This window comes from Caretta caretta, chromosome 18 (genome assembly GCF_965140235.1).
Source record: "Caretta caretta isolate rCarCar2 chromosome 18, rCarCar1.hap1, whole genome shotgun sequence".
Classification (NCBI taxonomy): domain Eukaryota; kingdom Metazoa; phylum Chordata; order Testudines; family Cheloniidae; genus Caretta; species Caretta caretta.
The window spans coordinates 4,336,727-4,625,084 of record NC_134223.1 but is presented as its reverse complement, the minus strand read 5'-3'; the positions used below and the strand labels follow the sequence as shown (position 1 = coordinate 4,625,084).

Sequence of the window (288,358 nt, the reverse complement as noted above, 5' to 3'; positions counted from 1 at the left end):
GACAGCTTTGTATGTTGCAAAAGGAGACAGGGCGAGAGGGGAGGGAACTTGAAAAGCAAATGAACTTATGTTTTATGCTTTTTAAGGCTGTCTAATGGAGTACAAAAGTTCATCTGTAATGGGAGGGCAACCCAGAATGCTGAGAGCTGTGCTCTGACACACATAGCGAGCGCACATGCCTTTGAAGTATCTTCTGATTTTTCATTCTGCCTGAAGTAATGTTCGATTTATGCAGCAGATGGGGAATAGTCCCTCGTTCCATGGCTCTCTTCTCCAGCGCTGACTCTGAGAGAAGGCAGCCCGCCTCGTCTGCATGCTTTAGAACTCTTAAACAGACTTGTGGTCTTCAGGGGCCTGAGTCTGTCGTTTGCATATCTTTTTTCTGTTTCACTCAAAAATTACTCTTGAGAAGTCCAACATGTTGTGAGCATCTTCAAAGGAGAAGGTGGGGGGCGGGGGAGTTTGTCTGTGGAGCAAAAGGTGAATCATTTGAATTCGTTTGAAAACAACTTGGCTCGTGTTTGCGGGAAGAACTGGAGGAGGAATGCCTCCCCGTGACCTCCCTCAAACAAACCAGCTTTGAAGAAGTCACTGAAATGCTTTGTGTGCAAACTTTGTAACTGCAAACCCCACCTTGAGCAGAGCTCCCCCACCTCTTGGGGGACCGGGATGCTCCCCAAAGGGCCTGCGGAGAGAGGAAAGCATTACCGGAGTGAGCTGAAATTAACGAGAGGGACAGCAAGCAGCAGAGATCAAGGGGATCTAAGAGTCTGGCAGATTCGGGTAGCAGCACTGGTGGCCGTGTGGCAGACTACCTGCAAGGAGGGGACCCCAGCTCACAACTGGGGACTCCTGGCTGAGAAAGGATAGACATCAGCTGAGTCTGAACCGCGTTTTCGTTTTCTGACAAGGGCGAGCGGCAGAGAAGCTGACCCAGAGACTGATCCTTTGTTCCAAGCTTCCTTCCATCCAACTTGGGAACTCAATTGGCCTCGTCACCCCCAGCACAGGAAAGTAAATGGCACTGACCTCCTTGCTGCACTGGGGCGGGGAGAGGAAGTGGCCTGCCCAGGACCTTGCGTTGAGTGTGTAGCAGAGCCGGGGAGAGAATGCAGCTCTCCCAGTTCTCAGGTCTGGCACAGCCCACTAACCCCATCCATCCTCTCCCAAGGACTCTGGGCCCCCTGCGATTTCAGCAACCTCCCATTGGCTGCCTCCTGCCTACAGGACAAAGCATCACTCTCCCTCTTGAGGCCATGGGTCTTTGGCAGCTGCATGCACTTGGTCACACCTGAACATTGGCCCTGCCACACAGACATGCCAGGTACTGAACCTGGGCCACCCAGGAGAGCTGCTTCCTTCCCACACACCTGGAATGGCAGCATGAAAGCCGCGAATAGACCCCAGCGAGGACTGTGATTCCAACAGCAGGAGGTCCCCAGGGAAGTACAAACTGAGCTAATTGTATTTTTTCTGAGAGGGGGCCTGCACGTTTCTGGGGCAAGGTCAGATCCCTGGCTGGGAATCTTGATTCCTCTTGGGGCATTTGCTTGTCCTGAGGCTCCATTCAGATTGAAGCTGACAGGTTCAGCATGAGGAGGAAGAGAGCCCAGCGGTGTGCGCTGTCACCAGGAAGGCTGGTGCGTAACATTGCAAATTAACTGCAGTAATTGAAGTTGTGCAAACATAATTTATCCTGGTAGGATTCGCGGCTGCTGCAGACTGCCCTGGATTTGAGCTTTGATGTTTTCCCTGTTGGCCAGATGTGGAACATTTTTTCTTTATGCTCCCACTTAAAGCCATTCTTTTCCAGACAACTTTGCGTTATTCTTTCAGACTGCACGAAAGTTTCCCTGCAATTTGCTGTGTCTGTGGTCACTGATCTCCTTGGACCTTGACTCGTGAGCTCTGAAGCGATTGGCTCTGCCTGTCAGCATACTGCCCAGATCCAGGGAAACAAACTCAGCACAAGCCAAGTGTAAACCTGACTCACTTCTGGCTGTCCCCCTGCCTGCTGGACTTGGGCTAGAGCATGCAGAATGTGGGTTACACCGTGTACAAGGCTATAACCTTGGGATTCACAGCTACTCACCCCAGAGAGGAAGAATGATCCAGTAGTTAGGGCAGCAGCCTGCGAATTGGGAGAGTTGGATTCAATGCCCTGTGTGACCTTGGGAAGTTACTTTGGCCCAGATCCACAAAGGGACAGAGGTGTCTATGTATGGACTTTGCTGAACAGCACAAGGTGGAAGAGAGATCCTGGGGAAAGGCTGCCGATCACGTGATGCACAATTGTTCATCGCCACCAATGAACTTCTGTACTCAAGGTATCATCTCAGCCAGAAGAGGGCAGCATCCCAGTGAGACTAAGCGGGACTGTTCTTAAAGTTTCCTCTGAATAGTGTGGGGGTGCCTCAGTTTCCCCTATGCAGTTTGTAAGTATCTAGGTGGTAGGATAAGGGTGTATGATCATTGCAGAGCCCTAGAGGGCAGGTGTGTGCAGGGGTCTGGACACAGAAAATGTCCACCAGGTCCCAGACTACTGAACACTGACAGGAGATCATGCCCATTGCAGCCCATTGGAAATTTTTTGACAAAACAGTTTTCCATCGCAAAATGCAGATTCATCTGAAGTGAAACTTTTTGCAGGAACGTCCCTAGAGTCAATGAAACTTTCGTCAAGAAGGTTTCTCAGGCTAAAGTTGGAATTTCTAGTTATAACCAGAGACAGCCCAGCCTGCCTTAGAATGGCCTATAGCCCAGAGTTTAGGGCACTCCTCTAGGACGTATGTGACCCAGGGTCATGTCTCTGGTCAGACTCAAGCAGAGCAGAGACTTGAACCTGGGTCTCCTTCATTGCAGGAGAGCACTCAGATCAGCAGCTGTTGGCCTTCCTGTGGGGGGCTGGGCTCTCGTACTCCATCTCACCCCCTCTCCTCCCTGCAAAAAAACTTCAGAGAGTCTCAGTTTTGTCCCAGTGCAAAATGGGAACATTTGTGACATCTTGAAAAGTTTCATGGACTGGGAAACCTGTTTGCTGCCCAGCTCGATTGGTGACCCGGGTGAGCCCAAGGGACATCAGTGGCCAGGTGCTCCTGGATTGAACAGTCACTACAGCCCCACTCACTGCCCTACAGATGGGATCATGGGTCAGCCCTGCAGCTCCAGACATGGTTTCCTGGGAGAGGCCCACCTTCTGCTTGTGTAAGAATAGCCTGCCCCTCCCCATAGGCTTCAATCAGCTCAGCTGGGCAGGGTGGGACCACGTGAGGTGCGTATCAAGAAGGCCATGGGAACATAGATGTCTTTATTAGAAACACAGCTGGGGGAAGAGCGGATCATCAAGTGTGTTTCCAATGGAGTCCCAAGGGAATCAGTGCTTGGCCCTGCGCTATTCAACATTTTGCTCAATGACCTGGAAGAAAACATAAAATCATCACTGATAAAATTTGCAGATGACATAAAAATTGAGGGAGTGGCAACTAACGAAGAGGACAGGTCACTGGTACAGTGTGACCAGGTGCACCAGGCCCTTGGAAGCCTCCTGCTGGAGGCCTCATGCCTCACCCTGCCCCAGGAAAGGAGGAGAGAAGGTAGGTCCTTCAGGGAAACAGCCAATCAGAGCCTGACAGGCCCTCAGATAAAAGGTGCTGTGGGGGCTGAGCAGGGCAGTCCCTGGCTGGGGCTAGAGCAGGAGGATGGGGGCTCGGCTCGGCTCGGCTCGGCTCGGCTCGGCTCGGCTCGGCTCGGCTCTGGCCTGCAGTAGCTAAATCTGGGAGTGAGAGGCACTGAGCACTCTAGCCCTAAGGTAATGGACAGAGGTGAAGAGGCCAGGGAATAGCAGCAGCAACCAAGTGAAGGAAGCAGCATGTGGCTGCTATGTTTAGGGTCCTTGGGCTGGAATCTGGAGTAGTTGGTGGGCCCGGGTGCTGGGGAAGTGGGCTAAGCCCTGAGAAGGGGGTGAGGCTTGTTTAGAAGGCCAAGCAAAGGGCAGAATTTAAAGGGTTCAGGGACGGGGCTAAAGACCCTGGTAAGGACAGACAGATCATTTGGTGAACTGGACTGAGAGATGACCTAGCTGGAGAGCTGGGGCAGTGAGAACAAGTGAAGACAGAGTCTCTCCAGGAAGAAAGCCCCTGGCGGGGGCAGTGCCCTGTAATAGGACAAGGAAGGACTTAAAGCTAGCCCCAAAGGGGCTGAGACCTGAGCCCAGAGACAGGGCTGAAGACACTAACAAGGGCACAGCCATTGTCCTTGTTGGACCTTTGTTACCCCAGAAAGGGTTTGTCCATTTTAGACTGTGTGACTTGGCAGGAGGCTGAGCCGCTAAAGACCCACCTAGTGAGGCCAACAACCTACAGGGGTGCCAGGAGCAGAAAAGATTGCAGCACCACACCCAGCCACTGCCGAGAGGTGAGTGCCCCATCACACAGAGCGAGATGGATTGCTCGGTAAACTGGGTGCATACAAACAATATGTGTTTTAAACTGGCTAAACATGTTTTAATCTTTGTCTCAGAACAAAGAACACAGGCTGCACTTACAGGCTGGGTGACTATCCTGGGCAGCAGCAACTCGGAAAAAGATTCGGGAGCCGTGGGGGATAATCAGCCGAACACGAGCTCCCAGTGTGATGTTGTTGCCACAAGAGCTGATGCGATTCTGGGATGCATAAACGAGGGACTCTTGAGTGGAACAGAGAGTTTATTTTATCTCTGGATTTGGCACTGGTGCAACCGCTGGTGGAATCCTGTGTCCAGTTCTGGTCCCCATGATTCAAGAAGGATGTTAATAAATTGGAGAGGGTTCAGAGAAGAGCCAAGAGAATGATTAAAGGATTGGAAAACCTGCCTTATAGTGATAGATTCAAGGAGCTCAATCTATTTAGCTTAACAAAGAGAAGGTGAAGGGGTGATGATCACAGTCTAGGTGTACATTTTTAACAGTGAGAGTAATTAACCATTGGAACAATGTACCAAGGATCACAGTGGATTCTCCTTCACTGACCATTTTTAAATCAAGATGGGCTGTTTTTCCAGGGCAGGTCTCTGGCCTGTGTCCAGACAGGAGATCCAACAGGATGATCACAATGGTCCTTTCTGGCCTTGGAATCTATGACTCCATGAATCTTGGCCTTGGTCACCGCTGTCCTGCAGTCACCCAGAAAGGTCCCAGGAGCTCCCAGGAGCTCCTGCTCCAAGCTGTGACCAGGGGTCCTGCACTTAGGATGGAAGAATCCCATGCACTGCAACAGACTAGGGACCGAGTGGCTAGGCAGCAGTTCTGCAGAAAAGGACTTAGGGGTTACAGTGGACAAGAAGCTGGATATAAGTCAACAGTGTGCCCTTGTTGCCAAGAAGGCTAATGGCATTTTGGCCTGTATAAGTAGGAGCATTGCCAGCAGATCAAGGGACATGATCGTTCCCCTCTATTCAGCATTGGTGAGGCCACATCTGGAGTACCCTGTCCAGTTTTGGGCCCCACACTACAAGAAGGGATGTGGACAAATTGGAGAGAGTCCAGCGGAGGGCAACGAAAATGATTAGAGGGCTGGGGCACATGACTCATGAGGAGGTATATGGAATCTCCTTCCTTAGAGCTTTTAAGGTCAGGCTTGACAAAGCCCTGGCTGGGATGATTAGTTGGGAATTGGTCCTGCTTTGAGCAGGGGGTTGGACTAGATGACCTCCTGAGGTTCCTTCCAACCCTGATATTCTGTGATTCTATGATAAACCATGGCTGTCTCCGCGTAACAACTGGGGTTGTGCAAGGAGCCATGGAGCAGCAGCTGCGAGTGGATGTGATAGGACTAGGGGAACCTGAGGGGCTGGACTGTGGAAATGAGTCTCTGACAATTGGCCTGAGCTCTCTGCACTATGGCCTAAGTGTCCCCCCAGAGCTCTGAATTCAGCAAGCAAAGGGCATTGGCCGGGGACAGGCCTCTAGGAGCCAGGCAGCTCACCAGCGTCGGAGCCTCCTGACTCTGTGTGTGACTCTGCTCGGGGGCCTTACGGGGACCGGCAGGTCTGGGGGAGGAGCGGGCTTTGGCACCTAGAGACCCGAATGTAGCTCTCACCTTGCCTCTGGAGGTGGGACGGTCCCTGCTGACCGAGCTCTGCTAGTCTCACAGACTGCACCTCCCCATGGTAACCAGGGCCCATCACCCTGAAGAGAGCACCTGGCGCCACAGGCTCCTGTCCCTGCGAACAGCGGCCTTTCCAGGACTGTGTTTGGCATTACGTGGGGGTGGGCACGCAGGAGTGTGTGCATGCGGCAGGGGAGTGTGGGCGTGTTAGTGTCTGCTTGTGTGGGAGTGTGGGGTGGGCTGAAGGGTGTGTGCACCAGCCTGTGTGTGCGCAGGGGTGCTGCTGGGGCTGGGGCGTGCTGGTGTCTGAGTGGCTCGGTGTGGGTGTGGGTGTGCGCACGCCTGCGGTGCTGTCACTCCCTGCTCCGTCTCCTCTAGTCGTGCCGCATCCATGAAGCGTTTAGCCCTTGAAAGCTCCGTGTTATGGCCCTGCACCGAGCGGTGTCTCTAGAAACGCCCTGCTCTCTGCAGGAAGCTCGTGGCTAGTCCGTGAGTTGAGCTGCCGGAGCGATCCTAAGAGGCCGAGAGCTGCGGTTGTGACACAGTGATTGGTGCTGTTAGCGGGTCGAAGAGGACAGCGAGATTAACTAGGGACTGGCCCGGCTTGCTCGGAAATGACACGTTGTGGATGGGCTGTCAGGCTCCGCAATGGGCTCGTTCTATTATTCCTCCCCTTGCCAGGCCTTCTCTAGTGGCTGCTCTGCCAGGCCGGCTAATGGCAGAGCTGCCAATCCGGAGCAGATTAAATAAGAGCCGTTGCGAGTGGTCATTTCACTGGGGATTCAGAACATGCAATTTGTAGCCAGCTGATTGGCACAGCGGAGAAGGGGGAGGAAGCGGTGGGGAAGGGCAGTTGCCCCTGAACGGGGAGAGGGTGTTAGGAGACAGACCAGGGGGATTTCTCATCGAGGGCTCATCGAAGAGCCCCCTGAGGGGAGCATGGACACCGAGCACGAGGGCTACTCGTGGGAAGCAGCCGGGCGTCGCTGTCTGGGTGGAGGTCACGAGGTGGTGCACGCGACTGGACAGCAGAACAGGGGGTTGGGGTTTGAGCTAACGCTAGGTGACAATGGGATGTGAGGGGCAAAGGTTTGATCCGGGGCAGCACGGGGGTGGTGGGAGGCACAGGAGTGCAGCCTTCAAGTGCTGAGTAGGATGGGGTCTGCGGGGAGGTGGGGGAGGGGATCCTGTGCTGTGGATTGTGTGGGGCGTGATCCTGCATAGCCAAGAATTAGTATAATGATTCTGTATTATTATCGTGGTCGCACATAGGAGCCTGCCATAGACCTGGCCCCCATTGTGCCAGGCGCTGTATAAACCCAGAACGAGGAGAGAGCTGAGAACCAAAGTATGGAGGAGAGACAGCAGATGGCCCCCTCTATTCGGCACTGGTGAGACCACACCTGGAGTATTGTGTCCAGTTTTGGTCCCCGCACTACAGAAGGGATGTGGAGAAATTGGAGAGAGTCCAGCGGAGGGCAGTGAAAATGATTAGGGGACTGGAACACATGACTTATGAGGAGAGGCTGAGAGAACTGGGATTGTTTATTCTGCGGAAGAGAAGAATGAGGGGGGATTTGATAGCTGCTTTCAACTACCTGAAAGGGGGTTCCAAAGAGGATGGCTCTAGACTGTTCTCAGTGGTGGCAGATGACAGAACAAGGAGCAATGGTCTCAAGTTGCAGTGGGGGAGGTCTCGGTTTGATATCAGGAAAAACTATTTCTCTAGGAGGGTGGTGAAGCACTGGAGTGGGTTCCCTAGGGAGGTGGTGGAATCTCCATCCTTAGAGGTTTTTAAGGCCCGGCTTGACAAAGCCCTGGCTGGGATGATTTAGTTGGGGTTGGTCCTGCTTTGAGCAGGGGGTTGGACTAGATGACCTCCTGAGGTCTCTTCCAACCCTGATATTCTATTATTCTATGTTACAGACACAGGTGAAGGAGCATATGGAAACCATTAGCTAGGTCTTAGCAGAGCTTGGGGTGGAGGCCTGATCCAGCATTGCAGAGCATGTGGTAGGGTGTGATCCTGCCCTGTGAAGAGGGCCCAGGGATTGCTAAGGGTAGGGGAGCCTGATTCTGCATGGCGTGGGGGGCCCAAACCTGCATTATCAAGAGCACTTGTTGGGGCGGGGGGAAGCAGGAAGACATCTGCACTGCAGCATTACTGGGGGGGGGAGGGGGGGAGGTGGGGAAGGGCTGATCCTGCCTTACTCGGCACAGGGGAGCACATTGGAACTACTAACTCAGGGCATGGGGGAGTCTCCATCCCAGGGCTGAGACTGGATGTGTCTCTTTCTAAATGATCTACTCTGACTCCGCCAGCAGCTCTCACGGGGAGTGTGATACGGAAGATCAGACAGAATGGTGGTGATGGTCCATTCTGGCCTTAAAATCTATGAATAAAACCTGCATGGAGGGGCCTGATCCTGATTCACCAAGACAACAAGGAAGGGCCTGATTCTGAATTGCAGAGGGAGCCTGATCCTGCATCGCTGAGACTATGGGGAGGTGCCCGAACCTGCATGGCCTAGAATGTGGGGATAGGCCCAATCCTACACCACAGACTGCAGCGGGGGACCTGATCTTATATCACCAAGAGAGCTGCTCTGTGGCTGCCAAGTTCTTCCTTGCTGAGCAGCATGGTGAGATCTCAGAGGTGGGGAGGGGGGCACAGAACTAACTGCCTCCTCCAACTTAAGCTTAAGTTTCCTCTGACAGGGCTCAGTGCTTTTACCCTGCCCACCCGCACGTCAGGGAGCTGGAGTATGAAGGGGCTGGGGAATGCAGAGGGTAAGACCCAACACTTGGCCTTACTTTTACTTCGTTTGCACTTACAAGGGCGTGCATCCGATGAAGTGAGCTGTAGCTCACGAAAGCTTATGCTCAAATAAATTGGTTAGTCTCTAAGGTGCCACAAGTACTCCTGTTCTTTTTGCGAATACAGATTAACACGGCTGCTACTCTGAAACCACACCCTTACTGTACCCCCTGCACCATCGTCCCCATGCACACACACTTCATGCTACAGGGGCCCTGCAGGATCTAGGCTGACAGGGACCATCACATTGGTCCTTGGGTACAGCTTCCAGGAGTGGGGTTTTGGCTGGACATGCTGCTGGAAGGAGGAGGGAGTGGCCATGATTCCACTCAGTGATGTCTCAAAGCACTCTCCATCCTGCAGATGAAGGAAACAGGACAGGTGCAAGGGAGTTATTTTTGTTCCTGCTCTATGCCCAAAAAGCCCCAATCCCACCATTGAGGAAGAAGGCCCTGGGGGTTAAAAAAAATCCAACATCCTGGTTTAACGGGGAAGTGAAGACAGCTATAAAAATATACAATAAATGGAGGAAATAGGAAATTGATAGTAATGAATATAAGTCAGAAGATAGGAATTGTAGAACATTAATAAGGGAAGCAAAGGGACACAAGGAGAAATCTATGGCCAAGCAGAGTTAAGGACAATAAGGAGTTTTTAAAAATATATTATGAACAAAAATCCTGGCAATGGAACTGGTCCATTACTAGATGGAAACGGTAGAATTTTCAATACTTATCAATAATAATGCAGGAAAGGCAGAAGTGTTCAGTAAGTGTTTCTGTTCTGTATTTGGGGAAAAACCAGATGACATAGTCTCATTATATGGTGATGATAGCACTCCTTACATTCACTTTAGATAAGCTATTACCAGCAGGACAGTGGGGTGGGAGGAGGTATTGTTTCATATTCTCTGTGTGTATATAAAGTCTGCTGCAGTTTCCACGGTATGCATCCGATGAAGTGAGCTGTAGCTCACGAAAGCTCATGCTCAAATAAATTGGTTAGTCTCTAAGGTGCCACAAGTACTCCTTTTCTTTTTACATTCCACTAGTGTCTCTGGAGGATGTTAAACAGCAGCTACTAAAGTTAGACATTGTAAAATCAGCAGATCCAGATAACTTGCATCCAAGAGTTTTAAAAGAGCCTTCTGATGAGCTCACTGGACTGGTAATGTTCAATACATCCTGGCACACTGGGAAAGTTCCAGAAGTCGGCAAGAAAGCTAATGTTGTGCCAATTTTTAAAAAGGGTAATGGGATGACCTGGGTAATTACATGCCTGTCAGCCTGACACTGATCCTGGGGAACAGAATGGAATGGCTGGTATGGGAATCAATTTAATAAAGAACTATAGGAGAGTAATATAATTAATGCAAATCAACATGGGTTTATGGAAAATAGATCCTATCAAGCTAGTTCGATAGCTTTTTTTGATGAGATTACAAATTTGGTTGATAAAGGTAATAGCGTTGACGTACTATACTTAGACTTCTGTAAGATGTTTGACTTGATACCACACAATATTTTGGTTAAAAAATAGAATGATATAAAATTAACATGGCACACATTAAATGGATTAAAAACTGGCTAAATGATAGCTCTCAAAATGTAACTGGGTATCATCATTGAGCAGGTCTGTTTCCAGTGGGGTCTCAGTGGGATCGATTTTTGGCCCTTTGCTAGTTAACATTTTTATCAATGACCTCGAAGAAAACATAAAATCATCACTGATAAAGTTTGCAGATGACTGTCAAGCTGTCTGGCTGACTCACGCACGTGGGTGCCAACCTCAGGGCAGACTTTGGGGCAGGCCTGTGGCAGGTGTTATACAGGAGACCTGACTAGATGATCACAGTGGTCCCTTCTGGCCTTGGAACCTATGAAATGCTGAGAGGTGCTGAGCACCTGCAATGGACCAGTGAGTCATGGCTTTGCTAGTTATTTACTATGAATGGAGGGGAAGGTGCTGTGCAGAGATCCGTTCCTGGAGAATAGCCGGGGATCCCCTGGTATCTTTGATCTGAGAGTTGAGGGAACTGGGCGGGCTGACTGAGCCAGGAGGGGCCCTGATGGGTCCAGGAGAGCCCAAGACCAAGTGAGACTTGGCCAAGGGATGCTGAGCCAGCCAGGGAGGGAGTAGTGACTCATTTGGCCTCTACAGATGCTCCAGGCCTTACGTGGGCCATTGCCAGCCCCAGGGGGTATTTGGCCAAATGAGGAAAATGACAGACTAGAAGGAAATTAACAGAGTAGAAAATGCCAAATGATGTAGAAATAATTCCCTAGTTTAAGGGAAGCTTGTTGACTGTTTAATTTCAGAGCACAACTGTTTTCCTGTTGCTAAATTACAATATCAAAGTGAGGGGCCCAGCGGGACCCCCTGGGCCAATGGGAAATTGACATGCAAAATACAGGGCTTTCCCACACATAATGAAGCCATTGACAAGGTGAGCACAAGCCAGCATCCCCAGGCCCCACTGGGATGCCCCATGTGGGAGGGGTAGAGGGGAACAGGGCAGGGCCAGGATTCTGGCTGTGCCTGGGTGGATAATTAGACAAATCAAACTATGAAAAGTTGCCAAATCGTCAGCCTGCCCCGAATGGGGGACTGGAGCAGTGTCATGCCTGAGGCTGGGTGGGACCAGCTGGGGCAGGCTGCACACTCTGAGAGTGCTCTGGGGTGCAGGAGGGACTCTGGGTGTGGCTGAGAGCACAGTGCTTGCAGGAACCACTGGGGAGAGATGCCAGGTGTGGGGTTTATGGAAGTTGGGGTGGGAGACTTGGTGGCAGCTTGCTGCAGGAGGGACAGAACAAGCAGAGAACACGGTCACACAAGAGCCTGCACAATGAGATGCCAACAGGAGCCACCGAGGCAGCCGTGTGGTGTGGGGAAAGGAACTGGGCTGGTGTAGGCTGGTTTAGGAGGCGGGATCAAAGGGCCAATGTCCCATGGCTCTGCCAGAGCAGCATTGCACCTCCGTTGTGCCAAGGGACCTGGACATGGCCATCTGGGGAACAACACCCCCAAAGAGTCCCATTAAAAAGCACATTTCTAGCCCTCTGGACTGCAGAGAAAAGCTTGAAGTGTGGAGCAATCAGACATTGGATGGAATGGAAACCCCGCCCTCCCCACAGCTCCCATCCCAAAATCTGACCCGTTGGAGCCCGCCTCCTGATTTGTGGGTGCAGGGCTTGGCCGGCGGGGGCGATGCCATGCGGACAAGAGCACAGCTGTGGCAGGCAACCCCCCAGTGTTGGTAGCAGACGAGGTCTGCAGGCTGCTGGCTGGTTATCTGGGGTAAGGTCCTAAGGTAGCAGGATGAGGGTAACTTCCTCCAGGCACTCCAGAAAGAAAGGGAGCCCGTGGAGAAAGCAGCTTGGGGGGCTGGGCGGGGGGCTGAGGAGCTGCTGAGGAGCTGGCAGGCTTGAAGTGCTGGCAGAGGCTTTCCCGGGTGTTTTACGAGGCATTAGCAGTGCCGGGTTTACAATGGCACCCGTGGCACCATGGAGCCGGGCCAATGCTCCGCTTGCCCTGCGCCCCGAGACCCTGCTGGCTCCCTGCCCACCACTTGCTCCTCTTGGCCTGCTGGCCAGCTGGCCAAGGGCTCCTCTCTGCCCCCTGGCAGGACCCCAGTGCAGCTCTGGCTCCGGGCAGTCTCTGCTTCCCACCACCTGTGGGGCCCCACCTGTCTCCCCGGAGCTGAGCCACCTGGGACTGGTGCAGAAGCCTGGCCAGTCTCAGCCAGGAGTGTGTGTGGGGGGGAGGGGGGGAGACAGTGTGGGGGGCTTGGCTGGGCCCCTCCAGGCAAGTAGGTCTTGAGGGAGCCCGGCGGGAGCAGGCTCTGGTCTGGCTGATCGCACCACAATCACCTCCCAGCAGGGCTGGTGAGTGCAGCCGGGAGGCAGGGCTTGGGGGAGAGGGTCTCTGGGAGGTCTGGGGGGGTGCTGGGCTGTGAGGGGGCGGGGAGGATGTGTGTGTTGGGGCACTCGGGAGTGGGGGTTCTGTGTGGGATGGTGGGCAGTTGTGATGGGGTTGTGGGTAGGGGGCACTGGGCAGGGGTGGTTTGCAGGGTGCTGTGCATTTGTGGATGTGACTGGGGGGGCGCTGGGCATACGGAGTCAGGGGGGTGTTGGGTGGGGGGGCTGTGTGGCGTGGCATGGGCCCACCCCTGAGGGGAAGGGGCATGCTGGCAGCACAGGGCTGGGCAGGTCACTGTGCGTCTGGCAACTGACAGTTTGTAGATAGTTCCCTCGCGCTGGGCTGGGAGGAGCGGGGCTGCCCCTGCCATGCCATGCCCCATTGCCCCTGGCTGGCCCCTCACTCTGGGGACTGACCTCCCCATGCCATGGTCCATTGCCTCTATGGGAGCCCACAAATATGTTTGGTGCAGGCCCACAAAAGGTTAAACCAGCCCTGGGCATTAGTGAGAGCTCTGGGGCACCCCAGTCACTGCCCCCAGCTGGGAGGGGAGGGGCTGAGTCAGGGAATCAAGGAGAGGGGCCCTTCAGCTGGCTCTGCCCAGCAACCTCCATGTCAGCTGTCACCTTCCACTGGCCAAGAGAGGACGGACAGATGGGCTCAGACAAAGTTGGCGACTGGTGCCCATTTGGTCCCTGGCACCACTGGGTGCTACAGTCTCCCCAAGCAGGGCTCTCACTGCAGGGCTTAATGGACAGGGCAGGGAGGTGCTGGGAAATGGGGACCCTGCTCTGCCCAGGGGGGACCAAAGCCTGTGACAGATCTGAGTGGGCACAAGACTCTATCCAGCTGATTACACTGAGCTGATCTCTGGGGTATTTGAGCCCATGACTAGAGTAATGGGGTGCTCCCAGCGAAGACGGAGGTGAGTCGCAGCGGGATCCTCCAGTCCGGAGACGTGAGTCTGCAGAGCTCGCCCAGCAGCTGTGTGGGGCGAAGGAGCTGCTTGTGGGAGCACAGGCCACTGCTTTAAAAAATCCTCCCCAACCGTTTGCGCCTGGACCCCTGCGTTTCAGCCCCCCCATCCAGAGCAATCTCCCCAGATACAGGGATCGAGCAGGTGAGGTCGTGACACTGGAGCTGGCCATGTCACTTCAAACCTCCCCAGAGCAGCATCCAAGCTATCCTGTATCCTGTCCCAGGGCCTCTGAAACCTGCCCTGCCCACATGGCCCTGCTCTGAGCCAGGGGGCTGGCCCAGGGCTGTGCTCCACACTGGGGCCAGGCTGACATGGAGACATGGGGCAGGACACTCCCTTCGATGTCAGAAATCCAACAGGAAATCCCTGAGGAGCCCCTGAAGAGAAAAGTCAGCTTTTCCCAGACAGAAGAGAAGAACTTTTCAAGGTGTCCTTTAGGCTTCACTGCACACAACGAGATTGAGCTGCGCCCGGCCCCCCAGAGAAAATCACCCGTCTGTATTTTTTCTTTCCTTACACATAAATGGGCAGGAGCTACCCACTCACTCTTCTCCAGGGGAGCCAGAGGAGCCTGCACAAGCCTGCTCCTCGGAAAATCCTGCAGCACAGGGGGAGAGGTGCATTGGAGCTAATGCAGAGCAGTGTCAAAGGCAACACAATGCCACACATCCCACACAGCAATGAGCAACACAGGGCACTGCAGTGCAACACAGCGCCATGCCACCCGGCATGTGCAGTACCATGCAGTGCAACACAGCGCCATGCCACCCAGCATGTGCAGTGCCATGCACTGCAACACAGCGCCATGCCACCCGGCAAACAAGTGACAGAGGATGTGGAAAAAGCTAATGTACTCAATGCTTTTTTTGCCTCTGTTTTCACTAACAAGGTCAGCTCCCAGACTGCTACGCTGGGCATCACAAAATGGGGAAGAGATGGACAGCCCTCTGTGGAGATAGAGGTGGTTAGGGACTATTTAGAAAAGCTGGACGTGCACAAGTCCATGGGGCCGGACGAGTTGCATCCGAGAGTGCTGAAGGAACTGGCGGCTGTGATTGCAGAGCCATTGGCCATTATCTTTGAAAACTCGTGGCGAACCGGGGAAGTCCCGGATGACTGGAAAAAGGTTAATGTAGTGCCAATCTTTAAAAAAGGGAAGAAGGAGGATCCTGGGAACTACAGGCCAGTCAGCCTCACTTCAGTCCCTGGAAAAATCATGGAGCAGGTCCTCAAAGAATCAATCCTGAAGCACTTGCATGAGAGGAAAGTGATCAGGAACAGCCAGCATGGATTCACCAAGGGAAGGTCATGCCTGACTAATCTAATTGCCTTTTATGATGAGATTACTGGTTCTGTGGATGAAGGGAAAGCAGTGGATGTATTGTTTCTTGACTTTAGCAAAGCTTTTGACACGGTCTCCCACAGTATTCTTGTCAGCAAGTTAAGGAAGTATGGGCTGGATGAATGCACTACAAGGTGGGTAGAAAGCTGGCTAGATTGTCGGGCTCAACGGGTAGTGATCAATGGCTCCATATCTAGTTGGCAGCCGGTATCAAGTGGAGTACCCCAAGGGTCGGTCCTGGGGCCGGTTTTGTTCAATATCTTCATAAATGATCTGGAGGATGGTGTGGATTGCACTCTCAGCAAATTTGCGGATGATACTAAACTGGGAGGAGTGGTAGATACGCTGGAGGGGAGGGATAGGATACAGAAAGACCTAGACAAATTGGAGGATTGGGCCAAAAGAAATCTGATGAGGTTCAATAAGGATAAGTGCAGGGTCCTGCACTTAGGACGGAAGAACCCAATGCACAGCTACAGACTAGGGACCGAATGGCTAGGCAGCAGTTCTGCGGAAAAGGACCTAGGGGTAACAGTGGACGAGAAGCTGGATATGAGTCAGCAGTGTGCCCTTGTTGCCAAGAAGGCCAATGGCATTTTGGGATGTATAAGTAGGGGCATAGCGAGCAGATCGAGGGACGTGATCATTCCCCTCTATTCGACATTGGTGAGGCCTCATCTGGAGTACTGTGTCCAGTTTTGGGCCCCACACTACAAGAAGGATGTGGATAAATTGGAGAGAGTCCAGCGAAGGGCAACAAAAATGATTAGGGGACTGGAACACATGAGTTATGAGGAGAGGCTGAGGGAGCTGGGATTGTTTAGCCTGCAGAAGAGAAGAATGAGGGGGGATTTGATAGCTGCTTTCAACTACCTGAAAGGGGGTTCCAAAGAGGATGGCTCTAGACTGTTCTCAATTGTAGCAGATGACAGAACGAGGAGTAATGGTCTCAAGTTGCAGTGGGGGAGGTTTAGATTGGATATTAGGAAAAACTTTTTCACTAAGAGGGTGGTGAAACACTGGAATGCGTTACCTAGGGAGGTGGTAGAATCTCCTTCCTTAGAGGTTTTTAAGGTCAGGCTTGACAAAGCCCTGGCTGGGATGATTTAACTGGGAATTGGTCCTGCTTTGAGCAGGGGGTTGGACTAGATGACCTTCTGGGGTCCCTTCCAACCCTGATATTCTATGATTCTATGATTCTATGTGCAGTACCATGCAGTGCAACACAGCGCCATGCAGTGCAACACAGTGCCATGCCACCCAGCACACACAGTGCAACATAGCAAGCTCAGCACTACATAGTGAAATGCAGTGCCATGCCACCCAGCAGGTGCAGTGTCATGCACAGCACCATGCCACCACAGAGTATGCATAGGGTACTTGGAGCTAGGGTTAGGGTTGGTATGGGGAGGGCGCCCCACTCATTAGGTATTTTTGGGTGGTTGACAGCAAGAAGTGATTTAATTCTTGCAACAGAGCAGCCGAGGCATTTGAATAGTGCAGGTTCAATCAAGGCCAGTCCAGTCAATTGCATGACAAATCGTTTTGAATTCTGGGCCATGGCTGAGCTCCCCACTCGTAGCAGAGTGCAGACCAGCAGCACGGCATCATGGCTGACCCCCCCATCACAGCTGGGTCACGGGCAACCAGACCTAGTAGTCAGAGCCAGCAGGGCCAGCCCACAACATTTTGGCACCTGAAGTGGGGAGCTCAAATAATGCCCCCATGCCCACTCGGACCAAAACTTTGAAAAGTCTCAATTCTGCCTTATAATTATAGAATCTCAGGATTGGGAAGGGACCTCAGGAGATCATCTAGTCCAACCCCCTGCTCAAAGCAGGACCAATCCCTAATTTTTGCCCCAGATCCCTAAATGGCCCCCTCAAGGATTGAACTCAGAACCCTGGGTTTAGCAGGCCAATGCTCAAACCACTGAGCTATCCCCCCCTCTTCCTGTTTTATTCCTCTCCTGGTACTCCTTTGCTACCTACCCCAGTAAAGGAGAACTAACAATTTAAAATGCCTTGTTCAAAAATTTTAAGTAACACTTAACTTTCAAACACCTGAACAGCAAATGTAACTTTTCCTGTCTGCATAGTAAACACTGGCATTTTTATCTGTTTGAATAATCAAAGTGGTGCTTTGATTATAATCTTCCTGACATCTGCTGGGAGAGCACTACAGCGGTGCACAGACAATCCAGGAAGTTTTTGGAAAATGTAGGGGACAATTTCCTGGTGCAAGTGCTGGAGGAGCCAACTAGGGGGAGAGCTTTTCTTGACGTGCTGCTCACAAACCGGGAAGAATTAGTAGGGGAAGCAAAAGTGGATGGGAATCTGGGAGGCAGTGACCATGAGTTGGTCGAGTTCAGGATCCTGACACAGGGAAGAAAGGTAAGCAGCAGAAAACGGATCCTGGACTTCAGGAAAGCAGACTTTGACTCCCTCAGGGAACTGATGGGTAGGATCCCCTGGGGGAATAACATGAGGGGGAAAGGAGTCCAGGAGAGCTGACTGTATTTCAAGGAATCCCTATTGAGGTTACAGGGACAAACCATCCCGATGTGTCGAAAGAATAGTAAATATGGCAGGTGACAAGCTTGGCTTAACGATGAAATCCTTGCGGATCTTAAACATAAAAAAGAAGCTTACAAGAAGTGGAAGATTGGACAAATGACCAGGGAAGAGTATAAAAATATTGCTTGGGCATGTAGGAATGAAATCAGGAGGGCCAAATCACACCTGGAGCTGCAGCTAGCGAGAGAAGTTAAGAGTAACAAGAAAGGTTTCTTCAGGTATGTTGGCAACAAGAAGAAAGCCAAGGAAAGTGTGGGCCCCTTACTGAATGAGGGAGGCAACTTAGTGACAGAGGATGTGGAAAAAGCTAATGTACTCAATGCTTTTTTTGCCTCTGTCTTCACGAACAAGGTCAGCTCCCAGACTGCTGCGCTGGGCAACACAGCATGGGGAGTAGGTGGCCAGCCCTCTGTGGAAAAAGAAGTGGTTAGGGACTATTTAGAAAAGCTGGACGTGCACAAGTCCATGGGGCCGGATGCGTTGCATCCGAGAGTGTTAAAGGAGTTGGCGGCTGTGATTGCAGAGCCATTGGCCATTGCCTTTGAAAACGCATGGCGATCGGGGGAAGTCCCGGACGACTGGAAAAAGGCTAATGTAGTGCCCATCTTTAAAAAAGGGAAGAAGGAGGATCCTGGGAACTACAGGCCAGTCAGCCTCACCTCAGTCCCTGGAAAAATCATGGAGCAGGTCCTCAAGGAATCAATCCTGAAGCACTTTTAGAGGAGATGAAAGTGATCAGGAACAGTCAGCATGGATTCACCAAGGGAAGGTCATGCCTGACTAATCTAATTGCCTTCTATGATGAGATTACTGGTTCTGTGGATGAAGGGAAAGCAGTGGATGTATTATTTCTTGACTTTAGCAAAGCTTTTGACACGGTCTCCCACAGTATTCTTGTCAGCAAGTTAAAGAAGTATGGGCTGGATGAATGCACTATAAAGGTGGGTAGAAAGTTGGCTAGATTGTCGGGCCCAACGGTAGTGATCAATGGCTCCATGTCTAGTTGGCAGCTGGTATCAAGTGGAGTCAAGGGTTGGTCCTGAGGCCGGTTTTGTTCAATATCTTCATAAATGATCTGGAGGATGGTGTGGATTGCACCCTCAGCAAATTTGCGGATGATACTAAACTAGGAAGAGTGGTAGATATGGTGGCAGGTAGGGATAGGATACAGAGGGCCCTAGACAAATTGGAGGATTGGGCCAAAAGAAATCTGATGAGGTTCAACAAGGATAAGTGCAGGGTCCTGCACTTAGGACGGAAGAATCCAATGCACAGCTACAGACTAGGGACCGAATGGCTAGCAGCAGTTCTGCGGAAAAGGACCAGGGGGTGACAGTGGACGAGAAGCTGGATATGAGTCAGCAGTGTGCCCTTGTTGCCAAGAAGGCCAATGGCATTTTGGGATGTATAAGTAGGGGCATAGCGAGCAGATCGAGGGACGTGATCGTTCCCCTCTATTCAACGTTGGTGAGGCCTCATCTGGAGTACTGTGTCCAGTTTTGGGCCCCACACTACAAGAAGGATGTGGAAAAATTGGAGAGAGTCCAGCGAAGGGCAACAAAAATGATTAGGGGTCTGGAACACATGAGTTATGAGCAGAGGCTGAGGGAACTGGGATTGTTTAGTCTGCAGAAGAGAAGAATGACGGGGGATTTGATAGCTGCTTTCAACTACCTGAGAGGTGGTTCCAAAGAGGATGGTTCTAGACTATTCTCAGCGGTAGAAGATGACAGGACAAGGAGTAATGGTCTCAAGTTGCAGTGGGAGAGGTTTAGATTGGATATTAGGAAAAACTTTTTCACTAGGAGGGTGGTGAAACACTGGAATGCGTTACCTAGGGAGGTGGTAGAATCTCCTTCCTTAGAAGTTTTTAAGGTCAGGCTTGACAAAACCCTGGCTGGGATGATTTAATTGGGGATTGGTCCTGCTGTGAGCAGGGTGTTGGACTAGATGACCTCCTGAGGTCTCTTCCAACCCTGATATTCTATGATTCTATGATTCTTTCCGTGCCTTCTTGGTTGCAAAGATTTGAACTGCTTCCTGCTGAAGGTCCACAGTCTGGGCCAGCTCATGCTCTATTGAGATGATTGCAAGGCCGACCAGCCTCTCCTGTGTCTTTGTGGAGCGTAGATGTGTTTTTATTAACTTCAGCTTGGAGAAGCTGCGTTCTCCACTGGCAACTGTTACAGGAAGTGTTAGAAGTATGTGCAGAGCAACAAAAGCATTTGGAAAGAGGGTGATCATCTTATTTGTGCACATATATTCCAGAACAGCCTTTGGAGTTGATCCTGCTGAAATGTATCTTGAAAGGGCTTTCAGTTCATCACCTAAATCACTTGCATCAATATCGCGCATGTCATCATGTGTCAACACTGTCTCTAGTGCCCTGCATTGCTGGTGTAGGTCTTCTTCGGGTATAGTGAGGAGTTTTGGAATATCGTACAACATCCCAAATATACTGCTGTCTTCCCTGAGCTGCATGAAACATTCTTTAACTGACTGTATTGCACAATCTAGCAGCTGGTTAAAGAGTTCAACTTTGAATTGTTGTTTGGGGTCTCTTCTGGGATTATCCTGGGCCTCGTCATCAAAATGTCTTCTTCTTCGGTGACTCTTGTATTCTTGAATGGCTGGGAAAATAGTTTCAGTGTGAAGTTCCTCTGCCAACTTCTGTGCTTTTCAGAACGTTTTGACATCCCCCATCTGACCGGTAAGACTGTAGGTATGACTTTGCTTTGTCCAGTTGTTCCATTGCTCCAGATATATCAAGGTCAACACCTTGGAGTCTCTTGCTTACAACATTTATTTCAAACAGTATGTCATGCCATAACACTAAGCCACACAGAAATTTGAAGTTATGTATGTTTCTGGTGATTCCATTTCCCTCTGCCACTGTTCTCCCACGAACAGTTCCTGTCATAGCCTTATCCTCCATAATGGCAACTATGGCATCATCTGTCTTCCCAATTTGGTGTTTCATAGGCTTTATCGCCTCCACTCGACTTTCCCATTATGTGGCACTCAGTGGTTTCAGTGTCAGAGAGGATGTTCCCAGCTGTTGCTTCAAAATTTGCCATCGATGAGTTGATGCAGAGAAAGATACATCGATGTTTGAATTACATTAAAAAAATCAGCAGCCTCACTAGAAGCTGATGCTGCATCACTGATCACCAAGTTCAATGAATGAGAACTGCATGGGACAAAAAAAGCTCGAGGCTTTAACTCTCGGATCTGTGTCTGGACTGCTCTGTTCTTTCCTCTCATGTTGGCACCATTAGCGTAGCCCTGACCTCTCCTGTCAGCGATCGCAATTCCCGTCTCTTCCAGCTTTTTAAGAAGTACATTTGTCATACCAACTCCTGTAGTATCATCAATGTCAATACATCCTAGAAAATGCTCTGACAGTCACCATTGCAGGGACATTTTCACTAGGTTCTGTTGTTGTTACAAGACGCACTGTTAAAGTAATTTGTTCCGTATGGCTGATGTCAGGTGCGCAGTCCAGAATAACAGAGGAATCTCTTGCTGACTTCATATCTGCCCCAATCTCCTGTTTGACTTTTGTTGCCAGGAACTGGACGATCTCATTTTGAATGTTTTTTCCAAGTAGTGGTGTGTGCACGTGTCTTGGGTGGTGACTCTTCTTAGATGCTCCTGGAGAACAGCATCAAACTCTGCCATCAGCTCCACAGTTTTAAGGAAGTTTCCATTGTTTAGCATGTACAGCGGATCTGAAGTGCCACGCAGGGCTAGGTTTTGGGGAGCAAGCATTCTCACAATGGCAATGAGTGTTTTCGGAACATTTTGCCAGTAAAGAGACTCTGATGCAATCTTCTCTTGATGCCGATCATCTGTGGTGGCCTTTAACCTTAGTCTCATCTCAAGCTCTTTCCACCTATCAAATGCTCTCTGGTGATTTGCTGCCTTCTCATGGCATGCCAGATTTCTAGCCAGATTTTTCCAGTCCTTTGTTCCTGCAGAACCCAATGTGGCTGGAACATTAGACTGGAAGAGTTTGCAACAAAAACAGTATGCAGCATTCTGGGTTTTTGAGTACATAAGCCAGGCCTCTCCACTTAGTCACCATGGGGTATTTCACGCCAATAATGTGTTGGATGGAAACTTCTATTTTCATTGTCTTTGGGGAACATGAAGTTTTTCACTTGCTGTGGCCCATGCAGTACAAGGAAGTCCCTCAGGCTACTGCTCAAGTGGGTCCACAGTCCTGGATCATCTAGACTTAAGGAACTAAACTCAGCAGCAGCTATTTCTTGCGCTTCCACCACACTCTTCTCTGAGCTACACTTTTCTTCAGGAATGTGCATGGCTACATCCATTTGAGATGGAGATATGGATGCTGCAGTAGCTGCCAGGTCACCTGCACTCTGACTGACTGGAAGATCAGGCATCTCCTCACCACTCACATCCTCACTGGGGCCGGAAGGCTCACCATGAACATATGTATCTCAGGAGAGCTCCTTCCTGCTTAGATAGAAAAGCTTCCTTTGCTTTCTTCCTTTTTCTGAATGCTGCCCCAGAGGGGCCTTTTCTTCTTTCTCTCATGGCTGCTGTTCTGTGCCAGCTATAGTGGCTCTCAACACTCAGTTGAAGGGGACAAATAAGCAGGCTGGTAGCAGGGCCCGAGTGAGGGAAGATATCAGCGTCTTAAGGGCCTAACTGGCTCCTACTACTTCAGCCTGTTCTCCTCATGTGGGGTCAGGGAAGCAGCAGAAAACAGGAAGCTCCCCGAGAAGTTGGGGTTGATCACTCCAGGCTCCTGGGAGTGCTAGAGAGGTACCTAAGAGGCTCCTCCTCCTCTCTCTCCCTGCAGCTCCTGCTGCTTTCTGTGATTCCCTCTCCCCTTTTCTCCTGCCTGCCTGTTCTGTCTCTTGTGCCCTCCTTCGTCCAGCACAGCACTCCCCCATCTCTGTGCATCTTGAGCAGAGAGAATCCAGATGCACCAGCAGCAGACACAATCTTCTACACTCTGGGTCCTATCCCCCCGCACCAACAGTCGGCCTCAGTTCCCCTCATGGTAAGGCCAGCCCTGAGAGCCAGAGGCTGGTCACAAGACAGGAGTCAGCTGGGTCAGGATACAGGGGGTCAGAGGCAGGAGACGAACTGGAGGTCAGAGGCCAGGAGTCACACTCGGCTGGAATGCCAGGAGACCAAGCTGGGGAAGCAGGAGCGGGTAGTAGGTAGCAGGAGGTACAAGGCACACAGCCCAGAGCAGGGTGCAGTCCAGTTGTTTGGACAGTTTCCTGCTCCTGCTGAAGTAGGGCCAGTCAGTCGCTCTGGGACTCTGCCAATCGGACCTCAGGACAGAGGTTCACATTGGCTGGGCTTCATGGGTATGCTAGTGCCAGCAGACTGTCAAGTGGTGGGTTGGAGTGGGGCTGCCTCCTTGACCAGGCCTCGGTTTGAGACCTGGGCACTGTGACACCCCTCCCTGCTGTGCAGCTCTGCATCCTGGGCACACTGAGTAACCTGGCTGAACGTGCATCCGCCAGGCGTCCTGCAATAATGTTGAGAATAGGTTCGCTCCATCTGCACAAGCAGCTGAACTGTTCTGAGGGACCAGGGCCCCGGGCGATAGCCGTGCTCAGCCAGGGCTTTTCCTGGCAGCATTGGGGCAGAGCAGAGCTGAGAGCTTCTCATGTTTAGGAATTACCAGTTTATTGCTCAGAGCAGGGGACGGGGTCTGAACTGGTCTAAGTCCCTCCCAGGCCCCTTTGCTAATGAGGTTTGTTAATAGCTCCCTTCCAGAGGGCAGACTGCTATCCTAAGGGCTAGTGCTGCCTGGCTGTAGGGAAGGCGGCTGTGAGGATGGGGAGGAGCCAGTTCCAGGGATCCCAGATTTCTCAGAACCTTACAGATCAGTCTTGGGACTGGGCCCAATATGGCACTGATCCCAATTATGCACCAGTTCCTAATAGCCATGGACTAAGGGGAGAGGTCCATGCTGACCTGATTAGATGAATCAGCAGAATCTAATACCAGGAAGCACTAGGTATTGTGTGTTCCTCTGTGGGTTCCTGCCAGGCTGGGTGGAAGGAGCACTAGTTCTAGGACACAGTCCAAGACACACTGATCTTCTTGTTTGCGTTTGAACCATTCTATGGAATTAACAATCTTTAACTTGGTTGGTATGTATCTGGCCACAGCTCTGCTAACCAATGGAGTAGACCGATAGATGCACTCTTGTGTGGCTCCCACTTCAGACAGCATCTGCTTCCTCAGAGTTATAGCTACTTGGGGCTTCAGTTATGTTGCTTGGGTTCATGGCTCAGATTTTCATGGTCAATGTCCAGATCCAGGTTTCCTTCTCCATGTTTCTCCACTTTCAGGTTTCAGGCTACTTGGCTGACCTCTCTCATGGGACACCCCAGGGTCTTTCATTGCTCGTTGTGGCTAATGCAGAAGTGGGGTTTGTTCTGTTTTGTGCAGCAATCTCCCTGCTCATTGTACACAGCTGCCTCTCCTGCTTTGTTTAAATCTAGCTGGATGGGGCCTGATTGATCTTCACTACTGTTAGGATAAAGATATTCAGGCCAGTCTGCAAAGGCCTGTACTTTAAGAATTTAGGTGTATTCTTATCACTTGGCTAGTTCTAGAGGTATAAAAGAAAGAATCAAAATCACTGTCTGCTGGTGTAAGGGACCTTCTCTGACTGTGACAGTCTGAGGCCCTGTTCTTAGGCTAAGGCCTTTGGCTAAGCAACAGAGGCAGCCATAAACTGGGAAATGAACAGTCACATCCTCACATTCCAAACTAGTCACATTGAAATAAGGTGCTATTGGGCCGTTAGGCACTATCAGGACAGGATTGTATTCCTATCACCTCCAGAGAAAGGGAAGTGCCTAGAAAATGTAAAAGGAAACTTAGTTTGATAGCATCCTGTCTGGCAAGAATTCACTTATCAATAGCTGGGATGTGAAATCCTCACTTCTGTATTGTTTTGTCATTATAGTTCCCACTTTGCTATTGTTTGTCCGTATAATCTCTGTCTGGTTCTGTGATTGTTCCTGTCTGCTGTATAATTAATTTTGCTGGGTGTAAACTAATTAAGGTGGTGGGATATAATTGGTTACATAATCATGTTACAATATGTTAGGATTGGTTAGTTAAATTTCAGGAAAATGATTGGTTAAGGTATAGCTAAGCAGAACTCAAGTGAGCTGTAGCTCATGAAAGCTCATGCTCAAATAAATTGGTTAGTCTCTAAGATGCCACAAGTACTCCTTTTCTTTTTGCGAATACAGACTAACACGGCTGTTACTCTGAAACAAGTTTTACTATATAGTCTGCAGTCAATCAGGAAGTGGGGGGGTAGGTGTGTGGGTGGGGGGGAAATGGGAACAGGGAATGGGGATAAGGAAATTGGAATAATGTTTTGCTAAAGGGGGAAATGGGAACAAGGAATGGGGATGGGGAAATTGGAATCATGTTTGGCTTAGGGCAGGAATGGGAACAGGGACATAGGTGTAAGGCTCTGTGGTGTCAGAGCTGGGAAGGGGGACACTAAGGAAGGAAACTGGAATCATGCTTGCTGGAAGTTCACCCCAATAAACATTGAATTGTTTGCACCTTTGGACTTCGGGTATCTGTTCATGCGAGAAGGACCAGGGAAGTAAGTGGGTGAAGGAATAAGCCCCCTAACAACTACCTCCCCTGACACCAGTGGAGTCACACTGGCTTAAAACTGAAGTAAGAGTGGTGGATCTGGTACACAACATTTCTCTGTTCTAACCCACCCCCAAAGCAGACCAGCTAGCCTGGCTGTAAAGCCCCACAAACTGAAGTGTGTTGTGATAACTGGGCCTACAAATTTACCCTGATTATGAGTTTATCTGTAAGAAGTGAGTGAAAGTTCATAAGATGTCACAACAACAAATGGATGAGGGGAATAGGGGCAAGAAAACCAGATGTAACCCTTCTGCCCGTCAGAGTTGGCAGCAACAAGGGCCGAGTTCAATATCTAGGGGATCCATTCCAATAACACAATGCAAACCGGCTCGAGCCCCCACCCAGTGACCTGGGACAAATATATACCACCCGCGCTGGGCGCCTCCAAGAGGCAATACTTCCCCTCTCGCAAGCACCTAGTCTGAGTGTAGCAAAAAGCCTTTTAATAACAGAGAGAAACAATGTGGCATTATGTTGGGGAAACACCACCAACAGGATTCATAACACAACCCATGAGCAAAAAACCCACCCCAAGCAAATTGGGGCATGCCCTTTCCCTTTGATTCTTGAGTCCAGCAACCCAAGTCACCCAAAGTCCCAAAAGTCCAATGACCCAAAAGTCTCTGTCCCTGGTCAGGGCAGCCCTAGAGTTCAAAAGTTTATCTGCAGAGCTTTACCTCCCAACCTGGGTGGAGATGGGGGCGGGGGTAAAAGGCACCTTACATGATCTGAAGCAGACCGCCCCACAGCTCCATAGGCCTTCGCTCCGCTCCGCTCCGCTACACCACCCACCCCACAAACTGCTTTGCTCAGCTCTGCAGCCCACAAGCAGCTCCCACTGTCCCACAAACTGCTCCACCGGCCTGTCCGCAAGGCACTCCAACCGTCCCGCAAACTTCTCCACAATATCTCTTCAGGCTCCCCCACTACTTAACACAACACTCAGTGATTTCAGCTCTTAGTCAGTTCAGCTCAGCTCTTTGGTGAATTCAGCTTGTAGTAAGGGAGCCTCAGTGCTGGTGTACCATTAGCTCAAAGTGAGCTTAGCAGCCTGTAACTAGACTCCTAATGAAATCAAAATTAGCTCTGATAGTCCAAAGTGGAGAAAGGAGCAAGTGCAATTAGCATGTAAGGCCCTTACCAAGGGGCCCATACCACCAAGTATTAATACTTATCCCCAACCTCTCTGAATTCACAGAGTTTTGGAACCCATGACCTTTGCCTAGCGAGTGCTACTTAGTTGATGGTGAGTCCCTCCATCATAACAAAAGGCCAAGTACAATTCCAAGCACAGTTCCCATAATCAGGGTAATAACAATTTATTCTTCCTGCCCCAATAACAGAGACACTGGGGATCCCAAGCAGCCAAAGTGACCATTTGGGCAGCTATGGCCTCATTCTAGGCGGAGTGGGTGTGCCTAAGCAAATGAGATCGGCCCCTGAAGTTCTTTTCCACAACTTGCCGCACCTCACCACCAGATGTCAGGGCGGAGCTCATCCTGACACTGCTTACACAGAGAAAGAAACTGGATTAGTCTAAACCAGAAAGCCCACACTGATATAATCCCAGGATTGTTGAAATGAAAATTATGCTTATTAAAAACAGATGATGTAGAGCTCCAAGTTAATGAACCAAAACTGGTGTGTTGTGTATTATGTCTAACGGGTGGACAAAATAACAATGGGCTGTTCCACCTGCCACTCCCTTTGTGGGTCTTTAAAGAAAGAGATGGGGGGGGGAGGGGGAGGAGAAGAGACAGAAAGCACAGACTGGAGCAAGCTTCACCATCCTGGCTGCCAGCTGACATCGCCACCTCTACCCACTTCAGGTGAAGCCCAAACACCACGTGGGGTGAAACAGAATCGGACTTTAACAACAGCAGCTCCAGCCCATCTCAACTATCTTTCTCTTTTCCCCAAAGGACCGTATAACAGGATGCACGCTGTGCCCCTCTGGCTTGGCCTTTCTCCCCCTCTTCTCAGAGACTCAGGGACACTTCAGGCTGGTGCAACACCCGTGCTCTTTATTTATGATCCAGTCCCCACCACCAGTTTCCAACTACAGACAGGCTTTTTACAACAGTTTGGCCTGTCACAGACCTGGCCAGCAGCAGTCTAGGAGACTCCCACCTTCCTCTGGGCCGGGCCTGGTCTCTGCCCCCCTTGCTCTCACTTCCTCCCAGTTTTATAGCTTCTGCTAAGGAGGCTGGCGGGTGTGGTCAGTTACCACTGCATGGTTCTCTCCATCCTTGGGTAGCCACGCCCTGGCAGTGCCTTTGGATCCTCGACGAGCCCCCACGTGTAATGGGGTGCACGCCGTGACCCTTCAGTTAGGCCCTTCTCCCCCTCTTCTCAGACACTCAGGGACACTTCAGGGTGGTGCAACACCCGTGCTCTTTATTTGTGATCCAGTCCCCACCACCAGTTTCCAGCTATATACAGGCTTTTTACAACAGCTTGGCCTGTCACAGGCCTGGCCAGCAACAGACCAGGAGACTCCCACCTCTGTCTGAGTCTGAGTCTGACCTTCCCCTCCTGGTCTCCACCCCCCTTGCTCTCACTTCATCCCAGCCTTATAGCTCCTGCTAACAAGCACCCTGCCACAGACAGTTATCCCCAGCTTTGATCCCATCCAAGAGAAGAAACTGTGAAACGAGGGGGTTTTCCTTCTAAAAACTAAAAACCCCAGCTAAAGGGAACAAGGGCTGTTGTTACAATGAAAGCCTGACTTACTATTTTCCCTTTCCAATGCTTTAACTGTTTCTCCTTCTTTTCTGTATCTTTATTAAAAGGTGAAAAGGCTGTTTAATAGGGTGTTTGCCGTGGTACTAAGCAGGCTGAGGTCTCTGTATGCCACCCAGACTTTCTTTAACAGTGGTTAATGTTGGACGGTGATTGGGTTATGTTAACACCTTTGGCCCATTTATTCCATCTAAATTAATACAAGAAGTGAGAGGGTTTGTGTGTGGATGGGAGGGGGCTTCAGGACGACACATGGATGAGAGCCCAGGCTGGCTCTGTAGTGAAGACAGACCAAGAGAACATCTTTCTTTGCCATGTTTTTTTTTTTTTGCTTCTGCTTCTAGCCATCAAGCTCAGAACTTGTGTCTCCTTAGGAAATGAGAACTGTTTCAAGCAGTCTTGGGGAGCAGGCTCTCCCCAAGGATCTGCAGATCTTCCAAAGGGTCCTGGGTGCCAGGGACACTGTCTCTCAGGTGATGGAGCAACGACCTTCTCACCTAATGGATGGGTCACGCTAAGGATGCATCTGTGTGCGGGAGTGCCACACCTGATCCTAGGGAATCTAAGGCAAAGAGATGCCCTCTGGCCCACAGAGAGACCAGGGACCCAAGGCCTGGGGGCAGGGGGCTACACACTGAATGGGAAAGGGAGAGAAAGATGGGTAGAAAACCAGGGGAAAGGCAAGAGGAGGGCAAGAAAAGAAGCAAAAGCAGAGAGAAAAGAAGCAAAAGCTGCAGAGGATCCTGCTTCACTGAGATTTTCAGTGTGTTTCTCTCTCTTGTAACAGCCTCCTCGTCACACCAGAAATGTGACTGTATCTTTAAGGTGTGAGTGCGGGGAAAAGGAAGGCGCTCTCAGGCACGGCACTGGGGGCAGTGCCTATCTCAGAGAAACCTCTGGGCTTTTTGCTCTGTTGTTCCAGCAGTAGCGTGTCAAGTGCTGCCCGTGTGAGAGGAATAGCATGTCAAGTGTTCCCCTGGGCCTGGGATCACTGCTTCTCGCTCCCCCTCCCCTTCCTTTCCTCCTCTCAGACTGGAGTTCAAGGTACAGCGGCGGAAAGGAGCTTAGAAATGGTAGCCAGGCACGCAGCTAGCAGGGAGGCAGGAGAGGGGGTGCTGCTGCGGCTGCTAAAAGGGACTGCGAGGGTGGAGAAGAGCCAGGTGTCTGGGAGCATCCCATCGTTGGGGCAGATTGGCCCGTGCACGTTCGGTGCAATGGCAACATGCTGGCTGCTAAGCTAATAACACTGGGGCTGGGCCACCTGGCAGCTTTTCTTAATAATCAGTCACGAGAGAAGCTTGGCCATGAGGGAGGGGGAAGCACTCCGAGAACATGGCCTGGGAGATCTGTCATGGAGTCCCTGGGCGATGCTCTGGAGCTGCTCCCTACGAAGCCAGTCAGGACTCTGGGGAAGTCTCCTCTCTGGGAGCAGCCTGTCTGCAGGGCAAGAAGCTCACATAGGTTCCACCTTCCTGGGTCTGACCTCGCAGCATTCAGCATCCTCTGCCCCTCTGTGCACTTCCCACAGCGAGTCCGTCCAGGCGGGGTCCTGGGGAAGCCAGAGGGTCCTGCCCCCCAACTTCGCAGTCAGATGTGACCCTTAGCCAGCCGGTAAAACAGAGGTTTAGTAGATGACAGGAACATGGTCTAAAACAGAGCCTGTAGGTACAGAGAACAGGACCCCTCAGCTGTGTCCTTTTTTGACCGGGGGGGGGGAGTGGGGGTGAGCCAGACAACTACATCTGCATTTCACTCCACATCTCCAGCCAGCCCCAAACTGAAACTCCCTCCAGCCCCTCCTCCTCTGGGCTTTGTCCCTTTCCCGGGCCAGGAGGGCACCGGATTCCTTTGTTCTCCAACCCTTTAGCTCTCACCTTGCAAGGGGGAAGGGCCAGGCCATCAGTTGCCAGGAAACAGGGTGTTGGCCATTCTCTGTGTCCAGACCCCTGCACACACCTGCCCTCTAGGGCTCTGCAACGATCATACACCCTTATCCCACCACCTAGATACTTAAGAACTGCATAGGGGAAACTGAGGCACCCCCACAATATTCAGAGGAAACATTAAGAACAGTCCCACTTCGTCACAGGATCTACCTCTATTTACGAGAGAGAATAGAGTGGGCTCACCAATCAGAGTGAGCCAGATCCAGAGCTGGTGTAAATTAGGGTAACTCCTGTGAAGTCAGTGGAGCTATGCTAATTTACACCAGGATCTAGCCCACTATTGCTACCCTTAGTCACCCATGTGACTCTTGTAATATTGGGCACCTCTCTGCCACGCAGATTCCTCTAGCACCGTCTGTGCATAGGGAATTTGTTCCTCCACAACTGACTGTAGAGTTAAGTATAATGAGGCAGATTAATACTGGACGTTTGCTGGCGTGTATAAGCCATCTAAATCTGCAGCTATGTTAGCTTCATAGTTAATAGCTTTGTGCCTTGAATTGCACCTAAAAAGACTGTGCACCACATGGGTGTGCTGGTAAATTAGCTTGGTAGTTAACTGCATTATCTCCTGAATTACACGTCAGGAAGGCTGGGCCACCTGCTGAAAATAAATTGTTCCATACACAGCTGCTGACAAAATGATTGAAATATATACCCTAGAGTGACGAGAACACTTCAAAAGGAAAGCCTAAGCTGTAAGGATAGACTGGGCCATTGTGACAATGAAAAGAGTGTGAGCAGACCGCACAGAATAAAAATATATTTACAGGGGCATATCTGAGACTGTCAAAAACTCTATGATATTCTGCTGTGCTGTCTGGGAAATAATAGGTACTCGTAATGAATGACAGAACAGTAAGTCATGTATGCAAAAGGGCAGAGTTAAGGTTACACAGGCAAGGTTAACTTTTGGCTTTTCCTGATTTTTAAGTGCTTGACTATACAACCTTAGTGTAATTTTCTGAGGGACTCTCTTGTGCCTTGGGCCTAGGAAATTCATGCAACTGTGAAACCTTAGAATTTTGAACTGGCAAAAGCATTTAGGTACAGCCACATGTGCACACACACGTACATACATGTATGCACATACACATGTACTCACAGGGGAAGATCTTATCCATTGGTGTTCCCTTGTGGAAAGCCAGGCAGTTCCTCCCATCCTGCTGCTACTCCTGACCCTGCATAATATCACCAGTCCCTGCTGGTTGGTCTATAGCAAAATCTCCATAAACCTCATATCAGCCAAACATAGAGACAGCCTAAGGACAATGAATATTCTGCACTAAGGAGCATATTTCCTAGATCTTCTAGTCTCACCTGGCATTGGTGAACATGAACTGAAATAAAACTGGACTGAACCTGAGTGGCAGAGGAGAGCAGAAAAGTGCATAACAAGAAAGGCAACGAAACCTCTACCTCTCCTATGGTTTGAGTGCTTCATGGCTCTGTCCGTTGCGCTCTTCGGTCTCCACTGTTCTTTCCCTTCAGCTGTCTAAGTGTTGCTTCAGACTGGGGCATCCCTTCCTCGTGGCTGATGTCTGGCTCTGCAGCTCAGTGGATCCATTTTACAATCTCTCTGTCTTCCTGGACTTCCTGGTTGCATCCTGCCCTCCTTCTGGGTAAAATACTCCCCTGGTGCCCATCTCTGAATCACTTGTCATGCCCTTTACATGGTCCGTAAAGCACTGTGATGCCCAAAAAAGGTACAATGGACAAATGGCACCTTTGGACTCACCAGATTTGCTCCGTGGCTATATTCACAGTCAGATCCACTTACCTTGCTGAGAACTTCCTCCTCTTGCCAGCCCTGCAGAGAAGGCAGCTCTACGAGAGGGAACCGGAGTCTATTTGAGCTCTTGCTCTATCAAACAGAATTGTTAACAAGGTTCTGATTGTAGAATCATTCTTGCTAGCCCAGCCTGAACTAACCCAGCTTAACTCTCAGTCCCCAGGTTGAATTTGTAGGCTTGGCACTTTAGGAAAACCACCTATGAACTGACTAAGACAAAAACCACTTCCTGATTCCATAAGAACTAGTCTTCATTTCCTCTGATTTGTTACTAATGAATCCTCTTTCCCTGTACCACCGAGCGGCTTGTTCACAAGCCGACTCTGACTTCAGAGAAGGCATTTATTAGTTACATACATTTGTCAATTCAGTTTTTGCCTCGAGGCTGCTTCCAAGCTGTTCACTTTGACGGTTCACATTGTGGTTTGTCGCGTGATCTTGTTACTGCTCCCCCATCCAATGACTGGACATTATTAAATGGGAGAATGAAGAAGAAGAAACTTTCGTCCTGACTGTGCGACTGAATCCTGAGTTGGGTTCCAGGGATATTACCACCAACACCTGCTGGGACCTGGATATTTGCAAACAACTCCTCCTATGATTCCACAGATAGTAGCAGAGCACACTCAGGGCTTTGCTGGCAGTAGTGTTAGTGAGGATGGTTTTCTGCCATCCTGTGCCCTCCAACATGACGTGTTAGTGTCCTCTGCAAAGCTACGGGACTGGGCCCCATGCTTGATGAGGAGTGTCCTTTCCCATCCCCTGTGCATCTGCCCTCCCCACCTCCAGGACAGGGCCAGCCTCTCTCCTTCCCCTTCCACTGCCCCTACCGAAATGCTTCTTCATGCCTGAACTGGTCCTGTGAGTGCTGCCCTTTAATCTTCCAAGCAGGGATCCAGACTCCCGACCAACAGATCACTTTTCCCATGTTACATTTACCAACAAAGGTGTCCAGCTGGAAAAGCAGCAAAAGAAGCACTATCTTCCAGCTGAGACTATTTGAGGGAAATGCCAGGATTGGGGCTGTTGAAAGGCTGGTGCCAGGAATAGCTTTGGGATACAGGCAGCCATGGGAGACTATGCCTTCTTCCAGCAATGGAGCAGCCTTCTGCTCTACAAGCATCAGTGTGGAATCTGCCATGTGCCTGTGAGTGACAGATCAGTGGCAGGCGCATGGAGCTGCCCCCAGGCAGGGGATCAGGGAATGCTGGAAGGGGTCAAGGAGTCTGTCAAGGCAGCAGGCAGGGCGTGGACAGTTGCAGGGAGCAGCAGGCTGGGAGCAGCAGCAGGCAATGGGTGGTTAATCAGCCATCTTCTTCCGTGACTGAACTCGGTATTTGCAGCAAAGAGCTCCAGAGAAAAGCAATCCCCTCTCTCATGAAAGAAACATCAGTGCTAATTGAATCAGGATCCATCCCGGCAGCATGCGACATGGCACCGCGCCTCATTCATATTTCATCCTGCACTCCACTTCAACAAAACCAGCCCAGGGAGTCAGAGTCATGGGGATCCTCTGCCTCGGGGTCTGGGGCAGGGCCAGATAAGGGAGCTGCATGTGGATGCGAGCCAGACCCTCAGACAGAGGGGAGAGATGGGGGAGCACAGCCCAGGGCAGCGGAATCTGATTGCCTGGATTGTGTTTTGTGCAAACATAAGAGGTTTCTTAACGGCTTGTGCCTCTCCGCCCTCACTGTCCCCGACCCTTTCCACTGACGGCCCCTGAAAGGTTTCTCAGCAGGTTGCTGTGAGTCAGCAGCACATCACTGCCTCCCATAGCAAACAACACAGCCCCTCTTCCCGCCACCCCCCTCACCCTCAGTTTCTCCCAGCTAGCAATGGCTCCAACAGCCCAGACTAGAGCTGGGAGAGGGGAAATGCCATGGGCATCACAGGTTCTATAGCATAGGGCTTCATGAGTTCCTTGCATTGGTCTTCACCGCAGAGGATGTGGGGGAGACACAGCTGAAGTACTGTCCTGCCCTGGTGTGTCAGTAGAAGAGGTTTGGGAACAAACCTCTGTATCAGACGACTGGAAGGCAGCTAAAGTAACACCCTTTTAAAAAAAGGCTCCAGGGGCGAGCCTGGCAATTACAGGCTGTTAATCCTAATTTCAGGCAAATTGGTAAAAAAATATAGTAAAGAATAGAATTATCAGACAGATAGATGAACACTATTTAGTGGGGAAGAGTCAACATGGCTTTTGTAAAGGGAAATCATGCCTCTCCAATCAACTAGAATTCTTTGAGTGGGTCGACAAGCATGTGGATAAGGGTGATCCAGCTGATATAGGGTACTTGGATTTTCAGAAAGCCTTTCACAAGGTCCTTCACCAGAGGCTCTTAAGGAAACTAAGCAGTGATGGGATAAGAGGGAAGGTCCTCACATGGATCAGTAACTGGTTAAATGATAGAAACAAAGGGTAGGAATAAATGGTCAGTTTTCACAATGGAGAGAGGTAAGCAGCAGGGTCCCCTGAGGATCTGTACTGGGATGTGTGCTGTTCAACATATTCATTAATGATCTGGAAAAGGGAATGAACAGTGAGGCGGCAAAGTTTGCAGAGAACACAAAATTATTGAAGATTGCAGTCAACTTTGGCCTTAGCTCAGAGTTGCAAAGGAATCTCACAAAACTGGGTGACTGGGCAACAAAATGGCAGATGAAATTAAATATTGATAAGTGCAAAGTAATGCACATTGGAAAAAATAATCTCAACTACACATATATAAAGAAGGGTTTTAAATGAGCTGTCACAACTCAAGAAAGAGATCTTGGAGTCATCGTGGATAGTTCTTTGAAAACTTAAGCTCAATGCTCAGCAGTTGTCAAAAAAAAAACCCTAACAGAATGTTAGGAAACACCAGGAAAGGGATAGAAAATAAAACAGAAAATATCATAATGTCACTATATAAATGCCTGGTACACCTACACTATGTTGCATACCGTGTCCAGTTCTGGTCACCCCATCTCAAAAAGCATGTAGTGGAAATGGAAAAGGTTCAAAGAAGGGCAGCAAAGATGATCAAAGGTATAGAATGGCTGCCACACAAGGAGAGACTAAAAAGACTGAGACTGCTCAGCTTAGAAGAGAGATGGGTAAGAGGGGATATGAAAAAGATCTATAAAAGCAGACTGGTGTGGAGAAAGTGAAGTTAAAGCTTTGTGAGAAATGGCCCTGTGACATGTCAGCAACACTCTTCTACAGGCCAGGCTTTCAGCTGGAGGGCTGACAGGTTAATTATCCCAAGGTCCTCGCTGAGATATGGGCAATTAAGAGTCGATCGCGCTCCATGGCCTGTCTTACTGGGCTACATGGCTGTGACTCGGGAGCAGTACAGAGTTAGTGTGATGAAGAGGACAACTGAGGTTTCTTAAAGGCCCAGCTGCAGGCTAAGGTGACAGTGAAAGATCAGTGGAGAGGCAGAAGCTGGTCCCAGCTCAACTACCATACATGGATTCCTGTGACACCAGGCTAAAACCAGAGTGGAGATGCTTCCAATTTATGAGTGGTGTAAATGTGATCAGGATCTGGCCCACAGAGTGGGAACATTCCTTCCTGTGGGGGGCTTCTAGCTGGTGTGGAAAGCCCCTTTACTGGGCCTTGACTGGAGACTCCGTTACAAGTGGCTCTCTCCCCTTCTGACATGCCATAGAGGTACTAAACACTGAGGTGACTGTGTAGACCTGGTTAAAAGGACCCTTTGATCGGGAGGTTCCCAGCTGCTCCAGCCCCAGTGTCTCCATGCTGGAGGTGCTGTCCACAATGGTGTAGGAGCCCCAGCTGTGCGGGGAGCTCCCAGCGACTCCAGCCTCAGCTTCTTGCAGGAGGGGGCTGTCATAAATATAAAGGGAAGAGTAAACCCCTTTAAAATCCCTCCTGGCCAGAGGAAAAATCCTCTCACCTGTAAAGGGTTAAGAAGCTAAAGGTAACCTTGCTGGCACCTGACCAATGAGGAGACAAGATACTTTCAAAAGCTGGGAGGAGGGAGAGAAACAAAGGGCCTGTGTCTGTCTGTATGCTGCTTTTGCCAGAACAGGAATGGAGTCTTAGAACTTTTAGTAAGTAATCTAGCTAGGTATGTGTTAGATTATGATTTCTTTAAATGGCTGAGAAAAGAACTGTGCTGAATAGAATGACTATCCCTATCTGTGTGTCTTTTTTGTAACTTAAGGTTTTGCCTAGAGGGATTCTCTATGTTTTGAATCTAATTACCCTGTAAGGTATCTACCATCCTGATTTTACAGAGGTGATTCCTTTACTTCTATTAAAAGTCTTCTTGTAAGAAAACTGAATGTTTTTTCACTGTTCTAAGATCCAAGGGTTTGGGTCTGTGGTCACCTATGCAAATTGGTGAGGATTTTTACCAAACCTTCCCCAGGAAGTGGGGTGTAAGGGTTGGGAGGATTTTGGGGGGAAAGATGTGTCCAAACTACATTTCCCAGTAAACCCAGTTAAAGTTTGGTGGTGGCAGTGGATCCAGGGGCAAAGGAATAAATTAATTTGTACCTTGAGGAAGTTTTAACCTAAACTGGTGAAAGTAAGCTTAGGAGGTTTTCATGCAGGTCCTCACATCTGTACCCTAGAGTTCAGAGTGGGGAAGGAACCTTGACAGGGGCGTTGCAGGGAATGGGGGGTGGGTGGGATAGGGTGCTGGCACTCACAGTCACTCCTGGGGAAGTGCTGCAGGGACCGGTGGGGGAGCCCTTGCACTAGGGGATCAAACAGCTACTCCATTCCTTGCTCTCTGAGCTGTCATAGCAGCCCAATACCAGGCAGCCCTCTCTGCCCCCCTCCACACACCTGCCCAAAGCACTGCTGAGCTCTCCTTCATCCCCCTGAGCTGCTCACAGTGAGGATTCCTCTGGAGTGACTCCTGGCTGTGGGGCCCCTCTCCAGCTGACCCACTTACACCCTGGAGGGACAGCCAGGGAGTGGAGCAGGGAGGATGTGCAGTGAAAAGGTGGCAAGCAAGCCACCTGCCCTTGCTTCTGGCACTCAGCTGCCACAGCCCTTGTCCTATGCCCCCCCCCCCCACACCTATCCCAGGCAATCCGCACCCAAGCAGAACTCACCCCTGCTGCTCTAGCCACTTCCCCAGCCACCTCACACATTGCCCCTCTCATGCTCAGCTGCCCAGAGATTCACCCATCTGTCCCATCACCAACCCCCTGTACCCAGGAATTCCGTCACCTGTCCAGCAGGGTGGTCCCGCCTCCTGCTAGTGGGCTACTGCTACTCCATTTCCACTACATGCCAATAGGCTCCCCCTCATCTTCCCAGGCACATGTGGTCCCATGGATGCGGGTGGGTCAGCTTGTTCCTTCCTGTCTGCTCTGCTCCTGAGAATCAGTGACTGGCTCTCGTGTGACCAGCATCATGCATGGAGCCACACAGCTTGGCAGCTCTGCAGGGAGTGGGGTGGGTGTGCGGCCGTGGGGAACTCACAGCTGTGCCAGTCCTGGCCTCTCCCAGTAAGGGGCGCTGCAGGGAGCAGGACAGGAGGGCTGGCTGTGGGTAGAGTCCCAGCCTTTCCCAGTAAGACCGTACAGAGGGGAAGAACTATGCCAGGCTCAGCATCTCCTAGCTGGGGGCACTGTAGGAAATTTCCCAGGAGCAAACCCTGGGTTGCTGTTAGGCGGAGCAGTGCACTGGGGTAGCAGGGTCTGGCTGGGAGGTGTGGTGGAACCAGACCCCATGGACTTTTACTCTCTGTCCAGCAATGATGCGCCGGGCAAGTCACAGGCAGGAAGGTGCCAGGATTCAGTCCCACCTTGTTGCTGCTAGGATCCAGTGAAGAGAGCTTGGAGGAGCTCACCTCATCCCCTCCTCTCATCTCCAGTGAGGGCTGCTTTCTGAGCCACACTTACAGAATGAGGTGCATGGAAAGGACTCGGCAGAGGATGAATAGTGAAGCTCCGTGAAGGGAGGAGAGGAGTCCAGGCACAATGATGAGTGAATTGGGAGACCCCGTGATCAGCTGCAGTGCTCCCGGACTGCCCCAGGCCTGGGCAGAGGAGCCAGGTGGAGGGTTGGTGCCTGTCCCAGAGAAGGGGTCATGGAGCAAGAGGTATTGATCTGTTTGCATGTTTCCGTGACAATGTTTTCCTGCCTGGATAGCGTGAGGATTCTGTTCTCCTCTTGTCACCTCTGTGAAAGTGTCCATGACCGTGATGGCATGCAGGGATCCCTGTGACTCAGATGGAGCCAGGCAGGAAGACACATGGGGCTGGAGCTGCCAGTGGAAGCCCACTGAGCTGGACATCCCTGGCCCTGCGCCCATAACCACCAAAGATATTTCAGGGGGCTGGGCTAATGGTGAAGCAAGTTAACAACTGATTGAAACTGACAAGCTTCTGGCCTCCCACAGGGCCAGGATTTAAAGAGCCAGCCCCCTCCCCCACTCGCAGTCTGCATGGCTGTGCGTGCAGACAGCAGCTCACGCAATGGGGCTTGGCACAGCAGCACTGGGGACTTTAACGCATCCCTGAAGCTCAGTGGCTATATGCCAGGGTTACAGTCAATACACAGGGGTCTGAACCATGTTAAACAAATGGGTTTAAAATCACAAACAGTTCAAAGAGTGCCACACTGCATGGCTGGGCGGGAGGGAGGGGTCTCTGTCACGATGGGCACGAGACAAGTCCCCACTGCAGGAGCTCTCGCTGGAGGCCCCACCTGAGATCAAGGCCCCTTCGTGCCGGGCACTAAAGTCAGAACAGACCCTACCCCAAAGAGCCGACATTCTGGTGCAAGCGCAGGCTTGTCTGTGGAGCTGAGAGCCAAACACATCCCAGATGGGAGGGGGGTGAGGGGGTGAGAGAACCTGGATTTGTGCAGGAAATGGCCCAACTTGATTATCATGCACATTGTGTAGAGAGTTGTCACTTTGAATGGGCTATCACCAGCAGGAGAGTGAATTTGTGTGGGGGGGTGGAGGGTGAGAAAACCTGGATTTGTGCTGGAAATGGCCCAACTTGATGATCACTTTAGATAAGCTATTACCAGCAGGACAGTGGGGTGGGAGGAGGTATTGTTTCATATTCTCTGTGTGTATATAAAGTCTGCTGCAGTTTCCACGGTATGCATCCGATGAAGTGAGCTGTAGCTCACGAAAGCTCATGCTCAAATAAATTGGTTAGTCTCTAAGGTGCCACAAGAACTCCTTTTCTTTTTGCGAATACAGACTAACACGGCTGTTACTCTGATCCCAGATGGAGGCCACCAAACTTCCAGTACACAGGAACAACCTCCGACCCCTGCAGAGCTGGGCAAGCGGGAGGCTCTGCAGCCGATGAGCAGCGCCAGCAGGCGTCCAAACCCTGTAAGCCCCTGGGGAATGAGGCTGCTCTCTGGGATGTTATTAAACCAAGTTCTGTCCTTTGGGGAGCTGTCACAGGCAGGGTTTGCCCCTCTCTGGGCACAGGCAATGTCTCCCACACACTGCTTTGTCCAAACACCCTCGACTTCTGCCACACCCAGTTCTTACAAGGACAGCTCCCATTAACCAAATGCTGCTAATAAATGCAGCAGTAAAGCAAATACAGACACAACATTCAGGACTAACCACATTGGTGAACAATAGATACCCGGATCCTCACACTCACTGTAATACAGAGCTGTACATATTTGTTCAGCCCCAAGTGTCCTCAGCCAGGTTTGTACTGACAACCCTTGGATCAGTAGCACACGCTTCTTCTGCCCCAATTGAGGGCAGCGTGCTGTTACCCTGTGTGTGGACCAAACCTGTAGTAGAATTGTGTCACTGCTGGCATGCCCCCTTGTGGCTGGGTGTGATATAGCAGGCTTTACTCCTCTAGCGCTCTCTGGCAATGGTCACCCACAGTAGCCCAGCTCAGCCCTCCAGTCAGGTCATGGCTTAGTTCCACTCTCCTTGTGGGGTACCCCAGTCCTAAGTCCACATAAACCAACACCCAAAGTTCAATCTCTTCAGCTCCTCTTCCTGACGGTTCTAAGACACAAGGGGCCTCGCCTGGGATCTTTAACGCAGGCCACTCAAAGAAACCTCCCCAGTACTTCTAGTCCCACTCAGCACCCAGTACTTCACCAACCCCCATCCCTCAGCCTCGCCATGGCAAGAACCCCTCATCTGCCACTGTCAAGGTTCCTTCCCCACTCTGAACTCTAGGGTACAGATGGGGGGACCTGCATGAAAACCCCCTAAGCTTATTTTTACCAGCTTAGGTTAAAACTTCCACAAGGTACAAACTATTTTCCTTTTTCCCTTGGACTTTATTGCTGCCACCCTCAAGCATCTAACAGATATATAACCAGGAAAGAGCCCGCTTGGAAATGTCTTTCCCCCAAAATCCTCCCCAAACCCTACACCCCCTTTCCTGAGGAAGGCTTGATAAAAATCCTCCCCAATTTGCAGAGGTGAACATAGACCCAAACCCTTGGATCTTAAGAACAATGAAAATGCAATCAGGTTCTTAAAAGAAGAATTTTAATTAAAGAAAAAGTAAAAGAATCACCTCTGTAAAATCAGGATGGTAAATACCTTACAAGATAATTAGATTCAAAACATAGAGAAACCCTCTAGGCAAAACCTTAAGTTACAAAAAGACACAAAAACTGGAATCTACATTCCTTTCAGCACAGCTTATTTTCTCAGCCATTTAAACAAAACCGAATCTAATGCATATCTAGCTAGATTACTTACTAAGTTCTAAGACTCCATTCCTGTTCTGTTCCCGGCAAAAGCATCACACACACAGAGAGAACCTTTGTTGCTCCCCCCTCCCCCCTCCAGCTTTGAAAGTATCTTTTCTCTTCATTGGTCATTTTGGTCAGGTGCCAGCGAGGTTATCCTAGCTTCTTAACCCTTTACAGGTGAAAGGGTTTTTCCTCTGGCCAAGAGCGATTTTAAAGGTGTTTACCCTTCCCTTTATATTTATGACACGCCCCCCCAAATCACAGATAGGGTGAAACACTGGCTGTGATTTCTTCCTGGAGCTCTAAGAGAAAACAGAGTTAATAAGACACTTGCACCTCTAAATATACTACCAAGTATATAAAGACTAACAATATTTTCCACATCTCAAGGACGATTTTAATCAGTTAATTCTGGGAAACTTTCACAGAAGAGTGCATCAGCCACTTTGTTAGAAGCTCCTGAGATGTGTTGGATGTTGAAATCAAAATCTTGGAGAGCTAAACTCCACCGAATAAGTTTTTTGTTATTTCCTGTGGCGGTATGAAGCCACTGTAATGCAGCATGGTCGGTTTGCAGGTGGAAACGCCGTCCCCAAACATATGGGCGTAGCTTTTCCAGGGCATAGACAATGGCGTAACATTCTTTTTCACTGACTGACCAGTTGCTTTCCCTCTCAGACAGCTTCTTGCTGAGAAACACTACAGGGTGGAATTCTTGATCCGGTCCTTCCTGCATTAAAACTGCTCCCACACCACACTTGGACGCATCTGTGGTTACTAGGAATGGTTTGTCAAAGTCTGGGGCCCTTAGTACATGGTCAGACATGAGTGTCGCTTTAAGCTAGTTAAAGGCCTTCTCACACTCTTCGGTCCACTGAATGGCATATGGCTGTTTCTTTTTGGTTAGGTCTCTCAGTGGGGCGGTGATTTGGCTGTATTGAGGTACAAATCGCCTGTAATAACCAGCCAAGCCTAAGAAGGATTGAACCAATTTCTTTGACTTTGAGACAGACCACTTTTGGATAGCATCCACTTTGGCCTGTAGGGGGTTGATAGTTCCTTGACCCACCTGGTGTGCAAGGTAAGTCACTCTGTTTAGGCCTATTTGACACTTCTTAGCCTTAACAGTTAGTCCTGCCTCCCTTATGCGCTCAAGGACTTTTTGTAGATGTTCCAGATGTTCTGCCCAGGAATCCGAAAATATGGCCACATCGTTAAGGTAGGCGACTGCATATTCTCCTAATCCCACTAGGAGACCATCTACAAGTCTTTGGAAGGTGGCGGGTGCATTCCGCAGCCCGAAAGGGAGTACATTAAATTCATACAGCCTGAGATGTGTGGTGAAGGCTGACCTTTCCTTGGCGGATTCATTTAGCGGTACCTGCCAGTACCCCTTGGTTAAGTCCAAGGTAGAGATGAACTGGGCCCGTCTCAGTTTCTCTAATAGTTCATCTGTGCGTGGCATTGGATAGCTGTCTGGGCGAGTTACAGCATTTAGCTTACGGTAGTTCATGCAAAAACGTATCTCCCCATCTGGTTTGGGAACTAGAACCACTGGAGATGCCCATGCACTTCCAGAGGGGCAGATTACACCCATCTGTAACATATCCTGGATCTCCCATTCTATAGCAGTTTTAGCTTGAGGAGACACCCGGTAAGGTTGGACTTTAATTGGGTGAGCATTACCTGTGTCAATGGAGTGGTATGCCCGTTCAGTCAGTCCTGGGGTGGCTGAGAACATCGGCGTGTAGCTAGTGCACAGCTCCTTGATCTGCTGTCACTGCATACGCCCAAGGGTCATGGAGAGGTTCACCTCTTCCACGCCCCCAGCACTTTTCCCTTTGTAGTAGACACCTTCAGGCCATTCAGCGTCATCTCCTCCCTGGGCTGTAAACTGACAAACCTTTAATTCTCTGGAATAAAAGGACTTTAGAGAATTAATATGGTATACCTTAGGCTTTTGGTTTGATGTGGGGAATGCTGTGAGATAATTAACAGCTCCCAGGTGCTCCTGGACCATGAATGGCCCTTCCCACGATGCTTCCATTTTATGGGCCTGGAGCGCTGTTAAGAAGCAACCCTCTCTGGCATGTTTATCATACCAGGCTTTTTGCTCTTTTTGAGCATCCTTTAGGTTTTCTTTAGCAAGGGCTAGAGAGGTTCGGAGGGTGTTTTGTAGGTTGGTTACAAAGTCCAGAATGTTAGTTCCTGGAGAAGGTGTAAACCCCTCCCATTGCTGTTTCACCAACTGTAATGGCCCCTTAACCTCGCAGCCATATACAAGTTCAAATGGTGAAAACCCTAAGCTGGGATGTGGTAGAGCTCTGTAGGCCAACAGCAACTGCTGCAACACCAGGTCCTTTTAATAGGAGTGCTCATTTACGAATTTACGTATCATGGCCCCCAAAGTTCCATTAAATTTCTCCACCAGGCCATTTGGTTGATGGTGGTAAGGAGTGGCGACCAAGTGATTTACCCCATGAGCTTCCCAAAGACTTTCCATAGTTCCTGCCAGGAAATTAGTCCTCGCATCTGTGAGGATGTCGGAGGGCCAGCCTACCCTGGCAAAAATGTCTACTAGTGCCTGGCACACACTTTTAGTCCTGGTGTTGCTTAGAGCTACTGCTTCCGGCCATTGGGTGGCAAAATTCATGAAAGTCAGTATGTACTGCTTCCCTCTGGGTGTCTTCTTTGGAAAAGGACCCAGAATACCCACAGCTACTCGCTGAAATGGAACCTCAATGATGGGGAGTGGCTGGAGAGGGGCTTTGACCTGGTCTTGGGTTTTCCCACTCTTTGGCATACCTCACAAGACTGGACATAGGTAGAGACATCCTTGCCCATTCCCTCCCAGTGGAATGACCTCCCCAAAAGGTCTTTGGTCCTGTTCACCCCAGCATGGCCATTAGGATGATCATGGGCTAAGCTCAAGAGCTTGACCCGGTACTTAGTTGGAACTACCAACTGTCTCTTAGGATGCCAGTCTTCCTGGTGTCCACCAGAAAGAGTTACCTTGTATAAAAGTCCTCTTTCTACAACAAACCTGGATCAATTAGAAGAGCGGAGAGGCGGTGGGTTGGATTTGTGCTGCCGTCCAAGCTCTCTGGAGGCTTTCATCTGCTTCCTGTTTGGTTTTGAACTGTTCCCTTGATGCTGGAGACATCAGTTCCTCATTGGATTGTGGACCTAGGCTTGGTCCCTCTGGAAGTGATGTAGGGGATGGGGCTGTTTCCGTTGACTGTGAACTGCTCTCCGCTGGGGCACTATGTGAGGGTTCAGGCTCCGGCTGAGCCTCTGGTGTAGGGTTATTGGCTGCTGCTGGTCCAGGTTCGGTGGGGCCCTCTGTTGTTGGGGTTGCAAGTACTGGATTCAGTGCTGGCAATGGGTCTGGTGGGTTCTGGTTCTGGGACTGGCTCTGTCTTGGTCTCTGGGACTGGATCCACTACTGCTGTTGCAGACATTGGCCTGCTGTCCGGGTCCATCACCTCTGACTGGGTCCTGGTAGAAGTTTCCGGAACTAGAGCTAGGCGTGATGGCTTGTTTAGCCTGGCTGCGGGTGACCATTCCTGCCCTCTTGGCTAGCTTCACATGATTGGCCTAGTCTTCCCCCAACAGCACGGAGATGGGATAATCATCATAGACTGCAAAAGTCCACGTTCCTGACCAGCCCTTGTACTGGACAGGCAACTTGGCTGTAGGCAAATTGAAAGAGTTTGACTTGAAGGGTTGAATCATCACTCGGATCTCTGGGTTGATTAAATTGGGGTCCACTAAGGAAGCATGGATAGCTGACACTTGTGCTCTGGTGTCCCTCCACGCGGTGACCTTCTTCCCGCCCACACTCAGTTTCCCTCCGCTCCGAAGGTATCTGGGAGGTAACTGGGCCTGAGGACCTCTGGTGTGATTCCGGTGCAATGAACTGTAGTCTGTTGGGGTTCTTGGGGCAGTTGGCCTTTACATGCCCCGGCTCGTTACATTTGAAACATCGTTCAGCTGATGGGTCACTGGGGCAAGGAGGGTTGCTGGAGAATGGTGTGGCGGGATGATAAGGTGTCTGGAGGGTCCCTTGGGGGGTAGTTGGGGCCTTGGACTGACCCCGGTAGTAGGGTGTGGTCTGAGGTTGTCCCTTCTGGTATCCGCTCCAACTGCGACCAGTTTTTTTCTTTTCTGCCACCTCCACCCATTTGGCTCCAATCTCCCCAGCCTCGATTACAGTTTTGGGCTTCCCATCTAGGATGTATCTTTCTATTTCCTCAGGAACACCCTCTAAGAACTGCTCCATTTGCATTAGGAAGGGCAAATCTTCTGGAGATTTAACTCTTGCTCCCGATATCCAGGCATCCCAGTGTTTCACAATGTGGTAGCCATGTCGGGTAAATGACACGTCTGGTTTCCACCTTAGGGCTCTGAATCACCGATGGGAACGCTCAAGTGTTAGCCCCGCTCTGACTCTCGCCTTGGTTTTAAACAGTTCATACTGGTTCATTTGTGCCTTAGGCATTTCAGCTGCCACCTCAGCTAAGGGTCCACTGAGCTGCGGCCTCAGGTCTACCATTTATTGGTCTGTAGAGATGCTGTACCCAAGGCAGACCTTTTCAAAGTTTTCTAAGAAGACCTCGGTATCATCGCCTGCCTTGTAGGTGGGGAACTTTCTGGGATGGGAAGTGGTACCTGGAGAAGGATTGCTAGGGTTTTTTGGTATATTCTGCTGAGCCTTTGCCTTCTCCATCTCCAGCGCATGCTTTCTCTCTTTTTCCTTTTCCTCCAGTTCTTTGTCCCTTGCCTCCATAGCTCTCTTGTGGGCAGCCTCTTGGTTTTTTTCTGCCTCTTTCGCTGCCTCCATTTCTTTGTCCTTTGCCTCCATATCTCTCCTGTGGGCAGCTTCTAGGGCTTTTTCTGCCTCTTTCGCTGCCTCCAGTCTGATTAACTCCAATTTCTGTTGTGTCTTCGTTTCTGTCATCTTTGCCTCTCTGTTTTTAACTAACTTTACACCCAAGAGTTAGAAATAAAACAAACAAACAAACAAAAACTTGGCTTGTAAAATTTTGCTGTGCTGTAATATGATACCTACATTCTCTGATAGTGATTGTCAGCCTACAGAAAAATCCTTTAAAAAAAAACAAAAACAAAACAAAACAAAAAAACCCTAACTCCTTTGTCTCCAGGCAAATAGACAGAAAACCCCTCTAGTTGCTCTTAGGTAAAAAAAAACATCTTCAGGTCTGTGAAGACTTATACATTTCCCTGCAGGAGGTTAACTACCCTGCCTTTAGGAAGATAAAAGTCCAGCTCACAAAAGACCATTCCCTTTTGTCGCTGCTCTGGCCCCCACTCAGAGAAAAAAAAACCTCTAACTGCTTTCAGCTTAAAACCTGCTTTCCAGCAGCCCAAAGGAAAAAAATATTTCCTTTTAAAATCTGTGCTTCTGGTTCAAAAAATCTCAAATTGATCTCAAAATGATTTCAAGTTAATCCCACCACTCTGCCACCATGTCAAGGTTCCTTCCCCACTCTGAACTCCAGGGTACAGATGTGGGGACCTGCATGAAAACCCCCTAAGCTTATTTTTACCAGCTTAGGTTAAAACTTCCACAAGGTACAAACTATTTTCCTTTTTCCCTTGGACTTTATTGCTGCCACCCTCAAGCATCTAACAGATATATAACCGGGAAAGAGCCCGCTTGAAAACGTCTTTCCCCCAAAATCCTCCCCAAACGCTACAGCCCCGTTCCTGGGGAAGGCTTGATTAAAAATCCTCACAAATTTGCAAGGGGGAACACAGACCCAAACCCTTGGATCTTAAGAAAAATGAAAATGCAATCAGGTTCTTAAAAGAAGAATTTTAATGGAAGAAAAAGCGTCTGTTGTGGGGACAGTTTGACAGTTTGACCATGTGCTTGATTGGTGGTTTGAAAAGTGTGAATTGGGAGTGCTTTGTTCCAGGTGAGCCTTGAGTGGGCCTGACTGTATAAAAAGCCAGTCAGCTGTGAACCGGCTGAGCGGCTAACAGCAGAGCGACTAACAGAGGGAGTTCACCTGGGGAGAGCCTGCTGAGGCTTACATCTTGCTGGCTTCTCTGAGTAGTTACTACAACTCCTGAGGAAACTCGTAGAAGGAAGGCAATATGGATGGGGGGTGTTCAGCTGTTGTGACCTGCACTGGATGTGCCATGTTTGTCTTTCTTACACAGGACAGAGGCAACTTTGTCTGTACAAAGTGCAAGCTGGTCTCCGTATTGGCAGAGAAGGTTCAAGGTCTGGAGAATGTTGCATAAGAGAAACTGAAGATTTCCTGGACAGACATCAGAATATGCTTCTATGGGCACAACGTTCTGAAGATTCAGAGCAGGCTGCGCAGCGGGGACAGGAGGACGGTGAAGAAATTTGGCAGCATGTGACCTCCAGAAGAAGAAAGAGGAGCGTCCATGTACCAGCAATGCAGATACAGGTAAGTAACCGTTTTCATATTCTCTCCACAGGTACTAATGCGGAGAGGGGACTAGATGATACATCTGAGGGAAGGGAACAGAAGGAGACTCCGCCAATTGGAAGGCATGAGATGCACTGTCCTAGGGTAGGGGGTTCCACGACCACCGCTCCCAAGAGAAGAAGGCGGGCGGTGGTGGTCGGGGACTCTCTCCTCAGGGGGACTGAGTCATCTATCTGCCGCCCCGACCGGGAAAACTGAGAAGTCTTCTGAATCCAGAAACTAGGATTCACGATGTGACAGAGAGACTGCCGAGACTCATCAAGCCTCTTGCACCACTCATGAGGTGCAAGTGGTCTTCTCGTCTATCCTCCCCGTGGAAGGAAAAGGCCTGGGTAGAGACCGTCGAATCGTGGAAGTCAACTAATGGCTACACAGGTGGTGTTGGAGAGAAGGCTTTGGATTCTTTGACCATGGGATGGTGTTCCAAAAAGGAGGAGTGCTAGGCAGAGACGGGCTCCATCTAACGAAGAGAGGGAAGAGCATCTTCGCAAGCAGGCTGGCTAACCTAGTGAGGAGGGCTTTAAACTAGGTTCACCGGGGGAAGGAGACCAAAGCCCTGAGGTGAGTGGGGAAGTGGGATATTGGGAGGAAGCACGAGCAGGAGCACGTGACAGGGCAGGGCTCCTGCCTCATACTGAGAAAGAGGGACGATCAGCGAGTTATCTCAAGTGCCTATACACAAATGCAAGAAGCCTGGGAAACAAGCAGGAAGAACTGGAAGTCCTGGCACAGTCAAGGAATTATGATGTGATTGGAATAACACAGACTTGGTGGGATAACTTACATGACTGGAGTACTGTCATGGATGGATATAAACTGTTCAGGAAGGACAGGTATTGCAGAAAAGGTTGGGGAGTAGCACTGTATGTAAGGGAGCAGTATGACTGCTCAGAGCTCAAGTATGAAACTGCAGAAAAACCTGAGTGTCTCTGGATTAAGTTTAGAAGTTTAGAAGTTAAGTTTAGAGCAACAAGGGTGATGTCGTAGTGGGAGTCTGCTATAGACCACCGGACCAGGGGGATGAGATGGACGAGGCTTTCTTCCGGCAACTCGCAGAAGTTACTAGATCGCACGCCCTGGTTCTCATGGGAGACTTCAATCACCCTGATATCTGCTGGGAGAGCAATACAGCGGTGCACAAACAATCCAGGAAGGTTTTGGAAAGTGTAGGGGACAATTTCCTGGTGCAAGTGCTGGAGGAACCAACTAGGGGCAGAGCTCTTCTTGACTTGCTGCTCACAAACCGGGAAGAATTAGTAGGGGAAGCTAAAGTGGATAGGAACCTGGGAGGCAGTGACCATGAGATGGTCGAGTTCAGGATCCGGACACAGGGAAGAAAGGAGAGCAGCAGAATACGGACCCTGGACTTCAGAAAAACAGACTTTGACTCCCTCAGGGAACTGATGGGCAGGATCCCCTGGGAGAATAACATGAGGGGGAAAGGAGTCCAGGAGAGCTGGCTGTATTTTAAAGAATCCTTATTGAGGTTACAGGGACAAACCATCCCAATGCGTAGAAAGAAAAGTAAATATGGAAGGCGACCAGCTTGGCTTAACAGTGAAATCCTTGCTGATCTTAAACACAAAAAACATGCTTACAAGAATCATAGAATCATAGAATATCAGGGTTGGAAGGGACCCCTGAAGGTCATCTACTCCAACCCCCTGCTCGAAGCAGGACCAATTCCCAGTTAAATCATCCGAGCCAGGGCTTTGTCAAGCCTGACCTTAAAAACCTCTAAGGAAGGAGATTCTACCACCTCCCTAGGTAATGCATTCCAGTGTTTCACCACCCTCTTAGTGAAAAAGATTTTTCCTAATATCCAATCTAAACCTCCCCCACTGCAACTTGAGACCATTACTCCTCGTTCTGTCATCTGCTACCATTGAGAACAGTCTAGAGCCATCCTCTTTGGAACCCCCTTCCAGGTAGTTGAAAGCAGCTATCAAATCCCCCCTCATTCTTCTCTTCTGCAGGCTAAACAATCCCAGATCCCTCAGCCTCTCTTCATAAGTCATGTGTTCTAGACCCCTAATCATTTTTGTTGCCCTTCGCTGGACTCTCTCCAATTTATCCACATCCTTCTTGTAGTGAGGGGCCCAAAACTGGACACAGTACTCCAGATGAGGCCTCACCAATGTCGAATAGAGGGGAACGATCACGTCCCTCGATCTGCTGGCTATGCCCCTACTTATACATCCCAAAATGCCATTGGCCTTCTTGGCAACAAGGGCACACTGCTGGCTCATATCCAGCTTCTCGTCCACTGTCACCCCTAGGTCCTTTTCCGCAGAACTGCTGCCGAGCCATTCGGTCCCTAGTCCGTGGCTGTGCATTCGGTTCTTCCGTCCTAAGTGCAGGACCCTGCACTTATCCTTATTGAACCTCATCAGATTTCTTTTGGCCCAATCCTCCAATTTGGCTAGGGCCCTCTGTATCCTATCCCTGCCCTCCAGCGTATCTACCACTCCTCCCAGTTTAGTATCATCTGCAAATTTGCTGAGAGTGCAATCCACACCATCCTCCAGATCATTTATGAAGATATTGAACAAAACCGGCCCCAGGACCGACCCTTGGGGCACTCCACTTGATACCGGCTGCCAACGAGACATGGAGCCATTGATCACTACCCGTTGAGCCCGACAATCTAGCCAGCTTTCTACCCACCTTATAGTGCATTCATCCAGCCCATACTTCTTTAACTTGCTGGCAAGAATACTGTGGGAGACCGTGTCAAAAGCTTTGCTAAAGTCAAGAAACAATACATCCACTGCTTTCCCTTCATCCACAGAACCAGTAATCTCGTCATAAAAGGCAATTAGATTAGTCAGGCATGACCTTCCCTTGGTGAATCCATGCTGACTGTTCCTGATCACTTTCCTCTCATGCAAGTGCATCAGGATTGATTCTTTTAGGACCTGCTCCATGATTTTTCCAGGGACTGAGGTGAGGCTGACTGGCCTGTAGTTCCCTGGATACTCCTCCTTCCCTTTTATGGGGAAGTGGAAGATTGGACAAATGTCCAGGGAAGAGTATAAAAATATTGCTCGGGCATGCAGGAGTGAAATCAGGAAGGCCAAATCACACCTGGAGTTGCAGCTAGCAAGAGATGTTAAGAGTAACAAGAAGGGTTTCTTCAGGTATGTTAGCAACAAGAAGAAAGTCAAAGAAAGTGTGGTCCCCTTACTGAATGAGGGAGGCAACCTAGTGACAGAGGATGTGGAAAAAGCTAATGTACTCAATGCTTTTTTTGCCTCTGTCTTCACGAACAAGGTCAGCTCCCAGACTTCTGCACTGGGCAGCACAGCATGGGGAGGAGGTGACCATGTGGAGAAAGAAGTGGTTAGGGACTATTTAGAAAAACTGGACGAGCACAAGTCCATGGGGACGGATATGCTGCATCCGAGGGTGCTAAAAGAGTTGGCGGATTTGATTGCAGAGCCATTGGCCATTATCTTTGAAAACTCATGGCGACCGGGGGAAGTCCCGGACGACTGGAAAAAGGCTAATGTAGTGCCCATCTTTAAAAAAGGGAAGTAGGAGGATTGGGGGAACTACAGGCCAGTCAGCCTCACCTCAGTCCCTGGAAAAATCATGGAGCAGGTCCTCAAGGAATCAATTCTGAAGCACTTAGAGGAGATGAAAGTGATCAGGAACAGTCAGCATGGATTCTTCAAGGGCAAGTCATGCCTGACTAATCTAATTGCCTTCTATGACGAGATAACTGGCTCTGTGGATGAGGGGAAAGCTGTGGACGTGTTGTTCTTTGACTTTAGCAAAGCTTTTGACACGGTCTCCCACAGTATTCTTGCCAGCAAGTTAAAGAAGTATGGGCTGGATGAGTGGACTATAAGGTGGATAGAAAGCTGGCTAGATTGTCGGGCTCAACGGGTAGTGATCAATGGCTCCATGTCTAGTTGGCAGCCGGTATCACGTGGACTGTCCCAAGGGTCGGTCCTGGGGCCGGTTTTGTTCAATATCTTCATTAATGATCTGGATGATGGTGTGGATTGCACCCTCAGCAAGTTTGCAGATGACACTAAACTGGGAGGAGAGGTAGATACGCTGGAGGGTAGGGATAGGATACAGAGGGACCTAGACAAATCAGAGGATTGGGCCAAAAGAAATCTGATGAGGTTCAACAAGGACAAGTGCAGAGTCGTGCACTTAGGAAGGAAGAATCCCATACACCGCTACAGACTAAGGACCGAACGGCTCGGCAGCAGTTCTGCAGAAAAGGACTTAGGGGTTACAGTGGACGACAAGTTGGATATGAGTCAACAGTGTGCCCTTGTTGCAAAGAAGGCCAATGGTATTTTGGGATGTATATGTAGGGGCATTGCCAGCAGATCGGGGGACGTGATTGTTCCCCTCTATTCGACATTGGTGAGGCCTCATCTGGAGTACTGTGTCCAGTTTTGGGCCCCACACTACAGGAAAGATGTGGAAAAATTGGAAAGAGTCCAGCGGAGGGCAACAAAAATTATTAGGGGACTGGAACACATGACTTCTGAGGAGAGGCTGAGGGAACTGGGATTGTTTAGTCTGCGGAAGAGAAGAATGAGGGGGGATTTGATAGCTGCTTTCAACTACCTGAAAGGGGGTTCCAAAGAGGATGGTTCTAGACTATTCTCAGTGGTAGAAGAGGACAGGACAAGGAGTAATGGTCTCAAGTTGCAGTGGGGGAGGTTTAGGTTGGATATTAGGAAAAACTTTTTCACTAGGATGGTGGTGAAACACTGGAATGCGTTACCTAGGGAGGTGGTGGAATCTCCTTCCTTAGATATTTTTAAGGTCAGGCTTGACAAAGCCCTGGCTGGGATGATTTAGTTGGGGCTTGGTCCTGCTTTGAGCAGGGGGTTGGACTAGATGACCTCCTGAGGTCCCTTCCAACCCTGATATTCTATGATTCTATGAAAAAGTAAAAGAATCACCTCTTGAAAATCAGGATGGTAAATACCTTACAGAGTAATCAGATTCAAAACATACAGAATCCCTGTAGGCAAAACCTTAAGTTACAAAAAGACACAAAAACTGGAATCTACATTCCATTCAGCACAGCTTATTTTCTCAGCCATTTAAACAAAACCAAATCTAATGCATATCTAGCTAGATTACTTTTTAAGTTCTAAGACTCCATTCCTGTTCTGTTCCCGGCAAAAGCATCACACACACAGAGAGACCTTTTGTTTCTCCGCCCTCCCCCCACAGCTTTTAAAAGTATCTTTTCTCTTCATTCATAGAATCATAGAATCATAGACTATAAGGGTTGGAAGGGACTCCAACGCATTCCAGTAACGCATTCCAGTGTTTCACCACCCTCTTAGTGAAAAAGTTTTTCCTAATATCCAATCTAAACCTCCCCCACTGCAACTTGAGACCATTACTCCTCGTTCTGTCATCTGCTACCATTGAGAACAGTCTAGAGCCATCCTCTTTGGAACCCCCTTTCAGGTAGTTGAAAGCAGCTATCAAATCCCCCCTCTTTCTTCTCTTCTGCAGGCTAAACAATCCCAGCTCCCTCAGCCTCTCCTCATAAGTCATGTGTTCCAGACCCCTAATCATTTTTGTTGCCCTTCGCTGGACTCTCTCCAATTTATCCACATCCTTCTTGAAGTGTGGGGCCCAAAACTGGACACAGTACTCCAGATGAGGCCTCACCAATGTCGAATAGAGGGGAACGATCACGTCCCTCGATCTGCTGGCTATGCCCCTACTTATACATCCCAAAATGCCATTGGCCTTCTTGGCAACAAGGGCACACTGCTGACTCATATCCAGCTTCTCGTCCACTGTCACCCCTAGGTCCTTTTCCGCAGAACTGCTGCCTAGCCATTCAGTCCCTAGTCTGTAGCTGTGCATTGGGTTCTTCCGTCCTAAGTGCAGGACCCTGCACTTATCCTTATTGAACCTCATCAGATTTCTTTTGGCCCAATCCTCCAATTTGTCTAGGTCCTTCTGTATCCTATCCCTCCCCTCCAGCGTATCTACCACTCCTCCCAGTTTAGACAAATTAGAGGATTGGGCCAATTCATTGGTCATTTTGGTCAGGTGCCAGCGAGGTTATCCTAGCTTCTTAACCCTTTACAGGTGAAAGGGTTTTTCCTCTGGCTAGGAGGGATTTTAAAGGTGTTTACCCTTCCCTTATATTTATGACAGCCACCATCTTCATACTCCCTCAGCACAAATGAATGTAACAATGCCCTGTTTGGGTCATCTGAACCTGGGAGCTCTGGATGAAAAGCCCAAGCTGCTTCTGCAGTGGTTCTCAGCAAGGGGTGCATGTATCCCCTTCCTTCCAGGGGGTACATCAGCTCATCTAGAGCTTTACAACAGGCTACATTAAAAGCACTTGCAAAGTCTGGTACAAACAAAAATTCCATACATTCAGTGACTGGTTTGTGCTGCTCTATGTACTATACACTGAAATGTAAGTACAATACTTATATCCAATCAATTTATTTTATAACTGTATGGTAAAAATGAGACAGTCAAGTCTTCAGTAATACTGCACTGTGACACTTTTGTATTGTTGTCTGATTTTGTAAGCAAATCGTTTAAGTGAGGTGAAACTTGGGGCTATGCCAGACAAATCAGACTCCTGAATGGGGTACAGCAGTCTGGAAAGGTTGAGAGCCACTGAGCTAGAGAACGTGATCTCCTAACACAGAAACAGTATCAGAGTCATTAAATGTGATACAGCTGCTAGTGGGTGACCCAAAGCCCCACTGTAGCGTGAGTTACACAAACACCTAATTTGGCATGTTCCTTCTGACAGTCTGTCTGGTAAAGTGAGCCTTGGCTGTGCTATCTCAGAGCTCTCCCTTGAGTGAGCTGGGTAGCTCTCAGTTACCTTCGCTGGGAATGGCTAAAAATAGCCAGAGCTCCGCGAACCAGCTGAGCAGGGGCGAACCAGCTGAGCAGCGGGGAACAGCAGAGCAGCACACAGCAGGAGTTTGCCTGGGAGTTCGCCTGGAGTGAGCCTAGTGAGGCTTACATCTTGCCAACTTCTCTATGAGGAAGCTCATAGTAGGAAGGTGATATGGAAGGGGGGCGTTCAGCTATTGTGACCTGCACTGGATGTGCCATGTTTGTCTTTCTTCCACAGGACAGAAGCGACTTTGTCTGTACAAAGTACAAGCTAGTATCCATATTGGAAGAGAAGATCGAAGGTCTGGAGCTACAGATATCGACCCTGCGTTGCATATGAGAATCTGAGGATTTTCTGTATAAAAGTCAGGATATGCTTCTACGGGCACAAAGCTCTAAAGATTTAGAGCAGGTTGCACAGCGGAGCCAAGAGGCCAGTGAGGAAGCTTGGCAACATGTGACCTCCAGAAGAAGAAGGGGGAATGTCCGGGTACCAGCAACGCGGACACAGGTAAGTAACTGTTTTCATGTTCTCTCCACAGGTACCATTGCGGAGAGCGGACCAGATGATACATCTGGGAGGAGGAAGCAGAAGGAGACTCCGCTGGTTGGAAGGCATGAGATGCACTGTCCTGAGGTTGGGGGTTCCAAGACCACAACTCCCAAGAGAAGGAGGCGGGTGGTGGTGGTCGGGGACTCTCTCCTCAGGGGGACTGAGTCATCTATCTGCCACCCTGATGGGAAAACAGAGAAGTCTGCTGCTTGCCAGGGGCTAAGATTTGCGATGTGACGGAGAGACTGCTGAGACTCATCAAGCCCTCGGATCGCTACCCCTTCCTGCTTCTCCACGTGGGCACCAATGATACTGCCAAGAATGACCCTGAGCGGATCACTACGGACTACGTGGCTCTGGGAAGAAGGATAAAGGAGTTTGAGGCGCAAGTGGTGTTCTCGTCCATCCTCCCCGTGGAAGAAAAAGGCCGGGGTAGGGACCGTCGAATCGTGGAAGTCAACGAATGGCTACGCAGGTGGTGTCGGAGAGAAGGCTTTGGATTCTTTGACCATGGGATGGTGTTCCATGAAGGAGGAGTGCTGGGCAGAGACGGGCTCCACCTAATGAAGAGAGGGAAGAGCATCTTTGCGAGCAGGCTGGCTAACCTAGTGAGGAGGGCTTTAAACTAGGTTCAGCGAGGGAAGGAGACCAAAGCCCTGAGGTAAGTGGGAAAGCGGGATACCGGGAGGAAGCACAGGCAGGAACGTCTGTGAGGGGAGGGCTCCTGCCTCATACTGAGAATGAGGGGCGATCAGCAGGTTATCTCAAGTGCCTATATACAAATGCACAAAGCCTTGGAAACAAGCAGGGAGAACTGGAGGTCCTGGTGATGTCAAGGAATTATGACGTGATTGGAATAACAGAGACTTGGTGGGATAACTCACATGACTGGAGTATTGTCATGGATGGTTATAAATTGTTCAGGAAGGACAGGCAGGGCAGAAAAGGTGGGGGAGTAGCACTGTATGTAAGGGAGCAGTATGACTGCTCAGAGCTACGGTATGAAACTGCAGAAAAACCTGAGTGTCTCTGGATTAAGTTTAGAAGCGTGAGCAACAAGGGTGATGTAGTGGTGGGAGTCTGCTATAGACCACCGGACCAGGGGGATGAGGTGGATGAGGCTTTCTTCCGGCAACTCGCAGAAGCTACTAGATCACATGCCCTGGTTCTCATGGGGGACTTTAATCTTCCTGATATCTGCTGCGAGAGCACTACAGCGGTGCATAGACAATCCAGGAAGTTTTTGGAAAATGTAGGGGACAGTTTTCTGGTGCAAGTGCTAGAGGAGCCAACTGGGGGGGAGCTTTTCTTGACCTGCTGCTCACAAACCGGGAAGAATTAGTGGGGGAAACTAAAGTGGATGGGAATCTGGGAGGCAGTGTCCATGAGTTGGTTGAGTTCAGGATCCTGACACAGGGAAGAAAGGTAAGCAGCAGAATACGGACCCTGGACTTCAGGAAAGCAGACTTCGACTCCCTCAGGGAACTGATGGGTAGGATCCCCTGGGGGAATAACATGAAGGGGAAAGGAGTCCAGGAGAGCTGGCTGTATTTCAAGGAATCCCTATTGAGGTTACAGGGACAAACCATCCCGATGTGTCGAAAGAATAGTAAATATGGCAGGCGACCAGCTTGGCTTAACGGTGAAATCCTAGCAGATCTTAAACATAAAAAAGAAGCTTACAAAAAGTGGAAGATTGGACAAATGACCAGGGAAGAGTATAAAAATATTGCTCGGGCATGTAGGAATGAAATCAGGAGGGCCAAATCACACCTGGAGCTGCAGCTAGCGAGAGATGTCAGGAGTAACAAGAAGGGTTTCTTCAGGTATGTTGGCAACAAGAAGAAAGCCAAGGAAAGTGTGGGCCCCTTACTGAATGAGGGAGGCAACCTAGTGACAGAGGATGTGGAAAAAGCTAATGTACTCAATGCTTTTTTTGCCTCTGTCTTCACGAACAAGGTCAGTTCCCAGACTGCTGCGCTGGGCATCACAGCATGGGGAGTAGGTGGCCAGCCCTCTGTGGAGAAAGAGGTGGTTAGGGACTATTTAGAAAAGCTGGACGTGCACAAGTCCATGGGGCCGGACGCGTTGCATCCGAGAGTGCTAAAGGAATTGGCGGCTGTGATTGCAGAGCCATTGGCCATTATCTTTGAAAACTCATGGCGAACGGGGGAAGTCCCGGATGACTGGAAAAAGACTAATGTAGTGCCCATCTTTAAAAAAGGGAAGAAGGAGGATCCTGGGAACTACAGGCCAGTCAGTCTCACCTCAGTCCCCAGAAAAATCATGGAGCAATCCTGAAAGGAATCAATCCTGAAACACTTACACGAGAGGAAAGTGATCAGGAACAGTCAGCATGGATTCACCAAGGGAAGGTCATACCTGACTAATCTAATTGCCTTCTATGATGAGATTACTGGTTCTGTGGATGAAGGGAAAGCAGTGGATGTATTGTTTCTTGACTTTAGCAAAGCTTTTGACACGGTCTCCCACAGTATTCTTGTCAGCAAGTTAAAGAAGTATGGGCTGGATGAATGCACTATAAGGTGGGTAGAAAGTTGGCTAGATTGTCGGGCTCAACGGGTAGTGATCAATGGCTCCATGTCTAGTTGGCAGCCGCTATCAAGTGGAGTGCCCCAAGGGTCGGTCCTTGGGCCGGTTTTGTTCAATATCTTCATAAATGATCTGGAGGAAGGTGTGGATTGCTCTCTGAGCAAATTTGCGGATGATACTAAACTAGGAGGAGTGGTAGATATGCTGGAGGGCAGGGATAGGATACAGAGGGCCCTAGCCAAATTGGAGGATTGGGCCAAAAGAAATCTGTTGAGGTTCAACAAGGATAAGTGCAGAGTCCTGCACTTAGGACGGAAGAATCCAATGCACCACTACAGACTAGGGACTGAATGGCTAGGCAGCAGTTCTGCGGAAAAGGACCTAGGGGTGACAGTAGACGAGAAGCTGGATATGAGTCAACAGTGTGCCATTGTTGCCAAGAAGACCAGTGGTATTTTGGGATGTATAAATAGGGGCATAGCCAGCAGATCGAGGGACGTGATCGTTCCCCTCTATTCGACATTGGTGAGGCCTCATCTGGAGTACTGTGTCCAGTTTAGGACCCCGTACTACAAGAAGGATGTGGATAAATTGGAGAGTCCAGCGAAGGGCAACAAAAATGATTAGGGGTCTGGAACACATGACTTATGAGGAGAGGCTGAGGGATCTGGGATTGTTTAATCTGCAGAAGAGAAGAATGAGGGGGGATTTGATAGCTGCTTTCAACTACCTGAGAGGTGGTTCCAAAGAGGATGGTTCTAGACTATTCTCAGTGGTAGAAGAGGACAGGAGAAGGAGTAATGGTCTTAAGTTGCAGTGGGAGAGGTTTAGATTGGATATTAGGAAAAACTTTTTCACTAGGAGGGTGGTGAAACACTGGAATGCGTTACCTAGGGAGGTGGTAGAATCTTCTTCCTTAGAGGTTTTTAAGGTCAGGCTTGACAGAGCTCTGGCTGGGATGATTTAATTGGGGATTGGTCCTGCTTTGAGCAGGGGGTTGGACTAGATGACTTCCTGAGGTCCCTTCCAACCCTAATATTCTAGGATTCTATGACCCCCAGAATATGAAACCTTGGCTCCCATCAAGGGCACAGAACAGCGGACAGGTCAGGCTTGACAAAGCCCTGGCTGGGATGATTTAGTTGGGGATTGGTCCTACTTTGAGCAGGGGGTGGGACTAGATACCTCCTGAGGTCCCTTCCAGCCCTGAGATTCGATGATTCTATGACAGTAGTCAGTGGAGAAAGCCTGGGCTTGCGGGTCAGTATACCTGTCTCTAGGCTAGCGGACACCCTGTGTGGGGCTCTGTCTCTTTGGTTTTGCTTCCCAAAATCGCCTGATGACGGGAAGCGTCGGTGCTATGGCGGGACACCCTGAAGCAGGGTCAATGTCACATCACATGAGTGAGAGCTGGCCACCCTGGAGTCACAGGGTGTTGGAATGTGCCACCCACCCCTGTCCTCCGTCCCCACCCCCAGCCCTCAGGTACTGGCTGACCGGCCTGCTCCTGGCCCCAACTAATGCTGCATCTGGACAGCAGCCTGATCTGACATCAGCCCCTCCACCAGTGCTGCGCTTGGCACAAGCAGGGTAGCTAGACACGCAGAACCCCTCCCCCCACCTTCTTTCTTCCCATCCCCTCTAGCTGCTCCTCCCCCTCTCCCCAGCATCTAGCTCCCACCCAGCACACTCCGGGTGCAGCTCCCGGCAGGCTGCACACTCTGCAGGTGGATCATCATCATCAGCCCTTTGGGTCTAGTACAGCTCAGTAAACAAGCTGGGCTTCTTTCGCTGCTCCCTAACTCAGCTCTACGCCATGCAGCCCCACTGATTTCAGGGGAGCAACACAGCATCAAACTGGAGTATTGGGGTAGCACTCACTTCAGCCTGGATGTCATTTTGCTCACCGTTCTGTTTAACAATCCCCTTGAGGCCTGAAACCTGTCTTTTTACTATAATAATGTATCCCTCCTTTGTATGCACACTGATTGTTATTGTAGGGCTGCACACACCGTTTTGTTGTCGTAGAGCTACGCACTGATTGTTATTGTAGGGCTGCACACACCGCTTTGTTGAATCATAGAATCATAGAATATCAGGGTTGGAAGGGACCTCAGGAGGTCATCTAGTCCAACCCCCTGCTCAAAAGCAGGACCCATACCCAATTAAATCATCTTCTCATTCTTCTCTTCTGCAGATTAAACAATCCCAGTTCCCTCAGCCTCTCCTCATAACTCATGTGTTCCAGACCCCTAATCATTTTTGTTGCCCTTCGCTGGACTCTCTCCAATTTATCCACATCCTTCTTGTAGTGTGGGGCCCAAAAGTGGACACAGTACTCCAGATGAGGCCTCACCAATGTCGAATAGAGGGGAACGATCACGTCCCTCGATCTCCTGGCTATGCCCCTACTTATACATCCCAAAATGCCATTGGCCTTCTTGGCAACAAGGGCACACTGCTGGCTCATATCCAGCTTCTCGTCCACTGTCACCCCTAGGTCCTTTTCCGCAGAACTGCTGCCGAGCCATTCGGTCCCTAGTCCGTGGCTGTGCATTCGGTTCTTCCGTCCTAAGTGCAGGACCCTGCACTTATCCTTATTGAACCTCATCAGATTTCTTTTGGCCCAATCCTCCAATTTGGCTAGGGCCCTCTGTATCCTATCCCTGCCCTCCAGCGTATCTACCACTCCTCCCAGTTTAGTATCATCTGCAAATTTGCTGAGAGTGCAATCCACACCATCCTCCAGATCATTTATGAAGATATTGAACAAAACCGGCCCCAGGACCGACCCCTGGGGCACTCCCCTTGACACCGGTTGCCAACTAGACATGGAGCCATTGATCACTACCCGTTGAGCCCGACAATCTAGCCAACTTTCTACCCACCTTATAGTGCATTCATCCAGCCCATACTTCCTTAACTTGCTGACAAGAATACTGTGGGAGACCGTGTCAAAAGCTTTGCTAAAGTCAAGATACAATACATCCACTGCTTTCCCTTCATCCACAGAACCAGTAATCTCATCATAGAAGGCAATTAGATTAGTCAGGCATGACCTTCCCTTGGTGAATCCATGCTGACTGTTCCTGATCACTTTCCTCTCATGTAAGTGCTTCAGGATTGATTCTTTGAGGACCTGCTCCATGATTTTTCCGGGGACTGAAGTGAGGCTTACTGGCCTGTAGTTCCCAGGATCCTCCTTCTTCCCTTTTTTAAAGATTGGCACTACATCAGCCTTTTTCCAGTCATCTGGGACTTCCCCCGTTCGCCACGAGTTTTCAAAGATAATGGCCAATGGCTCTGCAATCACAGCCGCCAGTTCCTTTAGCACTCTCGGATGCAACTCATCCGGCCCCATGGACTTGTGCACGTCCAGCTTTTCTAAATAGTCCCTAACCACCTCTTTCTCCACAGAGGGCTGGCCATCTATTCCCCATGTTGTGATGCCCAGCACAGCAGTCTGGGAGCTGACCTTGTTCATGAAGACAGAGGCAAAAAAAGCATTGAGTACATTAGCTTTTTCCACATCCTCCGTCACTAGGTTGCCTCCCTCATTCATTAAGGGGCCCACACTTTCCTTGGCTTTCTTCTTGTTGCCAACATACCTGAAGAAACCCTTCTTGTTACTCTTAACATCTCTCGCTAGCTGCAGCTCCAGGTGCGATTTGGCCCTCCTAATTTCATTCCTACATGCCCGAGCAATATTTTTATACTCTTCCCTGGTCATATGTCCAACCTTCCACTTCTTGTAAGCTTCTTTTTTATGTTGTCGTAGGGTTACGCAGTGATTGTTATTGTAGGGCTGCACACACCGCTTTGTTGTCGTAGGGCTGTCCATAGGCACTGGGCTGAACACCTTAGGGTAGAGAAGTCTGTGTGCTGCATTTCTGGCAGGTCTTCCCCTTAAGCAAAGGAAACCCTGTTCCTTAGGGAGGGGGCTTCCCAGGGCCCACCCGTAAGAGGCAGGCCCTAGACCTATGCTTCCTTCACCCTTCCCCACCCCCTGTTCAGGGAATGAGCCCCCCGCCCCGCACACCTGAGGAGGGCAGAATGGGTGAGTGTACAGGTGTGGATGGAGAGAGGCTGTAAGACACAGGCTAGCTCTTGGTGGAGTTCAGGGTCTAGAACTTTGTGGGTGGCATTTGTCCCTGTAATGATATTCCAGCCTCTTCTCCTTGCAGCAAAAACACCTCCTGGGAACTAGGACGGGGCCTGCGTGCCCCCAGCTGAAGCAAAGCTCTGAGCGTTACTCCCCCTCTTGCCATATTTCACTATAGCCAGTTTTTAAACTTCAGGCCATTTGTTTCCCTACAGGATGGTGCTTCCTCTGGACATGCTCCTGCTCCATCCTCCTCCAAGGACTCTCTGCTTTGTGTGGGTGACGGGTTTCACTCACCATTGGGCCTGGGAATCAGCTCTTGTCCAATCTAGCACCCCCTTTATTTACTTGGTCGCTCGCCCCATGCCCCCTCTCGCTCTCCAGGACTCAGGGTGCTCTCTATCTGTGACTCAGCTCTCTGGCCAGGGCACTATATACCCTTCCAGGGTATTGCTGGGTCATTGGACCACCTGTCCAGATGCCACCTTCACCAGTCCTGTGCCACTTCCCAGTGCTGATCGGGGAACCCAGGCCTGCCTGCTGCTCCGGGTTCCAGTCCAGTGGCCTTATAAGCAGCAGCTAAGGTCTACACAGTCTCAGCCCTCACTGCTCTTTCCCTGGCTTCTTCCTGCTCTGCCTTCCACAAGCTTTCTTCCCCGCAGCTCCTCTGGGAAACCCCTTCTGTCAGGGACAGGATCCCAGGTGGGCTTCCTCCTACCACCTCTCTGTGCCCAGAGCGTGACTGCGGACTCTCTCCCTGCAGCCCCTTTCTGCTGCAGCTTCCTGGCTTTGCATCTTACCCAGTGTCTCCCCCAGCTGGGCTTCATTGGCAATCAGTAATTTATCGACCACACCTGACTTCTCCAAACCCAGGTGTAGCCTTCAAGATTAATTGGCCCCTTCTAAGACAACTTAACCCCTTCAGAGCTGATGTGGGGTGAACACCCCATCATATACTTTCCCCTTCAAGGCTGCAATCCTGCAATGATTCAGGGCAGGAGAGCATTTGGGGCAAATGTCCCAAAATCTGTGAAAAACTGAGACATCAGAGAGCAGAGCTTGATTTCAATAATCCCGTGGACAATTCTGGATTGCAGGACATGGCCCAAAGACAGCTCAAAAGAGAGGTGCTGACCAGAGTGGCTCAGCGTCCCTATCTTTTGAGGCAACTCCAAACCAAACAATGTCTGATGCAGACAGGTGGGAGGAAGGCTACAAACCTGTACACAAAGGGGGAGCCTGCGGCAAATGCAGACAACATCAGTTAGAAAGAAAAGGAGTACTTGTGGCACCTTAGAGACTAACCAATTTAAACTGGTTAGTCTCTAAGGTGCCACGAGTACTCCTTTTCTTTTTGCGAATACAGACTAACACGGCTGTTACTCTGAAACATCAGTTAGATGAGTGTCCAGCAGGACAGATGTGCCCCAAATGCTGAGCTCTTTCAAAAAGGTGCCCTTTAGTGTCACTAGAGCAGCTGCTGAGCATGTTGTAAAATCTGGCCCTTTCTTGGATGCCTGAATAGGAACTGAGTTCTTTTAAACCCCACTCTAGTTGTGGGCGCTGAGCACTTGGAAGTCTTGCCCTAGATGCCAGAAGGAGCAGTCCAGGGTTATCTGTATTGTGGGGACCCTCCTCCCCGCTTTCTCACTGAAGAAAAAGGCGTAAGAAAGCTGAAAATTTAAAAATATCATTGGGGTGGGGAGGGAGAGGGGCTATGTCTCTGGAACTCCTTGACCAAATGACCCCAGTTTTGTACCACAAGCTCTGCCTCAGGCCCTGAACTAGTGTGCCACATTTCAAGCCAGTCTACACTATGCATATGGTTTACAGAAGGAGTGGCCAACCCATGGCTCCGGAGCCACATGCGGCTCTTCAGAAGTTAATATGCGGCTCCTTGTGTAGGCACCAACTCCAGGGCTGGAGCTACAGGCACCAACTTTCCAATGTGCCGGGGGTGCTCACTGCTCAAGCCCTGGCTCTGCCACAGCCCCTGCCCCCACTCCACCCCTTCCCGCTCCCTCGCCTGAGCCTGAAGTTCCCCCCTCCCCCCAGAGCCTCCTGCACACCATGAAACAGTTGATCGGGAGGTGCAGGGAGGGAGGGGGAGGCGCTGGGAGTGGGGTGGGGGAGCTGATCAGGGGCTACTGACGTGTGACTGTGACTCTTTGGCCATGTACATTGGTAAATTCCGGCTCCTTCTCAGGCTCAGCGTGGCCACCCCTGTTTTACAGAGAGTTTTGAAAGCTGAGCTTTAAACAGAAACCTTGCTGCCATCTTAACTATGAAGGTGCTGTTGCTCTTTTAATAGCAAACTTGGTAAATTGTAGGTTTCAGAGTAACAGCCGTGTTAGTCTGTATTCGCAAAAAGAAAAGGAGGACTTGTGGCACCTTAGAGACTAACCAATTTATTTGAGCATAAGCTTAAATGCATCTGATGAAGTGAGCTGTAGCTCACGAAAGCTCATGCTCAAATAAATTGGTTAGTCTCTAAGGTGCCACAAGTCCTCCTTTTCTTTTTGGTAAATTGTATCTTCTCTTGTATAAGGTGATGTACTATCATAGAATCATAGAATATAAGGGTTGGAAGGGACCCCAGAAGGTCATCTAGTCCAACCCCCTGCTCGAAGCAGGACCAATTCCCAGTTAAATCATCCCAGCCAGGGCTTTGTCCTTGGGAGACACAAGATGGTGCTGTTAATATTGTCTTACAAGGGGCGTGGAACTGAATGTATAGGCCGTTAGATCTTGGAGAAATGCTGTGTTAATTGCGGTGCCGGTCTTTTTTTTTCTTTTTTTTCAAGCTGAGAATGTCACCAGTGAAAGGTTGTTCATTGCCAAAGTCACTCAAAATAGTTTCCTAGCTGCAGTGCTGCTATCTATAGGATCTACCCCCCTGGAAACTAACTTATTTCTTCATGTCAAAAAACTGACACCAGCAAACTGGGACCCTAGTACCGCTAGCAGGTTAGCAGTATGCCAAAGGAAAGACTGCTCTTGGAGAAATGCTGGGTAATGGCTCCGTCCCTTCCTGCCATCCCCATGCTACCCGTGCACAGAATGTCAGGGCACGCATTGCCCCGGGTTGCTGGGGGAGAGGCAGCGGTATTGTTGCTGAGCTTAGGGAGGGCTCTGCTCACAAGGGATCCCAGCTTGACAAAGGCAGGGGCAGGAGAGGTGGGCTGGGAGAGTTCAGGGCAACTCAGCTGCCAGGAAATTCATTCCAAAAAGAGGACACAGAGAAGAAAAGCCTGAGGAGGAAAATCAGCAAGGGCAGCGGGAGAAGATCCAAGTGAAGGAACTGCTTTGTGAGGGCAGGGACTCAGCAGCCGCGGCTGTCAGCGCTGACACCAGGGGACTTACCAGGGCGCTTTCTGCAGCCTGGAGTGAAACATCTCTCAGCTCAGCCACGTCCATCCGTCCAGCCTCTCCTCCCGGAGAGGCGGGTGTCTCTGACAGGCACTTTGCAGAGGGGAAATAAAAAACCCCAAGCTTCCAAAAATCAATTTCCTTCCCGGCCTCCTGTGCAGTATGTGAGGGGAATTTTAAAGAGGCCTCAGCGGCCTGGTCTCTGGGGTGTTAGGCATAGGGCCCTGCTACCTGCTGAAAGTACACTACTTCCAAATGCAGCGTCCTCCTCCTCTCCACGGGCCTGCTCGTCAGGGCTCTCTGTCTGCCGCCATGCTGGGAGGGAGGGGTTAGGGATGGCGAAACTGGGGGTCCCTGGCCTCAGCAGCAGCTCCACCTCAGGGAGAGACTAAGCGCGCTGGGGGGCCGTGAGCTCTGTGTCTGGGCCGTGTGTTGGAAAAGAAGATGAGCTCCAGTAGTGGCCAGGGCACATCCCTCTGGCCCTTGGGCAGAGCTGCCTCAGGGGCAGTCGTAGAGGGGACTCCACCACCGGAACCTGGAGACAGTCACTGGCTCCAGTCTCACCACCCAGCTCCAGCCCCAGCCCCAGCCCCAGTCCCAGTCCCGCAGGCAGTGAGCCAGGCCGCTCAGCAGCTGTATTTATTGGTGCCGGTGCCCCCGATGTGCCAGGAGGTTTCCAAGAGTTCCCTGATACTCCCGGCTCGGAGGAGCTCACAAGGCTGAGGCTGGGGGAGGGGAATACAATGGCAGCGCAGATACCAGGGATAGAGCCATCTAGAGTCGCTCTCAGCAACACAGCAGAAGAGGGTTTAACGAGGAGGGATGGAGCAGGGGCCTTGCGGATGAGCTCAGGTGGGTGGGGCTCTGCACAGGGGGCCGCAGAGATGCTGGCACCAAGGGGATTGTGTGAGAAGCTGGCAACTGGTGCCCAAGGCTGGGAGCGTTGGTGGAGTCAGGGGGACTCAGAGCTCACCAAGGGATATGAACAAATAAAAAAAAAAACATTTTCATTTTGTTGAACAGGCATTTCCTGTGGCAAAAAGTTTCTGTCTGTCTAAGGTGCTTCCCTGGCCACATCACGGCAGTGCGCGAGTGCCTCACAGCCTTAATGGGTTTCTCTCACATACCCTGGGAAGCAGGGCTGGGCTGCTGTCTCCACTGGACAGATGGGAACCATGGTCCAGAGGAACCAAGTGACTTGCCCAAGGTCACACAGGGAGCAAGGATCTGAGCCCAGGTCACCCAAGTCCAAGGCTGCTCTCAACCCATGGCTCCATCCTTCCTTCCCTTCTGGCCTGCTCTGCCTGCCGCTGGAAGTTCTTCTCTGGGTCCCACTTAATGCCCTCCCCCCCAATAGCTCATTTCCTTTCAATGACCCACAAACCTCCAGCTATCCAGTCCTAACCATTGTGACCTACTTGCTCTCCTTGAGCCAGATGCCCCCCAGCGACCTAGGTGCTCCCCAGATAAGACCCCCCTCAAGTGACTTGATCTCAGGAGCAGCAGTAAATTCCCACCAACACTCCATCCCTTGCACGTATGCTCTGTGACAGTGTCAGATTCTTTTATTACAAGATCTCAAAGTCCTGCAAGAGGAGACTTCAGGCTCAGCAAATAGGCAACGCAGGAGCATGGACTTTAGAGAAGGAAAAGGCCTACCTGAGTCCATCCAGCCTGTGCCCTGGGGCCAGGGTAGGGCTGCTCCCTGCAGTATATGCTCCAGTGTCCTGGTTCATCTAGTTTTAAATGACTCCTGCTTCTGCTGCTGTTCCATTTAATAGGTCTCTATGTTAGCATTTATCCAGAAAGGGGAGGAACACTCCAGGCAGCGAGCTCTCAGATTACAGACTGACCAAGGAGCGCTCCCTCGCTCTGGGGAGCCTATGGAAAGTAGTTGGAAACCATGAAAGTAGTTTTAATTTTGTTCACAAATTATCAAAAGGATATAAAGCTGAAAAAAGAATTTTCTCCATACAAATAACCATATTGGGGCAGGATAACAGGCTAAGGAGCAACCAGTGTGAATCACTAGATCCAGTGTCAAGTTTGAGACATTCGAGCTACTGGGGGAAAGCTTAGCTACTGTTTCATTTCAAACAGTTACTGTTCGCCAAATATTTATGAAAATAACAAGACAGAGCATTGTGACAAACTGAGCGTGCAGTACAGGTGAAAGGGATGGAAATCCTTGAGGAGTTTCAATCACAGAAATTCACAGCTTTGTGCAGCACAGAGTAATATCAAATATTCAGAAATATTTTGTTTCTATTTCCCATCATTTTCGAATATCTACCACACTTTTATTCTACCTAAAGCAACTTCAACAGCTATGGCAAAAAGATGTTTAAATGTAAGATATTTATCCTCTTTGAACACAATTTCTATGTTGCTATTAAGAAACTGGTAAATGATTTGTATACGTGATTGCAATTTGATAATAATAATAAATAACAGTAACAATAATGCATTTTCTAGTCAATGCCACTCCAGAACCAATGCATCATTTAGAAATAGTTCTGGGATGGAATATAATTCATTATTTTATTTTTCTTTCTCATGAGAACCTCATTGAATTTGTAATGCATGTTATATTTTTTGGCAAAGAACCATAAGGCTTGATCCAAAGCCCACTGAAGTCAATGGCAAGGCTCCCATTGATGTCAGGAGGTTGGATCAGGCCCCCATTTATTCAGCTTCACTTTTGCTGTCCCAGCATCAGGTCTTCTTGAACTGCTGCTCACAAACCAGGGAGAATTAGTAGGGGAAGCTAAAGTGGATGGGAACCTGGGAGGCAGTGACCACGAGATGGTTGAGTTCAGAATCCTGACAAAAGGAAGACAGGAGAGCAGCAGAATATGGACCCTGGACTTCAGAAAAGCCGACTTTGACTCCCTCAGGGAACTGATGGGCAGGCTCTCCTGGGAGAATAACATGAGGGGGAAAGGAGTCCAGGAGAGCTGGCTGTATTTTAAGGAATCCTGATTGAGTTTGCAGGAACAAACCATCCCGATGTGTCGAAAGAATTGTAAATATGGCAGGCAACCAGCCTGGCTTCACAGTGAAATCCTTGTTGATCTTAAACACAAAAAAGAAGCTTACAAGAAGTGGAAGATTGCATAAATGACCACAGAAGAACATAAAAATATTGCTCAGGCATGCAGGAGTGAAATCAGGAAGGCCAAATCACAGTTAGAGTTGCAGCTAGATAGGGATGTTGAGAGTAACAAGAAGGGTTTCTACAGGTATGTTAACAACAAGAAGAAGGTCAGGGAAAGTGTGGGCCCCTTACTGAATGAGGGAGGCAACCTAGTGACAGAGGATGTGGAAAAAGCTAATGTTTTTTTTTGCCTCTGTCTTCATGAACAAGGTCAGCTCCCAGACTGCTGCACTGGGCAGCACAGCATGGGGAGGAGGTGACCATGTGGAGAAAGAAGTGGTTCGGGACTATTTAGAAAAGCTGGATGAGCACAAGTCCATGGGGCCGGATACGCTGCATCCGAGGGTGCTAAAGGAGTTGGCGGATGTGATTGCAGAGCCATTGGCCATTATCTTTGAAAACTCATGGCAATCGGGAGAGGTGCCAGATGACTGGAAAAAGGCTAACGTAGTGCTCATCTTTAAAAAAGAGAAGAAGGAGGATCGGGGGAACTACAGGCCAGTCAGCCTCACCTCAGTCCCTGGAAAAATCATGGAGCAGGTCCTCAAGGAATCAATTCTGAAGCACTTAGAGAAGAGGAAAGTGATCAGGAACAGTCAGCATGGATTCACCAAGGGCACGTCATGCCTGACTAACCTAATTGCCTTCTATGATGAGATAACTGGCTCTGTGGATGAGGGGAAAGCAGTGGACATGTTATTCCTGGACTTTAGCAAAGCTTTTGATATGGTCTCCCACAGTATTCTTGCCAGCAAGTTAAAGAAGTGTGGGCTGGATGAATGAACTATAAGGTGGATAAAGAAAAGGAGTACTTGTGGCACCTTAGAGACTAACAAATTTATTTGAGCATAAGCATTCGTGAGCTACAGCTCACTTCATCGGATGTATTCAGTGGATAGAAAGCTGGCTAGATCATCGGGCTCAACGAGTAGTGATCAATGGCTCCATGTCTAGTTGGCAGCCGGTATCAAGTGGAGTGCCCCAAGGGTCGGTCCTGGGGCCAGTTTTGTTCAATATCTTCATTAATGATCTGGAGGATGGTGTGGATTGCACCCTTAGCAAGTTTGCAGATGACACTAAACTGGGAGGAGTGGTAGATATGCTGGAGGGTGGGGATAGGATACAGCGGGACCTAGACAAATTAGAGGATTGGGCCAAAAGAAATCTGATGAGGTTCAACAAGGACAAGTGCTGAGTCCTGCACTTAGGACAGAAGAATCCCATGCACTGCTACAGACTAGGGACCGAATGGCTAGGCAGCAGTTCTGCAGAAAAGGACCTAGGGGTTACAGTGGATAAGAATCTGGATGTGAGTCAACAGTGTGCCCTTGTTGCCAAGAAGGCTAACAGCATTTTGGGCTGTATAAGTAGGGGCATAGCCAGCAGATCGAGGGACGTGATCGTTCCCCTCTATTTGACATTGGTGAGGCCTCATCTGGAGTACTGTGTCCAGTTTTGGGCCCCACACTACAAGAAGGATGTGGATAAATTGGAGAGAGTCCAGCGAAGGGCAACAAAAATGATTAGGGGTCTGGAACACATGACTTATGAGGAGAGGCTGAGGGAACTGGGATTGTTTAGTCTACAGAAGAGAAGAATGAGGGGGGATTTGATAGCTGCTTTCAACTACCTGAGAGGTGGTTCCAAAGAGGATGGTTCTAGACTATTCTCAGTGGTAGAAGATGACAGGACAAGGAGTAATGGTCTCAAGTTGCAGTGGGAGAGGTTTAGATTGGATATTAGGAAAAACTTTTTCACTAGGAGGGTGGTGAAACACTGGAATGCGTTACCTAGGGAGGTGGTAGAATCTCCTTCCTTAGAAGTTTTTAAGGTCAGGCTTGACAAAGCCCTGGCTGGGATGATTTAATTGGGGATTGGTCCTGCTTTGAGCAGGGGGTTGGACTAGATGACCTCCTGAGGTCCCTTCCAACCCTGATATTCTATGATTCTATGAACTCATGACTTATGAGGAGAGGTGGAGGGAACTGGGATTATTTAGTCTGCAGAAGAGAAGAATGAGGGGGGATTTGATAGCTGCTTTCAGCTACCTGAAAGGGGGTTCCAAAGATGGATCTAGACTGTTCTCAGTGGTGGCAGATGACAGAACAAGGAGTAATGGTCTCAAGTTGCCATGGGGGAGGTTTAGGTTGGATATTAGGAAACATTATTTCACAAGAAGGGTGGTGAAGCACTGGAATGCATTACCTAGGGAGGTGGTGGAATCTCCTTCCTTAGAGGTTTTTAAGGCCTGGCTTGAGAAAGTCCTGGCTGGGATGATTTTGTGGGTGTTGGTCCTGCTTTGAGCAGGGGGTTGGACTAGATGACCTCCTGAGATCTCTTCCAACCCTGATAGTATGTGATTCTAAGATCTAACCCCCTCTACCCTCCCCCAGAGCAGCGCCAGGAAACCTAGAGACCTAATCCCCAGAGTAAAGATTATTCACTTGTGTAAGGTTAATGGGGGCAGGGAATATTGGTTTGCCTGGTTTTAGTTTAGAGGACACTGGGCATTTTTAATGTCTTTAGTATTTCCAGTCTACGCTCCATTAATTGTGGTAATGCCACAGGGCACCATGGCCAGGACGCAGGGCACCTAGGCAGGGCACCATGGCTGGGACACAGGGCACCGTGGCCGGGATGCAGGGCACACATCATAGCATGGATGTTGTTCTTGGCCTGTAGTATTTATTAACACATGAAAGGGGTGGTTTCAGTTGCAGCAAGACCCTAATGCTGGATTTCCTGCCCTTTCTGCATTTCCCAGCTTGGACCCCAGCACAGGGGAGCTTTGGGAAGGGAAGTCCCACAGCTTCCTCCAAAATAAAGGTCCATAAGTTGGTATTAAACTAGGCTAACATGAGCCCTCACCTGGCTGCTCACTCCTGCTGCCTCATGCGCTGAAGTGGCCTGTTTCACTGCGGTATCTCCTGGCTGGCAGGGAGCAAGGGGAGAAATTGGCAAACTTTAAACATCTATTTCTTAGGAGTTATGAAATTCACCTTTCCAGTGGGTGCAGCAGGCACAGCTTGCCTGGCTCTCTGGGGCAGGGCCCTCGGCCAGTCGTGCCCTCTGGGGCAGGGCCCTTGGCCTGTCACAGCCTTCACAGCAGCTGTGTGTTAATTTTCTGCTGTTTCCTTGCTCAGTGTTTTGAGCTGCACACACCCTCCTTGGGCTGCCAGGCCTCCACCATAAGGAGCCAGGAAGGCAGCTCTTAAAGAGCTAAACTTACAGAGGGGTGTGTGTGTGTGTGTGTGTGTGGGAAATGCCAGGTGTATAGTGAGGATCCCGGCAGAATGATAACAGCCCTGAGGCTGAGCTCCCCAGCAGCGGCCCGGGCAGAGGGACATGTGGCCATGGGAGGCTGGCAGCATCTGCTAGAGCTTTGTGCTAGAGAGCTGACGGAGTCCAGTGCAAGGTTCCACCCTGCTGCTGCACTGATTCCTCTGTAAGGGCAAAGCAGCTGCTCGCTGAGACCCCGGCACTCGCTCTGCTGGTGGACAAGCCTCTAGCAGCTCTCACAGCCCAGCTGCCAGCCCCGCACCTTTACTCCTCCCAGCATCATGTCTCCCTCTTCCCAGCAACCAGGCAAAGTGTCACATCAAAGAACGGAGCTTTTTGTTTATTACCCGTTTGAAGTGCTGCTAATTTTCAGTATGCATGCAGTGGCGTTCGGCTCTCCTCTCCCAGAATGGATGCTTATCGCATTGCTCTTAACTGACTGGAGACTTCCAATTTTAATCTTTTATTCATAATCTTCTTGCAGCTCAGACACAGAAAAAACATGTACATTCAAAACCTCTGGGAATTGAAAATTTCATAAGTGCTGCTGACCCTTCCCTGGCAGCACAGGATGTGAGAGGTATAAAGGAATGCTAATGAGACGCTTTTCCTTTGGCTAACTGAGTGAGAGGGGCCCAGCACTGCTGGGTGCTGCTGTCCTCACTGGTCCACACATGCAGGGAGAGCACAGCCAGGAGGGCTGGAGCCAGACCATCCCTCCAGGCCTGGGGACTGCACACTCTGAATACATGCTCCCTCACATGCACACTCCCCTGCTTTCACCCTCACCTGCTCACACATATAATCATGCTCACATCCAGCTATGAGCGTGTGCACTTAGTCACCGACACATGCACACATGCCTGTTCTCCAGCACACTCACCCCTGCTTACTGTTTGCACCCACAAATGCACACCGGCTAACCCTCCCAAATGCATCCAAACTTGCAGGCACACTCCTTCACTCACACATGCTCCCTTGAACATGCCCATTCACTTGTATGCATGTTGGATTACACACTCACCCTGCTGTATGCCCAGCTCCACAGCCATCTATACACATTCACCATTTGCACTAACTTGTCCGCAGTCTCTTGCACACTCACATGCTCAGCCTGACTTGCTCTCCCTCCACATGTGATCTTTTATGCTGAACCCTTGTGTGTAGTTGTGAAGGCTGGCGGGCTCCTCTGTATTAAGTGATGAATACTGTATGTGCAATATGATTGGCCCATTGCTGTAAAGGATAGTTTCTGGCTGACTATCTGGAGTTAATCTCTCACCAGCAGAAGTTGGGCCACTAAAAGATTTTCCCTCCACCACTTTGGCTGTCTCTAGGGCTTTAAGTCAAAAGGGATTGTTAGGAGAAAGAAATAGGAAGCGAGCCAATGCCTAGAGATAAGATGCCTCTGGGGTAAAACCTTCATGGTCCTTCAGAGACCAGTGACTGGGCTGTTAACTGGGAAGAGCCTGCCTGCCTGGGAGCAACCGCAGAAACAAGGACAGCTACAAGCAGATTGCATGGGGGATGCAGGCAAAGGGGTATGTCAGGGACCAGCAGCAGTGCCGCATGAAAGCAAAGGAACTCTGCTAGGCATACCACAAGGCCAGGAAGCACGACAGTAGAGCTGGTGCTGCCCCCCAGACCTGCTGTTTTTACTATGAGCTGTAGGCTATGCTCGGCGGAGACCCCACCAGCGCCATGCAGACCACCATGGACACGTTGAAGGAGCCAGAGGCAGAGACTCCTGCTGTGAACAGAGAAGAGGAGGAGGAAGGGGACTCCAGCCATCCCGTGAGCCAGGACCTCTTCAAGACCCCACCACAGTCTAGCTAGCCCCACCAGTTGTTCAGGGATGAACCTGATGAAGAGACAGAGACCTTCGGTAAACGTGAGTGCATTTTTCCTTTCGCTGTTTACGTTTAAAGATGGCGCCCGGCCCATCCCCAAGTTAACAAGACACAGGTGTCGGGGGTTTTATTGCTTTACTGATACGAAAACAGGTAGTGCTGTAACAAACAGAGGTAGCGCTGGGATCTGGTTTTCATTCCCTTGTTGGGCGGGCAGGGGGCAGAGTAGTTTATGTACACATCGGGGTGACCCTTTATCGTCCTGAGAGAACTCAAGGAAACATTCATGGAGGAACTCAGGAACTCTGTAACTCTCCTGAAAGTTTCGAGGGACAGCAGCCTTATTTCTTCCTGCACTGTGGGACGCTTTCCAACGCCACTGTGTGACAAGTTCGGCTGGCACCATTGCAGTAAACAGGCTAGCAGCATACAGGCCTGGGCAGTTTTGGGTTGCCAGTAGCAGCTGTGTTCTCTGTGCCTGTGTGACCCTCAGGAGATATCAGCTAAAACCCCCACTGCCTGTGGACCATCGTGCCAATATCCTGGGCCATTGCCCCATACTTGTACCTGGGTCACTACCTCCAGCGTTGTGAATCCCAGTGATTTTTAAGGCGTGGCGCTGCTGGGTGTCATCACACCTACGGTTCTCAGTGAATCAAGTGCAAGGAGTTTTCAACCCAGTAACTCCCAGGGTGTCACTCAAGTGGGGGTGGCCCCAAGCAAAACTGCAGCGTAGACAAGGCTCCAGCATGCTCAAGACTTTTACTCATCACGTTCTCTGGGTTAGACGGCCTCGTGGTGAATGCCCCAGCCCCTGGCTCTACATACAGCCTGCTCTAGTGCTGCCACTCGGGAAGCTGCACCCTCTGGGAACTGAATCCAAAAATGACAAGTGTAGACACAGCCTTAACCTGAGGGGGTTGGAAATCTTTCGCTACTTTTCTGAGGCAAGCCTTAATCCCTGTGATCCCGAAGCACTTCCTCCCGTTTGACTAAAGCTGAACCTCAGCTTGTTGCACATGCCTTGCTTTGACAATTGGGCACAACTTTCTCAGCAACTGGGAAATAACTCCAGGGTGTGGCTCTGGCCTCTGCTCCCGCTCCTGCGATTACTTGAGGCTCTCCAGAGCCAAGTCTGTTTCCAGACTGGGATGAAATGGGATTATGAGCTTTCAGAATGCGTATATTGATATCCTCTGAGGAGTTCTCAGGCTAAGAGACATGTCTATTGTGATTTACAACATAGATATTGTTTAAGGGAAATTTCTAAGGCAACTGTATCTGTGGAGCCAGCTTTTAACCAGTTTAACTGTTAGAACATCGATAGTGATGTTTCAATCTCCTATCCGTTTATGCGGAGTAATCTTCTTGAACACACAGCTAAGTGTAAAGTGAAGAGGGACGGGGGCCAGGAATCCAGTGTCCTCAGCAGTTGGGCTGATATGTGAGCAGATAGGAATATCAATAACGATCAAGCAGAAATTGCCCTTTGTTCACGTTAGCCACAGAGCGTGTTTGACCTCAGAAAGATTTCATAAAACTGACACAAAGAAGAGGGATTGTGCATGTGTAAAGCCAACGTGGGCAATGTCACGTAGAACTGCTGGCTCTTTTAAAGTCCTGTACCACAGTGACCAAGCACCTTAATAATGCTGACAGCATGTAGGGGTTTGTATTATTAATGATGTATCCCAGTTCAGCTTGGACAGATAGCAAAGCAAATATAGTGGGATTGCCTGGTCAGTACCTAGAAATGGCACTATCCATTACTAGAGAAGGAAATCTAGTCCACCAGTGAAAGAATGGATTACTTGCCTTGATGCCTGGCTATCACTGGAACAGGATGTCTCTGCTTGGGACACAAACTGCCCTGGGGCCGAACCCTGTGAGGTGCTGGTGGGCACTGGCTTCCACTCTATGAAAGGAATGGTTTTGGGCTGCGAGACTGGGCGTGACACTGTCATGATCCTTTCTACCTTTGCTTCTGTTCCATGCAGGGCTGGCCCACAACACTTTGGCACCTGAGGTGGGGAGCTCAAATGATGCCCCCATGCCCCCTTGCTTGGGCCAAAACTTTAAAAGTTCTCAATTCTGCCTTCTTCCTGTTCTACTCCTCTGCTACCAACCCCAATAAAGGAGAACTAACAACTTAAAATACCTTGTTCAAAAATCTTAAATAACACTTCACTTTCAAATGCCTGAACAGCAAATGTAACTTTTCCTGTCTGCATAGTAAACACTGGCATTGTTATCTGTTTGAATAATCAAAGTGGTGCTTTCCGTGCTGTCTTGGTTGCAAAGATTTGAACTGCTTCCTGCTAAAGGTCCACAGTCTGCGCTAGCTCATGCTCTATTGACCACCCTCTCCTGTGTCATTGTGGAGCGTAGATGTGTTTTTATTAACTTCAGCTTGGAGAAGCTGCGTTCTCCACTGGCAACTGTTACAGGAAGTGTTAGAAGTATGCTCAGAGCAACAAAAGCATTTGGAAAGAGGGTAGTCATCTTATTTATGCACATATATTCCAGAACAGCCTTTGGAGTTGATCCTGCTGAAATGTATCTTGAAAGGGCTTTCAGTTCATCACCTAAATCACTCGCATCAATATCGCACATGTCATCATGTGTCAACACTGTCTCTAGTGCCCTGCATTGCTGGTGTAGGTCTTCTTCGGGTATAGTGAGGTGTTTTGGAATATCGTACAACATCCCAAATATACTGCTGTCTTCCCTGAGCTGCATGAAACATTCTTTAACTGACTGTATTGCACAATCTAGCAGCTGGTTAAAGAGTTCAACTTTGAATTGTTGTTTGGGGTCTCTTATGGGATTATCCTGTGCCTCGTCATCAAAATGTCTTCTTCTTCGGTGACTCTTGTATTCTTGAATGGCTGGGAAAATAGTTTCAGTGTGAAGTGCCTCTGCCAACTTCTGTGCTCTTCAGAACGTTTTGACATCCCCCATCTGACCGGTAAGACTGTAGGTATGACTTTGCTTTGTCCAGTTGTTCCATTGCTCCAGATATATCAAGGTCAACACCTTGGAGTCTCTTGCTTACAACATTTATTTCAAACAGTATGTCATGCCATAACACTAAGCCACACAGAAATTTGAAGTTAAGTATGTTTCTGGTGATTCCATTTCCCTCTGCCACTGTTCTCCCACGAACAGTTCCTGTCATAGCCTTATCCTCCATAATGGCAACTATGGCATCATCTATCTTCCCAATTTGGTGTTTCATAGGCTTTATCGCCTCCACTCGACTTTCCCATTGTGTGGCACTCAGTGGTTTCACTGTCAGAGAGGATGTTCCCAGCTGTTGCTTCAAAATTTGCCATCAATGAGTTGATGCAGAGAAAGATACATCGATGTTTGAATTACATTAAAAAATTCAGCAGCCTCACTAGAAGCTGATGCTGCATCACTTACCACCAAGTTCAATGAATGAGAACTGCATGGGACAAAAAAAGCTCGAGGCTTTAACTCTCGGATCTGTGTCTGGACTGCTCTGTTCTTTCCTCTCATGTTGGCACCATTAGCGTAGCCCTGACCTCTCCTGTCAGCGATCGCAATTCCCGTCTCTTCCAGCTTTTTAAGAAGCACATTTGTCATACCAGCTCCTGTAGTATCATCAATGTCAATACATCCTAGAAAATGCTCTGACAGTCACCATTGCAGGGACATTTTCACTAGGTTCTGTTGTTGTTACAAGACGCACTGTTAAAGTAATTTGTTCCGTATGGCTGATGTCAGGTGTGCAGTCCAGAATAACAGAGGAATCTCTTGCTGACTTCATATCTGCCCCAATCTCCTGTTTGACTTTTGTTGCCAGGAACTGGACGATCTCATTTTGAATGTTTTTTCCAAGTAGTGGTGTGTGCACGTGTCTTGGGTGGTGACTCTTCTTAGATGCTCCTGGAGAACAGCATCAAATTCCGCCATCAGCTCCACAGTTTTAAGGAAGTTTCCATTGTTTAGCATGTACAGCGGATCTGAAGTGCCACGCAGGGCTGGGTTTTGGGGAGCAAGCATTCTACAATGGCAATGAGCCTTTTCAGAACATTTGGCCAGTAAAAGACTCTGACGCAATCTTCTCTTGATGCTGATCATCTGTGGTGGCCTTTAACCTTAGTCTCATCTCAAGCTCTTTCCACCTATGGAATGCTCTCTGGTGATTTGCTGCCTTCTCATGGCGTGCCAGATTTCTAGCCAGATTTTTCCAGTCCTTTGTTCCTGCAGAACCCAATGTGGCTGGAACATTAGACTGGAAGAGTTTGCAACAAAAACAGTATGCAGCATTCTGGGTTTTTGAGTACATAAGCCAGGCCTCTCCACTTAGTCACCATGGGGTATTTCACGCCAATAATGTGTTGGATGGAAACTTCTATTTTCATTGTCTTTGGGGAACATGAAGTTTTTCACTTGCTGTGGCCCATGCAGTACAAGGAAGTCCCTCAGGCTACTGCTCAAGTGGGTCCACAGTCCTGGATCATCTAGACTTAAGGAACTAAGTAGCTATTTCTTGCGCTTCCACCACACTCTTCTCTGAGCTACACTTTTCTTCAGGAATGTGCATGGCTACATCCATTTGAGATGGAGATATGGATGCTGCAGTAGCTGCCAGGTCACCTGCACTCTGACTGACTGGAAGATCAGGCATCTCCTCACCACTCACATCCTCACTGGGGCCGGAAGGCTCACTGTGAACATTTGTGTCTATGTATCTCAGGAGAGCTCCTTCCTGCTTAAATAGAAAAGCTTCCTTTGCTTTCTTCCTTTTTCTGAATGCTGCCCCAGAGGGGCATTTTCTTCTTGCACTCATGACTGCTGTTCTGGGCCAGCTATAGTGGCTCTCAACACCAGGGGTGAAAGTAAGTTAGAGGACTTACTGGTATGTTGGAGTCCTGAGCAGGGGGCTTGGCCTCAACCGGAAGAGGCAGGGCCTTAAATCCCCGGGCCTTTTAAATCTTGATTTAAAGGGCTAGGGCTCCAGCTGTGGTAGTGGCGGCTGGGAGCCTGGGGCCCTTTAAATCACCCCCGAGCTACCAGCTGCAGAGGCGGTTGGGAGCCCCGGGCCTCGGAGGTGATTTAAAGGGCCCAGGGCTCCAGCTGCCACTACCGCAGTGGAGCCCCGGGCCCTTTAAATCACTGAGGAGCCCTGGGGGCTCCCAGCTGCCACCGCTATCCCAGGGCTCTGGGCTCTGGCAGAGCTTTAAAGGGCCTGGGGCTCCGCTGTGGTAGCAGCTGCCGGAGCCCCGAGCCCTTTAAATCCCCGCCTGAGCCCTACCGCCCTGGCTCTCTTAAATGTCTGCCGGAGCCCCACCGCCACTACCCCAGGCCTTCGGCAGCAGGGCTCCAGCGGGGATTTAAAGGGCCTCGGCAGTAGCTGTGGCTGGAGCTCCGGGGCTCTTTAAATCCCCGCCAGAGCCCCCCCACCCCTACCCCAGGGCTTGGGCAGCAGGGCTCAGGCGGGGATTTAAAGGGCTTGGGGCTCCAGCAGCCACTACCTCCCCGGCCCTTTAAATCCTCTCCGGAGCCCCGCTGCCGCTACCCCAGGGCTTTGGCAGCAGGGCTCAGGTGGGGATTTAAAGGGCCCCGGGAGGTAGCGGGGTCTGGCGCTCCGGGGCCCTTTAAATCCCCGCCAGAGCCCCGCCATCACTACCCCAGGGCTCGGGCAGCAGGGCTCAGGCGGAGATTTAAAGGGTCCTGGGTGGGTAGCGGCAGCTGGAGCTCCGGGGCCTTTTAAATCCCCACCAGAGCCCTGCCACCGCTACCCCGGGGCTCGGGCAGCACGGCTAAGACCGGGATTTAAAGGGCCCCGGGGCAGTAGCAGTGGCTGGAGCTCCAGGGCCCTTTAAATCCCCGCCGCAGCCCTGCCGCCGCTACCACAGGGCTTTAAATTGCCCTCTCGGAAAGCCGGTCCTGGTACAGCGCACCGGCTCTTACCGGTTTGCTGTACCAGAGCGTACGGGCTTACTTTCACCTCTGCTCAACACTCAATTGAAGGGGACAAATAAGCAGGCTAGTAGCAGGTCCTGAGTGAGGGAAGATATCAGCGTCTTAAGGGCCTAACTGGCTCCTACTACTTCATTTGACTGCCTGGTCTCCTTAAGTGGGTTCAGGGAAGCAGCAGGAAACAGGAAGCTCCCTGAGAAGTTGGGGTTAATCAGTCCAGGCTCCTGGGGTGCTAGTGAGGTACATAAGAGGCTCCTCCTCCTCTCTCTCCCTGCAGCTCCTGCTGCTTTCTGTTATGCCCCCTCACTTTTTCTCCTGCCTGCCTGTTCTGTCTCTTGTGCCCTCCTTCCTCCAGCACAGCACTCCCCCATCTCTGTGCATCTCGAGCAGAGAGAATCCAGATGCACCAGCAGCAGACACAATTGTCTACACTCTGGGTCCTAGTGGCATTCCCCCCACCCCCCCACAACAGTCTGGCACCTGAGGCAGCCGCCTCAGTTCCCCTCATGGTAAGGCCAGCCCTGGTTCCATGGCGGTTTCAATATAGTAATTCTAGAGACTGAGTGTTTGCAGGTTGGTGTCCCTGGCTCTCTGCTGGGGATGCTCATGGGGGGGAAAGGGGGGACGGGATGCTGATTCCTGGGGTTTATCTCTGCGATAAATCTTTGGGAAACATGTCAAATGGTTGCTTGGCTGCACAAGCATCTCCGTTTGGCATTGTAAATATGCTGAGGGCTCTGTAGGGGCTCCTGGGTTGGGAGGGTTTGTCTGCTTGGCCAGCTGGTCCCCCACAGCAGGACTGATTTTAGGATTCCCATCTACAACCCCTGGTTTCTTTCTAAACAGATAGACAACATGCCTGGCCTGTGTGTCACTCCTTGGACGCCCCCAACCCTGAGCCCACGCAGCAAAACATCTGTTCCTGTCTGATTAATTGCCCTGCCCTTCCCCCTGCTGCTTCCCAGGAAGCTCAGAGATACCCTGACAACGTAGGTAAATGGGAGCACAGGTGGCCTGAACCTGCCAGGCCCACCTGAATGTACAGTCACCTGCCCCTTTGCCCTGCTGCCTGGCTGGCCCCTTCACTGCAAGAACATAAGGACTTGGATAATCTGAAAACTAAACTGTGTCTTCTGGCTTCAGCATCCAGTGGGGCCATGCTAAAACACATCGGGAGATAAAACACATCAGGAGCCAGCCTCTTGGCCCCTGGTTGGCTAGCCCTGGCCGCGACTGTTTTTCTCAGGAGTTGCAGGTACCTCTTCAAGAGGGGGAAGGGAGAATCGTAATGTTACAAAACTGGAAACTCAGGTCCCTTGTCACAAGTGGGGGCTTGGGGGAGGCTATCTAGTGAGCGGCTATTAGCATGGACATGTTTGTTTAATTTGCAGAGGTTAATAATATTGTAGCTGTGCAGAGGACTCTGAATAGTATTCCCCTATAACCCCATGGATATGTCACTCTGCATGTTGCATGCTTAGCTGTCAGCCAGGTACGCCTAGGCCAGTCTCTAACACACATAAGCTCCCCGGGGGCAGGTGCTTGCTTTTGGATTGAATGCCTAAGGTGAAACCCCCTAAATCTGGCAGAATGTGAATGTCAGCTTTATGAATCAATGCAATGTGGAAGCTTAAAACACCCAGCAAATTTCTGCTCCCCACTTCCTGGGGTGAGTGATGCTTTTGATGGGCATATGAAATATCTGCCTTTGACATTTTCACCTTAGTAAGGGTGGTGAGCAGCATCTGTTCACAATAATGGTGCAAGGAAACACATGCTTCTCATGCTTTAAACATACACTCATCCCTTTTTGCCCCTCCAGATCTGCAGATTCCTCCGTAGCAGATCCTGGTGGCTTTCTTCTCCGTTATAGCATAGCTAGGGTCACAGGTTCATTGCTCAAAAGCAGTTCGCCTGCCTTCAGTTTGGATATTTATAATGATTTTTGAATTTGCGGGTGGAGCCAAGTATTGTATCTGGGTAAATCTGCAGTACCCAGAACCTACCGAAAACTGACAAAGGCTAGGATTCAGCCAGGCCTGCAGATGAAATTGAACAGACTTGCTGTAGCGACTCCTTGGGACCCTGGCTCAGCGTTAGTGCTTGACATAAGCCTGTTGCTGAGGTTATTCTAGGCTAGGCCTGTTGGAGCCCTAGCAGGAAATGTGCATCCTTGGAGTGTTTTACTTTTCCATTTTGCATTGGTCTTTTTGTCACAGCTCGTTTCTCTGTCAGGCCCAGAAAGGAATTGCTGCTCTATTCCTGTGGGGCCTGTCGTAGTAACTGGACCTACAAGCACACCCTCATTGTGGGTTCCGCTGGAAGAAGTGAGGGGAAGTTCAGAAGATGGCGCAGTAACCGATAACAGCAGGTGGTGATGGGAAAAGGTATGAAAGGGAGACAGACAGACAGCCTGAATGAGTCCAAAGCCAAGCACTGCGGTCAGATCATGCCTGGTAAACTGGAAAGTGCGGAACTGGAAATCAGTGAACCAAAATTGCCACGTCAGAAACTAGGTGCCGTTGGGCTATTGTGCCCATCACTCCTGTTAGGATATAGATATTCAGGCCTGTCTGTAAAGGCCTAGACTCTAAGAATTTAGGTGTATTCTTATCACTTAGCTAGTTCTAGAGGTATAAAAGAAAGAATCAAAATCACTGTCTGCCGATGTAAGAGCCTTCTCTTACTGTGACAGTCTGAGGCCCTGTGCTTAGGCTAAGGCCTTTGGCTAAGCAGCAGAGGCAGCCATAAGCTGGGAAGCGACCGGTCACCTCCTCACATTCCAAACTAGTCACACTGAAAGAAGGTGCTATTGGGCTGTTAGGATACAATCCTGTCCTGATGATGCCTATTGCCTCCAGAGAAAGGGAAGTGCCTAGAAGATGTAAAAGGAAATTTAGGTTGATAGTTTTCTGTTTGGTAAGAACTCGCTTATCCATAGCTGAGATGTGAAATCCTCATTTCTTTGTTGTTCTATCACTGTAGTCCCCATTTCCCCACTGTTTGTCTGCATAATCTCTGTCTGGTTCTGTGATTGTTTCTGTCTGCTGTATAATTAATTTTCCTGGGTGTAAACTAATTAAGGTGGTGGGATATTGGCCATTATCTTTGAAAACTCGTGGCGAACCGGGGAAGTCCCGGATGACTGGAAAAAGGCTAATGTAGTGCCAATCTTTAAAAAAGGGAAGAAGGAGGATCCTGGGAACTACAGGCCAGTCAGCCTCACTTCAGTCCCTGGAAAAATCATGGAGCAGGTCCTCAAAGAATCAATCCTGAAGCACTTGCATGAGAGGAAAGTGATCAGGAACAGCCAGCATGGATTCACCAAGGGAAGGTCATGCCTGACTAATCTAATCGCCTTCTATGATGAGATTACTGGTTCTGTGGATGAAGGGAAAGCAATGGATGTATTGTTTCTTGACTTTAGCAAAGCTTTTGACACAGTCTCCCACAGTATTCTTGTCAGCAAGTTGAGGAAGTATGGGCTGGATGAATGCACTACAAGGTGGGTAGAAAGCTGGCTAGATTGTCGGGCTCAACGGGTAGTGATCAATGGCTCCATGTCTAGTTGGCAGCCGGTATCAAGTGGAGTGCCCCAAGGGTCGGTCCTGGGGCCGGTTTTGTTCAATATCTTCATAAATGATCTGGAGGATGGTGTGGATTGCACTCTCAGCAAATTTGCGGATGATACTAAACTGGGAGGAGTGGTAGATACACTGGAGGGGAGGGATAGGATACAGAAGGACCTAGACAAATTGGAGGATTGGGCCAAAAGAAATCTGATGAGGTTCAATAAGGATAAGTGCAGGGTCCTGCACTTAGGACGGAAGAACCCAATGCACAGCTACAGACTAGGGACCGAATGGCTAGGCAGCAGTTCTGCGGAAAAGGACCTAGGGGTGACAGTGGACGAGAAGCTGGATATGAGTCAGCAGTGTGCCCTTGTTGCCAAGAAGGCCAATGGCATTTTGGGATGTATAAGTAGGGGCATAGCGAGCAGATCGAGGGACGTGATCGTTCCCCTCTATTCGACATTGGTGAGGCCTCATCTGGAGTACTGTGTCCAGTTTTGGGCCCCACACTTCAAGAAGGATGTGGATAATTTGGAGAGAGTCCAGCGAAGGGCAACAAAAATGATTAGGGGTCTGGAACATATGAGTTATGAGGAGAGGCTGAGGGAGCTGGGATTGTTTAGCCTGCAGAAGAGAAGAATGAGGGGGGATTTGATAGCTGTTTTCAACTACCTGAAAGGGGGTTCCAAAGAGGATGGCTCTAGACTGTTCTCAATGGTATCAGATGACAGAATGAGGAGTAATGGTCTCAAGTTACAGTGGGGGAGGTTTAGATTGGATATTAGGAAAAACTTTTTCACTATGAGGGTGGTGAAACACTGGAATGCGTTACCTAGGGAGGTGGTAGAATCTCCTTCCTTAGAGGTTTTTAAGGTCAGGCTTGACAAAGCCCTGGCTGGGATGATTTAACTGGGAATTGGTCCTGCTTTGAGCAGGGGGTTGGACTAGATGACCTTCTGGGGTCCCTTCCAACCCTTATATTCTATGATTCTATGATTATATATTCTATGATATAATTGGTTAAATAATCATGTTACAATATGTTAGGATTGGTTAGTTAAATTTCAGGAAAATGATTGGTTAAGGTATATCTAAGACGAACTCAAGTTTTACTATATAGTCTGCAGTCAATCAGGAAGTGTGTGTGTGCGTCAGTAAGTGGGTGGGTGGGGAAATTGGAATCATGTTTTGCTAAGGGGGAAAATGGGAACAGGGAATGGGGGTGGGGAAATTAGAATCATGTTGAGCTAAAGGCAGGAAATGAGAACAGGGACACAGGTGTAAGGCTCTGTGGTGTCAGAACTGGGAAGGGGACAGAAGGAAACTGGAATCATGCTTGCTGGAAGTTCACCCCAATAAACGTCGAATTGTTTGCACCTTTGGACTTCGGGTGCTGTTGCTCTCTGTTCATGCGAGAAGGACCAGGGAAGTAAGTGGGTGAAGGAATAAGCCCCCTAACAACTCCCTTTGTGAGGCCTTAAAGAAAGAGATGTAGAGGAGAAAAATTGGCTACTGGGCCAAGCTTCACCATCACGGCTGCCTCGTCCACCATCTCCTGGGACCCAGGGCCTTTGTCCTCCTGGTCCCGAGAGAAGTCCTGACCACACCTGGCCAGAGAGAGGGACCCAGGTGACTCCTCCATCCAACCAGCACCCAGGATGAAATGGGATTGGACTGTAACAACAACAGCAATGACACTAACTCTTCTCTTCCCACCCAGCCACCCACCCAGCCACACATACAGACACATTCATGCTACGCGCACACAGACACACGTGCATGTACTCACACAGATACGCACATCCATGCATACTCATGCTAAGCACACCCATGCTATGCACACACACTCATGCTACACACATGCCTGCACTTATACACACATGCACATCCATGCACACTCACACTATGCACAAAATGCACATGTGCTTGCATTCACATACAAGTGCATCCATGCACACATATGCTTTGCACATACATGCACATCCATTCATATTCATGCTATGCACACACACACAGCCATACACATGCTATGCACACACAAACACACCCATGCACACACATGTGCATGCACTCACACACTCATGCACTCACACTATATAACTCATATTGGCTTTGCCACTCCCCATTTCTCAGCTCAACATGCTCCTCGAGCAGGGAACCTGCCCACAGAATCTCACACGTAAAATAACCGAAAGGCCTGCCCTGTGTGTGCAGTGCTGTGTGGGGCGAGAGAAGGGAAGGGGTGCTGACTCCTCTGGGCAGGGCCCCTTGGGCGGCCCCATGCCTCCCGGAAGGGATGGCAGCAGCCACCTGTGGATCCCTTAGCAGCTTCACCAGCCCTTGTGCCCCGTGCGAGCAGCCCCACATGACACATTTGTCAATAAGAGACAGAGAAATGGGCAATGGGAAGAGTTTTATTGTCCGGGAAGAGGTGCAGACTCAGACCATAAAAGAAGGGCAAGGAAGAGAGAGGCAAGGGCCATCTAGCAACTCCCTGTCCCTGGGGACCTGGGCCCATCCAGCAACACTCCTCTGCCAGGGACCAGCACCTGGCCAGCAACCCCCCATCCTCTGGGTACCAGGGCCCATCCAGCAACTCCCATCCCCAGGGGTTGGGGCTGTCCAGCAACCCCACCCCCCATCCCTGGGTACCAGGACACATCCAGCAACCCTCCCCGTCCCTAGGGACCATCCAGCAACCCTCTGCCCCCCGGGAACCAGGATCTATCCAGAACCCTCCTGCCCTTATACCTCCCATGTGCCGCAGGTCGGGTAAGGCCCAGCCAGCACCCTCCCCCGCGCATTCCATGTGCTGCGTAAAGCTCCGAGTACACAGACCCCAGGATTGGCGCGTGAGGGGTCTGAGTGCACAGAGGGTGCAATGTACCTAGAACCACATACTGCATCTAGCCCTCGTTCGGAAGAGCTTCCATAGGAAGCAGTAGAGTGCCCACGATATAGTCCTAGAGTAGAATTGAGATGTAGATGCCCTGGATAGAAAACTAAACCAAGCCCAGGGAGGGTTTAGTTTAGCCAGGATTATTGCAGACTGGAAAATGGCTTTAACCCCTCCCCCCACATCCCGCCATCCTCCAGTTCATCTGGCGCTGCTGGAAGGCGACCTCGGGCCAAATCCTGCTGTCACATGTGCTGGTGTAAATCCAGACTATCCCTACTGGGACCAACGGAGTGCCTCTGGATTTCCTCTGCCATAACTGAGAGCGGACTCTGGCCTCGCCTGCGAACCGGCATGGGTCTCAGACACACAAGTAACAGCAGCATTGGGTGGAGCTCTTTGCCCCTGCCCCACGGAGTGGGGCCCCTCAGTGAGCTCCGGCTACATGCCCCCTTGAAGAGTCTTGGCAGCGTGGCCACCTCTGGGCTGGGCTTTCTGTGCTTTGAGACCATTTTTGCGTGTCTAAAGTCAGACATAGTAAACCAGCTTTGAACACGGTAGAAAATTGTATTTACAAAGGGGAGCAAGAGGCCCGCTTTCCTCTCCAGCCTGTGCCAGTCCCTCCGCTTCGAGCAAGTCTCTGCCTCTGGGGACAGCTCAGTGCGTCCAACAACCTCAGTGCACTGGCCTGCTGCCTTCCAAAGCCCCGCATCGTGCCGGGGCGCGCTCACCAGCAGGGGGCGCAAGCAGGGAGCTGGCGCAGCTCCTGTCAGGGTGGCGTGGAGAAGCCCTCACCTGCTGGGCAGCCTGGATCTGACAGCTGGGCACAGCCTTGGGCAGGGGCATGGTGTGTTCGCAGCTCGGCGTGCTGCTGGGAGCAGTGCCGCTGGTGACTCTCCAGGGGAGGCTTGGCCAGGCTCTGTGAACACAATGAGGCAGACTGGCTCGGGCAGCCCCTGGCTGTTTTTAGGCAGTGTAGGAACAGAGTTCAATACAGCCCCCTCAGACGCGGAAGAAGATGTGACAGGACCGTGAGAGGGGACACGGCCCCTCATGCGGCACAAGACTGACCTCTGCTCCGGAGGAAAACCTGAGCGTGTAGCCCTAAGACACATGCTCTCCCCTCGCCCTGGCCTGCCTGTGCTGGGTTCAGTGCTGGTGCATTCAGGAAGTGGAGACTTCCTAGCGGGTTCCGGGTTCTCCTTTGACAGCACGTCTCACGTCTCCCCTAGCAGGCGCCAGCGCTCCTGGGCCCCTCTCCCCAGCTCCAAGGAAGTCCCCTCCGCTCACAGCACCCGTGAAACTGCCGCAGGAGGCTCAAGATGGTCCAGTTTCCCGGTGACTCTCCTGAGAGCAGTGCTGGAGGTCTTGGGTAGAGCAGGAACCATCACAGGGTGGTGGGAGTGGGCGCTTTGCTGTCTCTGCCATGCAATGGTGTGGGAGGCCCTGCTAGGCTCAGAGATCCAGCTAAGCCTCCGGGTAGTACAATAGCAGCTCAGACACAGGCGGCAGCAGCGCATGGAAGAGACTTGCCCGGCTGCTCCCGCCATCGCTGTCAGTCAGTGCTACTCCCTTTGCAAGGCCCAGCCTGGTCAGCACGCCCCGTGTGGTTAGCTTGCTGGAGCAGCTTGGTAGTGCTGCTCCCTTCTATTGCACAGCCCCTAGCTAGGCCATGCTAGGAGCCCCGGCCCCGCAGGGACACAGGATGGAAAATGAAGTGGCCTGCCCTGCTCTGGAGGCTGCTCCTACCTTCAGCCAGAGGAAGGAGCCAGCAGATTCAGCAATGTACCTGGAAAGCTCTTCCACTTTCCCTTGGGAGCGCGACTCACAGCAAGGCAACAGAAAGCCCCAGTGGCTCAAGGTTCTGGCTTGGCGCTTCTCCCGCTGGCTTTGCTCGGCACTCTGCCAGGATCAGTGCTTTTGGACTGCCAGCTGCTGGGTCTGGGGAGCTGGCGATTAGAGATGCCGCCTGGGGCCACTGGTGTTCAGCAGCTGAGACCTCATGATCTGGATGCTGCTCAGAATCTTCTTCTGGTGCCCCATGAGGGTGATCCCCAGGCTCCGAACGTCACTGTGAAAACAAAGGGAACGTCAGAACCCCGGCTCCCCCTGTGCTGCAGGCCAGGCCACGGGGCTCCCCCTCCGCTGGCTCAGCTGCACTCACCTGCCAGTGGCGGAGCAGCCATTGTCTGGTCCTGAGGGCTGACGTGCTGTTCTCAGGAGTGACTGGCTGTCTTTGGCCCACCCCAGGGCCCCTGCCCCTGTGCCATCCCCAGGGGGAGAGGGAGGCAGAGGGGAAACAGCTCCTGACAGGCTAAGAGCAAGTAAGAGCGATGCTCTGAAATTGGATTCTGTTTAATGAGTTGCTCACAGATAACCCAGTCAGACACACAGACCGATGGACAGACAGCCCTCTCCACTCAGAAGCTTCTCTGATGTGTCCAGGAAACTCTGATTAGCATCCCCTCATTCTGCAATCATGCTGTGCAATGGCCTGACTGTCACTGAGCTTCCACTGTGTAGCCTCCCATCCAACCCTGCTGAACACACCATCTTGTCACACACACACAAGTGCACAGAGCCCTATGCACGCACGCACACACACACATGGAGCCCTACGCATCACACACAGCCTTATGTATGTGACGCAGCGGGGGTGGAGTGTTGACCTGGGAATGTGGCAGGGGAGTCTCACTGGGGATGGGAGACCTGAGGGCCTGTAACCTGAGCCAGGAGGGGGAGGGGAAGGTAACACCTCTGCCCGGGAATGTGGACAGAGGCTGCAGGAGAGAGCCTGCTAGGGGGATTTAGTTTTCAGTTTGGTGCTGGGTGGTGGAACGCAGGGAACCCCAGGGCTGGGGTCTAAGGTCCCTGCTCCCACAGAAGGACTTGACTGAGGGGTCCTGGTGGTACCCACAAGCTCTGTTTTAGACTGTGTTCCTATTGTCCAATAAACCTTCCGTTTTACTGGCTGGCTGAGAGTCACAGTGAATCCCAGGAAAAGGGGTGCAGGCCCCGGACTCTCCCAGACTCCGTGACAACTGGTGGTAGCAGTGGGATCTACTGCACCTTGTGAACAGCGCTTCCTGCAGTAAGTGACTGGGGAACAGTAAAATGAAGGGGGATTGACGGGGACCAGGCGTGCTGAAGATTCAGAGAGAGAGACGGTTTCCGGGGGCGGTTAACCCCTGGGAGTGTGTGACCAGAGAGAAGGATTTTTGCAGTAACAGGGGCCCGCGGGGGATTGCAGCGAGCGGTCCCAGGGGCGGAGGACTCTGCAGCTCGACCCTGGCAAAGAGGTGGTGACCTCAAGAAGGACCGGAACCCTAGGGGTTCTTCCTGGAAACCATGGAAAGCTGTCCCGGCCTGCAAGTGGTCAGTAGGGAGATGTATGCTAAACGCCTAAAGAGCGACTTGGTGGAGTTGTGCAGGCAGAGGGGGCTGCACATTGTGAGGTCCACCAAGGAACAGCTGATTGTCCAGTTGGAGGAGAGGGATCGCTTGGATGACCCGATCCCTGTCCCTGAGGTAAGCCGCCCGGTAGATGCAGCGTGGGCCCTGTGGCCTGACCGGGCTGGGAGGGTTCAGACTGCCTCCGAGGACATCCCGAGACCCTTCCTACCTATGCCTAGGGGAGGGGCTAGGGGAAGCCCAGCGAATACCGAGGGCACCCTGACCCCGGCAGCCAGCAGGGGATCCTCCTGGCAGAGCTCCCCATCCCTGGAGCGGAGGCGGCTGAAATGGGAGAGGGAGATGAAAATGAGGGAGCTGGAGGATCATGAAAAGCAGCATCAGCATGAGCGGGAAGAGAAGGAGAGGCAACGTCATCATGAACTGGAGCTGGCCAGGCTGAGGAGCAGTGGGGCCCTGGCTGCGGTGAGTGAGGGGGGACCCAAGACTGCAAAGAGCTTTGATAAGTGCCTCCTGGCCCAGCGTAAGGAGGGGGAGGACATAGATAGCTTCCTGACAGCCTTTGAGAATGCCTGTGAGATGCACAGGGTTGACCCTGCAGACAGGCTCCAGTTTCTCACCCCCTTACTGGACCCCAAAGCCGTGGAGGTGTACAGCCGAATGAAAGGGGCGGAGGCAGGGGACTACGAACTGTTCAAACAGGCCCTGCTCCGTGAGTTTTGGCTGACCCCCGAGATGTACTGGAAAAGGTTCCGGAGTCAGCGTAAAACGCTTGAGGTCACATACCTACAACTGGTCAACCGAATGCAGGGATATACCCACAAGTGGACAGCTGGGTAGTAGGGAGGAGTCCCAAAAGAACAGGCCCCCCACGATGCAGAGAGAGAGTCACCATGGGACCTCCCAGCGGGGAAATGTGGAGAACCCCCTCCCAAGGGGAACGCCTGGTGTCAGCACCCTCCAACCTGCTCGAGGGGACCAACGTGACCTGAGCTGCTATCACTGGCCAGAGAGGCCACGTATGGACCCAGTGCCCCAGGCTCAGGGACAGACTGAGCAGACCCAACCTACCCAGGGTTAACTGGGTAGGGACCCAGCTGGACGAGGGGCAGACAGCCCAGGCAAGGGGGGCTGCCAGCTTACCACATGCTCAGGAGGGAAGAATACCCCCGGCCAGCTCCACCAGAGGGCTGGAGGCTCTGGACTCAGGATTGTCGGTTTACAGGGTGGGCGCAGGGCTGTCCCTCCGGAGAGAGTGCCTTGTTCCCCTGGAGGTGGATGGGAGGAAGGTCAATGGATACTGGGATATGAGCGCGGAGGTGATGCTGGCCCGGCCCGAGGTGGTGGCCCCAGATCGGGTGGTGCCCAACACCTACCTGACCCTGACGGGGATGGGTGGGACCCCATTCAAGGTGCCCGTGGCAAGGGTACACCTGAAATGGGGCGCCAAGGAGGGCCCCAAGGACGTGGGGGTGCACCACCATTTGCCCACTGAGGTTTTGATGGGGGGGGGCCTAGAGGACTGGCCAAGCAACCCCCAGACCGCCCTGGTTGTGACCCATAGCCAGAGCCGGTGAGGGGCACTGCGCCCTGACCTTGGGGAGGGTGCCACACCGGAGGCGCAGGACCCTACCCTGGTGGGGAGGGAGCACCGAGGGGCATGGCTCAGAGAGCCTGTGACCTCAGACCCGGCCAGTGAGAGGGAACCGGTCCCCATCCCTTCCCCAGCCGCTGAGTTCCAGGCCGAGTTGAGGAAAGATCCCTCCTTGCGGAAGCTCAGGGACCTGGCCGACCTCAGTGTGGTACGGACCATGAGGAGAGGTTGCCAGGAGAGGTTCCTGTGGAGAAGGGGTTCCTGTACCGAGAATGTGCTCCCCGAGGGGAAGTGGAGTCCTGTGGGATCAGGAGGCAGCTGGTGGTCCCCCAGAAGTATCGCCGCAGGCTCCTGTCCCTGGCCCATGACATCCCCCTCGCAGGGCACCAGGGAATCCGGCGCACCCGGCAGAGGTTGCTACAGAACTTTTACTGGCCTGGGGTCTTTACCACGGTCCGGCAGTATTGCCAATCCTGCGACCCTGTCAGAGGGTGGGGAAGGCCCGGGACAAGGGGAAAGCGGCTTTGAGACCTTTGCCCACCATAGAGGAACCTTTCCAGAAGGTGGCCATGGACATCGTGGGGCCTCTCAGCAAGATGACCCGGTCAGGGAAGAAATACATTCTGGTGGTGGTAGATTTCGCCACCCGCTACCCCGAGGCAGTGCCCTTAGCTTCCATTGAAGCCGACACCGTGGCGGATGCGCTCCTGACCATTTTCAGCCGAGTGGGGTTCCCCAGGGAAGTCTTGACAGACCAAGGGTCCAACTTCATGTCGGCCCTGCTCCGGTGCTTGTGGGAGAAATGTGGGGTCCGGCACAACTGGGCCTCAGCTTATCACCCCCAGTCCAATGGGCTGGTGGAGTGGTTCAATGGGACGCTAAAGATGATGCTGAAAACCTTTATGAACCAGCACCCGCAGGATTGGGACAAATACTTACCTCACCTGCTGTTCGTGTAAGGGAGGTGCCTCAGGAGTCTACCGGATTTTCGCCTTTCGAACTGTTATATGGAAGGAGGGTAAGGGGCCCCCTGGACCTGATGAGAGATGAATGGGAGGGGAAGGCCACTCCCAATGGAGAGTCAGTGGTGGAATATGTCCTGATCTTCCGAGAGAGACTTGCTGAACTCATGGGCCTGGCCAGGGAGAATCTGGCCAGAGCCCAGAAGAAGCAGAAGGTCTGGTATGACCGCACGGCGTGGGCCCGTGCCTACGTCACCGGGGATCAGGTGATGGTTCTCATCCCCGTGAGAAAGAACAAACTACAGGCCGCCTGGGAGGGCCCTTTCAAGGTCGTCAAGCAGCTAAATGAGGTAAACTATGTGGTGGAGCTGTCGAACCGGGTGCACCACCGCCGGCTGTACCATGTGAACATGATGAAGCCATATTATGCCAGGGGGAATGTGGTGTTGGCCGTGTGTGGACAGTGGGAGGAGCAGGGAGGTGACCCTTTAGTAGATCTATTCCCTGGGACCAGAGCGGGTTCACCCCTGGAAACAATTCCTCTCTATGATCAGCTAACCCCTGCCCAGCAAGCTGAGGTCAGGGGGGTGCCGCATCCGCACCGACAGCTGTTTTCCAACCAGCCTGGATGCACTAATCTGACTGTCCACTGGGTGCAGACCGGATCGCACCCGCCGATAAAATGCTTCCCCTTCCTAGTCACAGGGAAAACTGCTCAGGACCTGGAAAGAGAGGTCAGGGACATGTTGGCTTTGGGGTGATCCAGCCATCAGCCAGCCCTTGGGCCTCACCCGTGGTGCTGGTCCCCAAAAAGGACGGGTCGATCCGGTTCTGTGTGGACTATCGGAAGCTCAATGCCATCACTGTATCGGATGACTACCCTATGCCCAGGCCTGATGAGCTCCTAGACAAATTGGGAGGAGCTCGATACTTTACTACCATGGACCTTACAAAGGGCTACTGGCAAGTGCCGCTGGATGCAGATGCCCGGCTGAAATCGGCCTTTATCACCCCTCTGGGGCTCTATGAGTTCCTGACCCTGCCTTTCGGCCTCAAGGAAGCACCGGCCACCTTCCAGCGCCTGGTGGACCAGCTACTGAGGGGGATGGAGGACCATGTGTCCCAGGTTAGACAAGTGCTGGACCGACTCCAGGAGGCTGGGCTGACTGTAAAAGCAGAGAAGTGCAAGGTGGAGATGGCTGAAGTATCTTACCTGGGCCATTGGGTGGGGAGCGGCCGCCTAAAGCCGGAACCAGCCAAGGTGGAGGTGATCAGAGTGGCCCGCTCCCTACACCAAAAAACAGGTCCAAGCCTTTATTGGGTTGGCAGGATACTATCTAAGGTTTGTGCCTCGTTTTATCGCCATAGCCACCCCCATCACCGAGCTATGCAAGAAGGGGAAGCCAGACAAGGTGGTCTGGACCAAGCAGTGCCAAGAGGCTTTCCGGGCACTGCAGGAGGCTCTGGTCAGTGGCCCACTTCTGGCAAACCCAGACTTTGACAAGCCCTTTATGGCGTTCACCGACACCTCAGACATGGGACTGGGGGCGGTGTTAATGCAGGAGGATGAAAAGGGGGAGAGACACCCCATCGTGTACCTGAGCAAGAAGTTGCTACCCCGGGAGCAACACTACGCGGCCATCGAGAAGGAGTGCATGGCCATGGTGTGGGCCCTCAAGAAACTAGAGCCATATCTCTTCGGGCGACACTTCACCATGTACACCAACCACTCTCCCCTGACCTGGCTGCACCAGATGAAAGGAGCCAATGCCAAACTCCTGAGGTGGAGCCTGCTCCTGCAGGATTATGACATGGACGTGGTCCATGTGAAGGGAAGTGCCAACATAATAGCGGATGCGCTGTCCCGGAGAGGGGGCCCTGAACTTCCCCAGGTCACTGGTCAGAGTGACCCCGCTCAGATCAGTCTCGAAGGGGGGAGAGAAGTTGTCACAGAGTGTGGGGGAGTCCGAGGCCTGCACCCCTGTTCCTGGGATTCACTGTGACTCTCAGCCAGCCACTAAAACGGAGGGTTTATTGGACAATAGGAACACAGTCTAAAACAGAGCTTGTGGGTACCACCAGGACCCCTCAGTCAAGTCCTTCTGTGGGAGCAGGGACCTTAGACCCCAGCCCTGGGGTTCCCTGCGTTCCACCACCCAGCACCAAACTGAAAACTAAATCCCCCTAGCAGGCTCTCTCCTGCAGCCTCTGTCTACATTCCCAGGCAGAGGTGTTAACTCCCCCTCCTGGCTCAGGTTACAGGCCCTCAGGTGTCCCATCCCCAGTGAGACTCCCCTGCCACATTCCCAGGTCAAAACTCCCCCCTCCCTGCTGCGTCACACCACACAGAGCCGTATGCACACGCATGCACAAACACACACAGCCCTATGCATGTGCACACACACACACACACACACAGAGCTCAGCATCACCTTGGTGCATTGGCTCAGGACTGACTCATAAAGAAGAGCACCAAGGAGAGACGCACCAACTCCACTTCCTTCAGTATCTGGATTTTCTCCCCTCCAGGTGCTAAGTAGGCCTAACACTGCTTAGCTTGTAAGATCTACAGAGCCCAAGGTAGGAGGGCAGCAGAAGGTGATGGGGTGACCAGTGGTGCCATCCCCTACATCAGTCACTTCTCCCCCTTCATACTCACTCGATGTTCATCCGCATCACCATCCCCAACGAGGAATACCCCGCCACCGCGAAGTTCTCCCGATAGCGCCCCAGTTTGATGGAATCCAGCCAGTCCTCCACGGTGAAACGGCTCGTGAAATCAAAGAAACCTCTGTCAAAGGGAGTTTGGGTGAACCTAGAAGACAAGAGAAAAGGCATAAACTTAGTGCTAAGGGGCGGATCAGCGAGTGGAGTCAAGGTACCAAGAAAGCAGCCATAGCCCAGGCTGTGCAGCTGGGGATGGCAGTCTGACACCCCAGCATTATTCTATCATTGCACAATTACCGCTCCCCACGGCTTGTGTTTCCACAAGAAGTGAAGGTCAGGGGTAAGAGGGCTGGGGCCCTCTCTGGTCAGGCAGAGCCAAAGAGAGGGTTACTGGAGGGTTATCCACATTGCCAGGGCCTAGTATTGTGTATGCACTTCGGTGCCCGTGTGTATTTTGTGTGTACAACTGAGCTTTGTGTGGAGATGGGCTGGGCATGTGAATCCAAGTGTGTGAAATGCAGCTGCTCCACTCACGGCTGAGCCTATTTTCAAGAGACATCTTTTCCAAGCTATGGCTGTGGCAGGCCTTACCGGTTCACTGTGGCTGTGCACTTGAGATGCTCAGGGTTGCGGATGAGCTTGTCCAGGATGCTGACGATCTGGGAGAAGCGTGGCCGCTCACTGCGATCCTTCTGCCAGCAGTCCAGCATGAGCTGGTGCAGGGCTGTAGGGCAGCCCATGGGAGCAGGCAGGCGGTAGCCCTCCTCCACTGAATTAATGACCTGAAAGATAGGTTTGCTCAGGGTGAGCACAAAGCCCTCCCAGAGCGCACTCTGTGAGGGCCTGGCTCTTTGCTCCAGAGCTCTGCGTAGCCAGCCACAGACTGAACTCGCAGAGCAGCTGCAGCAGCAGCTCAAGCAGCAACCAATGGCCACCGGTGGTAGCAGGCCCCTGTTCTCTGGAGGTCTCACGCTGAACACACCATCCCTTGGGCTGACTGGCTCTTTGCGCCAACCCCCTCCCACTCTCCAACCCCTCCCTTCCTTTGTCTTTTCCATCTCGGCAACCCCCTAACACAACCTCACCTAAAGCACATATATAACACGCAGTGGGGACACCCCGTAACAAGCAGTGGGGTGGGGACACCCTGTCACACGCAGCGGGGCAGGGACACCCCGTCACACACAGCGGGGCGGGGACACCCAGTCACATGCGGCGGGGCGGGGGCACCCAGTCACACGCGGCGGGGCGAGGACACCCAGTCACACGCGGCGGGGCGAGGACACCCTGTCACACGCAGTGGAGAGGGGACACCCAGTCACACGCAGCGGGGCGGGGACACCCAGTCACACGCGGCAGGGCGGGGACACCCAGTCACAAGCAGCAGGGCAGAGACACCCAGTAACACACAGCGGGGTGGGGACACCCAGTCACATGTAGCAGGGAGGGGACACCCAGTCACACGCAGCAGGGCAGAGACACCCAGTCACACGCGGCGGGGGCACCCAGTCACACGCGGCGGGGAGGGGACACCCAGTCACATGCGGCAGGGTGGGGACACCCAGTCACACGCGGTGGGGTGAGGACACCCAGTCACACGCAGCAGGGCAGAGACACCCAGTCACACGCAGCGGGGTGGGGACCCCCAGTCACACGCGGTGGGGAGGGGACACCCAGTCACAAGCAGCAGGGCAGAGACACCTAGTCACATGCGGCGGGGCGGGGACACCGAGTCACACGCGGCGGGGCGGGGACACCCAGTAACTTGTCGCCGTGAGCCCTCATGACCTCTCCATTAACATGAGGTGCCGCCCCTAGCAGAGGGAGGGAGGGAACCGGCCTGATACCAGCCCAGCCGGAGGCAGGATGACGCTCCCTTACATCACGGTTGGTCATGTTCCAGTAGGGCCGCTCCCCATAGGCCAACACCTCCCACATGACGACGCCGTAGCTCCACACGTCGCTGGCTGAGGAGAACGTGCGGTACGCGATGGCCTCGGGGGCCGTCCAGCGGATGGGGATCTTCCCCCCCTGAAACACAGAACACAGGGTAACCGTCCATGACAGGCCCCACCCAGGGCAAAGAGCTGGCACCTGGGCAGCAAGGCCATTCCGCAGTTATTGTGGAGAGCTGGAGCTGGGCCTCACTGCCCCGAGCAGGAGCTGGGGTCAGGCATGCATTGGGAGTGTCCACTTGCATCAGCCTGGAACCTGCCATTGGCATCTCCGTGACCGCCAGCACGCCCAGTCTGTTACAGAGACCCACCGACTCTGAACCTTTTGTGCTTTCAAACACCATGGAGTCTCCTGGGTCTCCCAGCAAAAAGCTCCCAGGCCTGGTCTTGCTTAGCCTAGTTCCCTCCATTCTTTGAGACCAAACAAACAGGCCCCAAGCCCTGTCAGTGCTGAGGGTCCAACCCGCAGCCACTAGGTACACACAGCATTATGTAAGGGGCCTGTTGCCCCCTTACTAACATTCAGTGGGGGTGTTTTAGTTGCTAGCTCCCAGTACTCAAAGGGGAAGGGTCGATGGGGAATCAGGACCCTGAGACTGATAGTCCCCCGGGGCAATGGGGAGAAGCCAATGCTCCAGGTCAGCCTGAATGACAGGGCGGGCAGGCTAATCAGGGAGTCAGGAGGCCAGGGAGGTCCCCTCCTCCGTGTGAGCTAGAATTGCCTGGGTCAGACAGAGGGGGGCCGAGCTAAGGAGAAAGCAGGGCCCAAGCTAAACTGGGGAGCAGAGTTGTGCCAGATCCAGAGAGAGCAGACCCTGTCCTGGGAGCAGAGCTGCAGTCCCAAAGCCAGAGGCACAGCCCAGAGAGAGCAGACTTGCCCTGGGAGCAGAGCTGCAGCAACCAGAGCCAGAGGGGCCAGAAAAGCAGCCCACAAAGCAAGTCAGGGCTGGGAGCAGAGTCACAGAAGCAGCCTGCAGAGCAGACCTGTCCTGGGAGCAGAGCTGCAGCAACCAGAGCCAGAGGGGCCAAAGAAGCAGCCCAGGGAGCTGGAGGCAGAGCGGCAGCAGTGCTGAGACAGAGTGGTGGAGCTGGGGCTGGAGCAGTCCGGAGCCGGGTGCAGTGAGCAGCTGGGGAGAGCGAGGGGGACCCTGGGCAGCGGGCCCAGCACAGGGAGACACCTCAGCCAAGAGGCTCTGCAGGCCAGGCTTGGATCGTAACCCCAACAGGGTGGAGGCGACACTGGGAAGAAGGGTCCTACCACTTAGAGCCTGAGAGCGTGTAGCCACCACCAGAGCAAGTGTCCAACCCACAGCATCCCTACAGCACAGCCAGGGCCGGAGAAGGAGGCCTGGGACTTACAAGGAACAGACTGTGAACTGCCCTGACGTTCCAGGGACACTGTTTGTGATGTTCCCTGCCACAGAGCGGAGTGATGTGTTTCCTTTAACCTTTCCCATTTTTCCTTATTCTTTTAAAAATTAATTGTTGATTAAATAACTTGCATTTGCTTTAACTTGTATGCAATGGTCAGTGGGTCAGAGAAGTGCCCAGTGCAGAGAGAGTACCCCGGAGTGGGGACACCCTAGCCCCTGTCCTAGGTGACCACAGCAGGGTTGGGGATCGAGCCCCCCAGGAATCCTGGGCCCAGCCTTGTTGGGGTTACGAGGACTCTGCCAGACAGGAGAGGGGAAGGGTAGTCCTCAAGGACAGGGAGGCCTCTGGGCAAAGGAAGTGGGAGCAAGGAGTCAGATCCTTTTGCTAGCCCACTTCACCGGGGTCGTGCAGAAGCCAGGAAAGTTCCCCACAATAGCGGGACAGTTCCCCCGCTTACAATTAGCTAGACTTATAGCAGCCCTAAGAACCAGTGGACCCCGGGCAGGGCCTTTCCCAGTGTAACGTTGCTGGTGGGGCTATAGAGACTGAGCCTAGAACAGGCAGCTCCCCACTCACCCCCTCAGGACATGACATGGCTTTCTGGTTCGGTGACCAGCATCAGCAACACTGCAGGGCCTGAATGTAAATCTCCCTTCCTTTCACTGGGTCAGAGAGCTCATCTAACTGGGAAGGTCATACGATTCCTCCTCCCTCCCATGAATTGTTAGCAGCTCCGTTCTCTCCTGGGCCTTGTCTACACTGGCAAAGTGGGACCCATAATTCACTACTGGTAGCAATAGTGTAGGCAGGGGTCAGGCACTTCCATCACTGTGTCAGCTACCCCAGCTCAGAACAGGGTTAGCCAGAAGACACGCTGAGCCCTAGCCTGGCTACGTGGGCGCATTCCCAGGGTGAGTGAGGAGTCCTGGCTTTGCCAGTGCAGATGCAGCCCTGCCATCCTGTCACAGGGGTAACTCTGGAACAGTTAGTAATGGCAGCATGAGAACACAGGATTGGCTTCTAACGCCAGACTCTGGGCAGGCGCTGATGCTGAGCAAATGTGTTCATTTCAAATATGACCTGACCCAAACCTTGGTAAAGAGGCTGAATTTTAAATACCATTTCTTGCCCCTGCATCAGGCTCGAGACCGGATGTACACCCATCGCTAGCACCCACTGAAGCAAAGCTGAATGAAGTTGTCTGCCCAGAACATCTGGAAACCCTCATCTAGTGACTCTCTCAGTGGCAAATGCCCACGTTGGGTAAAGCTTGCCCTAGTCTACCCTAGAGTGCCCCCAATATATTCAAAGAAAGGGCATGGGACAGGTGGTAGATCTGGAAACTGGAGCAGGATTGACAAGGGCCAATGACCAGCTCAGGGCTTGTGTCATGTGACACATCCCAGCCCTACCAGGATAATCTCATGGTGTCACCAAGGCCGAGTACCGAGAGTTTTGCTTGCACGCAGGACTGAACCTGAAAGCACCAAGAATTTAGCCTGGCTGCTGGAAGGCCTCCACCAGCAGGTGTCCCACAGAGCTGGATATAAGGAAGACAATAAGACAGAGAGTAGGCTAATGTTTAGACTCCTCAAAGCCTAGAATCTGGGCTCCTTCTCCCTACATCTCACTGAGGAACGCAGCCTCTGCCTTGAAGGTGTCTGGTGCGGTGCTGCAGGGTGTCCAGCATGCAAGCCCGGCAGGGAGAACAAGCCCAGAAATTATTAGTCATTGGAAGATGCATGTGTCACGGAGTCCCTGTGCGATGCTCTGGAACTGCTCCCCATGAAGCCAGTCAGGACTCTGGGGCAGTCTCCTTTCTGTGAGCAGCCTGTCTTCAGGACACAAAGCTCACACAGCTTCCACCTTCCTGGGTCTGACCTCGGAGCATTCAGCATCCTCTGCCTCTCTGTGTGCTTCCCACAGCGAGTCCACTCAGGCGGGGCTCCTGGGGAAGGCAGAGGGTCCTGCACCCCAACTTCGCAGTCAGACGTGACTCTCAGCAAGCCAGTAAAACAGCGGTTTATTAGACGACAGGAACATGGTCTAAAACAGAGCTTGTAGGTACAGAGAACCGGACCCCTCAACTGGGTCCATTTTGGGGGGCAGTGAGCCAGACAACCAGGTCTGCCCTTCACTCCATGTCTCCAGCCAGCCCCAAACTGAAACTCCTTCCATCCCCTCCTCCCCTGGGCTTTGTCCCTGTCCTGCGCCAGGAGGTCACCGGATTCCTTTGTTCTCCAACCCTTTAGCTCTCACCTCGCAAGGGGGAAGGGCCCAGGCCATCAGTTGCCAGGAAACAGGGTGTTGGCCATTCTCTGTGTCCAGACTCCTGCACACACCTGCCCTCTAGGGCTCTGCAATGATCATACACCCTTATCCCACCACCTAGATACTTAAGAACTGCCTAGGGGAAACTGAGGCACCCCCACACTATTCAGAGGAAACATTAAGAACAGTCCCACTTCGTCACATCTCTCCCCCCTTCGAGATCGAACTGAGTGGGGTCACTTTAGCCGGTGACCTGGGGAAGTTCAAAGCCACCAAAGTTCCCATGGATGCCCCAGCATCTCTCCCATTGCTTGGTTGGAGTTATACCAGGCCCTTCCAGTTTCACGCCCTCCCTTAGGTCGGGGGTGATCGATAGCACTCGCAGGCCACATGTGGGAAGGTTTATGCGGCCCGCCCTTTGGCCACACCAAAACCTCAGGGGGTCAAACTGGGATTGAACAACAAGCTGGCCAAACACTGCCACTTGGTTATAGGACTGTTTAACTTTCTTAACAGCTTTCACTCCATCTGAGACCTTCTCAAAGCTATCCACACTGGATCTTTCAACAGGAAAGTCAGTGGCTTCATTCACAACAGAAAATTTCTGGCTGTTAGAAACTGAAACTTTCTTGATTAAATCAAAAAGAAAAGGAGTACTTGTGGCACCTTAGAGACTAACCAATTTATTTGAGCATGAGCTTTCATGAGCTACAGCTCAGCTCACGAAAGCTCATGCTCAAATAAATTGGTTAGTCTCTAAGGTGCCACAAGTACTCCTTTTCTTTTTGCGAATACAGACTAACACGGCTGTTACTCTGAAACTTGATTAAATCACTTTCACACCCTTCAGTTGCAGTAAGCTGCTTGCAAAGACTCCATGAGGTTTCCTTTCCCTTGGGCTTTCCTATGCAACAATTCACCCCTCACAGAAATTCTGCTCTTACCCTCTTTACCTAGGGCTTGCTCTAGAGGAACACTTTGCTGAGCAACAACAGACTCTTTCTGGGTCTCCCTTACATCCAGAATTACCTCTGGCCCATCCGGCGGATTCCTACACAATCCCCTTTCAGGCAAACTTGCAGACTTCCTAGATAAAAGGTCAGAAGCATTCTCCTTCCCTTTGCCACACACAAGTTCAGGAATCTTTTCCTTCTTGCTACAGGTTTCAACACCCTCAGCAGGTAACACAATCAAATCACCTTCATGCTCTCCTTGTGCCCCGGCTATGATCTCACCCTGATTTAGACAGAGTTGCTACACCCTTTCCCAACAACACACTAGCAACAGGCAAAATACAAGCACCAGAATTGTCTGGTCTCTGGGATTTTACATAGACACTAACTGGATGCGACCTAGTTACAGGGCCATTCTCCCGAGCAGACACAAACTTAGGACCCTTCCCTTCCTGGGCTTTAGCTGAATCCAGAACCAGCTCTGAGACAACTGCACTACCCTCAACCGTCACAGGCTGAAAGGCCCCTTCTGTCTGCTCCACAGACAAAGAAGAGCTGGACACACTTTCTCCTTTACCAGACACACAGCTTGGGATCTCATTCTCCTTGGTCACAGACAACTGCTTGGAGATTAGGGTAGCTCCCTCCATAGGCAAGTCAGTACCCCTGACAGACACATTTCCTTCACTGTCACAATTCTCCACCCAGGTAATAGGTAAGGTCCAGGGACACTCATCTTCCACTCTCCTCGCCTTCCCACCCTGCTGACTAGACACAGCCATCAGCTCACAAGGCTGCCTAGGCTCATCCAAACTTTCCTTACCAAGCACCTTGTCACTCCCAACAGATCCCCTGTAACCAACTTGCTTACAAAATCAGACATAAAAATACCAAGGTAGCACAGCCACGCTAGTACTGATAAATTGCTACTTTCTCATTTTTACCATATAATTATAAAATAAATCAATTGGAGTATAAATATTGTACGTACACGTCAGGGTATAGCATACAGAGCCGTATGAACGTTTAGTTTGTACTGACTTTGCTAGTGCTTTTTATGAAGCCTGTTGTAAAACTAGGCAAATATCTAGATGAGCTGATCATAGAATATCAGGATTGGAAGGGACCTCAGGAGGTCATCTAGTCCCACTCCCTGCTCAAAGCAGGACCAATCCCCAATTTTTGCCCCAGATCCCTAAATGGACCCTTCAAGGGCTGAACTCACAACCCTGGGTTTAGCAGGCCAAAGCTCAAATCACTGAGCTATCCCTCCCCTCAATGTACCCCCTGGAAGATCTCTGCAAACCCCCAAGGGTACATGTGCTCCTGGTTGAGCACCCCTGATCTAAATTATGTGTGCAGTGGTGTTGTAGCTGTGTTGGCCCCAGGATATTAGAGACACAAGGTGATTGACTTGTGCTGGTCCAATACAAGATGTTACCTCATCCACCTTGTCTCTCTAGTCTAATGTATGTTTGTTTAACACAGTTTTTGTTTGTAATTTCAAGATTTTCTTTAAAAGAAAAACCAAATTCTGTGATGTATAATTGTGTCACCCAGCCATCCCATCAGGCATCACCAGGAGGATTTGAACCCTGAACTTCCATGATTGTAACACATACTTAGACCACATTACCTGCTGTACCTGCTATATGAGGAGAAGGGTGCTAGCTCAGAGGGGAATGGGGTGGGCTCTCTCCCCCCTCCCATGCCAAGAAGCAATAGGCTCCTGCCCCATGTGGTGCCCCTAGAGTGGGGGATGGGCTCCTACCCTATGTGCCAGGTCTGGGAAGGAATGTGGTCTGGGTGGGAGCCTTGTCCAGCTCTCGGCCTCATTCCCAGCACTCCTGCTGCTCTGGCAGCTCCTCAGGCTGGGGCTTGTCCTTAGACTGTTTATTCTGGCAAGCTGCCAACATTTCCCTCAGCCATGCAGGCCAGAGAACGGAAATGATGATTTTTATGTTTCTGTCTCAGCCAAACCGCAACAGAATTTTATGGGACAAGCAAAAGGCACGTCTCTAGCCCCGGTGCTTTGCCCCGGCGGAATGTCAAAGGCCTGCAGCATATAATGGAGGGGTGAGAGCACCTCAAAAAAAGGTCACAAGAATCTTCTATAACCAAAACATTAGTTTACCTAAATCTAGGGGTCACTGCTAGCTCTTCCTAAAATAAGAAATCCTTTGCTCCAGCCAGCAGTGGGACTCAATAACTTTAAACCATTTTTAAACTACTGAACCAATCTACTTCAAACTCAGCTTGTTCTGTTGATCTCACTGAGATTAAAACATGAGGCCAAGCCTGAGACTGTATGCATGGAATAGTGTGGTGGCATTTCCTCACCCAGTTACATGGGAGATGGAAGGAGAGAGGAGCTACGGTCTGAACGGAGGGTGGAACCAGGTGGGAGGAGGATTAATCTGGCCCCTCCCACGCCCCAGAAGAGGGTGATTTGGGACTCTGCACAGTGTGTGGACTGTCTTTGAGAGGAGGCTGGGGAAGGTGCCAGCTCCCACTGTGCTGCAACTCCCTCCATGAACGGCTGCATAAGAAACGAGTTTGTATTATGTGATGAATTGTCAGATAATTTATAATGGTCTAAAGGGGTCCATATTTCATGGCACCAGCACAAGAGGGTGGAGATCAGGCTTAGCTTCCCAGCCTTCATTCCTTGCTTCAGACTGTCTGATTTCTCTCCCTGAAGAGTGCATGGAATGCCTGCTGCTCTTTATGAATCAGCCCAGAGAAAAAGGCAAGGAAAGCGCAGAATGTACCGTGGTGGTGTACGCAGCGTCCGGGTCATCCTCGAGGATTCTCGACAGGCCGAAGTCGGACACCTTGCAGACCAAGTTGCTGTTAACAAGAACGTTACGGGCGGCCAGGTCCCGGTGCACGTAGCCCAAATCGGAGAGGTATCTCATGCCGGCGCCAATGCCCCTCAGCATTCCCACCAGCTGGATGAGGGTGAACTGCCCGTCATGTTTCTGGAGAGAAAACATCCCTGATATTATTCCTGACCTCTTGCCGGGCACCTGACAAACACTGATTCTGCATGGCGACTTGGACCTCGCTGACCTTGAAGGGAGGGATAGCTCAGTGGTTTGAGCATTGGCCTGCTAAACCCAGGGTTGTGAGTTCAATCCTTGAGGGGGCCATTTAGGGATCTGGGGCAAAAATTGGGGATTGGTCCTGCTTTGAGCAGAGGGTTGGACTAGATGACCTCCTGAGGTCCCTTCCAACCCTGAGATTCTATGATTGTAGGACCAGAACCCTGTCCTCGTTAAGCTACACTCATTCAGCTCATCTGTTGCAATCTGTAATGCCCCCACACTTGGGCTCCAAACCCAGACACCTCCCAGTGCAAACCTAGCCAGGCCAGCGGAAATGAAGGACAGGTTTTACTCCGGTCACCTCCAACCTTCAACCCTCCACTCTTCCCACTACACAGCTCTGGCAGATGATCCTGTGCACTAGGATGTCCTGCCTCTTGCACTCGGATGCTCCTTGTGAGATCCAGTGCAGATGCCTTGGAGCTAGTGTTCCCTCAGTGCCTGCAGCTTTTACTCAGCGGTCACCGTGGTCATGAGACTGCAGTGTGTGGATCAGCCTGTTCTTCTCCCTCATCAGCCACTCAGCCCTGAGGAATGTGCAATGAATAAAAATACAGAGGAGCTGATTACCTGGAGAAAGGAATCTAGTGAGCCATTCTCCATGTATTCGGTTACAATCATTACTAATTTGCCTGCAGGAGACAAGAGAGGTCAAGTTAATAGAAAAGTCACCTTCCTCTGGGAGCCCTGGTGCCTGCCCAGTGCAGGGAGGGAAGCAAATCCAGGGTCACAGGGACAACCAAGCTGTTCCCACAGCCCTGCAAAGAGGTGGTGAGGTCCCATTCTGGTGACGCATGTGAACCACACCAGTGTGTGAATATAGCACTAACACACCCTACTCGCACACACACATCCTACTCGCACGAAAGCATCCTACTCGCATGAATGCATCCAACTCACACTCACACATCCTACTCGCACACACACATCCTACTCGCACGAACGCATCCTACTCACACACACACATCCTACTCACACTTACGCATCCAACTCACACTCACACATCCTACTCGCACACACACATCCTACTCGCACGAAAGCATCCTACTCGCATGAATGCATCCAACTCACACTCACGCATCCTACTCGCACACACACATCCTACTCGCACACACACATCCTACTCACACTTACGCATCCTACTCGCACGAACGCATCCTACTCGCATTCACGCATCCACCTCGCAGTCTCTCTACAGGTGCCATTGTTGTTGTTAAGTCAGTTTCATTGTCTAAATGAAATTTGCATCCCATTACCATAATGCTTTGCATTTCAATGTGCCTTTTAAAACTAAGACTTCACATTACATTACAATTCAATACGATACGGCCTTTAAAATGAAGGCTAATGGGTAGTGCTTCTCCTAATCCAATAACCCCGATCTCTGGCATTGGGGTGCAGAGTGGAGTGGAGTGAGGGGAGCCACCACATGTGATGTTACAAAGGACCCTGTCAGGCATCCCATTTCACCTCCCTCAAATGAATGGTTGGAAAAGCCCCAACTAACAGCATTCTCCCACCAGTGGTTTGAGCTGCAGCCAGGAATAAACACTTCATTTCGCTAATGACATTAGAAGGGAAAGGAGAAGAGCACCAGTCCTGCGAGTGACAAGCTGTCTCCCTCTCAAGATGCTAATCGGGAATGTCAAAAGGAGAGAACGCTGCTGGGCTGAGGAGCCGGCTCCTAGACTCTAGAGCCTGAATCTAGCAGCAGAGACCCCGGCTCACGGTAGGACTTCATTCTGAGCCTCCTGGCGAGTGGCAATCCAAAGGCACTTTATTATCAGCTCCCAAGAATTCAGTGCTGTATGTGCAGCCCCAGACAATGAAGCCCTCAGAGCAGGTATAGTGAGGGCAGTGTCAGGACAAGCTTCGCCCTCACATTGCCACCTGCCAGTGCCCACCCAGCCCTTCAGCAGGGGCCCTCTAGGAACATGTCTCTTTGGTAGGCCTGCCAACGGGTGCCAAGCCTACCAGTTGTCTCTAATGTAGCACCTGCCTGTTGGGAACTGGTGGGAGCTCCCACCCATGACATGCTTACCCCCATGTTCGGGACACATTTCATATTGGTCCTCTGTGCCCCACCTTCCTAATTCCCTCTGTAGTTCCCACTGGATACAGGAGCCTCCATTCCTGTCCAACACTCTCCGGTAGCATTGCAATAGTCAGTCACGCAGCTGCCGCATTTCACCCCACGGGTGGCTGCATTTCGATGGTGAACAGAGGGATCTCGGCACAGAAGAGTTTGCATTTTGGTTTGTTTTATTGGGGATCCCTGGGGATGAAAGGGGCTAGCAAAGTGCAAGGCCCCATTAGTGAGATATACATTGTGCCACAGCTGGCCAGCCCCTGGGGACCTGATTGTACGGGGGTCTCTGCCAGGCTTGGGAGAGGAAAGCACTTCCTGAGGGCTCTGGCTGTGAGATCAGATTCCCCTTTGTCCCTGTGGTCCTACACTGACTATGTGACTGCCCTCTCTAATCTGTTGCACCCAGCCACGTACTCCTGGTGACCACACCCTCCAGGTGGATAACATTGGGGTGGTCGAACTGCGCCATGATGCTGGCCTCGCTCAGGAAGTCTCGTCTCTGCTTCTCCGTGTAACCTGCTTTCAAAGCCTTGATGGCCACGGGAAGCTCCCTCTTCCCTGGCACATTCAGGTGGCCATAACACACTTCCCCAGATTCTCCTGCAAAGCAAGAAAAGACAAGGGAAAGGGCTCAGCTTCTCAATTCACTGCAGCTCCCTGGCAGCTCACCAAATCAGCACTCCTTCAGCCACTAAGGCTAAATGGATGTCCAGAGCCAACAGATAGGGGCCTGTTTTCTAGAGCTGATAAAAAGATGCAGCATGGTCCAGTGCTTAGGGAGTCAGGACTCCTGGGTTCTACTTCCTACCATGCACTCACCATAAGGAATTATTGCCTGGCTCTGTGCCTCAGAGGCATAAAGACTCTTACCCACCTTTGTGCTTGCATAGCAATGATGAGGTGTGCTAAGCACGTCCTATTATGGGATTTCCAACTTCCCTCAAAACAATGTGGGTACAAAGCCAGGTGAAAAGCAAGAGGAGGGCTGGTTTAGTGAGAATTCCTGACACCTCCCAGCCTGGGGTCCTTGGAAGCTCTGAGCTCTCGTATCCTGGCTGGTTCTGTGCAATTGCCAAGGTACTCAGACTCTGTGCAGCCATTGGATACCATGGGTGTCACCAGCAGCTGACAGCTGGCTTGCTCACCCTCTCTCTTGTGCGCTTGCCTTCCAACCCCCTATTCTCAGCAGATATCACTTTTCAGAAAAAAATCAACCTTTTTGCTGAAATGGCTCCAGCATCTTCTCAGCCCGGACATGTACTTTGGGGGTGGAATTCAAGGTAGCAGCATAGGAGACACCCGTGCATGGACAGCCAGACCTTCAGCTGGCGCAAGTCAGTGTCCTTCCATTGGCTGCAGCTGAGCTACACCGATTAACACCAGCTGAGCATCTGGCTCGGGGTGGTTCATTTCATACATTAAAAAATTCTGCACATGCTTTTTGTGCTCAGAAAGCTATGGAATGGCTTAAACCCTCACTGAGGATCATCATAACACTCAGCACGAGCTGTATTTATTTAGCCCCTTGAGTCTCCAGAGTACTGCACAAACATTAGCACCATAGCCCATGGGAAGAAATGGGTTTCTGAAGGAAGTTCTAAGGGTGTGAAACGCGCAGAGCCAGGGTACTCACCGGACCCAATGACTTTCTCAATTTTAATCCTTGAGGCCTCGATCTCTCGTGTGAACTCGTGCACAGCTTGGCAGGGGTCCTCGTACGTGTGTGGGTCCACGTAGAACTTTGACTCAGGGAACTTCACTGTTAGAGTTCAGTGGGGAAATAAAAAGCGAGGTCATTCCAACAGCAAACAGCAATGCCGCCTGGGAGCCAGAGAGGCGGCAGGAATCCTTAGGGCCACATACAGAGGAGAGATGCCCCAGTCAGTGGGGACCTGCTCTCTGGCACCCAACTCCAGGGAAAGCCAAATTCCCCCTTCAGAACACAGACCTCTCGAGACCAGCCCAAGGGTGCAGATACCCAGAGGGACAAAGAAAGTAGCTGGCCCAAAACTCAGCCCCTGCTGAGAGGCAGAGAACAGCTGACCCCAGACACATCTCCATCTACCTACCCTGGCCATTCTGATAGTGCATCTTCTCCTCATCTGAATCCTGGAAAGCCTTGCTGTAACCACAGTGCCTGCCATGGAGACAGAAGAGGCAGAGGGAAGACTCCTGATCCATCAGTTTTGCCTCCCATCTCACATACACTCAGGCGCGGGTTCCTGGGAAGGGCTGCAAGTGAGCAAGGCGCAGTACCAGAGATTCACCCAGAAGCTGAGCTGGAGCTGACTGCGACTGCTGCACCCCGTCCCCCACTGACAGCAGGGCACACAACAGCTGCACTGCTGATGTTCACCCCCCACCTCCAGCTTTCAGTTTGCCCAGACCAGGATATCCTGTGTACCACGTCCACGGTTCAACAGCAACCAGCTCAGAGAACACCAGTCCATCCATCCCCCCATCTCACAATGATAATCTGCTCTTCCCTGCTCTGAGTTTGTCCGCTGCACGTGACCTGTAGCCCCATCGCAGTCTGGCAGCCCCTCTGGTCAACCTCGATTTAGGGTCCAGAAAAGGTGTTTTTGTGGCTTCTGTATCTCTAGACCACAAGTTACACAAAACTGCCTAATGGCACTGTCACTGTTGAGCATTTTGAAACATCAGCATTTCATCCCACCCTTGCCAGCCCTCCCATAATCAGCAGGATTTCACATGAATTGGAGCAGACAAAATCAAAGCAGCAGAGTCCTAATATATGAAATCCATGTATTTAACATTTGCAATATCAGTCAATAACAACACATATTTGAATAATAGGGCACATGAGGTGGAGGGCTGAGGGTATAGCATGGATCTTAATTGTCATTTGAGACAGTGACCACTTTTTATTATGTGAAAAATATTCAACAAATCATAGAATCATAGAATATCAGGGTTGGAAGGGACCTCAGGAAGTCATCTAGTCCAATCCCCTGCTCAAAGCAGGACCAATCATAGAATCATAGAAAATCAGGTTTGGAAGGGACCTCAGGAGGTCATCTAGTCCAACCCCCTGCTCAAAGCAGGATCAATCCCCAATTAAATCATCCCAGCCAGGGCTTTGTCAAGCCTGACCTTAAAAACTTCTAAGGAAGGAGATTCTACCACCTCCCTAGGTAACGCATTCCAGTGTTTTACCACCCTCCTAGTGAAAAAGTTTTTCCTAATATCCAACGTAAACCTCCCCCATTGCAACTTGAGACCATTACTCCTTGTCCTGTCCTCTTCTACCACTGAGAATAGTCTAGAACCATCCTCTCTGGAACCACCTCTCAGGTAGTTGAAAGCAGCTATCAAATCCCCCCTCATTCTTCTCTTCCGTAGACTAAACAATCCCAGTTCCCTCAGCCTCTCCTCATAACTCATGTGTTCCAGACCCCTAATCATTTTTGTTGCCCTTCGCTGGACTCTCTCCAATTTATCCACATCCTTCTTGTAGTGTGGGGCCCAAAAGTGGACACAGTACTCCAGATGAGGCCTCACCAATGTCGAATAGAGGGGGACGATCAGGTCCCTCGATCTGCTCGCTATGCCCCTACTTATACATCCCAAAATGCCATTGGCCTTCTTGGCAACAAGGGCACACTGCTGACTCATATCCAGCTTCTCGTCCACTGTCACCCCTAGGTCCTTTTCCGTAGAACTGCTGCCTAGCCATTCGGTCCCTAGTCTGTAGCTGTGCATTGGGTTCTTCCGTCCTAAGTGCAGGACCCTGCACTTATCCTTATTGAACTTCATCAGATTTCTTTTGGCCCAATCCTCCAATTTGTCTAGGGCCCTCTGTATCCTATCCTGTATCCTATGATTTAACTGGGAATTGGTCCTGCTTCGAGCAGGGGGTCGGACTAGATGACCTACAGGGGTCCCTTCCAACCCTGATATTCTATGATTCTATGATTCTATGATTCTATCCCTGCCCACTAGCGTATCTACCACTCCTCCCAGTTTAGTATCATCCACAAATTTGCTGAGGGTGCAATCCACACCATCCTCCAGATCATTTAGGAAGATATTGAACAAAACCAGCCCCAGGACCGACCCCTGGGGCACTCCACTTGACGCCGGCTGCCAACTAGACATGGAGCCATTGATCACTACCCGTTGAGCCTGACAATCTAGCCAACTTTCTACCCACCTTATAGTGCATTCATCCAGCCCATACTTCTTTAACTTGCTGACAAGAATACTGTGGGAGACCGTGTCAAAAGCTTTGCTAAAGTCAAGAAACAATACATCCACTGCTTTCCCTTCATCCACAGAACCAGTAATCTCATCATAGAAGGCGATTAGATTAGTCAGGCATGACCTTCCCTTGGTGAATTCATGCTGACTGTTCCTGATCACTTTCCTCTCCTCTAAGTGCTTCAGGATTGATTCTTTGAGGACCTGCTCCATGATTTTTCCGGGGACTGAGGTGAGGCTGACTGGCCTGTAGTTCCCAGGATCCTCCTTCTTCCCTTTTTTAAAGATTGGCACTACATTAGCCTTTTTCCAGTCATCCGGGACTTCCCCCGTTCGCCATGAGTTTTCAAAGATAATGGCCAATGGCTCTGCAATCACAGCCACCAATTCCTTTAGCACTCTCGGATGCAACTCGTCCGGCCCCATGGACTTGTGCTCGTCCAGCTTTTCTAAATAGTCCCTAACCACCTCTTTCTCCACAGAAGGCTGGCCATCTATTCCCCATGTTGTGATGCCCAGCGCAGCAGTCTGGGAGCTGACCTTGTTAGTGAAGACAGAGGCAAAAAAAGCATTGAGTACATTAGCTTTTTCCACATCCTCTGTCACTAGGTTGCCTCCCTCATTCATTAAGGGGCCCACACTTTCCTTGGCTTTCTTCTTGTTGCCAACATACCTGAAGAAACCCTTCTTGTTACTCCTGACATCTCTCGCTAGCTGCTGCTCCAGGTGCGATTTGGCCCTCCTGATTTCATTCCTACATGCCCGAGCAATATTTTTATACTCTTCCCAGGTCATATGTCCAACCTTCCACTTCTTGTAAGCTTCTTTTTTATGTTTAAGATCCGCTAGGATTTCACCGTTGAGCCAAGCTGGTCGCCTGCCATATTTACTATTCTTTCGACACATTGGGATGGTTTGTCCCTGTAACCTCAACAGGGATTCCTTGAAATACAGCCAGCTCTCCTGGACTCCTTTCCCCTTCATGTTAGTCACTCAGGGGATCCTACCCATCCGTTCCCTGAGGGAGTCGAAGTCTGCTTTCCTGAAGTCCAGGGTCCGTATCCTGCTGCTTACCTTTCTTCCCTGTGTCAGGATCCTGAACTCAACCAACTCATGGTCACTGCCTCCCAGATTCCCATCCACTTTTGCTTCCCCTACTAATTCTTCCCGGTTTGTGAGCAGCAGGTCAAGAAAAGCTCCCCCCCTAGTTGGCTCCTCTAGCACTTGCACCAGGAAATTGTCCCCTATGCTTTCCAAAAACTTCCTGGATTGTCTATGCACTGCTGTAGTGCTCTCCCAGCAGACATCAGGAAAATTAAAGTCCCCCATGAGAACCAGGGCGTGAGATCTAGTAGCTTCTGCGAGCTGCCGGAAGAAAGCCTCATCCACCTCATCCCCCTGGTCCGGTGGTCTATAGCAGACTCCCACCACTACATCACTCTTGTTGCTCACACTTCTAAATTTAATCCAGAGACACTCAGGTTTTTCTGCAGTTTCATACCAGAACTCTGAGCAGTCATACTGCTCCCTTACATACAGTGCTAACTCCCCCACCTTTTCTGCCCTGCCTGTCCTTCCTGAACAGTTTATAACCATCCATGACAGTACTCCAGTCATGTGAGTTATCCCACCAAGTCTCTGTTATTCCAATCATGTCATAATTCCTTGACATCACCAGGACCTCCAGTTCTCCCTGCCTGCTTGTTTCCAAGGCTTTGTGCATTCGTATATAAGCACTTGAGATAACCTGCTGATCGCCCCTCATTCTCAGTATGAGGCAGGAGCCCTCCCCTCACAGACATTCCTGCCTGTGCTTCCTCCTGGTATCCCGCTTTCCCACTTACCTCAGGGCTTTGGTCTCCTTCCCCCGGTGAACCTAGTTTAAAGCCCTCATCACTAGGTTAGCCAGCCTGCTCGCAAAGATGCTCTTCCCTCTCTTCGTAAGGTGGAGCCCGTCTCTGCCCAGCACTCCTTCTTCATGGAAGACCATCCCATGGTCAAAGAATCCAAAGCCTTCTCTCCGACACCACCTGCGTAGCCATTCGTTGACTTCCACGATTCGACGGTCCCTACCCAGGCTTTTTCCTTCCACGGGGAGAATGGACGAGAACACCACTTGCGCCTCAGACTCCTTTATCCTTCTTCCCAGAGCCACGTAGTCCGCAGTGATCCGCTCAAGGTCATTCTTGGCAGTATCATTGGTGCCCACGTGGAGAAGCAGGAAGGGGTAGCAATCCGAGGGCTTGATGAGTGTCGGCAGTCTCTCCGTCACATCGCGAATCTTAGCCCCCAGCAAGCAGCAGACTTCTAGGTTTTCCCGGTCAGGGCGGCAGATAGATGACTCAGTCCCCCGGAGGAGAGAGTCCCCGACCACCACCACCCGCCTCCTTCTCTTGGGAGTGGTGGTCGTGGAACCCCCCATCTCAGGACAGTGCATCTCATGCCTTCCAACCAGCGGAGTCTCCTTCTGCTTTCTCCCCCCAGACGTATCATCTGGTCCACTCTCCGCAATGGTACCTGTGGAGAGAACATGAAAGCGGTTAGTTACCTGTGTCCACGTTGCTGGAACCCGGACATTCCCCCTTCTTCTTCTGGAGGTCACATGTTGCCAAGCTTCTTCACTGGCCTCTTGGCTCTGCTGTGCAACCTGCTCAATCCCCAACTAAATCATCCCAGTCAGGGCTTTGCCAAGCCTGACCTTAAAAATATCTAAGGAAGGAGATTCCACCACCTCCCTAGGTAACGCATTCCAGTGTTTCACCACCCTCCTAGTGAAAAAGTTTTTCCTAATATCCAACCTAAACCTCCCCCACTGCAACTTGAAACCATTACTCCTTGTTCTGTCATCGAATTTGTCTAGGTCCCTCTGTATCCTATCCCTACCCTCCAGCGTATCTACCTCTCCTCCCAGTTTAGTGTCATCTGCAAACTTGCTGAGGGTGCAATCCACACCATCCTCCAGATCATTTATGAAGATACTGAACAGAACCCGCCTGAGGACCGACCCTTGGGGCACTCCACTTGATACCGGCTGCCAACTAGACGTGGAGCCATTGATCACTACCCGTTGAGCCTGACAATCTAGCCAGCTTTCTATCCACCTTATAGTCCATTCATCCAGCCCATACTTCTTTAACTTGCTGGCAAGAATACTGTGGGAGACCGTGTCAAAACTTTGCTAAAGTCAAGGAACAACACGTCCATTGCTTTCCCTTCATCCACAGAGCCAGTTATCTCGTCATAGAAAGCAATTAGATTAGTCAAACATGACTTGCCCATGGTGAATCTATGCTGACTGTTCCTGATCACTTTCCTCTCCTCTAAGTGCTTCAAAATTGATTCCTTGAGGACCTGCTCCATGATTTTTCCAGGGACTGAGGTGAGGCTGACTAGCCTGTAGTTCCCAGGATCCTCCTCCTTCCCTTTTTTAAAAAATGGGCACTACATTAGCCTTTTTCCAGTCGTCCGGGACTTTCCCCGATCGCCATGAGTTTTCAAAGATAATGGCCAATGGCTCTGCAATCACATCCGCCAACTCCTTTAGCACTCTTGGATGCAGCGCATCCGGCCCCATGGACTTGTGCTCGTCCAGCTTTTCTAAATAGTCCCGAACCACTTCTTTCTCCACAGAGGGCTGGACTATAGACACCATAAACGTGTCTATTCAGCAAAACGGTAAATATAATAATAATTGTAACCAAATACTTCATTATGGAGACATTATAAATGATTACTGGTGTTCTGTCTCATTCCAACAACAGCGGAGTGTCCCAACATGAGTAATACAGGTCACTACTTGTCATCCCTGTTTTCATCTGCAAATGCTGATTTTGTCAGGTCACTACGCACTCCACACCTCCAGAGCATGTTCAGAATATGGTTCCTGGCAATCTGGCTCATAGATTACAAGGTCCATTACCCTCGATTAACTTCAAAATATCTGTGCGCCATTGTCTGGTACAGTTTTTGAAAATGGAGACTTGGAACTATCATCGCGTATCCATCCATCCATCCTGCAGTGGATCCAGCGGTGGGGCAGCTAGATCCAAAGCACCTGAATATGTCCTCATTCGACATTTCCTATAAGTGCTTCGCTTGGTGGTGGTAAGGAGCCGAGCTTTGGTTTTGATATGGTACCTTTGCCAATTTTCCCTGCCCATGATTTCTGCCATGCTTCTAACATGGGGCCCAGTTTGATTGTCTGTAGCATACGGCCAGGAATTGGGTGCCTATCCAGCGTCAGCAGGCACTGTGGCATTGGTGTCACCCAGCAGAGAGAGGGAGGACCCAGCTTGCAGAATTTTCAACAGAGTCATTCTGATGAGGCCAAAATAGGAAGCTACTGTATCACAGCCTGAGCGCACGGACAGCGCACAGGCCTGGTGCAATGTTCCGGTGCTGCTCTGCAGTAGCACGGATGTCTATTACAGCTCTCTCTTGGACTCTGGGTTCCATAATCACTAAATATGTTAGGCTCTGTTCAAGGTAATGATGCAAGAGTAAGAGAAATACATCAATGTCATCTGATAATACCGACTTTTCCACCACTTTCTCTTTTGCAACCATCACTGTTTGATGTCTGAGGATGTTCTTTGCTTCCTCATGCGAGGTGACCATATCTCCTCTGTTGACCTCCGCACCCCCCTGGTTTATTTCAGCTCAGGTGTTTTCTCTGCCTTTAATAATTCTGCACAAATGATGTCAAACAAACTCTTTATTTTCATTAACTGTCAAGACAACTTTCTGCGGAGGTACCTATGCATTTGTCCTTAAATGATGCTTCTGTAGCTGTGCTCGATTTTGTGACTCTCACTGTGCTGAAGGATTTGCATGTGTCCGAGACAAAGTATACATCACCTGCTGCTAGCTCGTGTTCAGTATAGATTCTGAAATTTGTCACAAAGCCCTTGATGATACCACGTGCTGGCAAGTGTATGGCAGAACTGTCAGTGACTGTGCAGGGGACTTCTTAGGAAGGATGTCTAGCTGACACCTCTGTCTGCAGCTGCTTCTTTAGCTTAGATTTAGCCTCGGCAATCCTGTCACCAGAGGCAGCGAACGCTGATGTCGGTACAGGAACCAATCACCTGTCAAAATATTCTTGATGTCAACCTCTCATGAACTTGCTTGTAGGCCTATCACTCCTCCATAGATAAGCTCAGTGTCAAATATCTTTGTTGGCCCAACCTGTGCATGCTTTTCGCACTGCCAGCGTCTCTGCTCTCCTTGGTATTGTGTCACAGAACCTGAGGGAGGGCCAGCAATGTTCAAATTCACGCATTTGGAAAATTCCAGCTGTAAGTGAGTTGTCTACATTGATGGTTGTGCCACTCTACCACTGTCAATATTTACTAATGCCTCTGAGAGCCTAGTGGCGTTTAAGGGATCAATGCACAGGTCTAGCTTCTTACTTATGGCTTCTCTGTATATTACATCTGCAGCAATCCTCGACTTCATTTTGCCTGTGTGGATCTCCTGTATTGTGTTTGGTGTGTGGTGAGTGTTTGGTTTATAATTGATTAATGTCTATAATTGTCCAGTATTTGAAAATTAATTCGCATGAGTGAAGATGTAAGAATTTGTTGTGAGCATGCTCAGAGAGTACAGGAAGAAAATACCTTGAGTCTCAGTTTGGGGGAGGAGGGCGTTTGCTAGAAAGGTACACAGCTAGTACAAACTCTAATACAGACATCACATATGTACCTCCTAGCTCCATCACCAAACATTAGTGTGCAGTTTTCATTAAAAATATTTGAACTTCAATGAAAATGCTTTCACTGCCACCTGGCTCATATTTCAAAATGCTCAATAGTGACAAGGCATCATCAGGCAGTTTCTTTGAACTTAGGGTCTTGAGATTCAGAATCCACAAAAAAAACCTTACACCAGGCGTAGTCAATTATTTTTTGTCAAGGTCCAAATGTCTTGGCCAAGGTATAGTCACAGTCCAGATTCTAGAGAAAGTAATAAACAAGCCAATAATGATAATAAATAAATGAAAAGATTTCAGGGGATGTTCAAAAGTGCCTGGCGGTCCAGATTTGGCTTAGTGGTCCGGATTTGGCCCGTGGTCTGCCTGTTGACTGACTATCCCTGCTTTATACTGACACTAAAACCCGGTCCTAGCAAGGTGCTACCAGACTATTGCTTTCCCAACAGGCCTATTTCAGATCAGCTCCAGGTCCCCCTTCTCCTGTGTCAAACTCCTGAGGTGACCAGGAGCCCTGTTCTTGTCTATCTGATCTAACTCTCCCCAGGACCACTCTGGTCTCTTAGATCATTTCCTTGGTTTGCTTCCTGCTCCCTGTCATTCTGTCTCCACCACTGCTGCTCTCAACGATGCTCCACTCCCTGTCAGGCAGACCGAACAGAATCCCCAGGTGTGGCGCTAAGGCAGCCTCTTGCCCTAGCTCTAGGGGGAGCCAACATGAAGTGTCTTTGAGTTCAGCATGCAGTAACCTCTGCGGGTCTCCTACCTCTTCTTGCAGATCAGAACCACCAGCAGGATTACAAGGCCAGTTATCAGGGTCAGGCAGATCCAGATGATTGTCATGGTGTCATATCTGAGAGCTACTGGAAGAGAAACATCACAGAAGGGGAACTCAAGGGGCATGTGCTTGCTGTGAGGCACCCACTAACCCAGCCTCTGTAAACCTACATTTCATAATATATAACACTCTGCCCCATCGCCAGACCTTCCACTGAGGATCTTGATGGGAAAGGAATTAATCTTCCTGACCCCCTATGTAGGGACCTCTTTGCAGATGGGGAAACTGAGGCATGGACCTAGACTGGGCAGTGTGGCACAGCAAACGTGTGGCAAAGGTGAGTGCAGAACCCGGCAGTGCTGGCTGCCACTTCCTTGCGCTAATCGTTGCAATGGCATTTCTCAGGGCGCGAGGAGCCCTGGGAGAATTGTTCCCTCTGTCTGACAGTTGCAGTGTCGCTCCTCCCCACAGAGCGACTCGGCAATTCCTGCAGGGAGCAGCAAGCATTGCAAAGCCCTGCCCGGGTTCCCATGCTCTCACCAGGTCGCTAGGATTTCTGGGGGCACGTCCCGTGGTTCTTTGTGCTGCAGTAAATTGGGACGCTCTGTGAGTCTTTCCCAGTGCATTGTGGGAGTACTTGTCTATCCTTCTGGGCACACGGCAGGATTGTGGGAAAGCCCTGGAGGATGTCACACCGCAGTGATTTCACCTGCATCCTCACTGCAAAGAGCAATCACACTTCGGGAGGCCACTCGTCCGATTTGAAGCCAGATAGTCCTGGTTTTGTGGAGCACTGGCCCTGTCCGGGAGAGACGCAGCACCACACATGACTTTGTCCAGGGAAAATGAGAGGAGAGAGGAAGAAACTGTGGATACAGGAGGACACTGGTGGGAACAGGGGTGGGGGCAGCATCTCCGTGCAGAGTGACTCAGCCAGGGCCCACACAGATGGGCAGCTGGATGCAGGCAGGGGAGGGGGGAATTCTTGGATTCTTGGGATGTGTCAGTGGCCACCCGAAGGTCAGAGGGGTTTGTGTGCAGATGGTGGGCAGGGTTCGAAGCAACGCCCAGCTAAGAGCTGGGCTAGCTCTGCAGGGAAGGCAGACCCAATGAGGTCTCTTCTGCCTTTCTCCTAGTCTGCAGTGTAGAGTCCCAGGCCCATGCCCCCCGAGCTTTCCCTCCCCATCTCACACCTGCTTACACTATCATGTGCCACTATCCATTTCCAGCTGCTCATAATCCCCCAAGCAAACCCCTCCACCCAGATGCCAGCTGCTGCACCAACATCAGTGCCTGGCACTCCCAGCCTGGCTTCCAGGTCAGCAGAACCACCGCTCCCTTCTGACTCAGCCCTCACCTCCCCATTCCCTTACTCCTCTCCCTTCAGCCACCGAGACTGTGCAGCGGATCCCACTCCGGCCGAAGTCAAAAGCAAACAGCCCCCTGACCAAGTGCTGTGCGTCTGGGTGTGCACTTTAACCCTCGTGCCCAGGCACACACTTCCGCTCTCTCCCCGACCTCATCCTCTCGTGCACTCACTTGCTTTCCCGGTCTCCACCTCCACCATCTGGCTGAACCTCCCACAGCCGGCAGAGGTCCGGGCCCGAACCTGGAAGATGTAGCGCGTTGCAGGCTTGAGCCCAGAGACAGTCGCACTTGTGCCTTTGGATTTTAGAGTGGAGTAACTCTGCATTTCCTTGTCCTGTTGGAGAGCAAGGCAAAGATCTCACTGAGAGAGCGCTGGGCCTGGGGAGGAGCCTGGAAGTCACTCTCTCTATGTGTCTGGCTGTTAACAGTAATTACACCATGCAAACAGTAGCCTAAACTATAACCCTGGCTTAATGCACCATGGCCAGGCTGCAGGGCTGGGCCAGCAAATTGCTGTTACCTTCTCGTAGTACTTGACCTCGTACTCCAGGATGATGCCGTTGGGTTGGTCTGGCTCATGCCACAGCAGCGTGACGCTGTTCTGACCCGTGCTCTCCTGGCGAAGCACCACCACCTGGGACGGGGCTGAGAATGAAGACGACAGAACATCAGAAAGTGGACTTGTCTCCAGTGACAGATCGAGCCATGCTGCAGCCTGGGAATCCAAGCATCTGGATCCCTGGATCTCTGGAACTTCCAGAGCCTGTTCGGAGTCCAGCCATTGCCCCAATCTTGGGGTCTCTAGGCACACGCTCAGAGGGCAGCCCAGCTGTCTAGCACCTTCCCCAAGAGCAGGACCTCGCTGTCCAGTTGCCCAGGGCCCCGGCACAGCACTGACCCGTCTGACTGCCCCACACTAAAGCACAATCTGTCCCAGAACTTCATTCTGTTCCCTAGCAAGGAGGGGCAGCAACCTCCTGCTGTCCCAGGCCGTGGGTGCTGCTCTCTCTGTTTTGGGTTCACAAAGGTAGAGCAGATTCACAAACCTTTCTTGTCAATGGGGCCTCAGTTACACCCTTGCCAGCCCACGGCACCAGAGTGCAGAAGAGTCTGTCTAGCTAATCATCAGCCAGGCCAGGCTATGTGCCAGGGGCAGGAAGAGCCCCCCACCTGCACAGCTGGCATCCTCGGGCCCCAGGCACACTCCTTGCTGCTGCCTATCTTTTCACTCCATCATTGTGGATGGATGTAGGGAGGCACAATGGAACATGCCACTGTCACAAGGAGAGAGGGTACCAGTGAAAGACTCCAGTGTCATTGTGGGTGGATGGACCGTTCTGATCATCCTGTCTGACCTCGATAGCCCAGGCCAGAGACCCCATCCAGCCCAGAGCACTGAGATAAGAGATGCCCACTCTCGATCTAAAGACCCCAAATGACAGAGAATCCACCACATCCCTAGGCAAGCTGTTCCCGTGGTTAATTAGCCCATTTCCACTTTAATGTATCTCGCTTCACCTTCCAGATGCCGGACCTTGCTGTGCCTTGGCCGGCTAGATTACGGGGCCCCCCGCTCACAGGAATCTTCTCCCGGAGGAGAGGCTTGCACAAGGATCAAGAGACAATGTGTTACAGTGGGTGCCTGGGAACAATGATAACGCACTACCCCTGGTTATGCTGGGTTATTAGAAGAGCGATAATGGAATATTCCATTTTTTCAGTTGGTGGGGGGCAACAATAATGGAATACCCCATTGTTTTGTTGGGTGGATGGGTGGGTAGCAATAGAATATGCCATTTTTGGGGGCAGCAATAATGGAATGCCCTATTGGTGAGCCAGGTGGGAGGATCGGTAATCATAATGGAATATTCCAGTTTTCTGGTGTGGGGGGGTGAGCAGTAACATTACACATACACCCCCTCAGTGCTGTGGTGTGCAGCTGCAGGGGAGCTGCATTCGTGTTTTAGCTATGGACCAGGATGCATCATAACACTGGCTACCCAAGAGGTCTGGCCGCCTTATGGCCTGTGCCCCCAGCAAGCACTGTCCCATGGCATCACTACAAAGGCTGGCGGACTGAGATCAAACAAAGGGAAACTTTCTTGCCTCCCTGGACCTGCCTGTGGGATTCCCTGCCTCAGGCTTTCAGCAGACAGATAAAAGGGCCAGAGAACTGCATGATGATCAGCATTAACACTGTAACTGTGCAGGCTCCGAGTGGGGGCCAGGAAGGGATAGTTCACCCACCTACAGCATTGCACGACTGGCTGGTTTATTACAAGGAAAGGGTCTTGCTATTTTTTAAAGCCTCAACTTGCAGCCCCTGCTGGAGGCAGAATATAGGAGAAGATGGGGCCTGTGGTGTTTGGGCATGGAAATGGTAACTCCAGGTAGCACTGGCTGCCCCGTTCCTGTGCAGACAAGGTGCTGTTGTTTTTACCGCACTGCAGCTAAGGGAGGTCAAGCCCAGGTGGTGTGTACAGGGCCTCAACTAGCCACAGTCTGCTGGGCTGCAGTATATTTCGCATGTTTCGACAGGGCTGCTTGGTGCCTCTTGCTCTAATGCACACACAAAGATCGCATCTGTGCAGATAATGCCTTTGTCAAAGCTCCTGGGGACACTCCCCACATGTTTCTTCCTGGCCACAAGGGTGACGCTAGGGATCAGCCTATGAGCTGCCCAACTCCCAGCTTTTGTGCCGCTACCACTGGATTGGGTTAGAACAAAGTATAGTTAAAACAGCACAGAAACTATGTGTAGACAGGCCTCGGGGAACACTGACCCGGAACAAACATTCAGGGAGCATCCAGACTGGCCCGTGTGACCATATGAACTAACTGGAAGCGATGCAAGGTCAGAATCCCTAGCGAAGACAGAGGCCAGTGGGAAGGTGACCCAGGCCCAGAAAGCCCTGCTGGGCACAACAGAAGGGAATACAAGTTAAAGCAATCCCTATGGGCAGAGAGAGCACTGAGGCTCCGCACTCCACAGCAATCCCTGGCACTCCTGAACTCCAGGGATTGGTGAGATTCCCCGAAGAGCGCAGTAAAGATTGATTGAATGGGCCTAGCCAGTCCAGGGAGTATGGTCTATCCGACACAGTCCCCAGCTGGCCCCTCTCCGGAGGAGAAATCTCTGCAACAACACACACTGCACTTCCCAACAGCAGGTCAAAGCGCAGGGTGCAGAGCAGGAGGGAGAATCCACTCCCAGCTCACATGAACTGACCTAAAAAACAGCACTGAGATTCTGATTTCTGCACATTCAAATGGGAGCCGACTCCGCCCCCCTGCTCTGAGTGGTGGAGCTGTCGGGATGACTGAGAACGACTATTGACTATCGCACTGATCACAGCTCTCCGCTTTGCAGGTTGGTGCCTCTTTTACATTGAGTGTCCCTTTAAACACCTCCAGCCACACGGCTAAACTTCTGTTCTTTCCAGCCTGCCTGTTTCTGCTGCTCCCAGCTGCACCTGTTCAGCGTGTCACATTCTACGAGACAAGCTAACTAGGGAGCATTCAATATCTGTCTATGCAGCCAGCCATTGCAGGCATTTAGTGCCTGTCCCCTTAGCATGGGTGTGATACCACTGGGGCAGGGCCGGCAGGAGGGGCAGGGGAAGGGTGGATGTCCTCCGGGGGGCGGGGGTGGGGTCAGTTGGGAGCCTGGGCAGCTGCAGGAGACAGTTTGCAATAAAAGGCCTTGTTCCCCTCACTTATTGTGAGCTGACCCAGGCAACTCCTTTGACTTCTCTGGAGTTATTCCCAATTGACACTTGTACAGGAGAGCAGAATGAGCCCTGGTTTACACTACCCATGTACATCAGTATAACGATGTCGTTCGGGGGTGTGGATCTCTGAACGAGGTAGTTGTACCGATCTAACCCTGGGGCTATGTAGATGGGAGGGCTTCCCTCAGGGAGGTGCAGTACTTGTGCCGATGGGAACTCTCTGTCGGCGTAGGTAGCATCTCCACCAAGCACTTCAGCAGTGCTGTCAGTGTAGGCAAGCCCTGAGGCTCCTCATCATGTAATGCTCCCTGTGCTTGTTTCCAACTGGGGAGCACAGCTGGAAGAGCCAGTCCCTGCACTGGAGATGGGCCCCAAGGTCCTGCTCTGAGCCAAAGTGGGGAACGGCTTCCTGCGGAAAGAGGCTGTTTCTCAGCAAGGGATTGGAAAAGACAAGATATGCATGAGAGAGACTTTCCCCAGCAAACAACACAGGCACCTGCTAGCTGCTGGCCCTTGTGTGAGATGGGAAAGGAGCACTAGATGGAGCATGAACTTTTGCATGGTCCTTTGGGAAGGGAGGTGAGGAGCAGGCCGGGGGGTTCATGCTCCACTTAGTGTTCCTTGTCAATAAACAAATGTCCGGTGTGCCCCCGGCCTCCTGTGGAAACGGCGCAGCCCAGCGTGAGGCCACAGCTGAACGGCCAGGGTGTTGAGGCCGTGGCACTGAAGCAGAATGTGACGGGCTGAAAGTGAACTGAAGAAGATTAATTCCCCGCTCGCTCAAAGCATGTGTCTGCAGATGGTGGTTCAGCGGTGAGCCCCAGACAGCTCCGTCTCCCCAGTGCCGGTACCACACCGGCTGAGGCCACAAGGGCCATTTCTCACAGATGCCTGAGTAGGAGCTACCATGACAAGCCAGCATTTGTCACAGGCCCCACACACAGTGACTGTGGCTTATTCCCCTTCTGAGCGCAGGAAAAGCAGGGCTGACTCAGATCCCTCGGGGGGCCTTTAGGTAAACGCTGACCCCCCTTGGGAGAAGGTCCAGCTGGACCCAGTGGGGAGCTGTTCACATCAGTTGCCATGGGCCAAGCCTCCTGGGGGTATCTGCTCCTCCTACCTGCCTGGTTCGTGGTGATGTTGACAACGGCAAATCTCTTGGGCTCCAGGCTGAGGTTGGACACGCCATTGACAGCCTCCACCCAGAAGGAGTAGTTCATGTGGGCCATAAGGTTGGCCACGGTGAGGGCAGCCTGCGCCAGGCTCATCTGCTGGGGAACAAAGCGGATCCCGCTGCCGCACGCCTCGCACTGGCCTAGGTCCCATGTGCAGCGTCTGCAGACCACGTTATAGGTGATATCAGTGCGCCCCCCCTTGTCCAGGGGCGGAGCCCACTCCAGTGTCACCAAGGTGCCATTCACACTGGAGACCAGGTTCACAGGAGCAGAGGGGGGCCCTGGAAAGGAAGCAGAGATTCATTGAGATTGGTGGGGTGTTGTGCTCGGGGTTGGGGGGGGCAGGCCGAGAGAAAAGCTCATGGAAGGTGATGTGATCCATGGGAGAGAACAGAGTGATACTGGCTGACTAGAGGATGACTGACATGCTCTGGGTGTGTGTTTGGGGGGGAGGAAATAACACAACTTAGATACAGGCTGACCTGAGGGTGCCATGCCCTGGGTGTGTGTGTGGGGTGAAGGAAATAACAGATCCTAGGTACAGGCTGATCTGAAGGTGACATGCAGTGTGAGAACCTGACGAGAATAGGATTGTTGATAAATTGCACAGTCAATTGCTTGACAATACGTTGGTTTATTACGAAACATACTCAAGAGACTAAATGACCAGTGTGTCAGGTTTATTAATCTGGTACAGGAAAGGGCTCTATAAAATACCAGTCTCCAAAGAGCAGCCCTATGCAGCGATGTTACATTCACCTCACGCAGAAGGTGCACTCCCCAAGTCACACATCCCAGCTGGTATTATTTATATGATGATGTTACAAGTTACATGCCACTATAGCCTAAGCCAGGAGTTTGTCCCACTTCCCTAACTTGCTGTTCTGTTCCTTCCTTAGCTTTGTTTTGTATACTAGCTTTCCAGGTACTGGTCCGTGAAGGTACTTCCCTAGCTGGGACTAAGACATAGAACGAATTGACGTTTCTGGATTTTGACAAGTTTCCTGTCTGCTTTTGCCAAATGCTTATTTCAGCAAATGCAAGGAGTTATGGGATACTTAGCATAAGTGAACAGGATTACTGTATAGGCTGGTTTGGGCTTTATCACTGTTACAATATTTGTGCTTTATGTTATTGCTCTGTGCACACTAATATACATATATGTATGGTGCAGATAATACATTTTATTAATATGATATATATTTATACGCTAGCCAGCATATATTACTTAACAGGCCCCCCACTTATTGCCTTGATAATTGTTATAGTCAAGGCCACATCTTTGCCAAATGAATGTATGAATTAGTGGTGAGGGCCTTTATATGTGATTTAAAGTGTTTTAACAAACTCCATAAGTGGCAATAGATAATTATCACAGCTAAAACTAATACACCTTGTAACACAAGCAAAGTCTTAAATGCAACCTCTATCCAGCTGTGGGAAAACAGTATTTTAAGATCCCCATCATGAATAAAAAGTTATTCAAGGCTTGTTCTGCCTTGTGCATGTCACTGTTAATCTGAATGTGTGTGGTTTCGTCTAGTAATGTTTTTAAATTTAAAGTGATTAATAAGCACATTAAAACTGGTAGGTAAATTTTAACTTCATTCCAGTATTTGGGCTCACTTCGGATTCATTTTGAAAACTGGGATAGGAATTATTATAGTGTGTTCCACAGCGCTATGTACATGAGGGGTAAAACAGAAATGTGGAGTAGTGATTTTATAAGTGAGGCCTCCATGTATAAACTTCTTGTAATTAGTTACTACACAGTACTGTCCATCCATGTTATAGGTTACCCTTCCTGCTGGTTAGCACCTGCTGGAAAGCTTTACTGGGCCGGAGACAGGCACAGCTAGCTTCTCTGTCTCATACTAGGCTGAACCATTGTGACCACACACATGAGCTGAAATGTCAAAAGCATCCCTGGCATAATAAGCTGTGTGAGGCGCTTTTCAGGTTTGCATGGCTGCATGATACACTGCTAGTTGACGGAGAGCCAATTGTTTCTTGAAGATGCTGTCTTCCAGATAACTGACTGAATGACCAGTAACCAATTTATTAAATATTGCTGTGTCAGGCTCCAATATTGTTAGTGAAGCTAAAAAGAAATGTACCTGGAACCAGGCACTGAGCAAGGTTGTTTTAACAACACATATCTCCATTAAGATACTGTGTCACTCAACCCGAATTACGACTGGTACTTAAAGGGAATTTGTCTACATGACGCTGCCGGTTAGCCATAGTTTTTGTTAAACACTGAGGGCAATACTAGGTAGGTGTTCATCACTAATGAGGTCAGGCAATTTTCCTTCCTCAATGTTTCCTAATGAGTCGGTTATGGTTTCTTTACCAGTCTGGTTTTTCCTTGCCTTTATATCACTTGCTGCAATTAGTTTGTTAACTTTCTTTGTGTCTGATTAAACAGTTTAGCAATGTATGCACATTGCAAATCAAATAGATATCCAGATTCAGATAATCTTGAAATGTAACCAATAATTCCATCTAGATTTTGGAGTCTACTGTTTTGAAAGTTACCGGACTATGGAATAGTCTTTTGCCCAGGCCTCGAGTTTTGTGCATTCCTGATAAGGTACTATTATATTAATTAACAAAGTAGTATACAAAAGTGATATATTTGCTTTTACACAATAACCAAATTTAACCATATTTCACTGAGAAAGGATTAAAACTATAGGTACATGCATGAACTCACTTTGCTTAATAATACACAATTTAAATAACAGTTAGACCTGGCCTGACTAGTGATCCATCTTTATATTGTCTCTCTAGTCGATTGCATACTCATTGTTCATATACAGTAGGTTGAGGTGTAGTTGACCAGTCTATTATTTATATTGCACTTTACCTTCTTCTTCTGATGCGCGGGGGTTTCTTCACTGTGCACTGATATTTCCTGGTGTCTCCGATCTATGGGATTCACCCTTAAATCACTTAATTTGGTTAATATGATTAATTTTTTGTTTGTAGTTATATTTCTCTTGTTTTTAGAAACCCTAATTTATATACAGGTGAACTTATCTTATTTACAGTGTACTAGGGCCAAATCATTTATAACACAAGCTCTGCTTCTGTTCTAATTTTCTCAGTGCTTTAGCACAAGTATAAGAACATAAGAATGTCCATACTGGGTCAGACCAAAGGTCCATCCAGCCCAGTATCCTGTCTACTGACAGTGGCCAATGCCAGGTGCCCCAGAGGGAGTGAACCTAACAGGTAATGATCTAGTGATCTCTCCCCTGCCATCCATCTCCACTCTCTGACAAACAGAGGCTAGCGACACCATTCCTTACCCATCCTGGCTAATACTTCGATTAAAAAACTAACATGGCATACATTAAATGGATTAAAAGCTGGCTAACTGATAGTTCTCAAAATGTAATTGTAAATGGGGACTCATCACTAAGGCCTGGTCTACACTGGGGGGATCGATCTAAGTTACGTAAATTCAGCTACGTGAATAACGTAGCTGAAGTCGACGTACTTAGATCTACTTACCGTGGTGTCTTCACTGCGGTAAGTCGACAGCTGACGCTTTCCCATCAACTCCGCCTGCACCTCTCGCCCTGGTGGAGTATCGGAGTCTACGGGAGACTGCTCGGCGGTCAATTTATCGCATCTAGACTAGACGCGATAAATCAACCCCGTCGACCCAGCGGGTAATGTAGACAAGCCCTGAGTGGGAGTTTTTCTAGTGGAATCCCTCAATGATCTGTTTTTAGTTCTATGCTATTTAAACATTTTTATCAGTGACCTGGAACAAAACAGAATCATCACTGATAAAGTTTGCAGATGACACAAAAAACCAGAGAGTGGTAAATAATTATGAAGACAGGTCACCAATATCGAGCAATCTAGAACCCTTGGTAAGCTGGATGCAAGCAAACAACATGCATTTTAACATGACGAAATGTGAACGTAGAGATCTATGAACAAAGAATGCAGGCCATACTGGCAGAATGGGGGACTCTGAAAAATATTTGAGGGTCAGCATGGATAATCAGCTGAACACAAGCTCCCAGTGTGACTCCGTGGCCAAAAAGGCTCATGCTATCCTGGGATGCATAAACGGGGGAATCTCGAGTAGGAGCAGAGAGGTGATTTTACCCTTGGTTTGGCATTGGCATGACCGCTGCAGGAATCCTGTGTCCAGTTCTGATGCCCACAATTCACGGAGGATGTTGATAAATTGGAGAAGATTCCAAGAGCCATGAGAATGATTGGAGGATTAGAAAACCTGTCTTATAGTGATAGACTCAAAGAGCTCCATCTATTTAGCTTAACAAAGAGAACATTAAGGGGTGACTTGATAACGGTCTACAAGTAATTACACTGGGAATAAATATTTAATAACAGGCTCTTCAGTCTAGCAGAGAAAGTTCTAACATGATCCAATGGCTGGAAGTTAACTCTAGGCAAAATCAGAATGGAAAAAAGGTGAGAGTAATTAAGCATTGGAACAGCTTACCAAAGGTCTCAGTGTATTCTCCATTCCTGATAACTTTTAAACCAAGATTGGGTTTTGTTTTTTAAAAAGATCTGCTCTAGGAATTACCTTGGGGAAATTCTCTGGTTTGTGTTATACAAGAGATCAGACTAGATGATCACAATAGTCCTTTCTGGCCTGGGAATCTATGTAGCTATGAATCCATGGCATTCACATGCAGAGAGACAGGTCCCATCTACACTAAGAAAACACGACAGTTACATGCTTTAAAATCTTTGTGGAGTTAAGGCACATTGTAGCTTTGACATGTGAGCTATCCTGATTGAAACACACACCTTTATCCTAATGCAGTCATGCCTCCAGGACAACACAAACACCCCGAGGTACACTCACAGCGAGCGCCCCAGACACGCATACAAACACACACAGAGCATGGCAAATCTCCCATTGACTCCATTGGGGCCAGGTCTCCAGCCTAATGTTTCTAACACATTCACCCATGTAGTGTCAGGGTTCCCTCTCGTCCCACAGACAGATATTCCCTCACCGACCTTCTGGCCCTTCCCACTTGCATGGGAATCTCCCTCTGCTGCTGTAGTCAGGCTGATTTGGGTTCTGTTCCCTGTGTGCTGTGGAAAGTGGGTGGGCAGGCTGGGGTGGGCAGTCTTAGGCAGATGGGCAGGTACTTACGCGTGCAGGCTGCAGATGGGGGATCTTGTGCTGCCCGGTAGTAGCTGCTGTCACAGCGGCACACCTGTGCAGCCCGGCTCTCTGAGTAGCTGTGCAGGGGGCACTTTGCACACAGTTGGTCACCAGGGGCTGACTTGTAAAATCCCAGCTCACAGGCTAGAGGAGAGGGGGAAGGATGCAGTCAGAAGGCAGCACCCAGCACAGACTCATCCACTGGCTTGGTAAATCCCATATCTACACACTGAGCTCAATGTCCCTAAAGGAGATACTTGCTCCATGAGAGAGCTTCGCTCCTGCCCCTCCAAAGGGACCTCCCAGCTCACTAGCTCTTCCCTGTCCTTTCTAGAAGCCCCGGAGAGACCAGTGGCAGGGGGCTTTAGGGTCCCCATATACCTCTGCATGAAACTGACCCAGGCTCCAGACTGGTTCTGCCCTGCTGCTGCCTACAGTGGCCTCCTAGCACCATCCACCAGCTGGTGCTTCCCAGCACAAGGCAGGGGAGTGGGCCGAGCAGCAGCACAAAGTAGGCAAGACACCCAGGCAAGGTGAGGGGGGATAATTAATTCCCTGCTAGAGGAGGAGGCATGGCCTGTCCAGGACTCTGCTATTCCCTGCCATAGCATCCCCTTCAGGCCTCCCCATATGGTTCATGTACCAGTGCTGGGTAATAATATGAGAGGCCTCCATGCTTGTAAAACAAAATTAAACTATTAAGAGAACCATTTCCAGAAGTGCAACCAGTGCAGCTGACATTCCAGCCATGTGCACACAGAGTGACCTCCTGGGGCCTCCTCCAAACTCTGCCCTTCTGCAAGCTGGGCTCCTCCCTCCAAGTTCCAGGCAGGCTGCTACACCTGGCACATGGAGATTTTCCTTGTCGATTAAATGCAGGACAATGTTTTCAGTGGGGTGCAGCTGAGTTGTATACCCCGGGCTGTGTCAGCCCTGCAAGGCAAGGTGGAGGGATAGCTGAGAGCTTTGGCTCCTGATGCCTAATTCCCTTCTCCTTCTCACCAAGGGCAGATAGGCCTGTGTGGGAAGGAGCAGAATTGCCCAGGAGAAGCTGACAGTAGTTTTGGGGTAACAGGTGAGGCGGGGAGAGGGAAGGAGGGAGCGGAAGAGCACAGTAGCTCAGGGCCACTTCTAGTCCCTTCTCTCCTGCTGTGATGCATGTCCTCCCAGCAGCTCTCCCTCTTCGCAAAGCTACAGTCAGCTTCTCCTGAGCAACCCCTCAGAGACATGGAGAGGGCAGCAAGGGCCCGAATCTGCCAGAGAAGGGTCTTCTCCCTCCTCCTCCACCACTCCCCACCCTGCCTCAGCTGCTGCTTCCTGCCCTGACGAGTATGGGACAGCAAGCCTGACTGGGCTTCAGTGTGCTAGGAAGCCTGCCAGGTAGCACAATGAGAGCTCTGGCCAGGAGAATTAGGGTCTTATCCCAGCTCCGCCAGATACCCTGTGTGACCCGAAGCAAGTTACTCAGACCCTAATTTGGATGCCTTCATTTTTTGGTGCCCAGCTTGAGGCACATCAGTTACGTGCCCATAGGGCTTGGCTTGGGCAACATTGCCAACTCTGGCAATCTCATTGTGAGTCTGGTGACATCTGTCGTTTTCCTTGAAACATGGCGGTGCATGAGAATCTGAGCTTTTATTTCACAAAAGAACGTTTCCAGCCCTGCTGGTGGTAGGGAGAAGACGGAAAGCGTGACCTGCGCACACTCCCCAGAAGGCAAAGAACTAACACTTCTTCTCTTCATAAATCTAGTGATTCTTGAGCCAATCCTGTGGATTTTGACTCATGATTTCTTAACATCAGAGCCTGGCCATGTTGTTCCAGGCACCTATGTCTGGCCTTTGGCCGTCACCTCTCTGTGCCTGTTTGCACAATGCAGAGGCCAGTATGCACCTTCCTTCCAGCTCCACTCCCCAGCTGTGGGAGATGCACTCACTTATGCCCCGAGCTGGCAGGGCTCGTGTGTGCAGTGTTTGTGAGGTTGCTCGTCCTCTGGATTTGTGCTTTCTGACCAAGGAGCTGGAGCTGATCCCCCAAATTAGGGGTGGTGAAGTCAGAGCCAATTTGTCACTGCATGCTGCTCCCATTTATCAGCTCTGGAGAGACAGTTGGCCAGGAAAAATGGGAACACAAAGCATGACAAATTTTCATTGAGCAGGAGTTGTAATCGTTTAGAATTTAATGTTGTAAAGAAATGTTAATTACCTGTGGCAATGATTCACATTTATTTTAGATGTAGTCAAGGAGAAAATTATGCTAAATTACCACTGTTTATACATGCTCCACATGAAACACAGCAATGGGCCAGAGCTGGTGTGAATGTGCAATGGTGTCTTGGCTATGACACAGGTCAGACATTCAGCCAGATCCATGCGGATCTGTCATCACTAGGATGCATAAAGTCCGCGGAGCAGACCAGGGGATCTTGGTCAAGTCTCTGATGGAGCCAGGACATGTGTACTGGACAGTTCCTGTTCCAGGGCCATGGGGTGTGTGTGTGTGTGTGTGTGGGTGTGTGTGTGTGTGTCCACATGCAAGATGGCTTCTGTGGCAGGCATGTGAGACAGTGTCTGAAACAGGCTATGCTAGAGCAGGAGTCCATGTACTAGAACATATGGATTGTTCTGTGGGCTACATAGTCCTCCCATATCTGCATTTTGGGAGACCGGGTAGATAATGACTGTGTCCTGGAGTTGGCACCTATTCGATCAAAAGCATGTTACCATACCTATTGGGATGTCCCACTCCCACAGCTCTGGTCCTGCTAGGAAACGCAGGCCAATAGAGTGTGGGAGAACAGACACTCAATGATTAGTGGTGAGAAGAACAAACCAGCAGGGAACTGCCATTGGGTAAAATAATTTAACAAGCCCCACAGACTAACACCTACAGAATGAAATAACCTACACCTACAGAATGAAATAAAGAATGAGATAGTCTCTAGGTTATTTAACCCACCCTGTAGCAGGAGTAGAATTCCACAGAATGGTCCAGAACAACCTATAACAAAATTATCCAGCTCTATACAGTGCTCCTGGACATTTCCATCTCGGGAGAGCCCTCTGGGGAGTATCCAGGATGCCATGGGGATTTATTTTGATGTACAACAATGCTGCACAAGGTGTGCTGACAGACAGCTGTACGCAAAGAACATGCACATGGCAGCATGGATCAGCAGTCACAAAACACTCCTGTCTGCTCCGTCACCCCTCCCAGAATATCTCCTCCCACATAAACCATGTCAGCTCACCCCTTCCTGGGCTCACAGGCAGGCCTGGCAGTGTATCCTAGTCTGGAGACCAGCAAGCTTGGGTCTAAACTGGGGCTTGGCAGCCTAGCTGGTTCCACTGATCTGAACTGCCACAGGAGGAGAAAGTGAGTTCCTTAGGTCCTTGGTATGGGGACTTGGGTTGAATTCCCTGAGTTTCCATATATCCATAGAGTCCGATGACCTGGGGCTACCATGAGCAGAGCTCGGGGTACACTGCCAAATATTTTCAGTGGATAGTCATTAGAATCCTTAAACGATCACATTCTGCTCCCTTCCTAGGGTGAGAAATGGCAGGTCTCCAGTAACTTACTGAATATTCATGGCAAGCCAATGTCAAGTTCTGTTGGGCACCCTCATGCTGAGACGTTTGTTCATCCGAATGGGGAGTGGGGACATCATGTGACCTATCCGTCCAATCTGGTCAAAAGAGCTTGAATTCTAGCTTTCTGCCACTCACAGAATGGGATTGCAAAGGAGATGCTGTTCCATCCCAATGTACCCATCCCTCCCCACAGATGGACCTCCAGTGAGATGATTGTGTAGCCCAACTCTGGGAAAATCACAGTCCGCTCCTAAAGCAGAAATATTCATCCAAAAAGGCGTTGTGAATTACAAGCCCAGCTCTAGCTAAGAGGCAGTGCCACAAAGTCAGTGCAGGACCTGGGAGGATCACGGTGATCAGGGTTAATTAGAGCACTGGGGACTATAGTAAGGAATGGTTATGTGGGTCCACTTCCTCCTCTACACACACGCATACACACGCATGGAGCACATATGCATGACAACCATCAGGGTGTGAATAGGAAATCTCTAACCCAAAGCACTTCTGCCTCAGGCTCTCAAAGCACATACACTTGCATGAAATATACACTTGCTTCTAAACCCATAACCTGCCATTTTAATGCCACTTGGGCATAATGATGCCAACATCACATGATTTCTGCTCCGTGCCTCCCACCACAGTGATTGGAATCAGTGGCTCTGCTTCCGGCACAGACCATCCACACATCCCAGCCTGGTGCTGCAGCTCCCCCTCTCCACATCCCAGCTCCTGACGCCTCCTGGCAGCTGCTGCCTGTACTGGGAGGTCTCGGGAGCTGGCAGTCTTGTATCAATAAGAGAGAGTGTGGGGCAGGCTCTGCCAAGCCATCTGTAGTTTGGGCCATTTGTTTACCTCCCACTTATCCTCTGGGAACAGAATAACATCTGCTAATAAGTTGGCAGGGTAGCAGAAATGATAGATGAACCTGTCAAGGAAATGATAGCCAAGGATCAGCCACCCTGCATGTCCAAGTTGGTGTTGACGGGGCCTAGTACTCTGCCTAGGGAAGCGATTTGGAGAAGGAAAGGCAGCTTTGGGAGTGGCGGGAGATGGAAGTGCAGCCTGCTTGGAGTTCCTGGCTGGGGTCCTTCTCTTGTCTGTTCTCCTCAGGAGCATGAAGGCAGGAGTGGGGGGTACATCCAGGAGTAGCAGTGATGCTGGGTAGCCCTCTTGCGCTCAGCACCGGGAGCTGGGACTCAGGATTGTTCCATTCGTTGGTCATGCAGAAACCCAATAGTCATGAGAAATGCCCCTTGGTATGTGTGTACGTGACAGACTGACATGGAAATGAGCCACGTAGACAACAGAGCTCAGCTGCCAATCTTCTTGTCTTCTGCATCTCAGAAGCTGCTCGAACATGGTGGCAGGGATATGGCAATGGAACAAGCTCTCATAGGACCCAGAGAACCCAACGCTGATCAAAGGCAGCAATGAACCCCCTCTCCAAATGCAAACGCTCCATGCTTGAGCCACGTGAGGTTGTTGGGAAAGGGACATGGAGCATTAGGAAGAAACTTGTGTTAGATGGGGCATTGGATATTAGGAAAAACTTTTTCACTAAGAGGGTGGTGAAACACTGGAATGCGTTACCTAGGGAGGTGGTAGAATCTCCTTCCTTAGAGGTTTTTAAGGTCAGGCTTGACAAAGCCCTGGCTGGGATGATTTAACTGGGAATTGGTCCTGCTTTGAGCAGGGGGTTGGACTAGATGACCTTCTGGGGTCCCTTCCAACCCTTATATTCTATGATTCTATGATTCTATGATTCTATGGTGTCCTGAGTGACATGGCTTTGTTGAGTTCGTTGGTGTTGCCTGTGTGCAACTCCAATAATTCAGTGTTAATTTGTGCCCCATGAAGCTGGCTGCTCTCCCACACCCACAAAGATGGTTTCTCCTGCTCCCTCCAACCCATGAAGTCAACTCTTACTGCTCCCTCAGGTCTAGAGAGCTGACTGTCACTACATCTGCCAATGCACACAGCTGCTAGTAACTGCAACTTTGCAGCACCCTGTGAATTCCCCCTCTAGCCCACATTCCCACAGACAAGCACAGACACCAGTGGCTGCTCCTTGGACCTGCACAGCTGCCTACAGCCCCTCCCACAGACTCACATGACTACCTGCCATCTCCAAATTGGGCCCACAAGACCATGTGTCAGCGCTAAGCAGCCCTGCATAGCCACTTGTCACTGCCCCCTCACACCTACGTAAGCACCCGTCACTGCTTCCATAGCCCGCACAGCCAGTACTTGCCCCAGGCCTCACCCCACGGCATCCTCATGGCCACTGCCCTCTATTCCTCTCACCTGCACACCCGCATCTTACTGCTTCCTCAGACCCAAGCTGCCATCCCCCATCGCACCTTCAAATCCATGCAGCTTCTTCAAGCCAGTATGGCCTCCTGTCGCTTTTCCTACACAACATACCTGCCTGTCACCCTTCCCCATATCCTCAAAGCTACACAGATCCTGGGTTGACAAAGCTTTTGGCACAGCACACCCAATCTGCAGAGCCTTCTCTCAATACCTCTTGGCCTGGAGAGTCACCATTATTCAGATCCACAAGGATAAATGTCTCTGTGACTCCCTCATGTGGCATGGCCACTTTAATCACCACACCTTCCATCTGCCACAGCCATCTGTCACTACTCCCTCAACCCGCCACCGCCAGCCGTCGTCACTTCCCTCAACCCGAAACCGCCAGCCGTCGCCACTTCCCTCAACCCGACACCCTCAGCCTTTGCCACTTCCCTAAACCTGACACCCCCGCCATCGCCACTCCTTCAAATGAAAACAACTTCTGCCATTCCTTCAACTCTACACAACCATCAGGACTCCCTCAAAGTAACACAACCAAACATCCAGCCTCAACCTGAACCAGTCCACACAAGAGATCCACTTCCTAGACACTACAGTGCTAATAAGTGATGGTCAAATAAACACCATCCTGTGCCGGAAACCTACTGACCACTATACTTACCTACATGTCTCCAGCTTTCATCCAGACCACATCACATGATCCATTGTCTACAGCCAAGCTCAAAGATACAACCACATTTGCTCCAATCCCTCAGACAGAGACAAACACCTACAAGATCTCTATCAAACATTCTTACAACTACAATACCCACCTGGTAAAGTGAAGAAACAGATTGACAGAGCCAGAAGGGTACCCAAAAGTCACCTACTACAAGACTGGCCCAACAAAGAAAGTAACAGAACGCCACTAGCCATCACCTACAGCCCCCAACTAAAACTTCTCCAGTGCATCATCAAGGATCTACAACCTATCCTGAAGGACGATCCCTCACTCTCACAGATCTTGGGAGACAGGCCAGTCCTCACTTACAGACAGCCTCCCAAACTGAAGCAAATACTCACCAGCAACCACACACCACACAACAAAAACACTAACCCAGGGACCAAACCCTGCAACAAAGCCTGGTGCCAACTCTGTCCGCATATCTATTCAAGGAACACCATCATAGGACCTAACCACATCAGCCACACCATCAGGGGCTTGTTCACCTATACATCTACCAATGTGATATATGCGATCATGTGCCAGCAATGCCCCTCTGCCATGTACATTGGCCAAACCAGACAGTCTCTACGCAAAAGAATAAATGGACGCAAATCTGACATCAGGAATTAGAACATTCAAAAATCAGTAGGGGAACACTTCAATCTCCCTGGTCACTCAATAACAGACTTAAAAGTAGCAATTTTTCAACAACAAAAACTTCATAAACAGACTCCAATAAGAAACTGCAGAACTGGAATTAATTTGCAAACTGGACACCATCAAATTAGGCCTGAATAAAGACTGGGAGTGGATGGATCATGACAAAAACTAATTTCCCCGTACTGTTACTCACACCTTCTTGTCAACTGTTTGAAATGGGCCACCCTCATGACCACTACAAAAGTAATTTTTTCTCCCTTGGTATTCTACTGTTAATTGAATTGTCTCATTAGCACTGACCCCCTACTTGGTAAGGCAACTCCCATCTTTTCATGTACTGTGTATTTATACCTGCTACTGTATTTTCCACTCCATACACCTGATGAAGTGGATTTAGCCCATGAAAGCTTATGCCCAGATAAATGTGTTCGTGTCTAAGTGCCACAAGGACTACGCGTTGTTTTTACAACCAAACATTGTGACTACTTCAACCCAACATATCTATCACCACTCCTTCAAACAAACACAGCTGACCATCGCCATTGCTTCAGGCCAAGACAGCCATTGCCACTTCCTTCAAAGCAGGAAACTCTTCTGGTGATACAGATGGTGAAACCCAGCCCACACCAGCACTGGAGAAGGAGCAAACCACTCCCTGTCAGCAATGCAAATGGCTCCAGAACAACCCCTATACTAACTCAGAAGATGGTACAAACACCCCTCTCCACTAGTGATGGAGATGGTGCCAGAACCATCCCCATGCCAGTGATGGAGATGGACGAGCTTTTTGTGTCTTTCCAATTCAATGTGTCAGGCAGTGAAGCTGCCCTTCCTTCCCTTCTTGCTGGGGATGCAATGGGACACTGCATGGGACATTCACTTTCAAGCACACCCAAAGCCCAACTCCTGTGCAGACCCAAAGCTCAACTCCTGACCCTACACTGCCAGGGCGTGGCAGGATACCAGCCTGACTACTTCTGAGAGCTGAGGGGCCTTGCTGATATGAGTTTGAGTCACCTTGGGCAATGTCAGGGTGAGAGGCAGGTTTCACTGCTAATGATTCCATGGCCATAACAGCTGTGAATTCATTATCATCAATCACTCCCTCCAAGTTCTCTTCTAAACAGCCTCAAAACTCCACACCTTAGCGCTCCCTGTACAGAGACAAACACCCCTGGAAAGGAAGAGGCTCACTAGGTGTCCCAGATGGGCCCTGTCCTGGACACACTGGCTGTGTCCGCTTGTAGGAAGTTTTCAGCATGCCCAGCCAGTGGCTGGAAGGCCATGTCAATGGAGGGAGCCTGTCCTCCATTGTCAGACACATAGAAGAACATAAATTGTTGCGTAAAAGTCAACATGGTTTCTGTAAAGGGAGATCGCGTCGTACTAGTCTTACTAATCTAATAGAGTTCTTTGAGGGGGTCAACAAACATGTGGACAAGGGGGATCCAGTGGACATAGTGTACTTAGATTTACAGAAAGCCTTTGACAAGGTCCCTCACCAAAGGCTCTTACGTAAATTAAGGTGTCGTGGGATAAGACGGAAGATCCTTTCATGGATTGAGAACTGGTTAAAAGACAGGGAACAAAGGGTAGGAACAAATGGTAAATTTTCAGAATGGAGAGGGGTAACTAGTGGTGTTCCCCAAGGGTCAGTCCTAGGACCAATCGTAGTCAACTTATTCATAAATGATCTGGAGAAAGGGGTAAACAGTGAGGCGGCAAAGTTTGCAGCTGATACTAAACTGCTCAAGATAGTTAAGACCAAAGCAGACTATGAAGAACTCCAAAAAAGATCTCACAAAACTAAGTGATTGGGCAACAAAATGGCAAATGAAATTTAATGTGGATAAATGTAAAGTAATGCACATTGGAAAAAATAACCCCAACTATACATACAGTATGATGGGGGCTAATTTAGCAACAACTAATCAGGAGACAGATCTTGGCATCATCGTGGATAGTTCCCTGAAGACATCCACACAGTGTGCAGCGGCAGTTTCAAAAAAGCAAATGGGATGTTAGGAATCGTTAAAAAAAGGATAGAGAATAAGACAGAGAATATCTTATTGCCCTTATATAAATCCATGGTACGCCCACATCTTGAATACTGGGTACAGATGTGGTCCCCTCATCTCAAAAAAGATATACTGGCATTAGAAAAGGTTCAGAAAAGGGCACCTAAAATGATTAGGGGTTTGGAAGGGGTCCCATATGAAGAGAGATTAAAGAGGCCAGGACTTTTCAGCTTGGAAAAGAGGAGACTAAGGGGGGATATGATAGAGGTCTATAAAATCATGAGAAAGTGTGGAGAAAGTGAATAAGGAAAAGTTAATTACTTGTTCCATAATATAAGAACTAGGGGCCACCAAATGAAATTAATGGGTATCAGGTTTAAAACAAATGAAAGGAAGCTCTTCCTCACACAGCACACAGTCAACCTGTGAAACTTCTTGCCTGAGGAGGTTGTGAAGGCTAGGACTATAACAGGGTTTAAAAGAGAACTGGATAAATTAATGGACTTTAAGTCCATTAATGGCTATGAGCCAGGATGGGTAAAGAATGGTGTCCCTAACCTCTGTTTGTCAGAGGGTGGAGATGGATGGCAGGAGAGAAATCACTAGATCATTACCTGTTAGGTTCACTCCCTCTGGGGCACCTGGCATTGGCCACTGTCGGTAGACAGGATACTGGGCTGGATGGACCTTTGGTCTGACCCAGTATGGCCATTCTTATGTTCTTATGTTCAGGGCTGGGCCCTGGGAGGACTTGCATGGGGCACATGGGATGTGCCTGCAAAGGGGCAGGCCATATGCACCCTTCACTGGTTTCACTCTCTGCACCTGGTCTGTCCAGGAGGCACTGGATGTGCCTCACAATGAGGCTGGCACAGATGCATTGGAAGGGCCCAGGATATGGCCCATGGGATTGATAATACACACTCTCCACTCCATTGAAACTACCCACAAAACTGGCCCCTTCCTGGCCCAGCCTGAGAGCCTGGTCTCCATATTTGTTCTCCTTGATCCCTTCTGCCTTTGACCCTATCAAGCTCTCACTTATCTCTTGCGTGGATGTCCATGATGCTGCCATTCCCTGATTCAGCTCCCAGCTTGCTAACAGCGCCTTCAGCACTACCTTCAGTGAGTCTTTCTCCTCCTTCCCATGACAGCTGTCTTTGGTGCTCTCTTTACTTCCCTTTGCTCTTGCTCCTGTGACCCCATCTGCATTGACAGTCTCTTATCCCCTCACAAATGTACACCACTATCCTCTCCTGCTCTGCCCAGGCCCCTGCTTGTCCTTTCCCACTGATATCTCTGCGGGGATCTGCCAATGCTCCTTAAATGAAACATGGCAAGATATAAACTTCATCTCAACCCTTCCCTGCCTCCTTTTCCATCTCTTTTGTCAGCTCCCAACTCCTGCTATCTCTCCAGTTTATGACCTAGGATTACAGAATTATACAAAGGTAGGGGTGAAAGGGACCTCAAGAGGTCATCTAGTCCAGCCTGCCCCCACATACACACACTGATATAGAACTAAGTAAATCTAGACCATCCTCGGCAGGTGTTGTCCAACTTGTTCTTAAAACAAGGCTGGGGATTCCACAACGTATTCCAGTGCTTAATCACCTGTATGATTATAGTTGGAAAGTTTTTTCCTAGTATCTAACCTAAATCTCCATTGCTGCAGATTAAGCTGATTGCTTCTTGTCCTGCCTTCAGTGGACATTGAGAACAATTGATTACACACCTCTTTATAACAGCCCTTAACAGGTGAAGACTGTTACTAGGTCCCACCTCAGTCTTCTTTTCTCAAGACTAAACATGCCCACATTTTTAACCTTTTCTCATAGATCAGGTTTTCTAAATCTTTGATCATTCTTGTTGCTCAACTCTGGACTCTCTCCAATTTGTCCACATCTTTCCTAAAGGGAGGCCCTCAGAAGTGGACACAATACTTCAGCTGAAGCCTCGCCAGAGTCGAGTAGAGCAGGACAGTGACCTCCTGTAGGTCTTATGTAGGACACTCTTGTTAATACACCCCCAACATGAGCTTCACCTTTTTCACACCTGCATCACCTTGTTCATTCACATTCCATTTACGATCCACTATAACCCCTCTATCCTTTTCTGCAGCAGTCTGCCTTGCCAGTTATTCCCCATTTTTGTAGCTGTGCATTTGATTTTTCCTTCCCAGGTGAAGTACAGTGCACTTGTCTTTACTGAATTTCATCTTGTTGAATTCAGACCAATTCTCCAATTTATCAAGGCTGTTTTGAATTCTAATCCTGTCCTCCAGAGTTTCTGTAACCATGCCAAGCTTGGTGTCATCTCCAAGTTTTATAAACATACTGTCCTCTCTGTTATCCAAGGTTTCAGAGGAACAGCCGTGTTAGTCTGTATTCGCAAAAAGAAAAGGAGTACTTGTGGCACCTTAGAGACTAACCAATTTATTTGAGCATGAGCTTTCGTGAGCTACAGCTCACTTCATCAGAAGTGAAGTGAAGTGAGCTGTAGCTCATGAAAGCTCATGCTCAAATAAATTGGTTAGTCGCTAAGGTGCCACAAGTACTCCTTTTCTTTCTGTTATCCAAGGCATTAATTAAAATGTCTGGGACCCTTCCCGTTTCTTCTCTCTCCCCATCCAGCCTTGCAGCAAATCCTGTTGCTTCCCCCTCTGTAACATTTCTAAATCATAGAATCATAGAATATCAGGGTTGGAAGGGACCTCAGGAGGTCATCTAGTCCAACCCCCTGCTCAAAGCAGGACCAATCCCCAATTAAATCATCCCAGCCAGGGCTTTGTCAAGCCTGACCTTAAAAACTTCTAGGGAAGGAGATTCTACCGCCTCCCTAGGTAACGCATTCCAGTATTTCACCACCCTCCTAGTGAAAAAGTTTTTCCTAATATCCAACCTAAACCTCCCCCACTGCAACTTGAGACCATTACTCCTTGTCCTGTCCTCTTCTACCACTGAGAATAGTTTAGAACCATCCTCTCTGGAACCACCTCTCAGGTAGTTGAAAGCAGCTGTCAAATCCCCCCTCATTCTACTCTTCTGCAGACTAAACAATCCCAGTTCCCTCAGCCTCTCCTCAGAAGTCATGTGTTCCAGACCCCTAATCATTTTTGTTGCCCTTCGCTGGACTCTCTCCAATTTATCCACATCCTTCTTGTAGTGTGGGGCCCAAAACTGGACACAGTACTCCAGATGAGGCCTTACCAATGTTGAATAGAGGGGAACGATCACGTCCCTTGATCTGCTCGCTATGCCCCTACTTATACATCCCAAAATGCCATTGGCCTTCTTGGCAACTAGGGCACACTGCTGACTCATATCCAGCATCTCGTCCACTGTCACCCCTAGGTCCTTTTCCGCAGAACTGCTGCCTAGCCATTCAGTCCCTAGTCTGTAGCGGTGCATTGGGTTCTTCCGTCCTAAGTGCAGGACCCTGCACTTATCCTTATTGAACCTCATCAGATTTCTTTTGGCCCAATCCTCCAATTTGTCTAGGTCCCTCTGTATCCTATCCCTGCCGTCCAGCGTATCTACCACTCCTCCTAGCTTAGTATCATCCGCAAATTTGCTGAGAGTGCAATCCACACCATCCTCCAGATCATTTAGGAAGATATTGAACAAAACCGGCCCCAGGACCGACCCCTGGGGCTCTCCACTTGACGCCGGCTGCCAACTAGACATGGAGCCGTTGATCACTACCCGTTGAGCCCGACAATCTAGCCAACTTTCTACCCGCCTTATAGTGCATTCATCCAGCCCATACTTCTTTAACTTGCTGACAAGAATACTGTGGGAGACCGTGTCAAAAGCTTTGCTAAAGTCAAGAAACAATACATCCACTGCTTTCCCTTCATCCACAGAACCAGTAATCTCATCATAGAAGGCGATTAGTTTAGTCAGGCATGACCTTCCCTTGGTGAATCCATGCTGACTGTTCCTGATCACTTTCCTCTCATGTAAGTGCTTCAGGATTGATTCTTTGAGGACCTGCTCCATGATTTTTCCGGGGACTGAGGTGAGGCTGACTGGCCTGTAGTTCCCAGGATCCTCCTTCTTCCCTTTTTTAAAGATTGGCACTACGTTAGCCTTTTTCCAGTCATCTGGGACTTCCCCCGTTTGCCACGAGTTTTCAAAGATAATGGCCAATGGCTCTGCAATCACAGCCGCCAATTCCTTTAGCACTCTCGGATGCAACTCGTCCAGCCCCATAGACTTGTGCGTGTCCAGCTTTTCTAAATAGTCCCTAACCACCTCTTTCTCCATAGAGGGCTGGCCATCTACTCCCCATGTTGTGATGCCCAACGCAGCAGTCTGGGAGCTGACCTTGTTAGTGAAGACAGAGGCAAAAAAAGCATTGAGTACATTAGCTTTTTCCACATCCTCTGTCACTAGGTTGCCTCCCTCATTCAGTAAGGGGCCCATACTTTCCTTGGCTTTCTTCTTGTTGCCAACATACCTGAAGAACCCCTTCTTGTTACTCTTAAATCCCACCTATCCTCTCTCCAGCCCTCCTGCCAACTCCCGGGGTCATGCCACGGCTGCCTCTTGTAGCTTCAACCTTTCCACTGTCCCTCACACCCCCCTTTCCAAGCTTCAGTCTATCCAACAACTTGAATAACCTTCCATCCCCATGCTCCCCATGGGCCCCGTCACTGGCCCCATCTCCTTCCACCCACTCTCTGGGCCAAATTCACCATGGTGTAGCCACACAGAAGGAATCACATGAATGGTGGAGTGAGCCCACGTCCATGCATACTGATCAGCTCACCTTTGGGTCTGACCCCTTGTGTGGCAGTGGGACCTCATGCACAGTGGAGGTTGGGACTGAATGGAAGAAGCATTTTGCTAGGCACCAGCACCCATACGAGCAAGAGACAACATAAGCCAATGAAAAGCTTGGATTGGGATCAGGCCTGCTGTAATAGAAACCAATGCAGCCTGGGCTGAGAGGCTATGATAATTATCTTGCTGCGAGAAGTGGATTGTGTGATGTTACATTCCATATTCTTTATGGAAATATGCTTATGATATGGATATGACATAACTAAGATATGTTTTATGCAAGATGGGTCATGTCATTGAAAAGGTTATGATTTACTGAATGTGATTATCCAGTTTGTATGCATGTATCATTTCTGTGTCTAAAGATAGGAATATGGACTATGTAACAATTACAACTGGGTGTGTATTTGAAAAACACCCACCAGACAACAGGCCATCAGATTTGATGGGCCATTAGAAAGAAAAAACAAGACTGTGGAGATACTAATCTCTCTCCTTCCTGGGAAGCATCCTGGGCCATAACTGTGACAGTACTAGGTCAGGTGGTCTTGTCACCATTATCTTGGACTTCTTGTAACTTTCCACTAAAAGGAGAGGGTGTGTGTGTCAAGTTTGGGAAACAAAAGTTTCCGATCTTATGTAAATCTTATTTAGGGGTGGGTAGGAAGGCAAATATGACTCTCCTCAATTGCCTACCCAAGAAGAAGGACTGCTGAAAGAACCTGAAGGGACAAAGGAACTAACCTGAAGGGAAAGGCCAGAAGGTCCAGTCTGTAAGAAGAAATAACTGGAACTCTGAGCTACAGAAACTCTGCATCCTGCTTAATTCAACTTTTGGGGTGAGAAATTACATTTTGTCACCTAAAAAAAGAAAAGGAGGACTTGTGGCACCTTAGAGACTAACAAATTTATTTGAGCATAAGCTTTCGTGAGCTACAGCTCACTTCATCAGATGCATTTGTCACCTGTTTCTTTAGTGAATCAAACTCAGTTTGCATGTTTTGTTTTATTTGCTCAGTAATCTGCTTTGTTCTGTTTGCTATCTCTTATAATCACTTAAAATCTATTCTTTCTAGCAAACTTGTTTTTGTTTATTCTGAAACCCAGTTTGTCCAATTCATAATGGGGCGGGGGGTGGGGGTGTAAGAGGTTGTGCATACACTCCTCCACATTGAGGGAGGAGGCAGATTTCATAACATACCTTTGGGTCTGCACTTCAAGGGAGGTGGACACCTGAGTGCTGAGGCAAGTCCCTTAAGCTGAGTCTTCCCAGAGCTGATCTCAGTGTCTGTGTCTGTCTTTCTGCACCTGGGTGTGGCCCTCTGTGTGTGTGTCCTAGAGGAGGCTTAAGAGCCTAGCTCAGCAAGACAGGGTAAAAGGGGACCGAGGCTGGCAGAACAGGCGGGCTCAGTGGTATCCCAGTACATCCGGTGGCACCATAAAGGGGGCAACTTGTCATAGACTGAGGTGGGATGGACTGAGCTGGATATGCCGCAGGCCTTTGACAAACTGGAGAGAACATTGCATATGCTCACATACATTAGTGTATGCGGTGTTGTAGCCATGTCAGTCCCAGGATATTAGTGAGACAAGGTGGGTGAGGTGATCGCTTCTGTTGGTGAGAGAGACAAGCTTTCGAGTCACATGTAGTAGAAAGGGAGCCTGAGACAAGGCCTTGTATCAGAGGCCCGGTGTGAGGCCTGAGGCCTGAACTAAAGTAGTGGTAAAGCCTTGCTAATATAAAGCAAAGTTAGCAAGAGATAAGCTGTGAGCAGGCTCACAGAACCTGGCAAGAACAGGGCTGGTATTGCAAAAACACACACGCTCCTGAGAAGTGCTAGGTACAGGACACTCACACAAGCACATTCCAGAAGGGCAGTACCAGAACACCCCGATATCAAGTATGGTACAAGCCCCCCGCCAAAGATAATGAGAACACAACTGACCCCTCCTAAAGATAAGGTCAGGATGAGAGTGTGACGGATAGAAATGTTTTGATCGAACCAACGTGTACATAATAATGGGTGGTAACTAACCGCATCAGAGGGGTAGGGCCGTCCTTACCCATATGCAAAGCATGCAGCTGTGCAGGGCACCAGGAAATTTGGGACACTGCATTTCCTGGTGCCCTGCACAGCTGTGTGCTGCTCCAGCCCCTGATCTGGCTCTTCCCCAGGCCCCCGCCCCTGCTCCGCCCCAGCCCCCCGTCCCCCCAGCACTCATCGGCGGTGCAGCTGAGGCTGGGTTGCAGCACTCCTGCTGCCGGCGAGTGCAGCCCCAGCCCCGCCCGCACCCCCCTGAGCTCTGCAGCAGGGCCGGGCCTGCACTCTGCGACAGCTGAGTGCTGGGGGGGGTTCCCCCCTGCCCCCCAAGCCAGCCCCACCCCCCCCACAGAGGCCTGGGGCCAGCCCCCCTGTTCCCCCCCTTGGAGGCCTGGGGCCCGCCCCCTCCCCCACAGAGGCCTGGGGCCAGTCTCCCCGCTAACCCCCCATGGAGGCCTGGGGCCAGCCATCCCGCTTTCCCCGCACGGAGGCCTGGGGCCAGCCCCCCCTGCTCCCCGCCCCTTGGAGGCCTGGGGCCCGCCCCCTCCCCCACAGAGGCCTGGGACCAGTCCCCCCACTTTCCCCCCACGGAGGCCTGGGGCCAGCCCCCCTGCTTTTCCCCATGGAGGCCTGGGGCCGGCCCACCCGCTACCCTGCAGCAGAGGCCTGCCCCTGCCCATGGGGGGGGGGGGGGGGCTGCGTAGGGCCCCAGAATTGCTAGGGCTGGCCCTGCAGAGGGGCAATACGTAACTTGTTTGTATTGGTGTATAAAGAGGTCTCTCGGGGGGCGGGGAGGGGGTGTCAGTGTCCGGCCTAGGCGGCCGTGGAAAGTCCCACCACTGACTGAGCAGGTCCATTGTCACTGGCATACATGTAACTGTAGACATTGATCCGGGTAGCTAGGGCCATGCTTCGTCCACAGTAAACCTGACCAAGTGCCTTCGCTACTAAACCAAGTGTCGTGGTCTCTCTGGGCAGTTTGATCGGAGCCTGCTGAATGGGCTATCTGGCCAGAGCCAGTGCAGCACGCAGAGAGAACACATGCCCACAGCTAACATATGACGACACTACACAGAGCTCTTCTTCAGGTCTGGGAAAGGTTCTGAGCAAATACAGATAGTTCAGCATAAGTATGAGCCACTTCACCTTGAATAGTCCCTTAGAATACCAGTTTACTATTTATGCTAAACTATCTGTTTGCTCTTGTATTTAGCTGTGACACTGGGAGTACCTTTCCAGGCCTGAAGAAGAGCTCTGTGTAGCTCGCAAGCTTGTCTCTCTGACCAACAGAAGTTAGTCCAATAAAATATAACACCTCCCCCACCCTGTCTCACATACATTATTTACAGCGGAGCAGAATTCACCCCAATAGGAGTGGAGTTGGTGTCAGTAAGAAAGACAATGGAGAAGTCTTTCCAATATGAGCTTGGCCAGGCTAAAGAAACCCTGAGTGTGGGATTACCAGCCAGTGGCATATGTGCAAGCAAAGGGCATCAAATTCAGCTGCATGGCAAGTTTACAGATTTTGCGGCCAACCAATGGAAAAGGTTGAGTCCCACAGGGCCATGTGCTAGCAGCCAAGAACGGAGAAGTTCTTTGTTTTTTCTAGTTGTGCAAATTGGGGCCACGGCAGTCCAGGCTGGCAGTGTCCCAGACTGAACTGTAGTTGCGGGCAGTGTTCCAACAGGAAAGGGGGAGATGCAAAGTGTGCGTGTTTTTGTGTTTCTGTTGTGAATTGAAGTGGCAGGATTGAGAGGCCTCTGGTCAGCCACACAAGGGGGCAGCACAAACAGCATTCATGCAGCTTCCCCCAGTGTCACTTCCCTGCCCAGTGGGAACTAAAAGCATTTCCCATGTGAGTCCCTGAGTGTTCATCAAATAACGCCTGTCAGTCAGTACTAAGGGCTGATCTGAATGGGCGGCTTCCCAGAGACAGGAAAGATTCCATTGGCCTGATTCTCCTCTGCTTTTCCCTCGTGTTGTCAGTTCTACCTCTGCTGCAAAGTGGGGTATAACACTCCCAAACCACAACCCTCTGGGCCCTCCCACTGCTGCTCCCAGTCTGCACTGATGGCGTACTCACTTTGCCTGGCTGCAACTGACAACATGAGAGGCAGGACAGTGGCCCATCAGTGCAAGAGGGATCACAGCACATAGCAGAGCAGGTGGAATTTTGTAGTCAAAATGTAATTATGGTGGGAAATAATTATTCCTCACAATGACTTTTTGTGTGTGAAGGATTTGCCAGCTGAGTAATACTGCGCTCTGCTACTGCAGAAGGGAATTTCTAGAGTGCTGAAGTCCCCTAATTTACTGGAAACCTGAGGCAAGTGCAAAGACTTGGTGGGCTCAGAACAGAATCCCATGTGCTAACTGCACATGACACAGTGTGCAGGAGATGAGCGGGACCCGTGAATTACCTGGTAGGAGTCTAGGTGAAGGGACTTCTTCTAGGAGAAGGCCCTTTCCCAGGAGCCACACGGCCAGGCTATTTAGTCCAATGGTCAAAGAGGCCCCCAAAGATTTGAAACCAGAAACCCCGAATGACTTTTCTTCACTCTCCAGGCCAGTCTGGGCCTCTCCCTGTCGTCTCTCAGATGCTATCGGCCCCATTGCCAGCTTTCAGCGATCATTTGTTAAACATTTTCCACCCAGCTTCATCGCACTTCCCCTCTCCTGTGGGAGGAGTTCGGTTAACATCCACAAAGCCAGCAACTGCCATCTTCAAACCCCTTTTGCCGTCCAGCCTACGAAAAACTCAACAAAGCTGGGCAACCAGTGAGCCGTGACCACAGCTCCCTACGATGGCCCAAACACCTCACTGTGTTCCCCCACATCTACCTGAGCCCACTACTGCTTTCTCTCTTGTGTTAGACTCTGATTCTCCGCTCTCTACTTGTTTGTTCCTACATGTTGGTACAGCGCCTGGCACCACGGGGCTCCAAGGCAATGCAAATAAATATTGGTAAGAATTGAAGAGAAAGGTCAGCAGTGCTCTGGCCTGGGTAGGGCAGGGGAAAGCTGGCTATCTCGGCCCTGGCCTAGCGGGGTTCTTACCATGAAGCCACATGGGGCGGGGGCGCTTTTCTTCCCTCTGAAAAATAAAAATATCTTCCTGCATGTGAAATGAATTACCAGGCGCATCCTGGCAGGATCTTCCAACCCTGGCCCAAGTTGGAAGACTCTTGGCCAAAGTTCCAGAGCTAAGCTACCTTGGGAAGTACCAGGGCAGGGCATTGTGCGCCTCAAGTATTCCCAGGCCAGCTGTCCAGCTGCCTCTCCACCCCACCCCTGGCTTGGCGACAGGGAACAGGGGCTGGGCTCTGCTGTCTTGAAGGAAGCCCTGCTACCACAGGGTGATGTTCCCTGGTGACCAACAGGAACCTCCCTTTAAACCGTATCAGTAAAGGCCTTTAGCATCGTCCAGCATTCTCTCCCCTTCCCCATGGCTGCTGGGTGCCTGCCCCCTCTCCAGGGAACATTTGTACCCTCTCCCTTACTCAGGGGCTGGCGGCACCCATGACCCCTCTTCTAACTCAGGGGCTGCCTGTGCCAATTCTTCCCTCTCATTCAAGGGCCGGCTGCACCACAGCCGTCTCAGCTTCCCATCCATGCCCCAGCCCCGACCATGGAGAAGGCTGAGCCCCCTCGGGGTGGTGGAGCCCATGCTGGGCCGGCCTCAGCCTTTTTGCTGCTCCAGGATGCCCCACACCTACGGGGAAGAGCGTAGGTGACCAGAATGCCACAGTGGCCTCTGGTTCATTCTTATGACTGCTGCCCTGTGCACTTGCCATTCAGTGCAGGGACAGCAAATCGACAGAGGACTGGGATCCTTCAGAGCGGGCGACAGCCCAGACATAAAGCCTGCGCTGTGTCTGCGTGACAGGCCCTGTCTCAGGGGACCCGAGGAAGGCCAGTGGCGAAGCTGCTCAGGCAGGGGCTGCTGTGCATAAGGCTGTCTGTCTGACGGATTCCAGGCTCAGAGGGTTTTGCAGGGGGGAGCGAGAGGGTAGGCTCACCAGCCTCGCCTGCCAGCCACTTCAGAAAAGGAGCGGGGTCACGGCCCGGTTACGGTGCTGGGCAGAGGCACGGTTGCAGAGGGATCAGACAGCCTTTGAAGGGCTCCCAGCCAGAGGAGAGCGAGGAGTGAGCTGCATTCCCCATGCAGTTAAGGGAACAATAACCAGCTTATTGTCTGTGAAACAGGAAACTCTCTGGAGAGACGGCAAGCAGCAGCCGGCCTAGCAAGAGCCAGTGCCACTTCGCCAACAAGTGCAAGAAGCTTCCGTGCCAAGCCCATCTGCTGAGATGGCCAATTCTCGCTCCGCCTCTGATCCACATTACTGGGGAGGCCACAGCTCCGTTTCTGAGCAGATCCCTGGGGCCTGAGCCCAGCTGTTCATTCCCAGGGTTACTGGATGGGGGGGGGGGCAGGAGAGGGGACCCCAGCCCCGGCATGCTGAGAGGGAGATTGTGGGGCGCCGCTGCAGCCCTCTAGCCCCAGGAAGGCAAGCGGTGTGGTCCCAGCCCCTGGAGCCCAGTGGCACAGCCAAAGTGGGGGCCTGGGGGCAGAGTGTGGGCGGGGCCACGCCTGGCTGTTTGGGGAGGCACAACCTCTTCTACCCACCACCCATGAGCCCAGGAATCTGCAGCCACCCATCTGTACTGAGCAGCAAACGCCCTGTGCCTGTCCTGGCAAGCCCAGGGTGCAGTGCCTCTTCCAAGGCCCTTTCCTCAGTGTTGCAAACCACAAGCCTCGCTTTCAGCTAAGGCTGGTGAAAACACCAATGCGTCAACATACATTGGGGGCCGATCACATTCCCCAGCATTTGGACGAGAAGGGCACAATCAAACTGAGAAATGTCGAGTTTCCAGTGAGCTGGGACTTCCCTATGGAACCTTGTTTGAGCGCACTGCTCACTCAGCTTTCTAAGCACCTGCCCCCTCTCAGCAGTGGTGCAGCCTGTTCCAGAGAAGGCACACACTGTGCTCTCTTCTGGAGACCTGGATCTTTCTCCTTGCTTTCCTCTGTCTAGAGTAAAAGGCATTTTGAACTAAAAGTGCCTCAGTAATCTCTGTGCCCGGGGCGCTTGGATGTGGCCAATCCCCATGCCCCGGGGTGCTCGGACATTGCTGGTCCCCACGCCCGGGCTGCTCGGACGGGGCTGGTGCCCATGACTGGAGTGCTCGGACATGGCTGACCCCTGTTCCCAGAGCAATATTGTGGCTTTTGCCACTTGACCATTACCAGAAAGGTCAGCGTAGAACAGGGGTTCTCAAATTGGGGGTCGGGACTCCTCAGGGGGTCATGAGGTTCTTACATGGGAGGTCATGAGCTGTCAGCCTCCAATCCAAATCACGCTTTGCTTCCAGCATTTATAATGGTTTTAAATATATAAAGTGTTTTTATTTTATAGGGGGGGTCGCACTCAGGCTTGCTATGTGAAAGGGGTCACCAGTACAAACATTTGAGAACCACTGGCATAGAAGGAAAGGCATGAATACATAGCTGTGACTGAGCAAGGCCACCAAGCTGTGACAGCTGCTGACTTCTCCCAGCATTGGTGCCTTGGAGCTTGGCACACAGCTCCCCTCTGGGCAGCACTGGGAGTTTGGCCTCAGAGTAAGGGCAGCCAAGGGCCTCAGGAGACAAAGATCCTGGCTTGTGAATAATGCAAATGAGTGAAGAAGAGAGGCACAAACAGCAGGGGTTACCCCCAGCCCACCCCGGGCCCTCCTGCAGCTGGCATGCTGTCCTGAAGGGGCAGCCCAGGATCTGCCCAGCCATGGAACTCCTTGGGTGGTGTGAGGCTGGGGACAGGAGGGGGGCATGGCCAAATGCACAGTGCTGCACCAGATCCTCATCAGGCTGCAATCTGCTGTGTGCAAACGTAGGATGGTGTGACTTGTACCAGGTTGTGGCTGTGTGGGTGTGAGGGAAAAGGGGTTACACACACACACACCACCTCTGCTCTAGCTCCTTCCACCTCCCAGGGCATTGCAAATATCCATGAGACTCGCCTCGTCACACCCCCAGGAAGGTGCCTAGGGCAGTGTTCTCATCATCCCCATTGACACAGAGGCAAACACGGCACCATGGGACTTGCCCAAGATCACACAAGTCCATGGCAGAGGCCTGGGTAGACTCCGGGTCTCAGTCCGGCAAGAGAGCTGTGAGAGCGCCCTCCTCAAACGAGCTGGTTAGAGGACGGATCCTCGAGGTGAGCGTTCTCCACTCTGAAGCCAGAAGGGTAATCTTCCTTGTGTGCTGGGACTGTGCCCATGCCCAGCGTGAGCTCAGTGAGGGTTAGGTTTACACTGCCTTGCACCTGGGCTGCTTGTATGCACTGGCACCAAGTGTGAACTGCTAGAACTGGAGCAATTTACACCGACATCATGCTGGTGTCCATGGGCAGGCAAGGTGCAGGGCAATGGAAAACCAGGCCCAATGAGCAAACTCAGACTGAGCTGCAGAGCCTTCTCTCCAGGCCTCCTGCGCTCCACTACACACCCCGCACTCACATGGGAGTTTAGCAGTGAAGTGGCCCTGCCTGACCTCAGAAAGCCTGGCTATGGGTGTCTTGTGTGAGCTCTTAGCCAGTTACATCTACTGCCAACATCCCGCTAGGACACAGCTTCTGCCTCACTCCCTACGGCGGAGAGGTGCCTCTGGATGTGCTGCCTTTCCCATGCACCCAGCGAATGCTCCACATGCGCCTGAGCCAAGAGCCCTCTTCCAGGAACCTCTGACCCTTTCCCAGTTGGTCAAACTCCAGCGATTCTGCTTCACTACCCAATGCTGATGGCTGAAGGAAAAGAAACAGATTCAAACCCCAAACTCTTAGTCCCCAAACCCAGTGAAGGCAGCAAACCTGCCTCTTGTGCCACTGACAAGGCCCAGGTGCTTAAAATCAATGGAGTGCATTATTCTCCCATCACAGCACAATCTCCTTAACTCTGACCTGAAATGCACACCAGCTCTTCATCAGGACTGTCAACATACAGACAAGTCAGGAAAAAGACACCAGTAGTTTAATATGTTCCCATTAATGAAACGTTCTGGGTTTGGTTTTATGTGGGCAATGTAAGATTTATTATTTTAACTGTTTTTCGCATTGCTTTCAGGTAATAAATGAAGACACAGGTTTACATTTTGTACAAATAAATGAGATGGGCCAAATCACTGGATTATTAAATTAAAGGGGCGAGTGTTGCTGGCCAAGCTAATAATAGCGCCTGCAGAACCCAGCCTATTCCAAAGCACACCTGACGCGCTGACCTAGCTAAATTAGCCAGGCAGACACAGCGCAGCCAGCCAAGGACCTTGGCCTAGAGCCCAGATCACTGAATTCCACCGACACTGCTGAGCATCCAAATCCCTGGGGCTTCTAAGCAGATGGGCTGCACCTCTCTGAGCCTTAGTTATTGACTCTAGGCTATACGGCTAATAATGCTTTGTCCGTCCATCTGCAGATCTCCAAGTATTTGATGTAAGTGGGTCAGCACCACCTGACTGATGCTACATCTGGTTTAACTGAGTACAGAAAATGGGCCCACCTTACTGTGGTCTGGCAGAGATGCATTTCCTTCCAGCCGGGGGCTTCAGGTGGAGCTCGGAGGGAGAGGACTCTTCTTCCCAGATCCTGGGTTCCTTAACTTTCAAAAACCAACCCAGGTCAGTTCAGAAGCCAAGGATGAAAATATTGTCTGCAGGGTGGCCTGTTTGTTTTTCCGCAGTGACAGCATCAACAGAGAATTGAGTCTCCTTTTCATAGAGCAGTAGCTGTTTAAACATGTTACTGCACCATCCCTTGAAAACTGCACTTTGCAGGAGAAAATACAGAACTCTCCCCCTAGGATGTTCCAGGGCTGTGGGCTCCCGTGAATCCATTGGGCAGATCGAGGGACACAAAGAAACATCCAGGAATTTGCAAAACACTGATAATCGGAGCCATTTGAAAGTGTTTTACTCTCAGACAGTTCTCACTCAGCGTAATCAAGTGTCAGAAAACTGTCAAGCTGCCAATGAGCCTCAACCCACATTTCTGAAAGCACCAGCAGGTTTTCCTTCTTTTAGTGAAGGGCTGGGGGAGGCAGGAGGAAGGATGGGAGTTACAAGGGGATCAAATGATAATGAGAGATTGGTTGCAGCCTTAACATGGGGTGCGGTGTACACAGGAAAGTGTGTTAAAAATGACAAACGATCACAAAGTGTGAGGGATTCCCTGGTCCTGCTTACGGGCTAGAGAACTCTAGGGAAGCCACATGCTCTGAGTCAGTTACAATAAGGTGGGGGTGAATTGTGCCTCTGTTTCCAGAAGCAGCCTGCCTTGTCTCTCTCTCTGTTTTGGGTTCTTGTGTGTCCTTGTTCTGAATGCTACGAAACAGCCATGTTCCGTTACAACCTTCCAGCAAGACTCTTGTGTTGATTTAATATCTCTGGGTGTCTCCAGGAATGTAACAGTGAGGTTATCTCTTCTCCATAAGACAGCCCGACAGACCACTGGTCTGTCAGCACAGCCCGCAGCCACTTGAGCTAAAGGCCCCAGTTGGTTAGCACTTAAAGAAACGCCCATGTGCTCAATCGAAGGCAACGTGTTCACACAAATACCCAGTTCTGCTCCCATTGAAGTCAGCGACAGCAAGATTGCGTCTGTAGCTCCCAGCTCACTCGTCCTAGATAGTAGGCCAGAGCCAGCCCCAATCACAGAAAAGCGGAGGATTTCTGCAGGCGTGTCTGGATCCAGGTGGGTTGTTTCGGAGTCACAACAATGTTTCTCTCTCTGAGCCGCTGTGTCACAAACAGTGTGTGTGTGTGTGTGTGTGTGTGTGTGTGTGTGTGAATGAGCCAAATCTCCAGGGCGGACCAAGCCAGGCGAATGCCACTGAGGTGCCAGGAGCCCTTGAATCCGGGTAGCTGCACTTTAGGTGACCACTGACTGGGCATGATAGCGAGATATCTGTGACGCATGCACAGTCCCCAGGCAGTGATCTGACTGGCTGGGACAGAGCCACCAGCACAGTCAGTGCCCAGTCTCCACTGGCGTGGCCAATCCAGGCTGCTTCCTAGGCACCCGGAACACACCCCACCTCATGAGCCCGAGGTCACTGTGGGAGGCTGCTACACTCAAACCAGCAGCATGAAAAGGTTGTTAGAGAAATCAAAGGGCCTGAGCCCGTGGGACCCTAATTCAGCCCCTCAGGCATACCCAGGCTTGTAAGGAGTCTATGCCTTGACCCGCTGCCTCATTCACCAACCCTCCTGTGCGTCAAGGGCAGCATGTGACCCTGGAATTAGAGACTCTATCAGAAGAGGTGACTATGCTGAGCCCTGAGAAACGGCACAGCAAATCCTCCTCATGCCCAGTAACTAAAAGGCTCCTTCCAGCTGCAGGGAAATTAATGCTCCTGCAAACTCCTCTCTTGCCAGTTTTGCAAAAATCCTCCATAAAGTTGGGCTCTTGGAACTATCCTGAAAATGTCCCAAGTGCCTCAAATGCTCTGTGGGGCCAGGATGATTCTGTTTGCTGAGTGCAGCGAACAAATATCCTGCCATCCATCCCTGCAATCCTAACAAACTATGCCAGGGTTCTCCACCACTTCCCACCAGCCAGAAACATGTCTCCGGGTTTGCATACACCACCTACCCTCTAAAGTCGCCAAGAACTCCCTGGAGCCCTGCAAAGGGGAACTTTCACAGGCCGCTGCTGTGCTATTTCTGTGCCAATGTCCGCACCCATTTATGCCCGCTGGGGGTCTGGCCTAGGACATTTTGCCCATATGTCTAGTGCTTCCCAGGTTTCTGTACGGGAGGCAGTCACACCACTAGCATTCCCAGAAAGCATCATTCCTCAGCAGTTACCTCACGTAGGACAATCCAATGGTGCCCTTCCCCTTCCCACATACTCCTCTGCTCCCCCCGCAGCCTCCCCCCATGTGTAGGACACTAATTTTCCTCTCCTGACTTTGTTCATCAATGGCTATGGCCGCAAAACTCTATTCACAAGCACCTAATTATCAAGCCAGGTCTTTCTCCTGGTAATTAGCAATGCCGTGGTGCTTTAATTGCTCGCTTAAAGTTGCCCACAAGGAAATTTAAGGTCCATTAAATTTGTTGATTGGTTCGTCAGCATGAATCCCACAGACTGGAACATAATGAACCAGCTTCCAGATTGTTAACCAGGCTCCCAAACCCATTTTCACCACCCCCATCCCACCAGCGCCAGAGAACCAGCCTGGGCAGGGCCCTGTAACCTGTCTGCTCTCTGAGGGTGCAAAGGCCCCCTAGCCCTGGAGGCCTAGACTGGCCATTTCCTATAAGAGCCATAGCCTCTCTGTGTCTCATTGACTCGGAGGGATCACAGATGGGAAGGACCTGCCAGGTCACCTTCCCCCATCCCCTCCAGTCTCCCTGGCTGGACGACAGAGTCTGAAGGCTCCAGGAGCCATTCCCAGCCCAGGCACCATGTCCAGACAGAGTGGAGTTGGTCAAGATCTGCCACAGTGTTTCATTACAGGAAGCTCATGTTCTGTCTCAGTGTCTGGAACCCGGTCAGCATTTGCTATGGGTAAGCAGTGGCCCGTGCCCAGTCGGGGTCGCTATGGGTCAGCACTGGCCTGTGCCCCATTGGTATTCGCTATGGGTCAGATCTGGCCCATACCCGGTCGGGGTCGCCATCGGTCAGCACTGGCCCCTGCCCCATTGGTATCTGCTATGGGTCAGTGCTGGCCCGTGCCCAGTCAGGGTCGCTATGGGTCAGTGCTGGCTTGTGCCCAGTCGGGGTCGCTATGGGTCAGCGCTGGCTTGTGCCCCATTGGTATTCGCTATGGGTCAGATCTGGCCCATACCCGGTCGGGGTCACCATCGGTCAGCACTGGCCCCTGCCCCATTGGTATCTGCTATGGGTCGGTGCTGGCCCGTGCCCAGTCGGGGTCGCTATGGGTCAGCGCTGGCTTGTGCCCAGTCGGGGTCGCTATGGGTCAGCGCTGGCCCATGCTTGGTGGGGGTCGCTATGTGTCAGCGCCGGCCTGTGCCCGGTCGAGGTTGCTATGGGTCAGCACTGGCATGAGCAGGGGTTTGTTCACCAGGATATTTGGGGAATCGTGGCTGTTCTACTGCTAAACACCCATATTCACATGCCAACAAGGGAGTTTGAGGGTGAGCAGGAGTATTCGCTCTTGCTATCCTTGGCTTACTGTTCTGCAGTCTGAAGCAAAGGCAATCCCGCATCTCTTAGGTGACCCGTCCCGCAGTCAGACTGCCCAGCTCACGGATACTCTGTGGGCTAGAATGATACATCCAAACTCTCCAGCAAACAGGCACGAAGACCAAAACTAACCAGAGAAATCGGGGCCAGGCCAAAAACAAGGCCCTAATTTCTCCATGAGCATTATTCCTATTGAACAGTGACCAGCTCTGGTCCTAAAGTCAGCAAGTTCCATATGCCTCTTGCTCGTGTTTTACACATTTCTATTTGTTTGTTTGCATCTACACTTCCCCGAAGACACTGCAGAGCCAGATATCACCACGCTGCCTGAGTGAATGGATGTAGGTCAGTTTCCAGAGAGCAGAGATTTGTAGTCACATGACTATATTCCTAATAGGCATAACAGATTAGCTACATGCACATAACTCACCATTTGCTAAACAGACTTTAACCCAACTTTCCGGAATAGCTCATTTATACCTTGTGACCAGGAAAAAACAGGCCCTGGAGTCAATTTTTGAGAGCGGTACAAGCCACGGGGAAGAGGAATTTGGAAGGACTGGCCATTTCACCCCAAATTCCCAACAACTCGGCGTGTCTCCAGGGGAGTGAGTGACCATGACCTGGATGTGCACAGTCCTCGCCCCCAAAGGACCCCTCCACACCACAAACTGGAACGAATGTTCCCAGGCACCAGCACGGTGGGACCTGGGAGCGGTGGGTGAGTAAAAACGCACCCTGACTCCAGCGGAAAGTGCAAGTGCAGGCAGCAGGACGTAATGGCTCCGGCACGACTGGCTGGTGTTCCCAATAGAGCAGCCCAGCTCTGACACAGCGTGCCGGAGGCCCTTTGATGACTGCAAATGGCTGGAGTCTCCATTTTATTTCTCCGGAGAATGACGTGTCTCCTACTCCCACCTGGCGGCTGCATCCGTTGGTCCAGGTCCCACACAATGGCTGGAACAGAGGCACAATGCAGTTTACATAGGGACTGTCCAGTTTGGCCGATGTGCATAGCAGAGGGGCATTCTGGCACATGATGGTGTATATTACATTGGTGGACGTGCAGGTGAATGAACCAGTGATGGTGTGGCTGATCTGGTTAGGTCCTGTGATGGTGTCGCTGGTGTAGATATGTGGGCAGAGTTGGCATCGAGGTTTGTTGCATGGATTGGTTCCTGAGTTACTATGAGTTACTATGGTGCGGTGTGTTGTTGCTGGTGAGAATATGCTTCAGGTTGGCAGGTTGTCTATGGCCGAGGACTGGCCTGCCTCCCAAGGCATGTGAAAGTGAGGGATCGTGATGTCTTCTGCAGTTTCCACAGTATGCATCCGATGAAGTGAGCTGTAGCTCACGAAAGCTCATGCTCAAATAAATTGGTTCGTCTCTAAGATGCCACAAGTACTCCTTTTCTTTTTGCAAATACAGATTAACACGGCTGTTACTCTGAAACCTGAGGGATCGTTGTCCAGGATGGGTTGTAGATCACTGATGATGCGTCGGAGAGGTTTTAGCTGAGGTCTGTATGTGATGGCCAGTGGAGTTCTGTTGGTTTCTTTCTTGGGCTTGTCTCACAGCAGGAGGCTTCTGGCTCTGTTGATCTGTTTCCTTATTTCCTTGTGTGGGTATCATAGTTTTGAGAATGCTTGGTGAAGATCCTGTAGGTGTTGGTCTCTGTCTGAGGGGTTGGAGCAAATGCAGTTGTACCTCAGCGCTTGGCTGTAGACAATGGATTGTGTGGTGTGTCCAGGGTGGAAGCTGGAGGCATGAAGGTAGGCATAGCGGTATAGGGTGGTGTTAACGTGACCATTACTTATTTGCACTGTAGTGTCTAGGAAGTGGAGCTTCCATGTAGATTGGTCCAGGCTGAGGTTGATAGTGGGGTAGTAGATAGAATAGCCCAGTTGGGGCTCTAAGGGTATGTTGATTTTTTCCTTCCCTTTCCATGGGAAGGAAACCCTGGAAGAATTCCACCATGATTTCAACAGCTTCCTCCCCACCATCAACCTCAGCCTGGACCAATCTACACGGGAGGTCCACTACACGGGAGGTCCTACCTTCATGCCTCCAGCTTCCATCCTTTGCTCATGTTTGATTCGTGAAAATCAGGAGGGTTTTATATAGGTTGCTATAAAATATGTACGTTTGTCAAAAGGGAGCAAGAGCGGAGAGACTGAATGAAACCAGAAACCTCAGCAACATGTCAGCAGGTGGGTTGCAATGCAGAGAAGTGCAGTGAATGCTTTTCAAACCACAAGGTCATAGTAACATGGCATGAATTAATTGTAACCCCTCCTGAAACAGTTCTGGTGCAAATGTCAACATGGCCAGTTCAGTAGAGGACTCTTCCATGCACAATGGCTGCTAAAAATTGACCATCAAATGTGAGCATTGGGAAGGAGGTAGAGAATAGTGGAGGGTACATTGTAATGGTAATTTTAGACATGGATGGTTCGATGTTACCTTGAACATCACGATCAGCTTCGGATTCCTCATCTTGAGAAACATCAGACCAGAAAATGGAGCGGTCAAGAGAAAGGCAACAGAAATGATTGGCACACAGTGGAGGTGGACTTAAATACAAGGTAAATGAAACAGAACATAACCAGTGAGTTTGGGAACAGGAAAAGGCAATAGTAAAAGGCAATAGCGGCGAGGTACATGCAATGATAAATGGTCTCCTGTCTGCCCCATCCCTTAGACAGATGACATGGGGAATCAGTGACACTAAAAAGCAGCACAATGAGAATGTATGAAAGCAAAATCAGTTCCAGCAATATGATATTGAAGCCAGTAACTTCCAGCCAGATTCTGGCACAGATACAAAGTAGCACCTCTCTGTGCGAGGATGCCCCCAATCTAGAGAGGACTCCCTGTTCCCCCTGCCACTCTGTGTCCTTCTCAAGAACTAGTATGTTCTTATGTTCTTATTAGAGTAGAAAGATCCAGTTAACATGCTTCTCCCACAATCCCACACTGCCCCCCATGCCTTCCCAGGCACCGACATAGAAGTAGAAATCAGCAAGTGCTAGGAAATTGCTTTCTAGTATAAAGCATTTACCCCAGAGTTCGGGTTCGCTTTGGATCATTATATGTTGTAAACTATGTCATATTTTTAAGGCTATTGTGACACCCTGGTACCCCCCTATTCACCACTGTCATATAATTAGGATATGTTTTGTACAAAATATGTCTTGTGAGGTATCATTCTAAAAGTCTTGATCTGCTAGACATTAATATCCTGTTGGATTGTATGCGCTATCATCGTCGTGTGTGAAGTTATGAAGTTTGGCTCTGTGTGTGTTACTGAAACACGTGGTGAGGTTGAATACACCCACAAGCCGCCTTTCGGGTACAACAGTAAAAAGGCCAAACAGTGTGAATGGCTTATTCAGAAAATGCACACAAGCACCAGGACTACCCCAGGAACTGTGGACAACAGAAACCTCTCAGAGACAGCACTGCACAATGGGGACTGTTTGACCCAGGTCACAGCAAAGGAGCTTTCCAACAAATGGGAAGAAGATATAAAAGGGAGAAATGACATCATGATGGTACCTCACTCTCCCTACAACAACACACCTGGAAACAGCTGAGGAACAAAGACTAAACTGGGGGAAGTGCTGGTCCCAAGCTAAAGGGATTTTTAGCCTGTGAATGGAACACCTGGGGATTCCAAGCTATAAGCAAGTGCAGCTTGCCCCTTAAGAATCTGCAGTATGCTTGTATCATCTCTTAGGGTGAGAATCTGCTATTCATACCTGATCTATGTAGTATATTAAGTTTAGTTTGTTTTTTATTTGCTAGATAATCTGCTTGGATCTGTTTGCTATCACTTATAAACACTTAAACTCTATCTTTTATAGTTAATAAACTTATTTTTGCTTTATCTAAACCAGTGTGTGGGAATCATAAAGCAGGGGCAAAAAGCCACTGTATATTCCTCTCCACATTGAGGAAGGGGGCAAATTTTATGAGCTTACGCTGTACTGTTCCCTGTGCAGCGCAAAACGGTATAATTTTGGGTTTATACTCCAGAGAGGGTCTGTGCCTGAGCAGCAGGTAATTGCCCTAGCTGTAGCTTTCCCATGCAGGGGCTGGTCAGAGAGCCTGCATGTAACTGCAGCTGGGTGTGTCCCTACCTGTATGCTGGAGAAACTGCAGGTTGGAGAGGGCTTTGCAGCTTATCACAGCAGTACAGTGTAATAGGGAGGCTGGTGGGTCAGGGGGGCTCAGTGGTACCCCAGTTCCAGTTGGCACCCCGGGAGGAACCCATCACAGCTGTGTCTACACTACAAGTAGAAACTGTCTTGTTCCCTCTCCCCATCTGGTTTAGCACTGGCACGGTTCTAACCAGGGAGATGCTGGCAGCTTACAATGAGCGTGAGAACCAGACTTCAGGAGTGCAGCTGTCAAGGCTACTTGGCTAGCTGAAATCTGCAAGACACACTAATGACCTTTGGGTGACATCTGATCGAAAGGTCCAAGTTCAATGTTACTTCCTACCACCCCCCCTCTTCAGCAGCTCACAGTGGAGGAACGCATCATGGGGCCCACAAGCCGCTGTGCAAGCCAGGAAGAGGTTAATGGACTACTGAAGGCCCAATTAGCCCAAATTAAGACACCTGGAACAGGAAAAGTCTTCCAGGGAGGGGCTTAAAAAGAAGATCCCTGCTCAGCTGGAGGAGAGCAGGCACAGAGCAACTGTGGGGCTCTGACTGTGGGAGAGAAGGCTGGGGGCAAGGAAAGTAGGAGCCTAGTAGATTCCCTGTGGGTAAGGGAAGAATTTGTTTATGATGCTTCAGACTTGTGCACTTTGAATGCACCGGGAGGGCAGACCTGTCAGTGACCTCACCTGAGGGCTGAGTCTCTGCAACCTAGCAGGTGAGGGTGGGTGGGCAGAACAGTGGAAGATCAGCTGGGAAACCAGGATTGAGGGGCTGCTGCACCACACGGTGCCACAAGGGGCCACTCTGATAAGGAAGCACTGTAACGAACCTGTAGCAAATCCCAATATTATTTTGCAACAAGAACACGGGCAATAAGTGACTCAACCCGTCAATCACCCCATTACCAGTGTCAGCCTGGGGAAGGGTGTATTCAGGGAATATATTTACACACTCAAGCAAACGGATACAGATCTTTGGATCTAAGGTTCGCGTGCTGGATAGGTGCAGAGTTCATTTTTCATAGTGAAAAGGGCCTTTCCGGAAAGATTTATAACCTGAGTGGATCTGTCGAAATTGGAAATTAGCCGTTTTAATTGTCAAGCGGACAAGAGCAAGATTCCAGCGCCTGGCGCCCCAGCGATTTTTCATTTTCTGCCATTGGGCCGAGAGGATATAAATCACTCTGTGGAGGCCTAATCATCTTTCTATAAATATCAGGGAAATTCCGTTTTGGCTTGGAGAAGAAATGAAAGACGAGATCCTTTGCCTTTACAGCAGTGTTTAAAATGTGATTCTGAATTAATTTCCTTTTGCCTTTCACAGGCGGATGCCTTATTTGTCAAAGCTAAAGATGTTTGAAGAGTGGAGGGCTTTCCACTCAACCCATTTTTCTAAGTACCTACCAGAGTGATGGAAGACAGGTCAGGAAAACGGAGCCGGTCAGTACTCGGGGATGGGAGGCTAGATCAGCAGAGCTGGGGGCCGATGAACCTCAAGCCCAGGTGTGGGATGAGGCAGATGGGCACCCAGCTTGCTACTTCCTACGCACCATCCCTCCTACCTTCTGTAGTCACCTTTTGGGGTCCCTTTAGCCTGGGCCTCAGCCCAGATTTAGCCTCCTGTCACTCAAGTCATTTACGTTAATCTGGCCTGTTTGCTGCGGGCACCTCCATACCACAGCTGCCAGCCGCCAAGATCCACATCTGCCCTCTCATTGGAGCGAATCACCAAATGCCTCTTGCTGCTGCATTCCTGCCCTGCCCCACTGAGGTCAGTGGGAGCTTTATCACGGCCGGCAGCGGGGGCCTGATCCAGCCTCAGGTGCGCACCCCTGCCACAGTTTGGTGCCTGCTCCCACGCCAGCAGGGTGCTATGTTCTTCCCTTCCCTCCGGCAGGCCTGGAGGCTGCAGCTCCCACTCTCTCTGCTTTTGTCCCTGGGGAGGGAGCCAGTTTTTAGAGCAACTCTCCCACCCCACTTCTCCTTTGAGTTGAAAGTAATTCAGAGTCAGAGCCTTGTCTGACACCAGCAGGGCATTCTGCAAGAGCCTGAGGTGAGGCCTGCAGCCTCCAGCCCCAGTTCCTGCGGCAGAGGGGCACCAACCCTGCCAGTGTCTTGCGGAGTGGATTCCTCGAGCAGGGTGATGTGACCTGATCACTACCCTCCATGGCTCCCCACCTGCCACTTGGAGGCTGAGCACCGCTCTGCCCCTCGCCCCAATCCTCCCTTGTCTTTGTCCCCGCCCTGTCCCTTCCACTCCGCCAGTGCTCCAGCCTGGCTCCCTCTCCGGCCCCACTCTGGGTGGTCCGCCAGCCCTTCCTCGTTATCCCTCTGCAGCAGGGGCATTTGTACAGTGTGGGGCTGAGAGTCATTGAACGAAACTGGAAACCCTGCATATGATGGAAACCACTTTAAACCAGGGTGTGCAGCAGGACCCCCTTTGCCCCAGTTCCAGCCCCACTGCTCTGCTGTGTGCTGCTGCCAGAGAATCCAGACAGCTGTGAATACAGCTGTGCATCCAATTGGCCTATTCTTACTCCCATTCCCTTTCCTCAAATGTCTGTCGTTAGATCGTGGGTTTCTCTGAGCATCGGACGTTGGTGTTTGGAAAGTGCCCAGCATGCAATGGGCGCTGCTGCTAATGCTAATTAACATTCATGATGATGATGGGTCAGCGCCTAAGGGATAAACATCCAACAGCAGAACTTCCTCCCTGGCCAGCAGGGTCGGGATGGAATTTGGGCCCTGGACGGTGGTAGTAGAAGAGCACAACTGAGCTGTGCACAGAAGCACTGAATTCTGTTCCTCTGATATGTGTGAACAGAGCTGCCAGCAAGCTGTGGAAATGGGCCAGGTTCTACCCTGGTGTCGAGCCACTGAGTTCAGGCTCTGTGGGCTTCAACAGAGTTGGCCCAGCAGAGAGCCTGGCCCAGGGTTTTTTGAATCCTCAACGTGTAATGCATTTCAGCAAAAAATGATTCATTCTGCAACATATTATTCATGATTCAGTATTGCCCTGGTTAAAGCGTGTCAGCCCGGGTGAGGACCAATACCTGCTCCACGCAGCCAAGAGCGACTTGTCAGAGCAAACAGCCCACAGGCTGCACAGAATCCATCTGCAATGTTTAGTGAATTAAAACGACATCGGGGTCATTCTTGTTTTGTATATAACTCTGCTGCACAGACCAAACACAGACACACTCCCTGCTTGGAAGAACTTAATGGGCTCTTGACCGATTTGCTAACTGAAAAAGGGGGATGCTTTTCCTACAGAGCAGCTCATCTAGCTATGCACCTGTAGAGAGGCAGAGACAGCCCGGGGTAGGAGAAGTGGAGAGTGCTGTCAATTCCTAGTCATGAGAGTGGCTTGCAAGAAAGATTCCCTTTCCCTTTGAGCTCTCCAGGGGGTACAAAGAAAGTCATAAAGGCAGTGAAGAACTAATACCAGGCTCTGACATCTATAGATGTGACATGCTTATAACCTTGGCACATGAAGCTAGAAACCACGTCAGCTCTAATTAACAGCGTTCAGAGGCCTGGTCTACAGCTAACACGTAGGTCAACCGAGAGGGTGTGAAGCATTCACACCCCTTAGAGATGTAGTACAGCAGACCTAAGCCCTAATGTGGACGCTCCTCGGTCAATGGAAGAATTCTGCCATCAGCCCAACTACTGCCTCTTGTGGGGATGGATTCCCACCACCCCAGAAAGCCCGCAGCAAGTGTACACTGCCACTACTTTGACAGAGTTGGGGGGGGCAGAGTTGGGGGGGGACGGAGTGTCCAGGCGGCCATCTGTTCTTCTAAGGGACTTATCCCCAGGAATCAGCCAAAGGAGAGTGAGTCTTGCTGAGGCTGGCACCAAGAGTTACATCCAGCTGCAGAGTGAATTGCTGTTAGCTAGTGCAGACACCAATGCTGAGCCCTGTATACGGTGTTGTCGCACTCTGTACCACCAAGCAGCATCCTGGAGCTGCCATATTAACCCCCGTCATATAATTATGACACATTTCATACAGAACAGGCCAGGTAAGATATCATATGAAAGGTCATGATCTGCTGAAACCCACTGTTCTGTCCAAATATGTATAGCATCAGTGTGTATGCCGTTATGAGATTTTTCTGTACGGTTATTACTGAAATATGCTGTAAATTTGAGAGTCTCTACTGCGAGGTGAACCACTCCCAGGAGGGTGTCAACCGACCATTAATCAGCAGGGGAGGTGGAATCAAGGGGTTTACAATTCAATGACGGTGGTGCAAGCACCCCACAGTGGTGACTGCTCAGCTCAATGACTCAGCTGCACAAGACTACCGGGGGGGATTGCTCAACGCTGTGACTCAGCAGAGCCCACCAGGACATGTCTGTGCTCGTATTTTCCAGGCACATGGTCTGAGGGTATAAAATAAAGGACAGTGGCATCATTCCTTTGCCTTTCTTCTCCCCCATCTATGCTGGAAGCAACAAGAACACTGGAAAGATAAAGCCTTTAACTGAGGAGACTGGTCCAGGCTTAAGGGAGAATCCGGTGTATTAAGAACTGTAACATCCAGTGGGGTGAGCAAACTGCTTGGTCCAAATACTGCCTACTCTAATAAGGTTTAAGATTTAGACCGTGCACTTACCTTTCATTTTCTTTGGTAACTAGCTCTGACCTTTTATGCCTCCCACTTATAATCACTCAAATCGATCTGTCTGTAGTTAATAAATCTGTTTTATATTTGACCTAACACAGTGCGTTTTGGTCAAAGTGCCTGGGAAATCTCAGCTCGGTTTACAAAGGCTGGTGCAGGTCCTCTCCACATTGAGGGAGGGGCGGACTGGGTAATAAAGTTACACTGGTCAGGCTTCTGGCCAGGGCAAGACGGTACAGCTCTGGGGTGTAAGGGTAGGGGCTGGGGGAATTGGCTGGTGCGTTTCCCTGTGTGGTTTGTGTCCGTGGCTCAGGGTAGCCGGGTGTGGGGCTCCACGTGCTGTTGTGCTGAGTGATCACAGCGCCCGGAGGGGTTTGTTGCTTGTCACTGGCAAAGCACTGGGAGAGACAGCCCAGGCTGGAGAGTTAAGGGGGCACAGCTGTACCCCAGTTCCAGGCTGTACTCTGGGGATCCCATCACAGCTGTATCTACTCACACACATCACATACGTGTGGCAGTGTACCACACATCACTGCAGGGTACAAGGCAGACAAGGGGCCAGAGGGGCAGAGGAGGCAAGGAACTTTGCAGACACAATCACAGCCTTCCTCTAGACTTGCTACAGGAAGCATGGGCCAGCCACTACGTGGGTTCAGCTGTGGAACCCCGGGGCTACCCCGTCACGCCATGTGTCTAGTCATGGAGAGCCACAAGGCAGCTGCAGTAGAAGAGCGGCCCACAGCACCACAGATTTAGGGGGAGGGGGAGACTCTAATGACTCTAATCTCTTTGCTCTGCCAAGATAAAGATTTGTTTCTGCTATTGCCTGGCAGAGGTCTGTCTCAGGGCCCGGGCACCTGGGGTGGAGGATCTGACACTGGATCTGCACAATGGACTTCCAATAAGAACAGCAGGGTTAGTTACAAATTACCTAGCCAAAGGTGACTTTCTGCCTAACCTGCCCTACCCACCCCCTTTACACACACCAAGGCACCAGAAACCCTTTGCTAGCAGCAATAACTCCCCCAAGACACCCAAGGAAGAGTTAAGCCAACAATCCTAGGTATCCCAGGATAACACTAAAATCAAAGACACCAGGAGAGGTGGAATTTAAGAAATGAGCTCCTATTCTGGCTGTTCTCCCAACTCCACAGAACTCTGGACTCCCCAGGGCAGAAAACGGTCTCAACAGAGCCTGGGTCTTTTCCAATGTGACTTTGAAGGTTCTAACCCTGCGTCAAGTCTTGTAAGATGAACAACAATGCTTGCCTGGCCCCTAAATTCAAACAAAGCCCAGTGTCCCTTGTAAGCAGTGTCAGGATGAGCTCCGCCCTGACATCTGGTGGTGAGGTGTGGCAAGTTGTGGAAAAGAACTTCAGGGGCCGATCTCATTTGCTTAGGCACACCCACCCCGCCTAGAATGAGGCCATAGCTGCCCAAATGGTCACTTTGGCTGCTGTGGGATCCCCAGTGTCTCTGTTATTGGGGCAAGAAGAATAAATTGTTATTATGCTGATTATGGGAACTGTGCTTGGAACTGTACTTGGCCTTTTGTTATGCTGGAGGGACTCACCATCAACTAAGTAGCACTCGCTAGGCAAGGGTCATGGGTTTTAAAACTCTGTAAAGGGAGAGAGGCTGGGGGCAAGTATTAATACTTGGTGGTATGGGCCCCTTGGTGAGGGTCTTACATGTTAATTGTACTTCCTCCTCTATGCACTGTGGACTATCAGAGCTAATTTTGATTTCATTAGGAGTCTAGTTACAGGCTGTTGAGCTCACTTTGGGCAAATGGTGCACCAGCACTGAGGCTCCCCTACTACTACAAGCTGAATTCATCAAAGAACTGAACTGACTAAGGGTATGTCTACACTACAGAATAAGGTTGAATTTATAGAAACTGGTTTTATATATTTGAGCGTGTGTCCCTCCACAGAAAATGCTTTAAGTGCATTAACTCGGCAGAGTGCTTCCACAGTACTGAGGCTAGAGCTGACTTCTGGAGCGTTGCACTGGGGGTAGCTATCCCACAGTTCCCGCAGTCTCTGCTGCCCATTGGAATTCTGGGTTGAGATCCCAATGCCTGATGGGGCTAAAACATTGTCGCGGGTGGTTCTGGGTACATATCGTCAGGCCCCCCCTTCCCTCCCTTCTTCCGTGAAAGCAAGGGCAGACAATCGTTTCATGCCTTCTTTCCTGAGTTACCTGTGCAGACGCCATACCATGGCAAGCATGGAGCCTGCTCAGGTAACCGTCACTGTATGTCTCCTGGGTGCTGGCAGACATGGTACGGTATTGCTGCACAGTAGCAGCAACCCATTGCCTTGTGGCAGCAGATGGTACAGTATGACTAGTAGCCATCATCATCATCATGTCTGAGGTGCTCCTGGCCACGAGCGCCTGGGCAGACATGGGTGCAGGGACTAAATTTGGAGTGACTTGACCAGGTCATTCTCTTTAGTCCTGCAGTCAGTCCTATTGAACCGTCTTGTGGTGAGCAGGCAGATGATATGGATTGCTAGCAGTCCTACTGCATCATCTTCTGCTGAGCAGCCATGAGATGTGGAAGGCATGCAGTCCTTCTGCACCGTCTGCTGCCAGCCAAAGATGTAAAAGATAGATGGAGTGGATCAAAATAAGAAATAGACCAGATTTGTTTTGTACTCATTTGCCTCCTCCCCCATCTAGGGGACTCATTCCTCTAGGTCATACTGCAGTCACTCACAGAGAAGGTGCAGCGAGGTAAATCTAGCCATGTATCAATCAGAGGCCAGACTAACCTCCTTGTTCCAATAAGAACAATAACTTAGGTGCACCATTTCTTATTAGAACCCTCCGTGAAGTCCTGCCTGAAATACTCCTTGATATAAAGCCACCCCCTTTGTTGATATTAATTCCCTGAAGCCAACCCTGTAAGCCATGTCGTCAGTCGCCCCTCCCTCCGTCAGAGCAACGGCAGACAATCGTTCCACGCCTTTTTTCTGTGCAGACGCCATACCAAGGCAAGCATGGAGGCCGCTCAGCTCACTTTGGTAATTAGGAGCACATTAAACACCACACGCATTATCCAGCAGTATATGCAGCACCAGAACCGGGCAAAGCAATACCGGGCGAGGAGGCGACGTCAGCGCGGTCACGTGAGTGATCAGGACATGGACACAGATTTCTCTCAAAGCATGGGCCCTGCCAATGCATGCATCATGGTGCTAACGGGGCAGGTTCATGCTGTGGAACGCCGATTCTGGGCTCGGGAAACAAGCACAGACTGGTGGGACCGCATAGTGTTGCAGGTCTGGGACGATTCTCAGTGGCTGCGAAACTTTCACATGCGTAAGGGCACTTTCATGGAACTTTGTGACTTGCTTTCCCCTGCCCTGAAGCGCATGAATACCAAGATGAGAGCAGCCCTCACAGTTGAGAAGCGAGTGGCGATAGCCCTGTGGAAGCTTGCAACGCCAGACAGCTACCGGTCAGTTGGGAATCAATTTGGAGTGGGCAAATCTACTGTGGGGGCTGCTGTGATCCAAGTAGCCCACGCAATCAAAGATCTGCTGATATCAAGGGTAGTGACCCTGGGAAATGTGCAGGTTATAGTGGATGGCTTTGCTGCAATGGGATTCCCTAATTGTGGTGGGGCCATGGATGGAACCCATATCCCTATCTTGGCACCGGAGCACCAAGCCGGCGAGTACATAAACCACAAGGGGTACTTTTCAATAGTGCTGCAAGCTCTGGTGGATCACAGGGGATGTTTCACGAACATCAACGTGGGATGGCCGGGAAAGGTACATGACGCACGCATCTTCAGGAACTCTGGTCTGTTTCAAAAGCTGCAGGAAGGGACTTTATTCCCAGACCAGAAAATAACTGTTGGCGATGTTGAAATGCCTATATGTATCCTTGGGGACCCAGCCTACCCCTTAATGCCATGGTTCATGAAGCTGTACACAGGCAGCCTGGACAGTAGTCAGGAGCTGTTCAACTACAGGCTGAGCAAGTGCAGAATGGTGGTAGAGTGTGCATTTGGACGTTTAAAGGCGCGCTGGCGCAGTTTACTGACTCACTTAGACCTCAGCGAAACCAGTATTCCCACTGTTATTACTGCTTGCTGTGTGCTCCACAATATCTGTGAGAGTAAGAGGCAGACATTTATGGCGGGGTGGGAGGTTGAGGCAAATCGCCTGGCTGCTGGTTACGCACAGCCAGACACCAGGGTGGTTAAAAGAGCACAGGAGGGCACGGTACGCATCAGAGAAGCTTTGAAAACCAGTTTCATGACTGGCCAGGCTATGGTGTGAAAGTTCCGTTTGTTTCTCCTTGATGAAACCCCCCGCCCCTTGGTTCACTCTACTTCCCTGTAAGGTAACCACCCGCCCCTCCTCCCTTCGATCACCGCTTGCAGAGGCAATAAAGTCATTGTTGCTTCACATTCATGCATTCTTTATTCATTCATCACACAAATAGGGGGATGACTACCAAGGTAGCCCAGGAGGGGTGGTGGAGGAGGGAAGGAAAATGCCACATAGCACTTTAAAAGTTTACAACTTTAAAATTTATTGAATGCCAGCCTTCTTTTTTTGGGGCAATCCTCTGTGGTGGAGTGGCTGGTTGGCCGGTGGCCCCCCCACCGCGTTCTTAGGCGTCTGGGTGTGGAGGCTATGGAACTTGGGGAGGAGGGCGGTTGGTTACACAGGGGCTGTAGTGGCAGTCTGTGCTCCAGCTGCCTTTGCTGCAGCTCAACCATACACTGGAGCATACTGGTTTGGTCCTCCAGCAGCCTCAGCATTGAATTCTGCCTCCTCTCATTACGTTGCCGCCACATTTGAGCTTCAGCCCTCTCTTCAGCCCGCCACTTACTCTCTTCAGCCTGCCACTTACTCTCTTCAGCCCGCCACCTCTCCTCCCGGTCATTTTGTGCTTTCCTGCACTCTGACATTATTTGCCTCCACGCATTCGTCTGTGCTCTGTCCGTTTGGGAGGACAGCATGAGCTCGGAGAACATTTCATCTCCAGTGCGTTTTTTTTTCTTTCTAATCTTCACTAGCCTCTGGGAAGGAGAAGATCCTGTGATCATTGAAACACATGCAGCTGGTGGAGAAAAGAAAAGGGACAGCAGTATTTAAAAAGACACATTTTATAAAACAGTGGCTACACTCTTTCAGGGTAAACCTTGCTGTTAACATTACATACATAGCACATGTGCTTTTGTTACAAGGTCGCATTTTGCCTCCCCCCACCGTGTGGCTACCCCCTCAACCCTCCCCCCTCCCCGTGGCTAACAGCGGGGAACATTTCTGTTTAGTCACAGGCAAACAGCCCAACAGGAACGGGCTCCTCTGAGTGTCTCCTGAAGAAAAGCACTCTATTTCAACCAGGTGACCATGAATTATATCTCACTCTCCTGAGGATAACACAGAGAGATAAAGAATGGATGTTGTTTGAACGCCAGCAAACTTACACTGCAATGCTTTGTTGTACAATGATTCCTGAGTACGTGTTACTGGCCTGGAGTGGTAAAGTGTCCTACCATGAAAGACGCAATAAGGCTGCTCTCCCCAGAAACCTTTTGCAAAGGCTTTGGGAGTACATCCAGGAGAGCCGCGAATGCCTGGGCAAAGTAATCCTTTCACATGCTTGCTTTTAAACCATGTATAGTATTTTAAAAGGTACACTCACCGGAGGTCCCTTCTCCACCTGCTGGGTCCAGGAAGCAGCCTTGGGTGGGTTCAGGGAGTACTGGCTCCAGGTCCAGGGTGAGAAACAGTTCCTGGCTGTCGGGAAAACCGGTTTCTCTGCTTGCTTGCTGTGAGCTATCTACAACCTCATCATCATCTTCTTCGTCCCCAAAACCTGCTTCCATGTTGCCTCCATCTCCATTGAAGGAGTCAAAGAACACGGCTGGTGTAGTAGTGGCTGAACCCCCTAAAATGGCATGCAGATCATCATAGAGGCGGCATGTTTGGGGCTCTGACCCGGAGCGGCCGTTCGCCTCTCTGGTTTTCTGGTAGGCTTGCCTCAGCTCCTTAAGTTTCATGCAGCACTGCTTCGGGTCCCTGTTATGGCCTCTGTCCTTCATGCCCTGGGAGATTTTGACAAAGGTTTTGGCATTTCAAAAACTGGAACGGAGTTCTGATAGCACGGATTCCTCTCCCCATACAGCGATCAGATCCCGTACCTCCCGTTCGGTCCATGCTGGAGCTCTTTTGCGATTCTGGGACTCCATCATGGTCACCTCTGCTGATGAGCTCTGCTTGGTCACCTGCAGCTTGCCACACTGGCCAAACAGGAAATGAGATTCAAAAGTTTGCGGTTCTTTTCCTGTCTACCTGGCCACTGCATCTGAGTTGAGAGTGCTGTCCAGAGCGGTCACAATGGAGCACTCCGGGATAGCTCCCGGAGGCCAATACCGTCAAATTGTGTCCACAGTACCCCAAATTTGACCCGGCAAGGCCCATTTAAGTGCTAATCCACTTGTCAGGGGAGGAGTAAAGAAATCGATTTTAAGAGCCCTTTAAGTCGAAATAAAGGGCTTCATCGTGTGGACGGGTGCAGGTTTAGATCGATTTAACGCTGCTAAATTCGACCTAAAGTCCTAGTGTAGACCAGGGCTAAGAGCTGAAATCACTGAGCGTTGTGTTAAGTAGTGGGGGAGCCTGAAGATATATTGTGGAGCAGTTTGCGGGATGGCTGGAGTGCCTTGTGGACAGGCTGGTGGAGCAGTTCATAGGATGGTGGGAGCTGCTGGTGGGACGCGGAGCAGTTTGTGGACCGGCTGGTGGAGCAGTTCGTGGGATGGCAGGAGCTGCTTGTGGGCCGCAGAGCTGAGCGAAGCAGTTTGTGGGGCGGCTGGCGGAGCGGAGCGGAGCCCTATGGAGCTGTGGGGCGGTCAGCTTCAGATCATGTAAAGTGCCCCTTACCCCCGTCCCCATCTCCACCCAGGTTGGGAGGTAAAGCTCTGCAGATAAACTTTCGAACTCTGGGGCTGCCCTGACCAGGGACAGAGACTTTTGGGTCATTGGACTTTTGGGACTTTGGGTGATTTGGGGTTGCTGGACTCAAGAACCAAAGGGAAAGGGCATGCCCCAATTTGCTTGGTGTGGGTTTTTTTGCTCATGGGTTGTGTTATGAATCCTGTTGGTGGTGTTTCCCCAACATAATGCCACATTGTTTCTCTCTGTTATTAAAAGGCTTTTTGCTACACTCAGACTATGTGCTTGCAAGAGGGGAAGTATTGCCTCTTGGAGGCGCCCAGCAAGGGTGGTATGTATTTGTCCCAGGTCACTGGGTGGGGGCTCGAGCCGGTTTGCATTGTGTTATTGGAATGGATCCCCTAGATATTGAACCCGGCCCTTGTTGCTGCCAACTCTGATGGGCAGAAGGGTTACACCCTGTTTGCAGAGTCAAAGCTCTGCTCCTCTAAAAACCTCGCATGAAAAACCAAAAGCAAACAAACCTGCACAGAGGGGTCTCCCAGGGAGCCCAGTGCATGGAATTCTGTACACACGCAGCCCCATGCCAGTTGCGCAGCCTGCTACAGGGCTATTGCCTGCTCACCAGACTCCTTATCACAGTTTATACAGTTGGCAGCATGAACCCCTTCCTGGGGCGGGGGGGCTCTTGGGGAAGTCTCCTCTACACCCCTGGAGGCTGCAGGGGTAGCTCTGGTTGATGATGGGATTAAGGCGATAACCTTGTTTTATACATCTTAGTGTCTCTCTTTTGTTCGCTTTGCTGTCAACTCCCTGCCAAAGAGAAGTGAGAGAGGCAGCGCTTAGGTATGCAGGAGGGAGGGCTCTTCTCTCTGGCCATGAGCTGCTAACAGCCAGTGCACGGAGCAGCTCTCAGCTGCTGGAGGGACATTCCCAGCGTAAAGTTGTAGCTTTCTACAAAGCAGGTTTCCTTGCCTGTGTCACCAATAACACTGATGGGGATAACCCACCCGGCTTCCTGACCCGCTCACACGCTCAGCCGTTCACACGGCCGATTCGCTTTCAGTGTTTCCCTCAGCTCGGAAAGGAAAACAGACCAGGACGTTTCACGTCTGTTTTGTCAGTTTCCAGCCAATGTCACTGTCAGGTTCCTGTGCCCTAGCACAGTGCTGCAACGTCTGGATTGCAAATGCAGCAAGGTAGGGTGACCAGATGTCCCAGTTTTATAGGCACCTATTACCCCCCACCCCGTCCCGATTTTTCACATTTGCTATCTGGTCACCCTGGTGTAGGGGAATGTCTACTTGTGAATAAAAGATCAAATAAAATAAATAAAATCCCCCCCCTTACCCACTGGAATTTATAAGAATGTTCACGGGACCATTTCTGCTGTGAGAGTTCATTGTGCAAATCCTATATTCTATGGCTCATTTTGACATGTTGGTATCTTTGCCCCCAGCCCTCCCCTTTAAGAGGTAAAGAGAGACTTACCCACACAGAAATCTCTCTGCTCTTGGTAGCCAGCGCTGCACACACATTTCCCAATGGGCACCAGCCATTCCCCCTCAGCACTGCAGTACATTTTGGGGGTGTCTCTCTCCTCAGAGTGCCTCACACATTCGCCCCGCACCTCCACCAAGGAGGAGGAGTCCGCCCCGGTAACCACCTCGGAGAAGGACGCCAGGTTCCTGACCATCGCGGGGCACTTCTTGTAGTATACCCGGACAGAGACGATGGCAATGCAGGCCCCTATGTCCTGGAAAGCCAGGTAAAAGCCCCGCTTGCTCAGGGGTCCCACGCCCCTCACCTCAGTGTTGAGTTTGAGCCGCCTGACCCCCAGGTCTACGCTGGTGAAGCTCTCGTCGGCTGCTATGGTATCAATCTTCACAAACTGGCTCTCCCGGGTGCTGGTGCCCAGGTCCCGGTCCGACTCCAGGTAGTAGAGATTGAATGTCTCCTTGCAGGTGCCCAGCACCCCAGGCATACTGTTACAGTCCCGCAGGGTGAACTTGATCTCAGCATAAACCCGACGGGCACCGTCCCGTTGGACCCAATTGCTGCGCAGCCAGTTGTTCTGGTTTGGGGTCATGACATTACAGACTTGGTAGGTGTGGATAGGGGTGAAAAATTCATCCATTTCATTGATAGAATCCCACTGTGGGACAGAGGGGGAGAGGTTAGTATGAACACGCACATCAGCCATTCACTGATACAAGCCCTCGGACGGGGGGAGAAGGGTAAGTGTGAACATGCCCTTCATCTCCCCACAACAGAACGGTTGTAACTGCAGCTGAATGAATGATCTTTTATGAATAAAGCTGATTATGAATTTAGGGGGACACTTTGCGGGTCTATGGGATTTAGGTGCACAAGCCCTATTTAAAGCCGCTGGTATTTGTGCTCCTAAATCCCTTGGGTGCTTCTGACAAATCCCCCTTTCCTTGAGCCCTTTTGCTGTTTTCAAATTGTTGGCAAACCCACCCTGATTTCCATGGGTGTGTTCCCTGTTCGTGAGGATTCACCAGAGTTCCTGGGAGCAGATCTCAGGTTCTGGGAAGCTCACAAACTGTCCACTGCAGCTGGACACGGTTATTAATGGTGTGTGATTGGTCCCTTGGGTCCCAGCTTCTGCTCCCTGACTGGATGACAAACATTTTAAAGAGGTGACTGTTGAATGACAAACAACAAAGAGCAAAAAATGAAAAGCACACAAGCTACCTTTCCTGCAGAGTTCTGTGATGTCGGGACTGGAAAGGGCACTCTTGCATCAATTAGCCAAGCTCCTCCCCCTGCCAACAGACCCGTTCCAGCTTCCTTCCTGCCCCTGGCACCGAGAGCTGGCACATGGGGCCTCTGACCAATCTCCTACCTTGCTTTTTCTCCTCCTTAACTAAAGGAGCACATTGCAGGTTGCTTTTTTTTTTGGAGGGGGTTCCAGAAATCAGCCAGAGCAACCAGAAGGGGCCAGGTCCTGGCATAAAACAAAGGTTTGGGCTCCAGAAAATCTGTAGTAATAATTCCTGCTCCAGCCTCCCTCTCTGTGACTTGTTTGCTGTGCCTAGTAGAGGCCCTAGACTGAGGGGCAGCACAAGATGTCCTGCTGGCATCTAACTCATAAACACTGTGACTGCAATGAGAGAGGCTGACCGGAGAGGTGCCTTGGGGCTCTCCCGTATCTTCCTTGCACACTGCTCCTTGGATGGCTGCCCTGACCAGTGATCCCCCCAGACTCAGCCATCAGCACTGCTCTGAACACAGCCCGGTGAGTGACTGTCATGCTGAAAATGGGGCTCTGGTCTGGGGCTCCTCCAAACTTACCTGGTCTCCTGCCTTGCCACCTCCCACTCTTGTCCTCCTCCCTCTCTCTCCTTCCACCAAGACTAGCCCCATTCTTCTACTTTCTCTGGTCCTGAGCCCTAGTCCCTCTCCCCAGGCCAGGGACATCCCAGCGCACGCCACGGTGCCACCCAAGTGGAAGCCCCACAGGATGCAGCAGTGGGGCCCAGCCAATGGGCTGAAGGGCCCAATCTCCCAAAGGCAGGGATCCTGTGTGTCTGAGTGGGGAAGGGAGGGAGGGCAGGAGGGAGCCAGGAGCTCTGGAGCAGAGACTCGTTTGAATGTGGTAAGGGCTCAGACCCTGCTGGGAGTGGGCTGGAGCTTTGGAATGATACTGCCCCCGCCCCCAGACGCTGTACTTGCCCTTCGCATGAACCGCCAGAGAGTGACATGCAGAGTGACACTGGGGGCAGGCCCCTGGCTCAGCCATGGCCCTTGCTGATGCCTTGCCTGCTACGGAAGGCCCGGACTCTGTCAGGACACTGGGGCTCCTGGCAGATCTGTCCGAGCACCACGGACACTATAATACTTATTGCCAGGACAACACTCCCCTGCCCCGTGTTTCAGCAGTGGTGTTTGAACTCAGGACCTTCAGATCCATAGCAGAGACCTCGACCACTAAAGTCAAAGGAGTACTAGAGTAGAAGTAGCAGTAGGCTGTTACCCTGAATGTGGAGGAGCCGCTAGAGGGCAATATGACACAGGGTGCAAGCACGTTTCACTAGCAAAGATCTTTCAGATCTGAACCAAGCCCTTAGAAATGTCACTTGTGTTTCAGAATCTGACCCCTGAATCCATGTGTGCCGCCCCCTGCCCCCAAGGCCTCTGCCACAAACCCACTTCAGCTCAAGCTCTTTAACCCAGACACCAAGCCCATCAAAATGGCCCTGGCCCTGTCACCCCCAGATGCTGTAAGCAGCCGCATGGGCCCTGCTTTCCTAAGGTGCAGGACATGCTGGTCCCTGGAAGTGCGAAGCCATTTAGAGCTGAGAACTCTCAACTCTGCTTTGCCAAACCCCATATTATCCTGTCTAGCCCTGCTGACCTCAGGCCTGTTGGCTCCTTCTGCACCGCATCATGTGAGCACATGGTTAGTAGGGATGGAATGACATTGGGACAGTTCACGCTTCCTAGTGCCTCTACCTCCAGCAAAAGCAAACCTCCTTTCTGGCAGAAATTTTGCATCTCTAGTCTCCTGCAAGAGGAGAACTTCTTTGCATCTCACAAGGTTTAAGGAGGGTTGAACCTCCAACTTCCAAAATGCACCTGCAACTTCCAAAATGCACTCACTTCTGGAAAAGTCTCCTAACTTTCTATTGCTGTCCTAGAGCTCAGATTTGCCTGGAAAAGAGAGGAACTTCCCGTGTGTTGCAGTCATTAGGCCTCAAGGAAAATGAGTTCAAAGGGGATATTGAAATATGCTGATGCATAATTGAAAAGTTAGTCACTCGCTCTGGAAAAATGAACTTCTGCTTACTACAAAAATCACCTCCAAAATCATACAGCTGCATTGAGGCGTCTCGTGCATCCACCCCACAGACACAACGTGATGGGCATGTTAGAAATATGCCCAGGATGGCATTCAGAAAGGCCATGTGTCAGCTCGGTAGGACCGCTTTCCGACCCCAGCAACTGTGCAGCACCAGAGAGAATGGGTATGTCTACCCAGAAGTTTATGGGGTGATTGTAAAACAGGGAACCATATCCTGCTAGCTTTCATCTATCTAGCCCAGATAACAGTAGCAGTGAAGAGGTGCAGGCTAGCTGCCCCCGTACAAGCTCATCAGCTTGCTAGCCTGCGCAGGGTCCAGGTCAGTGCACCTTCACTGCTATTGTTACCCAGGCTAGATTAAAGCTAGCTTTGGTATGCCTACCTGTGCTACAATCAGCCTAAAGTGCAGTTGACGTACCCAGTGAGTGCAGGACTCCTGCAGAGTTCATAGCCCCTGCCTCTGGCTACCCTGAATTGTAGGGATTCCATCTTCAGCACATTTGGGGACGTGGAGTGAAACTTAACAAACAAGCCTCTGGCAGCTGAGCATTCTTGCTTTGTCTTCACTGCAGGGTTTACTTTAGTTATCTGCATTCAGGTTAACCCCCTCTTGAGTTAGTCCAGCTCCAGTGAGAGTGGACACACTGCGAAGTAACACTGGAACTGCACAGAGCGATTGGGTCAGCAGCCGATGAGCATTAGCCTGCGCCCCCAGCCAGGGCAGCCAACTCAAGGTCAGGCTTGTCTACCCTGCACCGCAGTGCAGGCCACGGGAATTGCAGAGCGCACCAAAGTGTTGCAATCTAGCTGCCCCATGTGGACACTGCCACACGAACTAAAAGGCACCTAGCTCACGTTAACACAGTCCTGTTCGCTAAGGTGAACTAGGTACCTGTTAGTTTGTGCCAGCAGCATCCACACAGGACAGTTCAAGTGCAACACTCTGGTGCACGCAGCAGTTCACACCCCCCCGTGGGCCACACTGCAGCACACTGTAGACATAGCCTCAAAAGTGCAACACACTCAAGTAAAAGGTTTGTGTGTGGATGGGAGACAGGACAGGGCCGACACTTAAGTTAACTCTGCAGTGAAGACAAGGCCTCAGCAGGTTATAACTAGAACTAGCAGGAGTCTAGAAATCCTCAAAGAAAAACGGAACCCAACCTTCTCTCTGGCCTTTTGCCCCAGGCACCACATCCACTTCCCATTGACCAATGGCTCACAAAGACAAAGCGGCAAACCCAGCCCATGATTACAGCCCCTCTGCCATCATCCTGGTCCAGGACTTTGATGGCCTCATTCACTGATGCAATAGCTCCCAAGCCAATGCTCCAGATTGGCCAGTTGAACTTCTCCACATCCATCATGATCATGTGGAAAACACCCCACCAACCCCCACCTAGGCAGGCCCCTTCCCGATACACTGGGGAAGAGTGAGGGGTCATGTCACTGCATCAGACCAGACTGTTAGTATTCACACAAACAGAAACGCATTTGTGAAGTAACAACATGGGGTTCTCTCTCTGGGGTGAGAAAGGGCTGAGTTAAGGTTGGTAAGTGAACGTTTCCAGCCTCTGTTCGCCCCAAATCTGCCGGCCCTGTCCAGGGCCCTGTCCTACCAAAGCAATAAAAAGAGTCAGCAAACCTAGTGGGCCCAGGGGGAGCTGAGGGGACAGGAGCCAGGACATGTACCACACTATAGCACAACACAACACAGCGCTGGAGGGAGTGGCACATCCCACTACAGCACAACAGGGCACTCCCCTCTCTGGAGTGAGTGGAAAGCCGTTCTTCAGCACGCAGGGAAATGTGCGGGGGAGGACGCTAAAGCCATTGTCACAATTCATTGGGCACAAACGACACCAATGTCTGTTTTCTGTCTTTTCCCTGCTGAGCCCATTGAGACATTAATTGCAACTGTGAGCTGGAAAAGGCGCCTGCCCACCCCACTGTCAGTGCCATGAGGTGCAGCCCCAGGATCGCTCCCTGCCCCCAGTGCTCACCAGACACCACGTGAGCTCTCCGCTGTGAGGTGTCACTGGGAGCTGGGGCTCAGGGCAAGCAAAGAACAGGGCTCTCTGGGGAATGTGACAAGCCAGAGTCCAGCCACTTATCCACTGAACCCTCACAGAATCACCAGTCCCGCGGTTCCCAAAGGAGCAATACACTGCCCCTAACGAGTCCTACCCTAGAACACAGCTTCTGCGGAACACACAGCACTGAGATATATTTATAGTGAAAACATGGATCCGGATATTATCAAAGAACAGAGAGTGACGTGATAGTGAGTAAAAATATTAGGAACAAATGGCTACACATAAAACAAAATCACAACACGCTTCCTAGAAACTACACTTAACTCACAGGCTAACCCCCTGTCTCAGACACTTATCTCATCCAAAGTTCTCCCCAGTGTTTTCACCCAAGCCTGGCTGAGATCCTTTTTTCATGAAGCAAATTCACTGTCCATTTACTTACCCAGTGAAGGATGCTAGGGTGTCTTCTTTGTTCCCTAAATATACTTGACAAAACCTTTGCTGTGCCCCTCCAGATAGGGTAGTGTCCCCCCACCACTGCTTGCTTCCCTGGTACTTTTCTCTTTGAAGTTTTCACAACCCTTTGTTAGCATTTCATTCAGACTGGTGAGTGGAGCCGACTGTGACCTGTGCAATACTTAATTAACATGTAAACAGCCAGCTAGGGAAACACTTCTTGTCTGATAACAAACCTGGTGACCTGTCCCTACGCACAGACCATAAGAACATAACATACAACCTATGTACATCCCTACTTATAACATCCATACATGCGTCTCACCATGATTTTGATGACCAGTATGACACTGGCTTTCAGTTGACACCTCCCATGACACTTCTTGGATTGCATATACCAGGCCCAGAAGATCCCTGTTACCCCTCTGCACCCCCTCCATGCCCCTTGTTGGTTGGCACTAAGAGGTTCCTGGGTCACACACATTCATCCTGCTTGTGCCACACCCAAGCCACACCTGCCCATGCCTGATGGCAAGTCCTCTCTACATTACTCCTGAGCACCTCTCGGGCATGCTCAGGTGGGTGGTCACTATGCAGGTGGCTGGGGGTGATACTGTTAGCCCAGCCTGTTTGCTGGCTGGCCTCAACCCAAGGTCAAACCTGCAGGGGACCTTCCTACTTTTCAGGTGTTCTTTGCTTGCTCTTTGCCCCTGGCCCCCTAAAAAGACCATGTCAGTGGGGTCAGACCTTACTCCACCTCCACAGGGCCTCTCCTGTGCGGCCTCTGCCCTTGGCACCATGGCTTGGCTTTCAGAGCTACGTGGCTCATTCTCTGCACTGCAGGCTGGCACTCAGCATGGTGTGGTGCTTGCCAGCCAGCAGGCCCATGACCTTCCCAGTCTGGCCTTCCCCACGCCTCGCTCTCTCCTCCCTTTGCAGGCATCTGACGGCTCCTGAGAAGAGCTCTCACCCTTGACACTCAGGCTGCTATTGGAAAGCGGAGGTGGGTCGGGGCCTGGGACGTTTGCGGGGAGCAGCAGGCAGGGAGGCTGGGCAGGTCTTTGAGGCTGACCTACCTTAGAACTGAAGTGAAAGCAGCGACTCTGGGCTGCCCCAGCCTCCTCTCTGTGATGTAAACAGGTTTCCTTTCTCAGGGCTCCGCTAATGTGCATCGCTTGCCTCTGGGGCAGCAACCAACATGCCTGACTCAGCGTGCCACTCACTGCTCCGCCTCCGAGCAGACTGCACGGGGCTTCTCTAGCAAAGACTTCTCCAGCCTAATGGTGGAGCCATGGAACGACCACAGGCCTGGTTGCAGGAGGCACACACGGGGAACCAGCACCCGATAACAGCGCTGAGACACTGACACTGTCTTACACTGGGTCTGGGAAATAACAGAATGAGGGAGTCGAGTCCTGCCTGCCACAGGCAGCGCAGACCCATCCTCTCTGGACTAGCCCTTCAGGGCCAGGGTCACTGGGATCACACTGCAGCTCTAGCAAGGCCCTGAGCCCCTGGGGGGATTCGCCAGGAGGGGTGGTGGGCAGGGGTCCAGTCATCCTGGCCTCCACTCCAGGGTCTGAAACCAGGGACGCAGGGAGAGACACGGAGCAAGGAAAACTTCAACGGAAAGCAAGTCAGGATGGCCACCCTCTGCTTCAGCATCTCTTAGTGTAGGAAGATTCCAGCTCGTGGGCTAAGGCTTCCTCCTGCCCCGATCCCAGCTCCTGGGCAGAAGACTGAGCGACTACTCCCCTGCTGCCATTCTAGCGCAGAGCGTGCCGTGCTCAGCCCTGCTCCCTGCGACCAGCTGCCATCCTGTTCTCCTCCCCTGGCCTGGCAAGGCTGCCACAGCCTCCCTGGGTGCTCTTGGTGCACAGGTGCTGACTTCCCAATGTGCCGGGGCGTGCTCAGCTGCTGGCTCTGCTCCAGGCCCCGCCCTCCCACCCCCTTCCCCGAAGTCCGCACCCTGCCTCTTCTCACCCTCACCCCACCCCGTCTCTTTCCGCTCTGTTCTACCCCTTCCCTCGAGCATGCCTCCTCCTCACTCTTCCCCCCTCCCGCCCAGAGCCTCCTGCACGCCGCGGAACATGGGGAGGGAGGAGGAGGCACTGATCGGTGGGACCCATCAGTGGGTGGGAGGCTCTGGGAAAGGAGTGGGGCTGATTGGGGAGCTGCCGGGGGGTGCTGAGCACCCACCACTTTTTCCCCAGGGGTGCTCCAGCCTGGAGTACCCACAGCGTCGGCGCCTATGCCTTGGTGCTTCACGTATCTCTCTGTGCCTTGGTTTTCTCCTCTGTAGAACCCCTCCCAGCCTCGCGGAGAGGGCGGCGGTGTAGCTCCTTCAGGGTTTCCCAAGCACTCTGAGCTCCTCTGATGCAAGCTGCTAGAAATCAGCCAGTCGTCACCATTATCCGCTGCGCCGTGTAAACATGCCTGGCCCAGGGTGTGGCTCCCAGGTCCCATCCTCCATCATGCCAAGCTGTTAGGGATGGGGGCAGACATAAGCAGGCCCAATGGGCACCACTGAACACTTTCTTTTACCTTGCTGCGGGCAAGTATGACGCTGGGCGGGTCAGTTGCTCCCTCTACTTCTGATGGGCAAGACAGCCAGAGCCTGAACTACGAGTGACGCAGCGGGAGGGAACAGCTTTCTGCAGCACCTCTGCAGGTGCTGGGCACGATCGGCACAGCGAAGGGGGAAGGCTCAGCATCTGGAAACACCAACTCAGGAAACCCCAAGGGGCTCATTCCTTGGGGCAGGGGCCATCTTTGTCTCCTGTTTTCATATACTATGATGGCTGGGCCATGACTAGGGCTCCTGGGTGCTACAGTAACACAAATAATTCACAGTAACAACAGGGGAGGTACTGTCTCTCTGCCAGAGGGTCTGTTGGGCCGCAGACCAGACCCCCGTGGGGAGTGGTGGATGTCCCATCACTTGGGATTCCTTGGGAATATTCCCTCTGGTTGGAAGGAATGATCTGGAGAGGTCTTTCCCATCCCTGATAGCTCGCTCTAGCAAAGGCTACCAAGAGTGTCTGATCGCCTGGTAACTTCTACTGATGGGAAGCTGGTGCCACTGATTAAAAGAACTATATCAAAGCTAGGTCTTTTTATTAGCCCAGAGTGTGTCCTGCCTGAAGAGGGCCTAGAGTGATCCCGCATCAACTCGGGAGTGTCACTAGGTCCCTGTGCTCCTGGGCCACCAGCGTGGGACAAGATCCCATCCTGTGTGTGCGTGGAGAGATTCAGCATCCAGGGACAGGCATTAGGCAACTCTGTGACTTTAAGGGTTTCTCTCTTTTACGGTAATTACAGGACCCCAAGGCTAGTTGCCCTTCCCGGGAGAGGCGTCTCTGCCTGGCAGAGCTGACTTTGAGTGAGGGGCTGAGGAGGAGGGGATAAGGATCAGTTCAATAACGAGGGCGCTGTGCGTGCACCTGGCCTCTCCAGCCGCGCTCACTTCGGCCGGCTCCTGGCTGCTGGTTTGAAGTGGCTTTTATTAAACGAAGCTCAGCTCGTCCCCCGTCACTGTGATAAGATCCCCCAGAGAGACGAAAATGAGGACATCATAATTAGCGCGGTGAGTGCGCGGCGGGGGGAGGGAGTGCAATTCCATCAGCATTCAGGGGCTCGTTTAATAGTTTAAATTAAAGTCAACATAAGTTATAAAAAAAGAAATACCAGATTATAAAAGGGAAAAGATGCAAACAGCAGATAGCTCTGCGGCTGAGCAAGGTCTCCAAAATCTCCCCAGGGCCTGCATGGTGCAACGGAGGGGGACGAGGAGGAAAAGGGGAAGTTGAAGGGAACGAACACATAAGGAGAAAAGCCTGGCTCCATGAAAGAGCCTCAGCCTTGCTATTTTCCATGACAATCCCCCAAATGGCTCCCACCCTCTGGCTGTGCCAAGCCAGGGGGCTCCATGAAAGAGCCTCAGCCTACCCAGTCCTGGGATCATGCCTACGGGGGACAGCCACGGAGCCCTCACTGCTGGTCCTGCCAGCATGGTAGAGCTGCCACTGCCCCCAGAAATGTCCTGAGCTCTTCCCTGATGGGCACTGAGCTGCGAGTCCTTCCCAGGAGCCAGCAGCACAGTCAAGTGGAAGAGGGAAAATAACCCACATTATTGTAGCAATAAAGCATTAAATGTGGTTTTTAATAGTGACAATCCCCATAAAATCAGTCACTCTGATGGCTAACAAGGGATTTGTTAGGCAGTTAACTACCCTGAGCTTTACCTCAGGCCGTTAACTGCTGGTAGTTACCAGCATCCAGGGAATTAGCTGTAAGTGCTTTTATCTTGTTTAAAATCTTTATTTTCAAAGGCTCCGCTCCTCCTGACATACCCATTTTTAAATGAATATTAGCTGCACTGTGGCATGTTCTGTACTCTGCTTTCAGTGCCAATATTCATGCAGGCAGAGCCCAGACCTTCCAGAGAAACCCCCGGAAATCTCATGGCAGGCCAAGGGGGTCCCGGGCAGCTGTAAAAGCCTAGATATTCCTGCAGCATATTCCTGACCACTGTTGCCTGATACTCTGCTGCACCTGCAGACCCATGGCTCAGGGGTCCTCTCTGGAGGTGAGGGCTCCACCCCCACGTTCTGTGCTAGGCAGTTACAAACAATGCAGATGGGAGTGCCTGCATTCAAAGGCTGTTGTAAGCAGCAAAGCGTCTCCGTTCTTAGCCCAGGCCTTCCAGAGCAGTGAACTCTCCCAGCTGATAGCACCCAGGATGGCTGAGGGGTTGGCCATGGGGTAGGAAGCCCCTCGCCTCTAGTGTGATGGTACAAATGCCTTGTAGAAAAAGAGCCGGCCTGACTCACTCCGACCCAAGAGCTGTTATCATTGACTGGCTGTCCGGTGGGAGGGTTCAGGTCCCAATGGCTTTCCTGGCAGCAGGCTCGGGAGAGAGGCCAAGACCTTCCCTGCCAGAAGTGGGAGAGACCTTAAGTGGGGCAATGAGCCAGATGCTCCTCCTGTCTGTGCTGTGACTGCTCCGTTGATGCAGGAGATCAGCCCCTGGCCACCCCGCTGGTGCTTCACCAGCAGGAAACTTTCATCGGTAGCACTCAAGCACGACAGGCAGCTTCTCCTGTGGCATGCATCTCAGCTGGTTGTTTAAGCAAATTTGGTGCAATTCCACTGATACTTTTTGGATTATTCCAGAGCGATGACAAGCTGGTTTGGGGGGGTTTTGTTCCTGGCCTGCGTTCAGGGCACCCAAAAGCAGCTGCACAGTTAAACCGAGAGTGACAGAGAGCGAGGCACCTGCCACATAGCAGGAAATCAGTCTGGAAAACAAGCAGCAATTTCTTCTGAGCAACACACTGCAGGCAACTGACCGTTACCCAGACAGACAGACGGAGAGATTACAAACCAGGCTCTACTGCCAGATCTCCAATGGAGTCCGTGTTCACAGAGCAGTTGCCAGGATCCTCGTTAACAAGCAGATGACAATAACCAGGATACTTATATCCAGGATCTCACAACACTTATAAAATCACTTGTCAATCACTGAGTGAGTAACCCTCACAAACTGCCCCCTGTGGGGGAGGTCTGTATTATTAGCCCCATTGTGCAGAGGGAGAAATGAGGCATGAGGAAGTTGAGCATCTTGCCCAAGGCCACCTGGTAAGGTGAATGGTAAAGCTGGGGGTCTATCCCGCTTCCCTGCTCTCACCACTAGAAAAAGCTGCCCCTCAGTTCTCCTCCCCGGACTGACAGGAGGCAGGCGGCCAGCTCCTCTCAGAGCCATGAGCCTTGACAAAGGCAAATGTGTCCGTGTTTGTGTGTGGTGAGACTGTCCCGCCGTGTGTCCACGTGTGTGTGCATCCAGGTGAGAGGGGGTGGGGTCAGGCAGGGTAAGTGATTTGACTGCCTTGGCAAAAAGAGTCCCACATCGACCACAGACTGTGAGTTACATGAGAACCAGCACAGGCCGTGAGAGAGAGGGTGGCCCTTTGTTCACTAGTGAAAGGGCAGTTTCTCAGTCTGGTTGGAGGCCTGGCTAAGGCTTCTGGAAGTATCTAGATCCCACTGGGCATGTTTAGGGATTTAACACAGCTATTAGCATAGTCACACCCCTCTGGCATGACATCTTCTTCTTTGCATTGTCCCATCCATACAAGTAGCCTGGTCCTTTCTGTCCTCTGGGATTGAGCAGAGCAGGAGGGAGGAGGCTGCAGCGCCAGCTGCCAGAGGTCCTGGTGGAGGTGCAGGGGATATCATGGGGAGTGGGGGCGAGGAGAGGGGAGGGGGGGTTGTGCCATCCAGGCGTTCCCTTCGTAATTAGCATTGCAAGAATCATTCAGCCTCTTTAGATACTCGGTATCTGAACAAAATCATTTCCTGTTTGACTTTGTAAATCAAAGGAGATGATACAATAATTAATAATATGTTGACTCATCTCATCAGCATTTTAATTAGTCAGTAGAAATGCAATTTGCAGAGGGGCTGATGGGTCATGTGCTATGCGGGCACAGGGGAGGGGGGTACTGGGGCACTTTGTGGCAGGGACTGGCAAAGGGCAGGGCGAGAAGCAGGAAGTGAGGTTGTTTGACGGCACTGAGAAGAGTTTAATTGTCAGTGTGAAGGGAACGGTTCCAGGGAGGGAGTTGGCCGTGAACCTCTTGGGAGCGCTTTGAAGTTTTAATTGAGAGGAGCGGAAGCCTGCAGGAACAGGGCGGCCCCCACTAACCCTTCCTCCCCCTGCATGTGTCACCGAGATGGAGGGTGACAGTCAGTGTGGCTATTACAGCCAATTACGCACCCGTTAATCACCCAGAGAGAGGAAATGTCAAACCAGACCCCAACACTTCCCGCTGCCTGCCCTTCCCTGGGGTCAAAGGGCGCCCAGCCCGAGCGCACTCAGGCGGCTGCGTTTGTGCTTCCGGCCCTGGCTCCTCTGTCTGTGAGGCTCAGACAGAGCAACTCACCAGCGCCTCCCACCAGCTGCAGCTGAAAGTGAGGGAGGAGGTCCCTTTTGAGGCTGCCAGTCCAAATCCAATCTAGGGCAATGATGACTGAAAGTTATCACCATCTGCAGCTACAGCCTGCTAGGGGCCTCTTGGAAATATGGTTGTTAGCCTCTTGGTCCCGCTCCTAACAGACAACAGTCCACATGAGAACAAATACCATCCCCACCGGCGCTTGCCGGCCCATCCCAGCCTAGGGGCAGGCACTGTTTGCAGAGAGACATGATGGAGGAAGCCAAGGCTGCCATGACACCAAGACCACATTGAACAGTAAAGAAAAACAAAGCCCAGTTTTCACAGCCCCCTGACTCCCTCAGAAGACAATGATCCTCCTGAAATTCGGCATGCTGCAGCTCATCCCTGGGCAGTGCTTTGAAGCGATGGTGTTTTAAAAATTGCCTTTCCAGAGCCATCAGAGTTTCAACCTGGCTGGGCCCAGAAGGTCTAGGTGTGTTTTGTTTCCTCTTGCTGAGGAGAAACCAGCCAGTGTTTTGGGGAGAGTCGGGGTGAGCATCAAAAGTAACAAGCTGTTTCAAACTGGGTAAAGCGCAATGCATATAAACACGGACCAGTCTAAGCTGCCTTTCCGAGCCAGTCTGCTGGGCTAAGCCAGGACGTGGAGGACAGGAGAACCGTGAGAGATGCAGCAGGGCAGGCATCCTGGAGGGGTGTGAAGAGGGGCCCAGGGAAGTAGGGGTCTCAGCTGGGGGAATCTGGGGAGGCAGGAAGCGGACTGCATGGACAAACAGCGGGGCTAGAAGTCTCGAAGGCTCCTGTTGCTCTTAAGCGAAAGCGGAGCTTTGCTGTGACATTCCTAGAGGCCTCCGAGTGGAGGATCAGGGGCTCCAGCAGCCCGCTCTGTGGGGCCCTCATGCCAACTCTGCTAACATTAGCACTTGAACAGGATTGCCATGTTCTCCACCAAGCGAATACCATTGGTACCAGGCTGCAAAGGTCCCCTGGGGCATTCCATGGAGCTCCCGCCTTGTAATTAGGCAGAACCTGATAGATGACGCTAATTTGGTGTTATCCTTCCCCTGAGCCCCCGGCAGATGGCGCCCCTTTAGGGGCTGGTGCTCTGTGCTCTTGTAGTGCACACAGAGCACATTGGCAGCCCACCGTGTGCCCGTGCCGAGGGAAACCCACCAGCGCTTGGTGTGCGCCTGGGGTCTGAACCTGGCAGCAGGCTTAGAGCACGGCCCTGCTGGGAGGAAAGGGAGGCAATGAGCGTGCTGGGGGGCATGGCTCGGGGGGTGAAGGATGAGATGGCCTGTCTCTTGATGGAGGAAGCTAGAGTGGGAAATTCCATCCCTTGACAGGAGGCGTCTGTGACAGATTAATCTGGCCGTGAGTCATATTTCACATGGGACAGAATTAACGCTGGGAATGAAGGCTCAGCATTAGAGGAGCCCTGCATCTTCCACGCAGGCTGAGACGCCTTCAGGGTGACCCTCCAGCCAAGGCAATTAACACCCTGAAGCCTGATCATTCAGGCCAGGACCACGGACAGCCAGCCCTAGGGGGGAGAGCAAGAGCTTTATTTAGTTAGGTAGCTTTTCAGAGAGGAGTCTGAGCTCAAGATGCCTTTGCCAAAAACAACCAGGCTCAGTAAAATCCCAGTGTGACAATATGCCCCTTCCCCAGGCCAACAGCTACCCCCGCAGCCCCTCCCTCCCACAGCTTGGGTCAGTAGCTGGTCTGAGAACAGGCCCTGATGGGCAGCAGATGCCAGCGGGGGGAAGAGCGGGTTACATTCTAAGGTCTGGGGCCTTGACAGAGACTGCCCTGCCTCTCTATTATGCAGCAGGGGGAGGGGGCGACTCAGACATCCACACTAATTTCAGTGGGGGCAGGATGGCACAAGGAGACAAGCATCTCTCAGGCAGGCAGGTCCCAAACCACTGGGGGCTCCACAGGGAAAAAACAATGCCTTAAATTCTACCCCACGACCCTGGCACCACGTGGATGTTGGAGCTGGGACCGTGGCACGGGCTCCCTCTGAGACACACTGCTCCAGGGAGAAGCTGCAGCATTCCGCACCAGCTCCTGTCTCCAGGTGTCACGGGGTCCGTCTACACAGCTGCTGGGAGGTGTAATTCCCAGCGCAGGGAGTTGAATATCTGCTAGCTCTGCTGGAGCTAGCCCCTAAAGATAGCAGTGGGGCCATGGTGACATGGGTGGCTCAGGCTAGCCGCCTTAGTACAATCCCACCTGACTCCTGGGTATGTTTCTTAGGTGGGTAGCCCGAGCTGCCCGTGCCCTTGCAGTCCCACTGCTATTTCCAGGTGCAGCCAGAGCACAGCTAGAGGATGCATGTCACCCTCCCAGCGGCTGTGGAGACAGACCCTTGGAGTGCAGCCCCCTGCAGAGCCCCGTGCAGCGTCTAAGCGAGTGGTGGCAAAAGCGTGGACGATGCAGTAAGGGCTGTATCTGAAAGAAATGGTCACAACTGCCGAGCCCCGAATGAATGGTAGAAAGCCACCCAGATAGCGCTTCTGCATGGTAGTGCTTCACAGCAGCTAGCGCCCCAACTGCCCCCCAGCCTGGGAACTCATGGCAGATGCATCCTCAGCACATGGGACAGCCATAACCCACAGCTATCTTCTGCTTGCTCCCCAACCACGAGCCGCTATCTTACCTAGACTGAGCTCAGCCAACCAGCTCTCACTCGTGTGCCAGTCTCATCCGCCCCTGGGCCAGGTCTTAGGAGTCCTAGCTGGGCTTGGGGAGGCAGTGATGGAGAGCTGGGTGCCACCAGCAGCCTGCAGGCATATCGCATTGCAAGCCCTTCCAGCGGCCCCCTATACACTGAGAAGGAAGGGGAGGGGGCATGCCGTGGAGCTCCACATGAGAACACCCTCAGGGAGCAGGAGCCCTGCCCCGTGCCGCCCGGTGATATTGTGCTGCTTTGGCCACTCCCAGGGTAGCAATACCGGCATGGGCACACAATCTTAACTCATCGCCAGGAGGTCTGCCAAGGCCAGCAGTGCGGGACCCAGTCCTGAAACCACACCGCCAGGACTCAAGGCTGCCAGAGGCATCAAGTTGGTCTGAAAATTGTTGGAGCCACAACCTTCGTAGACTCCGAACCAACAATGCGAGACGGCAGACAGGGCAGTAGCTAGCCAGATCATCAGTGCAGCGAGTGACATTCTCTGGACACAGCAGCTGCCCTCCCAATGGACAGGTGTTGACAATTCCCATCAGCATCAGACACAGCACCCCCTGCTGGCCCTCGCCAGCCAGGACAGACTTGGATTCAAAGCACAGGCTGTTGGACAGAGGGTAATGAGATGCTCATTTGGGGTAACGTTCACCAGTCAATGGAGAAATCGTCACAAGGGCACATCTTCAAAGGCTATTTTAAGTGGCAAATATGGAACAGGAAACACAGGAAATGAAACTGTTTATCCAAAGCAACAAATGGGTTTAGGACGGGGCGCAGGAACAGAGGGAGCTAGGGGGCCAGGGCCCTCCCACTTGTGAAGGAAGCAGGGGACTTGGGGAGAAGGGGCAGAGTGAGGGCGGGATCTTGGGGGAATGGGAGGTACAAGGGTGGGGGTTCAGGGAGAACAGGTGGTGCAGGGACCAGGGCACAGTTGGGGTGCCATTGCCCTCCTCCACACACACACTTTTAGGGACCTTCTGCCTATCCTAGTTTAGGAGGCCAGGAGCTGGGGAGCTGGCATGCTAGGAAGCCACCATCGCTGAAACCCAGACAGCGTAAAGGTGGAGCTGATCGAAAGTTTTTCAACTAACCTTTTTTCTATTGAATAATGCCGTTCTGTCTAAACCAAAATGTTTCGCAGAAACCTCCTGGTTTTGACAAGCCTAGCCTGGCACTCACCAGGGTGTTAAGAGACTCACCTTCAGGCCCAGCTCTGCCTCATTTGACATAGAGACTTGACCTGGAATCTCCCACATCGCAGGTCAATGCTCTGCCCACTGGGCTGCCTCTGTCCTGCTCAATATTTAATTATTTATACAAAGTGAAACAGTTTTGATAGACTGACTCTAGCCTGGTGGTGACCACATGGGAAAGAGGAGAAAGCTGAGTCAAGGACACCACAGTCACAGGCCTGGGAGACAGGAAGGCTAGCGGAGTTGTCAGTTAAAGAAGTTCATCCTGGAGAGAGTGAGTGTGAGTTGGTGGCAGGACACCTGAGAGAAGCCACCACTGGCTGCAAGAGAGGGTGGAGGCTGGACAGAGAGGTTTGGATGTTATCAGCATGGAGGTGGTGGCTCTAGCTATGGAAGTAGCAGAGGTCGCCCAAAGAGGCAAGAAGAGGAGGGAACTAAAGACAAATGGCACAGGAGCAGAAAGAAGAATGCAGAGATGCTGAATGAGCAGTCAGCACAGCGGGAGAGGAAGCAGGAGCCAAGAGATGAGTGAACGCAAAGGCAGAGGATGTGCTCAGCTGTGTCTCAGGCAACAGAGGGACCCAGGAGAATAAGAAAATTAACTTAGGATGCAAAACTACACATCAGGGCAGATCCTAAGCTAGAGTAAATGGGCAACGATCCACTGCAGTCAATGCAGATACGCTGATTTACACCTGCTGGGGTCTAGCCCCGGAAGATTAACCAAAAGGATTCACTAGAGAGCTGGTGGGAGGGATTGAAAGAGTTGAATGCGACAGGTAGAGCTTGGCAAAGGAACAGCCACAGGGCGAGATGTGACAACAGTCCCTGAGTGTTTGAAGGGTGTGACTACCTAGGAGGGGAAGGAATTGTGTTACAAAGGATGTTACAAAGGGGAACGGAATGAAAGTGAACAAAGGAAAATTGACTCTGAATGTCAGAAGCAGCACTGAAGCAGGGTTGTCCTGTATGAACATGTGGAATTGTTTCCTGAAGGATGTGGCAAAAGCCTCGTTGCCTGAGTATTTAAACCTAGGTTGGACAAAGCATTGGAGACCATATTGTGAGGTCTGACGCTTGTGTGCAGTAAGGCAGCGTGGCTGGAAAAGGTCTAACCATCTACAATATATTCTGTTTGCAGGGTACTCATCATTGCAGTTTCTAAAATTAAAGTCAGAGCTGAGCCAAGGATTTGATGTAATTACATATTTGATAATATTCTACATAAAATCTCCTCATCGTTATTATTAAGACTTCACAGTTCGGATCACTCCTTCTCAAACAGATAGAGCAGAGAGAGAAAGACTCCAGCAACAGATCAGAGAAAATGATTGGAGCCTTGGAATGATTCCTCTATGAGAAGGAATTGAAGAGATTAGGGCCACGTAGTTTAGAGAAGAGAGGAAAAAGAGGGGACCATAAAAACGCAACACTTCTGAGAAGGCCACTCCGGCACATTTCAGTTCCGCTAGAAGCTGTGTTGCTTCGTTCTGATTGGCCACGTAACGAGTGGGACTGTTTTTGTTCCCTGATTGGATGAGCACAAGTCTCAGAGCAAGCACCAACACCACCACAGCCAACAGCCGCTGATTAGTGGGAAACGGCTGGCGGCATTACATAACAGCCCCTCCCTGACTCACAGATGTGCACATGTGTAGCCAGATGCTGATCCCGTCTCATCCTGAAGTGCACCTGAGTCCGTGTCTGGCCCAGGAAGGTGCTATTCAGTGTGAGGGAGGCTCAATGTGCCCAATGGAGACAATGAAACCACAGGGCTACGGCTAAACCCTCATGAGAACCTGGCCCTCTCCAAGTCCCATTTCCAGCTTGTGACTCTGGCTTTGACACTGGCCTCTTGCAGTGCCCAACATAATGCCAACAGGCAGTGGGGCACTCGGTGACACAGGCATCCGGGAGAGGAGCAGATGGGCTGCAAATCACAGCTGAGAAGGCTGCAAACGGTAACTGGGCAAACAAATTGGTGTTGGTTGGTATTTCGCTCCCAGGTTGGGTCCACTATAAACGTGTGTTGTCAGGGGTGCTGTCCTTGGGTGGGGGAAGTCGAACATGGGGAACTGTGTGTGTGTGTGTGTGTGTGTGTGTGTGTGTGTGTGTGTGTGTGTGTCCACATGAGGGGGGAGGGGAGGTATGCACATGTTTGGAGCACAGTTGCTGTGTTTGAATATAGGTGTGTCTGCATGGCTTGCTTGCTTGTGGGTACACGTGATGGCGACAGCTTGTGCTGTTCCCAGCCGGGGGTAGAAATCGGGGGATCGTGGTTACAGCCCTTTCATGGCCCGTCAAGGTGTGTCACCAGCAGTGCGGTCTTACAGAGTTGTCTTTTAACAATACCAGTTTCCTGCCACACAAATATCCCTGTTGCTCTATTTGTGCAAATTGTAATCTTGAGGCTGATAAGAAACTGCCGTGTAACTCCAACCTCCTGGGTTGTGCTAGACAACAACCAAAGGAGACTCCAACTCCTGAGCATGCTCACCCCAGTACAGCCGCGTGGGGCCTGAGAACACCTCACCACGGAACACCCACCCGTGCCGAGGAGACGGCCGAGGGCAACAGGACTGTGCTACAGACCCTTCTGGCAAACTCTGCTAGGCTCAGCTGCAGGCTGAAGAGGCTTGTATGTTCAACAGGGAGAAGGCATTGCTGTCTCATTTCCATTTACACCAAAGCTGCCCAGAAGGGCCACAGCCAACATGCCCTGCCGGCTCCCAAAGACCCCATTTCGTCAGTGTGCTCATAGCCTCATACTCACCCCGTGCGATGGGTAGGTCAGCCAGCCCCAGTCTCCGGGGATCATTGCTGTGTCCAACAAGTTCACTGGAAAACACGGGAGGAAAAAATGCATTAGAAAACTGCTCACCTTTCACAAACACCCTGAAAAGCAACACAGCCCAACCTACACTGTGAGACCGTGTGCTCCCACCCCACAGCACAACCCAAGCTACACCGTGAGGCTCTGTGCTCCCACCCTGCAGCACACCCACCTACACCGTGATGCTCTGTGCTCCCACCCCACAGCACACCCACCTACACCATGAGGCCATAGAATCATAGAATATCAGGGTTGAAAGGGACCTCAGGAGGTCATCTAGTCCAACCCCCTGCTCAAAGCAGGACCGATCCCCGACTAAATCATCCGAGCCAGGGCTTTGTCAAGCCTGACCTTAAAAATCTCAAAGGAAGGAGATTCCACCACCTCCCTAGGTAACGCATTCCAGTGCTTCACCACTCTCCTAGTGAAATAGTTTTTCCTAATATCCAACCGAAATCTCCCACACTGCAACTTGACACCATTGCTTCTTGTTCTGTCCTCTTCTACCACTGAGAATAGTCTAGATCCATTCTCTTTGGAACCCCCTTTCAGGTAGTTGAAAGCAGCTATCAAATCCCCCCTCATTCTTCTCTTCCGCAGACTAAACAATCCCAGTTCCCTCAGCCTCTCCTCAGAAGTCATGTGTTCCAGCCCCCTAATCATTTTTGTTGCCCTCCGCTGGATGCTTTCCAATTTTTCCACATCCTTCTTGTAGTGTGGGGCCCAAAACTGGACACAGTACTCCAGATGAGGCCTCACCAATGTCGAATAGAGGGGAACGATCATGTCCCTCGATCTGCTGGCAATGCCCCTACTTATACAGCCCAAAATGCCATTGGCCTTCTTGGCAACAAGGGCACACTGTTGACTCATATCCAGCTTCTCGTCTACTGTAACCCCTAGGTCCTTTTCTGCAGAACTGCTGCCTAGCCATTTGGTCCCTAGTCTGTAGCATTGCATGGGATTCTTCCGTCCTAAGTGCAGGACCATGAGGCTGTGTTACTCCTTGGGAATTCTGCACCACTGTGCATGTGCAGAATTTATGTCCCCCACAGATGTCTTTGTTTCCCTGCAGAAAACTGACCTTCTGACAGGGAAGCAAAGGGAAGCCACAAGATTAGTCATGCGACCCTCCCCAGCAGTATGTTTCAGGTACCCAGGGCAGCCAGCAGAGAGGTAAATCACTGTGAGGCAGGGGGTGGAACTGAGGAAAGCCTGGCTGGTGGCTCCTACCCTGCACCAGGCTCAGCTACTAGCTCAGCTGGGCTGGGGAGGACAGGACGTCCTCTTCCCCTACACAGCATCTGGGGCTGGGTCAGACTTACCCCCAGATTTCTCCTGCAGCTGCAGGAAGCTCTTCAAACCCCCTCCCGCCGCTTCCTGCACCCAACACTCCTCAGCTGCAGGAGGAGGGATCCCTCTACAGGGAGCTGTTCCCCCATCCACCCAACCCCCACGCTTCCAGACCCCCTCATACCCAGACCCTCCTGTCAAGCCTCACCCCCACACTCAGAACTCCCCCGATGAGCCCCACTGCCCCTGCACCCCACCGAGCCCCAACCAGTTGCACCTGATTCCCCACCCCACTGAGTCCCCCACACCCAGAGCCCACGCCAAACTCTATCCCCTCCACACCCAGACTCCCCCATGCTGAGCCCCAACCACCTTCACCTGGACCCCCCTGCAGAGTCCCTTTACTGTTGCACCCAGAACTCCCCAACAAGCCCCTGTGCATCCAGATCCACCCCCCACACACAGATCCCCCACTGAGCCACCCGCAACCAGATTGCCCCACACAGAACCCTCTCAACCCACACCTGGATCCCCCCACACTAAGCCTCTCCACACTTGCATCCTGCTGGGCTGAGCCTGCCTGCCCACGCCTGGTGCACCTGGCACAGAGGGGAGGGCCCTCATGTTTTTCGGGGACAGGCCCGGTCCTTGTGCTGTGTCAGGGTTGGGTGCAGCCTCACTGCTGAGTCTGTGTCCCGGGGTGGGCTGCATAGTGATCTTCCACCTCTGTGCAACCAGTGGCCTGTGTTCCTCAGTGCTACGCTGGAGCCTCCACGTTTATTTGACAAATAAAATTTGCAGAATTTTAAAATATTGTGCACAGAACTTTTATTTTTTGGTGCAGAATGTGTGCTCCCATATCCACCTACGCTCAGAGCTCCATGGATTCCAAGGCCAGAAGAGACCACTGTGATCACCTAGTCTGACCTCCCATATCCCCCAGACCAGAAAACTTCCCCAGAATAATTCCTAGAGCAGATCTTTTAGAACAATATCCAATCTTCATTTAAAAACAGTCAATGATGGAGAATCCTCCACAACCCTTGGTAAATTGTTCCAATGGTTATTTACTCTCACTGTCAAAAATGTATGTCTCGTTTCCAACCTCAATTTTCCAGCTCCAACTTCCAGCCATTGGATCGTGTTAGACCTTCCTCTGCTAGATCGAAGAGCCCATTATTAAACATTTATTCCCCATGTGGGCACTTACACTCTGTGATCAAGTCACCCCTTACCCTTCTCTTTGTTAAGCTACATAGATGGAGCTCCTTGAGTCTATCACTCTAAGGCAGGTTTTCTAATCCTTTAATCATTCTTGTGGCTCTTGGCTGAACCATCTCTAATATAGCAACATCCTCCTTGAATTATGAGCACCAGAACTGGACACAGGATTCCAGCAGCAGTCACACCAATGCCAAACACAGATATAAAATGACCTCTGTGCTCCTACTCGAGAGTCCCCTGTTCTTGCATCCCATAATCACATTAGCCCTTTTGGTCACAGGGTCGCACTGGGAGAGTGTGTTCAGCTCAGTATGCACCCCCTCCCACAAATCTTTTTCAGAGTCCCTACTTCCCAGGAGACAGCCTCCCATCCTGCGGTCTTTGTTCTAGAGGTGAACATTTACAGCTGGCTGGATTACAACTGTAGATGTCTTGACTAGCTCCTCCGATACTAATGACAGATGCCGCAAGCCCCTGTCCAGACCTGACAGGCAGGAGCCCTCAGCTACTGTGGCCGCAAGGGTGACAAGAGCTGGACAATTAGCAGGGTGCTCGTTCTGCTCTCAGAGTCTGTGGCTGAGTGGGCTGGGGCCTGCATCATCATCAGGGCAAAGCAAGCAGGTATCAAGCGGTGAGATGTAGGCAGAGGGGACAAATGCCCCCGGACCCTTCTCCCAGCGTCTCTTCCCACTTACCTCCTGCGGGAAGGGACAGTGCAGAGCTGGGAGAGGTGAACGGTGACTGCAGAGCAAACCAGAGGTGAAGCCAGCATGACAGATCTTTAGGGGAGCTGTGAGTGTGGGGGAGAGTGGGTGCATGGGTCTGATTCCTGTTTGCTCTGCCCTGACCCTCACCCATCCCCGCACAGGGCAGCACCTTGCACCCGATTAAACCCTGCAGAGGGTCTCACCCTTTGGGGCACTGATGTCCATGGCTGTTACTCAGCTCACAGACAGTGAGGAGCTGACTAAGGGTAACAGGCCGATTTGCAGGGGCCCTTCTCACCTGGGGTCACTGAGAGTTCCTAGTGCAGGTCCCTTGCTGGGCTGGGAAGGGACACAGCTCTAGCTCTGGTGATGTTCTGCTAACAGGGGCTGTGTGCTCAGCCAGGCTCTACAAACTGCTGCAGATCAGGGTCCTCTGCAACAAGGATCCATGCACCGTCCAGCACAGGGGGCACTCCCATGTATCAGCCCCTCCTGAGGAAATGGGAGATGGGAGAGGACAGAGAGCAGGAGGGGCAAGGAGAAGACGGGAAGGACTTGAGACATTCTCCTGAGCCTTCCCCAGCCCAGTGCAGCACTCACCTCGCTGGGCTGGCAGTTTCTCATTGTCTTCTGGAGGCTCAGCTGAGCCCTTTCAACTCACTTCATGCATGGTGTGATCTGGCTTTGAAGTCTGCAGACCAAACGCTGCCCCACTTCCCAGCCAGAAGCAGCTACCCCCCTTCACGACTCTGCTAACACCACACGAGAGACTGGAGTTCTCAAGAACAGACTGCAGGGGAGAGGCTGCAAGAGGGGTGCCATCAAAGTCACCCCTTCTAATGCCCTCCTACCACTGGGAGCCCAGCTTAAGGAGGAGGCCCAGACAAATCAATCCAGGGAGAGGAAAGCTGCTTAGGCCAGGGGAGGGACGAGGATGTCTTTACACACTCTCAAGAGTTTTCTATTTAAGCCAGTTCAATGTCTTCTGGGAGAAGGAGAGGAAGCCAGCATGGAATAAAAGCAGAGAGGGGGGAGATTGCCTGCGGGCTGCAAACTGATACACCTGGCTCCCATTAGCCCCATACAGATGTGCCCAGCAGCTCAGCTACTGCTTGGAATTAGCCTACGGGAAGTGCACGCCTGCCCCAGAAATGCTCTGCACCTGGTATGTTTCCCTGGACGCTTCAATCAATAAAGCTTGTAAGGCAAACAGGAGATTGCGGATTTCCGGAGTCTCTCGGCAGGCTCAGCCTTGTATCAGGAGCAGGACAAACTGACCTTCCATTGCTTCTATCGACCAGCAATCGATCCTCCCACCCGCTCTCTCCAGCCTTTCCCTGCTTCGCTACTGCTTGATCTTTGGCTTTCACAATCTCTTAACCCTCTGGCATGGAACCACCCCTGCCATGGCCTGTAACACTCCCTGCACTTTGCCAGCACCGGGCCTCAGACCCCCGCACAGCACCACCCACCACCAGCTCGACAGCCCTTTGGTAGCAGACACAGCTGGCATGGCACCCACACGCCCTGCTCACATGCCGTGAGCATGTGGGTGAAACGCTGCTGGCTCGAGCTTGCTCTGGCGATGTGGCAGGCAGGCGAAAGGTGCTCAGAAAGGCCAGACACTGACTCCCTCTCGGATAGGGGTGTCTACAGCCCTGCTCAGCGAGATGGTACCCGGACTCTGGGCAGGGCTGCCACGCATTCAGGTTTTACCCGGACAGTCTGGTTTTTGGCTTCTATGTCTGGGTGCCAGTTAGGGATGCCAGGTGCCTGGGTTTTTATTGGAAAGTCCAGTTGAAAAGGGGACCTGGCAGTGTCCAGTCAGATGCACTGACTGGACACTAACAGTCTGGTCACCATGGGGCAGGGGGAGGCTCCAGGTCATTAACCCACGCCAGCCCCTGCTCAGCCAGGGCCACCTTCTACCTGCAGGCTGGCTCCTTGTCAGGCTGCAGTGGTTCCCAGAGCAGAGGGAGCCCAGCTGTCAGGGGAGGGAGGTGGAGACAATCCAGCAAGCCAAGGAGAGGGGGAGGGGAGAGAGGCACAAGCGACAGGGGCAGGGCCTTGGGGGAAGAGGCGGAGAAGGGGGCATGGCCTGAAGGGAATAGGTGAGGCAGGGGCCGGGCCTCAGGGAAGAGGTGGGGCAGGACCTCAGGGGTCCGGCTGCCAGTGATTAGAAAGGTGGCAACCCAGTCGGCACAGCCCCAAGGCACACTGGCCAGAGAGTGTGTGCTCCAGTGTGGCCACCCCAACTGCATGGCTTAGCAGAGGCAGCTCAAAATATCAGCCAGCACCTGCAAGCACAGAAACAGGGACCTTTGGCCACTGACGATGTCATCAGACAGCTGCCAAGCGTGCACCCTGATCCTTCTCTCCTCTCTGCTGATTGGCTATTGGCTCCCACCTCCTCTGAGGCAATCCCAGGATCAGGCTCTTTTGCACTGATATAACTATGTCCACACTGGGGGTTGCACCCATTTCACTATGTCAGTAGAAAAATCACAGCCCTAAGTGAAATAATTCCATTGGTACAAAAGTGGTGTGGAGACCAGACCTGGCAGGGGACTCTAGGAACCGGAATACAAACAATAAACACCACTGCTGAACCCGCCTCAGCTGGGCTCCCTCAAGGCCAGGAAGGAGACTCCAGCAGGCAGGGCATTCTCCTCTAGCAAGGGCGGGCTCCATGCAGCCAGAGGAACAGTGCCACTTTCACTTACTATTACAACTCAGGGAACGGGTGGCGGAGGCAGGTAGCGGGGAAGCAAGCTGACTGCGAAGGGCCCAGGCATCACGCTCCTGACAGAGCAGATTAGGGGCTCTGGAGCCATTTATTAATGTTAGCAGAACAATTGGAAAGAATTTTCAGGGTTTCATTGGCTCAGCAGCAGGACGAGGCCCTGTGCGCCTGGCAGGCACTGCACAGACTGCCAAAGAGCTGCCTTGCCCTCGGCACACAGTAATTACCTCCGAGATCTCACGTCCATTGTTATTTGTTATTGTTAATTGGAAGATTTTCTGCCTATTTGCCCTGGGTAATTCACCCAGCAAGGGGCTGGATCTGGAAGATTTCCTGCTCGGAATGCTGCAGCAGGCGACCTGCGCCCTTGGCGACACACAGGACGCCTTACTCGCCAGCCAGGCAGCAGGGAGGTCGCTGCTAGCATAGGCCCTGCTGGGACCCTCCACGGGAAAACAGTGCCCTAGGCAAGCAAAGACACGGCCTCCGATCTCACTGTGAGCGACCGGGAAGGCTTTGGAAGCCTGCTATGATCCAGGATTAAGGTTCCATGTGTGACAAAGTGGGATTGTTCTTAAGGTTTCCTCTGAATACTGTGGGGGTGCCTCAGTTTCCCCTAGGCATTTCTTAAGTCTCTAGGTGGTGGGATAAGGAGGTGTAATTGTTGCAGAGCAAAGGGCCAGTGTACATAAATGGCCGACACTCTGTCTCCTGGCAACTGATGGCCTGGGCCCTTCCCCCCTGCAAGGTGAGAGCTAAAGGTGTTGGAGAGCAAAGGAATCAGATGACCTCCTGGCCCGGGACAGGGACAAAGCCCAGAGGAGGAGGGGCTGGGGAGTGATTCAGTTTTGGGCTGGCTGAGGATGTGGAGTGAAGTGTAGACATGGTTGTCTGGCTCACTGCCCCTCAAAATGGACCCGGCTGACGGGTCCTGTTTTCTGAACCTACAAGCTCTGTTTTAGACCATGTTCCTGTCATCTAATAAACCTGGCTGAGAGTCACATCTGACTGCGAAGTTGGGGGGCAGGACCCTCTGGTTGGGAAGCGCACAGAGGGGCAGAGGATGCTGAATGCTCCGAGGTCAGACCCAGGAAGGTGGAAGCCGTGTGAGCTTCTTGCCCTGCCGACAGTCTGCTCCCAGAGAGGAGACTTCACCAGAGTCCTGCCTGGCTTCGTAGGGAGCAGTTCCAGAGCATCGCCCACAGTCTCCGTGACAACTGGTGACAGAGGTGGGATGTACTGCACCTCGTGGATGGCGTTTCCTGCAGTAAGTGACTGGGGAACAGTAAAACGAAGGGGGGATAACGAGGACCAGGCGTGCTGAAGGCTCAGAGAGGGACGGTCTCAGGGGCCGGTTAACCCCTGGGAGTGTGTGAACAGCGAGAAGGACTTTTGCAGTAACAGCGTCCCCCTGGGGATTGCAGCGAGCGGTCCCGGGGTGGAGGAGTCTGCAGCTTGACCCTGGCAAAGAGGTGGTGACCTCAAGAGGGGCTGGTATACTAGGGTTCTCCCTGGAAACCGTGGGTAGCTGAGAGCACACAGGCCTGTGAGTCCACAACAACTTGGGAACAGTGGAGTGATGGCCTCTCACCATCTCCTTAAGAAGGTCATTGTAACCCTGTACAAAAAGAGAGCGTTGCGCATTGGAAAGTTCTCCAAAGCACAGTTAATCGTGCAGCTGGAGGATGATGACCGCTCTAAGGAGCAGATTCCTGACCCAGATCGGGGAGGATCTGGGAGCAGCTGGAGCAGTAGCCAGGCATCCCCAAGACTCCTGTCCCCGACCAGATGGGGGTCTTCATGATCGGGTTCCCCATCGGGGGATCAGAGACGGATGGGATTGGAGCTGAGTCCAAGAGAGCAAGAGGACTGAGAGAGCCAGCGAGAGCCTGAGAAAGAGCTGCAGGAAAAGCAGCAGCAGCATGACCTGGTGAAAATCATGGAGCAGGTCCTCAAGGAATCAATTCTGAAGTACTTAGAGGAGAGGAAAGTGATCAGGAACAGTCAGCATGGATTGACCAAGGGCAAGTCATGCCTGACTAATCTAATCGCCTTCTATGATGAGATAACTGGCTCTGTGGATGAGGGGAAAGCGGTGGACGTGTTGTTCCTTGACTTTAGCAAAGCTTTTGACACGGTCTCCCACAGTATTCTTGCCAGCAAGTTAAAGAAGTATGGGCTGGATAAATGGACTATATGGTGGATAGAAAGTTGGCTAGATTGTCGGGTTCAACGGGTTGTGATCAATGGCTCCATGTCTAGTTGGCAGTCGGTATCAAGTGGAGTGCCCCAAGGGTCGGTCCTCGCGCCGGTTTTGTTCAATATCTTCATAAATGATCTGGAGGATGGTGTGGATTGCACCCTCAGCAAGTTTGCAGATGACACTAAACTGGGAGGAGAGGTAGATACGCTGGCGGGTAGGGATAGGATACAGAGGGCCCTAGACAAATTGGAGGATTGGGCCAAAAGAAATCTGATGAGGTTCAACAAGGACAAGTGCAGAGTGCTGCACTTAGGACGGAAGAATCCCATGCACCGCTACAGACTAGGGACCGAATGGCTAGGCAGCAGTTCTGCAGAAAAGGACCTAGGGGTTACGGTGGACAAGAAGTTGGATATGAGTCAAAGGTGTGCCCTTGTTGCCAAGAAGACCAATGACATTTTGGGATGTATAAGTAGGGGCATTGCCAGCAGATCGAGGGACGTGATCGTTCCCCTCTATTCGACATTGGTGAGGCCTCATCTGGAGTACTGTGTCCAGTTTTGGGCCCCACACTACAAGAAGGATGTGGATAAATTGGAGAAAGTCCAGCGGAGGGCAACAAAAATTATTAGGGGACTGGAACACATGACTTATGAGGAGACGCTGAAGGAACTGGGATTGTTTAGTCTGCGGAACAGAAGAATGAGGGGGGATTTGATAGCTGCTTTCAACTATCTGAAAGGGAGTTCCAAAGAATCATAGAATAGAATATCAGGATTGGAAGGGACCTCAGGAAGTCATCTAGTCCAAGTCCCTGCTCAAAGCGGGGCAAATTTTTGCCCCAGATCCCTAAATGGCCCCCTCAAGGATTGAACTCACAACCCTGGGTTTAGCAGGCCAATGCTCAAACCACTGAGCTATCCCTCCCAAGAGGATGGATATAGATTGTTCTCAGTGGTAGCAGATGACAGAACAAGGAGTAATGGTCATAAGTTGCAGTGGGGGAGGTTTAGGTTGGATATTAGGAAAAACTTTTTCACTAGGAGAGTGGTGAAACACTGGAATGTGTTACCCAGGGAGGTGGTGGAATCTCCTTCCTTAGAAGTTTTTAAGGTCAGGCTTGACAAAGCCCTGGCTGGGATGATTATTTGGGGATTGGTCCTGCTTTGAGCAGGGGGTTGGACTAGATGACCTTCTGAGGTCCCTTCCAACCCTGATATTCTATGATTCTATGGTGGAGCGGAAAGGCATAGGGGACCTCCCAGGGGTGAGTGGGGATCAACCCCGGGATGCCAGTTCCGCAGGGAACCTTGACACTAAATTGCTGCCCCTGGTTAAGGGGGGGGATGTGGATGCCCACCACACTGCCTTTGAGCAGGCTGGTGATTTGAACCAGGGGGACTCTGCGGAAAAGCTCTGGTGTCTAGCTCCCTTGTTGGGTCCCAAGACCATGGACACCATCAGCCAGATGGGTGGGGTGGTAGACAGGCTCCCACTCCTGACCCCAACCTATATGTCTGTGTGGAGTCTCCTGGATTCAGGCCCCTCGGACCCTCAGTGGGAGCGGAAGGTGGCGGTCAATGGGGAGACATTCCTGGGGTGGCAAGACCCTGGAACAGAGAGAACTGTTGTCAGGCCCTGGGTGGTGCAGCCTCAGATGCTGAGGGGCTGTGAGACCTGGGTGAGGGTCCTAGGTCCTAGGGATGAAGCCCCTCACCCTGCCGATGGCCCAGATCCCTGTGCAGACCCAGAAGGGGTCGGGCTGGCTAGTTGTTGGGGTTCTCCAGAATATCAGCTGTGAGACCCTGTTGGGGGGTGACTGTGTCTCTTTGGGACCGGATCCAGGCCCTGCTCCTGTAATGGCCAAGGGTTTGAATTTGAATCCAGGGAACCAATTGGCGAAGAGGGAAATGGTCAGTGAAAATGCAGATGACCTGGCTGGCAGGAGGGAGGAGCTGCTAGGCTTAGGATACCTGCCAACCTGTAACCAGACCCCTGGGGCTGGGTGGGACAAAGAGATTTTCCCTGCCCCCCTGAACACTGGAGAGGGGGCTCACACTGGCTCTGATGCGGTAAAGAGAGCAGAGAGCTCGCTGCCTGCCCCCACTGGGACAGCCAGGACAGCGCTGAGCAAGGGGGCAGATAAGACCCCAGCTGAGGGGGGGGGGCCCACAGGCAGGGCAGGATGGCTGCTAACCAGGTTTGCCTGGTCCAGAGGCGCTGCTGGGAAGTGATCCCATGGCAGGGAAGGGGCTCTGGACATAGTGGGGCCCCTCAGCAAGGCGATCTGGTTGGGGAAGAAATGCATCCTGGTGGTGTTGGATTTTGCCAACCGCTACCCAGGGGTGGGGCATCTGCCCTCTGCTGAGGCAGACATGCTGCTGACCATCTTCAGCAAAGAAGGGGTTCCCAGCGAGATCCTTACAGACCAGGGGTCCAATGTCATGTCAGCCCTGCTCCAGGGCTTGTGGGAGAATTGTGTGGTCTGGCCTTGGACCTCTGCATATCACTCTCAGTCCAAGGGGCTGGTGGAGAGGATCAGAGATTGGCCCATTCTCCAGACCGAAAAAAGGTCCAGGCCTTTATCAGGATGGCGGGGTACTACTGGGGGTTTGTACCCCACTTTAGCTCCCTAGCTACTCCCATCACTGAGCTACGTACAAAGGAGAAGTCAGACAAGGTGGTCTGGACCGAGCAGCGCCAGAGGGCTCTCTGTGCACTGAAGGAGGCTCTAACCCAGGGCCTGGTAAATCTGGTAAACCCGAACAGTGCCAAGCCCTTTACAGTGTTCACCGATGCCACAGACACAGGGCTGGGCATGATACTAATGCAGGTCGATGCGGAGGGGGGGAGACACCCCACTGGGTGCCCAAGCAAAAAGCTGCTGCCCCGGGAGCAGAATTACGTGGCCATAAAGAAGAAACGTCTGGCCATGGGGCAGGCCCTTAAAGAGCTGCAGCCGTATCTATTGGGGCGGTGCTTTGCAGTGTATACTGACCCCTCTGCCTGGACATGGCTGCATCCAATGAAAGGGGCTGATGCCGAGCGGCGGGTGACAGAGACACATAGCCAGAGGGTGGCCAAAGTCAAGACGGGGGCTCTTAACCAAGAGAGCCCGAATCACAGCCCTCCAGACTGGAGCGCTGGGAGAAGACCTGATCTCAGTTTGAACCCCAGGGATTTTGGGGTGGAAAAAGGGCATGGGCTGCATAAACTTTCCCAAATGCGGCCTGTGAGTGCCATCGAGCACACCCGACCTAAGGGAGAGCGTAAAATAGGAAGGGCCTGGTGTAACTCCCACCAAGGAATGGGAGAGATGATGGGGCATCCATGGGAACCCATTGGTGGGTTCGAACTTCCCCAGGTCGCCAGCTAAAGTGACCTTGCTCAGTTCGGTCTGGAAGGGGGAGAGATGTGACGAAGTGGGACTGTTCTTAATGTTTCCTCTGAATACTGTAGGGGTGCCTCAGTTTCCCCTATGCATTTCTTCAGTCTCTAGGTGGTGGGATAAGGAGGTGTAATTGTTGCAGAGCAAAGGGCCAGTGTACATAAATGGCTGACACTCTGTCTCCTGGCAACTGATGGCCTGGGTCCTTCCCCCCTGCAAGGTGAAAGCTAAAGGGTTGGAGAACAAAGGAATCAGGTGACCTCCTGGCCTGGGAAAGGGACAAAGTCCAGAGGAGGAGGACGGGGAGAGTGAGTCAGTTGGGGCTGACTGGGGACATGGAGTGAAGTGCAGACGTGGTTGTCTGGCTCACTTCCCCCCAAAATGGAGCCAGCTGAGGAGTCCTGTTCTCTGCACCGACAAGCTCTGTGTTAGACCGTGTTCCTGTCGTCTAATAAACCTCTGTTTTACTGGCTGGCTGAGAGTCACGTCTGACTGTGGAGTTGGGGGGCAGGATCCTCTGGCTTCCCCAGGACCCTGCCTGGGCGGACTTGCTGGGGGAAGCGCACGAAGGGGCAGAGGATGCTGAATGCTCCGAGGTCAGACCCAGGAAGGTGGGCGCCGTGTGAGTTTCTTGCCTTGCAGACAGGCTGCTCCCAGAGAGGAGACTTCCCCAGAGTCCTGCCAGGCTTCGTAGGGAGCAGTTCCAGAGCATCGCCCAGGGACGCTGGGACACCGTGTATGCCTGGCAGCCGCTGCTTGTGCTGCATGGCTCCTGCAGCGCACTCCTCCTCCCGCCCAAGCACTGTGCCTTGGTGAGTGGCAGGAAACGAATCAGCTACATTCTGTCCAATCTCGGTCCCATCCGGAGCTGCTTACCCAGGTCCCCATGTGCAGGGGGAGAGGTAATGAGCATTTCCATTATTGTAAAATAAACAGCTAATGGACACATGTGTAGTTCCCATCTAGCCCTAAGGATGCAGTCTCCAGACTATGTGCTCATGTATGAAAGCAGATATCCTGTTTTATGGCATAAGAACGAGGCTCACAATCCCTTAGACGTGCGACAGGATATGATGCTATTGGCCCAGTCAGCAGAAATCTGACTGGTTTTACTTGTCATTATAATAGTGATTAGATTTTGCACTTAATCTGTGGCTCGTAAGAGTGAGTAAACAGCCTTCTCCCTACTTTACAGATAGGGAAACTGAGGCAGGAGGTGCTGCAAGTCTTACCCAAAGTGACACAGTGAGACATTGGCTTCGATAGGGACAGAGGCCAGCTCTCTTGACTTGGATTTCTTTGCTTTAACCACTAGACATGCTGCCCATGGGTAACGTGTCAGGATTAATTGAAACACAGAAGACTGAACAGTCCAGTTAAGGGAAGTTTCTCACCGTGGCGAGGGGTGACTTAGCCACACAACAGCAACTGATGTTAATGAAAGGCACAGAATTAAAGATCACAAGAAGCGCAGAAAATACCTCCCACCAAGCCTTGCTCCTGGGTTCGCAGTGGGGAAAAGAACATAGGACAAGGCCTGCCCCACTGCAGGTGAGCTGGACTAGACCCACAGCTAGCATCGACGGTACAGAGACAGAGCAATCAGCCCTGCCCCAGTGCAGATGGCCGTGCCAGATGCTTCATAAGGGGTCCCTTTCATCCAGAATGTTTCTAGGCATATCCGAAAGCAGCAGGGGAGCAAGAGGAGCTCCAAGATCCCTCACTAACTGTTAACCTGCTGCAGTCCTCGGCCCACTGATTAGATCCTCTCCCTCCCAGGCAGTCATCTCAGTAGCACACACATGGAGAGGAAGGGTCAGTGGGAGCAGCCCTGTCCCCTTGGGCTTCAGTTCTTCGCCATTAGAACTTCAAAGGCCTCCCAAGATTCCCAGCCAGGCTCTGTCCCTGGAACACCTTTTGCATTGATAATTAAACTCTTTGCTGTGTTTTCCCGACATGTCTGTTCTCTGCCTCTCAGTTACTAACCCACTCAAACAGCAGAGTGGTGAAACTGAGCTCCCCTCTCCGGGCACCCTCGCCAAGCAGGGCTCTCAACTCCCCCACACTCTGGGTTCTCCCCACTACTGGATCCAGCACAGCACCATGAATAAACCAAAGCAGAAAGCAAGCATCAGAGTCACGGCCTCATAGAATCATAGAATCATAGAATATCAGGGTTGGAAGGGACCTCAGGAAGTCATCGAGTCCAACCCCCTGCTCAAAGCAGGACCAATCCCCAATTAAATCATCCCAGCCAGGGCTTTGTCAAGCCTGATCTTAAAAACTTCTAAGGAAGGAGATTCTACCACCTCCCTAGGTAACGCATTCCAGTGTTTCACCACCCTCCGAGTGAAAAAGTTTTTCCTAATATCCAACCTAAACCTCCCCCACTGCAACTTGAGACCATTACTCCTTGTCCTGTCCTCTTCCACCACTGAGAATAGTCTAGAACCATCCTCTCTGGAACCACCTCTCAGGTAGTTGAAAGCAGCTATCAAAGCCCCCCTCATTCTTCTCTTCTGCAGACTAAACAATCCCAGTTCCCTCAGCCTCTCCTCAGAAGTCATGTGTTCCAGACCCCTAATCATTTGTGTTGCCCTTTGCTGGACTCTCTCCAATTTATCCACATCCTTCTTGTAGTGTGGGGCCCAAAACTGGACACAGTACTCCAGATGAGGCCTCACCAATGTCGAATAGAGGGGGACGATCACGTCCCTCGATCTGCTCGCTATGCCCCTACTTATACATCCCAAAATGCCATTGGCCTTCTTAGAAACAAGGGCACACTGCTGACTCATATCCAGCTTCTCGTCCACTGTCACCCCTAGGTCCTTTTCCGCAGAACTGCTGCCTAGCCATTCGGTCCCTAGTCTGTAGCGGTGCATTGGGTTCTTCCGTCCTAAGTGCAGGACCCTGCACTTATCCTTATTGAACCTCATCAGATTTCTTTTGGCCCAATCCTCCAGTTTGTCTAGGCCTCTCTATCACTGGCCTTTTTTGAGTCAAGTTTGGATTTTTTATAAAATATCTGCTCTCATTCCAGCAGGAATGGTTGTGGTAGAGTTCCAGAGGGTCGGACTGAATGATCACAGTGGTCCCTTCTGGCCTTGGAATCTATGGAAAGGGGGCAAGGAATGGGCACCAGGAATGGGCACCCCCTGCAGGAGGCAAACCGGGCAGTGGCATGCTTTCCCCATAGACCGAAGCAGTATTTTCAAGAGACAGGTGTGGCCAGGTATCTGTAGCCAACCATTTAATCAGCGAATCAGCAGAGCGGCCAACCCCGCAAGCCTTCAACACCGTGAATCAGGCCTCTAAACATTATCAGACTTGCTTAAAACCCATGAGATTTTAAACAATAACAAAATGTCAGGTGTTTTTCTTGGCCTTCTGTTCTCTACAGGGTCACACTTTCAAGCTTTTCTCCACAGCAATGAGGGGGCTAGAAATGTACCTTCTCTTGAAAAGAAAGATGAAATTCTCACGACTCCAGGATTTAAGAAAAAATCAAATCCTGAAAAACTCACAGTAAAACTGGGAGTTGGTATCACTGGTATATGGAGTTTGTCCTGTCCAGGAACAACCCATGAATGGCTCCAGATTGTTTGTTATTCATAGAATCATAGAATATCAAGGTTGGAAGGAATCTCAGGAGGTCATCTAGTCCATCCCCCTGCTCAAAGCAGGACCAATCCCCAACTAAATCATCCCAGCCAGGGCTTTGTCAAGCCTGATCTTAAAAACTTCTAAGGAAGGAGATTCCATCACCTCCCTAGGTAATGCATTCCAGTGTTTCACCACCCTCCTAGTGAAAAAGTTTTTTCCTAATATCCAACCTTAACCTCCCCCACTGCAACTTGAGACCATTACTCCTCGTTCTGTCATCTGCTACCACTGAGAACAGTCTAGATCCATCCTCCTTGGAACCCCCTTTCAGGTAGTTGAAAGCAGCTGTAAAATTTTTGATTTTGCAGTGGATTGTTTGTCCACACCAGTTACAGCCTCCGGACTGGTTCGCTAAATCACATGCTATTCTTACTGACCACAATGTCCAAACCTGGATGCCTGAAGTTAAGCACCTCCCAAGCATGGGTGGCGAGTTCTATGGGCCCGTGGTGCCTGGGCACCAGGAATATTCCAGGGCCTGGCTCCAGCACTGGTCTCTCCCTCGGCCCCACCTTCCTTCCCGGGCGCCCCCGCCCTGTGCATCCCCTGGGCCATTTAAAACAGCCCGGGGGCCCCCACTCACCACCGGCAGCACAGGAGAGCTGAACGGCTTCCTGCCTGCTCGCTCCACATGGCTGCCGGCACCTCCCTGCAGCCCCTGAGTGGGGTTGGTCTGTGTCCTGCCCCAAGCACCCCAGAGGCCAATGGGAAGCTGCGGGGGCAGTGCCTAGGGGTAGCAGAATGTGGAGACTCCCAGCCCCCCCGCTCTCCCCAGCCCCTCCCAGAGCCTACATCCCCCCTTTGGCCCCCAAACTCCCTCCCAGAGCCTGCACCCTTCACCCCCTCCTGCACCCCCACCCCTTGCCCAAGCCTAGAGCCAGCACCCTGCACACAAACTCCATCCCAGAACCTGCACCCCAGACCCCTTCCCCCACCCAAACTCCCTCCCAGAGCCCAACCTCTCACCCATCCTGCACCCCAATCACCTGCCCCAGCCCAGGGCCTGCACCCCAGACCTCCTCGCCCCCACCCAAACTCCCTCCCAGAGCCTTAGGCAGGTGGGGGGTGGAGTTTGGGGGTGGAGCTTGGGGGGCGGGTTTGGGCACCACCAAAATTTCTACAAACCTGCCGCCCCTGCACCCAATGGGCCGGATCCAGAAAGGGGGTGAGCACTCCAGGCCACTACTGCCTGCAATAGAAGCTGCAGCTCCTCAGCAACTTTGAAAACCTGGGTCTATCCCAGGGATGGGCAAACTTTTTGGCCCAAAGGCCACATCTGGGGATAGAAATTGTATGGCGGGCCATGAATGCTCACAAAATTGGGGTTGGCGTGTGGGAGGGGGTGAGGGCTCTGGGGTGGGGCCAGAAATGAGGAGTTCAGGGTGTGGGAGGGGGCTCTGGGCTGGGGCAGGGGAGTGAGGTGGGGGGGATGAGGGCTCTGGTTGGGGGTGTGGGCTCTGGGGTGGGGCTGGGGATGAGGAGTTTGGGGTGTAGGAGGGTGTTCTGGGCTGGGACCTAAGGGTTCTGAGGGTGGGAGGGGGATCAGGGCTGGGGCAGGGGCGCGGGGGAGGTTCAGGGGTGCAGGCTCCAGGTGGGGCTTACCTCAAGTGGCTCCCAGAAGCAGCAGCATGTCCCATCTCTGGCTCCTAGGCGGAGGTGCAGCCAGGCGGCTCTGCATGCTGCCCTGTCCGCAGGCACAGCCTCTGCAGCTCCCATTGGCTGTTGTTCCCGGCCAATGGAAGCTTCGGGGGTGGCACTTGGGGCAGGGGCAGCTTGCAGAGTGGAGCCCCCGGCTGCCTCAACATGTAGGAGCCAGAGCGCGGCCATGCCACTGCTTCTGGGAGCCATGTGGAGAGGCCACTGACCCTGATCCCCGGCTGGAGCACGGCAAGCCCCAGATCCCGCTGGCCAGCAGGAGCTCAAGGGCCAGATTAAAACGGCTGGTGGGCTGGATGCGGCCCACGGGCCATAGTTTGCCCACCCCTGGTCTTGCCCTTAGCAGCAATAGCACTCGTGCTGGGAAACATTGGTCTTGGGGGTACCTGGAGTTTTATTTTTCACCGGGAGAATAATGAATGACAAATAAATCGTCCCCACTGACTCCAGGCAGCACTCTGTCCCCCTCTAGTGGCGACTGGGCCACATTTAGAGATGGATGAGCCTGCTAAGGTAGCTGGCCTTGCTAACTCAGACAGCTGAGTCCCCTCCATTTAGCTCCAGAGGACCTAGGTTTGATTCCTGCTGCCAGCAATCCAGCCAGGGCGGGGCATTACAAATCCGTTCGCTGGCCTGTGAATATGGCTCTTTGCAAATGAGAGGGGCTCCAGTAACTGTAGGTCTGGGGCCAGCTGGATGCTGCCCCGCACCTTGCTGGAGCCTGGCAAACAGAGGAGGATCAGAGTGCTGAATAACAGCCCCAAGGGGCCTGAAAGCAGCATGTGGACTCTGGGAGGGGCCTGACCAACATATGCACAGACGTCTTGTCTGACTGCTCCCCAGCTCTCAGGTAGGAGTGCAAGTTCCCCTGTGTCACGGGCCTGCTCCTTCCCCTGCCCAACTAGCTTGTCAGCGCGCCCCTGGCTGGCGAGTGTGGGAATCCGAAGAAGGGCTACGGCTTGTTATACGTTCAGGGCAAGAGACTGAGGAGGGGGTGGGAAAACCCAGTGGGCTGGAGATGAAATAAGCAGCTCCATGGAACCGTTCAAGGCCCGGAGGCGTGAGATGAGGCGAAGGAGAAGGAACCCTCAGGAGCCATGGGAGAGGACAGGCATTGTGGGAGCAGATGGAGCCCGGGAGGGCCAGTGAGTGGAGGGGTCGCTGCTGCACTTGCCCCATCAGCAGAGAGAAGACATGGCTAGTACCAGTGGGATGGGCAGCGCTTTGTGCTGGGAGAGCCCAGCAGCAGGCCACTGGGAAGAAGGATGGGTGGGTAGAGGTAACAGCCCTGTGCTGTGGGAGCGTGGCCCTGGGCATGGCTGACCTTAGTCTTTGGGGAGAGAAGTTATGGGTGTCCATGCAGGCTCCTGAGGGGAAAGCGGAAGGGAGGAGGCCTGAGTTGGGGACTGAATCAGCTGGGGCAGGAGCCCAGAGAATGAGATTCATGTCTGGCCAAACCCATAAAGTTGAGCTACAAGAGGGAAAGGCCGAGGCTCGGAGCTGGGGAGGGAAGGGGGAAGGAGAGAGGCTGAGCTGTGGAGGCTGTCGACCAGACTCCAGTGAGGAAGCGGCTAGCAGGAATGGGGAGTGGATCCCCTCTTCTTCCCCAGAGGAATCTCCTGATCCAGGTCAATGGATCCAGTGCCCAAGAAATATGGGAGTAGAGACTGCCCCAGTGAGGTGGTGATCAGGAGCTGAGCTGCCATGTGGTGTCCCTCATGCTGACTTTGCTGTGTGAGGGGGGTGCTGGCCCCACAGGGCAGCTGTGTGTGTGACATGCCAGAGGGCCAGCAGAGACCCAGAACCCAGGACAATGCCTGGTCGAAAGACAGAGAAGATGAAAGAGCCCTGGGTGCTCTCAGGAGTGGCTCCTTTAAGTGAATATGAAAACTCTTGATGAGCAGCATCTGCCACGGAGCTCGCCAGGAGAAAGGAGCCTGGAGCAGCACAGGGCAGCGTCTCATGCTAAGAGTCGTGCACTAGCAAGAAGAGAGAGCTGTCAGTAGCGAGAGCGCAGACAGAGCCTCCCAGGCACTCGGGCTCCCCAATCGCACTGGGTGCAGGGGAGCATTAGCTTGGAAAATGAGCCTTGTTTTCTTTACTCTCAGCTCCACCGTGATGCGATCACACTTCTCTCCTTTCTAACAGAGCCTAGCCAGCTCTGGACTGTGCACGGCGGTTGACAAGATTCAGCTCTGTTCCATTCAGAGACTCTTTGCAAACCAGAAGCATGAGTTACACATCATTTGGATTTTTAGTAAAGTTCTGCTGAAAATATTCCAAGCAAATCTCAGCCAGTTGGCTGCTCTGTGCACTGCCTTAGCTCTGCTTTTTGTACGTCCTTCAACAGTTCTTACTGCACCTCTGCAGAGTGCTCACACAGACAGTGTTTCCAAAAGGGGCCACAGATTTTGGGTGCCCAAGTCAAGACACCAGCCCCCTGGGTGTCATCAGTCATGCTGAGCACCCCAGCGCCAGCCAAAGTCTGGGGGAGCGGTGGGGGTCTCAGAACATGGGAAAGTCAAGCCCCAGGTGTCTTGAGAAAAATCTGAGACACCCACATTGGAAACCCCTTTGAAACTGATCCCTTCCCGCCCGGAACGAGAGACATGGGAACAACTAGGAGCATTTCGTAGGTTTGGCTCAGAAGCACTCACCTGAACTTCACCCCTTTACACATATACAAATGATGGGTTTGCAAACATGCTGAGCACAAATGTGGTATTTATCTGCTCCAGCATGTGAGAATAATTTCCACCACAATCTGCTCAGTTCTCTTTCCTCCGAGGGCTAGATAAGGTGTGACCCCTGGTCCAGGATGGTGGAGTGGCGGGAAGGAGAACACTCCATGCACAACCTGCAACATCAGGGATCCTATTTTACTGGAAAAATCTTTACATTAATAACAAAGTGCAGTTCAGCTTTACTGTCCAGCACCACCTGCTGGCAAGCCTGTCAAATCTCAAGGCCTTCTCCTGCAAACCTGCACGTGTGTAAGGTTACTTGAGTAGTGCCAAGGGGGTCACTCAGCTGCGGAGTTTCATCTATCAGTATTTGCAGGATTGGGCCCATAACTGGTCAATTTTTCCATCTGCTCTCGTTGCTCAGTCCGGGGACGGGGGCGGAGATGGAGTGTTGATTTCCCTTTAAGCAGGATTTTCTCTTCAGTGACAATCCCCACAAAATTCATCCTCTGCTGGCTGGTTTTGGTGCAGCCCACGCACTAAGAACTACTGGGGAGATTATCCCTCCTTTCGAAAACCTTTTCTTCCCCTAGCTCCTTGAGTTACCGATTGGCAGCATCCCTCCATACGCATGCTCTGCCTTGCCAGGATTCGAAGAGGTCTGTCTCTGAAGTGAACAGGTTTGCCTTAAATTCTTTTAATCAAACCTCTTGCTGGTTGATCCCAAGCAATAGAGATGAGGATTTTCAAAGGTGCCCAACTCCCATGGGATTTGGGCTCATCACTCCCTTGGGCTGCTTTGGAAATCCCAGCCTTAGTGCATCAATCCTCTGGGTCAGGTCAGCTCCCAACCAGCCTCCCTTTATTCTCTCATTCCTCTCCTGCCTGATGGCAATACTGCGACGTTTGTCACCTGACACCAATGCTGCGCTTTGCTGCCCTTTCCCCTGGATTCTGGAGCTCTCCATTGAATGGGCAGAGGTGTGAGAGTGGTGAGTGATCTGGGATGCCTCCATTTTTGGATGTCCAAGTCTGAGACACCTAGGCCCAGATCTTCAAATGTATTCAAGGCACCTAACTCTCATTGGAATCACTGGGAATTAGGCACCTAAATAACTTTGAGGATCTGGGTCCTGATGCATGGTTTTCAGAGGAGCCCCACAGGCTCCTACTGGCTTTATCTGGACTTGCTGACGCTCGGTATCCACTTGGAGGTAATCAGACTCTGTGGCCACTTTGCAAAAGTGTGACGTCCATGTGTTCAGAGACATGTTGCTGGGCTGCAATTTAAATTTCCTGGATATGTTCACACCTAGTCTTTCAGAAGTCATCACTCTAGTAGGCACAGGCCCTACTGATACAGGTTCTTACACCACATGGTTCAGCATCACTACTACACACACTCTGTAGGTACGCTATCAAGCGTGCACAGCAGCTCCTGTAATCTGTACGGTCGCTGTGTCGGGGTCTTGGCAAGAGGTGTGGCAGAAAGTGGTTCATCTTTCACAACTGCAGCTGTTTTAGGGGTGATGCCTGCCTGGTCTTTCTGCCCGGATCCCCATGAGAAGGACAAGGCAGCATGTTTTCAGGCTGCCTCAACATGTCCCTACTACGGACGCATCCCACAGTGGAATTTCTTAGAGCTAATGCTCTTTTTACTTTGCATGTGCAATACTTGAAAAAATTATTTGCATTGCCCAGCATTCTCGCCCGAGACCAATGTTCCCAACAGGTTGCTCTCGGTAACTTCCTGTGCCACACGTGGCTACTAGTTTTGTGTACCCATGGAGCTCAGCTCTCCCTCTAATATTGCACCGAACCCACACGTGGAGGCCCTGGCATTTCTACCCCTAGGTTGGAATTTTTAGAGCTGGTTGAAAGTTTTTCAATGGAAAGGATTTTTTCCTCAGAAAAATAAATTTGTAATTGACATTTTTTACAACAATTATCAACACTGTTAACAATTTTTAGGATTTTTTTGCAAAAATGTTCATGTTAATTTCAAAACAAATTCTATTGAATGATTCTTGAATTCATTATCAAAATGGTCATTCACATAACTGGGGTTTTGGTAACCAATAAAGAGAACACTTTTGGTAATGAATTTAATTTATCTTCAAGTTTGATTTAAATTTATATTTATCATTATATATGTTTATATTTATCAAAATAGTTATCCACATTTGTCATTTACCAAAAACTGGATTTTCAGTACACAGCAAATTGTAATAATTATTTTGATAAAACTTAAACTGTGAAAAAAATTCTTGAAAACTACGTCCATTTTGAATTCTGCAAGATGAAAATAACTCCAACATTTTTGTAAACATTTGTTTTCAGTTTTGAACCAGCTTTAGAAAATACTATTAACAGGAGAAATTAAACAGCCTTTAAGATGTGCTCAGACCCCATCCTAGTATGAACCCTTTGGCACCCCCATATAGTCACACCAGTCTCTGCTTTCCACCAACATTCTTGTAAACAGAAAACAACAACAACAAAACCACTCATGCAGGCATTCACAGGAAACAAAGAACAGGGTTTGCAAATTTTGTCCAAGCCAATTCACAGGTTTTATTCAAAAATTCACAAGTCCTTTTTGCACTGTTCATTCATCTCTAATGATCTACAGGAAGAAAATCTTTGTTATTTTCCCTATTCCTAAATGCTAAAACTGAATGTAGCATCCTCAAAGCATTACAGCCGTAAACGCCATTCCCTCTCTCTTTCAGATATTTACTAGGTGAATGATCGCTTCCTCATCACCACTGGAAGCAGGGCTGAAAAAATAATGCACACTGAATAAATTATCGGATGAATTTTGCCTCATTTTCTATCTGAGCACAGAGCCCATTAATGAGATTACAACTGGAAGATTAGGAGGGGAGAGAGGAGTCTGTGAAATGATCTCTCCATTAAGCTGTGGTCCACATGATGCTCCCATTTAGGCACCACAATAAAGAGCCAAGTTTTCAAAAGAACACTAAACACTGAGCTCTTTTGAAAATATGACCCCAGCTGTGGGACGGAGCTGACCACTTACAAATCTGGGCCTGAGCACTTTTGAAAATCTGCTCCTGTAAGCAAAGCCCATTAGGCAACTTGGAGAATCCCTCTGTTAGCTGTCTAGAGGGTTTCCCCCGTCGCTCTATTTTACAAGTTAGATTTGTACAATGGGAATTACTAGGATCACTCTTCCCTTCTTCTTTGAAGACTGGTACCTGTATTTGCTATTCTCTAACTCAGGGCACCTCACCACTTTCCTTGATTTTTCAGAAATCGCTATCAGTAGCATTTTCTCTTCTCCCCTTACCTGCCCCCACTTCCCTTCTCCCCTATGACTGGAGGGGTGTTAATGGGCCACTTTGCCTCGAATGGTCCCCTGAAATATGGGTTAACTATTTATGCTGAACAATCTGTCCCACCTTGTATTTAGCTGTGACACTCTGAGCACATTTCCCGGATCGGAAGAAGAGCTTGAAAACTTCCCACCAGAAGAAGTGAGTCCAATAAAAGATATGATCTCATCCACATTGTCTCTCTAATATCCTGGGACCAACATGGCTCCAACAACACTGTGAGTATCAGTAACACAGTAAATTTATCTGCTGCTTCTCTAAATACCCAGGCATGCATTTAATCCCAGACAGCTAATTTGGGCATGTTCAGATTATACAAATGCTTCCTCAGCTCAGGTGTGATTATGTTACGAGTTTTGAAGCAGATTGCAGATTTGAAGCATTGATTGATATCAGTGGGGATTTCTGATTAAAACCAGATGATAGAATATGGCTTATATTCTTTGTCAATAGTTATTTTTACAGGTTCTTCTGCACTCACTAATTGACCAAATTACTTTCCCCTCTTTTTCTGCCTGAAGATAGATTTTCAAACAAGTTCAGTATCTCAACTATTTCAGAGTGATCATTAATTTCTTCCTCTTCCTCTTTTATCAATGGATCTAGTGCTGGCCTGTCTCCGTAGTGTTTCCTTTTCCCCTGATATATTTGATAAATGCACTCATTCCCCCATTGGCTGCGTTAACTCATTCTGATCACTGGCTGCCTGTATCTTTTCCCTTCAAGCTTTAATTGACTCTCAGCTTTCCTGTTTCCTTGCCTTTAACACTATCCTGGTCACTCCTGGTTCCTTGCACAGGAAGGGTGTTATGGTTATGTCCAATACAACATAAATATGCAACATCACCGAGTCCTGATGCTGCATAGGAAGGTCTGAAACAAATCAGACCACGCTATGAGCCCAGGTTGGCAATACACAGGATGAACCCAGGATAACTGCACAATCACAGCACTTGGGCGTGGAGTAGTCTGCATAGCCCAGTGGCCTTTGTTCCTGGAGCACCATCCTCTGCCTTTGGGACTCTATTGGGGTGCTGTGATCTCCACATGAGTGCAGAAAGCAGCTAGCAGTTAGCACCTTGCTTATCCATCAGGAGAGGCTGTGATGGGTAAATGTGCTCCAGGCTGCAATCAGAGCGGATGGAGGAGAAAGCTGGGCAGCTTAAATGGAGCTGCTTCCCTTTTACAGAGATGCCAAGAGGCTACATTTAGGTGCACCACTTATCAGTCACTCCCTGCAGCAAAGGGAAGCACGCATGGGATGTCCCACAAGAGATGCGATGAGGGACACAGACAAAGATATGCATGCACACACCTATCTACACAGACAGGCATATAATAATAATGCCCTCCCCAAAGTCACTTAGGGGATGCTGTGGTATTATAAACACATTCATGCCTATAGAGGTAGCACTTTAAACACTGCTGTCAGTTTGAAAGACTCCACTGGTTTGACAGATCTTTCCTAAACTTGAGAGGAAGAATGCAGGGCTGCTGGTAGCTCTCAGGCCAGAGGAAACACTGTTAAGTAGAGTGGGTTGAAAATGTTTTGACAGAACAATTTTCCATATGAACATGCAGATTTGTCAAAAATCAAAATATTTTGTAGGAACACGTCATTACTGAAGAAATGTTTGATAGGAAAAAGTCAAGATGAATCTTGCAACTGTTTTATTTCATTTTGAAAAGGTTGAAACGTTAAGTTTCAGTGAGATAAAATAGGTTTCAGAGTAACAGCCGTGTTAGTCTGTATTTGCAAAAAGAAAAGGAGTACTTTGGCACCTTAGAGACTAACCAATTTATTTGAGCATAAGCTTGCATGCACCCGATGAAGTGAGCTGTAGCTCACGAAAGCTTATGCTCAAATAAATTGGTTAGTCTCTAAGGTGCCACAAGTACTCCTTTTCTTTTTGAGATAAAAATGTTTCGTTTCAGTTTCATTGTTTTGATTTGTTTCATTTTGACTATTTATTAATTACATTATATTATCCAAACAGAACATTTCAGTTTATTGAAACATTATGGGTCCATGATGCTGAAGCAAAAGTTTTCAGAATTTTTGCTCTGTGGGAAATTTTGGCTTTTAGTTCTGATTTGGAACAAAAATGATTTTTCAAAATGTCAGAATTTCCTGCACAACAGAAAAAGAATTTGCCTTCTCCAAACAGCTTGTTTGAAGTTCATCACTGAACAAGTCATATCAGCCCCCACACCCACAACACACATCTGACAGCCCCAATCCTGCAAAGACCTAGCTCAGGGGAACTACTGACAGGCATTAAGTTACCCACAACTGTCAGTCTTTGCAAGATTGGGTCCTCATAGGTAGGCAGAATCCTCGAGCATGGGGAAGGGCCCTGCAGGTGGAAAATTGAGCTCTTGTTCAATCCCTTTGGAAAGAGAGGGCTTGTTAGGTTTTGGTGGAATGGAAGGAAGAGTAGTCTGGGGCAGCTTCTCCATCGTACACACACAAACACACCCAAGACCCTCTGCACGCACACACCCAATGCGTGCACGTTAAACTAATTGATGCAGATGTGACTGAGAAGGACTCTCTGCTCTGCAGCTGCACTTTCCACCTTCTGGATTTACACCAGGTTCTAGCGCTCAGAATAAAATCAACTAGATCTCTGAACAATTCACCCCTCACACACTGCACACAGGGGCAGTGATGCCCGGGTGCCCACCGTGCCCAGCAGGTTGGTCACTCGGGGATGGTGGGAAGCATTCCAGGGAGCGGTGTCACTCTGGCACAGAGGCTCCGGTGGGCTGTGGCTTGCCCGACTGCATGTGGGATGCAGACACCCGAGGGCCCAGATTACAGGCTACAGATTACGATGGCTAAATGCAAATTAGACCCTCCGGTGCCAGGAATGGAGCCCAGTGCCCGTCAACTGCTCTCTGTACCCTACCGTGGCAAAGCCAAGCCCCAGAGAGGTTGGGAGCAGCCACCCCATTCATACCCCAGGAAGAGAGTTTGGGGAGAGAGCTACACGGGATTTGATTCTTATTGTAGTGTCTGAGTCTGGAGCAGTGTTAGGATGTGTGTGGGGAGGGGAACGCTGGTGGGAGAGGGTTAGACTAAGGTGGAGTGGCCAAGGTCCTTACAGGATGAGTGGCTAGGACAAAGGAGGGAGTGGGAAGGGGGATGGGAAGTCTGGGGAGAGAGGGCTGAGCCAGGGTGGGGTCAAAGGAATCCAGACAGGACTATGTGCAAGGGTGCTGGGCCAATGTGTGTAATGGCGGTGCTGAGAGCCATTGAACCAGACTGTAAACCCTGTATAGAATGGAAACCACACCACTGCCGCACCCCCGGCTGCAAGTGGTTTCCATTATATCCAGGGTTTACAGTTTGGTTCAATGGCTCTCAGTAATAAAAATTGTTCCAGCCCCCCTGCCTATGACTCTGAAGCAGGATGATGGGGTTGGGTAGGGGGCCTGAAAGCAGGCACACGAGGGTGCTGAGCTGCAAAACGTGGGCAGTAAAAACCCAACCGCAAAATTGTCCCTCTCTAGAACAATCCAGCCCTAACAGACCTACCCCCGCCCAGTATAACCCTGCTCCAGGGAACTACCCCCATTCCAGGAAACTACCCCCGCCCAGTATAACCCTGCCCCGGGGAACTACCCCCGCCCAGTATAACCTGCCCCGGGGAACTACCCCTGCCCAGTATAACCCTGCCCCGGGGAACTACCCCCGCCCAGTATAAGCCACCCCATACTGAGAGTAATCCTGGCTCCATACACACATGCCTGCCCAGTGTATTCTGGGTGCCACACACACACATGCCTGACATAACCCTCGGGGGTAGGTCATAGCACTGTCAGGCACAGACATGGCCCCACGAAACCACCGCTGCCCAGTGCACCCCAGGCTCCACTGACACATCACTGCCCTTTGTAGCTCTGGCCCCACGGATACATCGCTGTCCTGTGTGCAGGCAGCAGAGCAGTCACATCCCTGCCCCCAGCTACCCTGGCACCAGGAACAGATCCTTGCTCAGTATAACCAGAGGAGCAGAAATACTTTGCAGCTGAATATAACTGTGCCACCATGGCTGAGCCCCAGCCTCATATAACCCCAGTGCCATGCGTACCCATTATACACTGGGCATCACAGGCTCATCAATGGCCGGGCATCCAAGACACATCAAGGCGCTTTGTATCCCCTGCATCCCAGACTGTCATATCCCTGGCATCATGGGCACATACGTGCTCAATATAATCTGAAAAAACTGGCAGAGTTCTGCCCATTGTAGTCCCAGAACCACAGTCACATCCCAGCCCTGTGTAACCCTGATGACACTGTGCTAGTCCCTGGCACTACATTTATTGCCTGCTATGATTCTGGCAACACAGACCTTGCTGCCAGCTTTTACCCAGGCAGCATTGACACATCTCTGCCCCACAGAAATCTGGTACCATGGACATATCCCTGCCCCACATTACCCTGGCATCAGTCACACTCAGCTACCAAGGATATTGCAGCATCAGAATCAATCAGTGCCCAGCATGTCCACGGCACCGCTAACAGGCCACTGGTCAGCGTAACCCTGGAACCATAGACACTGGGATCGCTGTGGTCCCACGGACAACTCTGTATTTTCCCAACACCACTGACAATGTGCTGCCCAGTCTAACCCTGCCAACACAGACCTAACCCTGCCTGGCATTCCCCCGCATCTCTCCAATATCACTGACATCACAGACTCCGCGCTGCCTAGTACATATCTCCCCATCACGTGATACACGCGTACCCCAGTCCCCACAGTCCAGCATTCCCCAGTGCGAGCCCCGCAGCAACAAATCAAAGCTCTCCCACCATTTCAAACCTGCAAACAAGCAGCGGGGTTTGGGGCAAGGGTCTGGGGTCTGAGGATGAGGGCAGATGAACGCATGAGAGTCAGGTCAGTCCCTGCTGGATCAGAATCCAGTCCCTGGTCCCAGAGAAGTTAGCAGTGTGAGCGAGAAGCCTGCCAATGGTCTCAACTCTTGGTACCTCTGTAGCTGATCAAAGGGTGGGGGGCCTGCCCCTGTCTGAGCAGCCGGGCAACCAGCAGTGCTGCGAGATCTGCGGTGTGGGGAAACGGGCACATGGGGCCAGGGGATGAATGTGGGTAAAGGGATGAGTGAAGCTGGGCTACGGGAGAGCTCACCTGGCCATGAGACAGAGCTAGTCTGGCAGGGACACAGAAAACCTCCCAGCTGGGGAACCCAGCCCAGCACACAGCTGTCTCCAGGGGCGCTTGCTCAAACACCTGCCAGCCCGGGAGCCATTTGCGTGGGGATGGGTTCAACAGGGACTCTGCTAAGACCTGAGCTGCCCCGGTGGCACAGCAGGGTGAGGGCCCCTGCGCACGGGCCACCCCTGGGGCAACAAGGGGTCAGCTGAAGCCTGGTAAGGATATGGCGACACTGCAGGCCTGGGAGACAGACTCACGCTAGCAGGGTGCAAGCTAGCACAGGGAAAACAGCCATGTGGACGGTGCGGCTCCGGCTGCAGCTCGGTCTCCCACATGCATGTCACCCCCTAGGCGTGAGTCCCTGGCAGGGGGAGACTCAGGGAAAGGGCAGCCCAGCCCCACGTTGAGCCACAGGGCCAGGGTGACAGGACTCTGTCGATACAGGGCTTGCACATTGTTATCTGAGCAAGACAGTGACCGATCCCCCAGGGTGAGCTGGTGGCAATGCCCCTGACTGCTGGGGGGCCCAGATCCACAGTGGTGTTGGCCAGGGTGAGACGTGGGGAAGAACTCCAGCAGCAGTCACGTACCTTTCCCGCACCACAGCCGGACCCCAGCACATCCAGCACTGCCTCCTCTCCAGAGGGCCTTTCCCAGGGGGCAGGCTGCCTGAGACCATGCCCCTAGGGACCTGCTCTCCTCCCTCCATACTAAGCTGGTTCCCAGCCAGCACGATCCAGAGGCAGCTGAATTTCCAGCCCCCGCCTCACTCTCCTCCCTGTGCTGTAAAGAAGCCAGCACATGGGAATGTTCCCTGGAGCACAAGGCAATGGAGAGCAGCTTCCCTGGCTTTGCTGCCTGGGAGCTGAGATGCTCTGTCTGGGGGCAGGGTTAGCTGAGCTCAGGTGCCCAGCGCTGGGGTTAGTGTAGCCGCAGTGCTGCCCAGGCTCGCTGGCTGCTGCCCTTCGTGTGGCTGCTGAGAGGGCAGGGACAGCCCAGCAGGCAGCTCTGTGTAACGGGAGCTGGCACTGGGCTCTGGGGGGCAGGGAACTCCAAAGTGTGTGTGGTGGGGGCGGCAAAGGGTCACAAACAATGTAATTAAAATGGAGCCGGGTGACCACAGGGCACTGTCTGACCCAAGCTGCAGGTCCCAGATTATGAGCCATCCACCCCCACCCCCCCTGCACTTTTTTCCAGACCACTTTAAACACCACCTTTGAGTAAGAGGAGAAAGTTAGCACTTGGGCTCCACTGCTAGGATTCCCCTATGGCAAAGAGAAGCAAGAAACCAGCCAGGTAGCTGGGCAGCAGGGGGGTCAGGGACAGGGGTGATGGACCAAGGGGTAGAAAAACAGGCATAGGGATGAGGGAACTGGGCAGCAAGGCTAGACGAGTGCTGGGTCACAGGGAATGGGGAGAACCACTGCTCTCAGGGTGGGGATGTTTGGCCACCCAGTGTGGAGGGTGCCAGGTGAGGCTGGCAGATGGGGCAGCAGGGAAGGGGAGAAAGGCTGGGGAAGATGGTAGCTGGGGCAGCAGGGATCTCATGGAAAGGCAGCCCAGACCCTGTGGTCAGCGCTGTGGGGGCGATAGGCAGCTGGAGGGTCAGAGATGGTGCAAGGATGCCAGGGCTGCAGGGGACAGAGGCAGCAGGAATGGTACTGCCAGCGCCCAGGGGAGCCGGGCGGGGCCGGGCAGGGGAGCTGCGCCGCAGGGTCCCTGGAGGCTTCACAGCTGGCCACGTTGGAAGTTTCTGCCATTCCCTCTGGCCGCGTACCCCGGGGGGTGCCCGTCTGCACCGCCCGCTCTGTCCCTCCAACGCCCCCAGCACTGACCGCCCCAGCCCCACGGTCCGGCCCGGGCAGCGGAGAACGCCGCGGTTCCGGCTGCTCCGCCCGGCCCGGCAGGCCCTTGGCATGTGCCACGAAGTCCTCTTGCCCGGCGCTGAAGTTGGGCCGCAGAACTCGGGCATTCGGGCGCCCGGCGGAGCGAGCGGTGCCAGCCCGGCCCCTGCCCGCGCTCGCCGGGCCACCCGGCTCCTACCTTCGCTGGTGGCGGCCGAGGCACAGGCGGCGATGGCGAGGAGCAGCGAGAGCGGGGGCGGCCGGGCCATGGTCCGCGGCGCGGCGGGGGCCGGGGCAGCCCGCCTGGCCGCGCTCCTGCGGGCGCTGGCGTGGGGGGTTCGGCGGAGCCCAGCCGAGCCGGCAGCACTTTCCTCACTCTTGCTCGCGCACACCCAGACAAGCTGCATGGGGGGCGGGAGCGAACTGCCCGTCACCGCCTAGAAGCCAATGGGATTCCTGGGTTTCAGGGAGCCCCCCTTGTTACGGTGGATCCATCCTCGGGCCGGGCTCCCTCTACCCCGGCCTCGTGCTGCTGAAACCGACCCCGGCGCTCGCTGGCTCCGGCTCAGCGCGGGGCAGGCTGCCGGGACGCCCAGCGTTACAGCCGCCGCCTCCTTGGCAGGGGCAGCAAGGTGGCTGCGCTGCTCCCTGTCCCGGGCGGACCGTGCCCGGGACGCGCAGCAGGGCAAGGGCTGGCTGGGAGAGAGAGGCAGTGGATGGACGCTGGACAGAAGAAGCCGAGCTCTCAAGGCGATCCCTCCTGTGGCGAGCCCGGGCTGGGGTGCAGGGGGGGCTTTGGGAGAGGCTGGAAAGTTCTTGCAAAGGTTCTCCTGAGTCCCAGGGCTAGCGTTTCTTCCGCAGCTGAGGGGGAGGGAGTGGCCCTCCAGGATAAATCCCACACGTCTGGGGATGGACCAGAGCACTCCAGCGGGCTGGACTCCATGGGCGGGTTTTCTCTGAGCCCAGCACCCTGCTGCACAGAGATGCACACTCTGGGCTCTCACTCTGGTGCGTCTCTTGTTCTCTTTGGCCTTGTCTAGACGGGGAGCAAGGTGTTAACTGACAGGGTAGAATGAAGTGCAATTTAAAAAGGTGTCAGCCCAACTACCCTGTTTCGAAACGTGTCTGTACTAGGACCCAACACACTCTAGAGCAGCGCTGAATCAACACCTGTTAGCTAGGACCTTTTCCCTGGCCTGGCCACGCTTCCAAAGGAAAGGCCGTTCTGCCAGAAGGGACAGGGCAGCACTTTGTGTGCCGAGTGCTCTTGCAGCTGCTGCTCCAGCCACCGTCACGGCCACATGCTGGGCTGGTAATGCGGGTGCTGTAGTGTTTGTGTGATGCAGTGATCCGATGGTGCTGGGAGAACGCAGACGCTGGCAGATACAATGGTCAGCCCTGAAAACCCACCATTTGCCAACAGCTGCCACAGTTGTTTCCTGGACTAAGTATGCTCTCCGATCTGTGTGAGGAGTAACCAGTGGCAAATCCTGACGTCTGAATGCATTGTTGTTGTGACTTAGTATTTAATGTGCTTAGTATTGTCAGCTAGACACAAACTGCAGACAGGCCTGTCCCAGATTGCTTAGTCTGGACAAGACAGCTGCAGACAGCCGGACCCAGCCAGATGCAGACAGGGGGCGCTAGGAAGCCCAGAAAAGGGAATGGCTGAGATCTTTAGTCCAATGATGAATGTCCCATTTTAAGCCTATTTCAGCACATAGCATCAGCTGCGGTGCCACTTCTAGGACCCACTCCGGTCCTCACCCCAGTCCGGATGGGTAGCGTAGAATGTGAGTCTTTTGGGGGGATCTGAGGAGACACCATTGCTCATGAAGGAGGGGCTGCTTTTCAACTCTTCCCTCTGCAGTACGTACTTCTGTAGTGTGGGGCCAGTCCACCGTGGAGTAATCCCACGGCCACCCGGACAGCTGCACCAGGGACAGTGAGACCATCCACCAGCTCAGGCTCACTTACTGAGATACAAAATCTTTCTCTTCCTCTTGAATGTCGGGGGCAGGGCAGATCCCTCCTGCCTCAGTGGGGAGTCCCCTCTTGTCCTGGGTTAGGTACTGGGACTGGGAGGACCGCTGTTGTCTGGGTCTCAGGGAATAGAGACCTGGCTGGCCCACTCCTCCATCTGATGCTGCTTCTCTTGTTGGCCAAGGCATTTCCCTTCAGAGGGCCCTGGAGACTTTTATAGTCCATCCACAGCAGGTGAATGGGAGTGCTCCAGCCTCACAAGGTGCTGTGTGTGGGGGCTGACAGGGTCCTGGTGCTTGGGACTGGTTCCCTGCTGCTGGATGCAACACCACCATTGGGGGGAGGGATAGCTCAGTGGTTTGAGCATTGGCCTGCTAAACCCAAGGTTAAATCCTTGAGGGGGCCATTTAGGGATCTGGAGCAAAAATTGGGGATTGGTCCTGCTTTGAGCAGGGGGTTGGACTAGATGATCTCCTGAGGTCCCTTCCAATCCTGATATTCTATGATTGGCTTCCTGAGGGCTTGATCCACTTCGAACACCTCCTTGGGGAGGTGCCCTTGCTGCAGAGAATGCTAGCCTTTCCTCTCCCAGTGCAGGTTCAACAATTCCCCCTTCAGGGAAATGAATCCGGAATCTGTCTAGGCATTTCCCCTGCACTCAGCATTGGAATGGCCTTGAGGTACCAGATGTGACGAAGTGGGACTGTTCTTAATGTTTCCTCTGAATAGTGTGGGGGTGCCTCAGTTTCCCCTAGGCAGTTCTTAAGTATCCAGGGGGTGGAGTAAGGGTGTATGATCATTGCAGAGCCCTAGAGGGCAGGTGTGTGCAGGAGTCTGGACACAGAGAATGGCCGACACCCTGTTTCCTGGCAACTGATGGCCTGGGCCCTTCCCCCCCTGCAAGGTGAGAGCTGAAGGGTTGGAGAACAAAGGAATCAGGTGACCTCCTGGCCCGGGAAAGGAACAAAGCCCAGAGGAGGAGGGGCTGGAGGGGGTTTTCAGTTTGGGGCTGGCTGGGACATGGAGTGAAGTGCAGACGTGGTTGTCTGGCTCACTGCCCCCCAAAATGGACCCAGCTGAGGGGTCCCGTTCTCTGCACCTGCAAGCTCTGTTTTAGACCATGTTCCTGTCGTCTAATAAACCTTCTGTTTTACTGGCTGGCTGAGAGTCACGTCTGACTGCGAAGTTGGGGTGCAGGACCCTCTGGCTTCCCCAGGAGCCCCGCCTGAGCGGACTCGCTGGGGGAAGCACACGGAGAGGCAGAGGATGCTGAATGCTCCGAGGTCAGACCCAGGAAGGTGGAAGCCGGGTGAGCTGTGTGTCCTGAAGACAGGCTGCTCACAGAAAGGCGACTACCCCAGAGTCCTGACTGACTTCATGGGGAGCAGTTCCAGAGCATCGCCCAGGGACTCCGTGACAACTGGTGGCAGCGGTGGGATGTACTGCACCCCGTGGATGGCGCTTCCTGCAGTAAGTGACTGGGGAGCAGTAACACGAAGGGGGATTGCCGAGGACCAGGCCTGCTGAAGGCTCAGAAAGGAGCGGTTTCGGGGGGCGGTTAACCCCTGGGAGTGTGTGACCAGCGAGAAGGACTGTGCAGTAATGGGATCCTCCTGGGGACTGCAGTGAGCAGTCTTAGGGGCGGAGGAGTCTGCAGCTCGACCCTGGCAAAGAGGTGGTGACCTCGAGAAGGGCTGGCACACTAGGGGTTCTCCCTGGAAACCGTGGGGAGCTGAGAACACACGGGCCTGTGAGTCCACAACAACTTGGGAGGAGCGGAGTGATGGCCTGTCACCTTCTCCTTAAGAAGGACATTGTAACCCTGTGCAAAAAGAGAGGGTTGAGCGTTGGAAAGTTCACCAAAGCAGAGTTAATCGTGCAGCTGGAGGAGGATGACTGCTCTAAGGAACAGATTCCTGACCCCAACTGGGGCTATAGCAGGATCTGGGAGCAGCTGGAGTAGTAGCCAGGCATCGCCAAGACTCCTGTCCCCGACCAGACGAGGGTCTTCACGATCGGGTTCCCCATCGGGGGATCGAGACGGACGGGATTGGAGCTGAGTCTGAGAGAGCAAGAGGACCGTGGGAGACAGCGAGAGCCCGAGAAAGAGCTGCAGAAGCAGCAGCAGCATGAACTGGCGGTGGTGGGGCGGAGAGGCCTAGGGGACCTCCCCGGGGTGAGTGGGGATAGATCCCGGGGGGCCAGTTCCGCAGGGAACCTCGAGACTAAATTGCTGCCCCTGGTTAAGGGGGGGGGGGTGTGGATGCCCACCTCACTGCCTTTGAGCAGGCTGACGATTTGAACCAAGGGGACCCTGCGGAAAAGCCCCGGTGTCTAGCTCCCTTGCTGGGTCCCAAGGCCATAGACTCCGTCAGCCAGATGGTTGGGGATGTGGACAGGCTCCCACTCCTGACCCCAACCTATATGTCTGTGTGGAGTTTCCTGGGGCCAGGCCCCTCGGACCTCCAGTGGGAGCAGAAGGTGATGGTCAATGGGGAGACATTCTTGGGGTGGCCAAAGGGCATGGGCTGCATAAACCTTCCCACATGCGGCCTGCGAGTGCTATCGAACACCCCTGACCTAAGGGAGGGTGTGAAACTGGAAGGGCCTGGTGTAACTCCTACCAAGGAATGGGAGAGATGCTGGGGCATCCATGGGAACGTTGGTGGCTTCGAACTTCCCCAGGTCACTGGCTAAAGTGACCCCGCTCAGTTCGATCTCGAAGGGGGGAGAGATGTGACGAAGTGGGACTGTTCTTAATGTTTCCTCTGAATAGTGTGGGGGTGCCTCAGTTTCCCCTAGGCAGTTCTTAAGTATCCAGGGGGTGGAGTAAGGGTGTATGATCATTGCAGAGCCCTAGAGGGCAGGTGTGTGCAGGAGTCTGGACACAGAGAATGGCCGACACCCTGTTTCCTGGCAACTGATGGCCTGGGCCCTTCCCCCCCTGCAAGGTGAGAGCTGAAGGGTTGGAGAACAAAGGAATCAGGTGACCTCCTGGCCCGGGAAAGGAACAAAGCCCAGAGGAGGAGGGGCTGGAGGGGGTTTTCAGTTTGGGGCTGGCTGGGACATGGAGTGAAGTGCAGACGTGGTTGTCTGGCTCACTGCCCCCCAAAATGGACCCAGCTGAGGGGTCCCGTTCTCTGCACCTGCAAGCTCTGTTTTAGACCATGTTCCTGTCGTCTAATAAACCTTCTGTTTTACTGGCTGGCTGAGAGTCACGTCTGACTGCGAAGTTGGGGTGCAGGACCCTCTGGCTTCCCCAGGAGCCCCGCCTGAGCGGACTCGCTGGGGGAAGCACACGGAGAGGCAGAGGATGCTGAATGCTCCGAGGTCAGACCCAGGAAGGTGGAAGCCGGGTGAGCTGTGTGTCCTGAAGACAGGCTGCTCACAGAAGGGCGACTACCCCAGAGTCCTGACTGACTTCATGGGGAGCAGTTCCAGCATCGCCCAGGGACTCCGTGACACCAGTCCCCACCAACTTGTTCATGGCCTGTTTCCCTGGGTAGCTGGCTGTCTGGAGATGTGCAATAGAGCAACTGAGTCATCAGGGGCTTCATGGGATCAGCCTTCAGTTTAAGTCTGGGTCAGGGCTATAGCCATGGTCAGGTTTAGGGGCAGAGCCACATTTGTGCTCAGGAACAGAGAGAATTAAAGGTAGGGACAGTGTCAGGATTAGTCCTTAGGGTTAGGATCAGGATTAGGGTTCTAGCTGGATGGAGTTAGAGTTCAGATCATGCTAGAGGGGAATTTGGAGCTGTCTCACTGCGATGAGGCTCAGGGTGCTTCCCCCTAGTGGTGCTGGCCTAGGTAGGGTCAGGTGATCAGTGCCCTCAACCCCCATTAAGAGGATCCGGTGATCCCTTTTCCTACTGGAATTGCCTGTTCCGCAGGCACTGGGTAGGGCTGAGCCGGGACCTATCAGTACAGATTGCGTGGGCCTTTGTTTTCAGCATGTAAGCACAAGGAAATGAAGGGCTCAGCCATCCCCCATAATGCAGGGTTGCACTGACCATTAGACTCTGTATTAATTCTGCACCAAAAATTAAAAATTCTGTGCCAAAAATTAAAAATTCTGCACATTTTATTTGTCAAAATAACACAATATAAACACACCAGTTTCAATTATGTTGGTAGTTTGTTTCAGAATACCTGTCTGCAAGTATGTCTGTAACAATATAGACAAAAAACATTCAGAAAACATTTTTTGGGGACAGATTCCTTACTAAGCATGTTAATACAGAACTTTGAGTAATTCATTTAAACTACAGTACAGAATGGTATTTCTGCATCCCTCAGAAGCAGTGCAAAGTCTTGGGGGAGTCAGGGTAATGGAGGAGCTGTGGGAGAGGAAAGGACTGGAAGTGGTCCTGAAGGATTGTTGGGTGTGGGTGGGAGAAGTATGGAACAGTTTCTTTTGGGGGAGGATTGTTAGGGAGTTGGAGAGCCTCCCCCATGCAGACCCTGGTTGACCCCGAGCCTCTCCCATTCAGTCAGGCATATTGGGCTCTGTCCCCATGTGATCCTCAGTCCCCCCATCCCCATGTAGCCCTGGAGCCCCTGCTCCCCCATTCTCATGTAGCCCTGGAGCCCCCGCTCCCATTCAGCCCCAGGCTCAATGCTGGCACCCCACTAGCTCCTGAACCTGTGCCCTAGTCTGTCCCCGCAATAGCCCTTCTGAAGCCATCTATGTATGACACCCCTCCCAGCAGCCCTGTGTGCCCCATTCTGGCTCCAGGGGCAGGCTGCTGTAATGAACACAGCTGGCTGCTAGCTGTTACTGTAGGTCAGCCAGCTGTTCTGGTGCCACTGCGGCCTCTGGTGAGAGAAAGGTGGAACTGCAGCACTTCTTGGCCGAATGTATTTTCTGCGGGGGAAAAATGCTGCACGAGACATGAATTCTGTGCATGTGCAGTGGTGCAGAATTCCCACAGGAGTACTATATCATAGAATCATAGAAGATTAGGGTTGCAAGAGACCTCAGGAGGTCATCTAGTCCAACCCCCTGCTCAAAGCAGGACCAACACCCACTAAACCATCCCAGCCAGGGCTTTGTCAAGACAGGTCTTAAAAACCTCTAAGGATGGAGATTCCACCACCTCCCTAGGTAACCCATTCCAGTGCTTTACCACCCTCCTAGTGAAATAGTGTTTCCTAATATCCAACCTAGACCTCCCCCACTGCAGCTTGAGACCATTGCTCCTTGTTCTGTCATCTGCTGCCACTGAGAACAGCCAAGCTCTATCCTCTTGGGAACCCCCCTTCAGGTAGTTGAAGGCTGCTATCAAATCCCCCCTCACTCTTCTCTTCTGCAGACTAAACAAGCCCAGTTCCCTCAGCCTCTCCTCATATGTCATGTGCCCCAGGCCCCTGCTCATTTTCATTGCCCTCCACTGGACTCTCTCCAATCTGTCCACATCCTTTCTGTAGTGGGGGGGGGGGGCAAAACTGGACACAGTACTCCAGATGTGGCCTCACCAGTGCCAAATAGAGGGGGTGTGATGAGCTGCCAAAAGCTGAAGAACCAGTTCCTTCAGTCGCTCCAGGTCTTTGGCAGCACTAAAGGACCTGCCGCTGAAGTGCTGCCGAAGACCAAGAGCTAGTGATGGACCTGCCACCAAAGTGCCTCCGAAGATACGGAGCACCACCGGGTGAGTAAAAATTGCCTAAAGCCAACTAGACATCAAGCTATTGATCACTACCCGTTGAGCCCGACAATCTAGCCAGCTTTCTATCCACCTTACAGGCCATTCATCCAATCCATACTTTTTTAAGTTGCTGGCAAGAATACTGTGGGAGACCGTATCAAAAGCTTTGCTCAAGTCAAGATATATCACGTCCACCACTTTCCCCATATCCACCGAGCCAGTTATCTCATCATAGAAGGCAATCAGGTTGGCTAGGCATGACTTGCCCTTGGTGAATCCATGTTGAGTGTTCCAGAGCACCTTCCTCTCCTCCAAGTGTTTCAGAATGGTTTCCTTGAGGATCTGCTCCATGATTTTCCAGAAACTGAGGTGAGTCTATTCCCTGGATCCTCCTCCTTCGCTTTTTTAAAGATGGGCACTATATTTGCCTTTTTCCAATCATCCGGGACTTCCCCCAACCACCATGAGTTTTCAAAGATAATGGCCAATGACTCTGCAATCACATCCGCCAACTCCCTCAGCACCCTTGGATGCATCAGATCCGGCTCCATGGGCTTGTGCATGTCCAGCCTTTCTAAATAGTCCTGAACCTGGTCTTTGACCACTAAGGGCTGCTCCTTTGCATTCAGCCTCAGCATCTGGGAACAGGAGATCCCAGAGGTATTTACACTGAATGGAGCATTGCTGAACCTGGCTTCTGCCAGCCTTCCCTTCTGTAGAACTAGAAAGGAGAGGTGCCCACCCATGGCAGACTATGGCACTGGGTCAGCTCCACCCCGCAGTCCTGCAGAAGGGAGGCATCTGCATGTCAGTACCCCAGTACACCCCCCCTTGGCAATAGTGGGGGGATGAGCCACCCCCAGCAGGCCATTGGCTCACTGTGCCATTGGACTTGGCTTGTCCCAAGTCACACCCATGGCAAGCTGCTCGCACTGTCTGGGCTCCTCATGGGGCTGTGCTGGATGCTCCCGATAACTTCCGCATCCCTGTACCAATGAGCAAAAATGCCCATGCTGGATGGTCTCTTTGTGGTGAATCTTGTGGGTAACTTGTTTTCTAATACTGCAGAAGCACAGTGGTGTCTCCATGGCACTGTGCCCAGATGCCTTGGGTCATCCCTGCTTCACAGCACTGGTGAGAGGAGGTGCCCACATCGCTACCTGGTCACTCAGGTGAAGACTTTCAAAGTGCAGATTCCACTTCAGAGGCGCTGGATTAGGTTAGGTCTCCAGGCGAATATTCTGCCAGGCTCATGTAGCACCCAGCCAGCCCAGGGTGGAACAGCATTCACATAGGGATTCCTCCCACCCAATGTCTGTCCCAACCAGCACTCCCTTGCCTACCCCCTTAGCCACCCACCCCATCCCTGTAAGTTCTGCCTCCATCCTACCCTCGGAGCCTGGCTCCTCCCCTGGGGCAGCTCCTGGAGGGTCCCTGGCTCCCCAGCGCAGCCAGGGTGCAATTTACACCCGTGAGGCAGCCCATACCAGGGTGGCCAGCTGCAGGCAATGTCTCCCCACAGGGCAGTGATTCCCAAACTTTAACAGACCTCGAACCCCTTTCACTAAATTGTGAAATCTTGTGAACCCCCTCCTAAAATGAATATTTCCAGGGATTTAAGTTTAAATTTCCTCTGCACTTCGCACTCCATGGGGCTCCTCCTGCTGGACCCCGTTGACCACCCCGGTCAACTGAGCTCCACTAAGCTTGGGCTGCAGGTCCCGCTGACTGCCGGGGCTTGGGCTGCCAGCCCCAACTCCCCAGCCCTGCTCTCCCTGGGGCTTGGGCTGCCAGCCCCAACTCCCCAGCCCTGCTCTCCCTGGGGCTTGGGCTGCCAGCCCTGCAACAGTGTCCCACCTGCTGCCTCCAATGCCTGGGGTCCTCTGGCTGCCATTAGTGAAATTTTTCTGGCAAACCCCCTGTAAAGTTTTGCGAACCCCAGTTTGGGAACCACTGCAACAGGGTACAGAGTAACAGCCGTGTTAGTCTGTATTTGCAAAAAGAAAAGGAGGACTTGTGGCACCTTAGAGACTAACCAATTTATTTGAGCATAAGCTTAAATGCATCTGATGAAGTGAGCTGTAGCTCACGAAAGCTCATGCTCAAATAAATTGGTTAGTCTCTAAGGTGCCACAAGTACTCCTTTTCTTTTTGCAACAGGGTAGTATGCAAGCTTGCACGGTGCTGTTCCTATTGCCCTCTGCTGGATGGGGCTGGTCCTGCACCCAGCACCCAGTGATTTCCACTTGGCCCCACTGCCTGGAGGCCTGGGATGTTATCTGATCCTATTGTGGGGCACAGCTGGAGAATTTCCCAGATGGGGTTCACAAGGGAGCAGGATGTTATGATCTCCAGCTCTGTGGGCTGTGTGTGCATGTGCATGCCTGTGTGGGCAGTCATGGGTCACTGCAACTTGTCAGTCCTTCTCTGGAAAAAGACAGGCAGATCATCGCTCCGAGCCACTCAGACAGGCAGGCAAGGAGAACCAGGCCACAGGGGGGGGCAGGGGCAGGTCCGGGCACAGTCTCCGCCCACTACCATTGTGTGTGCTTCCTGCCCCAGCAGCACCGGCCCACCGGAGCTCATTGGACTCCAGCAGGCCTTGGTGTCTGTCAGGGACAGGGTGTCTGTCAGCCGTCTGCTGGAGATATTTATAGAGCGTCCATCACCAGAGCATTGGGTCCAACTGGCTGAGAACCTGATCCTTCCAGGTCTTACCAAAGCCCAGCACCACAGGGGACAGATGGGACACAGGTAGGGAAGGTTGGAAGAAATGGTAATGAGTCCCTGAGTGGGGGGGGGGGGGGGGCAGGAGAGCCAGGAGAGCGGTGTGCTGGGTTCAGCTCTGTCCCATTGGCAGGGATTAAGTGGCTCTGACAGTGTCTTTCAGAGACCCCCGTTCCTGCCCCCACTGGCTGCTTCCTGTGGGGTCCCTGCTCCCTCTGGCCAGCCCAGTGTGTGGGAACTCTGCAGACCCTGCCTGGACCCAATAAGACTCCTCTTTCCCCACTCAGCCGCCAGCTCCTCCAAGAACCTGGGACTAAGCCCTGGGTCCCATGCTTGGGCAGGGGAGGTGCGGTGGGTGCTGCCTTCACCCCGCTGCCCCTCCCTCCAGCAGCGAGCTCTCGCTGTCGCCGTCCCACGTCCTCCGGCTGCGGCTCTGCTGCTTCCTCGGCGTATCTCTTGTTATCCGCAGCGTCCCCTGGACGTGGTTCTGCACCTGACTGCTCGGAGACAGGGAGGATATTTTTAGATGCAGGAGAGAAAGGAAGAGAGTTGAAACTAATAATTCCTCTGGGGGCCCCCTCCCTTCAGGACAGTTAACGCTTAGCAGCCCAGCAGCCCAGCCTGGGCCTGCAGCACCGCTGCTCTGAGCCAGGCCAGAGCAGGGCCCCTCAGCCATGCCGTCGGCCCACGCTTTGCACCAAGGGTCCAGCAGTCACACCCTAGAAGGGCCCTTGGGAGCATCCTTCCACCCTCCCAGTGCATCCCGGTCTTGGACGCACCCAGCATCAGGTCTGTGATGATGCTATAGAAATGCCTGTGTCAGGCTCGGTTTCCCGGCTGGGCTGCCCTCCAGAGCTGGGGCTGAAGAAGGAAAGTCCTGACCCTCCCTCCTCCCATGTCAGCCGCACTTGGTCTCTTCAATCTTAGCAACTTCTGGATCAGTAGGGTCAGCCCAGTAACAAACTGCCGGGGTGCAGCTGCATCTCCTGGCTCCATCGCACCCTCCCATTCTGCTCTCTCCCCCCTGAGCCTGGGCTGCCCGTGGGTAGCTGGGAGGCAGCTTTCTGCTGGGCAGTGCAAGTGGAAGCTGGTGATTGAGTCATTAAGGGAACAGCACCACCTCCAGGAGCACTCACTCAGCTGCTCCTCCATCCCCCACCCGTTCTCTTCGCTCTGTATCAGAAAGGCTGCAGCAGAGTGGGCGTTTCAGCCAGACTCAGTTCTCTGCCAGGCGGGACTGGTGGTTGAATGGCAGTCCTGCGCTTTAGGAGGGATTGGTGCAGCACACTGCTGAGGGTTAAAGGGGTGCAGGCAGAGCACTAGAGACCACGGGTGTGAGAGGCGTATGTCTGCTGGGCGCCTGCGCAGACTGAGAACCTGAGACATGCCCTCAGGTTGGAAAGAGTGCCAAGGCTGCACATCTGTCTGGGTCTCTCCTGCCAAGTGCCCTGCCGGGTCTCCTGTGCAGGAGGAGGAGTTTGAGAAGCAGCCAGAGCACATGGCTTTCGGGGAGTACCAGACTCCAAGGAGCCAGCCTGGCTCTTACCTGGTCACTGGTAAACCCTGCGACTGCCCCTCCCTGGACACAAGACATGTTTCCATCCTGCTCCTGAGCTTCCAGCTGGGAGGAGGGAGGATAGGATAAGAGGAGGGAGGCTCTGAGCTTGAGCTGTACTCAAAGACTCTGAAAACCCAGCCCCTCCCTTCACAGGGTGTGAGCAGCGGAGGAATCAGCCTGTGGAGCTGGGGTACAGAAAGGGTGCCCCAGGCCCTCCAGGCTCCCTCCCTCTTTTCCCTTCTCGTGCACACACTAGGGACTGTTTTAAAACTGACATTTTATTAAACTTAGTATCCCAAACCAAGCCCCCAGCTTGCACACATCCCAGCGCTGTGTGTCCCTCTGGAGGGGAGTACATCAAACTCTGCTGCCACAATCGGAGCTGTCCCCTTTGACCTGCTGAGCAGCTCCAGCCCCTAAAGGGACAGGGTACAGGTCCATGCATCCCTGGCATTCCCTTACTCAAAAACACGATCATCCCGACATTGCTTTTACCAAACCGTAACATTCAGTTCATCCAGTCGACTCACCAGCAGTCGTGTGTGAGTTGCACCTACTCATAACTGGTGCTCTTAGGTGAATCTTTGGGCCTGTCTCTGTCACAAGTTTGGGAGCCCATGGTGGACACATCTATATCTCCCTTCAGTTTATTCCACATTATAGGATGTTTCTGTGGCCATTGTAGATCCACCATCCGGCAGAACTGAGTGAGCTGTTTTAATTCCCAAAGCTATTCATATCTTATGAAATAACAATCCCTATGTATCGGTGGGACAGTCATGGAATTCCAAGTCACTGCCATGTGGTATGCCAGTTAGAAAAATATCCATAACAACAAACTATCCAGAACTATAAAGCCCTCCGTTTAGAGCAGCAGCCACACCATAAGTCAGTATCACTTGTTTACCTAAATTCCATCAGTCTTGGGGCTAGAATGCAGAACAACCTACCAGCAGAGGAGCTGAACCTGGCCAAAGAAGTCACAGGGAAGTAAAAGATTGCAGAGAACTCTAACACCTCCTTTTCCATCTTCTCTTCTGTTCCAGAGACTGGACTATCCCCTTACCTTTCCCATGCTGCATGGATATTATTGTCCCAGTAGGATCTTAATTTTCCTGGTCCCTCTCTTGGAAAGATTCCTCACAAGTACTTGGTCTTCTGGCAAGGGGGCAGCACCAGGCCCCTTTTGACCATAGTGATTCTGACCACAAGCCCTGATTTCTGAGTACTTTTGGTGCCAGTTAATAAGCTTTCATCTATTGTTTCCATTTCTCAGTGTAATCTGTATTGTCCCAGCTGCAGACTCAGAGTTTATAGGGAAACCAAATGTGATGTCGACGGGCAGACATGGGGACCTTCCACAGAGTGAGCAGAAGGGTGGAAATCTTCTCTGCTCCCAGGTTATGCTGGCCTCTCTGTCACACTCAGTTCACCTGTCTGGAGCAGGCCTCTGAAAGGAAGCCCTGCACGGGATGGCTGGTGTTGAAAGGAAGCCTGTAGGAGCGTATTCACTGGGGCAAAGGCAATAAACCCCCAAATGCTGCTATGGGGCTTTCCGTACCAGGATACCTGAGGGAAATGAGCTAATGAGCCCCACCTTCCCATCTGGACCCATTCAGCTACCAGCCTAAAGTGCCTTCTTCCTCTTTGTCCTTTCCCTCTTTGAGCCTGTTCCTGCCAGCATCCCCTAGTTACGCCACTGCCTAGTCCCTGCTGGAGCTATGAGGGGGAAGCCATCACGGTGCCATGCTGGGCCTTTGCAGGGGAAGCAATGTGCCTCTCCAACGCTGGGATGGCCCAAGGAGCTAGCTGGGGCCCTAGGACAGGTCAGAGCAGCCTTAAAGCCACTTCCGTTGCACACGGACTGCAATTACCTCAGTGGGCCATCAAATCTGCTGGAGATAACTGGAGTTCAGGGATACCCCTGCCTTCCCAGGTGCCTCCTTCTGGGAGGGCTCCTGCAGGGGCCTGTGTATTTCTGGTTATGCCAATGCTGTGCCTGCCAGGGAGGCACAGCCGCCAGGGGTACTCCCAGGGAGGCCTTACAGCCATCGCAGGGGTATATTTCCCCAGCCCCAAGCAGTCCAGGTGGCTGCTTCATGCCCTTGAACAAGGCTCCACCTGTGAGTCCCAGAAGGTGCAGCTGATGAGTGCTCTCAGCTCCTCACCAAGGCAAGGAGAAGGCCTTTCAATTACCCTGAGTAGGCAGTGTGCTCCTTTCATTAACACGCCCCCCTCCCCCCGAAAGGGGCCTGCCCCTTGGTGCACTGTCATTAGGGGGCATTGCAAGTGATGGCCTCTCTCCGGAGTGCCAGGGGCCCCTGGCAGGCGCAACAATCAGTGCTTGATTAATTCAGGTCAGGGCTGCTGAGGCCTGGTGCTCTCTTCTCCCTTGTCATTACCAGAAATTGTGTGTATTAATATCCTTTATATGAAAAAAATAATCTTATCATAATTTTGCCTGGTTAATGGAGATGATTTGGAATTGGAATTCAGACAAACATAAGCCAGGAGTGCTGGCTGAAGAAGGGGGGAGAGTTTAAGGAAGGCTTTATGGTAATATCCCTCGTTCCCTTATCAGTGAGGATATTAAACGTATTGAAATGCTAAACAGCTCTTTAATGCCTGGCTCTGATTTTCATTAAACGGGAGGAGGATGAGCAAGCAAGAATGGGATACTGTAGTGTTCTCTCTCGAAGAAATTCTGATTGCTGGATACGAAAGGTATTAATGTCCTTTTCTCCACGCACGCCCAGCTGGTGCTTGCTGCCTTGCTTATTTTCTCTCTGGGTAAAGTGGAACTTTCAAAGGCAGCTGCAGTAGCACTGAGATGCCAGGACAAGAGACTGGGGCACTCAGCAGTGGGCCCTGACAGAGGCTTCTGCTGGTGCAAAGAGGCCAGGCAGCTCCACGCTGTAAGACACTGCACAGCTTCCTGCTCAGAGCAGGCAGTAACTCTGAGCCCACTCCACACTTGCCCTCCCATTGCTGCTTCAGCAGATTTCCGAGGGCAGACCGAGCCATAGAGTCTACCAGCATGAACCAGAGCAGGGGGCTGATGCTGCTCCAGTGCAAAAGGGCTGCAATGGTCCCGGGGAAGCACAGTTTGGTTGAAAGGGTGTTCTGGGGGCAGGTGGGGGAGTAGCTCTCATGTTCTGTGCTTTGGGGATTCTGGGCTGTGATTTTATTCATATAACCTTTCATTAATCCTGAGATTTTCCCCCTACTGGTTTTTTTACTTTTGAATAAAAGCCTTTTTTGTTTGCAATTCCATTATTTATTAAGGCAGAAATCGATGTACATGTACTGAGAACCGAGGCCTTTTTCAGCTTTGCAAAAAAAAAAAAAGAACTGGTGTTATGATGGGTATGGCCTCACCAGAGTATTAAAACGCAGATTTATAATTATGAGTGTAAAACTGGCTTCCGTTGCAACAAAATAAAAACAAAAATTAGTCCTGTGACACAACATACAACATAGGACAGCATACTGATCATATATAACAAACTTACAATTAAAGATGAATGGTGCCCAAATTGTATTTATAACTATTTAAGATATGACATTAAGAGCTTAACATTATTAAGGCAATGTATTTTGGAAAATAAAAAAGTAAACACAAGAATGAAACATTTAAATTAATTTAATTAAGTCATTATTTAAAACTTTTAATAAGAATTGATAAAATCCCTATTTAGTTATTTGCCCACTTTGTTGTATTAATTTAGTTTAGTTTCATTACTTTTATCTTAAGAATACTACTATATAGTAATAGGGGAAACATATGTTTCATATGTTAGTGGCTAGGATTAGAAGCAAAGTTAGCATTTCTGTTGCTTGGCAACCATATCTTCAAGAAAGTTAGGTGTTTCTTTAGCTGTTACATTCCTGAAGGGTTAAAATCATTAATTTTATTAGATTTATTTAAAGTTTTTATCTTAAGCATTTTGATGATTTATTTGTTTCAGTTTCTCCATCTCCATCTCTTTCTATGATGGGTTTTTCTGTAATAACTATAATATTTAACTTTTAAAACAAAGAGAGTGGAGAAGTGAGGAGAAAGCAATGTAGAGAGATTAATTAATTATCTGAGGACATTTCAAAGTACAGGCAGCAGTGACAAAAGACATAAAGGAAAAATTTGACCTGTACATCACAATATTGGAGTGAGACAGTTATATTATTATCTCTGAGAGGTGAATGGGGTTCTGTGGGTTAGAGCAGTGGGGCTGGGAATAAGGACTTCTCATGGAGGAGAGTGGGGGTTGCTACCTGTTCCCACAAAATCTGAATTTGTTCCCCAAGTGCCTGTTGCTTATGTCTGCACTCCAGGTTCATTACAGGAGTGTTCTTCCTTGCTGCAGTTATGAGACACTTCCATACATATTGTGATGGGTTCCCCTGTGGTGCCACCTGGAACTGGGGTATCACTGAACCCCCTGGCTCATCATCCTGGGCTCCATCTCACATGGTACTGCTGTGACAAGCTGCAAAGCCCTCCAGCCTGCACTTTCACCAGCATTCACACAGGTAGGGACACACCCAGCTGCAGTTACATGCAGGCTTTCTAACCACCAGCTTCCCAGCCTGGGACCCCAGAGCAGTATTGTCCTGCCCTGGTCAAGTCTGGCCAGTATACGGGTTTAATACCTGGTCCGCTTCACCCTCAATGTGAAGAGGACAATGCAAACTTGTGATAACCAAGCAAAGATTTCCCCCAAGCACTTTATTAACTACAAAAGATAACTTTTATGTGATTATAAGGGATAGCAAACAGATCAAAGCAGATTACCTAGCAAATAAACAGAAAACACAAACTAAGCTTAATATACTAGATAGATTGGATATGAATAGTAGATTCTCACCCTAACTGATAGTACAGGCAGCCTTGTAGATTCTTAAGGCCCAAATTACACTTGCTTTGCAGCTTGGAATCCCCAGGTGTTTCATACACCGGCTAGAAATCCCTTTAGCCTGGGTCCAGCACTTCCCCCAGTTCAGTCTTTGTTCCTCAGCTGTTTCCAGGAGTCTTGTGTGGGGAGTGAAGAACCATCAATGATATCACTTCCTGCCTTATATATGTTTTGCATATTGCGAGAACCCTGTGTTCCAAAGCTTGGTTCCCAGACTAGTCTGTGGAAAAATACTGACATCCCAAGATGGAATCCAGCATCATGTGGCCTGGTCACATGTCCTTGTAGAGTCATAGCAGCCATCACTCACAGGCTGTCTGTAGCATTCTCAGGAAGGCTCACCAGGTAGGAGATGAGCTTTTCCTAAGGCCTATTGTTTCTCCTAATGACTCATTGCCCTGAATAGGCCCTTCCCAACCAGCTATCTAGACTGAAAGCATCTTGCCTAGTAGTCATCACCCAGGTGTAACTACATTTGAAATACAGATACATAGTCAATATTCATAACTTCAGATACAAAAATAATACATGCATACAAATAGGATAATCATATTCAGAAAACCAGCCCTTTTCCAATAACACCTCCCATGACTTGTCTTGTATAAAATGCATCCTAATTTTGCTATAACCATATCCTAATAATATCACTATGAAGAATATGGAATGCAGTGTCACACATATTTTTAAGATTTTTAGCCTGTCTTTGCCAGTCTAATTTTTCTCCTTCTTGCTGGCTGCATCTCACCTGTCAATCTCCTAGTCTTCCCTTAATTTCTTGTAAACTGTAGGTAAGAAGAGTATTACAGGTTTTTATACCTTCCACTCGCTGTTTTTATTTCCCATTTTGATTTTGTTCTAGTTTTAAATTCTTTGTCAGCTCTCTTATATTACTGTTCAAATCTAAACAAATGAGACACTGCGTTGCAATACCATTTTGCTCCTTATCTTTCCCTTTTTTATGTTTCCCCTCAATTTCCAGTTTAAACAAGTTACATACATGACTCCAAGGCTCAAGATTTACACTAGTGAGCAAAAATGACAGATTAGCATGGCTATTTACAACTTGTAGAGCAAAGGGTTCTGTCTTCTGTCACCTTTCTCCCGTTTTCATTTGCCATGGCTTTAAGTTTGGAATCACAGAATCATAGAATATCAGGGTTGAAAGGGACCTCAGGAGGTCATCTAGTCCAACCCCCTGCTCAAAGCAGGACCAATCCCCAACTAAATCATCCCAGCCAGGGCTTTGTCAAGCCTGACCTTAAAAACTTCTAAGGAAGGAGATTCCACCACCTCCCTAGGTAACACATTCCAGTGTTTCACCACCCTCCTAGTGAAAAAGCTTTTCCTAATATCCAACCTAAACCTCCCCCACTGCAACTTGAGACCATTACTCCTTGTTCTGTCATCTGCTACCACTGAGAACAGTCTAGAGCCATCCTCTTTGGAACCCCCTTTCAGGTAGTTGAAAGCAGCTATCAAAGCCCCCCTCATTCTTCTCTTCCGCAGACTAAACAATCGCAGTTCCCTCAGCCTCTCCTCATAAGTCATGTGTTCCAGTCCCCTAATCATTTTTGTTGCCCTCCGCTGGACTCTTTCCAATTTATCCACATCCTTCTTGTAGTGTGGGGCCCAAAACTGGACACAGTACTCCAGATGAGGCCTCACCAACGTCCAATAGAGGGGAACGATCACATCCCTCGGTCTGCTGGCAATGCCCCTACTAATACATCCCAAAATGCCATTGGCCTTCTTGGCAACAAGGGCGCACTGTTGACTCATATCCAGCTTCTCATCCACTGTAACCCCTAGGTCCTTTTCTGCAGAACTGCTGCCTAGCCATTCGGTCCCTAGTCTGTAGCGGTGCATGGGATTCTTCCATCCTAAGTGCAGGACTCTGCACTTGTCCTTGTTGAACCTCATCAGATTTCTTTTGGCCCGATCCTCTAATTTGTCTAGGGCCCTCTGCATCCTATCCCTACCCTCCAGCGTATCTACCTCTCCTCCCAGTTTAGTGTCATCTGCAAACTTGCTGAGGGTGCAATCCACGCCATCCTCCAGATCATTTATGAAGATATTGAACAAAACCGGCCCGAGGACCGACCCTTGGGGCACTCCACTTGATACCGGCTGCCAACTAGACATGGAGCCATTGATCACTACCCGTTGAGCCTGACAATCTAGCCAACTTTCTATCCACCTTATAGTGCATTCATCCAGCCCATACTTCTTTAACTTGCTGGCGAGAATACTGTGGGAGACCGTGTCAAAAGCTTTGCTAAAGTCAAGGAACAACACGTCCACCGCTTTCCCCTCATCCACAGAGCCAGTTATCTTGTCATAGAAGGCAATTAGATTAGTCAGGCATGACTTGCCCTTGGTGAATCCATGCTGACTGTTCCTGATCACTTTCCTCTCCTCTAAGTGCTTCAGGATTGATTCCTAGAGGACCTGTTCCATGATTTTTCCGGGGACTGAGGTGAGGCTGACTGGCCTGTAGTTCCCAGGATCCTCCTCCTTCCCTTTTTTAAAGATGGGCACTACATTAGCCTTTTTCCAGTCGTCCAGGACTTCCCCTGATCGCCATGAGTTTTCAAAGATAATAGTCAATGGCTCTGCAATCACATGCGCCAACTCCTTTAGCACTCTCGGATGCAGCGCATCCGGCCCCATGGACTTATGCCGAGGTTATACACCAGAGGCACTCTAAACTGCTGCATACCACAGGGCCCTGGGCTGGAACCCGGAATAGAGGGCGGGCCTGGGTTCCCCCCAAACCTCCCAGCTCCTGGTCAGACACAGGAGGAGTCGACCTGGACTGTTGGTTCATGAAAATGGCCAAACTGAGGGCTGCTATGAAGCTCCAAGGCGAGCAAATCCGCCAGTAAGCACAAGACCGACCAAGGTAGAGGAGGAACTTTGTCACAATATATATATATGGTGAAGATCAGACAAATTATTAATAGGATATTAGATAGGTAGGTAGATAGATATGCTGGCCAGCATATATTAGTAAACAATTCAGTGTCATGAGAAAGGCTTTCAAGCCACCATCCAAAACTGACTCTGCCCTGCTGCGTGCACTGGAATGCAGTAACTCGGGAGAGAAAGGGACATACCTTGCCAGACCTGCCCGCTCTCCCATTCCACCCAGTTCTGCCTAGGTTAGTAACCCAGCTCTCGGTCTGATAGTCCCAGCCAAAGGCCAGGCAGCTGGTGGAGCAGTTTGATGATGAACATCCTGCCCATACAGGACACAGGGCAGATCAGAGAGGCAGCCAAGAGCTAAGCACCCGTCATTCCAATCCCTGCCTCAGTCTCTCTGCACTGAACAGCAGTGAAGGCCGGCTGTGCAGAGAAGGGAGGACTTAGCTTTCAACTGCTCCAGCCAGCAGCAGGGCAGTCCCACCCCATCTCCATGCTATGGTAAGAGAGGGAGGCAGGTATGGGGAGAGCAGATGGAAAAAAAGGAAAAGGGCTCACAGAAAGAGACCCAAATGGAGGAATGTGAGAGCACATAGGAAAGGTTGGTGGAGAGAAATAAAACCACAAAGGAAGGAAACTCCAGGGAGGAGGAAAAGATGGGTCACCCTGCCTGGGAGAAGCCCCAGGCAACCAGGAAGGCCCAAGCCCCGAAGGAAAGAGAGGGCTTATGCTCCCCACAGATGCTGTGGGAGCATGGACAGGTGTGCCTTCCTTACCCGCACATATCCACCTGCTCGGGGGGACCCAGAAACCCAGAGCTTACAAGTGCCCAACAGCCTCCACAACCCCCAGCAACGATCACTGTTGACAGCTCTGCCCGGTGACTCTGCTGTAATGTACTGGCCAGAGAGCACTTTCGACAGGGAGAGAGCAGAGCCAACAGCAGGCTGGGGCTGTCCCTTTGAAACAGCACAGCTGGCCTAATGCTGGCCGCGAGTGCTAGGCAGCACCTGGGTGCGTTCCAGGTGTGGAGAGGGTGTGTTTTATCCCTGGGGATTATAACCTGCTCCAAAGCGGTGCCCTGGCGAATGTGCCCACCATGAATCTGACCAGCCCCGCCCGGCTCAGTCAAACACCCTCCAGCCTCTTAAGAGGTCGTGTTTCCCTCAGTGATCCGTCCCCTGGCTCTGCAAAGGCAGGTGCTGCCCTGAGGGCCAGCTGGGCTTCACTCCATGCACAAAGGTGTGTTTTAGGAGTGCAGTTGGTGGCGCCCCTCGTCACAGTGGAGGAGCAGGACGCGGGCATCGTTAGGTTAATGGGGATTGGGCATTTACTGAGGCTGCTCTTTGGTTTTCTAGTGCCACAGCCAGAGCTGCCTAAAGTCACCACCTCTACAAAGGAACTACCTAAATCCTGGCCTGGATTCTACAGTCATGGAATGGATTACATGTTTAAGTCAGGCTGCTCAAATCCACCCAGGGGTTTGACATCAGGTGATGTACTGGAAATCTCTCTCTGGATTTCTTTTTAAATGATCCCAAGTGGTTCTTTTAACAATGACATTTTACCAGTTGGCTAAGGAAGGAGAGACACAATATTATCAACCCCAAGCACTGAAAACCCTTGAGTCAAGTGCCAAAAATCAAGAGATGTGTTAAAAAATTATAAAATTCAAGTTCTTTTTCTCTGCCTGTGCAAAGGGTGCATGTGGTTCTTGTTTTCAGGCTTTTCTATGCAAACACAAGGGCTAAAAGCTCGCCTTTATTTTAAAATGAAAGCTGAGATTCTCACCTAATCATATGCATCCAGGAGTTGGAGCTTTAAGCAACACATAAAATATTGCAAGACTTACAATAAAATCACAAGAGTTAGCAGCACTGGAGACAGACCCTGCCAAACAAATTGTTATCAGTCTGCTGGCTTCAGTCCTTGCGGCTCTCTCCCCTGAAAGGCATATACACTGTGTTGATTGTGCATGCCCAAGAAGGGGAACTACGGAGCTCCGAAACAAGTGACAGTCTCACACATCCACCCAAAATTCTGCAGGGAAGGGAAAATATAAACAAACAAAAATTAGCCACAGCTACTAAAACAATAGCTGTAATAGCACAAAAGATTCCAGCATGTATTTCCTCAGAGTCTCCAGAGTGTAAGGACAGTGATATCACCGGAGGGGATGACTTTGTGGGCTAAGCAGGTGGTTTGCAAAATGTAGACTTCTTGAAACCACAGGCCCCTTGCAGGGCTGACTCAGCCTTTCCACCTTCTCAGGCAGATCAGCTGAGCTCCTGCCACTTTGCTGTGTGGGGTCTTTCGGGTGGGATCTCAACACTGAGGCCCTTTCTCTCTGCACTGAGGGTAAACATCCCATGGCACATTTTGTAAGTGTCTGGTGCTGTTCCATCTGGACAGCAGGAGAAAATGCCTGGCCTTAGTATCTCTCAGCCTCAGTTTCCCCATCTGTAAAATGGGGATAATACACACCTGCTGCCACACAGACATTAGGCTAGATGGACCTTGGGTCTGATCCAGTTTGGCAATTCCCACATTCTTATGTTCCTGCCAGTGCTACAAATGGTCCCTGTGCTCTGAGAGTCAAACTGACTCTTTCTCTGGCTCCTGTATCATCACTGATAATCACTAATAAACCAACCACAGTGTTGTCAGCCTGCTAAGGTTGCTAGTCTCTACATATGCCACCAACACCAAGAAGCTGAGGTGATTCATGCCTATTTTTCTTCAGTCTTCACTAAAAAGGTAAATAGTGACCAGATACTCAACAACATTAATATTAACAACAAGGGGAAAGGAACACCAGCCGAATAAGGAAAGAATAGGTGGTACAATGTTTAGATAAGTCAGATGTATTCAAGTTGTTGGGGCCTGGTGAAATTCATCCTAGAGTACTAAAGGAACTACCTGAAGCAATTATTTTTGAGAATTCATGAATGACAGGTGAGGTCTTAGAAGACTGGAGAAGGGCAAACACAGCACCTATCTTAAAAGGGGGAACAAAAAGGGAATTATAGACCAGTCAGCCTAACTTCGATACCTGGAAAGGTACTGGAACAAATTATTAATCAATGTGTAAGCACCTATAGGATAATAGGGTTATAAGGAATAACCAACATGGATGTGCCAAGAACAAATTATGGCAAACCAACCTAATACTTCTTTGTTGGGGTTACTGACCTAGTGGATGGGGGGAAGCAGTAGACATGATATATCTTGATTTTAGCAAGGCTTTTGGCACAGTCCCTCATGACATGACAAGACATTCCCATAAGTGAACTAGGGAAATGTGGTCCACATGAAATTACTTTCAGGTGGGTTCACAATTGATTGAAAGACTGCACTCAAAGAGTAGTTATCAATGGTTTGCTGTTAAACTGGGGTTCCACAGGAACATGTCCAGTGTCCACTACTATTCAATATTTTCATTAATTACATGGATAATGGAGCAGAGATTATGCTTATAAAATTTGTTGATGACACTAAGCTGGGAAGGTTGCTAGCATGGTTGGAGAACAGGATTCAAATTCAAACCAATCTTGATAAACTGGAAAATCGATCTGAAATCAACAAGATGGAATTCAATAAAGACAAGTGCACAGTACAGTATTTCACTTAGGATGGAAAAATCAAATGCACAACTACAAAATGGGGAATAATTGTCTAGGTGTTAGTGCTGCTGAAAAGGGCCTGAGGGTTATAAAGGATCATAAACTGAATCTGAGCTGTCAGTGCGATGCAGCTGCAAAAAAGTCTAATATGATTCTGTTGTGTATTAAGAGGAGTGTCATATGTAAGACGGGGAAGACAATTGTCCCATTCTACCTGGCACTGAGGCCTTTGCTCGAGTATTGTGTCCAGTTCTGGGCGTCTCACTTTAAGAAAGATGTAGACAAATTGAAAAGAATTCAAAGCAATACAATTATTAAAAGGTTTAGAAAAGCTGATCTACAAAGAAAGGTTAAAACACTGGGCATGTTTAGTCTTCAGAAAAGAAGACTAGGGGGGACCTGATAGTCTTCAAATATGTTAAGAGCTTCAATGAGACAGTGATCAATTGTTCTCCATGTCCACTGAAGGTAGGAGAAGAATTAATGGGCTTAATCTTCAGCAAGAGAGATTTAGGTTGGATATTTGGGAAAACTTTCCAACTCTTAAGGGTAGTAAAGCACTGGAATAGGCTTCTCAGGGAGGCTGTGGAATCCCCATCATTGGAGGCTTTTTAAGAAGAGGTTAAACAAACACCCATTGGGGTGGTCTGGGTTTACTTGGTCCTGCCGCTGCACAGGGGGCTGGACTTAATAACCTCTCAAGGTCCCTTCCAGCCCTACAGTTCTATGATTCTATGACATGGACGTGATAAGGCAGAGAAGGGAGCAGCCATCATGTCTAGAGGAGCTTGCAGACACAAGGAACAGTGCTTGCAGAGCATGCTGAAAGCAGCACTCAGCAACTGTACCAGCTCCCACCAAAACTCCGGGTTATCTTTGGAAAGACAAGAGGGGGAGGCAACATCTGTTATTGTACCAACTTCTGTTGGTGAGAGAGACAAGCTTTCAAGCTTACATAGCACCCTGCGTCAGGTCTGACTTTTTATTATTAGGGTTATTTTTATAATTATTTTTATTATTTTATTATAGTCATATTTATATGTATTATTTTGTAATGTTTGTACTTTATATATAATCATATTGTAATTGATCATATATTTATATATAAATATCACATGTATATTTATATTATATTTATTATTATATTTAGTATGGTTATTTTTTGACATTTTTAAAAATTAGCATCCCTTTGAGTTTCAGACAAAATAAAAGGATATTAGCCTAAACTGTTGCCTTTATTTCAAGGGTTTTGTCTCTTTTGGAACTGGAAATCTCAAAGAGCCCCTAATTGCAGAGCAGGCCAACGCAGGCTTAATCCCTTTGCCTGTTTACAATAACGTACACTTTAAAATTAATTCAACACTGCAAACCATTGAACTAATGCTCCATTTAAAGCTGGAGTTTGTAATAATAAAACAATGGCTAAACAAATGGAAACATAATCGCTCACTTCAGTGTTCACTTGCGATCACACGTAGGAAATCTGTTGATCCCTTGAATGGGTAAAGAATGAGACGTGAGCTTCATTTGGAAATGTCATGGCTCAGCCTCTATTGCCCTGGGACCTACTTGTGCCAGAGGGCAGTGGGGATACAGTCACTGCTCTGGCTGCAGCGTAAGGAATGTGTACGCTTTGAACGGGGGGTGGAATTCCCAGCTCAGGGAGATCTGCCTGTGCTAGCTCTTATGGAGCTAGTGGGCTAAAAATAGAGTGTAGCTTTGCAGCATGAGCTGCAGGAGGAGCTAGCCCCAAGTATGACCTGTATGAGATGCTAGGCACCAAGACGATAAGAAAACGGCTAGGGCAAGAAGTAACGCTGTTACAGAAGACTCGAGAAAAACAACTGCCCTGGTTTCAACACATGTTAAGAATGGACCTGGAAAGGATACCATACATGGTGATACATACCAGAGTGCAAGGAAATTGAAAGAGAAGAAGACTGAGGATGCATTGGATAGCCATGGTGAAGAAAGATATAGAAACAAAAAAGGCTTAAAGGTGAACAAAGCCATGAACCTGGTACAAGACAGAAAGTGGTGGAAAGACTTCATTCGGACCCGTCATCGCTGCTGAGCTGACGGAAGGGAGTAAAGAGGAAGAAGAAGATGCTCAATCAGAGCTAGAGCAGATATGTCTCCTTGAGCTGGGAATTACACACCCAGCTCAAAGTGTAGACATATCCTAAGTCAGAGCAGCCTAGGGGCTGCTCTAACTTAGGCAAGCTGAAAATTGGCAGAGCAAAGATGTGCTTCCCTCCAACACCCCCTGCTCCCAACATACCCTCTGCCCGGGATTTCTGGGGCTGGTGGCATAGGAACTGGCTTAATGACAGCTGAGAGGTCCCCCATGCCAGGGAAATTCTCAGATAGGCAGTTAGGGCCACCTGAGGAGTGCAAAGGTGCCAGAAGATGGGGAGAGATTCCAGCGCAGAGAAGTCTGAAATTTCCCTCCATTAACACATCACCACAATGTGGCTCATGGGCATGTAAACAACGCAAACAGCAGCATTTTCTTTACCAGGCCATGATGGATGGGAGCTACGGGTGCAGCTTTGGGGTGTGTCATTCAGTTTGCTGAATATGCTCTGCAAAGAACATGTCTTATGCCTGCCAGATTCTGATGAGCTGTGGATGGCTGATGAGTTCTCTGGTCACTTTCCTGTTTGCACATGTTCCCACAAGGGAGCTCACGTAGAGGCTCCACACCCAATGGCCTCACCAGGCAGCCTTCCTGATATGAACTGCCGACTTTTTCCCTTGCACATAGCTTGTCATGTGATCACAAGCATTACACCCCTGCCCCCCCAATACACACACACACACACAGAGTTTTGTGCTCTTTTTATGTCATTTGTCACATTTCCTTTCTGGTGCTAGCAGTGTGCACTGAGAGGCCCTGGCTTGTTAATGACCAACGGTGATGGATGGCTACCAGCTTGTGCTTTGTCTAGTTGTGAATTTCTGAAGACTCTCTTTTGAGGGTGTATTCCCGCAAATAAAACCTTTCAGGATTCCGCATCTTTATCCTCATTAGCTTCCTTTCCCACCAACTCTAATGAAACAGTTCAGTTACCCTGAGGGGAGGCACCACTACATGTGACAGTCCTGGCACATGCCCCTTGGTAAGGTGTGTGGGTGTGTATGTAAGTGTAAGTCTGTTGCCTACCTCCCAGGACAGGAATTTTGGAAGATCCTGCTGCCTGTGTCTCCCTCATGATCAGACAACCACATGCCCCTGGGAAGAGGTGAAGATTCTGTCACAGTGATACTGTTTGTGAATGACCCGAATTATTGATCCAGCCCTGACTATAATACAATCAGGTATAAACAATAATCATTGATCAATTAGACTAATTACAACCTAGTTTCTTCAGATGTAGCCTACTGACCTGTTTTCAATGAGTTTTGACTTTATGGGAAGTTAAAAGGCCAGTAAGAATCCATCTGTTCATTAAAGGGGGCTGACAAAAGGTTAATAAACAAATTGATATGTCTAAAAGGCCTGATTTTAATTAATTTTAACTCATAAATTAATTAACAGATTTACTTGTAAATGGTCAGAAACATTAATATGTGCTTAGAGAGGAAGTGCTGAACAAGGCTACGCTGTAATCTTCATGCAGAAAGAAGAGCTTGAATCCTGGCTTCAGCTAAAATATGGAACCCAACCTTAAGTACGGAGCTGACCCAGTGCTGCTCCATCACAGAGCTCCAGCAATAGAAGCCAGCTTAGCACAGCTGTGCTGATGCAGGAGGCATCTTGTTCTCCCAGAGACCTACTCACGCCACAGGGCTAGCGGGAGGCAAATACAGTTCAAAATCATTTTCCGTTCCCTACCGTGACTCTGAACCACGCAGGGAGCAGAGCTGCAGCGTGAGCAGCACCATTTCTTTTCTGAACATAGTCACCCCGGATCAGGGAAAGCGAGGTCTGTTCCTTAGGGGGCTGTAAGTCTGAGGTGTACCTATGGGGGTAGCAAGCAAGGCAAAAATAACCCACCTCCAGTGCTAGCTGCAGTGCCCCAGAAGGACCCAGGTGGCCCAGGTTACACCTCTCTATTACACTGCATGGGAGGAGGCTTTCACCACTGCCTGTCTGGATCTGGGGAATGCTGTGGCTGTGGGCTACTCCAAGCGCTGGCCTACAGGCACGTTCCCCTCATTTCCAGCTCCTGTGCTATGGGTCTAGCACCTCACAGGTTGTGGTCTGTTCCCAGGGCTGACTCAGGTATTCTGGTGTATAACCTCGGGCAAGTCTCCTCACTTATCCCACATGGAAAATCCTGCTGTGCACATTACACGTCCCCACAGAAGCTTTGGTAGGGCAGGCGGGGGGATGTTTTGCCACATCCTGGAGTCAGTCTGAACAACCCCAAGCATTCGAAAATCATGAGACACCCCAAACAATCATGAGATTGGCTTAAAAATCACAAGACTTACAAATGTAATTAGCTCAGGGTCTTTTTACTGACCTTCTGGCTTTGAGTCCTTAGGGGTCATGTTTTCAGGGTTTTCAGGGGTTTTCTCTGCCACCAGAAACTTTTTTAAACATACAAATTTAGATTCTTACGTAATCACCTGACTCAAGGAGCTGGGGCTTTAAGGGAAACACCAAATACCACAAGATTCATTATAAAACTGAGTGCTGGCCGTGCTGTGGAGTTTGGCAAGGCAGCCCTAGCTGGATCGGAGATTGAAGATGGAAATATTTTTCATCACCTTATGTTTTTCAGGCTGATGTTAAATGACAGAGAGACTTGTCTCATTTTCAATTATGTCAATTTCTTAAGCATTTTCCGGTTCTTGCCCTTGAAAACAGCCTCTTGCCTGAGCCAAAATCAAACCCTAACTACATTATCAGGTCGTGGGGTAGTTTCAATGAGATGGGCAGCTCAAGGGGTACAAAGAAACATTAGACTCTTGGGAAAAAACGTCCAGAAAGAGCCATTTTAGGGTGTTTTCTTCTCAGAAAGTCTTCACTGGATGTACTCAAGCGCCAGAACACCAGGCAGCTGCCAGGGAGCCTTCACAATGCCTTGCTGGGAGTGTAAGAGAGCGTTTCTTTTTGGAGTTACCCAGGGGGGTCAAAGTCATCTTGTAACAGGACTGCAGTTGCCCCCTTCCCTGCTAAAGCCCCACACAGCTGCTGAGCTGAGACCAAAGCCTGTTCTTAGAGTTACAATGACAGAGGCCTCAAACCCTGGAGCTAAAGATCCCTCCAGGCTGCTACTCACACAAATCAACACCTTTATGTTCTTTCTCAGCTGCCACTGACGGATAGGAGGCGACATGATCACCCACACATATGATAGCGTCTAATCCTGAATAGGGTATATTCAATATGATAGTAAATAAGAAATATACCACCATCATCAATGGAGGCAGCATTGGGTTCAGATCTCCCACTGAAACCAGCAGGACTAGGATTGGGACCTACAGGATCCATGGCAAACATTGCTTAATTACTGTGTTTTAATTACAACTTACTTTCCTCAAACATACCTGGTGGCCATATTGTCCAGGAGCTTTCACACTCCAGGAGGTTTGAAGGGGGCAGTAACTGGACCTTACTGAGCTAGCAGGTGACAAAGAAACTTTAGACAGAAGTCAGAATTTCAATTCAGGGTAATTTCAAGGCTCTGGAACTCAAACCTGCATAAGGAATCTCCTTCAGATTTTGCACAATCCTCCTCTTTGATCTACAGAGGGAATCTGGTGATTTTCAGACCAAGGGAATTTCCCATGTCAGAGCAACAGGAGGGCAAGGATCATGCTGCAGAATGGGGGCTGGGTGCAATCTTAGCTGAGCAGAAGGTAACCTCACCCACGCCATTGGCATGACTGATCAGCAGCATTTCAGACAAGGCAGCAGCCCCCCGCTCCTCTGAGTCCCAGGAGCCCTGACGCACTAATACAGATTATGTCCAAGAGCTAATAGCCCAGGTCCAGCTCAAGACTCCTTCTGAAGCCCAGCCCATGTGGGTGTGGCCAGAACCAGAGGTGGGCGATGCTGGGAAGAAAAGCATCTCTTGAGTGTATTAGCGGTAAAGTTAAGATTTTGTCACTGTTATTTTTAATGAAAGTCAGGAACAGGTCATGGGAATACACAAAAATTCATGGAAGGCCATAAACTGTCCCTGACTTTTACTAAACATAACTGTGACTAAATGGGCTGAAGGGGGGATGAGAGCCCAAGCCCCGGGAAGGGAAGGGGATCCAGCACCTGCCACCAGTGCAGCTGGGTCCGTCCCCCACCCCCAGGCCCATGGCAGCTGGAAGCTCCAGGGTCCCCCGTCACCCGTGGTGACTCGGAGCTGTGGAGACCCCCGCACTGTCTGCAGTGGCTCGGAGCTCCGGGGCCAGTGGCTCGGAGATGCAGGATCCTCCCTCTGCCTGCGGCAGCTGGGAACACTAAGGTCCCTCCATCACTCATGGTGGCTTGGAGGTGCAGGGACCTCCTGTCACCCGCGACGGTTTGGAGCTCTGGAGCTGGTGGCTGGGACCTGCGGGGTACCACTGCTGCCTGTAGCAGCTCGGAGCTCCAGGGCCCCCACTGGCTGACTGCTCCAGCCCAGCTGCTTCCAGGACTGAAGAAGAAAATGTCGTGAAGATCTCTGGAAGTCATGGAATCCGTGACCTCTGTGACATAATCTTAGTCAAAGCAATTACAGTGTAGTCCCACTGATCTCTAACAGCCCCAGCAGCACCATTCTCTGTAGCAGGAGTTGCTGTTACCAGCAGTTTAGCACGTGGATTGCATGACACTCGTACCTGCGTCCGGGCAGGGCTCGTGCCGCCCAGGGCTGACTGACAGGGCCATAGAAATGTGAACTCAGGAATGAAAGTTCCAAACACAATAGCAAAGAGCAGTGAGCCCCCGCTTGCCCTCAACCCACACAACGGCCTGTCCTGGCTGGATTGCACCTTGTTGGAGGCAGTGGGCCACAGGGGCATAAAAGGAGCAGCACAAGACCCCCTGGGACTGCCCAATGCACTGGGAAAACCTCCTGACCCATGCTCTACGGCGCTGCCAACAGGCCGCACACTCTACCTTCTACTGGGAGGAGGAGGAGGGGCCCGCTCCGGGGGAGGGAGAGCCTGAGAAGGGGCATGGGCGGGCCCCCTGGCCAATATGCAGAACTGGTGCAAGGCTGGCCTAGTCCAAGTGTGTGTTTGTTCAGAACAAGCCAGCGACAACTTGGGGAGAGGCTCCAGTGCCGTGGGCTGCATCTCTGGAGAGGCGAGGCCGGGTGTGTGGTAAGGCCAGGTGTGTGGGGCACTGCTCAGCTGCAGGAGCTGTCATCTCCTTACACTGGTGGTCCCAGTGCACCCTTGGCATCTTACCCAAGCTGCAGGTAGAACAGCATAGGAGCTTCCTTGACACAGGCCGGGCCAGAGGCACCCAGAACCCCTGGGACACTGGGCTCACAATGTCTGCAGACAGATAGGACAGTCCAAAAGGGTCCAGAGCTAATGGCTACGTACAGGAGGGAAGGTGGGACCGCAGTTGGGCTCCAAATGCCTTATTTGCTGTCTAGGCATGGTGCAATGTAACAGACCCGAATGCTCACGCAGCCCTGGGTCTGCCATATTCCCACTTGGATCCAGATAGCCCCACGGATTGGCCCCAAATGCCAGGTCTCTTTCCCTCCTGCTGTTAGGGAAAGTGCCCAATCCGTGCTCTGTCTCGTCTTACCCAGACATCCCACCCAAGCTACGGGCAGGTTAGCTCTCCACTAATTCCCTACCTCCAGGACACAGCCACACAGACTGCCCTCCTCTCCTGCTCAGTGAGTAGCGTCAGGGATCCAGCCAGCCAGGGCTCCCCCTTCTCCCTTCAGATCACAGCAGGTCTACTCCCTTTGAAGAGTCGAGATCTCTGTCTCAGATCAGGGGGTTATTGCTTGCCATATCCCGGGCTGCTCCAGCCAGCACTGGGAGAGATAATTGCTAGTGATAGTTTATTCATTACTAGATTCTTTAACACATGTAGCCAGTATAAGCCTGGCTCTCATTAGGAAATAAGGACCAGGCTGCATCTCCCAGGTGGTCTCTTCCCCCAAAGAGGCTTCACCATTAGTGAGACGCATTCCTAAGCTGCAACATGACAGGAAACAAGCCTGGGAGATTTCCCCACAGTCCACCCACTTGGTACTGAAAGGATCAGGATCCACAGGGAAGCCAGGGGAATCATTCTGGGGGCTAGTCCCACCTCCAGGATGAGTAACCCCTTAGCACACCCCAGAGAGAAACCTTCCAGCCTTTGAGGCAAGATAGTGCTGTAGCTATAGGGAGACAAATCTGCCAGGTATCACCCCTGCTCCAACACTGTGAAGTACACTCACACTCAGCACTTAGACATTATTAGCCAGAGCTCAGCTTGCTCTGGAAATGGAGGTAAGAACCAGCAGCCACACCTTAGAGACAGGGAGCAGGTTGGCCAAGGGGACACAGACAGCTACTGATAGGTGCAGGCCTGGAATGCACAGCTCTTGGCTCCTGGCACAGTGCCCTACCCACCAGGCCAGGCCACTGCCTGCAGGGACTGGCTCCCAGTGTTTGCCCTGAGTCCCTGGGTGTAGCATGGGTGGGCCTGATGTCCTCTCCAAGTACAACTGGGGTGTTTCTAGCATAACACCACCACTCAAGGAGACCTGTGCCCGGGTGACCCCTAAGGTGATCCCACTGGAGGTTGCATTTGGGCTGAGCTTTCTGGAGGAAACGGCATTGTACAGCTCCCTGCCCCAATACTAGAAGCTACATCTGAGCGGAACTTCGCTGGGAAAATCCCTGGCCCGCTTCCTTGTACCTAGCCCCAAACCACCCTGCCTCCCTGTGGAATTACAGCACCCCCAGCACAGGGCAGGCCAGATGGAGACACTGAGTGCAGCCCAGCTACCCTCTGACCTGACCCCTCCAGACGCAAGCCGTAAAGCCGTGAACTTCCCTTGCTGCACTTGGTCCCTGTCCCCTTGGGGGTGAGGGAGCAGAGTGGGAGGGGGATGATGGAGCCCAGAGGTTTCTCTGCATTCCAGAGTATGCATGTGCGTGAGGTGGCTGCATGTTTAGCATGTCGCCACATGAGCTGCACACAGCTGTTCCGTGACTGCCAGACCCCCCTGCTGGGGACCAATCTTCATCTCTTTGAAATACGCATTAAAATACATGAGTCACACTCTCTGGTCAGGGCTCCCAGCACTGGATAATTGCTTCTTAAGTGCTTTCTAAATGCAAACTGCACATCATTCCTCCTGCCAGGGCTGCTCCCTCCCCTGTACCCAGCCTTTGATCCGCTGCCTGTCATGACAATATTGGAATTACCCGGTCAGTCTTAGAGCACAGGGACACTCCCCTCAGACAGCACAGGGGCCAGGCACATGCCCTGAGAGGCACATGCATTGGGCCATCTCCAGAACCCTGAGAATCCAGGCTGTCCCAGGGCCTCAGGCAGTGTCTGTGTTGCTGGTCCGTCAAAATGCCCCAACCCTGGGACTGCCGGAACAGCCCAGCCTGGTCTCCCAGAAGTTAGTGAGCAGTGTTCGGAGGGGAGGAGATGTGGGCGTCGGGCTCATCCCCTCACTGGACCCTTACATCAGCCCTGTCAGGAAGCTCACACGCAGGAAGACACAGCTGAAGAGCAAACCACTTCCTTGGCAAGGCACCTGATTGCACTAAACTACAGGGACTGCGCCAACAACCCTCCTGGGGAGACATGCTCTGAGCCCCCTGCACTCCCCCGGGCTGCCAGCCCTGCTTCCCCACCCCTTCTACTGCTGCCCCATTTCCATGCTGGCCCCAGGACATGCACGCCCACATCAGGCCCTTCAGCTCCATGGTACTTTCCATCCCCGTACCCCCTTGATCTCACCTTGGCCATTTCCCTGACTCTGCAGGGGCAGCAATCTCCAGTGACAGTGCATTCACTCCGGGAACTGGGCACTGATACCAAGGGGAATTGTGCCAGAGGGCTTCTGGGTGCTCGGTGCAGAGCAGCTGGCCTGGTCTTGGACCTGTGGCCTTATGTCTCATGCCCAGGGAGGACAACAGTAGCTACCTATTCGTACCCAGGGTGCAGCCAGCCACGAGACATAGAAACCCTGGGTTCAATTCCCCGCTCTGCAATGCTGGTCACTAGCCTGGTTCACAGCAGGGCTGGCTGGAGAACTGTACGAGTGCTGGGTTTAAGCACCTCAGCCAGGCATGACACCCGCCGCCCTGTACTGAAGCCACGGGGCTGTGTTCTGGAGTCAGGGGGATGGTGTGACAAAGTGCTGGCATCATCTCAAAGCCAGACTGGGGTGCAGTGTCCCCAGCGAGCCAGGCTGATGAGTTAGTGCCGTGCTGTGATGGCAACGGCACCTCCCTGTGGCTGTGATGGCTGTGGACCACTCTGGCCGCATCATTGTGTTGCGGAGCATGGCTGCAGCTTGCTGTGCTGCTGGGAATAAGCCGACGCGATGCCTTGGGTCTTGTTGAGCACACAACGAAGACACTGTTGCCTGCAGATCTATTATATTCCCAACTGCTCCATCTGGCCCCAAACCCACTGCTCTGAGTGACAAATGTCAGTAGGGTGACCAGACAGCAAGTGTGAAAAATCGGGATGGGGGTGGGGAGTAATAGGAGCCTTTATATACGTAGTGCCAATCTTTAAAAAAGGGAAGAAGGAGGATCCAGGGAACTACAGGCCAGTCAGCCTCACCTCAGTCCCTGGAAAAATCATGGAGCAGGTCCTCTAGGAATCAATTCTGAAGCACTTAGAGGAGAGGAAAGTGATCAGGAACAGCCAGCATGGATTCACCAAGGGAAGGTCATGCCTGACTAATCTAATCGCCTTTTATGATGAGATTACTGGTTCTGTGGATGAAGGGAAAGCAGTGGATGTATTGTTTCTTGACTTTAGCAAAGCTTTTGACACGGTCTCCCACAGTATTCTTGTCAGCAAGTTAAGGAAGTATGGGCTGGAAGAATGCACTATAAGGTGGGTAGAAAGCTGGCTAGATTGTCGGGCTCAACAGGTAGTGATCAATGGCTCCATGTCTAGTTGGCAGCCGGTATCAAGTGGAGTGCCCCAAGGGTCGGTCCTGGGGCCGGTTTTGTTCAATATCTTCATAAATGATCTGGAGGATGGTGTGGATTGCACTCTCAGCAAATTTGCGGATGATACTAAACTGGGAGGAGTGGTAGATACGCTGGAGGGGAGGGATAGAATACAGAAGGACCTAGACAAATTGGAGGATTGGGCCAAAAGAAATCTGATGAGGTTCAACAAGGACAAGTGCAGAGTCCTGCACTTAGGACGGAAGAATCCCATGCACCGCTACAGACTAGGGCCCGAATGGCTCGGCAGCAGTTCTGCGGAAAAGGACCTAGGGGTGACAGTGGACGAGAAGCTGGATATGAGTCAGCAGTGTGCCCTTGTTGCCAAGAAGGCCAATGGCATTTTGGGATGTATAAGTAGGGGCATAGCGAGCAGATCGAGGGACGTGATCGTTCCCCTCTATTCGACATTGGTGATGCTTCATCTGGAGTACTGTGTCCAGTTTTGGGCCCCACACTTCAAGAAGGATGTGGATAAATTGGAGAGAGTCCAGCGAAGGGCAACAAAAATGATTAGGGGTCTGGAACACATGAGTTATGAGGAGAGGCTGAGGGAGCTGGGATTGTTTAGCCTGCAGAAGAGAAGAATGAGGGGGGATTTGATAGCTGCTTTCAACTACCTGAAAGGGGGTTCCAAAGAGGATGGCTCTAGACTGTTCTCAATGGTAGCAGATGACAGAACGAGGAGTAATGGTCTCAAGCTGCAGTGGGGGAGGTTTAGATTGGATATTAGGAAAAACTTTTTCACTATGAGGGTGGTGAAACACTGGAATGCGTTACCTAGGGAGGTGGTAGAATCTCCTTCCTTAGAGGTTTTTAAGGTCAGGCTTGACAAAGCCCTGGCTGGGATGATTTAACTGGGAATTGGTCCTGCTTTGAGCAGGGGGTTGGACTAGATGACCTTCTGGGGTCCCTTCCAACCCTTATATTCTATGATTCTATGATTCTATGATAAGAAAAAGACCCAAAAATCGGGATTGTCCCTATAAAATCGGGACAGCTGGTCACCCTAAATGCCAGATACATGTGCCGCTCTAGCATGGGGATGGAGGGCATAATGTAAATGTCATACGTCAAAATAAGAGAGCCTTCCTGACTCCTGTTCTAGCAGCCTCAGGAACAGTCACATTAATTAGGTGCATTGGCTGGGGTGGAGAAACATATAAACACAAATCCCAATAACTGTTTCAAGCCAGGGCACTGAAACAATCTAAACAAATGGTGTAGACGTCAGCAGGCTGCCTACTGCACCCTGACATTTTACTCATAAAGGCAAACTTTCCCTATGGCTGCTGTTCAGACTGACTGGACATTGCTGCACCCGGTACCCGTCACTCTAGTGGGTCACAGGTTGGCACCCACTCTGGCTGGGGCACTGGAGGTATTGATTGTTCTGGCAGAGTAAAGCTCCCAGAAGGAGACTCAAGAGAACAGATGATTTTCTGCTCTTTGACTCAGATGACAGTGGGAGTGACAGAACTCAGAGACTTCAAGGCCAGAAGACACCGCTGGGTAAAATTTTCAAGGATGCCTTGGCGACTGAACCACCCTTTTCAAAAGGCAACTTTCAATGTTTAAGTCACTTTTGAAAGTGGTCTGAAGGCTCCTAAATCACTTAGGTGCTTTGGAAAGTTTATCCCATTGTAATCATGCAGCCTGACCTCCTGCTTAGCACATCAGAGTGAGTCCTGCTTCCAGCTCAGAGCTTCTGGGTGTGCTCAGGGCCAGATTAACCCATTGCTGGGCCCAAACATACACTTGGGCCCCTGTCCTCTAATATGAATCACCACGAAGAGCTGGACAGTACACCCACTTTGCTGTGGATCTGCCAGGACCGGCTGCTCATCCTGCTGCTGCTCGGGGTGCTGCTCACCATGATGAAGAGGTGGCTGGGCCAAATTTGAGTGGTGCCACGATGCCGTGCGCCACGTCAGAGTGCCACTAGCTCAAGTCTTTCAGTTTGCATGCAAATCTGCATCAGCTAAAAAAACTGAAAACATTTTGGCTTTACCCTTCCACCCTCCCATGAATTCGGGCCCTAGGCATGTGCCTAGTTTGCCTGTGCCTTAGAATCATAGAATATCAGGGTTGGAAGGGACCTCAGGAGGTCATCTAGTCCAACCCCCTGCTCAAAGCAGGACCGATCCCCGACTAAATCATCCCAGCCAGGGCTTTGTCAAGCCTGACCTTAAAAACTTCTAAGGAAGGAGATTCCACCACCTCCCTAGGTAACGCATTCCAGTGCTTCACCACCCTCCTAGTGAAAAAGTTTTTCCTAATATCCAACCTAAATCTCCCCCACTGCAACTTGAGACCATTACTCCTTGTTCTGTCATCTGCTACCACTGAGAACAGTCTAGAGCCATCCTCTTTGGAACCCCCTTTCAGGTAGTTGAAAGCAGCTATCAAAGCCCCCCTCATTCTTCTCTTCCGTAGACTAAACATCCCCAGTTCCCTCAGCCTCTCCTCATAACTCATGTGTTCCAGTCCCCTAATCATTTTTGTTGCCCTCCGCTGGACTCTTTCCAATTTTTCTACGTCCTTCTTGTAGTGTGGGGCCCAAAACTGGACACAGTACTCCAGATGAGGCCTCACCAATGTTGAATAGAGGGGAATGATCACGTCCCTCGATCTGCTGGCAATGCCCCTACTTATACAGCCCAAAATGCCATTGGCCTTCTTGGCAACAAGGGCGCACTGTTGACTCATATCCAGCTTCTCATCCACTCCTCCCAGTTTAGTGTCATCTGCAAACTTGCTGAGGGTGCAATCCACACCATCCTCCAGATCATTTATGAAGATATTGAACAAAACCGGCCCCAGGACCGACACCTGGGGCACTCCACTTGATACCGGCTGCCAACTAGACATGGAGCCATTGATCACTACCCATTGAGCCTGACAATCTAGCCAGCTTTCTATCCACCTTATAGTCTATTCATCCAGCCCATACTTCTTTAACTTGCTGGCAAGAATACTGTGGGAGACCGTGTCAAAAGCTTTGCTAAAGTCAAGGAGCAACAAGTCCACTGCTTTCCCTTCATCCACAGAGCCAGTTATCTCATCATAGAAGGCAATTAGATTAGTCAGGCATGACTTGCCCTTGGTGAATCCATGCTGACTGTTCCTGATCACTTTCCTCTCCTCTAAGTGCTTCAGAATTGATTCCTAGAGGACCTGCTCCATGATTTTTCCAGGGACTGAGGTGAGGCTGACTGGCTTGTAGTTCCCAGGATCCTCCTTCTTCCCTTTTTTAAAGATGGGCACTACATTAGCCTTTTTCCAGTCATCTGGGACTTCCCCCGATCGCCATGAGTTTTCAAAGATAATGGCCAATGGCTCTGCAATCACATCCACCAACTCCTTTAGCACTCTCAGATGCAACGCATCCAGCCCCATGGACTTGTGCTCGTCCAGCTTTTCTAAATAGTCCCGAACCACTTCTTTCTCCACAGAGGGCTGGTCAGCTTCTCCCCATGCTGTGCTGCCCAGTGCAGTAGTCTGGGAGCTGACCTTGTTCGTGAAGACAGAGGCAAAAAAAGCATTGAGTACATTAGCTTTTTCCACATCCTCTGTCACTAGGTTGCCTCCCTCATTCAGTAAGGGGCCCACACTTTCCTTGACTTTCTTCTTGTTGCTAACATACCTGAAGAAACCCTTCTTGTTACTCTTAACATCTCTTGCTAGCTGCAACTCCAGGTGTGATTTGGCCTTCCTGATTTCACTCCTGCATGCCCGAGCAATATTTTTATACTCATCCCTGGTCATTTGTCCAATCTTCCACTTCTTGTAAGCTTCTTTTTTGTATTTAAGAGCAGCAAGGATTTCACTGTTAAGCCAAGCTGGTCGCCTGCCATATTTACTATTCTTTCGACACATCGGGATGGTTTATCCCTGTAACCTCAATAAGGATTCTTTAAAATACAGCCAGCTCTCCTGGACTCCTTTCCCCCTCATGTTATTCTCCCAGGGGATCTTGCCCATCAGTTCCCTGAGGGAGTCAAAGTCTGCTTTTCCATGACTCCCTGACTTTCCATGACTCCATGTCCTCCAGAGCTTAACTACCCTTAGTTCCCCAATATCCAACCTCAGTATCCCTTGCTGCAGATTAAGCTCATTATTTCTTTTCTTAACTTCAGTGGAGAAGGAGAACAACTGATCACCGTCCTCTTTATAACAGCCCTTAACATCCTGGAAGACTGTTATCAGGTCACCCCTCAGTCTTCCTTTCTCAAAACTAAACATACAATTTTTATAACCTTTCCTCATAGGCCACGTTTTCTAAAGCTTTTATCATTGTTGTTGCTCTCCTCTGGACTTTTTCCAGTTTGTCCAAATCTTTCCTAAAGTGTGGTGCCCAGAACTGGACACAGAACTCCAGCTGGGGCCTCCCTAGCACTGCATAGAGCAGAACAATTACCTTCTGTGTCTTACATACGACACTTCTGTTAATACACTCAAGAATATTAGTCTTTTCTGCAGCTGCATCACACTGACGACTCAGATTCAGTTTGTGATCCTCTATACCCCCATATTCTTTTCAGCACCATTGCCACCTAGATAGTTATTCCCCATTGTATAGTTGTGCATTTGATTTTTCCTTCCTAAGTGAAGTACTTTACACTTCTCTTTATTGAATTTCATCTTTGAATTCAGACCAATTTTCCAATTTGTAAAGGTCATTTTGAATTTTAAGCCTGTTCTCCAAAGTGCTAGCAACACCTCCCAGCTTGGTGTCAACAACAAATTTTATAAGCAGATGCTAGACTCCATTATCCAAGTCATTAATGAAAATTAAGACTGTCAAGCGATTAAAAAATTAATCGTGATAAATCACGTAATTAAAAAGATTAATTGCACTGTTAAACAATAATAGAATATCATTTATTTAAATGGTATTGAAGTCAGGCTGACTGGTCTATAATTCCCTGGGTCTTCCTTGTTTCCTTTTTTAAGGATAGGTACCTTCTCCAGTCTTCTGGGACCTCTCCTGTCCCCTAGGAGTTCTCAAAGATAATTGCTAATGGCTCCAAGATTGCTTCAGCTAATTCCTTAAGTACCCTAGGATGAATTTCATCAGGGCCTCCTGACTTGAATACATTGAACTTATCTAAATATTCTTGAACCTGATCTCTCCCTATTTTGGCTTGCATTCCTTCCCCTGGTTGTTAATATTAATTGTGTTGAGTATCTGGCCACCATTAACCTTTTTAGTGAAGACTGAAGCAAAATAGGCATCAAGCACCGCAGCCAGATTGATATAATTAGTTATTAGCTCTCCTTCCCGGCTAAGTACAATACCCACACTTCCTCTTTCTCTTGCTCCTAACGTCTTTAAAGAACTTCTTCTTCTTGCCTTTTATGTCCCTTGCAAGATGTAACTCATTTTGAGCATTTTTCATTTTGTCCCTACATACGTGTGCTGTCCTTTTATACTCCTCCTTAGCAATGCGTCCGGGTTTCCACTTCTTGTAGGATTCCTTTTTGATTTTCAGATTATCAAAAAGCTCCTGATGGAGCCATGTTAGGCTCTTTCTATTCTCCCTGTCTTTCCTTTGCATCAGAATAGTTTGCAGTTGTGCCTTTAATATTGCTTCCTTAAGCACCTGCCAGCTCCCCTGAACAACTTTTTTCATTAGATTTTCTTCCCATGGGGCCTTACCTACCAGTTTTCTGAGTTTTTTAAAGTCAGCTTTTTTGAAGTCCATTATAATTATTCTGCTGCTCTCACTCCTTTTCCTTAGAATCATGAAATCTCTCATTTCATGATCACTGTCACCCAAATTGCCTTTCACCTTCAGATTTGCTATGAATTCCTCCCTGTTGGTCAGAATCAAGCCTAAAATGGCTGTCCCCTGGTTACTTCCTCCACTTTCTGGAACGAAAAGTTGTCCCTGATACATTCCAAGTGTAAGCAGAGTCAGGATGAGCTCCACCCTGCCATCTGGTGGTGAGGTGTGGCAAGTTGTGGAAAAGAACTTCAGGGGCCGATCTCATTTGCATAGGCACATCCACCCCGCCTAGAATGAGGCCATAGCTGCCCAAATGGTCACTTTGGCTGCTGTGGGATCCCCAGTGTCTCTGTTATTGTGGCAGGAAGAATAAATTGTTATTACCCTGATTATGGGAATCAAGGACAGTGGAACTGTACTTGGCCTTTTGTTATGCTGGAGGGACTCGCCATCAACTAAGTAGCACTCCCTAGGCAAGGGACATGGGTTCCAATTCTCTGTGAACTGAGAGAGGCTGGGAACAGGTATTAACAGTTGGTAGCATGGGTCCCCCTGGGGAGGGCCTTACATGCTAGTTGTACTTTCTCCTCTCTCCACTGTAGAATATCAGAACTAATTTTGCAAAAAGAAAAGGAGTACTTGTGGCACCTTAGAGACTTTTTGCGAATACAGACTAACACGGCTGTTCCTCTGAGAACTAATTTTGATTCCATTAGGAATCTAGTTACAGGCTGCTGAGCTGAATTCACTTTGGGCTTATGGTGTACCAGCATTGTGGCTCCCCTATTACAACCTGAAATCACAAAAGAGCTAAACTTACTAAGAGCTGAAATCACTGAGTGTTGTGTTAAGTAGTGGTGGAGCATGAAGATATATGGTGCGGGATGCTGAGTGGAGCAGTTTGTTGGATGCCTAGAGCAGCTCATGGGGTGGCTGGCAGAGTGGAGCCCCATGGAGAGGTGGGGCCATCAGTTTTGGACCATGTAAGGTACCCCTTAACCCCCCCCCCCAATCTCCACCCAGGTTGGGATGTAAAACTCTGCAGATAAACTTTCAAACTCTGGGGCTGCCCTAACCAGGGACAGAGACTTTGGGGTCATTGGGCTTTTGGGTGATTTGGGGTTGCTGGACTCAAGAACCAAAGGGAAAGGACATGCCCCAATTTGCTTGGGGTGGGCTTTTTCCTCATGGGTTGTGTTGGGAATCCTGTTAGGGGTGTTTCCCCAACACAATGCCACATAGGGGTCTAGAACACATGACTTATGAGGAGAGGCTGAGGGAGCTGGGATTGTTTAGCCTGCAGAAGAGAAGAATGAGGGGGGATTTGATAGCTGCTTTCAACTACCTGAAAGGAGGTTCCAAAGAGGATGGCTCTAGACTGTTCTCAATGGTAGCAGATGACAGAACGAGGAGTAATGGTCTCAAGTTGCAGTGGGGGAGGTTTAGATTGGATATTAGGAAAAACTTTTTCACTAAGAGGGTGGTGAAACACTGGAATGCGTTACCTAGGGAGGTGGTAGAATCTCCTTCCTTAGAGGTTTTTAAGGTCAGGCTTGACAAAGCCCTGGCTGGGATGATTTAACTGGGAATTGGTCCTGCTTCCAGCAGGGGGTTGGACTAGATGACCTTCAGGGGTCCCTTCCAACCCTGATATTCTATGATTCTATGATTGTTTCTCTCTGTTATTAAAAGGCTTTTTGCTACACTCAGACTATGTGCTTGCAAGAGGGGAAGAAATATTGCCTCTGGGAGGCACCCAGCGGGGGTGGTATATATATCACGCAGTGTGGGGGAGTCCAGGCCCTGCACCCCTCTTCCTGGGATTCACTGAGACTCTCAGCCAGCCAGTAAAACAGAAGGTTTATTGGACAACAGGAACACAGTCCAAAACAGAGCTTGTGGGTACAACCAGGACCCCTCAGTCAAGTCCTTCTGGGAGAGCAGGGAGCTTAGACCCCAGCCCTAGGGTTCCCTGCATTCCTCCACTCAGTCCCAAACTGAAACTAAACTCACCCAGCAGGTTCCCTGCTGCAATTTCCATCCACATTCCTGGGCAGAGGTGTTACCTCCCCCTCCCGCTCCTGGCTCAGGTTACAGGCTCTCAGGTCTCCCATCCCCAGGGCACATTCCCAGGTCAACACTCCCCCCTCCCTGCTGCGTCACATCCTCACATCTATCCCCCCTTCGAGACTGAACTGAGTGGGGTCACTCTGACCAGTGACCTGGGGAAGTTCGGGGCCCCCTCTCCGGGACAGCGCATCCGCTATCAGGTTGGCACTTCCCTTCACGTGGACCACGTCCATGTCGTAATCCTGCAGGAGCAGGCTCCATCTCAGGAGCTTGGCGTTGGCTCCTTTCATCTGGTGCAGCCAGGTCAGGGGAGAGTGGTCGGTGTAAACGGTGAAGTGTCGCCCGAAGAGATAGGGCTCTAGTTTCTTGAAGGCCCACACCATGGCCAGGCACTCCTCCTCGATGGCCGCGTAGTGTTGCTCCCAGGGTAACAACTTCTTGCTCAGGTACACGATGGGGTATCTCTCCCCCTTTTCATCCTCCTGCAATAACACCGCCCCCAGTCCCGTGTCTGAGGCGTCGGTGAACACCACAATGGGCTTGTCAAAGTCTGGGTTTGCCAGAACTGGGCCACTGACCAGAGCCTCCTTCAGAGCCCAGAAAGCCTCCTGGCACTGCTCGGTCCAGACCACCTTGTCTGGCTTCCCCTTTTCTTGCATAGCTCAGTGATGGGGGTGGCTATGGCGCTTTCGTGGGGCACAAATCTTTGGTAGTATCCTGCCATCCCAATAAAGGCTTGGACCTGCTTTTTGGTGTGGGGAGCGGGCCAGTCTCTGATCACCTCCACCTTGGCTGGTTCCAGCTTTAGCAGCTGCTCCCCACCCAATGGCCCAGGTAAGATACTTTAGCCATCCCCACCTTGCACTTCTCCGCTTTTACAGTCAGCCCAGCCCCCTGAAGTCGGTCCAGCACTTGTCTAACCTGGGACACGTGGTCCTCCCAGGTCTGGCTAAAGACACAGATGTCATCAATATATGCCACGGCAAAACTCTCCATCCCCCTCAGTAGCTGGTCCACCAGGCGCTGGAAGGTGGCCGGTGCTCCCTTGAGGCCGAAAGGCAGGGTCAGGAACTCATAGAGCCCCAGAGGGGTGAAAAAGGCCGATTTCAACCGGGCATCTGCATCCAGCGGCACTTGCCAGTAGCCCTTTGTAAGGTCCATGGCGGTAAGGTACTGAGCTCCTCCCAGCTTGTCTAGGAGCTCGTCAGGCCTGGGCATGGGGTAGGCATCCGATACAGTGATGTCACTGAGCTTCCGATAGTCCACACAGAACCAGACCGACCCGTCCTTTTTGGGGACCAGCACCACCGGCGAGGCCCAAGGGCTGGCAGATGGCTGGATCACCCCCAAAGCCAGCATGTCCCGGACCTCTCTTTCCAGGTCCTGAGCAGTTTTCCCTGTGACTCGGAAGGGGGAGCATCTTATCGGCGGGTGCGACCCTGTCTGCACCCGGTGGACAGTCAGATTAGTGCGTCCAGGCTGGTTGGAAAACAGCTGTCGGTACGGATGCGGCACCCCCCTGACCTCAGCTTGCTGGGCAGGGGTTAGCTGATCCGAGAGGGGAATTGTTTCCAGGGGGGAACCAGCTCTGGTCCCAGGGAATAGATCTACTAAAGGGTCATCTCCCTGCTCCTCCCACTGTCCACACACGGCCAACACCACATTCCCCCAGCATGATATGGCTTCATCATATTCACATGGTACAGCCGGCGGTGGTGCGCCCGGTTCGACAGCTCCACCACATAGTTTACCTCATTTAGCTGCTTGACAACCTTGAAAGGGCCCTCCCAGGCAGCCTGTAGTTTGTTCTTTCTCACGGGGATGAGAACCATCACCTGATCCCCGGTGGCGTAGGCATGGGCCCGCGCCGTGCGGTCATACCAGACCTTCTGCTTCTTCTGGGCTCTGGCCAGATTCTCCCTGGCCAGGCCCATGAGTTCAGCTAGTCTCTCTCGGAAGATCAGGACATACTCCACCACTGACTCTCCATCGGGAGTGGTCTTCCCCTCTCACTCATCTCTCATCAGGTCCAGGGAGCCCCTCACCCTCCTTCCATATAACAGTTTGAAAGGCGAAAATCCGGTAGACTCCTGAGGCACCTCCCTGTACGCGAACAGCAGGTGAGGTAAGTACTTGTCCCAATCCTGCGGGTGCTGGTTCATAAAGGTTTTCAGCATCATCTTTAGCGTCCCATTGAACATCTCCACCAGCCCACTGGACTGGGGGTGATAAGCTGAGGCCCAGTTGTGCCGGATCCCACATTTCTCCCACAAACACCGGAGCAGGGCCGACATGAAGTTGGACCCTTGGTCTGTCAAGACTTCCTTGGGGAACCCCACTCGGCTGAAAATGGTCAGGAGCGCATCCGCCACGGTGTCGGCTTCAATGGAAGCTAAGGGCACTGCCTCGGGGTAGCGGGTGGTGAAATCTACCACCACCAGAATGTACTTCTTCCCTGACCGGGTCGTCTTGCTGAGAGGTCCCACTATGTCCATGGCCACCTTCTGGAAAGGTTCCTCTATGATGGGCAAAGGTCTCAAAGCCGCTTTCCCCTTGTCCCGGGCCTTCCCCACCCTCTGACAGGGGTCACAGGATCGGCAATACTGCCGGACCGTGGTAAAGACCCCGGGCCAGTAAAAGTTCTGTAGCAACCTCTGCCGGGTGCGCCAGATTCCCTGGTGCCCTAAGAGGGGGATGTCACGGGCCAGGTACAGGAGCTTGCGGCGATACTTCTGGGGGACCACCAGCTGCCTCCTGATCCCACAGGACTCCACTTCCCCTCGGGGAGCACATTCTCGGTACAGGAACCCCTTCTCCCACAGGAACCTCTCCTGGCAGCCTCTCCTCATGGTCCGTCCCACACTGAGGTCGGCCAGGTCCCTGAGCTTCTGCAAGGAGGGATCTTTCCTCAGCTCGGCCTGGAACTCAGCGGCTGGGGAAGGGATGGGGACCAGTTCCCTCTCACTGGCCGGGTCTGAGGCCACAGCCTCTCCGAGCCGTGCCCCTCGGCGCTCCCTCCCCACCAGGGTAGGGTCCTGCGCCTCTGGTGTGGTACCCTCCCCAAGGTCAGAGCGCAGTGCCCCTCGCCGGCTCTGGCTACAGGTCACAACCAGGGCGGTCTGGGGCTTGCTTGGCCAGTCCTCTAGGTCTCCCCCCATCAAAACCTCAGTGGGCAAATGGTGGTGTACCCCCACATCCTTGGGGCCCTCCTTGGCCCCCCATTTCAGGTGTACCCTTGCCACGGGCACCTTAAATGGGGTCCCGCCCACCCCCGTCAGGGTCAGGTAGGTGTTGGGCACCACCCGACCTGGGGCCACAACCTCGGGCCGGGCCAGCGTCACCTCTGCGCCCGTATCCCAGTATCCATTGACCTTCCTCCCATCCACCTCCAGGGGAACAAGGCACTCTCTCCGGAGGGACAACCCCTCGCCCACCCTGTAAACCGAGGACCCTGAGCCCAGAGCCTCCAGCCCTCTGGCGGGGCTGGCCGGGAGTACTCTTCCCTCCTGAGCAGGTGGTAAACTGGCAGCTCCCCTTGCCTGGGTCGTCTGCCCCTCGTCCAGCTGGGTCCCTACCCAGTTAACCCTGGGTAGGTTGGGTCTGCTCAGTCTGTCCCTGAGCCCGGGGCACTGGGTCCGTACGTGGCCTCTCTGGCCACAGTGATAGCAGCTCAGGTCACGTTGGTCCCCTCGAGTGGGTCGGAGGGGCCCGATGCCAGGCGTTCCCCTTTGGAGGGGGTTCTCCCTATTTCTCCGCTGGGAGGTCCCCTGGTGACTCTCTCTCTGCATCAGGGGGGGCCTGTTCTTTTGGGACTCCTCCCTGCTACCCGCTAACCGACTGTTCACAGACTCGTTGGCCAGCTGCCCTGCATGCTGGGGGTTCTCTAGCTTTTTGTCCATCAACCACAGCCTCAGGTTGGATGGGCACTGTTCATACAGTTGCTCCAGTATGATTAGGTCAAGCAGGTCCTCTTTAGCTTGGGCCCCAACTGTCCACTTGCAGGCATATCCCTGCATTCGGTTGGCCAGTTGTAGGTAGGTGACCTCAGGCGTTTTATGCTGACTCTGGAACCTTCTCCGGTACATCTCGGGGGTCAGCCCAAACTCACGGAGCAGGGCCTGTTTGAACAGTTCATAGTCCCCTGCCTCTGCCCCTGTCATTCGGCTGTACACCTCCACGGCTTTGGGGTCCAGTAAGGGGGTGACTGGGTCAACCTGTGCAGCTCGCAGGCATTCTCAAAGGCCACCAGGAAGCTATCTATGTCCTCCCCCTCCTTACGCTGGGCCAGGAAGCACTTATCAAAGCTCCTTGCAGTCTTGGGTCCCCCCACACTCACCGCAGCCAGGGTCCCACTGCTCCTCAGCCTGGCCAGCTCCAGTTCATGCTGCCTTTGTTTCTCCTTCTCCTGACGTTCCCTCTCCTTCTCCTGACGCTCATGTTGACGTTGTTTTTCATGATCCTCCAGCTCCCTCATTTTCAGCTCCCTCTCCCATTCCAGCCGCCTCCGCTCCAGGGATGGGGAGCTCTGCTGGGAGGATCCCCTGCTGGCTGCCGGGGTCAGGGTGCCCTCGGTGTTCGCTGGGCTTCCCCCAACCCCTCCCCCAGGCATAGGTAGGAAGGGTCTCGGGATGTCCTCGGCAGCAGTCTGACCCCTCCCAGCTCGGTCAGGCCCCAGGACCCACGCTGCATCCACCGGGCGGCTTACCTCAGGGACAGGGATCGGGTCATCCCTCTCCTCCAACTGGACAATCAGCTGTTCCTTGGTGGACGTCCCGATGCGCAGCCCCCTCTGCCTGCACAGCTCAACCAGGTCACTCTTAAGGCGTTTAGCGTACATCTCCCTGCTGGCCACTCGCAGGCCTGGGCAGCTGTCCACGGTTTCCAGGAAAAACCCCTCGTGTGCCAGTCCTTCTTGAGGTCACCATCTCTTTGCCAGGGTCGAGCTGCAGACTCCTCCGCCCCTCGGACCGCTCACTGCAATCCCCCGGGGGACCCTGTTACTGCAAAAGTCCTTCTCTCTGGTCACACACTCCCAGGGGTTAACCGCCCCCTGAAACTGTCTCTCTCTGAATCTTCAGCACGCCTGGTCCCCGTCAATCCCCCTTCATTTTACTGTTCCCCAGTCACTTATTGCAGGAAGCGCCGTTCACGGGGTGCAGTAGATCCCACAGCTGCCACCAGTTGTCACGGAGTGTGGGGGAGTCCAGCCCTGCACCCCTCTTCCTGGGATTCACTGAGACTCTCAGCCAGCCAGTAAAACAGAAGTAAAACAGGAACACAGTCCAAAACAGAGCTTGTGGGTCCACCCAGGACCCCTCAGTCAAGTCCTTCTGGGGGAGCAGGGAGCTTAGACCCCAGCCCTGGGGTTCCCTGCATTCCTCCACCCAGCCCCAAACTGAAACTAAACTCACCCAGCAGGTTCCCTGCTGCAGCCTCCGTCCACATTCCTGGGCAGAGGTGTTACCTCCCCCTCCCCCTCCTGGCTCAGGTGACAGGCTCTCAGGTCTCCCATCCCCAGGGCACATTCCCAGGTCAACACTCCCCCCTCCCTGCTGCGTCACATCGTCACAATATATTTGTCCCAGGTCACTGGGTGGGGGCTCGAGCCGGTTTTGCATTGTGTTATTAGAATGGAACCCCTAGATACTGAATCCGGCCCTTGTTGCTGCCAACTCTGACGGGCAGAAGGGTTACACAAGAATTTATTTGCTTCCCCCATAGTTCTAGCTGTTTTCCAGTGACTGTCCTCTGGTCTCATGCTGTATTGCTAGCGCTCAGCAGAGATTTGCCAGAGAAATGCTTTTGGTGGTGGTATTTGCCTTTGCCTGGCTGGGATTCATTGCCACAGGGTTTCACTTGTGACGCTGGCATACGAGGTGCCAGCCCATGCCAAAGCCCCAGGCCTATTCACTTGTGTTAGTATAGATCAAAGTGATTGTTAAATGCATAAGTGTAGTTGGTGTTTAAACTTCATGAAAACTAATGGGAGGTTACTTGCATTGTTTTCACTTATGTGTATCCCATTATAATGTAATAGCAAACATTCACACTGTATACACCCTTGTATATATCCCCTGTAACTAAATAACCCATCAAACAAGAAAGAAATCTCATGGAATGCAGATGAAGAACTTTCACAGAAAAGTGCTAATTTCAAAGCAAGTGGTCTTTGCCAGCAAGTTAAAAAAGTATGGATTGGATGAATGGCCTAGAAGATGGCTAGAAAGCTGGATTGTCAGGCTCAAAAGGTAGTGAGCAACGGCTCGATGTCTAGTTGGCAACTGGTATCAAGAGGAGTGCCCCAGGAGTTGGTCCTGGGGCCGGTTTTGTTCAACATCTTTATTAATGAGCTGGATGATGTGATTGATTGCACCCTCAGCAAGTTTGCAGATGACACTAAGCTGTGGGAGAGGTAGATACTCTGGAGGGTAAAGATAGGGTCCAGAGTGACCAAGACAAATTGGAGGATTGGGCCAAAAGAAATCTGATGAGGTTCAACAAGGACAAGTGCAGAGTCCTGAATTTAGGAAGGAAGAATCCCATCCACTGCTACAGGCTGGGGACTGACTGGATAAGCAGCAGTTCTGCAGAAAAGGACCTGGGGCTTACAGTGGACGAGAAGCTGGATATGAGTCATCAGCGTGCCCTTGTTGCCAAGAAGGCCAATGGCATATTGGGCTGTATTAGCAGGAGCATTGCCAGCAGATCGAGGGAAGTGATTATTCCCCTTTATTCAGCACTGGTGAGGCTACATCTGGAGTATAGCGTCCAGTTTTGGTCCCCCCCACTACAGAAGGGATATGGAGAAATTGGAGACAGTCCAGCAGAGGGCAACGAAAATAATTAGGGGGCTGGGGCAGATGACTTACAAGGAGAGGCTGAGGGAACTGTGGTTATTTAGTCTGCAGAAGAGGAGAGTGAGGGGAGATTTGATAGCAGCCTTCAACTACCTGAAGGGGGGTGGGTTCCAAAGAGGATGGAGCTAGGCTGTTCTCAGTGGTGGCAGATGACAGAACAAGAAGCAATGGTCTCAAGTTGCAGTGGGGGAGGTCTAGGTTGGATATTAGGAAAAACTATTTCACTAGGAGAGTGGTGAAGCATGGGAATGGGTTACCTAGGGACGTGGTGGAATCTCCATCCTTAGAGGTTTTTAAGGGCCTGCTTGACAAAGCCCTGGATGGGATGATTTAGTTGGTATTGGTCCTGCTTTGAGCAGGAGATTGGACTAGATGACCTCCTGAGGTCTCCTCCAACCCTAATATTCTAGGATTGTGTGTGATGATTGGAGATCAAAGACTTTAGATGCATTCCTCACTCTCCATCATCAAAGGAAAAGCCCAGGTGGGTAGTGACTCTGGCAGCTTGTTTTCTGTGAGAAGAAGCTATAAGTATGGATTCAGGGAAAGATCCTTCATCTCTGGACTGTGTGGCTTCTAACAGAGCGGAACAACTGAACAAAGATGGAGATTCCCAGAGTTATTCTGGGTAGCTCTGAGAGATTTGGGGAAACTGGCAGATTGCTACATCTCTGCTACCACTTGGAATTATAGTCTGTGACTTACCTGTCCATAATGACAGGTTTCAGAGTAACAGCCGTGTTAGTCTGTATTCGCAAAAAGAAAAGGAGTACTTGCGGCACCTTAGAGATTAACCAATTTGTTTGAGCATAAGCTTTCGTGAGCTACAGCTCACTTCATCGGATGCATACTGTGGAAAGTACAAAAGATCTTTTTATACACACAAACCATGAAAAAAATGGGTGTTTACCACTACAAAAGGTTTTCTTTCCCCCCACACCCCACCTGAATTTGTGCTGGAAATGGCCCAACTTGATTATCATACACATTGTAAGGAGAGTGATCACTTTAGATAAGCTATTACCAGCAGGAGAGTGGGGTGTGGGGGGAAAGAAAACCTTTTGTAGTGGTAAACACCCATTTTTTCATGGTTTGTGTGTATAAAAAGATCTTCTGTACTTTCCACAGTATGCATCCGATGAAGTGAGCTGTAGCTCACGAAAGCTTATGCTCAAATAAAGTGGTTAGTCTCTAAGGTGCCACAAGTACTCCTTTTCTTTTTACCTGTCCATATATTTTATCTGCTTTAACTTCTGAATAACTCTCATTTCCTTTTCATGACTAATAAACCTTTAGTTAGTTTACTATAGAATTGGCTACCAATGTTGTCTTTGGTGTAAGATCTAGGGTACCAATTGATCTGGAGTCTTTTGGGACTGAAAGATTCTGACCTGCCACTGCACTACTCTCCCTGTTCCACCAGTGGGGCTCTCCCAAGGTCAGTAATGGATTGACTTAGCCTAGTGGCCACTCACACATTATGCACAACATAGACTCTTGATCTCTGCAACTGGAGAATTAGCTGCCTGATGCTGTACAGTGGGGTGGGGGTGGGGGGTGGTTTCAGGGCCAATGCGAGGGGAGCATGGGACTCAAAGTCAGGTCCCCAAGCAGTCCTCAGCCTAGTGCTCCCACCCAAGGCTTGCTGAGACCAGCAGACCATGTGAGCTGGTGGACCCTAGCTCATCAGAGGCACCATCCTCAAAGCCCCCGTTTGGAGGAGACATCCAGCCTCTCCTGTTGGATAAGACTTGCTCTTTATGCCAGGAGGCGGCACAGGAAGTTGTCTGAGCAGCTGGGTGAATTGCTGACTGGATGCTGTACTGGACCTGCCTTCTTGTCTGACTCCTGAGTACTACCTTGTTCCACTCTCTGCTTCTATGCTTCACCCAGCTACTGAGTCCAGCTCTGACACCTGGCTTTCAATGCCTGCTCTGACCACAAGGCCTGACTTCCTATGTCCCTGTCCAAGACAACTGGTTCTCAGGGTTTCTGATCAGACTCTCTACATATGGATGAAAGAATTTGGAGCTAACTGCAGTAGGGTATAGTGCCATTTCTGCTTCTGCATAGGACCACTCTGTTGGTACAATTTTGATGTGTAATATCCTGGGTGGCCTTCTGGAGCTGTACTAAATTAAATCCAATTTTAGTCTCAGCTGCTTGTCGAGTCAATGCTTTATTAGGAGTAAAATGGGCAACACTGGCCCTTTTGTGCTCCGGCCTCTTTGTATTCTGCAAAACAATATAACGTGTATCTGAAGTGAACCCATTATGTTGCATCAGCAGCTCTCACTGTGGTAATTTACCTTCAGTCATGCTGGGGTGAATTTGGACAATTATACCTGGAAGTGACTGTAGTTCTGCAAGGCCCAGAGTTGTTCTAGGTGGGATTAGATGCATCATCTACCATGAAAGGGTGGCTCAGTTCCAGAACACAGATCATGCTTTGCTGTGGGCTGAGATGTGCACCTTCTTCTAGACCTCTAGAGCACAGCTCCCAGCTTTACATCCAGAAGCTCAGACATCATCAACCATTGCTGCAGGTCTTTTGGGTCCTTCATGTTTTTAATTGGTTGGTTATTTGGTTCATTGCAGTGTGCTGACTGACACTCCCTGGGCAAGATTTCCCACCACATGCCTGCTGCTTTGCACCACTCTGGCTGCCTTTGGCTTAACTGGCTGGTCTGTGGCAGCTTGACATCACCAGAGAGGCACAAAGATGTTGGCATTTACCCTGTCTCCTGGTGCTAGAAGTGTGAATGCAAAATTCTATAACAGTTAAACCAAAAGCATTTACCAAATACTACGGTGCCAGCAAAGGATGATCCAATACCCCACAAGCCTGCTCAACACCTGCCCCCACCTCATGCCCTGGAACAACAGGTGGGACTTGCAGTGTGCCATGGAGGGAAGGAGATCCTATCTCTGGCAGCTGAAAGGGGAAAGTAGACTCCAGTGCTGAGGCCATCTCATGGAGAATGCCCTGCTGGCAGCTGACCAGGAGGCACTAGCTGCAGCCGATCCGGACTTTGGTGGTATCGCATGAGGAGAGTGGCTTGCGCTCACGCTCTCTCTCTCTCTCTCTCTGCTCAACCCACTGAGCATAAAACCAATGCCTTGAACTCCACCCAGCAATCTTCCAGTACCCAGTGCAGATCACAGGTGCAGTGTGGCTCCGACAGGAAATGCCACAGAGCAGACAGTGAACAGCACGGTGCCCTAGGAGTCTGTCTGAGTGCTGGGAATGGACAGCCCCTGCAGAGCACAGAGAGCCGTCCAGCAGGGGACATCCACAGCCAAAAGAAATGACTACAACTTTCTTGCTATATGTAGATGATATAAAGGGTTATGGGCCAGAGCCACTCCCTGAGCATCCAACAATGGCTAGGGCGCCCATAGGTATCTGGCCTGTATAACGAATGGCAGGTGGCACAGGCTGGCAATCAGAGCTGCTGCTGCCACCATCTCTGCCCTTTCTTCCATTTGCTTTCCCTAACCTACAAACATTCCTGAGCCTCAGCCAGCCTAGCCCCACCATCTCCGCAAGAGCCTGGTTAACACGTGGGCTGGACTCTCTTCCGTCTTGTATTGGGATCCACATTGCGCTAAGACATTGCCAAACAAACAAGCGAAAGGCTCTGTACTGAGCACAGTCTGTGCTGGGCATGGCAAGTCTGGGTGATGCAGTTTCCCAAAGCACCGATTGTGCATCTCACCCAACACCCAGGTGCTTGGCTGCAATGTATCCTGGGAGGCAAAGGGTAACGGCGTAACCAAAGGCCTGGATTTGACACGACTCACAGCCATCTTGCAGGCTCAGCCACCATACACTGAAAACAAAAACTACAGAGTCAGGAGAATTCAGCTTGGACGCAGGCAGACAGATAGAAAAGTATCAGCTGCAGCATTACTGACCAGGATAGCTAGATATTCACAAAGCTGTGAGAATGGAGACAGAATGGACAAACTAGCTTTGAGTTTCTGCAACTTCTTCCTGATAATAAAAGGGATAATATAAGGTTTTGCAGTTGCAAATGTATTCCCCTAATGAAGCATGAGGGCCATTGCACCCCAAGGGGGAGGAGAGAGCTCTAAATTGTTTGGGTAACCGTGGGATGGCTTAATGCTTGGATGAGATCACAAGGATCCAGACAGACTCAATTTGCCTCTCCAGGGCTTTTCTACAGCAATGAGTATGTGAATGCAACCTCCGCTCCCTTTACTGAGGAGCTCCACATGAACCTGGCCCTGGCTCCTGCAGGAGGCAGTCACAGAATGGCCCTAGCTCCTGCAGGAAGGTACCTCATGAGGAGAGCCGTCCTCTTTTGGGAACGGCCAGTGCCCTAGTTCCCACAACATTGAATTCGGGCTTTAATAGGGGATGGCCAGCACGTGCCCCAGCCTGTGAGCTCCGTGGGCTGGAACGTGGGTTGGAATCTGCAGTGTGTGCTCACTGAGTACATGTTCACTTGGGCTCGGTGTCAAGGTTAGCAGCAAAGTGTCTGCTGCTCGGCTGGGAGAAAGCTGCTGAGCTGACAGACTCTGCTGATGGGCTGGAAGGACCCCTGTTCTCAGCAACCCATACGGTGGCTCCTAAGCAGCCTCTGTCCTTGGCTCCGTCTGCACTATGTCACCATGCTGTTGAGATGGCTCGAGACAGACCAAGTGACGGAAAAGACGGCTAGCAGACTGGTGTTGGTAATCTCATGCCAATTCAGACCAAGGTATTGGAGGCCAAGGAGGGATTCTTCACCTCCACCTCAGGGCCTGGAAAGCCCCAGTCAGAGGGACAGCTTGGGGAAACCAGGTGTCTCCACTTGCTGGCATTTGTTTTCTTGCTGGGAGGAATTTCCATGTTACTTTGATCTGAACTGAGCCACCTGCCTCCCAAGGAGCAGAGCAGGATACAACATCCTCTTTGCTTGAGTTCCAGCCCTTGTCCACTGATGTTCTGGAGGTCCTGACATAGCTTTGGGCTGCACCTTGCTAGCTGGACCCATGGCCTTCCTGGCTGCAAGTGCCAGGTCACTTTTCCTGGAGATTCTCAACATATTTTGATAGGGTAGGGTGCCAGTCAGTTCCCTTATGGCCATGAGCGTGAGGGCCCCGCTGTAGAAACCATGTCCAAGAGGGACAGTTTTGTTAGTTATCCTCCTGTTTCAAACCTCCTATTTCAGGGGAAAGTGGCTGAGCAGGTTGGGTTGAGGCAATTCTGGCAAGACCTGGAGGTCTCTGATTCTCCTGCCCCTGTTGCTCTGGTCTCGGGCCTAGGTATGGGCTAGCTGCATTGGCAGTTGACCTCCTTCTGGGGACGGGCGAGGAAGAGGCATTGGTGCTGAATCTTCTATGTCTGCCATTGGCCCTTTGATCATGTGCTTGTGGGGACACGTTTATGGTTATGGTGACACAGCTTCACCCTTGTCAGGTGAGAGATCCTAGGGGGTAGCACTGTTGTGGTGTTTAGATGTTGCTTGTAATTATTAGAATTGGGAGCACTGGCTGTTGGGAGTCTGAAAGGACAGGAAACAGGAAGGGGGGGAGGAGTTGAGAGGCTGGGAGGAAGCTACAGAGGGTGCAGAAGCAGCTTGGTAAAGAGGTTTCCACTTTGAAAATAAAGTCCTGTTGAAGCTTTTTAGTACCTTGCCTGGTTGATACAACATTTTGATCACAAGGATGGATCTTCTGCCTCTGAACTCACCTGCATCTTTTCTGCAAAACCCAGGTGAGCCTCCAATTACTTTTACTACCTGGATCCATATGTTTGAGACTTATCTGCTTGCAATCAGTGCTACAGAGATTTCTGAAGTAAGAAAGTGTGCTCTGCTAATCCACTGCCTTGGAGCAGAAGGGCAGCATATATTTTACACTTTTCCCCTTGCAGATGATAAATATGAGACTGCACTCACTGCATTAAAGAATTTTTTTGTGCCAAAAGTGAATGTAGTAGCTAATCGCTACAATTTTCGCCAGCATGAGCAGAAACCAGGGGAAACTATAATGCAACATACTGCTTCCCTGAGGAGTCTGATTGTAATTTGTGACTTTGGGAATATGGCAGATCAGATGATTAGAGACCAGCTCATTGGGAAAACCACCATGCTTCGTGTAAGAGAACGCTTACTTCTAGAAGCGCAGCTTACACTAGAAAAAGCAATAACCATTGCTACTCAGATTGAGTCAGGTACAACTGAAGCCAAAATAATGAGCATGGATACAGGAGGCACAGTCCAGGTTGTGATTCCTTTGCAGAAAAGTTCACTACCACTGCAGACACACAGTTGCAAGAGCAAAACTAATGAATAACCACCAAATCAGCAAATTCAAAATACAGTAAAAACCTGTTTTCGCTGTGGATCCCCACAACACCTTGCAAGCTACACAGGATGTCCGGCAAAAGTAGCTCAGTGCAATCATTGCAAAAAGATTGGACATTTTGCTAAAGTATGTCGCAGTAGCCAGTTCAATCAACATGCAGTTACAATACCAGAGGTTACTGTGCTGAGCGTGGACAAAATCACTGCTGCACATATTCCAGAACAGATAAAGTGCACTGTAAACGTTTCCACTGTACCCTCAGGCAAACCACACTCTATTCAGCTAATGTTGGACACTGGCTCAGCAGTATCTATACTGCCTGATTCCATCTATCTGCATTACTTTAAAGATGTGCCTCTTACTGAACCCAAACTTCTCTTGGTGTGCTATTTGAAAAACCATATTCCAGTACATGGCTGCCTGCCAGTAATAGTTACATCTGGTGATTGCTGTGTAACTGCAGAGTTCTAAATTGTCCACAAAGGCACTCCTATCCTTGGCAGAGATTTATTGGCTGCTTTAAATCTCAGGGTAGTTAATGGACAAATGGATCTTCCTCAGCAAAGCACTCTTGCGGTCCACACACCAGTTTCAGCTGGGACCCAACACCAGGTTGAGGAGAAACTCAGCTGTGCGTATGGGTTTCTGCATAAAGTTAAAATGCGGAATAATGTGATGCCTGTATGACAGAAGTTACTGCACCTACCATTTTCACTCAGGGAGTTGTTTCAGAGGAACTTAGAAAACTTTTTCAAAAAGGACATTATTGAAGAGATCGACTCCTCAGAATGAGTTTCACCTATAGTAGTGATGCAGAAGAAGGATGGAGGCATTCGCCTTTGTGTGGATTTAAGGGAACCAATGTTATACCAATAAAATAAAAACCAGCAGGATCTTATTAAAGGGGAAAAAGGCAAAATGCCACATTTATTGTGAATACAGAAAGAATCATAGTAAGCAGTTAGCTATAGCTATAACTTTCTATTCAATTTCATATTTATTCACACAGGTTCTGCAAGGTAGTTATCATAGTTACCAGCCTTAGAGTTGCTCATGCCAAGCCACTGGCTAGGTGGCTTGGACATGAGGAGGGAGCAGGGCCTTGTCAGATGCTCATCTGACGCTTCTGGAAGTTGGTTTGCAGAATCAGACCCCAAAGTTCTCACTTTCTAGAGTCCATTTTTATAGGAATTTCTTCCTATGCCAGTCTATAGGAATTGCTTCATCATGCTGTTGCTGAATCAATCAGCAGATGGCATATTCCTGACAGCTCCGTGCTGCCAGATGTTATCTTGTTCTTTGATTCTCCCATTTTGAGGCTGTTGGGTGGATTCCAGTCTGACCTCCGGGGGTCCTCTGGTTATTTCCACTTGATGCCTTCTTCAGCCGTTGGACACTGGATTCTTAGGCGGGCACCTTCCTGATCATTCAGTTATTATCCACACCAAGCATCCATCCACATTCATCCTCTATCTCTATTTTAATCACAATTGTTAACAAAGCGAGATGAATACAACAAAAGGGCGGGGAGTCTCTGGGTGCTGTTTCTGTTGTTACAGAATATTGCTTTGAGTCTCTGTCTGTGTGAGTAGTTGTTCTTACAAAGAATTGCTTTGAGAACAGACTCTGTCTTAGAATGTACTAACACAATTAGCAGCTTGCAAGTTTCACACAGAGGGAGAGAAACAGTACCAAAAACCAAGAGACCTCTTAATTAGTAATACCCTGGAATTTAAACTATGGGGAATCAAACTCATTTGTGATTTTAATACAGAACTTCTTTAATATGATCCAACACCAAATAAAGCTATTGTGATTGACAGCCATCCTCTTCCTCACACAGAAGAAGTATTTGCAGAACTCTGTGGAGCAAAGATGTTTTCTACTCTTGATTTGCAGAGCGCATACCACAAGGTGATGTTGCATGAAGATAACAGACCTTACAGCATTTATTACACATAAGGGACTATTTCATATTAAACGTGTTCCATACGGTCTCGCATCTGCCCCAAGTGCCTTTCAAAAAATGATGTCATTGATTCTGAAGAATCAACATGGAGTTCAGTGCTATCATGTTTGGAAATACTTCTGAGGAGCATGACAATAACCTGCAGTCTGTACTAAACTGCTTCAGCAAAGCAGGCGTCCAGCTCAATAGATCCAAATGCAAATTTAGACAAACTGAACTCTCCTTTCTGGGCATACAATTTCACAGGCTGGACTAAAACCTGATCCAGGTCATATCCTGGCAATTTCAAATGCTCCTCCTCCAACAGATTTGCAAACCTTATGTTCCTTCTTGGGTCTTACCTCCTGGTACGCAAAATTCATTCCCAATTATGCTTCTGTCATTGAACCGTTACAGGAATTACTAAGGAGAAGTTCATCCTTAGCGTGGACAATGGATGCACAAGCTAGTTTTGAAAGGGTGAAAGACTTGATTGTACATAGTCCAGTACTTGCACTATTCAGTCCTGCATTGCCCACAATTGTAATTACTGATGCTTCTGATTATGGATTTGGGGCTGTTCTCACACAACTGCATGAGGACAACACAGAGAGGACTGTTGCATTTGCTTTAGGGATACTAAGTAATGCTGAGAGAAAATATTCTACAGTCGAAAAAGAAGCACTTGCTTGTGTCTGGGCTACTGAAAAATGGAAAACTTACCTGTGGGGCCTCACGTTCAAGTTGCGCACAGACCATAGCCCTTTGATGACGTTGCTCACCACGAAAGGACTGGGAAGAGCAGGAGATCGTATTGCTAGATGGTTTGCAAGACTGCTCTCTTTCAATTATGAACTGGAATATAAGCCTGGAAACCAAAATATGGACGCTGATTGCCTTTCTCACCTGCCTTTGCCTTCACCAGATGGTCCACCGGAGGATGAGGATGTCGTGGTTGCGCTTATTACAAGCGCTCACTGCAGTTACAAGAGAACAATTTCAAGCCGCTTGTGCAGCATGTCCAATTCAACAAAAACTATGGGAATTTCTGACAAAGAGATGGCCCAGTCAGCCTAAAAACCTTGACCCAGGTTTGCTGCCTTATTTTAGAGTTCGGGATGAACTTTCTTTGTTTGATGGCTGTGTGCTATGAGGTACACAATGGCTCCTTGTGCCAGAAGAATTACAGTCAAAACTCATACACCTGGCACACGATACTCATCAAGGAATTGTCCGAACCAAACAATGACTACAGGATCTGTATTGGTGGCCAGGGATGGACTCGCAAACTGAAGCACTCATAAAATCCTGTATCACTTGCCAAATGCATGATAAGACAGCAGTGACATGTACCCCTCCATTACAGCCTGTTCCTCTTCCTGAATCTGCATGGGAAAAGTGGCGATTGACATTGTAGGACCCTTTAATACTGCTCCAATTGACTGCCATTATGCCATCACTTTAATAGACTATTTCAGTAAATGGCCTGAGGTAGCGTTTACATCGCAAATCTCTTCTGCTACAGTAATTAAGTTCCTCTCTTCAGTTTTTAGCAGGGAAGGTAACCCCAAAGAACTGGTTTCAGATAACGGTAGTCAATTTTCTTCCTGGAGTTTGAAACTTTTCTAGCACAGCGGAACATTTTACACAGAAGGTCATCCCTATATTACCCTCAAGCCAATGGGGAAATCAAACGGTTTAACAGAAGTTTGAAAGAGCATTTGCAAACGGCTAAACTGGAAGGGTGATTGTGCATACCCTTCACTACTGATTTCTTGCAAGCATTCCAGGCTACATGACATGCCACAATGCAAAGATCACTCGCAGAGTTACTGCATGGGAAACAGATGAATACTGAACTGAACATTGCTGGATTGTTAAAGCCAAGACCTGCTGCCCCAAACAAGGATGATGTGAGAAAAACAGTTGAACAGAACCAAGCAAAGTCTAAGGCTTTCACAGACAAGCGGCGGGGTGCTAAGGAACCAAAGTTTGAGTGTGGTTCCTTCATTAGAATACGAAAACCTGGAATTTTACGCAAAGGGGACCATAAATTCACAGCTCCTCTTAAAATCATAGAGAAGAAGGGACCTTCCACCTATTGACTTTCTGATGGGCGGGTATGGCATGCTTCTTATCTTGCACCTGCCTATGCACCAAGAGGAGATTATGCCAACACCCAGTCTGCATTGGGTGACTTCACCGTAGTACCAACACAACAAGACATTGCACTGGAACTGGGGCTTGAGAGACGGCCTGTCAGACCCAGACGGCCACCTGTCTGGACTAGAGACTATGTTATTAGTATCTACAGTGTTTTCAGTGTAATATTTCTGCCAACAGTATAGTGTCTTGTTTCATATTTGTTCCTGTGGTTAGAACAATTTTAATTGGGAGCGTTTCTTAAGAGTGGAGGGAATGTGGTGTTTAGATGTTGCTTGTAATTATTAGAATTGGGAGCACTGGCTGTTAGGAGTCTGAAAGGACAGGAAACAGGAAGGAATGGGGAGGAGTTGAGAGGCTGGGAGAAAGCTACAGAGGGTGCAGCAGCGGCTTGGTAAAGAGGTTTTGAAAATAAAGTCCTGTTGAAGCTTGTTAGTACCTTGCCTGGTTGATACAACAACTGGGCAGTGGCTAATGCCCCACTGGCTCTCTCCAGGTGTGCTGCCAGGCTCCAGCCTGTTCAAAGCAGATGTGAGGCCATTCCTATGGGGGAGGGGGGGGGTTAGAGCCAGACGGTACACTCGGGGGGGGGGGAGAGGTAGGGCTTCACCTTGCACGCCCGCTCAGGGCTGGGCACTGTTACAGCTCACTGCTCTGTGGAGTAGCAGAAAACTGTCCCCTTGGGATGTGGCCAGGGATGCTCAGATCCGTTCAGATACAGAGCAACCCATCCCCCAGCCAGGACACCTGAGATCCCTGCAACACAGCACAGAAAAGCTGCTGCGTCTCCAGATCCATTGGCTCGGTCTGGGTTCCCAGAGGGCGAGATGAAGGGGCACAGGACAGACTGGGACCCCAGGGTTGCATTTGCAGTGAGGCAAATTGGAGGGCTTAGCCCTCCGTTGCCTGAGGGAAGAGGATGCTCCTCTGTAGAGGCTGTCTGACTGCGGTTGGGATGAGCTCACAGGGCCCCTTGGGGACATGCAGAGTACCACTCTAATCAGCCACAGAACAGACTTTGCTCTATTGCACAATGACAAACAAACAACTGTCCAGGCTGATAATTCCTCAGCATGACTCACTGACAAGGAACCAGGATGGACCTGAACTTCCACCAAGCCAGTGGAAAATGTATTTTTAAAAAGCAGATTATCTGGTGAAACAGAGGGCAGGGGGCGGAGCCAAGGGATAATGGGGGTGTCTGTGACAGCTTTCTTAAGAAGGGACTAATGTCGGAGCGATTTCATGGTGGCTCTCACAGGGACAGGATGATTCCAGGCACGGAGGTCTCCCCCTGCAGAGTCGCAGCATCACTGTGCTTTACTCCGAGAGCCCATCAAAGCAGCAAGGTGTCTGCATTCCCATCCCCTCCCTCCCAGGGGAGGCCAGGCTGACGAGCATGTGTACAGTACCTGAAGATCCTGGGATGGGAGGGGCTATGGGAAAGCCAGGGACTCATCGCTATTAATTAGTGCTAGTACTAGCATCAGTCCCAGTGATCTGGAATCGGAATGTGCACAAATACGTAGGGAGAGGTTCTGCATTGCCTGGTGTATCTTTGCAGACAGTGACAGAACAGAGGAAATTCACTCCCAGTGACCCAGATAACTAACGCTGGGTCTGACACATCCCATGGGGCCAAGCCCATCAGAACCATAGAATCACAGACATTAAGGTCAGAAAGGACCATTATGATAGTCTAGTCTGACCTCCTGCACAACGCAGACCACAGAATCTCACCCACCCACTCCTGTAACAAACCCCTAAACTATGTCTGAGCTATTGAAGTCCTCAAATCATGGTTTAAAGACTTCAAGGAGCAGAGAATCCTCCAGCAAGTGACCTGTGCCCCACGCTGCAGAGGAAGGCGAAAACCCACCAGAGCCTCTGCCAATCTGCCCTTGAGGAAAATTCCTTCCTGACCCCAAATATGGTGATCAGCTAAACCCTGAGCATGTGAGGAAGACTCACCAGCCAGACACCCTGGAAAGAATTCTCTGTAGTAACTCAGATCCCACCCCATCTAACATCCCATCACAGGCCAATGGACATATTTACCGCTAATAGTCAAAGATCAATTAATTGCCAAAATTAGGCTCTCTCATCATACCATCCCCTCCATAAACTTATCAAGCTTAGCCTTGAAGCCAGATATGTCTTTTGCCCCCACTGCTTCCCTTAGAAGGCTGTTCCAGAACTTCACTCCTCTGATGGTTAGAAACCTTCATCTAATTTCAAGTTTAAACTTCCTGGTGGCCAGTTAATATCCATTTGTTCTTGTGTCCACATTGGTACTGAACTTAAATAATTCCTCTCCCTCCCTGATATTTATCCCTCTGATATATTTATAGAAAGTAATCATATCTCCCCTCAGCCTTCCTTTGGTTAGGCTAAACAAGCCAAGCTCTTTGAGTCTCCTTTCATAAAACAGGTTTCCCATTCCTCGGATCATCCTAGTAGCCCTTCTCTGTACCTGTTCCAGTTTCAATTCATCCCTCTTAAAAAAGGAGAGACCAGAACTGCACACAATATTCCAGATGAGGTCTCACCAGTGCCTTGTTAAATGGTACTAACACCGCCTTATCTCTACTGGAAATACCTCTCCTGATGAATCCCAAGACTGCATTAGCTTTTTTTTTCATGGCCATATCACACTGGCGGTTCATAGTCATCCTATGATCAACCAATACTCTGAGGTCCTTCTCCTCCTCTGTTACTTCCAAGTAATGCGTCCCCAGCTTATAACAAAGTTTTTTTGTTATTAATCCCTAAATGCATGACCATGCACTTCTCACTATTAAATTTCATCCTATTACTATTACTCCAGTTTACAAGGTCATCCAGATCTTCCTGTATGATATCCCAGTCCTTCTCTGTATTGGCAATACCTCCCAGCTTTGTGTCATCCACAAACTTTATTAGCACATTCCCACTTTTTGTGCCAAGGTCAGTAATAAAAAGATTAAATAAGATTGGTCCCAAAACTGATCCCTGAGGAACTCCGCTTGTAACCTCCTTCCAGCCTGACAGTTCACCTTTCAGTAGGACCTGCTGTAGTCTCCCCTTTAACCAGTTCCTTGTCCACCTTTCAGTTTTCATGCTGAGCCCCGTCTTTTCCAATTTAGGTAATAATTCCCCATGTGAAACTGTATCAAATACCTCACTGAAATTGAGGTAAATTAGATACAATGCATTTCCTTTGTCTAAAAAATCTGTTACCTTCTCAAAGAAGGAGATCAGGTTGGTTTGGCAAGATCTACCTTTTGTAAAACCATGTTGTATTTTGTCCCATTTACCATTGACTTCAGTGTCCTTAACTACTTTCTTCTTCAAAATTTTTCCAAGACCTTGCATACTGCAGATGTCAAACTAACAGGCCTGTAGTTACCCGGATCACATTTTTTCCCTCCTTTCCTAAAAATAGGAACTATGTTAGCAATTTTCCAGTCATATGATACAACCCCCTGAGTTTACAGATTCATTAAAAATTCTTGCTAATGGGCTTGCAATTTTGTGTGCTAGTTCCTTTAATATTCTTGGATGAAGATTATCTGGGCCCCCCGATTTAGTCCCATCAAGCTGTTCGAGTTTCACTTCTACTTCGGATGTGGTAATATCTACTCCATATCCTCATTCCCATTTGTCATGCTACCATTATCCCTAACCTCCTCATTAAAGACTGAGGCAAAGTATTTGTTTAGATATTGGGCCATGCCTAGATTATCCTTGACCTCCACTCCATCCTCAGTGTTAAGCGGTCCCACTTCTTCTTTCTTTATTTTCTTCTTATTTATAGGACTATAGAACCTTTTACTATTGGTTTTAATTCTCTTTGCAAGATCCAACTCTACATGTCTTTTGGCCTTTCTCACTTTATCCCTACATGTTCTGACCTCAATAAGATAGCTTTCCTTGCTAATCCCTCCCTTCTGCTTTTTCTTCATAACCTCTCTGAGATGCTTTCTCATCCAGCTTTGTCTACAACTTCTGCCTGTGGGGGGGAAGAAAGGAGCAAATGGGGTGCAGGCCTTAGTAGGGGGGTGGAATGGGCGGGACTGTGGGTGGAAAGGGGGGGACCCCAGGAGAAGGGACATAACGGGGTGGGGCAGTGGCGGGGCCGCAGGTGGGAAGGGGCAGAATGGCAGAGAGACTGCAGGTAGGAGGGGTGGGGCCCCCCCACTTGCTCTGGCCCAGGGCCCCACTAAACCTTAATCTGCTGCTCCCCAACCCACCCACGGTAACTGGATTTTGATGTCCGGTCAGTATATCTGACTGGACACTAAACTGGTCCCCTTTTGACCGGACTTTCTGGCCAAAAGCCAGATACTGGAAACCCGAATGCTGTGGGCTGCGCTTTTTCCCCCCCTTTCTTGGGATGCAGGCTTTCGATAGCTTCTGCAACTTTGACTTGAAGTAATTCCAGGTCTCCTCCGCCTTTAGATCCACAAGTTCTTCAGTCCAATCTACTTCCCTAACTAATTTCCATAATTTTTTTTAAAGTTAGCCCTTTTGAAATCAAAAACCCTCATCACAGATCTATTTTTGTTTATCCTTCCATTTAGTTTGAACTGAATTAGCTCATGATTGCTCGAACCAAGGTTGTCCCCGACAACCATTTCTTCGAGGTCCTCACTACTCACCAAAACCAAATCTAAAATGGAATCCCCTCCAGTCGGTTCACCAACTACTTAGTGAAGGAATCCATCAGCTATCGCATCTAGGAAAATCTGAGCCCTATTATTATTACAAGCACTTGTCCTCCAGTCTATATCTGGGAAATTAAAGTCTCCTATAATCACACAATTCCCATTAGTATTTACTTCATTAAAAAGGTCTCTATCCATATCCAGATTGGATCCCGGCGGTCTCTAGCACACCCCAAGCACTATCCCAGGGGAGGCTCTAGTAGCTTTCTTCCCCAATGTGATTTTTGCCTAGACAGACTCTGTCTTATCCATTCCATCGCTTCTTATTTCTTTACAGTCTACCTCATCATTGATATACAATGCTACTCCACCACCTTTGCTTTTATTTCTGTCTTTCCTAAACAGCACATACCCTTCAATATCTGTAGTCCAGTCATGACTACTATTCCACCATGTTTCTGTTATCCCTATGTAACCCTTCTGCCTGTCAGAGTTGGCAGCAACAAGGGCCGGGTTCAGTATCTAGGGGATCCGTTCCAATAACACAATGCAAAACCGGCTCGAGCCCCCACCCAGTGACCTGGGACAAATATATACCACCCCTGCTGGGCGCCTCCAAGAGGCAATACTTCCCCTCTCCCAAGCACAGAGTCTGAGTGTAGCAAAGCCATTTAATAACAGAGAGAAACAATGTGGCATTATGTTGGGGAAACACCACCAACAGGATTCACAACACAACCCATGAGCAAAAACCCACCCCAAGCAAATTCATCCGTGTCCTTTCCCTTTGGTTCTTGAGTCCAGCAACCCAAAATCACTCAAAGTCCAACACCCCAAAAGTCTCTGGTCAGTGCAGCCCCAGAGTTTGAAAGTTTATCTCCAGAGTTTTACCTCCCAACCTGGGTGGAGATGAGGGGGCAGGGTTTAAGAGGCACCTTACATGGTCCAAAGCCAATTGCTCCACCTCTCAATGGGGCTGCACTCCACTCCAGCAGCCATCCCACAAATCACTTCACTCTACTAGCTGTCCCACAAACTGCTCCACCATATATCTTCAGGCTCCCCCACTACTTAACACAATACCCAGTGATTTCAGCTTGTAGTAGGGGAGGCCCAGTACTGGTACACCACTGGCCCAAAGCAAGTTCAGCTTAGCAGCCTGTAATTAGATTCCTAATAGAATCAAAATTAGCTCTAATACTCCACAGTGAAGAGAGGAAAAAGTGCAATTAGCATGTAAGGCCCTCACCATAGGGGCTCATACTACCAGGTATTAATACCTATCCCCCAGCCTCTCTCCATTCACTGGGAGTTGGAACCTATGACCCTTGCCTAATGAGTGCTGCTTAGTTGATGGTGAGTCCCTCCATCATAACAAAAGGCCAAGTACAGTTCCACTGTCCCTGATTCACATAATCAGGATAATAACAGTTTACTCCTGCCCCAATAACGGAGAAACTGGGACTCCTACAGCAACCAAAGTGACCATCTAGGTAGGGTGGGTGTGTCTATGCAAATGAGATCAGCCCCTGAAGTTCTTTTCCACAGCCCATCATGACTCACCACCAGATGTCAGGGGAGAGCTCATCCTGACTCTGCTTACACCTACAATATCTGGTTTAACTTCCTGCACCAGTAGCTCTAGTTCCTCCATTTCGTTACCTAGGCTCCTCACATTAGTGTACAAACATCTTAATTTTTGCTGTTTGGCTTCACTCACATTCTTTACCCGATTGGCCACAGACATTACATTCTACCGCCAGTATCACCTATTAGACTGGTATCTACACTACCCTTCCTCCTTATGTCCATTCTGCTACCCACGGCTGTATCCTTTCTTACTTTGTTTTCTTCCCTCTCAATGTTAAAATCCGGTGTGGAGATTACCTGGACATCTCCCAACCATCTCCCCCAAATTCCTAGTTTAAAGCTCTCTTAATCAGTTGTGCCAGCCTCCATCCTAGAAGTCTATTTCCCTCCCTACTTAGGTGAAGTCCATCCCAAGAGAACAGTCCTCTGTTCATGAATGCTTCCCAGTGGCCATACATCCCAAAGCCCTCCTTATAGCACCACTGCCTTAGCCATCTGTTGATCATAATCTTGTCACCTTTGTTGCCCTTTTCTAGGAACAGGCAGAATCCCACTAAAGATCACCTGAGCCTCAATTTCCTTTAGCGTCTTCCCCAGCCTGGCATAGTCTCCCTTGATACATTCCAGCGAGAATCTAGCCGTATCATTTATTCCCACATGAAGGGCAATCAGTGGATTCTTTCCTGCTCCCATTAGGATCCTCTTCAGCCACAGGTCCACATCCCGTATCTTAGCATCCGGCAGACAGCACACCCTTCTGTTCTCTGAATCAGCTCTGGTTACAGGCATGTCTATTCTTCTCAGTAAGGAGTCCCCAATCA

General features: G+C 50.9%; 1 protein-coding gene across 3 annotated transcripts; it reads right to left on the bottom strand.

Annotated features, from left to right (window-relative positions):
- Positions 1-84,698: 84,698 nt before the first annotated feature.
- EPHA8 (EPH receptor A8) lies at positions 84,699-222,334 on the bottom strand. Of its 3 annotated transcripts, none has more exons than XM_048824902.2 (17): positions 221,942-222,334; positions 191,733-191,797; positions 172,287-172,950; positions 127,723-127,878; positions 122,510-122,845; positions 118,179-118,303; positions 117,830-117,992; positions 116,279-116,375; positions 107,651-107,718; positions 107,215-107,340; positions 105,996-106,181; positions 104,063-104,124; positions 103,157-103,366; positions 95,714-95,863; positions 94,424-94,614; positions 93,825-93,980; positions 84,699-87,269 (listed from the first exon to the last, which is right to left on the bottom strand). In XM_048824902.2, exons 1-17 carry the CDS (start codon positions 222,147-222,149, stop codon positions 87,155-87,157), a joined length of 3,078 nt encoding a protein of 1,025 aa, XP_048680859.2. In that variant the 5' UTR covers positions 222,150-222,334; the 3' UTR covers positions 84,699-87,154. The 3 variants fall into 3 exon arrangements, with proteins under 3 accessions (XP_048680859.2, XP_048680860.2, XP_074977095.1); XM_048824903.2 differs by having other exon boundaries at positions 116,279-116,372; XM_075120994.1 differs by lacking the exon at positions 127,723-127,878.
- Between the last annotated feature and the right edge of the window lie 66,024 nt (positions 222,335-288,358).

Coding starts and splice junctions, on each gene's coding strand:
- EPHA8 (XM_048824902.2), bottom strand. CDS start 222,149: ATGCAGCTTGTCTGGGTGTGCGCGAGCAAGAGTGAGGAAAGTGCTGCC. Junction 107,341..107,650: donor GCACTATCAGAATGGCCAGG/GTAGGTAGATGG, acceptor GAACTCTAACAG/TGAAGTTCCCTGAGTCAAAG. Junction 104,125..105,995: donor GGAGGGTGTGGTCACCAGGA/GTACGTGGCTGG, acceptor TGTCTCCTGCAG/GCAAATTAGTAATGATTGTA.